The 288,358-nt window shown below is 37.5% G+C and overlaps 3 protein-coding genes across 5 annotated transcripts; all 3 read left to right on the top strand.

The window, feature by feature from the left end:
• Positions 1-77,765: 77,765 nt before the first annotated feature.
• On the top strand, positions 77,766-210,309 carry LOC150085437 (diphosphoinositol polyphosphate phosphohydrolase 1-like). Of its 3 annotated transcripts, none has more exons than XM_090373242.1 (5): positions 77,766-78,135; positions 99,146-99,178; positions 175,207-175,362; positions 194,160-194,244; positions 208,935-210,309. In XM_090373242.1, exons 1-5 carry the CDS (start codon positions 78,037-78,039, stop codon positions 209,045-209,047), a joined length of 486 nt encoding a protein of 161 aa, XP_090229368.1. In that variant the 5' UTR covers positions 77,766-78,036; the 3' UTR covers positions 209,048-210,309. The 3 variants fall into 3 exon arrangements, with proteins under 3 accessions (XP_090229368.1, XP_090229369.1, XP_090229370.1); XM_090373243.1 differs by having other exon boundaries at positions 194,160-194,238; XM_090373244.1 differs by lacking the exon at positions 99,146-99,178.
• Positions 210,310-235,141: 24,832 nt separating this feature from the next.
• LOC150085438 (oplophorus-luciferin 2-monooxygenase non-catalytic subunit-like) lies at positions 235,142-253,084 on the top strand. Its single transcript, XM_090374565.1, has 3 exons — positions 235,142-235,224; positions 241,518-242,143; positions 253,040-253,084. The coding sequence occupies exons 1-3, from the start codon at positions 235,221-235,223 to the stop codon at positions 253,082-253,084; spliced, it is 675 nt and encodes a 224-aa protein (XP_090230691.1). The 5' UTR covers positions 235,142-235,220.
• Positions 253,085-280,907: 27,823 nt separating this feature from the next.
• LOC150085439 (oplophorus-luciferin 2-monooxygenase non-catalytic subunit-like) lies at positions 280,908-287,942 on the top strand. The gene is made up of 4 exons (XM_090374567.1): positions 280,908-280,911; positions 285,548-286,173; positions 287,340-287,493; positions 287,800-287,942. The coding sequence occupies exons 1-4, from the start codon at positions 280,908-280,910 to the stop codon at positions 287,940-287,942; spliced, it is 927 nt and encodes a 308-aa protein (XP_090230693.1).
• Positions 287,943-288,358: the final 416 nt, after the last annotated feature.

The following is a 288,358-nucleotide window of genomic DNA, read 5'->3' on the forward strand; positions in this document are numbered from 1 at the left end:
CTAGCTCCTCTTGGGTACCATTCTGTTATTTTCTTAGCCCATCTGTCATCATGTCTTCGAGCTATGTGTCCTGCCTAAGACCATTTTAGTTCTTTAGTTTTGATAAGAATGTCCTTTACTTGAGTTTTCTGCCTAATCCATGTGTTTCTCTTCTTATCCAACGGTCTGATTCCCAATATAATTCGTTCCATTCTTCGCTGTATAGTTTTCAGCTTCTCTTCCATTCTTTTGGTGAGTGCCCAAGTTTCACTTCCATGAGTCATGGTGGGGAGTCTACATTGGTTCATTATTTTACGTTTCAGACAAATTGGAATATTGCTCCTCAGTATGTGATTATATTTCCTGAATGCTGTCCATCCAAAATTTATTCTTCTCTTGTCTTCCAGCCATTTATCATTATTATATCCAATAACTTGTCCGAGATGAATATATGACTCCACCTGTTCAATTACTGCTCCTTCAATCATTATTTCCCTTTCCGTGGCATACTTGTTCATCATTACTTTTGTTTTAGCCATATTCATCTTTAGTCCAAAATCCTTACTAACTCTGCATAACTGACTAAGATTTTCCTCTAATTCTTTGGGATCGTATATATCCAGTAATTAGAATTTTAATGACAAAGAATCAAGCTTTCAAGGCAAATGGACCCCTTCTTCAGATTATATATAATCTGTATACGTTTGCTGAGGAAGGGGTCTATTTGCCCTGAAAGCTTCATACTTTGTCATTAAAATTCTAATTACTGGATATATACTGTACTATTTTCTCCTTCAGTTCAAGCTTATACGGTAACCTCTCATGAGGGACCGAGTCAAATGCTATGCTAAAATCCAAATAAACTATGTGAAAATTGTTCCCTAAATGTCAAAATAGCCTACCAAGTGGACAGAAATCATGGGATACCTACCTAGTAACGGGTAGGCCAGCCTTCAGTCCGGATAAGGGCAGTCACACTGCAAGGCATTGAGTCCACTAGTTCACGAAAGCGCTCCACAGCCATTTCCATCCATGCTTGCTGCACTGCTGTGCATAATTCCGTCGTATTCCTGGGTGGAGGATCCAAAGCTCGAAAGGACCTTTCCACAGTCCCAAATATGCTCCTCAGGGTTCATGTCCGGTGAACGGAGAGGCCATTCCATGGTGGCAAAATCTGCGGAATGCTCTTCGAACCACACCGTGTTCTAGTCATCACGGCTCTGTAGGGAAGCGCATTGTCCTGCTGGAAGAGGCCATTGCCTTGTGGGTGCACGATGACCACGAAGGGTTGCAGCTGGCCTGCACTTAACCTGGACTGTTCAGAGATGCGTCTAGACGTATCAGAGGTCCCAACGTGCGCCATTTGAAAAAAGCCCCAAACCATTACTGACCATCTACCTACCTGAACAGTCCCTTGTTGACGTGACTGGCGCACATCTTCGTGCTGTTTCCGTCAGATACGCACCCTTCCGTACGCTTGAAATAACAGGAAACGGGACTCATCGGACCAGGAGACCCGTCTCCAATCATCCAAGGTCCAGTGCCGATGTTCTTTCGCCCAGTTGAGGCGTAGAGTCCTGTATCGTGGTGTTAGCAATGGGACCCGGGTGGGTTGGTGGCTCCCATAATCTGTTGCGGCTAATGATTACCTGATGGTCTTTGTGGAGACGCTAGCACCTCACTCGTTGAAGTCAGCGGTGTTTTGTGTCATGCCACTGTTGCTTTCCGGTTTGCTGAACGAAGCAGACGTCGACGGCCATGTTCATCCACCACCTTTCTCCGCCCACAGCGCTGTTCACGATGAGATGTCATTCCGCAAATGGCGTAGTCCCAATACACTCTTGATACTGTTAAACGGGGATAGTGCAATTTCTGTACCACCTCCGCGTACCCGATTCACTTTATAACTCTCTATCCCTCGGCGGGGGGAGGAGCCAGTTCCCTGTTTCCCCTTGCCACCCCTCCCCTTCTTTTCTCTCTTGTGGGCATGGGCATGGGCATGCCCCACTGACTCCTGGGGTTGTCTTCTCTATTGGCCCCATACTGCTGTCTTTTCCCCCAGCATTCAGTCTCTCCTCCCTCTCTATCTTTACTACTAGCGTCAAACACATGTCAAAATTTACCGAGCCCAACGCCCAACGTTTTAATCTTTATATACCTTTTGGCCAAATCCAATCCTAGTTTTTTTTTTTAGGTCTTAGCCACTGAAATCTCAGGAAAACTAGGTGGCAGGACCTGCCAGAGTAAATATCTAATACTGGTGTATCTGACCTGCCTCCCAGGGGCAAAGTGTGGAAAACGGTGGGCCCCATCAAGGGCCCAACGGCTAAAAGGTCAGATGAACAACGATACACAACACAACACTCTACAATATCCATAGATTTTTAAATCTGTGGCCTCTACAGTGTTCTGTATCACACGACAATGTATGCTACGCGGAGATGGGGGAAACCCCCTGGTGCCGTTATACCCTAAACACACTGAACACTATACCACCTCTGTGATAGAGTGACCCATGCGTCGGGTACCCACTATCATCCCTCTTTCAAAGACTTTTATTCATATTGACATCGAATTAGAAGAAACCAGTATCGTAATTATATCCCCCACCCCCTATAACATTGTTGGAAGCTTTTTTTAGTTAGACAGAGAACCAAACATGCTAGAAAACAAACCAACAAAGTTACGTCACCATTTAAGGACAGGATTTTTTTTCATTTGTTTTTTTATTTTTATTAGGGATTAGACGTCATTAACAACACTGCTGAGTTATCATTGCTGTAATTAATATTCCAATAATTTAATTATTTATTTAAATTGTATGTAATTTGAATTATGGCTTTTTTATGGTTCTATGTTACGTGTATTATTTTATTTGTTTTTAAAATTTTATTATTTAAATATAATGTATCTTCGTGGGATTTATATCTGTATTAAAGAAGATATTTTTGTTTTCAATTTACAGCTTAGCATTTATCATTTTAATTATTATAAAATACAGTAAAGCCCTATTAAGAAGTTTTCGAAGGAAGTGTGGGTTTCGAACAAGGGAAACTTCTTAGAAGGGAAAAAGACCTAAGAGTATGAAATATTAAGTACATAAATAAAAATGAAAAGATAAACATACGTAAGTTAAAGATCATTTTTAAGTACCATTTCAGAATTTATATTTTGAAGCATTAATCCTGGAAGATCTCCGTATTAGCGTCAAAGAACTTTAGAATTTTTTCTGTTGAGGAACTCCAAATTAGTGTAGGGTCTGTGGAGAATATCACCCATCAACGGTTGCATATGAGTAAAGTGTCCGCTAGATGGGTTCCCGGACTTCTGATCCCTTACCAGAAGAAGGAAAAACTGAAATATTGCTGCATCCCGATCTTGCACCCTCGGATTTCTTCCTCTTTCCTGCTCAAGTCCTTGCGTCTTAGAAAACACCTTGCTCTTTCCTGAGGCCAGCAAGACAGCAAGGGAGAATAGGAGCTACACCCTCCAGATATAAAAAAAAGAAGATTATGGAGCTCATCACGGTATCAAAAGGCTAAACCAGAATCAAATTCACCAACGCACAGTTCAAAAACAAACATGCAATAATTTAAATGAAGAAGGTTCAAGTTGAGCATCCCATTCATTCCAATCGTAATAATACATCCATTCAACAGAAAAAGTTCTAAAATATCCATATAGCGCTGTCCAACGATTATCCTTCAGTTCGTTCCCCAACCAGTTGAATAGGTCATGCGTCTCGTACTCAGTGGATCGATTCACGCTTCATCTCCAGGCAATTTACACAAGTAGGACTATCGTCGTTGTTTTTGTTGTTAAGTCGCTGACGAGAATGCCCCTTACTCGCTCAGGGGGCACAGATAATTTATTTACTATAGCATCTTGCAGCGGTATGTCCAAAGCTAAAGCTAAACCGTGTTGACCAAGTAGAATCATTTAAATTTATAACTCCTCCAACCTATAAAATATTCGTTAAGATTTTTCTTAAAGACTCGAATCTTTGAAGAAGTTTTTGTGATCTAGCTAAGTCCTCCACGATTTCTATTAACCATTTCTGCAACCTGCTGAAAACCGCTCAAGAGACTCAGTACTAAATTCAACATGTGTGATATATGAATCGGATAACTTTCGACCAAAAATATAATGCAATCGAAGAAGAAGAAGAAGAAGAAGAAGAACTCTTTATTATATACAGGAGGCACATTGCTGTATACAACTCCCTTCATGGCTACAGCCATGAAGGGATTTGTAAGCCAGTGGTTTACATAAAAGAACTTACACAACATAATAAACAAAGATGGAAAAAAAAAACCAAAAAAAAAAAAAAAAAAAAAAACCCCAGCATTATAACTCCAGAAAGGTTTGAACACTGGAGTGGTGGATCCATGACAGGTCCTCGGGAGCAGGTTCTAATGTCCTGTGACGTGGTCCTGGGAAGGACGTCGACCGAGTACATTCTACCTATATTTCTTAATGACTGCGAATTTGTAGAGGTCTCCGTCCAAGGAGTGTATGTCCTGCAGCATTTGCACGGGTAAGAACCGATCAGATAATTTTAACCAGTTTGGAATGGCCTGACGGATCGGATTATCCCTAAGGCTTGGGACCGAGATTCTCCATCCGCAGTTAGCCCAGAAATCTGGTACTGAAATAATGCCGACCATCATTTTGATGGCAAAGACGAGTCTTCTCTCGTGAATGATGGCAGGAAGACGTCTGATGTTGAGAGCTGCCGCCATCTGGGTGGTCTTTGGTGCAGGAGAAGGCCCAAATTTCCATATGGCCCACTTCAGTAGCCAGAATTCCCCCGCAAAAGTCCGTCTAAGATGGGTCGTAGCAGTTCAAGTCCAGACTTCGGCGCCATAGAGTAAGACCGAATAAACACTTCTTAATATATCTGCACCCAACAGCCTGGTCATGGACGTATATAAGTTGTTGTTTAATCATCCACCGGAGTCGACAGAACTTTATTTGCAGGTGGTCTATGTGCGGTAGAAAGGAGAGCTTTTGATAAAAAATAACGCCCAGATCTGTATGTTGTTGGACGGCAGAAACTGCGGATCCTCTTAAAATGGGTTGCACTATTGTTGGGCTCCGTTTGAGAGGGAAAGTCAACTGTTTTGACTTCTCAGGATTGATGTGAAGCCCAAAACCGGAGAGGAAGGCCCCAAGGTTCCGGATTTTCTGAAGGATTAAGGCATTGATGTATTCAATAGTCTCCAGGGCTGATGGGAGTAAACAGTTTTATGTCATCAGCAAAGGTTATGATATCAGTTCAGCCCGTCACGAACAGCACGAGAACAACTGAGAACAAGGTTCTAGACAGGACCCCACCTTGTGGAATTCCAGCTGTAATAGTCCTGGTGTAGCGCAGATTGCCATCGCGAACAATAATGGTCCTGTTCTCAAGCATTTTCTGAATAAACCACAGCACGTCTCCATCAATGAGGTAACACTCACGTAGTAGCCTTGCCAAAGCGTGAACGGATATGGAATCAAATGCTCCCTGGACGTCGATATACGTAACGGTGATTTCCGAACGGTACTCAAATGCCTCAAGGATCTTGGTAGTGGTGGTGACTAGATTTGTAGCAGGAGATCTTGACCGAGTAGCATAGTGGATCTGCGGCAGCCGTTGTGGCATAATTTGGATGGTTAATGTTCTCAGAAGAGATTTCTCAATGAGCTTTAATAGGCTTGATGCAGAGGACATTGGACGGAAGTGATTGGGCTGAGAAGCAGAACGTGTTTTCGGCAGCGGTCTTACTTGATAGACATGCCACACAGGAGGGAAAACTTTTTGATTAAGGATCTTGTTAAATAACGACAGGAAACGATCAACAACAAATGTACTGAGGCATTTCTGCATAAACCGAGGAATTTCATCGGCACCGGATGCGGCCGTAGGTGCTAAGCTATTCATTGCGTCGATCAGTTGGTATTTGGTGAGGTGAACTGAATTTAAGGGGTCTGCTGAAATCGGATTTGTTGAGAATTCCATTGGTGTAGTGGATTCTGGCTGAGCAGCGAACCTAGTTATACGGTCGAGCCGACTGCCATATTGAGTGAATCAATGGCATGCTGTGATTGGATTCTATGGAAGGGCTTCCCCTTATTTATGGTATCCTCTAGGTGAAGTTTTATCGCCTCCCTCTTGTTCCGAATAAAAAGCGCCCAAGCTCGGGAATAAGCAGTTCTGTCCGAGGGTGAGCCGGAGTTTTTCCACATTTTGTGCAAATTCTGTTTAACGTGGAAACTTTCAGAGACTTTTGGACTCCACCAGGCCTTCGAATGCTCTGTAATGGTTAGTTTCTTCGTTGAAGCATACAGAGAAACAGTGGCTATCCATCTTGTCATCAGGTCAATCCCGAGTTCGGGGTCGCAATTCACAAGGACATCCCATGGGATTGCTTGAGCCGCATAAATACACTTTTCAGGATTAAGGTATTTGGGCGCTTTAATTATTTTGGTTGTGACCTTCCTTCTACCAGAAGTGATGGGCATTTCTATTTTCACAGGGAGTATGATGGGGTTATGATCAGACTGTATGTTGCTTATAGGGTTTTGATTAGCCACACAATTTTCTGACACGAACGCGAGGTCTAATGTGCTTTCGTCCCTCGTGGGTAGTGTGCTAACCAGTTTAAGACCTAATATACCTAGACGCTGACTCAGTCTCCTCTTGAGGTTCCCTTGATTATTCGGGAGATTGAAATCCCCACACACGACGTGTTTCAGTGATGAATGGAGATGGTTAAGCAGCCAATTGAGGAGTTCATCAACTACTACATTAATTGTTCTTCATTCACATCTAGGTTATCGTAATTTATAATAATCTTAGGTTTAGGAGGCAAGGGCCTTTTAATAATGATCCCTGAATCCTTAAATTTTGGATCCTAAAAACCTAAGTTTGGAGCCTACTACCTAAGTGTATAATCTCAACTGTGAAGGTGGGAGGTTGAAATGTTATGGTCTGTGGGAGGAGTTGCCGTGGTACCGACCAAATCCACTAAACTAGATATTCTAGCCAATTCTATGTTTCCTACATTGAGATAATTTTGTGGGGACGGACCTAACACCTTCCAACACAAAAATGCTCCATATGCAACAATGCAGCAATGTTCCAAGGATTGTGAACGCTTGGCTCGAAGAGAATATCATCGGAACACTACAGTGGCCAGCGCTGATCCAATTGAATACCTTTTTGATGAACCGGAATGCAGAACTAGGACAAGGCCAAGACGACCTTCTTCATCAGCGGTGCTCACGAACGCCTTAAAGGAAAAGTGGAACCGTAAACCACCAACCATCTACCAGAACTCAATAGAAAGCCTTCCTAGACTCATTGAGTTTCTTTGAAATACCGGGTCCTACCCAGACCGAGCGAAAAATGCCAGAATTCGAATCTCGTCAATGAATGTTTATGGACTTTTCTCACAACGTATTTGAGTTAGTCGGTCTCAGAAGTTGTGGTCTTTCGTCCAGAAAATAAAATTGACCACAGAATACACGCAGTTTAGAGAGACGATATACTGACGCCTCGTAACCTTAGTTGCATCGGACCTTTCGCACACACTCATTCACTCACACATATACGTATGGAAATGAGATCTTTGGATAGAAATGATTTCTATTGACTGTATTTTATTTTTTTTATACGAAGAAAATACCATCTTTTCAGATACTTTGCTTTGGATAAATAAAATGGATCTTAACGTATGTATCATCCATCATTGCACGAAAATATCTGCTGATTCTGACGAAGGCGGATTGTGTAATATATTTGCAGAAGTACAACATTATCGTACAAAAAGAGTATCACACGAATGATGGAAACTGTACTGGTTAATTCAAACTAATTCCTTATTTGAAGTACTGGTACACAAAGTAGTTGACCAACAGTCTCTCTCTCTCTCTCTTTCTCTGTACATCTTTTGTGAGTCCCAGCAGCTCCGCCCCTCTGGCGATAATGATCTTTGGCGGATAAACCGTCTATTAATGAACTGGCATTGCACCTTGCTTCCCAAGCACCCCCGATCCGTGCACTTTATCATATTTCCTGTAATTCCCCGCGACAAGATGGTCCATGTCGCCGGTCACACATCACTATTGACCAATCAGAAATCGGACTGCTCGAAGCTATTGTGGAAGTCACGTGCCTGAGCGTCTCTCCCAGGGTTGATCGTTGTCGAGACTTCTACTAAGCGTGCACATTAAACACGCGCAGCTGGCCGCGCGTGCTTCTAGGCGGATCTTGAGCGCACGTGCCACGAGATGCAGCCATCCACGATGGCACGTGCGGGCGAAATGAACTGGCGTCCGCGTGGCTTTGCCCGGAGCTCTCGGAAACGAGGGACACACGAGTAACACTACACCGTATGTCACGGGGGCCCTTTGTAGACACATTTACACATCGGCCTGTACCAGTCGACCGACCCTCAAGATTGAGGCAGTTCACGTTGTTCACCATTCTGTCTGTTTGTCGAATTTTTATTTAAAACTTTCGATTTCAGGACCTTGAAAATTCCAGTCTTTGCGTTCCCTCGACACCGTATCCACTGAGAAAAACAGTAGGCGAATGCACGATTAACAGAAGTCCTTAATCTCAAAGAAGATGGGGTAAAATTCCACATAAGCATTTCGAAAGCACAAAATAAGGACAGTATTTCTCAGCATTGAAATAAAGTTAAATCTCTGATGAGAGAGGCTTCAAAAGCAGGACCACCAACGATAGAGTTACAGACTCTTTCCAGATGGATAATAAGAGTCTGAAAGGAGTAATAATAGTCCGAAAACATGGAATGATTGTCAAGATTATAAAGAAACGCAGCACTATGGCCACAAGTTTTTGAGAGAGTGCCCAAATATTTATAGAAAAGCATGCAGCAGAAAGTGTAATGTTTGATAGAGAGTGGAGAGTTTTTTGCAAGCGACCAGCCATTAATTATCTTGTCCTCTCTCTTTTGGACAGCGTAGGGGAACTTGAGAGAGGTTTGGAGAAACCATCCCAAAGTTGTGGGAACAATGTTCTATGGTAGGACGCATCTGAGAATTGTAGAGTCAGTAGCTGTCCAGAAGAAAAGTAATGAAGTAAAAAGTAAGAAGAGAAAAGTAATAAATAATCTTTAACAAACATCTGTACTATGAATTTAAGAGGTGTTGTACAAAATGGACCATGGAGGCCGAGATTTAAAGCTGTTAAAAGATTTCCTTCGTGAGGAATGCGAAATGTTTCCATGCTGCATTTCATGGCTGGAAAGGGGTGGCTTGCTCCATTAAAATTGTGGTTTCAGTCGCTTATATAAATAAATTAAATATTCTTTATTTATGCTAACTAAGACGCTTGCTACTATTTGATAGAGCAGCCTACATTTGAATGGAAAAATATTGCAATAAAACTTAAAAGGATCCAGCATTGGACTTTAGTCCATAACACGGTGTTGTAAAATGGTATTTCTTCTCAGTGAATGTTTATTTGTGTTCCAGTACTTCTGATGACGTACTGTATTTCATTGATCTTGTAAGAAAGAGCAACTGATATTCAAAAGAAAGAAAATAAGGAGCGTGATGAAGGGCTTGAAGAGGACAAGAGTAGGATCTGGCTCGAAGCGTTAGGGTCTCTTAACGGCTTATTATAAATATTATTGTACGCAAGTTAATATGCAGGATTTTAAAATAAACAGTACGCTGCATATCTTTGTACATATTTGTATTTAAACCGGAAAAATCGCCCAGTACTGTCAAATTGCGCATAAAACAGAACTAAACTCATCAAAAGAGCATCATATAGCCCAATGTATTGATTGCATATCATTTACAGCACAATCAGGCAACACTGATCGAGATCAGTCAGGATTCTTCAAATCTATTTCTGTCGAAAACCGATGGAAGCATTGAATAGGTTGTTGTTGTTGTTGTAGTGTTTTAGGCGAGTCAGCGACTTAGGCCATACTACTCAGTAAAGAATCTTTCTGGAAAGTGGATGTGTTCTGTGGTCGGATTGTTATTTTCTGGACGAAAAACTCGAGTTTCCGGGACTAAAAATCGTGTTCTCCTAGCGTGAGACTGACTAACTCAGCCACGTTGTGAAAAAGGCCCGTAAAAATTCCTCACATCATCAACGCTATTCGACAATGACTCCAGAAAGAGACCAGACGGCTTGACTACTCTTTGGATACGAGGTAACTTTCTTACTCTTATTTTGTTCAAAAGGTTTGGGTTGATTAATAACTATTAGCAATTGTTGGGAGCTTTAGTGCAGGCAGAATATGAAACTAGATATTGGGATGCAAACCAATTTTAATGCGCTTTTTTATAACTTCCATTTCGTGAATTAGGTAAAGTGAACCAATGTGGGATGATCTACAAAGATGCACAAAGGTAAGGCCTTGTTCGAACTCATACTGGAGTGTGAACAACAGATTGTCCATTTAGCCTGGATGAAATTTGTTGAATGAAATATAGGATTCAAATTTCGTTTCTGCAAATTCCGTTCTAGTAATGCATTGCCCGTTTATTCCAACAGAATATTCTTGGAGCCAAGGTTATGGATTCATTGGAACATTCGGAAGGATGCAGTTGCTGCGCTTCCAATGGACGAAGATCGCTTGGTTTTCCAGTGCTGGAACAACGGCGAAATGAAATTGAAATATTCTTCATTTATGAAAACAAAAATAAAATTGCACACAACTTATTAAAATATGTGAATCATAGGTAAACAAATAAAAGCAAACTATTTTCAAAACTGAATTCTTTCCTTTTGTATTCGTTCTATTGCAGCGGTTCCCAACTTTTTTTGACTCGCGAACCCCTTTGAACATAATATTTTTATCGCGAACCTCTAAGCCTGTGTTCTCTGAAATCGTAAAAAATTACTGAATTTTTATTATAAAATATTTCCAGTACTACGTTTTTATAAGCGAAATTGTATAGTAATTAAAATTATTATATATACTTTGAAAGCAGTTATTAAACAGTCCAAACTAGATTTCGAAAGCAAGTCCAAACTTGCTTCTTGCCTTAATGGTAGCGGAGTATTGTGGTCTCTTGCCAAAGCTATTGGCTGCATTTTTGCCCATCTCTGTTCCCACCTCTGTCAAAACCAGATGGTTCTGTTGCCACATCAACCAAAGATAAAAATGAGCTGCTAGCATCTTATTTTTCTTCCAATTCATGTATTGATGATCTTGGTAAATCACCTAAAACCGTTCCCAGTACCTCCATTCAATGAATCCTGTGGTTTTCCATCATAAGGATGTCAGAAGAATTTTGATGAATCTGATGCTACGAAAGCTCTAAGTTCTGATGGTATTTCTCCACTTGTTCTCAAAACCTGTGCTCCTGAACTCACTCCTGTTTTTGCCTCCTTTTTTTCACTTTCTTATTCCAAAGGTGTTTTTCCTTCTGATTGGAAATTTTCTCATATCCAGTAGAAGTAATCCAGCGATTACTTCTACTCTTTCCAAAGTAATCGAGAAATCAATTAACTGTCATAACACTCTTAAACTATCTGGAAATCTTTCAACTGGTCAGTGATCACCAGTTTGGAGTCCATCAGTGTCGTTCTACTGGTGATATTCTGGCTTTTGTTACTCATTTATGAACAAATTCAATGGAAAAGTTTGGTGAAACTCAAGCCATTTCTCTTAACATTTCAAAGGCCTTTTATCATGTTTGGCATAAAGGTCTTTTAAAGAAGCTTCCATCCTATGGTTTGCCAGCTGTTCTTTGTAATTGGGTATCCAGTTTTCTCTCTGATCGCTCACTGCAGGTGATGGTAGACGGCTCTGTCTTCTAACTTCAACACCTAATGCTGATGTTCCCAAGGTTCAGTTCTTTCCCCCACTCTTTTCCTCTTGTATATTAATGACCTTCTTCCATTGACTGGAAATCCTATCCATAGTTTTGCTGATGATAGCACATTGCTTTCCTCCTTCCAGTTTAGGAAACCGTGCCCAGCTCAAACAGCTTCAACTTCTCGAGTATCCAATGCCAAATCCTTAAATTCTGACCCCTAGACAATTCTCCCGTGGGGCAAAGGTAACTTAATTTCAATCCTTCTAAAACTTAGTCCTGTCTGATATCTCGCAAAAAGGATTCTTCTGCCCCTATGCTTATCTTTAGTGACACACCGATTTCTAGGCAAGATGATATATCTCTTTTGGGGATTACCCTGACTTCTAATCTCTCTTGGCACAAGCACATTACAAATATTGCTTCCTCTGCATCTAAAAAACTTGGTTTTCTCTTTCTACTACTTTTCTTTCAAACAGCTGCTCACTCTGTATAAATCGCAAATCCGCCCTGCCATGGAATATTGTTCTTACATCTGGGGTGGTGCTCCCAAAACCTCTCTAAGGCTTCTTGATTCAGTTCAGAAGAGGGCAGTTAGGTTGATTAATGATTCATCTCTAACAGTCTCTCCACTCACTGTCTCATAGACGTACTGTTTCTGCTGCATTCCTTTTCTACAGATACTTCCATGGGCACTGTTCTTCTTAATTGGCTTCTATAATTCTCGGTCTCTTTTTCAAAGCAGTCTGTACACGTGCTGCAACCAGTGAACATCCTTTTAATTTCCGACTTCAAACTCACAGAGGCGCCTCGTAGCCAGGTGGGCAGGAGCAGCAGTGCGTAGCACACGCTTCTTGATTAGACAGGGGTTCGAGCCCGTGACCACCAAATATGGAGGATGCGAAAAGGTCAGGAAATGACCATCGCATATCCCCGGAACAATATGGCCTTAGTTGCTAAAGCTCCTAAAACCGAAATAACAACAACAACTCACAGAACCGACTTTCCTTCTTCCTCATTTATTCATTCAACTTCTGTTTTCTGGAACAACCTTTCTTCATACGTATTTCCTGAAAATTACAATCTACAGAAGTTCAAGTCCAATGTCAATAAATATCTTCTTTCACCTTTTCTACCTTCAACCCATGCACGGTACTAAGTACTATAGGTTCTTCAAAAAAGTACATATACATAACAAGGATCCTTGAGAATGAAAAAAAATAGTATGAAAAACATATTTGTTTAAAAAAATGGTGTTTATGCACTTCCATCATTTCTACTACCCCGATAGTGTGCATACATCGTTTGATTATATCTCATATTGTGAATACCCTCACAATGAGTTGCCGAGGTATTGCACTGCTCTGAATAAGTAACACTTCACTAGTGGAGAAGACTTATGTTACTTATTCTCGGCGGATACCACCACCCAGGTAGCACAGTTTCGAAGCTTGTTGGCTTATTCATCGGTGGGTGGGTGGGTGGATGGGCAATTACTCTGATCTTGCAATAGTGACAACCCAATTATGAAGTATAACTCTAAAATATGGAGATACTTAATGGTGTGCATGGTTTAATCTTAAAATATTTCTTGACTAAATGTCTAAGAGTATGAAAAGGTTGTTTAGGCATTGGTAATACACTTTCATCATTTCTATTACTCAGGTAGTATGCGTGCATCGTTTGATTATATCTCGCATTACCCATACATAAACAACCTTTTTCATACTCTTAGACATTTAGTCAAGAAATAATTTTAGATATTTATTTAACATTATATACTGTAAGATAGTAAAGTAATTACAAGGAACTGTGGGAGATGCGGTTTATTTCTTTGGCAATTCTTTACTTTTTATTTTTTACTTTATTGTTTATTCTTAGTCATATTTTGTAGTTTAGAATAATATACCTAAGTAAATCTAAGCACACGCCATTGCAGAATTTTTAGTGTGAACCCCCTGGTATACTTTCGCGAACCACCGGTTGGAAACCGTTGTCTTAGAAGGATTCTATCCTTATAAGAATAATTTCAGTGGCACGATCTAAGGAAATATTAGGATCATAAGATTTAAGAAGTAATATAATCAATGAAAGGAGGAATAAAAATAATACAGATCATCAATCCCCTTTCTTGTATTGTTAAAAGACACGAGGCTGAGAATGGCCATAAGAGAGAGGCTCCATTGCAGAAGAGGCCATCATCAAGTTATGTTCTGAGTTGTGCAGAGGACCAGTAACATTAATTTACTTTGAAGGGTTGTTGGTGAAGAAGAGATCGAGATCATTGGATGGGTGGTTAAGAACAACTGCACCTTCTATTCCTTGACACGAAAGGCTGCCTATCGTAGACTCGAATTTAAACCTACAAGAAACTGTGAAGTGATTCAAAAAGAGTGATTCAAAAGAGAGTAATTGAATTCTTATCATAAATATAATAGAAGTTCGGTGTGTTAAGCATCAAAGCAAAGGCTATGAGGAGTCAATATATTGTCTCTGTAATTACATGTATCCTACAATCAAAGTTACCGGCGAGTTTAAACTTTAAACTTTCCCCCAAAGCAAGAGCTTTGTGGGAGAAATCAAGCAGGGCGGCAATATATATGGAACAATAGCTGTTGGAAATGCGCCCAAAATTGTTAGAGAATCGTTTTTCGCTATTTAGTCTTGAACCATTTACTATCCCAAGTAGGATGCTTTATGTCAATCACGACTGGACACCATAAATTTCCATTCCAAGTAAAACCAGCATTGTGACAGTGGCCAAACTCCTTACTGGACATATCTTCATTCATCACACTCCCACAGAGCAAAGGAAGTCTCCTAAAAATGGAATTCTTTGGTATTCTAGTAGGCAAATGGAGAAGTTTTGGGAGGTCATTAGTCATAGAAAAAGCCTCATCATCGTTACCGGCTGGTTGAAGTCGGTGAAAGTAGAAAATTGAAGCCAGCTGGAATTATAAACATTAAGAACACAGAGGAACATCTAGTTTCAAAGAAAGAAGTAAACATTTTCTGAGTGATTTGTCGAGTTAGTTGGAAGAACGTCGAGACAACAGACGAATTTTACAGAATGAGGTTAAAATGTAAAAAAAAAGTCAGGGGCGATCAAAAAGAGGAGAATCTAGATTAAGAATTTGTTTTCCCTTGTTAATTTATTCTCAGACCACCCGTGATTGGCTACTCCTATTATTTAATTTTAGGAATCTTCCGTTTGATATATTCTCCCTCGTTGTATATCCCTATCCATATGTCGGGTATGTCCTGAGCTTCTTCATAATACAGCAACTCTATCAGTCATTTGGAAAGGTCCAGATTCGAATCTCATAGATGCGAGGAACTCAATAAGGTATTTTAAATGCGGGCTGATATAGTGGGTCTCAGCAGAGGGGCGGTCAAATGTCTCGTGTCGTCCTACCATAAACCTGCCCTTTTCAGCGGGTTCTCATTATTCAATCTGGTCTGCCGTTTTATCTTTCTTTCAAATCTCTCTTCCAAGTAACTTCTCTAATCCTCACCTCACCCACTGTGTTGCCAATATTAAAATTTCCGGCCTACTTTTCGTTATTGTTCATTGTCTTTTATACTTTAAGTAAATCGAAGCTAAAATAAACATATCGAAGGATAAATAAAAAAGAGAGAAGGAATACATTAGAAGCATTTTCGATAACCGAATTTTTCAAGCAAAAATCTACTTCATTGGCAACCCAAACTCTTTCATTTGTCTCCTGTTTCCACCATACCTTTGCACCAATATTTTACCCAAAACAACAGCCTGCTGTCGCCTAGACAACGTTGACGTAACCACACAGTTGCTATGCAACATAGTGCACTCATTCAAGCGTCCAAAATGGAACCGCTCAAATCAGCTTATGTCCAAGGCATGGCGGGCACCAAGCAGCTCACGTCGTGTGTGTGTGTGTGAGCGGACGCTTGCGAGTTGCGAAGCTAGCGGGCACACGGCTGTCGGTGGAAAGACGATGACAGCCATCCAAATAATTAAATTCCTTCTCACCATTAGTGCCTCTGTTGCGCATATATTGGTCCCCCTAACAATAGTCACTGTGTGGGGTGTGGGGGCAAAGAGAGAGAGAGACAGACAGAAAGATGAATGCACTTTTCGAGGGCCATTCTACTCGAAAGCGTCATGATTGTAATAGTTGACATATTTTTTCTCCTTCGGCCATTTTTGACACCTTTATGACCGATATCACGTGATAGCTAAAGATATCAGCAAATGGAGTTCCCCTGATCCTAGCAGAAAAGCGAAAACGTTCACAGATATAATTTCCGAAAGAAATGAATGCTTTATTTTCCAATTCAGGAACTAAAAGAAATATATTTAAAGACTTTTCACTTAAGATTCACGTTTTCTTATGGTTTTTTAAGATTCATAGCTTGCCATCTCTCATTCATCTTGTTTATAAAAGTTAAAATGGAACCAAAACCAGGTTTAAAGCGTTATCATCTGTATGAGATTTGAACAAAATTCTTGCAGCTACATGATGGACTGCTTTAATATTCCATTGCCTACTTTCACTGATATATACTCTACAACCCTCGTTCTATTTCCTTATCCGTACTCTTATACTCATTTTGTGGAGTAATTTGTTAATGGTACAGGGAGTAATGAAATTTGGAATTTTTTCCCTTTCAATCCATCCTATGGTTGAAAAAAAGCAGCAGCCGTGGGAAACAATTGCATAGTGTAGCGACATATACAGGGGACACAATTGTGCTAATGATAGAACAATAAGTCTTGGGAAAGAAGACTGCAGCAGATACAGAATAAAGAATAAAGAATAAAGATAGGCCAATTGACCCAGTACCAACGGGACAATAGGAGTAAGAAATTGATTGGAAGAGTGAAGAGCATCCTCAGAAGACCAGCAGAAGACGATCGACGAGTTCTGGGGCAACATATGGAGCAACGAAGTAAGACATAACAGCCGAGCCCCTAGAGAGAGAGAGAGAGAGAGAGATGAGAGAGAGAGAGAGAGAGAGAGAGAGAGAGAGAGAGAGAGAGAGAGACAGAGAGAGAGAGAGAGAGAGAGAGAGAGAGAACTAGCTAGAACGGAAGAAAACTAAGGACATACAAGAGCTGAGAGAGTGGGAGAAACAACAGTCGAAGTACAACAGTCGATCAGGAAGTCCCGCAATTGGCGAACCCCAGGAATCGATAACGAGCTCGATAACAAGAAGCTCACTTAAAAACACAAGCATTTAGCAGAGAAGTTCACCTGAATGATAAGGTATCCAAAGACAGTCCCAGAATTTCTTACTCAAGAAATCACATATCTGAGGGCTAAAGACCAAGGTACAAGAAACCGCGAAATACAGGCCGATCACCTGTCTCGCAACGATGTACAAGACCCTCACCAACTGCATAAACAAGAAGATATCAGACTACTTGGAGAGCCAGTACATCATGGCCGAACAGCAGGATGGTTGAAAGCGGGTGGATAAAGGATGTAAGGAGAAATTAACCGTTGATGCCACAGTTATAGAGCAAGCCTACAAGAAACGCCGTAACGTGTACACGGCCTATATCAATTACCGCAAGGCATTTGACTCCGTGCCTCATAACTGGCCAGTAGAGACGCTGAAGATCTACAAAGTCAATCCAACAGTGACAAACTTCCTAGAAGCAACCATGGCGAAATGGAGTACCATCTACAGATGGTACTCCATTCGATCGAAACGGATGGTACTCCGATCGAGAATATAATAACCAGACCGATCCCCATCAGGAGAGGAATCTTTCAGGGCGATTCCCTGAGCGAGCCTACTGTAGTTCTGTCTAGCACTCAACAGGCTATCCACCATGCTCAACAACAGCAAGTATGGATATAACCTCAAGTAAGGACGGGAAAACCCGTACAATCTCTCCCACCTGATTTATATGGATGACATCAAGCACTACGTGGCAACCGAGAAGCAAATCCAGCAACTACTCCGGATCGCCGAAGAATTCAGCAATGATATCAGGATGGAATTTAGTATAGACAAATGCAAGACCCAAGGATTGCATTAAGAGAAATTAGTCGGTCGAAACTACCAGCAATAGACTGGTAAAGAGATCGAAGCCATGACAGACAGAGAGACCTACAAATACCTGGCGATAATGCAGACTGAACGGTTAGAACAGAAGGAGATCAAGGCCTGCCTGACTGAAAATAAAATCAGAGACTTAGAAGCCTGCTCAAAGCAAAGCTGAACAGAGGGAATCAGGTTAAAGCCATAAACGCCATGCTGTCCAAGTGCTAACATACTCCTTCGGGATCATAGATTGGATTAACATCGAGCTGGAGGATAATACAAGGAAGACAAGTATGATGATGACCAAAAGCCGCCAACACCATCAAAAATCAACCTTGGAGAGACTGACAATAGCTCGAAGAGAAGTAGAAAAGCTTGATAGACCTTGTCGAGCAATAGAAGACAGCGATAGTTAACCTGAAGGATTACTTTCAGAAAAAACACAGCAGCACTCTACTAGGCCATAAGGAAGAGAGACAACCGGCATATCTCAGCCTAAGTGAGGAGTCCCTTCTCACCCAGACGCAGCAGACAAAGCTGGAAAGATGGGAAAAGAAGACATTCTGTGGTAGACACTACATTGATCTCCATCAAGATCATATAGATAAAATGGCTTACAATGAATGGCTCAAGAGCGGGACGCCCTTCCCCGAGATTCATGCTTGCCATCCAAGACCAGGTAATCAACACCAAGAACTACAGAAAATACATTGCAAAGAAGCCCGAAGTGTCAGATGATACATATCGACAGGTGGCATCGTCGAATGCAAGGTAATCACTCTGTCAGAGTATACTAGTAGACATGACCAGGTAGCCAGGATAATACATCAGAAGCTAGCAAGGAAATGTCAGTTGATCAAAGAAAGGGTACTGTGTACTACTAGCAAGAACCTCAAGCCGTACTAGAGACCCCAATCCAGAAGCAGTACTGGGACCGCACCATAATAACAGAAAAGACAATCCCGCACAACAGCCCTTGTCGACAAGAAGGAAAAGGCTACCTATCTGATTGACATAACGGAGACCAACACAGGCAACCTCCAGAAAACCCACGAGGAAAAGATCAGGAAGTACCCGGACCTAAGACAGGAGATCAAAGAGATACGGCATATGCAACAAGTAACGACCATCTCGATCATTGTGTCAACCACCGGCATGGTGCCAAAGACCCTACAAAACATCCTGGAAGCAAGAGGTCTCCCAGAGAACACCTACAAGGAACTCCAGAAAGTCGCAATCCTGAACACCTGTAGGATAGTCAGAGTTCCTCGACCGACAGTAACACCAGACATAATAACCACCCTGTGAACTTGGTACCATACCCATCACAAGTTAGAACTCCCCCAGAGAGAAATAATAATAATAATAAAAGATTTCTTTAACAATAACACCAATTTGCAGATTTTTAGCTAAACACTATGAGGTGTGAGCGAAAGGACAGCTAAGCTGAGGCTAAAATATCTGAAATGGATGAATGCTACTTCAATCCGGAGTTCTGTTGGATAGAAAGCATGGAAAGATGCCGGAAGCTTGCAGTAGCAGAGTTGAAAGTTCCTGGTGCGCTTCGTTAGCGATCATGTTAGTAAAACAGAGTGCAGAAAAGACAGATGTGTCCTAATACAAACAGGGGTTGTGTCTCTCTCACGCTGTAACTCTTGCACCAGACTTGATTCTCGGTGTTGCAGTGAATCATCGAAATTAAAAATTATTAAATTATCTCCGCTATTAGCACTAGACATAATTAATTGACGAAAAGAGGGAGATGGACTACATGCGAATGGTGTCACGTGGCCCATCTGTTTGGATGGGGAGAACTGAGTCACCGTCCCGTAGGAACGTGTTAGGGAGGCAGACATTCGCCACGATACCGGTCACGAAGTCTACACACGCGGCGGCCTGTCAGAACTGGAAGTGGGATGTTGCGGTGTGTTCTTCCCGCTTGCTGTGTGTCTAATAAGGGAAAGCGGATAAAATTAAGTTAGCCTAAGAGAATGTCAGAATTTCTTTTGGATGCCTTTCCCGCAAATGTCAGGTTTGATGCATTCAAACGAAAGCTTCAATTAAGCTGAAAACGTTCAGGACTCTTTGAAGAGCAAAGAAGGATCTATTCGAAATGATTCTAGAAATTATGCTGGAAGTTCAAAAGATGAGTCGCAATATGAGCTTGAAGGTTTGCTTCTTACAGGCCCATTTGGAGAAGACATGCCAACGAAAGTTGAATGTCAACATGATGGCTGGTCGCACAAAAGAGATATGGCGGATTAGCGTAAATGCTATTAAGCGTCACCGTATCGTGTCCGCAAATTGGATGGTGTCTACGGTCGGTTTCTATGTTTTGGAGGATGAAAAACCTTCGTTTGAAATCAATCCAGCAGCTATTCGAAAAGATTAATGGCTGGACTGATTTCAGACCACATTTATTGATCTTTAAAATTACTACTATTACCGAAAGGAGACATCACACTGGTTTAGAGATTGGAATAGAAGCCAGAGCTTTAAAAATGGCCCTTTTTAACTCTACTATACTGCAACGGAGTGTTAATAACTGGAGAATTCAAAAGTACAGAGTTGTATGTCCCTCTTCTTCATTGAACCTAGCCAGAAATGTCTTGCATGTGTTCTGTTATCAGGAATAGCTCGCTGATAGTTATCAGGAGTTGTTGCTAATAAATATAAATAATTATCAGGAACTGTTATCAGGAATTGTCACTTTGCTAATTTCTATGACTAATGGATTGTTTTTTACAGCCCCTTGCAAATATGGACTTCTGTCTCATCCTGTAACTTTTGGTTCCACCAGATATTCAAAAATAGGAGTTACCATCGATAGGCACTTTTTTTTACTTCGACTCTGACTGGCTGATCATGCCATCCAAATATTTGGAAGCAAGTCTAGAATGCTCAGGAGATGAACTAGGGCACGTGACCCTCCTCCCTGAACCATCCACATTATGCTAAGATCTGCACTTGTAGATAATGGGATTCATTACAACAAAGTCTTATAATCATCTATTTAAACAGCATGAACGTTGACTGTCAGGATTTCCTTGCTGGCAGGCAGGGAATGATCATGCCCTTGTTAAACGTTTGAATTATGGAGGACTGATCTACCATTTTGGATAGTCGCGATCTCGTGATTATGATTCTTGAAATTTCTTTTCAAATTCAATTTAATGGAGTCTTATAATAACAGTCTCTTACAAAAGATTTTATAGAATTCCATGATGATAATGGGATGGCATAAAATCTGAGATCTTCATGGATGAATTCCATGAAGATCTCAGATTTTATGCTTATAACTTAATTTTGAATACCAATGTGATTATACAAGAAGAGATAAATGTAACTAGCCCTCCTAATAATAATAATATTAGATCTTGCAATATCTTTATACCTTTCTCTCTAGTCATCGCAAGGAATGTTTTTTCTGAATAATTTATTTTCAGTCTTTATTATTATTATTGAACAACTTACAAATCAGGCAACAAACTCCCCACAAACTCCCCTCTCCCCACAATTATATTGTATGAGAACATATAACATTATATCAAATCCCAGTAAGGGAGGGTGATGATTAAGTACCAACAGAAATTACAAACCAAGCATATTTCTTACTATATAAACACATAATCAAAATTTCCAATGACAATAAATGATCAGAAAAGCTAATAAAATCGCATAAAATTAAAATTTAAATTCAAAACGTACATGATGTTAATAATTTTATAAGTATAAAAGTGTTTCAATTGAATTTAAGAAACGTATTAAAAAGTATTTAAATAGGAATATGTTTTTTTAGATATATGCCATGGTTATTTTTATACCATCATTCCTCATCTTCCAATCTCAGCAGATGCTGTAAGAGCGCATCTATATTTTCTCTAACGCCAGTACAAAGATGTTGATTCAGCACAAAATATAACAAAAGAAAAGACAAGTACCAGCTGACTATATTATGTCTCTTGGGATCCCATCATACCCAGCCATAATTTATTTCTGGTGGTTTCTTGCTTGTAGTCCAGGAATTGGACAACAACGATTGGACTACTTTGAAACAACGGCCAAGCAGTGAAGGCCATTGGCCTAAAAGGTGCAGGCCTGGTTTTAAAACTAAGTAGAATTTTAACTGACGAGGATTTAGTTCTTATTTTGAATTGAGGTGGCCATAAGAAGTCGATGATTCTTTTCATGTCTATGCAGTTGGGTTTTTCTAAAAGAAAGTCAATCAGATCAGTATAATCTTTATAAATTCTTTTGTATGTTAATTTTGGATTGAGGGAAGCTAGAACTGTTGAAGCAATAATGATACGTGGATTACTCTCCTACCACTAACCTTTACATCTCCTCTGAGAAATCTTATCGCTTACTGGAAAGAAGGAAGAGTTGGTTGGAATCGTATTAAACTAGATCATTGAGTGATACTTTGGATTCGCTCAAATAAAAATCGCCTTAGGATAAAACGTTTTCAAGGAAACTCAAAGAATATTCGCACGCAAGCATGATGCGCACAAGACGTGGAATAAAAATCCATTGATTACAATTACAATTACAATTTCAATTAGCGCGTTTAAAAGCTCTAATATTTGTCACGAAAAGCAACGGCGAGGACACGAAACTGTAAGTAGGGCGTCATTACCAGCGTCGCTTCAAAATAACAAACAGATGTTAAATTAATCGGGGGATTGGGATCGTCTCCGGCTCCCACAGCATTCCACACCTCTCGGAGGATACCACGTACATTTCTGGTGGCTCAAATTACCCCGAAACATCATTCGGCATTTGAGAATTCTTAGAGCTGTTACCTGCTTGATCTCCAGAATCTCTCACTTACCGTGACATATGGCGGCCGGATCCTACTGGGAGACGCAATGACGAACGCCACTCCCGCTTGGGTATAACGTACGCCTGGCAGACAGCTGGCCAGTCGCGGTTCTCTGAAGGATGTGACGCGCGCACTGCCTATTGCTCGCCATCGGAGGATGAGGTAAGCCTGGTTTTAGCTGCGTATCACAGATGTAGGATAGAGACACAGCGAGGGGATTTCGAGCTGGGATCGGATGTCATCGCTGGGGAATAGCGTTAATTATTGCCAAATGTTCATCTCGGTACGGTGTAGAAGTATGAAATTATAGTTTGAAACACAGAGAAAGCCGTCTGCCTAAAAGGTTTCGGACCGGGTTTAAATCTAAGTAGAGTTTTAAGTGATGAGGATTTAGTTCTTATTTTCAATTGGGGTTTACACTCGTAAAAGGGATGTTTCAGTTCGTGCTACTTTTTCTTATGTTGCTTAAGTTTTATCTTCAGTAGAGGTGTAATCCTCGCAAAGAATGATCGGGTATTATGTTATGAGGGCTTTCTTATCTTTTTTTTTTTCTTCATAAGAGGATTTTTATCATCCTTGAAATTGTGGCAGAGGTGTAGTTTGGTAAATATGAATTTAAGTTAGAAAATGTGCGGTTAAATTGAAGGCGTTGTTCAGTTAGCACGAGAAGCATCTCACTGATCATTAGTATTTACTAGTCACAATGAGAATATCGTTATTAATATGTGAAACTAATTTTCAAATGAAGGGAAAAACCCGAAGAGAGAGAGAGAGAGAGAGAGAGAGAGAGAGAGAGAGAGAGAGAGAGAGAGAGAGAGAGAGAGAGAGAGAGAGAGAGAGAGAGAGAAATATGAAAACAGACGGCAAGACAGGAAAGAGAAATAGCGAGACAAAAAGTGATAGAGAGGAAGGAAAGAAGGGAGAAAGAGGAAAAGAGGGAGAAGAGAGAGGGAGAAAAATGAAAAATAGAGAAATATGGAGAATAGGGCAAGTAGAGAGAGAGAAAAAGAGACAGACATGGAGATATATTGACAGAGACAGGCATGCAGATGGATAGATTGAAAGTGACAGACATGTAGATGGTTAGATTGAAAAAAGGGACAGACATGCAGATAAACAGATTGAACCGGACAGTCATGCACAGAGATTGTTAGGAACAGACATGGATATAGATAGATAGATTGAAAGCAAGATACGAGAAGAGAAGAGAAGAAAATAGAGTGACAGACAAATACTACATGCAAAATGAAAGAGAAAATGGCAGGAAAGAGAGAGAGAGAGAGAGAGAGAGAGAGAGAGAGAGAGAGAGAGAGAGAGAGAGAGAGAGAGAGAGAGAGCAAAGCAAAAGTGACAACAAACGATGAGATGAAAAGAAAGAAAAATGGCGAAAAAGAGGATGGAGCGCAAGAAAGAAAGAGACAGTCTTATGGCGAATTCTGCGTAAATATGAGGAATGTAGTATGGCGTGGGTGTGTTAATCGCTAAGGAAACTAAGGCCACGAGTCGTCATCGAGCGAATTCGAACCCACGCTTTTTCTACACGGTGCGGAAGGACTGTGATCATAACCACTGTGCTACTCGCGAGGGCAAACAAGAGAGAAAACAGAGTTAGACGGAGAACTATTTGAAAAATCGGAATGTCCAGAAATAATACAAAAATGAAAAACGAAATGCCAAATGATGGCCACAGATAACTGAGTGGGAAGAACATATGGACAAAGAACTGGCCTTCAATCCTCCAGAGGGCAATAAAGTATTTTCTACGACGATTGTCTCTGGTAATTCCACAGATTGGCGAGCTAAATGGAGCGGGTCTGGACAGCGCTGCCCCCCCTCCACACTCCCTCGCTGATACAAACATCGACAATCGTAAACGGATATTTCAAAGAACTAAAAACCCCCAAACAGAAGCCGTTTGTCATCTATGATTTCATGCGCACTGTTTGTGGGCGCGCGCGTGTGTATGTGTGTGTCAGTAGTCTCCGAAGCAAGCATCTCACGAGTTTGGGGAGGTTTTCTGTAGCTGCCGTCCTCGGGGGAAGCGGAAAGTGGCGTAGCGCTCCTTCCGATCTCAAATTTTCATGAGGTGAAACATTTCTTGCGCGCATTTCCATGTTCCACTAATCAGTTTTGCAGGCCCAGACGTGGAGTGAGGACTCAGCGTGCAGGCATTCTACAGCCAGAAGTTGGAGGGGGGCACACAACGCCAGGGCACACAGTGTCGTCATTGCTGCAGGAGAAATCGAAATTGGAGAATAATGGCAGGCCAGAAATCAAAGTACATGCATATTTCAGCATCTCCTTCTGCATCTTTATCCCGGACAATCCTTCACCTTCCTCACGCATCCTTTTGCCTCATGTTCTCTTTCTCTAAGTACAAAGTATCTTTTCCAAGAACGTTTGCAACATTTTCTTTCTTTTGGGCTCATTTGTACGTTCGTTAAACTTTTCTATCTATCCACATTATTTATTTCCCCGAATCCAACCTCTCTCTCTCTCTCTCTCTCTCTCTCTCTCTCTCTCTCTCTCTCTCTCTCTCTCTCTCTCTTTGAAATATTATAAAGTGGAATCTTTCAACCGTATTTGCTGTTGTAAGATGGAGTTATTAGTGAACGAGAAAGTTCCATCATTAAGGAAACTTTGGACACTTTTATCAGTAAATGAGGCTGTTTGGAGAGCGCGTTCTCCTCTTCTCCATCCTTTTAGCGGAGTGCATGACCATTTCTCAAGTTCAGTAGCTGGCAAGATTCCTGCACAGGAGTGACACGAGTGATTGATGACCTGGCTTGCCGCTTACTCAGGATGACGTCAGTCTTCAAGGGATGGAGTTGTGGAGATTGATGAGGATAAGAAGGAGGAGCTAAAGACAGTCTCTAGCTTTGCTGGGATGCCGCTGCCTTAGCGGAACAGGATTGAACGCACGACAACCCCTCTTTCTCTGCGCTGTCGTTTGTGTCCAATTATCACTTGGTCCGCTAGGTGGCGGGCGTTAATAGCCCTAGACGTCTTGTAATCAAGTTTTATGACAGTGGACGCATCGGCTAGCTGATTGACCTAAGTGGATGTGCGTGGAGACCGGGCCACAGAAGAGAGGAGGTCCGTTCCCTTTTTCTATAATAAACAAAGAAATAATCACTACCATCTCTCTCTCTCTCTCTCTGTAACTATATCGAAATAGTTTTCCGAGAATACCTTAAACATGGTTCATACAACTTGATGTTAAGCCATCTTTGATGCTTGTCTGTATGCAGTTGAGAAAATACGATTGGTAGTTTGTAAAATGAATTTATAAATCCATTATAAATCTGTCTGGATCCCTATACATACAGAATAAACAAAACCAAACAAACTAATTGATGATGTCATTTATTTAAAGAAACTTAGGCCACGTTGCTTGAGAAAGATCTGGATAACCAACATCGAGGAATGGTCTAATCTTTTTTTATGAACCTTGTGCGAGGGAAGCACAGATGTGAAGCTGGTGGAGACTCATGGTAGTCAACCTCCTGGATGGAGACGACACATGAAGAAGAAGGCCATATTGCACCATTGTGTACTATGTCTGCACGGTGTGCTCACTAGCCGATCTGGTTGTGCGGGTCGAAAACCCCGACTGGTAAAATCCTCATCTGGCTGCAATCGACCAACCACAACACTGATTAGTCCAGTATATGAGGCAATTCAAACCTAGACTTCTTCAAACGAATAACTGATTTCATACTACCATTAGTTGGCCATCCACAGTCGATTCGGGATCCGTTTACTAAGAGCGATAAAACTATTGCGTTAAGCAGGCAGTTTAAATTCTTCTGGCCACAAAAACACACGAAAGACAATCTTCCTAATTTCATATAACTTCAATAAAGCCAAATAATATTAATTATTTTATAAATTCGTATAATTAATTTAGAAAATTAATTATTACGAAATATATTAGAAATTTAATTATAATTACTACAAACGCTCGTCTAGATTGCAGCATAGCAATACATCGGTTACGCTCCACAGTGGAAGATGTCACATCTTAAGCATTTATGATCTGTATTGTTTAATATAAATAAGTAGTTCAGCTAAGAAAATTCAAACATTGTTTTTCTGTAAAATTATGGGATTTTTTTGTGCGCAATTATTTTCAATTTATTTTTTTGCTTTTTCTCCCGCATTTATTTCTGAAAACACATCAGCTGAGTTTCCACAACTTAAAACTTGCTTTACACTCTTCCTTTAACCAATGAAAAATAAATAAGCTTGTAATAAAATAATAAATTTATAAAAATTCTGAGACATTTTTTCTGTGACGTATAATTTTTTCAATGACTTTGAAAAAATTATTTTTTTGTGACGTATAAAAATTCTCTGACTTATTTTTTTTTTTTGACGTATAATTTTTTTCAATGACTGATTCATTATTATTTTTGTTATGACGTACAGTATAAAAATTTTGTGACATTTTTCCTATGACTGTGATTCTTTATTATTTTTTTTAAATGGTGGATAGAATTACTTACTTATACTAAATAATAAAAACATATTTACAAATTATTATTAGATATTTATAAATTTAATAATATATTCGGAGTAATTTCATACAAATTATATTAAATATTTGAGTTTTTTTAAGAGAATTCCACCTTTATCTATAATATGGTGGTTATTAGTATTGATAATTTTAAAATTGATTATAAAGCTTTTTTTCCAACGTTCAATTATTGAAATGAAGTCAAATAAGTGCTTTATTTGATTAAAAAACACCATATATTTTAACTGTTAACAAATCTGCTTGACTTTTGATCACGTTCCACAACAGGAACATCAGAATTAAATCAATTTATAAAGGAAACGTTGAATAAAGTATTTTAACGATACATTGGGCTACCTTTAAGCAGATTGTCTTGTCTCATTGCTGATTTGTTAACTAGTTCGGCTAACTGCGTGTTCCAGTGTGGAGTAAACTTTCACTAATGCTAACGCTAACATTAAGGTAACATTAATGTTACCTTAATGTTACCACACTAATGTAATCCTGTTCTGTTTGCATTTCCCACACTGGGTTCGCACGAGTAGTCCGAAAGCCAACTGCTGTGAGTTGTGCCATAATATGATTTTATTCTCTTTCGCTCTCTGTAATCTGGTGAATCATTTATTATACGCAGTGAGCAGTCAATCATGGTGATGTTTGCACGAGTCCAAAATAGGACTTTGTTTTGGAGCGCTTACATCCTTATTTGCGTTCGGGAAAAGGAGAAAAGATGCTGCATGGGTGGGTGGGCGGGTGGGTGTTGCGCTTTTAATGCATAAACATCGCGATGTCTATTTTTCTGCTTTCTGCACAAACCAGCATTAAGGCCCGATTATTCAGAGAACCCTGGGTGCTACGCTCGTCCATCCGGCACGTGCGACAGCGATACGGGAACGTAGTTATGCCGGCGATCACGTAGCGGACGGCCGACACACCCGGGGAATGGGAATATTGGAGAAATGATTTTCACACAGTCAGACGTGGCTTTAGAGCGCGAGGCAAGGTGTATTAAAGGGATCGAGAGCTATGGAGAATGGGCTTTTAGCAGCACCCCAATTATCCCTACATTATTAAATCGATATTCACCACCAACGAAAGAAACGCCCACTGTGTCAATACAAGTATCGGGGAACCGTAACGACCCGTTGCACAGAATACAAAGGGCACACGTTTTAATGTCTTGCACCTTCGTCCGTCTTTATGTTGCGCTTTCTGCTTGCCCGCCTGTCTCTCCCTTTCTCATCTACTGCTCTCTTCTTTTCGTCTTCTGCTTTTCTCTTGCAATCTCTCTAATTTTATTCTCCTCTTTCTTCTTTTATTCCCCCCTCTCTCTCTTGCTTGGTCACTCCACCTCTCGCTTCTCCTTTCTTTCCCCATAATTCTATCAATATTTTCTCTTTCCCTTTTCTTTTCTTTCTTCTCTTCTCCATATTTTCTCCCCCTTCTCTCCCCCTTTCCTCCCTCTTCTCTCCTTATGCACCTTTCATCCCTTTTATACTCGTTCGCTCTCAATCAGTTTATTCACATCCCTTTCTATCTTTTCCTCTTTTTCACACTCCACCCTCCTTTTCTATTTCCTCTCCTGTTCTTTCCGTATGCACCTTACATTCCTTTTATTCCCGTACTTTCTCAATTTATTTTCTTTCTATTGTTGTCTCTCATTTCCTCCTTTATCCGTTCTCCCTTTCTCCATCTTTATCCTCTCGTTCCGTTTCACTTTTCCTCCTCTCTCTCTTTTCTATTTTCTTCCCCATCCTTTCTCTTCTTTCTCCTCTATCCTTTCCTTCTTTTCTTCTCCATCCCCTCTCTCTTTCTTCTCCATCCCCTCTCTCTTTCTTCTCCATCCTTTCTCTCTTTTCCCTTTTCTTCTCCGTCCTTTTGTCCTCTCTTCATAATTCTATTCTTCCCACTTTACCTCTTTTCCCTTTCTCTTTCTTCCATCTTTTTCTCCTCTTTTCTCTTTCGTTTTGTCTTTCTTTTTCACTCTGACTCTCTCTCTTTCGTCTTCTTTGTCCCTTTCTCTCTCCCTCTATCTCTCTCTTCATAATTCTATTCTTCCCACTTTACCTCTTTTCCCTTTCTCTTTCTCCCATCTTTTTCTCCTCTTTTCTCTTTCGTTTTGTCTTTCTTTTCACTCACACTCTCTCTCTTTCGTCCGCTTTGTCTCTCTCTCTCTCTCTCTTTCGTCCGCTTTGTCTCTCTCTCTCTCTCTCTTTGTCCTTCTCTATCTTTCTTTCTTATTTTTTTCAATGTCCGTAAAATCATTTCACAGAAAAGTTTATCCATCCGAAAAATTTTCCATTTAAAATGTACATTTATTCATAAACCTTTATTCCACCAATGTGAACGAAGGTTATAGATGAGGCAGGTCTTCTCAAAAGATGTGCAAAATAAAACTCAGTCGTAAAATCCTTGGAGGAAAGGGAGGAGATTAAAAAAAGATTCTCTTCCTTTCTTCTAACTCATTTCTCAGCCTTCAAACATACTGGAAGATGCATTATAAAGAGAGAGAGAGAGAGAGAGAGAGAGAGAGAGAGAGAGAGAGAGAGAGAGAGATGAATATAACGAATAAAGTGTTATGAAAAGAGACTGCATATTGCTGATATCCGTAATAACTTGGCAAGCAGTTCATTGTAGTTTATGGCCTGAATATATGCATGTCCGCAATGGCCTTCGTGGTTCTCCCCCTCTCCTCCCCTCCCTCACCCTTTATCCGTGATATTCGGCCGAACAGATAGTGAGTGAAAGGGAGCCAAGAAGCGGGTTACATATCCCATGATTCTCCTGGGTGTGGGGCAGGTAATCGGAGGGACTCGTCACGCACAACGTATTCATTATCCGGGCATCAATAATTCGTGCCTGTTCCGGGACACAGGAAGGAATTAGATTCGGGATCGCATAACTGCAGTAGAAGACAGGTAGAGGGTTGGGGTAGCGTGGCAACGGCACGTCTCGGGGTGTTCTGGGGCCGTGTGCAACCGGCGTTAGTAACAACGCGCCACGGTAATCATATTGTTACGCTAAGCTCGACCATTAGTCCCGCTAAATAATTAATACTGGCCACAGATGGGCGCGGTAAGATGCGTACATCAATGCGCGGTGGATGGCGTAATGCGGCGAACGAATGTTCGCTGTCTTTTCCTTCACGGAGTAATCAGCTTTGTACCGGCGTTGGTCCCTAATTAAAGGTGGCAGCGTGCCACGAAGAATCCCTCATCCCCCACCATACAACTGCAGCCCGTCCCGCGTGCAATTTCTTCTTCAAGCCATAGAAGCAGTCCTGCAGAACCTGCGAATTGCATCTTCTTTCTTCTGACACTCCTACTATCTGTCTCTGTTCTGTTTTTCTCCCTTTCTCTCCATTCTGTTCTCTTCCTTTCTCATTGTCTATTCTGCTCTCTTTCTCTATGTCCTCTTCGTCTCTCTTTCTCATTCTCTATTCTGTTCTCCTTTCCTCTCTCTTTCTCTCTGTTCTGTTCTCTCTATTTCATTTTCTCTTTCCTCTTTCTATATCTGGCTTTTACATTCTGTCGCCTTTTACATTTCTTTTACTGTTTATCCTTCCTCTTTTTCTACATCCTCCCCTCTAATAACTATTCATTTTTCTCTCCGTGTTTCTCGCTCGCCTTATTTACTTTACTCTAGTTTCTATTTATCCTTTTCTCTTTTAGTTCCTGTCTTTCTATTCTCACTTTCTTTCCCCCTGTTTTTCTATTTCTCCTTTTCTCCCTTCTGAACCCATTCGCCCGTTTTTGTTAAAAATGCAGAAATACTTTTATTTGCTGCAGAATATTATTAGAAAGCATGTAAACGCGTTATAAACTATTATCTTTTCTTTTTATTACTTGTTTTTCTGTTTTTACATTTTTGGGGTTTCAGTTTCAATATTTTCAAGAGATATGGGTTCAAATCCAGTTAAAATCCAGTCAGATATGGGTTCAAGTCCAGTCAGATATGGGTTCAAGTCCAGTCAGATAGAGGAAGAGTTATTTGTGATATATGAACATACCTTTTTGTCTTGGCAATCATTATATCCATTAACATACTGCTGCTTCATTTATACAATTTGTGTGGGAGAAGCTAACTTTGTAAATAAATTATTCGTGCCACATCTGAATATATTTTTAAAAATATACTACAGTGAAATTACCTGATATATTTATTAAATTATTAATAAAACGTGTTTTTTAATTAGCATGAAAACTTTAACTATAAATAAATAGTTTTTGAATCGCCGTTGTACACAGACTGATAATTTATTCGTGGAATGGCAGCGCCACCGTACAAGCACTCAAGTTTCGGAGAATTCCCGTTAGACGCAGGAGAGTGTATGCTAAAGAATTCGCTGAAAGAGTTGCAAGTTCTGACACGTTGTCTGGTAGTTGCAGAATGACTTCATTGTTAGTCTGAACCGTTTTGTGAGCTGCAGAAAGGAAAATTTGAAGACTGAGCAATGTTTTGTTATTCGCTATTCTGTTCAACACGGCGTGAGTGCTACAAAGACTGTCAGAGAAATGTCTGAGGTTTACGGAGACAAATATTTAAAGACAATTGCAATTTTCAAGTGGCAGAAGAACTTTAAAGAATTCCCTTGAGTTATTCTGTATTTTAGAGCTCACACAACATCGAAATCGTCACGTGAACATACATTTGTACAGATGTAATGCATCAAGGGACAATATGGTCTAATTCTTTGATGTTCCTAACACCCAATAGCAACAAAGCATTAAAGGAGGCTGAAAATCTATGGCTACAATAACTGTTCTCAAGGATGCATCAAGAATGGCTGCCAGGAGTACTTCTATGGCTTTCTGACATGAGTTCATCGATGACACTTCGAAGGAGGGAGCACCAGAAAATCTCAATGACGAAGATTAAAATTAAGGTAGGTAAATTTCGCGAATTAAATGATCAACTTGGGTATTTATCTCTCTTTCTATCTCCCTCTCATGCTCCTTTCTATTTATCTTATCTCTCTCTTTGCTTTTTATCTGTTTTATATATTTTTTATTCTCTTCTATTTACGCCTTTTTAATTCCCCCTTCTTTATTCTCTTTCTTCTTTCTATTTATCTATTTCTTCTATCTCTCCTTTCTATTTATTTCACCTTCTCTCTCCTCTCGGTTTATATGCTCTCTTTTGTCATTCTCCTATTCTGTCTGATCTATACTTCCACTATTCTTTCGATCTATCCTATTTATCATGCTCTCTTTCCTACTTTTACTTCGAATACCTCTTTTGTTATCTTTGCCTATTTACATTTACAAAAACATCATATTTAATGTCTTAATTTTTATACTTCCTTCCTTTTTTTTATTTTCAATACAGTGCAAAATATGAAGACCTGAATTGACCCACCAGGAACGCATTGACACGTTTTTATGTGTCATGTTGACCCACGTAAAAGTGACATCAGAAACCACCCCAGTATGATTTCTGTGATTCCATTGGAAAATATCTTTAAGGTCCATAAATAGAACACCATAAATAAACATAAATTAATTGAAAACAAGAATATAGGATGATTTATATTCGGAACAAGAACACAATGTACACTGATTCTGTCTTCTGGTGGCCATATTTGATTAAAGCAGCATCGAGTCCAGCCTGTCCTAGTGGTAGTGTAAGGGGAACAGCTAGAGACAAGCGGAGTTGCAGCCATGATTAGATTACCACCCGGGTGGTGCTACAACTGATGAAGATAAATGGCTGCAGGCAAGAATGGTAATGAAACGTCCCACAATGTTACTAACAGAAGTATTAATTCCAGCATTGTTCTTTCCAATACAACCATTTCATATATTATAATAGAAAATGTTAAACGCTTGACAAAGAATGGGTTGCAGAGAACTGAAGTTAAAAAGTACTAAAAATAAACACGCATTATAAGGTTTCCCCTGTAAAACAACTTTCTCTGCACAACTCACCATCTCCATTGAATAAGAAGAGTATGACACATTTTAAAATTAAACTTAAATTTCGAAAAAGATGTCGCCAAGTTAACTACCATTTTTTTAGTAAATATAAAGACCTGTTGTCTTTGAGAAATTACTAAACCAGTTCCCTACCCTGTTGTCTAAAATGCACCACCTCACGGATGATCCCAACCAAAAGAAATCACGTAACATTTTCATTTATTACGTTACTGTGACGTTCGAAGGCAATAAGACGTAACTTCTGCTACATCCTGTCCCCGAGATGTTTCCCAACGACCCAAGGGAGGTTGTAGAAGGATACGGAAGTTCATCTCCCAAGGCGGTTTCCTCTGCGACATCTTTTTAAGTTGAGCCAGAGAGCATTGTGACAACGTGAGCAGAGAGAGAATTGTACGCCAGCTTTTCCTGTATAGCAAAGCCATGAAAAATTCATCGGTCTTCCTCGGGTTTTGCCTCGCTTCACTCTAGCACGTGCACCGCCGCTAACAGCGTTCGTCTCTGTCAGAATAATCACTTGGGACTCTCTGATGATTACTAGCAGCTCGCTGAAAATTGCTCCGAAACCTGGCAGATGCGTTTCTACTGAACGCCAGTGAACGAGAGAGAGAGAGAGAGAGAGAGAGAGAGAGAGAGAGAGAGAGAGAGAGAGAGAGAGAGAGAGAGAGAGGGAAGACGTATAAACGCCAAAGCGTTACAGTCGCTGCCAGAAAATTAAAGATGGCGTCCGCCCTTGGAATGCACTTGGGCAGAGGCGGGTGACGTCGGGATTGGCTGGGGCCACTGCTAATGCGCCTTTCAGCATGATTTCCCCTGAGCTCTGCGTTCTATTATCGCCGACCATCTGTAGCGGGAATGGTGTCACGAAGTGTGCCGGGCTTTGTTCTTAATTCGGTTGTAAGCTGCGATGTCACAGCGGACTCGATACCTGCAACCTGCTGTTCTGCGGCTAAAAAGTTGGGCTGTTAACATATTTTGATGAACTGTCATGCGTTGCCGGTTTGCACAAGTCTATTCTCGTGGTTATTATCCTTCGAAGATTGTTTGTGTGTGTGTGTGTGTGTGTGTGTGTGTGTGTGTGTGTGTGTGTGTGTGTGTGTGTGTGTGTGTGTGTGAATGTATCAATGGATGTTTAAAAGCAAATCAGAATAATGGTAAATGAATCTGGAGAACAAATTTCAGTGGAAAAATATGGCTGAAAGAAATTCAGACCTAAAATGAGAAACAAAAGGGTCCAGAATGTCTTAAAGGTGTCATGATAATTTTCAAATAAACCAGAGTAAGAGCAATTTACTCGATTTTTCAGACGAATCTCATATTATCAAATGTTGCATCGATAAGATGTTAAATTTTCCTGGTTTGAGTACTCCACTGACAAAATCGTTCTTTCATCAATTACTGTACCATTAAAGTGCAATGTGCAAAGCTCCTATTAATCATAGAGCTGGTTTTGGTTTTGCACTTCCTGTTGACATATATAAATCGGCTTAATTATCGAAGGAAACTCCAGCAACCTCCCGTGTCCAATCATCAGAGAGTTTCAGTTTTAAGTCTTCATATACATAAACAGATTTACTGCAAATAAGAAAAATACCGAATTAAGTGATGAAATCATTTAGCATCTTCCAGCTACCACTCTGTGATTCTCATGAATGAATGAGTTATGTTTATTTAAATACCATCTACCTTGCTGGAAGGTGATTAATACATTCTTATACGTTAGGATATTTTTATTTTCTATTTTAATCTGTAAATTCCGGGTACTTTTGAGACAGTTAATGTTTATTAATGAAAATCTGTCTAATTACCAGCATTTGTACTCGATGATTATTTCATTTTCTCTCCCATGATCACATAAAGATGATCAGCTTTGCAAGTGGTGATGTCCTAAACTCACTTCAGGATTTCTTACATTCTCTTGTGATCGTATATTATATGGTTGATTGCTGTACAATTTTAGGGACTTCAGCAACTTCAACCATTTTGGGCCGTATATAATGCCATTAAATTGACCAGCAAAAAGATGCTGGACAATATGGTCACATGACATCAGTACGGCATATCATAACTTCTGTGGTGTATAAGATTCTGTGGCAACGAATTCCATTCTTTCACCAGTGCTCACCAAGTGGCCGAGGAGCTGGCTGTCGGCATTCAATGCCAATCACAAGGCAAATAAGTTCAAAAACAACACATGTTCGATTGGATTTAAGTCAAGTGATCGTGCTGCCCACTGCAGTCGTTGGATATCTTCAGTTTCAAAATATTCCTCGACCTCTTGAGCTCCATGTGCAGTGGCGCTTTGGTGCATGAAAAGAAAATCTAGGCCAACCGCAACCCTAAAAATTCGCACATGGGGTTCGAGGATCAGATTTCGGTACCTCTGCGCAGTTACGGTACCCCTATCAAAAATATGAAAGGGGTGCGGCCGTTGATCATTATTCCGCCCCACACGAGAACAACGCCTTTACCGTAAATGTCCATTTCTCTGATGTTGGGGTGATGGTACCGCATTCCTCGTTGTCTTTAGATGAAATAACGTCTAGAATCTGTTTGTAGGCAAAAACAGGACTCACCAGAGAACAGAACTGTACCCCATTTGTCAGGGCTCCAAGTCACATGTTCATGGCACTAATTTCGACGAGCTCTGCGGTGAGTTGGAGTTATTGGGATGCAAACCATTAGCTTCCTTGCCTAGAGTCCACTTGAATGGAACCTTTTGAATATAGTCTGGGTGGAAATGTTTTCACCTGTGCTTGCAGCAACTTCAAGAGATAGTTGATTGATGACAGGGCATCGTAAGGTTCCATCTTGCTGTTAGTGCCAGATAACGGTCTGATCTGGTTGACGTAGGCCCTCGGGTGACCTTGGCCAACTCTTTTTGTAATGGTTCCTGTCTCCTGAAATTGCTTCCATAGTGCCGAGACGGACTCATTAAGCCAACGTTCCACCCCGCCCGCGACTGCTTGGCTTCAAGTTGTCCAACGGTCCTCCATCTCAAAGAATCACCTAAACGATGATGACTTGCCATCCTGAGTACTGGAGATGTGACTGTCCCACTGAGCAAGCCAAAAAAACGACAATACAGTGATGTAGTCGCGACCCTTGTTTTTATAGGCATGAATAATTTGCATAATATACGGCTCTGTGAAGTGGTAGATTGATTTCTATTGGATACTCGGAATTTGCATGCCGGGATGCCTATTATATCAAGTATTCGCATTCTGCGACACTGTTCCCAATGAAATATTCATGAAAAACATTTTGTTCTGTTAACTTTGTCGCACAGTGTATATCGTGGTGTCAAAGAAAGAGGAAGAGAAAAACATTTCAGGTTGATCGGTGTTATTATTTCGATACGTAGACTCGATGTTGTCTTCCATTTGTAGAGCATCTGTACTTGCTGCTCTCCTGTGTTCTAAATGTGTCTAGTGGTCGACACAATCTTGATTCACGAAAAGGCATTGAGCTTTGAGAAGACAATCCTGGAAATAGTGAGAGGTTTTCCTGCTACCAAATCCACTGTCCAGTATTTAAGGCTTATGTAGTTTGTTAAGTACATCGGAGGACCTACAGCCATGTGATAGATGCATACACAGGACTCGGGACTGGAGACTTTCTGTTATAGGGCACGGCGACTTGTGAATTATTCTGATTAATTCTTCTGTAAACAATATTTGTTTTGTTTTTGCATTTTGAAATTGATCTGAATATTCTCCTCATTTCTGTTAATTCTAGTTCCTTGTAGCGTTTCATCTTTTCTCCAGTTGCATTAGCCGATGGAGATGTTTTTGTTCTTTCCTGTTATTAAATGTCACTTGAAAGATTTATTTGGATAAATAAATCATCATTATATGATTGCTTTATTGCTAAATGGATGGGCTCCAGTTTTTTTGTATTCCGCTCTTCCCATGTTATGTTGACGGATGACACATTGCTGTCTTGTCGATTCCTGCAGTTGCAAAGATCCTTCGCCATTCAGATTCGACAGTTGGTGATGTTCTGCAATGAAAGCGTGACGGTACTACTACCATCCAGAAACGCAGAGACCACGGAGGCTCACACCACGTGAATAGAGAAATTCGCAAGGGTTTCGACAATCTCAGAAAACCTGTAGACATCAACCAGGAGTTTAAGGCATCAACAGGAGGTTGAATCGGCTCCATGGAGTAACGAATCTCGCTACACCCTGTTCCAATAAGATGAGTGGAGACGAGAGTGGAGAATGCCCGAAGAAAGTCTGCTGTCGGAGTGCATTGTGCCAACAGTGAAGTTCGGAGATGGTGGGGTTATGGCGGGGGGGACTTATGATATGGCCTAGAGCCTTTGGTGATGTGCAAAGAACTATAAACGTCAACGCCTGCCTTATTTTGGACAGTTCTATGCTCCCTGCGAAGTGGCAGATCTTTGGTACAGGCCCCATTAAAATAATACCCCATTCTGTACCGTCGGTGCTGTTCGTGATTGGTTCGTGGACATCTTTTGTACATAAATGTACAAAACTTTGAATGGCTGGAGCAGAGTGTCAATTGAACCATATGGAATGTATATGGGATGAAATGGAATAATAACACGTTGCGCATCGGTAGCTTACCTGGTCACTGTTCTGCAGGAGGAATGGAGGACAATTCTTGCTGTCGTCTATCGTTCGTTGGTGGAAAGCCTACCTCAGGAGGGTGAATGTGTAATTACTCACAAGGGGAGAACCGGCAATCAACTAAAGTGTTAGTTCCCCGATATTTTTTGGAGAGTAGTGTGGACGATTATAAAACGATCATAACTAAGTCCTTGGATGTGTCTCGAATTCGAATTTTGGCATTTTTCCCAAGAAAGCTAAAACCTTTATCACTAAACTGGATCCGTCTACGACTTAATCAAGATCAGCAATATTTACAGGATGATTTTGTTATGCTGCAAATATTATCGAATTCTCTGCTAAGTACTCTTCGCATTCTTTCCTTTGCATATTCTGTAATCTTAATGATCAACTCGTTTCATAAGCTTTCTACCCGAACATCTGGTGGTTTGTTTCTCCAATTCCCACTCCCATTCCCACACTTATGATTATTATACTTCTAATTTAAATGGCTCCTAAGTAGAAATTATGCCTCACCATAATTCCTTTTCTCCCTCGGGTATTCTGCGAATATTTACTATACGAATATTTGCGCTGTCGCCAAGGATATTCCCACTTTCCATCTTTTTTCCTGGAGTGGCAAGAGATTATAATCTCTGATGTTTCATGATTTTTTCCTGGATGTCGAAATTACTCATTTCAAAAGTTACTGTACAAACATAACATATTGACCATCTATCACTGAATCCAGTGAGATGTACATTGGTATCCACAGCGAAATATTCAACTAATTTTAGATGAACTAAACTTTTGATGAACTTTTGAGTAGCTGTTAATGATGCTGAAATCGCAAATCTGCCATATAAAATTCTGTTTCCAAACCTGGAGATGAATCCCCAAATCTCTCTTTCTAGAAGTCCTCGATTCTGTTCAAAAGGGAGAAACTTGTATAACCAAAGGGTCCTCTCTGTTTGATTTTTTATAGATATTTAAAAGCATAAATCGGTGCTCATCGGTCAACATGATTTGCCTCCAGTCTTCCAGCATTCATCCTTTGCGTCGATGGTCCCAACAGAAGCATATTTTCCAACTGGTGTCTAAGTTCAGAAGTTTCTGTGAAGGGCTCCAGTTCCCTTAATGCATTCTTTGTAGGATTCTTCGCACTAGAGCTCAAAGAACGCATTATAGATGCTGATGCTTTGTGATATTACCACATTAAATGCAGAAGTTAATTGTTCATTTTGTCGCAACGTTTTCTAGATTTTTCCACCTGTTAAAGACTCGAAGGACACTGGACAAGTGCAACCGTCCTCTATGCCATAAAATCCCCAATAATGTGACATCTCCTTCGATTTATATATTTTTGCATATAGCTCTAATCACCATGAGCTATATTTGCATATAGCTCTAATCCTAATAAAAATAGTTTTGCCACGTCGTTTATCAATATATATACAGTCGGACTCTCTTTAGCGAATTTTTCTATGTATCGAACTTTTTTGATACTCCCCCTTGGACATTGAAAATAGTTTCCTTATAACGAAGAAGAAAATTTCCAAATAATGAACTGATTTTGAGAGACCCGGGTACGCATTGTTTACACCTCTGGTCTTTAGACAATAGAGCTGCAGAGAACAGCAATTAAGAGCTAAAAGGATTAAGGATTGATCTCTTTAGCTTTTAAGAGCTAAAGGGATTAATTCCACGAATTAAGAGCTAAAACATTCTACAATTTAATGATGCCCGTAAAACCCTGCAGGAGGAAACTGGCCAACCACGGCGCGGGATAGAAAGAGGTGGGAGGTTTTGGGAGAGTCCTTTTCTCAGCGGTGGATCAGTAAATGACTAAAAGGAAGAAGTAAAACATACAACCGCCACTACTGTAGCAAGAAGTCGCGCTGGTCAACTGCTATGTGTTCACAGCCATTGGCAAAGATTAAGGCATATTCCTAAAGCGGACATTGGCTATAGTCAACTGTTTTGTACTGAAGGCATTCTATTAAAGAATTACGAGGGAGTGATTTTCCTTTATCCCGGAAATTCATCTGTTGTTTCGAAGAAATGAGTCATCCATGGTAGGTACAAGTGGTCCCTAAATCAATTTTGTTTTAGTTGCTGTTCAAGTAACTTTATAATGTCTAAGAGGAAATCCTTGAGCGTAGTGGAAAAAGTGGAAGTGCTTAATAGCGTAGATCGCGGCGTTAAAAAAAAAGAAGTCGCTTTAAAATTTGGTATCCCTGCCAGTAGTGTGTCAACCATTCTGAAAAACCGAGTTTCGATTCTCGAATTGTTTGAGAAAACTGGACCCAGTCGGAAGCGTGCGAAGTTATGTGTGTATGAAGATGTAGACGAAGCCGTTTTTAAGTGGGTGAAGTTGATTAGAGACAAAAACATGCCGGTATCAGGGCCATTAATAAAAGAAAAGGCTGTGGAGTACGCATCTTTTCTGGGACATAAAACTTTCCAAGCCAGTTCTGGTTGGCTGGACAAATTTAAAAAGCGCCATGGCTTACTCGAAAAGGTTATTTCTGGTGAAAGTGGGATTGTAATCGAAGAAGATTGTACTCATTGGAAAGGAACAGTTTTGAAAAAAATTATGGAGGACTACGAGCCCAAAGACATATTCAACGTTGATGAAACGGGTCTATTTTTTAAATGTTTGCCGAACGAGACACTGACTTTTAAAGGTGATAAATGTGTAGGTGGTGAAAATAGTAAGGACAGAATCACAGTCTTGGTTGGTGCAAATATGGCTGGTAATGAAAAACTGAAGCTTTTGGTAATAGGCAAAAGTAAACAACCCCGATGTTTCAAAGGAGTAAAGTCGTTAGAGTTGGACTACAACTACAACAAAAAAGCTTGGATGACAAGTGAAATTTTTGAACAGTGGATTTTAAATTTCGATAGAAAGATGACAAAAGAAAGCAGAAAAATCGCGATGGTTGTCGACAACTGCCCTGCCCATCTCCACTCGGTAATTTCGAAACTTACAAGCGTGAAGCTTGTTTTCTTCCCTCCGAACACCTCGTCTAAACTTCAGCCAATGGACCAAGGCATTATCAAGAATTTGAAAATGCACTACCGAAGACGCATACTGAAACAAATTACGTTGAGAACAGAAACGAACCAACCTATAGATTCTGTTGTAGATTTGCTGATGTGCGTGTCAGAGTTGGCGAAAGCGTGGAGTCAAGATGTGACGGAAACAACGATTAAGAATTGTTTCTCAAAAGCAGGTTTTGCTAAACCGCCAATTAGCAGCGATGAGAGGGATGAACTGCTACAAGACATTAAGCAATCTTGGGAAGAACTCCAAGCGAGAGGTTTGATCAATGAAGACATTGTTCTTGACAAATTTTTAGGAGTTGACAACGATGTCATAGTAGCTGAGTATCCCAGTGACTACTCCAATATTTCGGAGAATATTCAAAGATCTGGTGACAATATCGACGATGAATTGGATAAAAATGAGAGTAAAATTAAACCTTCCAAACATGAAATGTTGGCAGCATTTGAAACTCTGCGTCGAGGCCTTCAGTGTGAAGAAAATGTACCAGAAAATATATTTGAGTGTTTAAACAAATGCGAACATTTTTATGAACTGTGTATACACAAAAAATAACCAAATATTTTAAAATATAATTCTTAAAAATGTGCTAATATATTGTGCTCTTCGTGGTCATTTTTTAATATGTATGTGTTAATTGTTTTTAAATGTTAGAAAATGTATTCATTCCCACTTATTTCTGATTTCTCTCCCATCTTTTACTATATTTCTAAATGTTGAATTACAGTATTGTACATTGTTGATAAAGGTTATATTTCTTTATAACGAAATTTCTGTTCAACGAATTATTTATTTTCTTTTTTTGAAACTCCCGATGTCGAAATTATTAATACATTATACCCACATCAGTATAATTGAGGTGTGTGGATCTGATTATTCGCTTTTTTGACTCCAATATCAATCAGGCACACGAACATTAGCAGTTGAACGAAGTTTCATCTAAGGATGTTTGATATTTAGTAATAATGTCAAAGATCGTTAGACGAAAGTTATGCTTTTTGAGAGGGGGGAAGGAGGGAGGGAGGGAAGGATGATCTCCAAGCCATTTCTTCACAAAAACATTTACTGCGATAGCTGCACAGTGTCCTCATACAGTACATAACAGCCAAAAAAGGGACACGTGCAAGGTCGACATCCTGTTTTCCGAGGTTTCCCAATTGTTTTCCAGAAACCGTTGCAATTACGCATGCGTCATATTCTCGCATATATATATACGCGCAAGTAGATGCACGTGCTTGCAGCAGGAACAGGGCACACGCACGTGCAGCCCGGGAAGAAGAAGAAGAAGAAGAAGGGAGTGCGTGTGCGCGCGTGTATGTGTGTGTGTGTGTGGTGGAGGGGGACGAATGGCTGAAGGGCGCGTGCTTTCTGGCAGTTGTAAGGCTTTTCAAGTTGTCGACAGTATCCTGTGGTTGGAAACAAACACTACAAATTGATGGACGGTGACAGTAATGAAATGAGTCACCGTGATGAATGGGAGGAGTAAAAAGCTGAGTCTTATTAACCAACGGTCTTCCCTCTTCCCAGCCGTTATTTTTTTAATGATAAAAAAAGACAGAGAGGTAAGTAAAGATAAAGACAGTAGGATAAAGGACGAAGAGCGAGAGCGGGGAAGGTTAGAGGGCGCTTTCAGCGCTTCATCTTAACTAAGAAATTTATACCATCCCTGTCACATATGTTTGGAAAGCCCATTCACGTACTCTCCCTAGCAATCTGGCGGGATTTAAAAGTGTTATAATGATAAAAGATGCTTGAGGGAACAGGGACTTGGTCGACCTCCTTGAAATATCCGAGTCTCGGCACGTTTCCCTTCGTACACACCTCCATTTCAATTTCTTCTCGGCCTTCTGATAACGTTGAGATTCTCCTGCGAGGAATACAGACCGAATGGTTTCTATGTACACAACTTTGATGTGTGTAGCCAACCGGTAGCGTACCGGTAATTTTTAAAATATATTACAGACCAGCTGGGGCCCTCGAATATCCCTTTAAATCCGCCCACCCACTCACGCATTTATATACACAAGTGCGCACATTCTGCAGCTGCAATAACACATGTAGGTGTTAATTGATTCCACTCTTGTACTGTCTGCTGTCTCGGATTTTTCCACCATGTTCGTGTTGTTGCAAATCCCGAACTGGTTGTAACAGGTGCAATAAGTGGCGTTATCCTATTGCAAAATATCCTTATAAGAGCAATAGTAAGTGCTAACGACCCGAGCACCACAGACATTCACATACATTGCCTTGTTAAAAGTAAACGGACACCTAACTAAACAGACGTATTGTTGTTGTCAGTAAGGAATGAAATTACGCTTGCTGTGAAAATTAAATTAAATTTAATCAAGCTAAACTTAATATTATTAGTGCGATTAATTCAGTTTCAAGCATTGAATTGCACTGTATGTTTATTTAGTGATTTTTCGATCCAAACAATAGTAATGGTTTTAAAATACACTGGTGCGCAAAAGTTAAGGAACAAGACCACAAGACAACGTACAACACAAATGTACTTATGGACACAAATGAAAATAAAACAAAATTGTAATCATCTTACAAAAAACACAATTTCTCTCTGACCACACAAAAAGATTGGGAAACAATCTGATCACCCTATTTATTAAAATAGGATAATCAGATTAGAGCAGTTATTTTTTCAGAGGGCAACTCTGCAACCCACTCCCAAGACTGATTAACTTTTCCACCGTATGGAAACTTGCTAGATTTATAGGAAGGTTTCTATCAAAGTATATCGTCTAAGAAGACTTCACAAGCGGGATCTTTATTCACGACAGCCAGCTTAGAAATGAGATCCTTTGCCCTTATGTTTGCCTTTTGCAGAATCATTTCTCCCAGAGAGAGAGAAATACCTTCAAAGGGAAGAGTATAATCTGAATGGAATGGTTAACCATATCATCAGAACTCAATCCAGTTGAAAGCGAATGGCTTACAAGGTTTTTGATTTATTTCAACCAGAAATTGCCCAGCACTACTTTGGACACAGGCTCGAGTACCTACATACCGGCATATACAAAAAGATCACCAACTACCAATCTTCTAGGTACCCTCTTCAGAATACAACAGGTGCTCAACAGCAAACCCCAAATTGATATTATCTTCCTGGACATTAAATCGGCATATGACAAAATATACCTACCAGCTCTTTTTCCATAGGCCAATCCTACTTGAGCATGTCAGATACCATACTACAAATTTTGAAGTCAATCTTACTTTCATGACATCTGTTTGTCTCCCGAAAAAAATTCCAAGTAATCCTCGATGTCACAAAAGGCATCCCACAGAGATGTGTGCTTCCAGCTGTTCTTTTCACAGCAGTTTTGGATCCTTTCTTAGCATATAATTCAATTTTTTTACCTATTCCGATGACCTGAAGTTCTATTTGAATTCAAATATTCCTCATCAGAACCATAATATAAACCATCATGCTTAATAAGCAGATACTGAGACTAGAAAAATCTTTTGAAACAATTGAGCTGCACCTGAACCCTTCAAAATCAGTTCAAATGCCAATTACCAAACAGAGTTAAAAACGATATCCAAATTTTGTAATTGGTGAATGGGTGCAAAGGGTGGCGTCCCACGCAGACCTAAGGGGTCACTTTGACAAGAAGGGAAAGAAAACGTACGTAGCGCTAGGCAATACGAAAAGAGCTCGTGGCTGTGAATAATCAAGAACCGATTTACCACTACATCCTGAAGTGCCTTACACCCGTACCACTCTATGCTTCTGAAATGTGGTCCTCTGCTCCTGCCTCCTACCTAAACAAATACCTCGTATTGGAACATTGGTTGCTAAGATGGATGAAAAGGGAGGTGGGCAGCCTCTACTATTTCCAGATCCATCCTCCAAGAAAATCTAGGCACCACTCCCTGGAGACATCTGATGGCTGCAAGAAATTCCCTCGCTTTAACACGGCTTATAATGGGGTAAATGGATGCCCCAACTCTATCACTTTTAATCTCCCGACCAAAGAAGGCGAAAAGCGATCATTCTGACTTTTGCATCCCGCTGTGACTAACTCTGACAAATCTTAATTCTCTGAGGGATGGATATATTTCCTGCCGTTAGCTTGAGATCTTCAACAAATTAGGCATCCATCCGGGAAAAACTGCGAAGATCAACTCTACAGAAAGAAAACCCTAGATAACTGTTATAATCCGATGAATCTGTGATGGACACTTTCATCTGACCAATGAATGCCTTTCTTCAAATAAGTTTGTATAACTTCAGCCTATATGTATAATTTTCAAACTTTGTATATTACTTCAAGCTTTTGTATATAAGTAAAATTCTGTGTAAATATCCCGGGTCGAACCTTCATGTACTTTACTTCTAACCGGCTGTAAATGTGGTACCTCGTACTTCAGTTGCAAATTACACACCCTCCTGGCACATAGCCGTCCAGGGGTTGTCCGCGTGTTTGTGGATAAATAAACTGATAATAATAATTATTATTTTCGTTTTTGGTTTTGTTAGGTAAAAATACTTGGCTAGTCTGCATTGTCTTTTAGCAGAAAGCAAACAAAAGAATTTCGTCCTCGAGTTTAATCGCTTGGATTCTCTATCTTAGTGTCCTCCCCCAAACCGGAGTTCGAATCCTGTCAATGAGGTGAGGAAGTTTTATGGTCCTTTTTCACTGGTTGAGTGAGTTGATCTCAGACTAGGAGAGCATGGTTTTCCCTCCCGGAAACTCGGGTTTTTATCCAGCAAACAGAAAATCGACCTCAAGACCTCAGAACACACGCAATTTACAGATAGTATACTCGCTGATGCTCCTAAAATCCAAAAACAACAACAACAACAACAACAAAAAGATACCGGGATAAATGAAATTAGGCAATTACGGCGGGTTATTTATGGAGTTCGAAAGGGGATTCGTATGATAAGCAGCACAAAAGTTTCTGTTTTCAATAATTACATTAAAATTTGTTTTTAATACTCTGTACTTAACCTGCACGTATTGAAGTCTGTGCTCGATGACAAATTCAAGAGGAGGTTGCATAAGATAGGAGTAATTGGCCACGAACCCGCATAGGTTAATTGCATCTCTTTTATCATGGAATTCTATCTCAATAAACAAGTGTCTGGTTTTTATCAGTTATTATCTTAATAATTAGCAGTAGCGTGACGTATTTTATTCAACTTGGAAAACTATATCTGGAATAAAATCAAATTAAAAATTACGTGGTAATATTACTAACTTGGTGTTAAGAAAAGAGACTTTTTCAGGTAATTACATTTTAATTAGATTCGACTGACTAAAAAACGAATTTAAATTTATCATGTGGAAAAGTGTGTTTTCTTTAAAATTAGTAGTAATTCCATAAAATATTCTTTTAAAAAAATAAGAAATACATATGGAAATTTTAAAGTGAAGTCATTGAGAATTTTTGGCGCATCGCTACTTTAGCTCTCACGCTTTGGTTTACTGTTTACTGGATGAAAAACCCGAGTTTCTGAGAGAAAAAACTATGCGTTTGTCGTCTGAGATCGACTAACTCAGCCATGTTGTGAAAAAAGCCATTAAAAATTCCTCACATCATGAACGGAACTCGAACTTAAGTCTTTTCCATCTGGTGTGGGGACAGGACGATTTTGCCAATTGTGCTGGGCAAGTTTTCTCTCCACCGAGTTGCTTTACATTACCAAAATCTACCTAATACCTCATGGGGCACCTTTTGCTCGTAATATAGCCTTGGCACAAACTCCACGAGGTGTTGCGGGGTGTCCTATGGTAGTGCAACCATGCGTTGTACAATGCGTCCAGTAATGTCCGCTCATGGTTTTCGATGATCGCAGCATGTAATCTCCTTTTCCAGTAGGTCCCAAACATGCATGGGATGAGATCGAATGAACTGGGTAACTAAGAAAGATGGAGAATTTATTGCCCTGTTCCTGGAACTATTTAGCAAACTGCTGGACCCTGTGCTTTGTGTTGTTGATAGATGCTGAGGTTGTCTGGATGCACTGCCACCACGAAGGGAGTATTTAGTCGGCAACGGTAAAAAGCTAGGCGTTCCCATCGAGCCAGTGATGATTAAAGGTGATTAGAAAACCCAGGTCATAATACCACCGTCTTCAGCTTGCCGAATACCAACAGTGCATTCAGGTGTCATGGCCTCATATTGCTTTCTCCAAATGCAGATATTCCCAACGACATGATAGAATTGGAAACGGGATTCATCACACCAGGCGACAGATTACCACATGTCGGCGGTCCGGTATTGGTGCTAATATGCCCATGCAAGTCGCAGTTTCTTGTATCTCCCAGTGGCCATAGATACCCGTGACAGCTATAGCCTATAGGAGCTAATGTCTGGCGCATATTCCACGTAGATTGGTCTTATTGTTCCTACATTCTACTGTGTGGTCAGCTGGGCCACTGTGCTGCGTGCGTCGCTGCTGTGTTACAAGGCCAGATTGCACGACACTCACCATGGGCGTCTACCACAAGTGCTGTCCTACGCGTGACCTTTGGCTGGTTATTCAGCCCCTCTTGAACCAGTCACGGTAGATTCGCGAAACCACAGAAAGGGAGCACTTAACCATGTTGGCTGTTGTCGAATCAGCTTATGTTTCTTTGTTACCTGGCAACGCCTCAGCCTTATATTCTTAGGGACCCTTTATCCCAAATTTCGTCTAGGTTACTGTAGACGAAATCACCCCATTTTCTTAGCATCAATAAATATGATCTAATGAAGCCAAACTAAAGAAATAAAGTTAAAATCAATTTTCTCAAAATCATCTTAAGAAATATTTCTCGAGACGCTTTTATCTGAACATGCCTTTCTCGCATACCTTTACGAACTTCGAAGAACAGTCTGAATGTCTGGGAAAAAAAAGGTTGGGGGGGGAGAAGAATAGAAAAAACTTGGCGGCGCATATTTCTGTAAATCATTCGATCTTGATAATGTTATTCCGCACGGAACCTTTCATCATGAGATGGGTGTTTGTTTCAAGAATGGGGATTGTTATCGCGAAGGCATCTTTAACAGTGGAGGGTATTCTTACCAAGAGAAAATTCACCCTTCTTTAACTTGCTATAAATAAACCTCTGGATAAACAGGCGAGTGAAAGAAATCGAGTAGAGAGTTACTCTCGAGATGTTAGAGATTGTAGCTGTTTTAATGAGATAAGAATTCCCATTGACCTACCACTTTCCTCCCATTTTAGGAACAGCTGTGTGTTTGATAACTTATACTTTGACAATGAATTATTCATAGACGATGGAACGTTGCCATTTGAGAGAGGAAGAGAGGGGAGGAACTCTAAAGTGTGGATGAAATGAAATAACAATATCGTGAAAGCTAATTCCCGCTGGCTGTCGATCAAGCATTTCAAAACCTCTCACACTTCTCTGCACACGGGTCACTGGCATGATATCCAGTTCAGAATTCATTCATTCATCCGGCACTGTGCACTATGGCGAAACCAGTAACAGGTGCTATGGATGGTCAAGTATGGATCCCATCAGTACAAGCCTGACTGGTTCCAAAGTGCGTGACAATTTTTGAATTACTAGCGTTTATAAAAAGACATTGCCATGCGAATATATTATATTCTGCTCTTCGTGAGATTCTCTCTCGTTAAAAATGTTGATTCTCACTTTTTATAATCATATTAATATTGTTCAGATTTAAAGCTATGCAGTACCCTAAACGAATTTTTTGTACTGACATAACTTTAGAAATCTTTTATAAATATTCTTTTAACTGTAGTGGAGCTTCGGTTGAATTGTTGCTAGTGTTTTTATCTTTAGCAAACTTCGAAAAATTATTCGTGATCCAACAAAACAGGAATAACATGGGTTCACTTAGATAACTAATCCAAGCAATCCCACAAAATACGGTGAAATATTTATGAATCGCTGTGGTTGATGGGCTCTTCTGATTCAATGTGGTCAGGTTGGAACACAAAGAGAAGATTTTACTACTATTTTACAACATTAAAATAAGAACTGCATAACGAATTACAAAAAAACACTGTGATAAATTTTCATAAAGTTTCTATTTATCTGCATTTCTTGGGGATTCATTAGGAATTTGGGTAGTGATACTTTAGTATCATGACCTTTGTTTTTGCACAGCTCAATGACTTCCCCGGAAATGAAAGAAAAGTAAATATGCAATAATAATACATCGGATTTATTAACAATGTTTAACTTCTGTACAGAATCAAGTATTAATCTTTGCTACAAGTAAACAACAAACTAAACAATTGCAAATTAAAAAAGTAGAAGCCCTGCTCAGGTTAATCAAAAACATACATTTGAGCGCCTTCGTTTTTTATGGTCAATGTCATTATCCAGAACCAAGAACTAGATAAAGTCGCCCATCATAGCTTCATCTCGCCTTCCTTTGTCCCTCTTCTCAATTGATAGTATGCCCCAACGGAATTTCCCCCTTTGTAACTCAATGCAACTCAATCCTGGCAGACCATTCTATTCACCTGTATTGCTGCTGTCCCAGAGGAGGAGAAAACAAGGAACTTATTGAAAGCATACAAAGGGTACTAGGAAAGTTTTGCAATATGACGCAACAATGAATCACAGGAAGCTGCTTGTTGCTGCATGTTGAGACATGTTCATACGTGCATAGTAGCCGCCGCGCCAAGTCAATGGGCTCAGTTATTCATTAGTAGTGAGAGTGTAAAGTGCTTGCGATGGCATCGTGGTCACGAAATGAGATAAGGACAGTTTTGCGGTATAATTTCGTGCGTGGTTTAACCATAGACCAGTGCTTAGAAGAAATGACTCTTGCACTAGATGATGATTGTCCACATCGTACAATGATATTCAGGTGGTATAGAGAATTCCAAAGGGGAAATTTCACTCTGGAGGATTCTGAGAGGCCGGGAAGGCCACAAACGTCAGTTACGGAGGAAAACGTTACTGCTGTGAGGAAAATGCTTGACGAAAACATGCGAGTGACCTACCAACAGATAGAGGATACTTTGGGCCTAAATGCACCAGCAATTCGTTCGATTCTGCAAGATCATTTGCACGTGAAGAAACTTTGTTCTCTTTGGGTGCCGCATCAACTGACTGAAGAGCAGATGACACGACGTGTGACTTGGTGCCGGGAGATGTTAAAAAAGTTTGATAAGGGACAATCTCGGTATGTGAACAACATCGTGACAGTGACGAGACTTGGCTGTACTATTACGATCTGCCGACCAAGGCTCAAAACAAAGTTTGGGTCTTTGATGATGACGACACACTCGTAATTGTCAAAAAATCCCGATCTGTAAAGAAGAAAATGATAGCTGAATTTTTCAAATCGAGTGGAATTGTGGAACGTGTCGTTTTGGACACGCAGAAGACAGTCACAGCTAAGTGGTATACTGAACAATGCCTGCCTAAAGTCATTGGATCTATGAAGAACCTGCGGCCAAAGTCAAGAATGGACACCTGGTACCTCCATCACGATAATGCTCCAGCTCGCCGCGCCAAAGCCTGCACCGAATATTTGACCACGACAGGACTGAAACTTCTCGAGCACCCTCCCTACAGTCCAGACCTTGCTCCCTGCGACTTTGCACTGTTCCCGCATGTGAAAATGAAGCTAAAAGGGAGGCGGTTTTCCAGTGATGAGGACCTTCTACGGGCTTGGGACAATGAGTGTGCTGTACTCCCTAGTGAAACTTGGCAGAACTGGTTTAAAGATTGGTTTCGGAGGATGGAGAGGTGTATTAAATGTAGAGGAAATTACTTTGAAAAAATTAAATAAACAAAGCTGTATTGCAAAACTTTCCTAGTACCCTTTGTACATATTGCAAACCCAAAAGAAACTTCCAGAATCTTAAAGTCTCATATTTAAGGAATCGATTGGTGTATATTTCTATTAGGAAACAGCACAACTTTCAAACTTTTATTTGTCTATGAAAAAATACCACTATTCTGGATTGTATATTATTAAGGAAGACAATTAAGATGGAATACTGGTAAGTGACAAAAAGTTTTTTTGAAAATATAATCTGGGAACTTTCACAACACAAGTCATATACGATTATCTAAAGAAAAAAGAAAATTTTATTGGTTTATGAACTGCTGTTTTCGTGAGACATAACTGCAATACAATTTAATGAAGGAGAGAATTTTAAATGCGTTGAAAGAAAGAATTACCTGAGGATTGTTATTCAATGGGTTGTCGGGAGCAGAATAAACGTCACGTGTAATGTATAATTTGGTTAATTGACTGTACTGGGCGTAGGACACATCTTTCCTACACCTTAGAAATTTAATTAACTAAATTAAATCGAATCAAATGGAACAAAATGCTTTATTAACTTATTGTACCGAGTAAAGGAAAACTAATTTTGTTTCAAAAACGAAATTTAAATTTAGCGACGACAAAATTAATAAATTAAAATGCGTTGAAGAAAACAAATACTTCAAATTATCACTTATATTACGAGTTATAGAATAAAATAACCTCCCTTGTGTTATTTTATAGCCTTCATGTCTAAATGCTTATCCGAAATCTCCTCTCCATAAGCACATCGAATATCATATGAGGAAATACTACTGGAGATTTTAATCAAGCCCGAAATATTCCTTGAATTTTCGAAAATACGTTGAACAAATTAAACTCAATAATTTCTCCAAGTAAGTTACCATTTCACAGTACTAAACCCCCCCTCCCACTTCTCCTCTTCCATGGTGATAAAGGAACAAGCTTTCCCTTACACATCCTCATCAAACATCTACATTCCGCAAATGACAAAGGATACATCCAACTACGGCACCGTCATCCTTGATTACTGACTTCTCATCTTCTACCCTCCCGACATTCCAGCGACTGCCATCCCGTTATTGTAGCCTTCGGGGAACCGAGCCGCAGCTGTGACACGACCAGGGGAGAATATTGCTGTCACCGAGATTTGATGGAGTCATCCTACTCTCGTGGCTTTGTTCCCACCAGCCGATGAAATCATATCTGAGTGCCATCTTCTTGACCCGCTTGCCGGAACAGCGTAGCTGGATGTGGGGTGGGAGAGCAACGACTGAGTCGTTGTGCATCACCGAAGCCTGAGGGGGGAACGAAAAAAAAAAAAAAGGAGAGAGAGCGAATTGCTCAGTCTTCAGCATGTGACTAAAGCCTATAGCTACTAATGAATATAAATGAATACAGCTAAAGTGGATACTTTGGAGACTAACTAACGAATTTTGGCATTAGCAAATTAAAAGAAATGTAACAAATTATAGTTAAATACACGATTTTTTTGTGATAATCAGTAAATACTTTTAGGATTTTGAATTTTAGATTTTATAACATGCTCTGTTTTGTTAGAGAGAAACCATTTTATATTCTTGCGATGCTTAAGGTGTCCTGACGTCGTCCCACCTTTCTGGGATGTCTCGATTTTACACGAAATGTTTCAATCTTCCCCGAAACCTTTTTGGAGAAACTGTTTCTTCCCTTTTTTCATGCAAAGATGATTTTTCCGAACTAAAAATACATGAAATTGCGAATCAGGATATTATACGTGGTCAACGTCTTGATCATTCCCACTATAGTCTGGCCTCATTCTTAGCAACTTTCATTTGCTTGGTCCACTTAAACAACATCAAACGTTTTTCTGATGATGTGGAGCTTGAAAATGATGTACATTATTTTGTGAAGTTTGAAAATTATGTACAGATCACTTTCAACCTGCATAATGATGTACAAACATCCCCAATGATGACCACATCACTTTCAAGCATATGATTGATGGTGAGTAGTTTGAATAAATTTAAGGAAGAATTGGATAAAAATACATCCATAAAAAAAAAAAAAAATTCTTTATCATTTCCATCATCCAAATTCATATACTTCAATGATAATAAAATTAAAAAGGTGTTTCGAAATTTAAATTAATATTTAAAAAAATAAATATAAATCCAAACATTTAAATAAATAATAAACTTTTTAGGAATGCTAAAGTTATATATAACGCAACTTTTGTAATAAAATCTAATTTCTAAAACATTTAGAAAATAACTAATTGTAACCAGCCGATGTATAAAAATACCAGTTAAACATCCGGGGTTTAAAATCACTTTTCTCATCTCTATTTACTGCCTTCTACTCTTCCAAACATCAATAACCAATGAATAGCTTCGTTAATCTTCGCATTATTAAATCGTAAAGGACAAATTGCATCATATTTGAGTGAATTCCATACTCGAATTGGCTCGCTGATTAATGAAAAAACATGCGTGCATATACTTTAAATCTTCTAAATGCTGCATTATTATCTCTCTCTTTCCTCAGTTTATTGTATATTTTCTTTCGCTGTGATGGCTTTTATCCTCTTACAACCAATGTGTACAGACGAAAAGAGATTTAAATACACCGGATGTTTACGGACGCTTACCTCTCATGCCCCAAGTGACCCATGGCCATTGGCACCATCTTTACTGACGCATGAGATTCTACCGAATGTAACAAATTGTATCCTGTCGTCCAATATCCTCCGGATACATTCTCCATCCTTCTTATTTAACGGAAGTAATGAAATGAATAGGATTTCAATTCCTTCCTATTTATGGATGTCGATACAATGGACGGGAAACAGAGAATATAGACAGGTATTTGATGGGTCAGCGAGGATTTCACGATGATACTATCTTTCAGTATACTGCTTAGCATCTAGCTTAATAATCACCCACAAAAAATCCAGTTTTTCAATGCATTTAAGCCGGAGACAGAGGACAAAGCCAAATCGATATTTAGAATGAAGATATCCGAGACAGTCCATAAAGCTACGCCCAAAACAAGACAATATAAACATGGAATAAGTTGGTTGTTGTGAGAGTACCTTCCCATAGTTGCCATTCAAGGTTATGGGCAGTTATTTTGAATTGCTGCATTAAGATAAAAATATTTATTTAATATAAACATTGCTAATTGTAATGAAGAGGTTGCTTTTCACAGTCGAACACACTCCTATATCACGAGTCGCCTAAGTATTGCACTACTTTAAAACACGTGACATTATCGTGACAAATTGCTCTCACACGCCATATTGGCGTGTGAGAGCAATTTGTACCCCCAATAAATTCATGTATTTTATTATAATCAGTTTAAATTATTACAAACATCCCTTAGTTTTATTACTATCCACTTTAAGATACTATCAAAATAGATAGTGCATATTTTGTATATTCAGTAATAAATAAATTATTATAGCGGATATACACACTGTACCTACCAATATGAGTTTGCAACCCCAAGTACGAATTTCTGGTTTAGCTGCTTATATTCCAAAGATTTCTTAGCAAGTTTGCTTTAAATGGTTGATGTGCTCTGTGAACTACACAGAAAATTATATTAACCTCCGGGAAGTTATTCAGGTTTACCATTTTTAAACTCAATCTTCCAAAATAAACCGTTTATGGAGTATAGTACCGAAATATCAAATTAATTTACTTCAGTGAAAGTTGCATTATACACGAAGAAGACGTTAGCAGGTGTGCAGAATTTAAACCGGATAGATATTACCAAAGCACAGGTTTCCAGCCTAATAGAGTTATCGGTATGGATTTCAGAGATTTCTGCGTGCATATTCATGCTTAAGTCTCTGCAAGCTTGCATGCTTTGACGAGTTACTCATTGATATTTCAAAGAGAGAGAATGAGAGGGGTGAATACACCATCCTTTTACAGCAAGCTGCTCGTAGAACGTGCCCGGCAGTAAGGAATCCCTTGGACCCGGTACTCTAAGCTAGTTACATTAAGCCTGCGGAGGCTGCACTTAGTGCATTTGCTCGAAGAAATCGTGACTCTGACAAGTTTGAAAGGATAGAGACACATTGGTTATAAATGAGATTTGTGAATATCGAAGTTAAAATTTAAGTTCTGCTTAATTTTGTTTCACCAGAGTCGATACAATGTAGATTTTTGAAGAATGCTGGTGAAATCTTTAAAGGAAATATTGTTTAATTTTGCAATATAGCGCAGAAACTTTATAATTCTTGGAACAAAATGCTAGACGTGTTCTCCTCCTATTTATAATACAATGGTTTTGTTATAAACAATGGAGAATGTTGGCTAATTATGCAAAAACCTTAACAAGATTTGAAGGAACTCTAGGGTTCCGCGAACCTAGAAAGAAAACCAAACCCATGACCAATTTGTATATTTTTTCTCGAAAGAAACTTGAGTTTATTTGTAGTTAATATGCGTAGGAATTGCCTACAAATACGAAAGATAAGAGTGATTCAATTGCCCTCAATAATTTCATAATACACTATAGGAAACAGAAATCGGAACACTACAAAAGAGTGATCCGATTTTGGTCAAAGTTGGTGATAATGTTAAGAAGGATTATAGGAATAAATGATTTAACTTTTCAGGGAATTTTATTCTGTATTAAAAGAGATATAACGTGAAGAAATTCTAGAGTTGAAATAGATTAATAAAATCTATTAAGCTGAACCTTATCATCAGAATCATTTAATCCAAAGAAATGCATCTTTTTCAAATCTGTTTTTTTTTCTATAGCAGTATTTCTGCACTATCATTTTCGCAATAAATTCAAAAACTGCCCCTGTACACCATTCCTCTGATAATGATGAGTTCATAACTTGTTAGATCAGTAGACAAACAAAAAAAAAAAAACGACATAACTTTAACTCACAAAAACATCATTATCTCTAACTACTGTTTAATTCAGCAACTATAAATTGAACGCTTCAGATCTGAAGTTTTTCTTCTTTAAATTCTTGTACATTTTTTGCTGTACATCAAACAGACATTAAAATATAATAATTTAAAAAAATAAATTACGTACAACACGTATTATTATTTCATACGCATGCGTAGACTGAAGTCACAGTTTAAAGGGCCAAAAGTATCTACCCAAAACTATTTATGCTACATGGGGGGACTGTAGGAGAAGAGGAGGGGAAACTATCAGTGATCCATGACCATATACCATTACTCTCCATTTCTGTATGCACAGAACCGTGACTTGCACTTATTCGGTTCATGATCGTCGTAGTGAATGTCACCTGCAGCATATATCCCACCTGCAACCACACCCGTACGTAACCTTCCGGTTATTCACGAACAGTTTGTTAATGGCTGGGGAGACAGCGAAAGAGGGGAGAGATATTTAAAGGAAAGCAAGAAGCGATGGTATCAGCTATGACATATGTGTCGTGACAGGATACAGATAAGTGGGATTTTATACTAACCAAACCTGCAGCCTATTAACGATGGGCACCCGGACCTGCTGAACGTTAGGCCTGCCAAGGGAAAGGACCTCCTCTTTCTTAAGGGAAACAATAGAATGATCACATGATTCGGTTATCGCGTCTTCAAGAAAAGGGGCACACCGGATACAATTAAAAAGACATTGTTCTTAAACCGGGGCTAAAGAATAGTTACTAGATGGAGTAACTGGCTGCTGAGCAGGCGCAGTACAGTGCACGAAGGTTGCAAAATAATGCATTAGTAGAGGTATATGATGCAAGAAAGCAAGCTTATACATCAGTGAAGAAAAAACTTCTCATTTTATGCCCCTCTCTTATCTTATATCTTATGCCCCCTCTCTCCCGGGAGGGGGACATAAGATATCTTTTATTGCTCCAAGATGAATCTTTCAAAATTCATTAATTCAAGACCATAAAAGAACAGAAATGGAGTTTTCATTTCGATGCTTAAACTCAGTTGATAGTCGTAACCAATGGTCAAAAAGTTCTGAAAACAAGGTATTAAAAGTATTAATAGATTATAGAGTAGGTTATTTTAATAGCTTAATGTCTTATAAAATAACATGCAAATGTCAATGTCTTGTGCGATTTCTAAAATTAAATTTTTGTGCAAGACGAGTTCCCAAAAACCATGACAAACACCAGAGGATGGAGTCATCGAAAGAGAATTTAAAATTAATTATTGCCGGTACAAATAAGATTTTTGTTGTCCCCTTTGATGACTGTTGATGAAACTTGGCTACATTTTTATGAGACTGAATCCAAATCAAAATGTATGCAGTGGAAACACGAGGGACATTCAACCCTGAAAGGTTTCGAACCATTCATCAGTTGGAAAAGCGTTGGCAATTTTCAGGGAGAAAAAAGGATCTTTGTTAATTGATTACTTTGTACCTAAAACCATAACAACACGTAAATATCGAGCCGGTCTTATTCCAAAGTTAAAAGCTGCAATTCGCGGGTGGAGGGAAAAGACCAGACCAGACCAGAAAATTGTATCATCTGGTTTTGCTTCCCCACGACAACGCACTCTTGCATAAAGACCAGATTGCGCAGGATAAAATTCTTGAATGTAGATTTGAACAATTAAATTGTTCAAATCCACATTTGAATAATTGATCAAGTTCCTGCATTTGCAGTGCAAGAAAGCTCAGGAAATTGACGAAGAAATGAAAGCTGTGTATGGGCAAAATTGTCCATCCTATGACAGTGTAAAAAAGTGGAAACGGGAGTTCCAGTGCGGTCGTACAAGTGTCTTTGACGAGCCAAGAGAAGAAAGGTCATCAACATCCACAGACAGTGAGATGGTTGCAAAGGTTGAGCAGCTGGTGCTGAGTGACAGACGTGTGACAATTCATTTAATCGCAAATGCAGTGGTAATTAGTTATGGGTCTGCCCGCAGCATTTTACATGACCATCTGCACATGTCTAAGGTCTCCGCACGATGGGTTCCAAGATTGTTGACGCCGTTGCAGAAGCAATGCCGAATGCAATGTTCTCGCCAACTGTTGGATTTGCGTAATGCAAATGTTGAGAACTTTCTTGATAACTTGATGACAAATAAAGAATGCTGGGTGTACCAGTATGATCCGGAGACTAATGACATGTCAATGCAATGGAAGCACACCTCCTCCCCACCTCCCGAAAAAGGCAAAGACCACTCCATCTGCGAAAAAGGTCATGTTGTCCGTGTTTTGGGACAGAAAAGGGATTATCCTGACAGATTACCTACTTCGTGGTTCCACATTTACCGGAGAATACTACAGAAATCTTTTGAAAAAAATTATGCGATGCTTTGAAGGTGAAAAGGCGTGGTTTGTTAACGAAAGGTGTCCGTCTTCTGTCAGACAATGCACCGGCTCACACGGTCGTTGCCACCACCAACTTTGTTGACCAGTGCGGCTTCGAACTACTGCAGCACCCACACTATTCTCCTGACCTAGCACTGTCAGACTTCTTCTCATTTCGAGAAATGAAGAAACCATTACGTGGATGCCGCTTTGATTCGTCTCAGGAAGTCATCAATGAAATGGAATCGTGGTTTCAGGAAAAAAGTAAGGACTTCTATGATCAAGGCATTAAACAACTGATCCATAGATGGGAGAAATGTGTTACGATACATGGAGAGTACATAGAAAAGGATTAAAGTTCCTGTGAAGTTTTACCTTTCTAGGGATATTATTTCTACACGAACTTTTTGATACCCTCTCGTACGTTCCAAATAAACTCACTAAACTAAAACCTGAAAAATTATCAGCATAAAATGAAAGTTTAAAGTGACTTCTACAAAAAAAAGCAACAACAAAAAAAAAATCTCTTGTCATTCAGCTCTACATTTGAAAAAAGTGTCTAGGTAAATTTGCGTTTATTAGTTAATTATTTTCAATTGATAAATTTTATTTTATTATACACTATAACTAATTTTCTTCTATAATACTTTATAAATAACATATAGATTTTAATTTATTAAACAGGTCTGTAAGGCGAAAAAACTTTGAATCGAGAATGCGGGCTTTTTTTAGTTAAGAATCTACACTGAGTTGGCTTTGCATTAGCAACACTGCCTTGTGTAGGAATGGACTACTCTCTGATGCTGGTGAAGGGTCAAAGTCGGAAACGGCTGATATAAGATTGTAGTTCTCACATGTGGCGATCAGTTTTTGAGTGTTTGCGAAGAAGAATGGGTCGACATCGAAATCTTTCTGACTTTGAAAGTGGAATGATTGTGGAGACAAGGCGTACAGGCTCTAGAATCGTGACGACAGCCAGAATGGTTAAATGCTCCGTTCTTTGGTTTCGCGAGTCCACAGTGACTGGCTCAACAGCGGTCGAACAACCAGCCAAAGGACACACGTGGTCGACGCCCGTGGTAAGTGTCGAGGGTCTCGTCTCGTAACACAACAGCGACGCAGCACGGTGACTCAGCTAACCACACAGTACAACGTAGAAACAGTAAGACCAATCCACAATATACACATGGACAATGCATTGGACATTAGTTTTTATAGACTATGGCAGTCGACGGCCGTCAAAGATACCCATGCTCACTGCGAGACACAAGAAACATGCCTTGCACAGGCATGTCAGCACCAACACTAGACCACTGACATGTGAAAATCTGTCGCCTGGTCTGATGAATACTGTTTCGAATTATGGCGTATCCACATTTGGAGAAAGCAACATGAGGCCATGTCACCTGCATGCGATGTTGGCGTTCGGCAGAATGGAAGTAGCGGTGACGATTTGGGGACTGTTTTCGTGGTATGTCCTGGGCCCCTTCTGATCTCCGTTCATCAACCGTTGGATGGGAACACCTATCGTCCTATTGTCATCGACCAAGTAAACCCCCTTCATGAGATGACAGTATATCCAGACAACTCCAGCATCCATTACCATGACAATGTGCAATGCTACAAGACCTGGCAGGTTGCTGACTGGTATCAATAACATGACAACGAATTCTTCGTTCTCCCATGGCTACACAACACTTCCGATCTCAGCCTAATTGAACATGTTTGGGACTTACCCGTTGGTTTCTGTTGGATTTTGGGAGCATTGGCAACTAATACCAAATTGTTCCGTGTATATTGGCTGTAAATTGCGTGTGTTCTGAGGTCGATTTTCTGTTTGCTGGACGAAAAACCCGAGTTTCCGGGAGAAAAAACCATTCTACTCTCGCCTGAGATCGAATAACTCAGCCGCGTTGTGAAAAAGACCCATGAAAATTTCTCCCGTCATTCGAAGGGACCTACTGGAAAAGGAAATTCCATGCAACGGTCATCCAAGTGACAATGCACTAGCATTTCTTGACAGGAATCTATACCACGATACCTGGCTGTATTAGGGGCTAAACGTGGTCTCATGAAGTATTAGGTAGGTGTTGCTAATGCAAAGCTTTACTGGAAGCACATTTGATTTCTAAGGTTTCAGAGAGTTTAACATGTGTTAGGTCCATATTTATTTATCTGTAATGTGAAAGATGAAACACCTGGTTACTACGTATTTTTTAGTTACCCAACTGCCATTTTAGTTACTTAACTAAACCCACATTATGTGGGATAAGCAAGTGTAACTACAGATTCTACAGATAAGTTAAGTGCGCGATGTGGATTCTTGGCAGCTAGAATTCAAAATCTACGAGTGAGTGGAAGATTTCTGCTGGTAAAAGCTCTTGATCTCGAATTGGTCTTAATATGTGAAAACTTTGAAGTAGAAACATCTAATTCAGCAACAGTGTAAACCACTGAGTCAGATAGAGCCGATGAAGTCGTTATTAATGAATAGATTTCAAACTGTGATCACATTGTGGGTTCTTATCCCCTATCAGACACTTTAACTCTGATGAAATAGGACGGGAAAGCATTACCATTAGCAAAGGCACATGATGTATCTGTTTAAGCTATCAACTTCGACAACGACAAATGGAAGTTTGTTCCAGCAATCAACCACCCGCTGGCTAAAGGCAAATTTCCGCACATCTATTCTACAGCTGTCTTTCCTCAATTCGAATTTATGCCCTTTCATGCGATTATTCTGAGCAAGAGGAAGAATCCCATCACCATTGAGCATGCTCAAACCATTCAAAGCTTTATACACCTCAATCAGATCACCTCGCAGGTGCCTAGTCTCTAGAAACTGCAATTTGCAAAACATAAGCCTTTCTTCGTAACAGCAACCCTTTGTTCCATTCACTAATCTTGTTGCTCTTCTCTGTACTCGTTCCAGCAGTTCTATATCCTTCTTAAAATGAGGGGGCCTCCAGACTTGTGTACAGTAATCAAGGTGTGACCTGACCATTGCTTTATACAAGAGGATAATCACCTCCTTATCCCTGCTAGAAAAATTCCTGCATATCATTGACAAGACACCATGAGCTACTCTTGCAGACCGCCTACACTGTCCAGAAAACTTCATATCTGACTGTACAATTATCCCCAGGTCCTTTTCATTCTCTACCACTGACAGTGTGGTACCACATAGTTGATACGTTACTCTGGAGTTACTGCTTCCCATATGCAGTACTTTACATTTGTCAATGTTAAACTTCAGTTGCCACCTCTCAGCCCATCTGCTCAACTTTTCTAGATCCTATTGCAGCAGCGTACTGTCATTAGTGTCATTAACAACCCTGCCGACCTTCGTATCGTCTGCGAACTTGGACATTAAGTCTGATATACCATCATCAATATCATTAATGAATACAGAAAAAAGCTGTGGGATTAAGTCCTCCGCCATGCCATCACTGATGGTGCTATTTTGAAGGACTTTTATATTGCAGGTGACGGAACCAAATAGTTTCAAGTTTTTAATTAATAAGGGTTCATATCATTCGATTAAAAACGACGTTAGCTACTTTAGGTTGAATCGTGGATAAATATAGTTGTTCCTAAGGAGCGTGAGTCCAGTCTCTGTGACTGAAAGGACAATAGTGTTCCCCTCAACAGCAGTGGTATTGAGAGCTAATCGATCCAGTGCAAAAGCAACAAGCCAATAAGATTTTAAAAAAATTATAAAATAAAAATAGTTTTAATATTTTTGTTTGTATAATTATTTTCTGCTAATTAAAAATGATTTTAATTACTTAAATATAATATTAAGGTCTCAGTGGGCACTCTTGAAGAATTGCGGGCCAAGGAACTGTCGCCTCTAATTCTCCCCGTCTCATTTAGCCTGCTCAGTGGTACAGTACAAACAAAAAATACGTTTAAACTATTCTGCACGTACAAATTATGTACGTGCAGAATAGTTTAAAAATTAAACACGTACAAAGTGCCAGGATGTTAGTTACAACTAAAAGTTGCAGAAGGATATGTAAACCGACCTAAAATGTACTTAGTTTGCAGATGTGACTCGTCATGACCTTCGTTTCCTCCATTCTCACTTTAAGCTAACACAGAATACTCAAATTCCGAAAAATGGCGTTAATTGGACAAAAATCAGCAGACCAAAGTAATTTTCTTGAATAAGTACAAGTTCAACTACTTGACTCAATGTACAGAGAATGTCAGGCAGCTATAAAATGAATAACGACAGAGGAATTTTCACCTCTAAAGTTTTGCAATAAATGAAAAAGCTCGCACTAACATTCCTAGTGGGCAAATGGCCGAATCGCGTCATTTGGATATTTCTCACGCGCTGCCACAGTACGCGTTGGTCCAATTCTTACCAGGTATTCGACATGTGTCATCAACAGCCAATAAACGGAAGCTGTTTAAAAAACTACCTCAGGTACTCTGCAGGGTGGGAGGAAATGTCTTGGTTTACTGATTTCATTTGAGAAAAACGTAGCAGGTGACGAGTAGATTATGGAAAAAAAAGTAAGGAAAGGAATTCGTCTTGTCATTAATGAAATATTAAAATCGAATCGAAAATGTATATTCTGCATCTGACGAGGGGTTTTTAAACATATTTCTAAGTCGGAACCAAAGGTTACGAGTTTTTCTATCATTTGATTTTTGTTTGTACGGTTAAATACTCAATTCATGCGCTAACGGCATACCATGTATTAATAATTTCATACACTATGATGGAAATATGCATGATATTATTACTACATGTAGTATGCAATACACACGAAGGGTGGACAAAATAATGGAAACAGTTACATGTACTAATAAATTAATAAATTGGGCCACCTTTTTCTTTTAAAACAGTTTGTATTCTACATGGAATAGATTCAAATAAATCTTGAACTGTTTTAAGAGGAATATTGGGCCATTCTTCACGCAGGAATTTCAAGTTCATTGAGTAATGAAGGTGGAGGAAATCTGCTTCTCACTCTCCTCTTCAAATATGCCCTCAGTGGCTCAATAACGTTTAAGTCTGGTGATTGTGCAGGCCATGGGAGATGGCCTGTATTTAGCCTCAAGTTTCATGCATTTAAATCAAGATTGGCGAAATTCAGCTTGCGTACTGTAGTATTGTCATTTTGGACCATGATATCGTTTGCGGGAACAATGTTTGCACCATGGAATGAATCTGGTCACTCAGAATATCGAGGTAATCAGTGGAGGTTACCCGCTAGTTCAGAGTGATGACAGAACCTAAAGATTACCAAGATATTGCTGCCCAAACCATTGTTGGATCCTCCTCCATGTCTGACGGTTGGCCGAAGACAGTTAGGATAATGCGATTCCATTGGCATTCGCTAAACATAAACTCTTCCTGATGTTGGAAAAACTGTCAGTGAAGATTCATCTGAAAATATGAAGTTTCCAATTATCAAGTGTCCAGTTTTTTGTGCTCCTTACATCAACGCATCATCTTCCTAGAATTACCATCGGCAACGAGTTGCTTAGCAATAGCGACTCTGCTATAAATTGCAGTCTTATGAGGTTATCGCCGAACTGTTTTGCTATAAACTGAATTGCTGACACTTGCATTAAGTTCTCAAGTTATTTTTATTACAATCCCTTTCAGTGTTCTGGTAGTCTCTTTCAGTCAACTTCGATTTTCTGCCACAATTCGTCTTAAGCATTTTGTTTTTCAATACTTAGTAAATGCAGACATCACTTTCAATACAGTTGCTCTTGATATATTCAATAAATTAGCAGTTTTAGTTACCGATGTCCCTGCTAAACGTGCACCAACAATTTAATCTTTCTGGAATTCAGAGAGATCAACCATTTTCTTCATGTACCTTTTTATTATGACCTCTAAATAAACACCAGATTTTATCGTATTTTCTTTACATTTCTAACTGCAAGGAAAAAAAACAACCAAAAACTTCATTGTGTGTTAATAAATATTGTCACACAGCCATTACAAAAACTATTACTTTACTTTATAAAATTATTAAACGAATGTAGAATTGAAGCCTTTGCAAAAGAGATTTCGTTATAGAAGCCTTATGATGTCAATCGTGATTTTTCTCAGCTTTTTTCCCCTTTTATTGTTACTGCAATGTATCTTCTTGTGCTAATTATATATGCTCTGAAAAGCATCATGTGCGAATTTACTAATGATTTACATGTGGCCAAACGCTTTAATTAAAGAAATATTTATTTTTGATCTTTGTTTCTGTCAAAACTAGTGTACTGGTATTTGTACCGCCATCTATCGGCATAAATATCTATTAAGTAAAATAATTTGTGCCATTGCCATAGTGAACGGTTCTGATGTGCACAGCGCGTTAGTGGCATTGGTGAGAGGAATTTATTAAAATATGTGATCTCTGTCCACAATATTTTTGAAAATTCACATAAGTTACGACTTTTATTTAAATTTATATTAGTTTATCTCCTTCAAGTATCACCAATTAAAATTCACTGTTATATCAATATAAAGATATTTTCACTGTTAACTCGTGATAGTTATTTCCTCTGGAAATAAATGTGCCAATAGAAAAGTTGCTTTAACAATATGTACACGTAATTGAGAATTATATCTTTAGTACTTTTTATTATAGCATCAAATATTGTAGTCAGATCGTGACAGTAATCAAAAAGGAGAATGAGTAACGATAGATTTCTCTCTAGAACTAATGATCAAATATTTATAAGACATTTCAGATTGTTGTTGTTGTTGTTGTTCCAACAACAACCATCCGCTGGCTGAAGGCGAACTTCCTCACTTCTTCCTCAATTTGAATTTATTTTCCCTCATGGGGGTAGTCTGAGCAAGAGGAAGAATACCATCAGCATTGAGCTTGCTCAATCTATTCAAAGCCTTAAACACATCAATCAGATCACGTTGAAGGTTAGTAAGATCACCATTTTGTTCCCTTAACCACTGTAATTGTCCTTCTATGCACCCCTTCCAGCATTTTAAGAAAGATCTACATCTTTCTTAAAATGAGGTCTCCAGACCTGCATGCAGCAAAAAAATCAAATATTGCCATTACCATTGCCTTGTACAATGGAATAATCACCTCTTTATCCTTGTTAGTAAAGTTCCTGTATATCATTGACAGAACCCCATGAGCTATCTAGGCAACCTAGATAGCTCATGGAGAACCTGATATCTGATTGCACAATTACCCCAGATATTTTTAATTTTCCACTATCTTGAGTATAGTACTGCACAGTTGGTATGCTAATTTTGGATTGCTGCTACTCATATGTATAGTACCTTGCCGTTGTCGATGTTTAAAACTTGAACTAGCATTTCCAAATCTATCTGCCTAATTTCTCTAGATCTTGTTATAGTAGCTTACCTTGATTGCTGTCATTAACCATCTTGCCAACCTTTATATGGTCTGAAAACTTAGAAATTAAGCCTGATATATCTTCATCAATATCATTAATAAATATAGAGGCAGTGGCAGTGGTGAGTTATACCGTCATGGGACCCAAGGCAAAATGGAATTTGGGGACCCAGTCTAAAAAAAAAACTAATAAAGAACATTAACATTTTAAATTTCATTTATTGTGGCAACAAAACAAACAAATTATATAAAATAATAACTAAATATAAAATTTCATCAAAATCGGTTAAACCATTTTTGAAAAAAATGTAATTTTCAAATTACTCTTCAAGTAAAGTTCATTGACCTTGGCAGGTAGAAAGTTCAGTTTCCGATAAAAATCACTTAAAAATATTAGTTAAAAAAACAGTAATGAGTTTTTTAAACAGTAATTCCACCCTTCTAATCGCTCCCCCCCCTAGGCAGATGCCTTCTTCGCCTATAGGATAAAGCGGCACTGATTAATAGGGTTTTAGGAGCATTAGGGATAAAGCCACATTGCTCCGTATATACTGTCTGTAAATTGAATGTGTTCTGTGATCGATTTTCTATTTGCTGGACGAAAAACCCGAGTTTCCGAAAAAAAAAAAAAAAACATGTCACCCTCGCCTGGGACAGACTAACTCAACCACCTTGTGATAAGGGCCCATAAAAATTCTGCCCATCATCAACGGAACTCAAACTCAGCTCTGTTCCATCCGATGTGGGAAGGACGGCGATTCTACCAACTGATCTGCCCAGGAAGACAATAAATACAGAAAACAATAATGGGCTCAGTACTGAGCCCTGAAAGACTCCAGTAATAACATCAATCCAAGAAGAGCAGTGTACATTAATAACTACTCTCTCTCTATCTCTCTCTTCTCACACCGAACCATTCCTATATCCACAGCAGCAGCAGCAGCTTCAATAATTTATCTTTAACCTTCCTCTCAGTTATCACAAAACCATTTAGCACCCTGTTAGAGTTTAATAAACTTCTGGCATTCCCTTCCCCAAAGAATTCCATATGTGTTAATGTAGATGAAAAATACCTATTTAGTTTGTCAGCAACCTGAGCCGGATCATCAACAGTAAAACCATTGACATCAAGTGGACCAATTTAACTCCTTTCTTCTATTGTTAATATAAGTGAAGACTCCTTTGGCTCTTTGCTGCTTTTCTTTGCATTATTTTTCGGAGACTTCTCGTAATCTGCTTTAGTTTGCCTAACCTCCGTTGTGACTTGATTACAGATTAGTTTATATCTACCATAGTGTTCTGTATCATCTGATAATTTACAGAGGACGGAAAAAATAATGGAGACACTTGATATGTAAGTAATAGTTCTTGTATACGACTTATTTATGAATATGCGTGTGATTTCTTTTGTTTCTTGCAGGTTATAGTATTTGTAGTAGTAGGTAACTAGTTGGTATGAGTAAAAAACAGAATGCAAAGTCTTTACATTCCTTCAAGCTGACCTTGTTTCATATTTTTCAAGTTGTGTTATACACTCTTTCTATCATTTTATATCAGGAGGTAATTGCTTCGTATTGCTCAGCTTTAAGAATTCCAAGCTTCCAGCCTTTAAATTTTATAATTTGCTATCCCAGTGCTCTATTCGGACAATATTAACAACCGGAACAGTAAAATTTCTCAAATTAATAAATAAAATAAAATCCGTCGAATATTTTTTGTCAAATTTTTATCTAGCACATGTGAACGTTAAACCAACAGTTTTCATTGATTCTGATGCCTCGACTAAGTACAAATTGTCAAGAACTTATAATCTTCAATAAACATCATTTGGAAAGTTTCCGAAATAACCAGTTTGGAAACCTTTTTTGGGAAATTTAAAGGGATGCTTTTCACTTAATTTTTACAAACGTCAACTGGAACGGCATTCCAGCCAATTCAACCGCTGCGAACTGCAGATTAAAGATAGTAGATCTGCCTGATAATTAATTGCATTTATTCGAATTTAGATAGGACAAAGAAACTAATTATACACTTTAATAATTAATTATAATTAGAATATACGGCGAATTATATTCAACTAAGATGTTTAAAATATGGAATTATAAAAATCAAAAAATAGGACAAATTTATAGTTCACCTTTCGACTCATAGATGGCATCACTTGACTGCAGTATTTTTGTATCTTGTGTAAGGCAGAACAAACTAAAAACAAATAATAATTAAAATAAAAAATAATATTAACAAATGTGCATTTTATTTGTTCATTTAAACATATTATTTGCAATTCATTTTATTTAAACTTAAAGTATACTTAAAGAACAAAAAGCTTTAGTTTTATAAAAGTGCTAACGGGACATCGAATTTTATAAGCTGACTATAGAAAGGTTTAGTATTCCACCATTTATTGAATTCGTGAAGTTGTCGCGAAAATTACTCATAAGAGTTAATGATAAAGGGTTTGCAAGGACAGATTTATAAGAGAGACGCAGTTGCGCAGTTGCTCCAGGGTCTCCCATGACTTTCTTTATAGTGCTTCTAAAATATGGATGCCAGAAACCCAGACTGCTTAATTCCAGCACTGGTGGCAGGTGAATTTGAGTGCAAGTACAAAGACGATGTACGGAATTGAACTTCCAAATGATAGGCAGTTATAGGAGGTTATTCGTGTAAAACATGCACCAATTTTTTTTTTTTTTTATATATAGTTTGTCTTCACATTGATCATGTAGAGAATGAAGTTGAAACCGTTGGATTGGCGACTGTTACATCTTATTTCATTTTTTTTTTCTTTTGTTCTGATTAGTTTGTTAATAATTTTTAATTTTGTTGCTATTCTTCACTGTTTTTTATTTCATATTTTATTTTAGGCTCCTTTGCTTTGTTAAACTTAAGGCATGACTAAATCGTTAAAGCAATTTATATATTTTATTTCATTAGTGTAATACAGAGTGTAACTAGAAGCTTGGGTAGTTCCCATAAGAAGGTATTACTTGGGCCGCACTGTACACAAGGAAAAAAAAAAAATTTAATTTGGGGAACATGTAAATAACCATAATTTTATCTCCCTTTTCTGTTCTGACCCAGTTCCTCGAAAAATAGTCCCTCTACCACCTCTCAGTCCTTTTTGTTTACTTGTAAAATAGTACCCTACCTTCTGCATGCTGTTTTTTACTTTTTTCGTGAAAAATGGTCCTATATCTTGCTTCAAAAGTTGCATTTGAGATAGCTACTTCATTGTTTCATATCTTGCTGCATTATGAATTTCGTTTGCAGTCTATTACTGCTGTTGTAGTCGAATGGTCAAGCGAAAGGGTACATAAGTACACGTGTTTTGAGTGACCGTGGTTCTCGCTGTACTACTCAATACGGTGCTATTTCTGGTATGCTCTCTATCTTGTGAATTCATTTTTAAAAATAATTAAAAACGAAAGTATAAGCAGAAAATGTATTTATTTTTATTTATTTATTATTGCAGTTTATATTGAAATTTTATCATTAGTGTGTGATTTTTGTTAGTTTCATTTATTACTGTTATTATTATTTTATTTAAAACAAGAAAATTGGAACGATTCGACTGTGGGAAATGTGTTCTCACTCCAGTGACCACGAAGTTATCCACTAGGCATTGCACTTGTGGGTACACTTGGTATTAACACCGTCCTCCTCACACCAGGTGGAAAAGACCTGAGTTCGAAACCTGTCAATGACGTGTGGAATTCTTATGGACCTCTTTCATAACGTGTCTGAGTTAGTCGATCTCAGGCATGGTTTTTATTCCCGGAAACGAGGATTTTTCTTCAGGCAAACAACAAATCGACTACAAAACAATTTGCAGACATACATGCGACACAATGTGGCCTAAGTTGCCGATGCACCTTAAACCTACGACAAAAACAAGCACTAGGCATTAACGGTTTTTTTTTTTTTTTTGATATTCGCGAAAAGTGTTTATCCACGACTGTACCATAACGTAGCAATATAGGTTGTTGTAGTAGGGTTTTGGAAGCATCGGCGAGTAAGGTTATATTGCTACGTGTATATTGTCTGTAAACTGCGTGTGTTCTGTGGTCGATTTTCCGTTAGCTGGAGGAAAAACCCGAGTTTCCTGGAGAAAAAACCATGCTACCCTCCCCCGAGATCGACTAACTCAGTCACGTTGTGAAAAAGGCCCATAACAATTCCTCACGTCATCTACGGGACTCGAACTTATGCCTTTTTCACCCGGTGTAGGGAGGACGGCGATTCCACTAACTGTGCTATCCATGAGGGCAGCATTATAAGAAATTATTAATTATGCTGCATATTAATAATAATACAGTTATCACAAATATTTTGCTATGTACTCAGTCTGCGCGGGGAGCTCAGTGGTATTGTCACCGTCCTCTCCACTCCGGGCGGAAAAGGCTCGGGTTCGAATCCCGTCGATCACTCGAGGAACTTATATGGGCTTTTTTCATTCCGTGGCTGATGTAGTCGGTCGCAAGCGTAGATAGCAAGGTTTCTCCCCCAAGAAGCTGGGGTATTTCGTCCAGCAAAACAGAAAAATCGAACACAGAACACACGCAATTTACAGACATATTACATATGGGCATATGTAATAACTTACCGGTGACCTTAATAAATTTTGTTTGCTATTTACTTAGTTTATAAGTTAATTTAGGGATTTAGTAGTTATTCTTGAAGTTTTTTTTCAGGACATACAGATAAATTACAGTCAGCCTCACATTGAACTTCATGAGGGAAATAAACGAATCATTGAAATGCTTTTATACGTTTGAAGAAACGTGACCTTTGTATCAATGAGCTCCACGTACTTTTCAAAACGCAATTGTTGATATGCAGATCAGGACCCTGGGTGTGCCAAGCCAATACTCACCAGATGTGAGCCCCCGGGGTTAATATATATTGGTTATGCCATGGTTGGTTAATCGATAAAGGCAATCCAAGTCCCAATATATGGGAGCATCGTGAAACAATCGCTCGAGAACGATTAACTAGGCCTTGGTTTAAAAAAATCTCCATAAAATTCTTGTTTAAAGAGAATCGAACTCTGGCATTTTATTCACATAGTGTGGGAAGACGACGACGGCTGTAATCATTGTGCTACAAATGACCATCGTTGGAATAATTACCTAAATGGTCCTTCCCGTCTGGACGGAAAGAACATTTAAGGAACACCTTTGCACATTTGCGGCTGATTCTTGAGCGAGGGTCAAATGATATATTTTTTCTCCAGAAAAATCAAAATAAGAAAACTGACCATCGAATACATGCAATTTAAAGACACAATACACTGACGCTTTATGGGGCGAGTTGCCTTCTTGCAAATTCAGAATAAACCAACCTGACATTTCATAGGAATTCTAATAATCGCAACAATCTTCCGGCATTAAGCAATGTCAAAAAATTCTTATAAAGGAAATTTATCAATAAAGTCCTAGAATTTGGGTAGCTTCGCAGAATTACAATTATTATGCGATACATACATATATGGTACTGTAGCGGGCAAAATTACGGCACAGTAACAAAAACCAGAATAATCCTTTTTTTAATTCTGTGAGATATAAATGTTTGGAACGTTAATTCAAATTATTACTATTACGTGTAAAAAAAATTTGCAAAATTAGTTCTGTAATGATAGTCATGAGAACGAATTGAAGTAAATACATAGTATGATCATATCTGATTGCTATACACAGCTAATATTGACATGAAGCTGTACACTAAAGAATAATACAACAAATCCAATATGTCAATGAGATATAGTTTTTAATTCATGGAGAATCTTGGAAACCATTCAATGGTTTACAGTTTATCACTATAAGGAAGGCTTCCATATACATTGCCCTGCTATTAATATCGAAAAACTTGCATATCTACTTATAACTTTTATTTACAGGAAATCTAATAAAGCATGCTGAAACCTTTAGATTTTATGACAATCTCTAGTCCCTGTGGAACACACACACACACACACACACACACACACACACACACACACACACACACACACACACACACACACACACACACACACACACACACACACACACACACACACCGACGATCCAATTCAATCCAGAGGGTGTTTGTAGGATTGAGCTGGACTGGGCTGACTAGTCCAACTTGTCGGCGCTCATGTTTTCAAACCAGTCCGTCACAACACGAGCACTATGACATGGAATGTTGTTCTCTTGATACGAATATGGCCTTTTCCCAACTTGATGTCACAATGTAGTTAACGCATTCTCGTCCGTGACATCTATCTAGATGTCTTGGACATACATGGTTTTGTCCAAAACAACCAACAGTCCCAGTCACACTATGAAAAATTGCCTTGGACCATCAGGCTGCTTCCAGCAAACTTCATTGTTGAGCAAACTTCATGACGACATTGTTGAGACAGTACAGTCCGGTAAGTAGTTTTCTCCAGGCATTTGCCATACCCAGGCACGACTGTCAGAATGGCAGACCATGTACCGTGACTCGTCATACCAAGGCACATATTTCTATTGGTCAAGAACGGCGGGCCGAAACTAAACTAGACGGCATCTAGCTTTAGTTAGAGTTGGTTGGTTGGTTGGTTATTGTATAGTTTTAGGCTCATAAGCAACCTAGGCCATATTGCGCCACAGATAATATCTGTGAATTGCGTCTGTTCTGTGGTCGAGTTGCCGTTTGCTGGACGGAAAACCCGAGTTTCCAGGAGAAAACATCCTGCATATGTGGTGCCGATATATGTCTCAATCTTCTCACTGAGGACTTGTGTCTGTTCCAACAACGTCGACCTACGTTCTAAACAGACGATTCTTTTCAGGGTTCTTCTGTCATGTTTCATTAGCTTCAGAAGTTTTCGTGTCGATTCGTGACGGTTTCATCACCAGTCTGCTTTAGTTTGAAGATCACATCAAACTGAAAAAAAAACAAACTATTATATTAGGATAATTCGGTAATTTCTTACATATACATTGTACCTCTATTTATGTATGTATATTGCGTATGTTCTCTGGTCGATCTGCGTGTGTTCTCTGGTCGATTTTCTTTTTTTTGTTGGACGAAAAAAACCCCAGTTTCTTGCTGTCCACGCCTGAGACCGACTAACTCTGCCAGGGAGTGAAAAAAAGCCCATCAAAGTTCCTCGCATCATCGACGGGATTCGAATCCAGGCATTTTCCACCCAGTGTGGGGAGGACGGTGACGATACCACTGTACTACTCGTGCAAACTGAAGATTACATCAGCAATCTTGGACTAGAGATCTTCACTGTTGTTGAAACGTTAAATACAGACCGATTGCTAATGTGACACCCTATTTTCATTCCGCGCTGGAAGTTTGTTAACTTTGTCGATTGCTGCACCTTGCATTAACAATCGCACTACTGCTCCTGGAAGGCCTACGAGCATATTTATAGTTATGTCCGACACGTAGTAGAACTTAACTAACTATTAACAGAGGTTGTGTACAAAGAATGGGGATTTAGGTCTGGAGACCTAAATACTCTATTCTTTGGATATTTTTTGTTTTGAGGTATTGCTGTACCAGCTGAGCTGTATGGGGACGTCTTTTCTAGGTAAAATATAACCTTGGAACAGTGACAGTAAACAGCTGTAATTAGGGTTCAAGAAGCATCTGTATGTCAAATATCAGTAAGCTACTGTCAAGCACATGTAGATAAAAAATAAATAAATATAATTTTTATTATGGAATGAGAAAACATACAAATCCCTTCACGGCATGCCAGAGATTTACAATTTGAGTGAGGCACTTTAAGTAACACAACAATTAATAGGAGAATACACAGTGGGACAATACGTTAATATGCTATTAACGATTAACTAAACATTATATTAATGGGATAAGAAGACTAATTGCTAATGCTAATATTATGTATTAGCAATGGAAAATGATGTAAGAAAGCAAGCGCATACAGCATCAGTGAAAAAAAAAAAAAAAAAAAGAGAAAAGAAAAAAAAAAAAGAGGACACCTCCCATTTTACCTATTCATTCTCTCCAATAGTTTGTCTGGTTCTTCCATGAATTTTTTTTAAGCTAACAACTTCCATAATAACAGATGGAAGTTCGTTCCAGCAATCAACCACCCTCTGGCCAAAGGCAAATTTCCGTACATCTTTTCTGCAACCGTCCTTCCTCAATTTAAAAATTTCCCCTCACGTGTGTGGTCTGAGCACGTGGAAGAATGTCATCAGCATTGAGCTTGCTCAACCCATTCAAACTCTTAAACACCTCGATCAGATCACCTCGCAGGTGAATATTCTCCAGACGCTGCAGTTTTCAGAACTGAAGCCTTTCTTGGTATGAGCACCATCCTTTTGTTCCCCTCACCAATCTGATTGCCCCTCTCTATACTCGTTCCAGCAGCTCCACATTCTTCCTAAAATGAGGCCTCCAGACTTGTACGCAGTACTCAAGCTGTGGCCTGACCATTGCCTTAACAATGGGACAGTCACCTCCTTTTCCTACTAGCCAAAATCCTGTATAAATATCATTGACAAAACCCAATGAACTGCCCTGGCAGCCTGTCTGCATTGCTCAGAGAAGTTTGTATCTGCTGCACAATTACCCCCAGGTCTTTGTCATTTTCCACTACCCTGAGTGTAGTACCACACAGTTGATACGTTACTCGGAGGTTACTGCTACCCATAAGCAATGGCGGCTCGTTGGTAGGCACTGCGGGTCGGCAGTACCCCCCTGCATTTTAAATCCAGATATACAGTCAACGGAGTTATATGAGAAATTTTGTGAAGAACAATGCAACGTAATGAATATTTTTATTAACAGGCCCCGTAAATAGTATACTCATCCTCTATTTCCAATAATAATAATAAAAAAAATATATAAAAAGAATAATTGCTTTATTCAATACAAGTATTAAACAAAGCCCAGGTCATCTAGCCCCAACCATAGTCTAAGGCCTTTGGTTCATGGCAACAACGTTGGAAAACAACTATTTCCAATAATCATTTCCATAATAAACGAATAAAAACACAAAATCGTTTTCAACTTTGAATTTAACCATATGCAGAATTATGCGCTAGACGGTTCCACATTTTGCTCCCAGTGGTTACTATGAAAGTGTTGATATTGGTGAGAGATATTCTTTTAGAAAACAATTAATTGCTGCTAAATTGTTTAACAAGGAGAACTTTGCTATTTTATCTTACGAAAATGCCCATGGAAGATGTAAGGGTGACTACAGAGGCATATCCCATGATTGAAAGAGAAAAACTTCTGATGGAATTATTAGGTTACTATAGCAGATATGATCTACACAATGGTGGCAAATTAATTGACTTGCTGAAATTTATCTCAGAAAATAATCTAGCCTTGGTGAACTTACAAAACTCATAAAAATTCTTTTGACCACTCCGATGGCTACTTCAGAACGCTGTCATTCGACACTAAAAAGAATAAAAACATTTTTACTGAGCGCTATGAATCAGGAAAGGCTAAATGCTCAAGCAATGCTTTCAACAGAAAAAAGCTTGGTCAACAGCGCACCAAACTTGAATGAAAAAGTTATTAATCTATTTTCAACAAATAAAAACCGAAGAATGGATTTTATTTTTAAATTAAATTTCAAGATTACCCAAGTCTGTGAATGTTAAGTGTCCAGTTAATGTTTTGTAGTATTTTTAACTTACTTGCTTATTATTACTATCTAAGTCTACAAGGCTTATAACTAAGACGATTTAATGTAACTTTAAGAGCAGCACCCCTATACATCAGAATCATGAGCCGCCACTGCCCATAAGAGTACTTTGCATTTATCACTGTTAGAGTTCAATTTCCGTTCCTCAGCCCATCTGCCTAACTCCTCTAGATCTTGTTGCCATAGCATACTGTTATTACTATCACTCACCACCCTGGCAACCTTGCTGTGTTTTACAAACTTGGACATTGAGCCTGATATGCCTGCATCAATATCATTGATAAATACAGAAAACAACAATGGGCCCAACACCGAACCCTGGGGGACTCCACAAATAACATTAGTGCACGAAGAGCAGTGTCCATTGATTACCACTCTCTGTCTTCTCCCGGGAAGTCAACCATCCCTTTACCCATACAGCAACTTTCTCTTAATGCCACCCTACTCCAATTTGTACAGCAATCTTTTATATGCAGCAGTATCGAAAGCGTTCTGAAATCCAAGTATATGATATCAAAATTATTTTTTGGATCTAGTTCCTTTGTGACCACATCGTGTTGTGTTGAAACTGATCAAACAAGATTTCTCCTTAACAAACTCATGCTGTGTGTGAAGTATAATTGCGGCATTGTCTAGACGATTCAGTATTACTTTTTTACTTGTGACTCCTTTATTTTCCCTGGAACAGAAGTTAAACTAACAGGGATATATTCGCACATCTCCAGTCCGTGGGGAGCTCCTCTGATTCCAAGGATGCTCTCATAAAAAAATTCCTCACGTCATTTAGATACGAAGTTAAGTCTTTTCCACCTGGTGTGGGGAGGATGGCGATTCTATCAACTGTGCTGCCCACGAGGACCCCAACTAGAAAGCTATTATGGCAAGAAGTATACTCTGTCTGTACTTTTTTTATTCGCAATTCGTGCATGTCGCAGTCTATTTTGCTGAGGGCGTTGAACATTTAGTTGGGAAGGAATCTGTCCGTCAGGCAAGCCTCTTAGTATGAATAAGAAGCATCAGAATGGATCAGAGACGAAGTTGAGAGATCCTCCAGGAGTTCTAATTCCAAACGGCATGTTCATAGATTGATTCTATTAGCATTTTAGCTGTGAATATGATCCTCCTCCTTTCATTAATGAAGGAGGACATTATTCCGATTGGCAAGGAAATGTACATAGAACACACGCAATTAACAGCCATAAGACACACAGCACAGCAGATGAATTCAATTATTCGGGTGGTCTAAAAATAATAGCTTAGTTATGGAAGCAATTTGTCTGCGTGGGTATCGTCAACGTCCTTCCCACACCAGGAGGAAAGGCCCGGGTTCGAATCCTGTCGATCACATGGGGAACTTTTATGGTTTTTTTTTCTCTCCGTGGATGAGTTAGTGGGTCTCATGCATAGATAGAAAAGTATTTTTTTCCCCCAGAAACGGGTTTTTTCGTCCAGCACAACAGGCAAATCGACCAGAGAACGCACGTAATTTGCAGACACAAATACGGGTTTATGAATTATATAATATTATTATATTAGGGTCACCCGTAATTCATTACATAAACCCGTATTTGTGTCTGTAAACAGCGTGTGCTCTCTGGTCGATTTGCTTGTTTTGCTGTACGAAAATCCCCGAGTTTCTGGGCGGAAAAACCTTGCTATCTATGCCTGAGACCGACTAATTCAGTCAGGGAGTGAAAAAAGCCCATTAAAGTCCCTCACGTCATCGATGGAATTCGAATTCGCACTTTTTCCACGCTGTGTGCAAAAGGACGGTGACAATACCACTGTGCTACCGCGACTACCTTAAAATATCATAATAATAATAATAAATATATCATGCAAGACCATTGACAAAATAACAAAGGAATAGCAGGAGAGTTGTTGTTGTTGTTGTTCGGCCATATTGCACCTTATATAATTATGTGAGTAATATTAATTACAAGCAAATCGACCACATGTGTATTCTGTGGTCGATTTGCTGTTTTCTGGATGAAAAAATCGAGTTTCCAGGAGGAAAACCGTGTAACCTTCACCTGAGACAGACTAACTCAGCTACACTGTGAAGAAGAAGATCCATAAAAATTCCTAGCGTCATTGACAGGATTCGAACTTTTTAGCTCTTTCCTATTTGGTGTGGAGAAGGCGGTGATTATACTGTGCTATGCACAAGGGAGATATTTTGATCACCTACGTACCGATTGGTTGGTATGTTATCGCAACAGGAAACTCCTAAAACATATGCAGCATATTCTTCTGCAATTTCCTCACACTTTGTCTTCCACAGGGCAAACGAAAATGTATTTGTTCGTTAGCAGGTTATGGTGAAACTGCTATGGTGAAATACAAGCCCGACTATCTCTCCATGGAGTGAAAATTTCCCATAAAGGTTCCTTAAGTCATACACGATTGATCACATCAGTGTGTTGTTGTTGTTGTTGTTATTGTAGTAGTAGAGTTTAGGAGCATCAGCGGTTAAGACCATATTATGGTCGATTTGCTGTTTCCTTGTTAAAAAAATCGAGTATCTATCCAGGAGAAAAAACCATGCTACCCTCATATGAGACGGACTTAGTTAGACACACTGTGAAGAAGATCCATAAAAATTCCTAGCGTCATTGACAAGATTCGAACTTAGTTATTTTTTCTACCTGGTGTGGAGAGGACGGTGCATAAACTAACGGTGGTACCACGAGAGCACAAATGAGATCCTAAGCTTCCTGTATCAATTTACTAGCATGCTTTTCAATTTACACACAAAGACAAACGATTTTAATATTAATGAATTGCATGTTCACATAATAAGATGGAATAATGGAAATTAAAAATAATCGAATCACGGATTCCTATTTAATCTGTGAACAGAACAAGGTAAAATTGAAAAGCGCGCTTTTAAATTGGTACTAGTAGCTTAGTATCAGTTTATACCGTTATTGTACCGTGGCGCTGTTGCTAGTATCTCTATTGGAAATCAGTGTTTCGCATCCATCTGTGATATCTAATTCACGGTATAGTGTCAAGTGCCGTGCGCTCTGGTAGTTGTCGTTTAGTATGTAGCTAGCTCATTTTAATTAGAAACCGTTTAAAATTAATCTAAATTGCTCGAGGCAAACTGTTGTAGTGTCATGATTAAGGATTTGAAAGATACAGATTTTATCTTATTAATTAAATCCTGAATTTCATTATGAAGCAGGCTTAGCGTGTTACGCTGGTAACAACTGCAGCGATAGGCGTTTATATTTTCAGAATTCGTTTACCATAGGAATACTAAGCATGGTGAAGGAGAAACCAAATTCCACACGTACGTATGATGCAGATGGGTTTCTTAGAAGGGCAGCTTGCCTGTGTGTCAGGAATGAGGATGAACATGAGGTAAGTTTAAAAATGTCGATGGAATGTTATCTTTTCTTGGCATGCGTCGGCAACAGATTAATTTTGGAGATACCGTTATCCTGACTACTATGTCTGCTAAACGACTTAACGTATCTCTAAGAGATTGGAAACAAAGACCGTTGGTCAAGGTTTAACGTATTATACGACTCCTTGAAGGTCAGAACCTTTACAGCAGATTAGAGAATACAGAGGAATGAATCTGAAATATTTAAAATGTAATTTAAATATTTAAAATGTAAAGGAAAATATGGACATATTGAAACTTATATAATTTCAAATATTCATTTTCAGTTGAGTTGCCGGGGTCGCATGGTTCATGTGCTTTGAATATTAAGTATTGCAAGTATGATTATTTAAAACATTTCTAATTTATTAGAAGATAAGACCACAGATAAATTGGAAGGGATAAAAAAGTAATTTTTTGACTATCTCGTCATGTGGTGCTTGCAGATTAAAAATTTTCTGGCACTGGAAACTTTATTATCGTAGCGATATCGTAAATATTCACATTCCATTTCTTGATCATTTAAAGCTCGAAATTATTTATTATTATTTTTTCTGTAATAACCCTAAAGGATGTATAGCAAAATGAAGCATAAGACAAGGAGGAAGATAGGATTTATGTGCAGAATTATTTTGTCTGCATATGTCTCGTAGTTTTAAAAGCTATACATAGTACACTTAGCGAATAAAGTAAAGGTAAAATAGAATGACTATATGTGCCTTTCTATTGGTCTATACAAAATTAAACTTTTTATTATTGTGAAAGCTGCTATTCTCTAAGGGAAACTATCCTATAAATGAGGACTGACAAACTGCCAGGTCACATGTAGCTTTCTTGTTGGTTTTTTGTGTTGCCCACAAGAGTATTCTACCATTTCCCAAAATGAGTATTAATGCTTTTCTTCTCTTTCAAAAAAAAAAAAAACAAAGGTAGCAAACATTGTCAAAAACACTTTGCAAAAAGTCCATACTAAATATTGCATGTAATTTTTCAATTGATTTCAAAAGACATTGTAGTTCTTTGTAGTAAATTAATTACGTGTGAATAACACTAATTAAACCATGTGACAATTGTTGTCAAGTGAAATTTATTTGTAAAAAGTGTACCATTAAATAAGTTAAACTCCTTTACAATAAAACAACTTATAATTTGAAAATATAAGCTGGATTCCAAATTGAATTCTGTAATCAGGGCTAAACATGATAAAATTTAGCTGATAACAGTAGTATATTTGGTTTGATTTTGTTATTCAAATTCATTTAATTTTTTTAAAAATTTTAGTATGTAATGCAATTTTATACAAAAAGTAAAAGTGCCAAATTAAAATTAATTAAAATTCATATGCTTCCTTCAGAGATCTAATCATCAAGGTATTGATTAGATCTACTGAGATTAAAACATATTTTTAAATCTTTTTTTTCTATTTTTTAATACTTTTTCAAAATATTTTTTAACTGCAACTGTCCCTTGCCAGTTGCAGAAGTTTCGATTGGTAAACCCTTGTGATGGCAAATACTTAAAAAAGTAATGGAGACTGTGGTGGATCTCATTCTGGTCAAGTTGGAAAATATAAAAATAAAATTTTTAAATAATAGAAAGAGTAAAAATTAGCAATGCAAATTATAAATGTAAAAATATGTAGGTGTTTAACTTGCCAGTAATCCAACAAGACCATATATACAAGGATTCATAAGTGGAAGATAATATGGATTTGTCTATGGAAGAGCTAGATGATGTGGAGGAGGTGGACACGTGGAGCTTGATGCGCTTGGAGGCAGAAATCAGTTTTAAGAATTGTGACTGAAAGCTATTTATCTTTTTTATTTTTTTATAGAGTTCCTTATAAGGTAATACAGCTTTGGGCTTTTCCGTTCTCTCACAATATGCGACTTTCTCTATAAATAATGTGATACAACATGCCAAAACACTACTACAAATCCAAATGTTAATGCTCTAAAAATCCCCAAAATGAGAACAACTACAGTAATTTTTTATATATTTTTACATAATTTTTTACAGTATGCTTTCATAAATTTAGGAATAATATAATATAGAAATTGTGAAGTTTGTATTATATATATATATATATATATATATATTCATTGCATTCCCAGTGATTTAATCCATCCCATAGTCAGAGGCAAATGGCTTGATTTTGTCTTCATTTGCAGGTGTAAGGAATCTTTTTTTTTTTTTTTTTGATATTTTAATCATTTTAATCTGAATGTGAGATCTTAGCTCCCCCCTTCCTTATTTACTCTCAAGTGGCATTGGTAATATTTAAAGATTCAATAGCTTTTAAATATTGCACCATTTTTGGGGTTGGGATATCAGTTAAGTGGTTAAAACACCTGCATGCCATATGATCAATATAAGCATATTCTGATTTTTTATAGTCTTGCTACACAGAAGAGGCACCAAGACGACTATCTCAGGTGCCTCAGGATAAACCTTTGATGGGCGGGGCATTTTCATTCAGTTAAAAAAAAAAAAAAAAAAAAAAAAAAGCAGGGATCAGAAAATGGGGGAGGGGTAGATGAGTAGTTCACGTTAGCCACTTAGTCACAGCTGTATAGTCACTATTCCTGCACCTGGAGCAAAATAGAAATTTTACCCACCCTAGTCCTCGTAAATAAGCACTATAAATTAACAGGGAATAAATAAATAATGAAATGGATTTATTTATTTATTATGTGCTGTATGTAAATGAAATGAAATTTATGTACAGTTCATATTGTGTTGGTGTTCAATTTATACAAGACAAATCAGTTTGCACTTCTTAAAATTATATTAGTGTGAAAACTGTGAAGCAGAATAAAGTAGGATTTATTTTGTAGTTGCTGTGGTATAATGCAAAAGAATTCTGTTCTTTGAGCTCATTAATTCATGAAGCTATATAGTGAATAATATTTAGGTCATGCAATGGAAATAAGATAATTTGTTGGCAGAGGTTTAACTTGTGACATTTGGCTGAGGCACAGGTTAGGAAATTACCATATTAATTTTTTTAGGTATATGTATTAAAGATGAAAATACTTTTTAGATGTATTGTATTGTTGTGTGTCTTAAATATTAAGATTTATAGTGGTTGGACCATACACAATAAATATTTATTGCCTACATTTCCTATGGCTAGTGACTTCTTTGAGTTAGTGTTATAAATTCCAAATTGAAATTTTGCTATATTTTCCTCTGTTGTCCTCAGATAATGGGTTTTAGAGATGTAGGTTATCAAAAAATAAAATAACTGCATATTCTTGAGTATAGCTTTTATTTTAAGTTAGAGTATGCTTTAGTTATAGCTATAAGTAGATGCATTTTATGTAATGTTTCGAAATGTGCGAAAGTATTACTAATTAGGGCTACTAACTTCAAATAAAATACCATATTTTCTGGTATGAGTCAACTTCTGTTTTTTTTTTTTTTTTTTTAAATTCATGCTTAAATCACATATAAATCAATCCCTTTTTATAGTCATTTCCGTAGTAGTGTTATTACAGTAAAATCTGAACCATTGTTTACTTTTTAATTCAGTTATTTCTGGTCTTTCTAGTTTACATTGTGATGTGGTAAGGGTATACAGGGCCTCCTTGTGTAGATGGTTAAGAAATCAACCCTACCAACAAAAAACATAGGTAACATGCTGTATGTGTATGTGGGAGACTGATCATATAAATTAGCTATTCCTTGTTGCCTGTTAAGTACTGTACTGGAAATTGGTTTCTCTGTAAACATCTCAATATAGAAGTGTTACTATATGAAATTGAGTCTCAAAAGTTTATTTATTGATAACTTAAAAGTAAACCTGAAAATATAACTTCCTTAAATTCTGCAAATTGTTTTCATTCAATGAAGATGCCGAACAAATTCTTGGGTTTTAAAAGGTGAGCAACAATGTATATTTGTCTAAAAATATGTATGTAATAAATTGTAAATATACTGGATTAACTCATGTCTTTCTAACACTGAGTGCATGCTCTTAATTGAAGTTTTGGCTTTTATATTTGAGATATAAGTTAATTTTAAAGTTTTATATGATTTTTAAATGTTTCAATGGTTGCTGCTTTGAGTAGGACCCATTCTGTGAGGTCAGGAAGGGTCTAACATGGACAATACAGTTAATACCACAGCTATTAAAAATTCAAAAAGAGAAGGGAGTAGGGCTAGTGATCAGCTGGAACCAGTTCTGCACCAGTTTGTGCAAACTAGTTGTTAAAAATTTTATGTGAACAAATGTTATAACACGATTTCAAATTTTTTTTTTTTCTCTTTGTGTAGCTTATTTCTTATGTAACTTTTTTCCCCCCGATTTTTAATCATATGTATCATTTTCTGCCTTAATTTAAAACTCCTGGCCATGTTGTTGTGATGAGTATTATTGTTCCTAGTCTTGTATCATACCATCAGCAATAAAGATTATTTATTTTAAATAATATCAAGCAAAGGAAAAATTAAATAGAGTTGGACTAAAACAGCAAAAACTGTTCAGAGTAATAGAGTGCAAACTGGTTGTTAAAAATTTTATGCGAACAAATGTTATAACATGATCTCAAAACCATTTTTCAACATGAAAAAATGTTATAACGTGATCTCAAATTTTTTTTTCCCTCTTTTTGTGTAGCTTATAATTTCTTATGTAACTTTTCCTTTTCCCAATTTTTTAAGTAAGAGATAGTAAGAGAGTATCTTAAGTGCCCTATCATTATCATTGGGAGCATAATAGATTAATGATATGATCATTCTTGTTGTTTTTTTCATCTTCCCCAAATAAAGAAGGATCTATATTAAAATGAATTATAATATTTATATGTGTAATAGTTTTGTTGTCGTCCAAATACTAAATGTATTGTCTGCTAGTCTTGAATCCTTTATGTAGGTGCAAGTCAAATGCAGCCTGCTTGTGCCAAAAGGTTGCCAACTACTGTCCTGGTATAAACAAATTTAGATAGTCTTGGTGCCATCTTTCCAAATAATTCATTTTTATTTAGCAATAAGAAACAGTATTCTACAAATAGAGTACAAGGAATCACTGGTGTGTCGAAAGGAACCATCTGGAGGCAGTATCGTGGCATGGCATATGTTCTTTTGGTACAGAATAGGTCCGCTCGTATTGTTATAACTATGGTATAGTAAAGAATTGAATTTAGTGTGTGTGTGTGTGTGTGTGTGTGTGTGTGTTGAGCAAGAATTGTGATACCGGAGATAGAAAATACTAATTTAAAAAGTAAAAATTATGATGTTAGTATTTCTCATGCCATCCAATTATATTTGCCTGTTTTTTACAGTTTGACCTTTTCAAATAAATACATACATGTATATATAATAAATAAATAAAAACATATAGACACATATACCTCCTAGTTTTTGGGTTTCTGCTAACTCATAAGAATATAAAACAACTGGAATAGAGAAATAGCCATTGAATTTGTATGTCCAGCAAAGTTTAATTATAGGGATGTTTATAATTTGCTATTTTAATCAAGAAGCTATCATAGTATTCCTGTAAATATCACATTGTGTGCTATAGCATATGCAGTATTATGTGCAGAAATTTGATTTGAAAGAGTGTGATTTAAGAAAAGATTTTTTACCAAAATAATAGAACAATATAAATAACAAAATTATAAATTTAATTTAACATCTGCTATAGTATAGCAATCATGTGAGTGGTTCAAGGTTTACAGAAAAGCATATATCTCTAGACAGATAACACAAGTACCACTTAGAAATTTCCAGTCATAGCTCCCCAAGGTTGTTTCATAATAAGGAGTTCGTCGCTCTTATATCTGATAGTTTTGTTTTTGATATTTTTAATTCTGTTAGTTTCCATTCAGAAGTATTATAATATAATTATCAGAAAAATTATTATCATAATAAGTGACAACTGATTGTGAAAATGAAAGTCAATGTAGAAAAATGAGTTCTTTTCTAATATAATAGAAATTTAACTTTTTATCCTAATTAAAAAAAGTTTGTTTGTTGTGTGACAGCCATGTAGGACTAACAGAGGTTACTGTTAGTGAATTTACATTTGTGTCCACTGTTCAAGTAGTATGTGGTGTCATGCAGGCTCAGATATGTGTGTTCTCCCTGCTTTTTATCATCCAAGTATTTTGAAAGGTCTAAAGAAAGTTAACTTCCAAATTTCTGTAAGGATCAAAATAAGGAAATTCTCCAAGCTTCATTACTTCATAGTGTTACCAAATTATACTTTGTTTGATTTAGAAGGACATGTAGAGCATCCAATGAACATAAATAAAAATATCTGTAGGACACACCATCCTAACAGATTTCAGTGGCTTAACTCTGTTAGTTGCAAAATTCTGAGAGATGACTTGGAAATTTTTATATGGCATCACATAGCACATTATGGTGTTCACACAACTCAGAAGAAATGCAGTATTTGTGATCAGTAGATATTTTGAATGGTAATAATTAGTTAAATACCTTTAATGTTTTGTGTTTTTAATTTAATGATCATTAAAAATGTAAATTAAATGTGGTGTAATCAACTAATGACTTAACAAAATTAAACACTGTCACTCATAAGAACTGCTGAAAACTGCAACAAATAATGCTAGAGGTGCTAAATGTAACCTGCAGACAAGCAAGAAAAGCAAATTAAAACTATATAATGAAAATTATGAAATAAATATACCAAAGTTACAAGCAAGAACTTGCCTCTACCCAGGGATTTTGTACAGCATTTGCACCTTGGCATCACAGGATTCTTTGCTGTCATTTTTCCTAATGAAAAAGAAAAAAAAAAAAAAAATTAAACACTTATACTGTGTATTGCCAGAGAATTTCTGAAAATTGCCATGAGAGAGAGAGAGAGAATATGCTTATTTGCAGGTTGCAGTTAGCATGTATCTTTATAGCAATCATTGTGGCAATACGTGATATAAGTGTTAAATTTTGTTATATCATTGTTTTATTTAATGATTTTAGCCTTATACTTCTATTGCAATTTTCATTGTATCATTACCATTTAGTTAAAATATCTGTTGATTGCAGATACTTTTCTGCTGATTTCTTCTCATTTATGTTTATTTACACCTATGAGGTGCTGTACTTGAAAAGAATATCATGGAGAGAAAAAAGGAAAAGATGTGTATAAGTAGAGGTTTAAAATATTAGATTTAAATTTAATATGAAGTAACCAAATAGGACTTTTATGTGTGCAGAACAATTAACTTGCAGTAGTGGTGTGGCACCTACAGGTGCCCCTCGAAAATAACATTGCATTCATGTATTAACTGTTACTTAATGATTAAAATTCTGAAAATTTTTCTACCTTCCTAAATATAGTCAAACTTTTACTGCAATGGTTTCTGTTTCTGAAGTGATTTTCTTACAGTTTTCTTATAGAAATTGGGTGCAAGAACCTGTCAGGTGCCTCACCACCATTTTTGCAACTATTTGGATATGCTTGAAGAATGGCATGGAACTGGACAAGCACCTATGCTGTGTTTGTTTAAAGTTCCAGGTTACTTGTTTTTTCCTCTCCCGCTAGGTCAGTAAACACCTGTCTTACCCTAGTTGTTTTTGAAAGATTTATTGTTTTCATAGAATGGTAACACGAACTCTGGTATTCTCTCAAAATGGATGCTACCCTGTGGGAAGTAATGTCTGTAGTCGAAAATTTTGGACACCAAATTTGAAATAAGTCTGAAAATAGAAGTAACTCTAATAGTATTAAATACACATTTTTATTAATTTTTAATAATATTTATATGCATAATAAGCAGAAATAATGCACATGTGCAGTTTTAAATTTCATGCATTTTAATGATCCTTAAATCGGAAAATGGAAGAGACTAATGTTTCATTTTATTAATATTTTTTTGTAATTTTTAAGAAAATTATTTTTTTTGTGTTTTTGAAAATAAAAGATGTAAAACAAACTGCATGTTTTAACAATATTAATATTTTTTTAAAATATAAAAGTTACATACAGTAAGTATTGCAATCCATTAAAAGAAGATAAAATATTAGCATTGTCCTAGAAAAATTCAAAAAATCCCAAAACATTCTTCCAAAAAAAATTTAAAAATGGACACCTGTTAGGAGTCCCGCCACCATTTTTTTCTACAAATGTGAGGGTGCCACCACTGTTAATATCACTCACTGATAACATTGTCACTGTAACATGAATCTGGTAAAGGCTGTTTATTTTGTTTTAGTTTTCTACATTGTTTAATAATATAATATGCATGAAGTTCTATATATTTCCTACATTGTTGACTGTATTTAGGTTGGAGAGATAACACTACTCTGCATTTTGAAGAAAATTCACTGATATTTTCTCAGAAAAGGATGTTTCTGAATCATTTTCTAATTCTGATTTCAAAAATGACTTCCATTTGTTTTCCATTATGCTAGGTTTTTCAAAAATCTAATTTTTCCCAAATTTTTATTAATTTTGGAAGAATTTGTGTACTAAATTATAACAAAGTGCTGCTTTTACCAGCCTTTTATATTTAAGTACAAGTCGAAAACACTATTAAAAAGGGCAGTGTGGTAAAAAGTCCACTAAACACTTGCCTCTCATTTTAAAAACTGATCTATGATGGGTCAAATTTTCGTTTCTTTGATTTTATTGCAGATCCTTCTCCTTCTCTATCTCTCTCTCTCTCTCCCCAGCATTCAGCAATAGTCAGCTCATGTTGACATTCTCCTTCCCCTGACACCTCATCTCCACGTCTTTAATGTCCTGGTGAGCCCTCTCACCCTTTTCTTTACTAACACTTCCTAGATTTTCTGAGAAGTAGTCTATGTGGGAGTGTAAAAAATGTACCTTGACACTCCTGTTGCAGCCCAGCTTCTGGAGGTTTTCCAACATATTTTCAACTATATTCTTGTAGTAAAGTTGAGAACTTCTTAGGGAACAGTAAGGGCTGTTTATTTCACTTCAGTCAAGCAATTTGGCAGAAAGTACAACATTTAGGATTACAGATGGCATACATAGAGGAACAAATTGTCAGAAAGTTAGTGAAGTCAGTGGTCATTTGTTTCTTTAGAGGAACTAGAGGGAGCTTGAGAAGGAATCATTTGAGAATATCCACCATCAGAATATCCTTCATATAAAAAGTGCAATGTCTTTATAAAATACTTTGAAACAAATTGGATTGGACCCACTTCTCAGTTTCTCCCATCATTATGGAATCATCATGCTAATTTTGGTCCTTGGATAATAAATCATGTGGAAGGATGGCATTATGGCTTAAATAAATCTACAGGGTAATAAATCATGTTAATGATGGTACCCTGTGAAATGTGAACATTGTGCATGTTACTAACACTGTCCTGAGTGATTATCCCTTTTTGTCTTTATTATTTGAAAATAATAATGAATATTTTAGATGAATCTTTTAAGAAAAATGTGGTTACGACCATTAGAAGCTGGTAATAATGATTAGATCATGTGGGAGAGTTTTCTAAATAACTTGAACTAGAAATAAACATGAAGCTTTGTAGCACTAGTTGCAGTCAGTTTCCCACACTAGCATTAGTACAAGTGAAAAGTAGAAAAAATGTGAAGCTGTGCCTGCTGGGTGGACTTGTGCTATAGCTCTGGGAAAATGATAAATTAAAAATTCAAAACTATACCAATTAAAAATATCTGTATTTAGGACAGTACCAAAAATCAGCTTTTTGTTTTCAATGACAATTAATGTGGGCTCATTCTTTTTGAATTAACTTCACAGGTGTAGTGCTAACACTGCAGAGTTGAGGAGGAATTAGACATTATTAGAGAGGTGATGTGGGAAGCGTTTTGTTATTTATTTATTATCTGTTACTATCTACTATGTCTTTCGGATATAAGGGCAAAAAAAAAAAAAAAAAAAAAAATCAAATGACTTCATCTTTGCTTGCTGCATGGGTAGTGTGTCTACAAGTTGAATAGGTTGACATTGTATAAAAGTTAAAACGTCCTAATGTAATGAGAAATGGAAGAAGCTGAGAGTTTTCAGTAGAAGCAAATGTGATTTATTGGACAGAAACGATAATTTCTGTAACCATAATCTCCCTTTTCGAGACATATCAAGAGTAGTACAAAGACAGTGTTCTTATTAATAAGTTTTCCCTATAGATAAAGTAGGATACCATCAAAATAAATTGTTCAGTTAAAAAGGACAACACTTCTTTAATTTTTCATTCTAGTTCAAACGATAATATATGTTTATATAGCCATTTGGCTTAGCAAAGGTTATAAATTATGGTGCAAATATTTTATTTGCACCATAATTTAAGGCTACTGTACACTGTTTCTTGAACATAACCATTTCAAATGGGAAATAAATTTATCTAAAGTACAAACATGTCATAGTAATTAGGTATAAAAGAAGTGTGGAGATGAAGATGGATGCTAGAATACCTCTCCAGGTAACTAATAAATGCTCTCATGTTGCCCATTAGTACCATTGCATTGTAAAATAACAAAAAAAAAAAAAAAAAGCATTGTATTTATGTAGTGTCTTTTTCTTTGGTAGTTATTGGCACATCGGCTTCTGTGGCCATAATGCACCTCCCAAGGTTTTTGCAGTACTTTGATCCAAGCCCGAGGTGGGATTCGAACCCGTGACCTTTGGGTTGCCAGGCAGGCGCTTTACCCACCCGTCTAGCCCGGTCGGCATTTATGTAGTTTCCTACGAACGTGATAATTAAAAGTATATAGGAAAAAACAATAAATACAGTTGTAATTAAACTAATTAGGTTAAACTATAAAGTTTTATGAAGTCTTCTTTCAAGTTATATCTTGGTTAACTAATTGATAGTAAGATAGCTACATTAACTTTTCATTTCAGTTAATCACAGAAAAAGAAAAAAAAAAAAAAAAAAAATCAATTATTTCAATGCACCTAACATGTAATGCACAGTGTATATTTTAGCTTGTAATAGAAGTACTTTATCGAATGTGTATGCATTACTTAAATATGAAAAAGTTCAATCGATATCACATATTCAACGTATGTTTCGATGGTCCCTGGAAAGCCTTTCAGATCAATTATAGTCTCCCCCCCCCCCCCGACCACAGAAATCTATTTGTATAAATTGAAAGTATATTTTGCATATTACTCTAAAACAAAAAGCCAGATCGATGTCAAATTTTCAATATATGTTCTTCTGTTGGTTCTTGGGAAAATTTCAGATCCAGTTACAAACAGCCTTCATTCCCTCCCCCCCCTCTCCTACAAAAAATCAGCATAAATGAATGTATCATTTTGCATTAATTGGCAAGAAAAATGGGGATTGATACCAAATTTTCGACCTATATTCTGTCGGCCCCTGGGATGGTTCTAAGTTTAATTTCTATTTCGTAGCATTCCTGCCCTAGTTTCCCCTACAGAAATATTACTATAAAATTTGAACAAGAGCTCATTCAGATCGCTGTAAGAGCTCGTTCAAATTCTGCATTACTAATGCACAATTCGGTGCAAAATTTCAATGCCTAGAAATTTTAGGAATCTTTGTAACAAATTTTCAAATTAATGGGTTCACTTAATTTGTTATAAATCATGAACTATCACTATTTGCTAACACACCTGAAATGTAAAGCATTGCACACAACTAACTTATTATATATTATTCAAGGATCAAGAATAGTATTTTTTCATAAAAGTTAGAAGATATAAATGTTAATTTAAAGTTAAATATTGATTAACCTATAAAAAATCAACTTTGTTGGATAAAACTAAGAAACACAATTTTTACAAAGTATGAAATATCTTTAAAGCAAATATCACAGAAGCTATGAATGCATACATACCATTAAGAAAATATTGCAGGAGGAGAATGCTTAAATGGATGAATGTGGAGCTCGCCAGTCAAGTAGAACAGAAAAAGATGGGCATGGGATAGTTACAGAACAGTGAAAAGTACTGAAGCTTACAACAGCTACAAGTTGATTTGTGATAGAACCACAGTTAAAGTTAGAAGCCAAGGCTGCATATGAGAAAGAACTGGCTAAGAGAGCAAAATTTCATATAATTTTTCATATGGAGTAACAATAACAAGTTTACGAAAATTAAAAAATAGGAATGAAGAGAAGATTCTGAAAATTTGTTTTTCATATGATTGAAGGTTCCAAGGAAGGGGAAACACGTTTCATAATTATAACTTAAAAACTCACAAAATTCCAACTATCGGTACTATCGCAAATGCAATAACATTGAGTTTACTACCCATTTATAATAGATTGCACTAACAGAAAAGCCTAATAAACGAAGCTGCAAATTGTTTTTATTGTTTTATGGTTGTGACTTCCAGAAATATCACAAAGACATTAAATATTGATCCTTATAACTGAACATATGATAATGATGGAAGTGTAGTGCATTTTAATGATTTGAATTGGTTTTGTGAAATTTGATTCTATTAACCAGTGACCATGTTAAAAGGTGCCTACTTATTTCACTTTATGATGGGATGGGCTTACAATTGTCTCCAACTGTACCACATGGTCCTTCCTCTCAGCCAATAGTAGCCTTTGTAAATGTGTTGGCTGCATGTTTTGTTTTTGCATCCTTTAGTTGAAGTGATTTTTTTGTGTTGTACTTTAATCAATATATTAGTTTTAATCATTTTTAAAATCAATATTACAATTTACATTATAAAAATGACCTTTTAAGAGTGATAAATAGCTTAGTTATATAGTGAAAATTTCAACTTCCAAGGTCTTGGAACGAATTACCAAAAAACTGTGTTATTGGGTTCACATTATGATATTTTCATGATACAAGTGTCTCTGGTATGGCTTAATATCGTAAAGTGGGGGTCCACTGTATTTTAGCAAGGCATTTGACTCATTACCTCATAAGAGGTTACTGTATAAACTGGAACATATTGGGAATAATGGAAAAATTCTCAGGTGGATAGTTGGGTGGCCGCAGGAAGAAGGCACAGGGTTGTGATTAGGTCTTACAATACCGAGATCCCGGAATCCTGGTCTTTTTTTTTATTTTTTGCCAGTATTCAAATACCGGTATTGATTAAAAAAAAAAATAAAAAATACCGGTTTTTGGATACTAATTTAAAAAATAATTGTTTATAATTTAATCACATGAAAGTTATAAAATCATCTTTATGTGATTTTATAACCACCAACTAAATATTTACAAAAGCATACTGCAGCAGAATTTAGCAAATAAATTGTCATGCAATGAGATTTCAAGACTCGTTGGAGCAGTTTGAATTTCTCCAACCACCCATGTAGGTAACTTATTTTAGTAATTTCTAACTCGCTGGCAGAAATAAAACTTCCTCCAACCTAGTCTAAACTTCTCCCCACCTCTAACTTGAATTTATGGCCCCTAGTTCTAGAATCATTTATAACCAAAAGCACAGCAGCCCAAGATGATTAAAATATCAGTAATTAACAAAATACTTTTTAATTTTTGGTTTCCATTTTGTGAGTATGTTGAGAACTCAATATGCTGTATTAAAAAAAATAATAAAAATTAAAATAATTGTTTAGTCATCCAAACAATGACCAAATATTGCCTATAGACAAGGATTGGGATAACTGTTTCACAGCATTCCAAACTAGAGAGGCAGAATAATAATATATTCATATTTTGATAACTTTCAACTGATTGTAGAATTAACTGATAGTGCTTTAGGAAATCACCTGTATATTTATTTCTTCTGAAATTTACTGATTAATGGTTTCTTGTAATAACCTCCTTCTGTTATTCTGCCTCTCTAGGTTGGAATGCTGTGAAACAGTTATATCAAATGACTTTTGATATAACTGTGGGTTTTTTTTTTCTTCCCTTTTATGAAAACCCCAAGCACAAAAAGTATTAGAACCTATAGTTCTTAATACTATAGATTCTAATACCGGGGATTGAATGTTGAGAAGATGAAAGAAGGTACTTGTTGACATTAGACTTGAAGTTCTGTAGATAGTAATTTTCAGGAAAATGTATAAGAAGGGAAGTTGAAGGAATAAATGAGGAAGAAACCTTCTGTGAGCTTGAAGTTGGGTAGTAAAAGCATGCTGACTGGTTGTGGCATGTATTTGGACTGGTTTGCAAGAGAGTAGCCAATTCAGAACAGTTCTTCATGGAAGAATCTATAGAGAAACAGAATATCTACGAAACAGTGGAGAGACTTGGTTAGAGACGGATCATTAATTAACCTAATTTCCCTCTTTTGAATGGAGTGTATAAGTCTGAGAGAAGTTTTAGGGGAATCTTAGAATATTGTTCCCTCAAATGTAGGAATACTAGAACAATATTCTGTGGTAAGGCAGATTTGAGATTTGTAGAGTGGGTAGCTGTTTGGAAGAAAAGTAATGCCAAGAGCGAAAGAGAAAACTTAATATTTTAGATGCAGAGGAAGCAATATTTGTGATATGCTTATGCCAAGAGAATTAGAAATTAGAGTAATCCCTAATAGAGAAACGTGATCTTGTCTAGAAATCTGAGTGCCATTGAAGATAAGCATAGAGCAGAAGAATTCTTTTTGTGAAATATAAGAGAGGATTGAGTTTTAGGATGATTGAAATCAACTAAGTTATCTTTGCCTCACCTGGAGATCAACATTTAAGGAATTGGTAGTGGATATTTGAGAAGTCGAAACTGTTTGTGTAAGGCAAGGTTTTTCAAACTAGAAGGTGGAATGTAATGTGCTATCATCAGCAAAACTATGGAAAGGACTTCTGGTTAGTGGAAGAAGGTCATTAATATACAGGAGAAAAAGAGTGGGAGAAAGAACTGAACCTTGGGGAACACAAGCATTAGTGGAGAAGTTAGAAAACAGAGAGCCATCTACTATCACCTGCAGGTCAGAGAGAAAACTGGATACCCAGTTACAAAAACAGTTGGCAAACCATAAGATTAAAGCTTATTTAGGAGACCTTTATGTTAAACATGATAAAAATGCTTTGAAATGTCAAGAGCAGCTGCTTTAGTTTTACCAGACTTTTCCATTGGATTTGTCCATAGATGATAACATAAGCCATATTGCCAGTGGATCAACACTGATGGAAACCATAGTTGGCAGTCATTGATCAGATGGAAGGTTTCTTGATAGTTTAGTTAGTAGTTAATAGATTTCTCCATTATGAAAGAGTAGAGGTAAGGGCAATGGGATGATGATTGAATGGGAGGGATTGGTTACCCTTTTTAGGAACTGGCTAGTTATGAGCAAATTTTCAAGCAGAAGGGAAAAAAAACTAATGGAATAGGAAAGTGTATACAGGTGACACAAACAGGAGTAAGCTTGGGAGCACTGATTTTGAGAACAAGTGGAGAAATACCATCAGGACTTGGCACTTTCTTGACATCAATAAGACTGTTCAACATCCCTTCACCAACAATATGTCTGACAGATGATTGTCTGTTTTCACAAAGAGAGAGGACCCCCACAGAACTTTGATCAAATGCAGGCTGTGCAGAAGAATTTCTGCAATTCGTCTGTCAACCCTCTGCATGTCCCACCATTTTTTTGTTATAGCTGGTTAAAACATAATTATTCCCAAATTGCTGTTTCCAAATTCTAAGCTGTGAGAAAACCCCTAGAGTCAAATTCCAGTGCAAGGCAAGCCATATACACTCAGTAATCACTGAATTATGACTACCCCATCCATAATGGACTGTGCTGCATAGCTCACCGTATAAAAAAAGCCAAACAGCTTTATATGCCAGAGCATTAGCAATTTGTATCTGGTCATGCAAGTTAAAGTGATAAAGTAGCAATTATGGAATGTAGAAAAAATATCACAGATTTTCAAAAGGGCATGATTGTAGGAACTCATGTATCAGGTGCTTCCATATTGGAAACGGCATGTCTTGTTGATTGCTCACAGGCCACTGATTAAGATGTGCAAAGAATGGTATTGAATGGGTAAACCACCTCCTGCCAACAGAACTGTAAAAGATTATGCAAGGTATATGTTTGTGGTTGAGCAAAGGGTGCAGAGGGTTGTATGGGCTCAATGGCAGGTCACTGTGTGACTGTCGACATTGCAATACAATATGGGGAATGCAAGAACAATATCCCAAATGATGATGCACTGCACGTTCAGACGTATGGGGTTCCACAGCAGACGACCCAAGTGTTTCCTTCTCCTTGCTGCTGATCATTGTCGATGGTGAATACTGTGGTTGAACACTGGAGGGCTGGAAACGAGTGTGCTGGTTGGATAAATCCAAGTACTTGGTGCAACGTGCTGATGGATGCTTTTGTGTGTGGCACAAGCAACATGAGTCCATGGACCCATCGTACAAGAGCTCACTATCCAGGCAGGTGGTAGTGATTGCTTAATATGGGGCATCTTTTTCTGGAAAGAATTAGGATCCCTAGTACATATGGGCCAATGCTTCACTGGCGAGGTCTAGCAGCAGCTCTTAGAAAACCATGTGCACCTTGTCATGTATTTTTTTTTGTGAACTGAAACAGGATCTTCCAACAGAATGCTGTGTAATCAGGCTTCACTGTGCACAAGTGGTTGAAATGAGAATGGTCATGAGAGGAAGGCTTCATTCATTGGAGAAGAGACCATCACTGTTGTGATCTGAGGTGCCCAGAGGACCATTCACCTTGACTGTGTACTTGAAAGTATTGTTAGTGAGAAAAAGATGGAGTGTTGGCTGGTGGTAAGGATTGCCTGTTATTCTGGTAAGTCTGCTGGGTCATTAGTAATTGCAAAAGCCTTAGCATCTCGACCAGTTGGATCTCTGTGACTATAAAACTGAAGCTAGAGACTAGACACTTGTTTTAAAACTTCAAGCATCCAGTAAGCAAGGTGGTGGTATTACCTGGTTGACACGGGGTTATATTCCTCTGGGTGGTCACCTCCAGTATATTAGGTACAGTATTTCATGGCTTACACATTATAGTTGTACCCGGAGTTACTGACAGTCCCATCATCATGAAGGTGCAAGCAGACGAGGATTTGGTTTTTGCAGAACGACCAGGCCACAAAAATTCGGTCCACTTGATTCAAGTGTCACCTGAATATCAGTTCCGTCAGCTTTCTAGACTCCCAGGTAGCAAGCCCTAACTTGTCATATGCATAAGAATGTCTGTGACAGCCCAGTGACCATTTGTGACACTGGTATGTAAACATACAAAGTACTCACCCAGTGGAGACTGAAGACCAAAGAAAGCCTTGGAAGAATTTCAACGAAACTCTTACCTTTGCATATTCTAACCTTTTTCCATTTGCCTTTTAATTCACAAATTCAGCAACTTTCAAAAGCACTTAGCTGCAAAGGAAACAATTTTTAGCAAGCGTCGAAAGCGGTATTCTTTCATAAATGCTTCTAAATTTGTTTTTCCAATCTGAATGCAATGTAGTATGTTCATAATTACGATGTGTTTTTTTACTTTCACTTATATTTTATGGAGAGGTGCAAATGACATTGAAAAATATGGCACAGAATTGGAATTAATGAATAAAAAAAATTTTGATCTCATTTGTTAAACAATACACTGATCATGAATGCAGAAATTTTTTTCAATACTGAAAAGTTTGAAATAGATAATTTTGTGTTCTATTATAATGAAAAAGCAGCCATATCCTGTGCCATAGCCTTATGAATTGATTCTTTTTATTTCTTTTCATTATAAAAATCATAAATAAGAGCATCATCTGGTGTTAGCTCTATGCAAGTATTCTGAACAATTTAAAGGAAGAGACTAGTTTTAATCGGATTTGTTTAACTTGCAGTAATTAATTAGGTGTTAGAGAGTGTATAAAACTTGAGCCTTTTACTGGTCTGTGCTGCTCTAGTGGAAAATTAAGCACTGTGAACAAAATGGCATGTACTAACTGAGCAGCATGTGCCCTTTTGTAAAAAAAAAAAAAAAAAAGTTTTACGAAATTGTTAGTCTTATTTGGGTACATGAATTTTTCATATGTCAGCATGGAAGGTCTGTGTAGGTTAGTAGTTAATGGTTTGATTAAAATGTTTAAAGAAACTGGTGTTCTATATGATGAGAAGAGTAGACAGAAAGATGTATCTGCAAATGCCTGAAAAAAATTGCATACAGAAATAGTTACCTCAGACTGAAAACCGTAAAATTACTGTTTCAGAAGCTTGATTTAAAATATCCATCCATTTTAAATGTTGTGTAACATGAACATCAAAATGGTTCTCTAAAATTCAGGCATAGCATTCTGAATTCCCTTGAACTATTGTTACAATTTTCTGGCTGTGAATCTGTTTCCTTCTGGCAGAAATGGCCATTTGGTTGTCTGCAGATTTTGATTTTAGAAACAAAATGAAAGAATTCTGATGGCAGATGACATTTAGTTTGTTATGGTAATGTTAATATGGTAACATAATAAACATCTGGGATTGATCTGGAAATGCCTGTCTCAATATATCCATATCACTGTTTGTGTAACTATGTCAGTGTGTCCTGTGGATGCATATATTTGACAATTGCCATGCAGAATTAGATTTGGCAAATGATTGAACTCCTGACCTGTGATTGGTGAAGTATTATCAAAGAACAAACCATGAATGGTCAAAGCAACTACTTGCGATCCAAAAACAGGGTCTCAAAAACTTAGCCATCAGTTAGCAAATTGGTGAACAACAAGGTCAACTGCAAGGTTCTATTGTACAGTGAATGCTGACTCACTCATGGTTGATGTTAATATTCACGGAACATTTACTGCACAAGTTGGTTGGTTTTTTTTAGGAGCATTAGCAACTAAGGCCATATAGCTCCGGGATATGCGGTGATCATTCCCTGACCCTTCCGCATCCTCCATATTTGGTGGTGACGGGCTCAAACCCCGGTCTAATCAAGAAGCGTGTGCTACGCACTGCTGCTCCTTCCCACCTGGCTACGGAGGCGCCTTGCACAAGTTGGGAGAGACCACATATGCGCAATTTAGTTCTTAATTTTCTTAGTGAACATTTTCAATGTAGGGTTCATTTTGAGTTGATATCCTAGATAATTTTTTTGCTGTATTCAACTAAATTTGGAATTCATGTGATTTTATCCAGATGAATTCCTTAAAGATAATGTGTTTTCAGGAATAGTACATTCAGTTGAAGAACTGAGAGCTGAAATCAGCTGCAGTTATGGATAATTTCCATACACGTGTAAATCGCTGGATGCATAAGAACTTTATATTGAAAATCATTTTTTTCACAAATAGGATTTATGCTTCTTGAGTGTTTTTATATTGAAAACAGTGCTATATAAGTTAAATACTTCAATAACTATAATCAATCCAAACTAGAGCATCTTTTTTGGTAGTCCCACATTTGGAATTTAGATTTTAAGAATACGTGCCTCTGTTTCTACTGCTTCAAACCTTATACTTTCTGTAAAAGTTTGTTATTCTATCATATTTTATACTTCATGAAATAAAAGAAAGATTACACAGTCCATACATTAGGTAGTACGTCATGTTTGTAACTTGTGTATCCCTTCTGTATGGATGCCATTTTATTTTTCATGAAAGAGAAGAAAGATTACATAAGGCATACATGATTTAGGTAGTACACTAATTTGTGTATGGTGCTGAAGTCTGCTCCTCTTCTGTGTGGAGCAGAAGTGTTATTTGCCGATGTATTTCATAATTGCTGTAATATATGGAAAGAATTCCTAATTGTTCAAGAAACAAAATTAAATTAAATGTAGAAAGTATTTAAACCACTGTTTTGTGCAGTATATACCAAAATAAAGAGCAATGAAATATGACAACACACTTTCAGCAGTACTGTGCATTTTTAAATAGGTGAGCTGTCAGTATTGCTTTGTTTTTACCTTTCACATTCTTTCAATTAATGCTTTGATGGTTTACACAATAAAATGCGTGATTTGAAGCCACTGTATGGTGTCAAGTTGATGATTTCTAAGTGGTAGATGCATTTTCTTATTGCATACAAGTTGCCTAAGTGTGTGAGGGAAATCAGTGTGATTCAGTGTAATAAGATTTACTCTCACAAATATTAGCCACGCAGTAGGCTGACAACGAATTATTCTTGTTAAACATTTGGTTTTCTGATGGAAGTCCAATTATGTCAGAGTCATCATTTAAGTATATTGCAGGATTCCTTGGATTAGATGAATAGCATTGTTCTATTTTTAGTTATGATGCCATAGGCACTTTGTTGAAGATAAAAGACCATTAACATTTAATCAACAGTAGTAAGAAAGTGTATATTGAGCCATTTTTTTTACAAATTTTCATGCATTTGTTAGAAGCATCAAATTAAGTAGTGGTTTCAGTAAAGCAGCACAACTGATCTGTAAATCTGAGAAATCTTGTCCAAGTTTGCACCTTTTATTAGAACTCAGTTTTGCTGTATCCTTATGTTTTTCAGCTTGTTACCTGATGCTTACTGTAGATCATACTGTGAAAGCAAGTGTAGCATGATGACTTTCCTTGAATAATTAAAGATTAAGTGCATTTGAATGGCTTTGCATAATCACCATTCTACAGAATATTTAGTTTAGACTACCGTTGTCTGGAATATTATAGCTAATGGAGCAGTGTATAACTGCTATTAATTATTATTATTATTATTTTTTTTGTTTCAAGCTGTTGCAGTAATTTTTCAGTGGTTTGTTTTGGTACATATTGCATTTCATGTGCTTTAATTGCATTTCATGTGCTCATTACATTTGAAAGATTTTTTAAAAATATAAAAATTACTTTTTTTACTTAAGTTTTATATTCTCATTGACTGACTGAATAAATTTAAAGAAAATTAATTATTTCTAATGAAAATTATAGCAAAGCGTTACTTATTTAAAGTTAAAAACAGAATTTCTTTCATGTTAATTTGAATGCAAGAATTCTTTCCATGGCATTTGGGGAGTGGGAGACTGTAGTTTAATTAATATTGATTTAAATTTATTCTTTCCTAGTTTTAATTTATAATACTTTTTTAAATTAATTCACAAAGGTTAAAAATGACTGTTCAAACATCTCAGTTGCTTTTTTTTCCCCCATTATAATACATTAACATTTTAAGAAGTAATATGTTTGGATAATCTTTTCAGATTGGATTTCCTGTGATGTTGCCTTCCAGTATGGTGAGATACATTTATGACATTTCATTAAATTTACACATTTTTTTTTTCTCCTCCCACATTCATGGCTATTTTTTGCCTATAGTAATTATTCTTTCAGATCTATTGATTAATTGTCATTATAAAAGATTAATTGTATATGAAGTACAAAGCAGCTTATGGTTTGTGCTTAATGAAAATCGGCAGTGCTATTGCAACATTTAGATATGCACAAGTATATTGTGCTCCAATTCACATTTAGTTATAAATGCTTTGCTTTTATATAATCTGCACAGTTATGAAATGAGGAAAAAAAAAAAAAATGAAAGTACCTTTCTTGAAAATAACTTGTAAAGATAACGAGTTTCACTTTTTTTTTTTTTTTTTTCATATTACTGAAAAACAAGTTTCATTTTCTAGTAAAATAAAACTGCCCATACTGGAAGAATCATTTTGTTAGCAGTTCTGTGCAGATATAAAATGTTTATTTCAGTCTCATCCCTTTCTTATTCAGATATGGACAAGTGGCGAGTAATGAATTAGGTTTGAGGATGGGGAAGAGGTAGAGAGAGATTAAAAGAAGTATAATAAAAAAATGAGTTTGAGTTTATTTATATAGATAAAAATGGTTTTAAACCAGTGTATTACAGATACCAACTGGGAAGTTTGTTATTACACTAAGTAATAAATAACATTTAGTAGTTAATTTACTTAATCTTTAGACTATCGTTTCTCAAACTTTTTTAGTCACGTACACTTTTCATCTCACAACGTATTCACGGAACACTTATGAAACAAGTTTAGCGAGAGCCCAAGAACTGTTGCTAATATTTTATTACATATGCCACACTGTCCATCAGGAGCATCTTTATTTCCAACACATGTAAAGCCGAAATTCAAATAACTGTCATTATACTTTTGCTTTGGTCTTTTGGTCAAAAACTTATATCAGCTAATAGGTTGGTTCCTGTTTTTTCACTTTGAATTTCTGGGGAACAAAAGGCTGCAATAATTCATCCTCACTTTGAAGTGTGACAACATTGTGTTTGTTTTCATCGAGTAAGTTGCACTACTAGAAGTACATTGCTTCTCATTTTAAAGTTCCTTTTTTCAACCACAAATCTATGGTCACATATTTTAGTAATAATATTTTGAAATACTAATAATTATCAAAAAAAATTATACAAGGAAGTGAGTTTAGGTATGATATCAGTTCGCTTCCCCCTCTCTTTCAACCCGTGTACTCCAGGCTAAATTGCATACAAATGGCATATTAGATCACTATATTGCTACTTTTTTGTAGGTGTCATTACCTCTGCACATACTTTTCTATGCAAGGCCTGCCAAAATAAAGCGTTCAGTGGTCTATTTGATTATTAGTCTGTCAGTACATTAACTGAAAAAAAATTATGCTAAATATTATAATGATACAAAAGTGGTGTACGCTACAAATATGCAAAATTTATTTACAGGAATACCTCGCATAGCATGGTTAATTTGTGCCAAAAAATACTACACTATGCAAAACCGTGCTGATCGAGGTATTATTAGTATGTATTTTAATGTAATGAATTCCGACAATTTGATTATCTGGATTGGGTTGCAAAAATATATAGGTGTTTGTTTACTATAAATTGATGCACATGAAGTTCTTGCAAAACAAGAAACAAAAATTGATAAAAATGAAAAAATACTAGTAAGTACAATACAAATGATTTTTATTGCAGTATGTACACCAAGAGAAGATAAGTTAAGTATGTACTGTATTTTTATTTTGAAAAATAACTGATCAGCTTAGTTTGAACAGTTTTTCTTCTTTTTATCTGCATACATCTCTTTATAACATCGAATGTCATTTTGTAATGCCTGCCTTACTTTCATAGCTCGTTTGATGTTTGGATCTGCTGCCATTATCGGTTCACAAACTTCATCTACTTTAGCAATCAACGTTGACAATTCATCAATTGTGAATTCTTTCATGGATGTAATATTTTCTTCTTCTTCTTCGTATAAGCGTTGCTGTTCCATTTCCACAAGTGTTTCATCAGCGAGGTCATTGGAATGAGAATCAGTGCATTGACGCACACTGTCACAATCCAAGGTTTCAAATCCAAGATTATCTTTCCCAAGCTGTAAAATGTTTTCAGAAACTGTTTTGATTTGAGATTCAAAACTGGTAAAATTAACATTGGCGCAATTCGGTAAAAGATTTTTCCAAACAGCTCTCATGTTGCTCGCAGTTACTTCAAGCCATGATTCACATGTTTTCAATGGCATTTTGGATATTGTAACGTTTCCAAAATTCACATAAAGATATGGCATTTTCTCCCATTGTTACATTAATGACTTGTCCAAAGGTACATATTAAATAAAAAGCCTTAAATGTGGCAATGACACCACGATCTATTGGTTGTAACAAAGAAGTTGTATTTGGTGGCAGAAAAATAACATTGACATTTCTGTTCAGGTCCGTAAGATAAGTAGGATGACCTGATGCATTGTCCGATAGTAACTGAATTTTAAAGTCCATGTTATTGTCTTTGCAATAGCGTTTAACTGCAGGGCAAAAATGATTTACAAACCAATCTTCAGAGAGCTGTTTTGTTACTCACTCTTTCCTATTTTGACCCCCATATAACAGGAAGAGTATTTTTTGAAAATGTTTTTAGAGGCCTTGGATTTTCTGATTTATATACCAGCATAGGCTTTAATTTAAAGTCACCGGATGCATTTCCACCTAGTAAAAGGGTTAATTGATTTTTGGTGGCTCTATACCCTGGTTGGGTTGATTCTTTTTCTGCCAAATAAGTGCATGACAGTATCTTCTTCCAAAATAATCCCATTTCATCCACGTTGAAAATTTGTTCATCCTTGTAACCATTATCTTCAATCAGTTTTTTTAGATCATCACGAAATCTTGTAGCTGCTTCATTGTCAGCACTGGCACTCTCACCACTAAGTCGAACATTGTGGAGCCCCATACGTTTATTAAACCTGTAAACCAACCACGGCTTGCACAAAAACTTTCCTCTTCCTTGCCATTTTCTTTTGTTAGTAGTGAATAGAGACTGCTTGCTTTAGCTTGAATTGTCATCTGACTTAACAAAATTCTTTTCTGGTTACAGTCTTCAGTCCATAACATTAATAGACGTTCCATATTAAGCATTTCAGAGCTACGATTTTTAACAATCATTTTTGACGTATAAGATGCTGTTGCCATTCCATGTTCTTTTATTTTATCTTTATTCTTTAGAAGAATTTGTACCAATGATTTGTTCATATTCTTGTCCCGTGCTATCTTAGCATATGATATAAAGGTGTAATGTTTTTAAAAAATAATCTTTAATAAAAATACACAGCAAAAAATATTTGTACAGCTTACGCACAGTCAATGACTTCACCGCTCAGAATCTAGAGTGATTACTAATGTATGAATGCTAGCAGAGTCCGTATATAATGGGAGTTGCGACAACAGTCAGCATGGCCTTGAATCCACAACGCATTGGCCTACGTACTGGAATTACAATATATACATACATATCACATGTATTGCTGCATAATGTGGTTAATTTTTTTTTCAATTTGTAAACTGCACTATAGCGAAACCCACTCTGTTTGAAACCATACTATGCGAGGTATTCCTGTATTTATTTATTTTTTAATTATTAATTACGATTTTTCGTGGAACACTTGTTCACATCTCACAGAACACAGTTTGAGAAACGCTGCTTTGGACTGTGTTCCTGGTGATAAGCTTTCTCATTTCTTTGATTCTTTTTTTACAAAAAAAAAAAAAAAAGAACTTGGAGTGGGGAGACAACATTCACATAACTATCTACCATGCTGCAATGTGCTACTCCTTGTAACATCCTTATTGAGATTTGCTGAGAGGTGCAAAACTTGGGTAAGAACATGACAAGCATAATTCAAGATTGCCTTTATGATGTAATATATGTGATTGTTTAATAGTGGCACTGTGTTTTTCACTACCTATTTTATACGAATTGGTATTTTATGTAGACTACCTAATGTGATATCCAAATGGAAAGAAGAGAAGACATCTTTTGATACTGACACTTTTTTGTTTTAATGAAATTGTTTCACTACTAAAGAACAAAGCGCCTCCGTAGCCAGGTGGGAAGGAGCAGCAGTGCGTAGCACACGCTTCTTGATTAGACCGGGGTTCAAGCCCGTCACCACCGAATATGGAGGATGCGGAAAGGTCGGAATGACCACCGCATATTCCCGGAGCAATATGGCCTTAGTTGCTAATGCTCCTAAAAACCAAAATAATAATAATAATAACTAAAGAATATACACTGCATTTGATGAAAAGAGTAATAACATGTTAAAAATCTAAGGGCTTATAATTGGATGTGTATGCTTAGTTCCAGTGTGATTGGTACCTCTGGTTTGATTTGAATGCAGTGTAGTATTGATGAATATGGAAATTCTGAGATTTCATTCCATTTGATTGGAGGAACTCCTCCCCCCCTCGCCTTTATTTCCACAGAAGGGTTTTTTTTTTTTTTGCCTTGAAAAACTATAAATCAACCCTTAAGATGCTTGCAACTGTACATGTACATAACATCCAATTAAAGATAATTTATTATAGAATTGTAGATATTAGTGAGAAACCTTATCACTATGAATATAGTTTGTGGATTAAATAAGGTAATCACCAAATATTAATGTAACCTTTTATATACAGGGTGTTGGCATTTTAATATATCCAGACTTATGCCACTACTATATTTTTAGGTTTAGGATATTTTTCATATTTGCTGAAATTTTTGTGTTTGATGTTAAATTGGACTGAATGTTCCTTTTTTATTATAGGATTTCTTACTTTAAATACTGATTTTATTTTGGGAAAAACAACATAATGTAAATTGCAAGAATGCCGATAATATTGAGGCAGTGTTAGTTGGGTTGGAAAATTGCTAGTTTGGGGAGGAATACACAAAGTAATAGTGTAATGGCAGCTAAAAAACAGAGGTGAAATTGTTCCTAGCACTGTTCCTGTTGGAACATGCAGTAGCCTGGAAAGCAGGGGGATCCTCATGGGTGAAGCAGATATATGGGCTGTGCTAGGGTGTTACTAATAGCAAAAACAGGTGCACATATACCTGCTTGTATACGGATGTTAGGAGCATAATAAATAAATTTCATGAGTTTGAAGTATTGATTAAGTCATCAATTGTCTACATTATAGGTATAACAGAAACTCAGTGTTACTCTGATGTTGAAATGTGGAATTTGAATATAGTGTGTACAGAAGGGCCAGACAAATGGGAGAGGGATGTTATGCTCTTGTTAAGAAGCACATATAGTCTAAGGCAGTCCACCCACTTGACATGGGCTATGTTGAATCAGTTTGTGACACAAGCATTGCAAAAGCAAAAAATGATAGTAGGATTGAGTTATGCCGAATGACTGATGAGTATGATGAACAACTATGCAACAGATAGAGTGGGCTAGTAAATCAGAATGCCTTATAATGTGAGATTTTAACTTTCCAGATATTGACTGTAACTTATGGATTGGTCATTCACACATTAGCAAGACTTTTGTGGATTTATTGGATGACTATTTTTTACAGCAGCATGTTAGAGAGATAACAAGAAAAAAGCATTGCTCTTGATCTAATTATCAGCAGTGACTTCATGCATTAAAGATCTCCAGATAAAGTAACCACTAGGTGGCAGTGGTCACAGTGTATTGATGTGAGATTTACTTAAAGATGTAACTACTTTTAGGGACAAAGAGGGGATTTATGTTTTGTAAAGATGACTACAGTGATTTTAGACAGTTTTTAAAATCTATTCAGTGTGACAAACTGATTATATTGGCAGCAGCAATTTCTAAATGGGAAATATTCAGTGGAGTAATTGTAGAAGCTTTTTATACCAGCTAAGGGATATTGTTCAGGGTTTGACCTAAATGGATATCAGATGAACCGATGAGACTAGTGGCAAAAAAGAAAACTAAAGGATGATTATAAGTTATCGGGGGGCTCTATAAGTATAAACTAGTCTACAATCAAGTAACTAAGGGGGCTAGGTAAGCTAAAGCAATCTTAAAAGAAATTCTTGGCTAAGAATGCAAAGAAAGTTAGCAAAGAATTCTTTGCTAATTTTAGCACTAAAAGCAAAAGGTTGAATTCCATTGGTCCATTAGAGATGAATGGCATAATTGTTGATGATCCTATTAAGGTAGCTGACAAATTGAATAAATAGTTTTGTCTACATTAAATAATTCATCTGTATTAAAAGAAGCAGCAAAAGAGGCAAGTAAACATTTACCCATAATTATAAAAACATTCTTTGATTTAGAGGAGGTTCCAACTCATTGAAGATGTGTAAATGTCACTCCCATTCATAAAGATGAATTAAAGAGTGAAGTGAGTAATTACAGACCTGTAAGCTTAACTTCTATTGCAGGGAAAATAATGGAGTTGCTGTTTAGTGGTGCACGAGAAGCGTCATCAAGGGCCTCCCCCACCTCTGCTTTGTGAACTCTCTGTCATATACGAACACTGTAAAGGCTGGAGAGTTGTGTATTTAAGTAGTGTTAGTTTGTGTTATGTTGTTCATCTGGTCTCTTAGCCAGCGGGCCCGTGAAACACCACTGGCATCCTGTTGCCCATCCGTTGGCACATGGAACTGAGTCAGGAAGTAGGGGGGAATGAGTACTCTGGTGGGGCAAACCCTGGGGTTGCTTGAGCTTCCCAGAGATAGCCCAGAGGGGGGAAAGTTTTTGTTGAAGAGGAGAGTAAGAGAGAGAGAGAGAGAGAGAGAGAGAGAGAGACCAAGAACAGAGAGAGAGAGAGAGTACAGTTATACAGGGGGTGGATGGAGGGGAAAGCATCTGCCAGTTTAGGATTTGGGAGAGGGAAGTTGAGGTGGGAACACATTATGGCCCTTACTTTTAGGCAAAACTAAATAGGGGGTAGTAGGGGGAGGGAAGACAACTCATGGTGTGAGAAGGATAAAGTTGTAGGGCCAGGGTGTCCTTGGTGGGCATGTTGTGCAGCTCAGCCTTGTTAATGCCCTTTGTCACGATCATGAGCATTTACCAAATGGCAATTCAAACTAGCCATGTGGCGAGTGTCAGCAACAACAGTCCCACATCATGCCAAGACACAATGTCAGCAGACAGTTCTTGGTCAATTTTTATCTCACACTGGCATGAACCAATGTCGGTAATCCCACATCACTCCGTAGTACAATTTCAGCAGTCTAATCAAGATATGGCCTATCTCTTAGGGGGATCCCTGGCTCGGTGTCCTGCCCCCTCTCTTGTTTGATCCCTTCAGTTTTTCACTTTTGATGGAGTTTGTGGTGATGGTTTTTTTCTCATTTTTGGGATTGTTAGTTAAATTTAGGGTCATTCTCATAAAGTTAGTTGGTATTTGTCATTTTAGACAATAATTTAGGCCTCTGGTTAATAATATTATTATTTGTATGGAATTAATTTTTCATTTATTTTTATCCAAATGTCCTGTGGAACCATATGCTAGCTCCATAGCATATGGTTCCATAGGACGTTATTGGTAGGAATGTTGCATTATAGATCAGCATTAAAGTTTATCATTTTAGATCCCAATCAGACCCGCTGATTTAGCATTAGTAGTGGTATATGATGCAAGAAAGTAAGCTTATACAGCATCAGTCAAAAAAAAATAAAATAAAATTCCCCATTTCACCCATCCATTTTCTACAAATGTTTGTCTAGTTCTGCCTTGAATTTATTTAAGCTGTCAACCTCTACAATGACAGATGGAAGTTTGTTCCAGCAATCAACCATCCGCTGGCTGAAGGCAAATTTTCACACATCAATTCTACAACTGGCTTTCCTCAATTTGAATTTATGTCCCCTCAGGCAATTAATTTGGGCAGGAGGAAGAATCCCATCAGCATTGATCTTGCTCAAACCATTCAAGGCCTTATACACCTCAATCAGATCACCTCGCAGGTGCCTAGTGTCCAGACACTGTAATTTGCATAGCTTAAACCTTTCTTCGTAAGAGCAACCCTTTTTTCCATTCACTAATCTTATTGCCCTTCTCTGTACTGGTTCCAGCAGCTCTACATCCTTCCTAAAACGAGGCCTCCAGACCTGTGTACAGTACTCAAGGTGCAGCTTGACTATTGCCTTATACAAGGAGATTATCACCTTATCCCTGTATATCATTGACAACACACTGTGGTCTACTCTTGTAGACTGTTTGCACTGCTCAAAAAACTTCATATCTGACTGCACAATTACCACCAGCTCCTTTTCGTTCTCTACCAACCTGAGTGTAGTACCACACAGTTGATACATTACTCTGGGTTTACAGCTATCCATATGCAGTACTATTTGGGAAATCAAACTTGCGAAGTTGCATACCGTCTTAGTTGAGGTAGTTGAGATGTGTGAAAAATTGCAGATTGGTGTCAGACGCCACTCCTAGATTTGTTATTATTAGCTATATGGTGGAAGGAAGCTTGAGGCTTATGCTGCACCAGCGGAAAAAAAAAAAAAAAAAAAAAAAAAATTTCCAGAGTTACCCAAATTTTTTAGTTCGTGTACCATTTTTATTGAATTACTGGATATTTTTATTATACTGGATATTTTCTGGGATCTAAAGTACCTTTGAGAAGACTGGTCTTAGTTTTTTTCTGTAGGTATTTTAAACTTGTGGTCCATTTTTGTAGTCATTCTAGTTCAGAGTTGACACAGTCTTCAGCTACTGTTCTCGTGTTTCCTGTACCAAGAAATACAAGTTTATCCACGAAGGCAACTTTGTCCATTGCACTGAGATCTAGGTTCATGAATTCATCAAGTATGATGGTCCAAAAATATGGAACCCTGTGGGGCAGCCTTTGGACGCAGGATGTGTGATTTTCTGGTACCTTGTGGTGCACACTGTGACTTGTCTATTTCGGAGGTAGTCTTTGAGATGAAGGTATGGGTTCTGTGGTATATTAGTGTGGTGTAACTTTCTCAGAATGCTTGGCCACAATAAACTGTCAGATGCACCTGCAAAGTCCACTGCTATATAGGAGTCAATAGTTAATGAAATAATGCTAAACCATCTTAACAGTAGTGCAGTTATACAGCAATTATAGTATGGATATTAGCATTAGTAGAGGGGCATATGATGCAAGAAAGCAAGCTCATACATAATCAGCCAAAAAAAAAAAAAACCCTTCCTATTTCACCCATCCATTTGCTCCAAAGGTTTGTCCACCTCTTCCTTGAATTTATTTAAGCCATCAATTTCCACCACGACAGGTGGAAGTTTGTTCCAGCAATGACCTGCTGGCTAAAGGCAAATTTCTTCACATCTATTCGACAACTGTCTTTCCTCAATTTCAGTTTATGTCCCCTCAGGTTTATAATCTGAGCAAGAGGAAGAATCCCATCAGCATTGAGCCTGCTCAATCTATTCGAGGCCTTACACACCTCAATCAGATCACCTTGCAGGTGCCTGTCTCCAGATGCTAAAATTTAGTATTATAAAATATTTAAGGGCAAAGGCCTCATGCTACGCGGTAGAATGACTAACATGTAGGTTAGTGCAAAAGCATCATTTTAACGTAGCCATCTACCAAAGTAGTTAAATTAACTAATTAAATTGGCATCATTTTGGTTATCTCATATTGTGAATGCCTTCACGAGTTACCATGGTATTGTACTACCTCGAATAAATAACACTTCACCAGTGGAGAAGACTACCTTTATTTATTCTCAGCGGTACCACCACCCAGATGGCACCGTTTCAAAGCTTGTTGGCTTTTCTTCAACTCGTTGTGAAGGCATTCACAATATGAGATATAACCAAAATGAAGCCAGTTTAATTAATTAATTTAACTACTTTGGTAGATGGCTACATTAAAATGATGCTTTTGCACTAACCTACGTATTATTATTGCCAACCGGGCTAGCTGGGTGGGTAAAGTGCCTGCCTGGCAACCCAAAGGTCGCGGGTTCGAATCCCGCCTCAGGCTTGGATCAAAGTACTGCAAAAATCCTTGGGAGGTGCATTATGGCCACAGAAGCCGATGGGCCAACAACTACAAAAAAAAAAAAAAAAAAAAAAATTATTAGTATTAGCAATGGCCACATGATGCAAGGAAACCTATGGCTTATGCTGCACCAGCCAGAATAAAATAATAAGAATTAAAACAAAATAATAATAAGAGAAAAGGAAACAGACAACCTATGTGTTTCCCTCCTCCCATAGGTAAGCTGACCTTTGAATTTCCCTAAAAAGTCAGCCTCTACCACCGATGTAGGTAATTTATTCCAGTAATTTATAACTCGCTGGCTGAAATAAAACTTCCTGCAATCCAGTCTAAACACCTCCCCACCCCAACTTGAAATTATGGCCCCTTGTTCTAGAATCATTTACAGATTTATCTGTTATTTAACAACGTACAAAAATAATATTAATAGTTGACATGCAAAATATAATAAAAACACCAATAAATCATGTCTATCCGGGTATGCATACATCGTATGTACTAACATAACACAAAACTAAATTCGAAATAAGGCACCCGTCAAACCAAAACAATAAAACATAAGCGCAGTAATTCCACAGTATTAATTAAATCCACGTGCTAAATCCAACTTCGATCTTCCGAGCAGTTACAAGTTGACTTCAAATATAACCAAGAAAACATTTACCAGTTGCAGTGTAAATAAAGTTATAACATCAAACAAAATCCACCGACATGTTCAAGCCATTCTAGAACAGTTTATTACTCTTAATTTCTAATAGATAAGTGTCTTGTTTGATGCTCTTCTTTTAAATACCTCATTCGCAAACTCCTGACAACGACTTGAATTCAGTCTGAATTTTTAAAAAACAAAACACCATAAAAAATACGAAGGCACCATACAACATCGCATACATTATTCCAATTTACTCAGGCCCTGAGGGGGACGTCCCAAAACATCCCCTCTTGAATCCACTCCTGCAATTAGAAGTGGAGCATTTTCTACATTCAGCATATCAATGAAAATAATCTTGTGCTCATAATTTCAGAAGAAAACTGATAAAATAAGGATATCCCTGCTTATTATATCAAAAGAGATATGTAACGTTATTCTGTATTAAAATTATATAAAAGAGAAATCATTTGCGGAAATTGGGAAGAGAAATGTTTACAGTGGTAGAAACTACCACTTCGGCCATTCTGAGGCCAGAAGCGCAACCGAAAAATTTAGCTTCCAACATTAACATTAAAGTTTTTACTAATGTGAAAAAATAAATCGGCGAACCCAGTAATGTATCAGCAGTTAATTTATTATTTACAACAGTACTATTCAAAAATAGTCTTAGCGGATTAGCCTACAGGTTCCCAACCTGTGGTGTGCGCTTCCTGTTTTGATGAAGCACTTGGGCAAACAATGCAACCCATCTAGGAGAGAAGCGTTTTTTGTTTCTATTTTATTTCTTTGAGATAGCATGTTTTTAAATATATACTATACTTAAATAATTTATAAAATATTAAATAATAGACGACATAAAACGGTATCATAAAAAATGGATCAGTCCACAGGCGGACTGTGGTCAAAAATTCTTACCGGGGAAAACTTGTAGCGGCCTCATATTAGTGAGTACGGCCATATTTGGCTCTGGCCACCAGAGTTTCCCCCGGAGGTCTTATGGCCAGTCCGCCTCTGGATCAGTCACATTGAAAGGATGGACCCAAATTGGATCCCAAAATTAGCATTTAACTACAAACAAACAGGCGAGAAAGGTGTGGGCCGACTGAGACAACGATGGCGAGATCAAGACCACCTCCAAGAGCTACAAGGGAACAGTTCTTAAAAGACCTAAGCCAGATCATGTTCAGGATATATATTAATAGCTAAATTTTAGTTCAAGTCTGTTTATTTGCACTTCTTATGGAACTTAGGGCAAGCGTGAAATTTGAAAAATTGATGATTTTCAAGGTATAAAAATTTTGGGAACCTCTGCCTTAGCCCATCAAAAAGAGAAACACCTGAAGCTTCTGCACACGGTGTGTGGGGCACAACCAGATTGCCAAATGGTCCCACACGTGATTTTTAACACCACACCAAATTAATCATCCAATCTCCTGCCTTCTCAGATCCACTGTGGTTGGTTCATGAGATTTATATCCCAGTTCTAAAGGGTCAAAATTTTATATCAGCTTTGGATTCCGCGTATTCTGGCATATGGTTTAACGTCATTGAATCTGTTTCGGTGGGAGTGTGTAAGGATATGGTATTTCTACCCCCAGGGTGGGTATTCATTCTCACTTCCGTATACGCATAATCGACATCTCTGGTTTTCTCTTGATGTCCCTTGGCAGTTCATGGTGCTTCCGCATTGCTGTGATTGTCACGAGCAACTCCGAGTACTAGTTCGGAAGCTCCAGTTTCTCGTACCGATTCACGATTCTAGAATTCCTCCATCGCCTTATGCAGTTCGTGGTTTACAGAACTCAGTCTCATTGTGCTGGCAGTTCTATCTTCGGCAGGAGTATTCTTTTCTACTTATTACTTTGTCTTTTTAAGTTCTGCGATCCTGAAATTGGGCAACGCAGAGGTGGGGAGTAATTATCTAAATTGACTAGCGGTTTTGCCAAAATTTTGGCAGGTACCGCTTTTTACAATAAAATACTGTATATGGTTGAACAGTTGAGATATGCTGCCATACTTTTGAAAATAACCTTAACTATATAATAAGTAAGTGAATAAATAAAAGTAATATAGGTAAGAGAGGGAGTATAAATAAGAAAATATGAGTGCAAGGAAAAGGAGAAAAAAAACTATTACACCTATAAAGAGATAAGTCAGTAATATATATACCCGAAAATAAATGATTATACAAATCATTTATTTGTATTGTCGTACATCGCACAAATCCTGGTGTCGTTTAAGCGTCAGCCACCAAGTTGCCCGACAAGATAATATAGTGTCCTCTGTTTCTAGCAAATAGTGGGTGCCATGGCAAAACAGGATTATATCAAAAAAGTACATCAAAATTACTAAAATAATAATGATAAAAATGTACAGTAAAAAAAAAAATTTTTTTTTTTAGATTATGAGGGAGGCTTAAATTAAATGCCGGGAGTCTATAACGTCCCTTATAACTTAATTTACTTTACATTTTATCATTATAATATTACTACTTTTTGATATAATCCTGTTTTGCCATCGCATGTGCTTTTTGTGAGGGGCGGAGGGCACTATATTGCTGTCTTTGTCGGGCAATTCTGGTGGTTGACATAAACGATACCAGGATTGCGCGATATGACAATATAATTATTTATTATCATATAATACATTATTGATCTGAATACCAAATGATCATATAAATACACACGTTTTTTAATATCATATATATAGACTAAATTTATATAATGACTTATTTATGTGTTAACACACACACACACACACACACACACACACACACACACACACACACACACACACACACACACACACACACACCTCTTTTCTTGTAGTTTTTTTCCGCGTATTCCTGTAATTTCTATTCTTCACTCAACTTTTCTTATGATACCTCTTACCTATATTACTTTCATTTATTCACTTACATACGCTGTTGCAGCATCGTACTGTCGTCACGGTCACCAATAACCAAGTTTTGTGTTATCTGCAAACTTGGACATCAAGCCCGATACAAACTCATCAACATCGATAAAAACAGAAAACAACAATTGACCTAACACCAAACTCTGGGGAACTCCACCAATAACACCAGTCCACGAAGGGCCTTCCTTCCCCTTATCCATAGCAACAACCCGCCCCAATGCCACATGGCTCCAAACCGCACACCAGTCCCTCATGAGCAACAGTATTAAAAACTTTATGGAAATCTAAGTATACAACATAACTACCCCCTACATCCATTGTACTATTATTAGACGTCAGATATGTACAAAAAAAAAAAAAGAAAATAAAATGTTTGTGATGTACGGAGGGGGCCATTATTTATTATTATTTTTTTTTTTTTTTGTCGTTTCCACCATTTTTAGGATTATTAAAATGTGTAATCAAAAAAAAAAAAAAAAAAAAAGTCAAGCACTTGTTATTTATTGTAATATTTATACATACGTACATATTATAAGAAAAACGAAATCCAAATGCAAGGTAAAATTACAAAAATTCAATTATCGTAACAAAATACACATACCATTACAGTAACAAAAAATTGCATTTTTTTTTTTTATAATATTTAACGAGATTTTCGATGCTGCTTATTTTTATCAGTGAATCGATATGTGTCGTAGAAGTAAGCGGAGTAATTTCTAACTTCATCTATTTGGGAAATTTAATATCAAATGAAGGGAAAAACATCCACACTAAACTATAAAAATATAATAAAGCGCATGGAACGATTAAACGCCACTTCGGAAAACAAATGAAACAAAATTACGACTGAACAACGTCACTTCAAAACCAGCCCTCTTCTACAGCTGAGAGACTTGGGTCATAAAATAAGAAAGATGCACGCAAACTAGAAGCAGCACAAATGAGATTAAGACCATTATTAGGCTTTACAAGACCAGACGCCCAAGAAATTTAGATATCCGCGAGAAATTAAAAGTAGATAACATAGTAAATGACATAAAACGGTTATCAGGAAAAATGAATAAGCCACATAGAAAGAATGAACCCAGACCGGATCCCAAAATTAGCCTTTAACTACAAACCTACAGTCAAGAGAGATGTTGATCGACCAAGACCACGATGGCGAGATCAAGACCACCTCCAAGAGCTACAATGGAACAGGTCTTAAAAGATCTAAGCCGGACCAAGTTCATGATGATGATTTCAAAATTTACGTCAGAAATTTCAAAACATATGTAATAAACTTCGGGCCGGATCACGCACGTTCGAAGACGTTTGGAAAGAAATCAGTCGATTTCTTTCCAAACTCAAGAATACCGGTTCTGCTGATAGGAAAAAAGGAACCGGGCGCAAACGAGTCTACGCCAAAACAGGACCGCGTTTTGAAGCGCTTATGCCTTAAAAACCGTAAAGCTTCTTAGTCTGAGCTGAAAAGAGAATGGGAACATACAGGACTGGTAGCAAGTGCAGTAACAGTCAGAAGACTGCCTCTTCAAAAATAGACTTGCAGACCTTCCTCAAACAAAAAATGAAAAATGCTCGATTAATCTGATGTAAGGAGCATGTGTTTTTTTATAAAGGGCGGCTCCTAGAACGTCAGTTCAACTCCGCCTCGTATCTCTGTGAAGAACGATATCACTACAACTGGGCCAGATGTGTGTGACGTTGGTTTGTGTGTATGTGTTCTGTTGTCGTGTCTGGCAGCTTGGCTACTCAGAAGCACCAATCACCTGGAGAGATGATTCTGGGTACTCGTCCACACCACGGGAAGGGGACCAGTCCCATACTGCTCGTACTGTCTCAATTCGAGACAGACCCACCTGATGTTGCCGAAAGGTAAGCCAGATTCCTCTGGGGGCCCACTCCAGAGGAGAAAAAATTAATAATAAAGGATAACAATAATAAAGAAAATAATAATAAGAGAAAAAAATAATAAGGAAGAAAAATGAGTTCCCGTGGTGTTAAAAATTTCTAAAATTTTAAATATATTTTATATATATAAAATATTTAAAATAAATAAAAACAAATAAATAAAAAGAAAAACGTATATATATAAAATAATAAAAAACAATGTGGGATAAAAAAATGATGAGGGGGGAGTCTTCTTTTAAAGACTTCCTTAGCAAATTCTTGCAATTTCTGAAAAGTTGCTTGGGCCAAAAGAAAATCCTCTTCTTCCCCAGGATGGAAATTAGAAACACAGCCTGCATTTGTAATCGTAAATCATCATAATATGGACAGTCATAAAGTACATGCTTCCAGTTTTCTACAGCTCCACACGCACATAAATCTGTGTGATGTAGTCAGAGTTGGAATAATTTTGCATTGAGAGACCTGTTATAATATAACAAGTTTCCATTCCCATAGAAAACCATGTTCTTGTCGACTTATTTAGTAAATGTTACTCGTGGTATAAAACTTCTTGTTACGACTCCCGTTGAGGAACTGTCCCCATCTGGTCTGCCATAGTTTTAATCAGTTCATTCCAACATTTTTTCTTTATCTTTGGATTGGCCTCTAAATTGAGCTGTATATTTAGATATATAGTTAGTATCTTCCTTTTAATTCTGGAGCATAATCCTCGGAAAATAATACATAAATCTAGTGGCATAGTTCCAGCTAGTGTGTGTGTGTGTGTGTGTGTGTGTGTGTGTGTGTGTGTGTGTGTGTGTGTGTGTGTGTGGAGCATGTCAAAAAGACCCCATTTGACAGTTATTTTCTCAGATGAGAAAAAAATTAACCTGCATCGCTCTGATGGGAGACAAACGATTCGCCGTAGACGTGGTGAAGAATACCATCCAGACTGTATGGTGTCTACAGTGAAATTACCTACCAGCCAAATGGTATGGGGATGCATTTCGTATACCGGAGTAGGTCACCTACAGTTTATAAAAGGTTCTGTAAAAGCCAATGGATACCTGGCTATATTGAATGGCAAATTGCTGCCAACCATTAGAGTCCACTTCAACTTGCCAAGTAACTGCATCTTTCAGGACGACTCTGTTCCTTGTCATCCGGCGAAAAGTGTAAGTAGGTACTTCTGTAGTTACTTTAGCTTCGTTTCTGCATTAGAGGTTCGACAATAATTTGTTTACATTTGTTACAGTTGAAAAAAAAAAAAATGGTTGGAAGAACGGTCCATTACGACTCCTAGCCGGCCAGGAAACAGCCCGGACTCTAATCACATAGAGAACTGTTGGCATCGTGTAGAATCTGCAGTTGCCAGAAAGAAAGCAAAGACCCTTCGTGAATTTCAGGAAGCCATAATTTGTGTTTGGAACCACGAACTATCGGTTGATTACCTTCAGAAACTGATCTTGTCAATGCCTCGACGGTGTGCTGCTGTGATGAGGGCCAGAGGCGGTTCAACTGAATAACAGTTTGCACCTGGTGAACTTTTCATTTTGTTTTCCATTTAAAATGATAAACTGAAACAAATTAAGTTTTTCTGATAACATTTCAGCCATAATTGTCTTGTTTACCAAAACTGTTGTATAAAGGTTGCAAACGCTCATTTTGGAATATTTTGAGGTAAACTGCAGCTATTATCAATCCACTGCAGGATTGCAATCTCCTCAAAAATTTGTGTTGAGAGAATTGGACCATAATCTGCCACCCTGGCAGATCGACCGTATTTAGCAGTCAGGGGCTTGAACCCCGGTCTACTCAAAGAGCGTGTGCTATTTGCACTCCCGCTCCTGACTAAGCGAATAACATGGATCAGATTTGGATAGAAAGTTGTAACGCACAAGCTGCTTTTACCACATACGAATCAGCGTCACTAAAAAAAAATGAACTCTTTCGGTATGGGTCGATTTTGGCTATAAATAAAACGAATCATTACAAATTCTTGTATCGTAGAGTAATTCAAACTTCGAGGCCCTTAAGAACAAGAGAATACTGACGCAGTGGTTCTGCGTCAAAATTTCCACTTAGAAAATGCGCAATATGGCGGCCACAAACGTCTATCGTTCTATCGACGGACGTCCAAAGGTAGTTTTCGCTACTATCTTGATGAATTTCGCAAATAAGTCGTCAAAAATAGCGTTAAAGTTAATTTTTCTCAAAGTAAATTCGATTGAATATTTTGATTTATTACATTTTTTCCAAAATATATTTTGGAAATTTTTTTTTTCAAAAATTGCTTGAAAACTCGATTGTTTAACTTAAGGGATATTGCTGCTTACCAGGGCGAGAGAAAAACGTTTTTTTTTTTTTTTAAATGTAAATCACTTTTAAAGTACGTGGAGTGGTTAAAAGGGACTCCTCTGGAAAATTTTTCTTTGCATAACCCCAATGTCCGATGCTGTTTTCACATATTGGTCGATCTGGAATTTATTCTTGCATGGAACTTTCTTTTCACAAATAGAGAACAATGCCATCCGCATTAAAATTCGCGATTAAAGATTCTATACGAAGATTTGTGACACCTTTAATCTTTGGCATGTTGATACAGTCGACAGCATGAGAACGAATAGCAAAATAACATTAATAAATGCCCCACGCCGATTTGAGAAAATTTCCCACGCTAATTTAATTGCAATACAGTGACTTGTTACATAGGTCGGAGTCAACATTTGAAAAAACGATAAGTTAAGTAATATGAAGTATTGCTGATATTTGTGTTATATGGCCACAATTTGCATATAACTCAGTCTAATTATGTATTAAAAAGAAAGCCATTTATTTCTGATGCGAGTTAATTTCATTATTGCAACTTGTAAATAGGTAGAACTGTCAAATGATAATAAATTAATTCCGAGAGAGAGCGCTTTGAAACTTATTGAATTAAAAAAATTTATATATATATTAAAAAAAAAAAAAAAAACTCGCGTATAACACTGTATACGAGGTTCCTACAAAATCTCGTGTAATGCGAAACCGTGTTATACGGGACTAAGAACCAGTACAAAAAGTGGGTGTTACGTTCCAAAAGCTAACAAAAATACACTTTTTTAAATAACGACCGGAAACTTAATTTTTATATTAGTAATAACTTGATATTTTAACTTTATTTTTATAATAGTAATAACTGAACGGGCGTCTTACCTTACAAACTGTGATACTTATACGTCAGATAATGTACGTTTTCGTCCTCTTCATTGCTGCTAAGCACAATCTCTTCTGAAGCAGAGATTGTGTACTTTCTAGATTTCGTGTACCTTCTGCTCTCTGTCACAATCTGCACGCTTCGAAGTCAATTTTTTATGGTCTCAAACAAGGGCAAGTTCAATAGAACAGAATTTGACCCAAGGAACTCCCAACAAAATACAGGGGACCCCCGATTTAAAGATATAAAGCTCAAATTTAACTTTATTACCTTACCAATTAAATGATACATAAAAATCGAAAGAATATTTTCCAGTTAGCAAAATAAATTTACGCTTACGTACTGCAACATGTACATAACTAACCAATTGATATTTCTGTTCACCGACTTTTTTATATATTGTAAAATTTAAAACAGTAAAAATAATAAGCATAAGATAACAGAGAACACGGCATGCACTAGATGCAACAAACACGATACGGAGTAACGAATTTTTGAAAATTTATGTTTTCTTTATCTTCTTCAAGAGGAATGTTTCCATTTACAATGGGTTTCCTCAGCCTACAAGTTATTTCTTGTTAGGAATTTTTTCCCGCCATAAAGTGCGGCTCAAGGTGTCTCGGTCGGTTAGTCTCGGGCTGTCATGCACTCCCATACTCCATCCATCCATGTCCTCCTAGGTCTTCCTCTTCTCCTTCCAGGAGGTATCCATTCCAGGATAGCCTTTGGATATCTGTTTTCTTGCATCTGTTTTACATGTCCATACCATGTTAGATGCTTTTCTCTGATGGTGTCAATAATAGTCTTTTTCACTTCCATTTTTTCCCCATATGTCTTCATTCCGTTTTCTGTCTCTTCTAGAAGTTCCTGCTGAGCATCTCCAAAAATTCATTTCTGTGGAGAGCAATTTGTTTTCCGCTCGCCTATTCAATGTCCAGGTTTCAGCTCCATACAACAGACGACTTTGTACAATCGTTTGAAATATAAGTTTTTGTTTTATGTAGCATACTTTTGCTCCACAGAACAGAGTTAAACATGCCGATAGCCTTTCTGCCCTCTGTAATTCTCTTATTGATCTCTGCTTGGGATGATCCATCACTTTGTAAGATGGATTTTATTTTTTCTATATACAGTACTATTTTTCTTTATACGATTGAATATTTCATTCAAGGGGAAAACACATTTCACCACCTGTTTATAATTGATCACACTAACAGAAAAGACGAATAAACCGGAAAGTGCAAATTGTTTTATAGTAGTGACCTCCAGAAATGTGCTTTGGAAAAATATCACGATTAGCGAGCCAACAGCAGGGATTCACAAAAAGGAATGGAAATGTTTAAAATTAGGTTTTCTAAAATTTAAAATTTCGAAAATTAGGTCATCTAACAAAGGGTTTTCCCAGCACAAAAGTATAAAAATACCGTGTTAGGACAGAACCGTGTTATACGGGGGTTGCCTATATGTCAGATCAGATTAATGCCATCAACTGTAGATTGAACATTACATCAGTCGAATCTAATTACTATAGTAAGGGTATAATTGGTACTCAAGAAGTGTATTAAAGCATGGGCATAAGAGTACTCTGCGGGCCATAGGGCCAAGGGAGCCTGTAGGGACTGGGGTGGCCTGTGCTGGTCTACGTTGCTGTATCCTGGAGGTAACCATGATTGGCAATATTATATAAAAATAAAATGATGGTTATGTGGCTGATTGCTGATGTTCGGATACACTGAATGGAACTTATAAAACAACTAACCCCATTCAATATATCCCACAATAATTAGCAAGGCTATCTATCTGTTTCTGATTGTTATCTGCCTGTTTATTATAATAAACATAAAGGCCTTTTTATGCTAAACTTAATTTAGCGGCAAACGGTCAGTATAGCAGCTGGCTTTGAAACGAATATACTGAATATAATACAGAAGAAAGGAGTGTCAACCGTAGTTTATTTCAGTTGTGATTTTTTATTTAGGTGCTTAAAAAAAAATTGGGTATTTTTGGGTTGAGGTGCTGTTGCTGTGGCTGTTTTTTACTTCCTTTCTCCTTATGTCGGCATGGGCTTTCCTTTTGCGCAGGTGCGGAGTAAATAAGGAAAAATCACCGCGGCTGAAATGAGGATTATTGTTGGCACTCTTTTCTGCATTATAGTTTTGAAACAAATATACTGTAATGCAGAAAAAGAGTTCCAACCATAATTTTCATTTCAGTTGTGATTTTTTTTGTTTATTTATTTTGTGCTTGCGCAGGGGAAGGCTTGTGCTGGCATGGGGAGAAAGGAGGTGGGAATGGGTATAGTGATGGTGCCTCAATTTAAAAATACCTAAAAATTTAAGTGCCTAAATAAAAAAAACCACCACAGCTGAAATGGGTTGTGGTTGGCACTCTTTTTCTGTATTATATTCAGTATATTCGTTTCAAAGCTGTCTATCTGTCGGGCTAGCTGTTATCTTGCCTGTTTGCCGTTATGTTTTTTTAGCATAGAACGCCTTTGTTTATTATTTGGACCTAGACAGAGATTATTTTGGGGATATATTGAATGGGGTTAGCCCTTGAAAAAGGGAGCCATTAAGTGTATCCGGGTGTCGGTGATTGGCTGCATAATCATTATTTTATATAATGTTGCTGATTGTGTTTGTTTCTGGGGTACAGCGGTGGACCAGCGCAGGCTGTCTTGGTCTTTGTAGGTTCTTTTGGCCTTATGGCCCGCTGAGTTGTTGTTGTTATTTGGTTTTTTGGAGCATCAGCAACTAAGGCCATATTGCTCCGGGGCTATGCGGTGGTCATTTTCTGACCTTTCCGCATCCTCCGTATTTGGTGGTCACGGGCTCGAACCCCGGTCTAATCAAAAAGCGTGCGCTAAGCACTGCTGCTCCAGCTCACCTGGCTACGGAGACGCCGGCCCGCAGAGTGCTTTTATTCCTGAGTTTTAATACACTGAGTACATATGATAGTACAATTATACTCTTATTATAGTAATTATATATATTATAGTAATTATACACAGTGAGACCCCCGTATCCGCCGGGGATACGTTCCAAGACCTACCGTGGATGGCCGAAACTGCGGATATAGGCGAACAGCTGCTGACCCCATATATAACGCTATTTCTTGTACATACATACGTATAAAGTTTAATTGATAAATTAAACACAAAGTAAGACATTATCAACATTAAATACTGTAATAATAGTACAGCAGACTCGATTTACCGGGACACGTCAAGACTAAAAAAAAAAAGTAACTACAGATATTTTGCAAGTCGTAAATAAGTGACAAGAAACGGCGTTATAAGTAGTCATTGGGAGATTAGTGTACCTATTATCTTGCAAACCCCCGCTGTCTTCATACCTACCACTCAAAAAAAAAAAAAAAGTTTAGTTTGTGCGTCGCATCGATTGTTGTGCACCGAAAAAGGTCAAATTTTGTTTCGTTATGTCAGGGATGTCGGATTTTTTTTTTTTTTTTTGTTTAGAAATCGCGAAAATGACGAGCAAACCCTAGAGTTCGGCTTTCAAATTAAACAAAAACTTAAAATTATTCAAAAGTTCGAAAACGGTGCATCTGTTCAGTGCGAAAAAACGAAACGCCACAAGTACAGTAGGTGTAGCAGCAAGGCTTTTAGGATGTTTTCTCGCGAGGTGTAAAATAATTTAACTAAAACTGCAATTGACCAACTTGGGACCTGACTGCTAGTCATCTGATCCACAAATGTCCTCCAGGTTCTGGAGGACAGCTATGGATCGTGGAATACATCCACAACTGTCGTTCAGATTCTGAAGCATCTAAACAAACATAGGGTGCAACTGTGCAAGAACAGTATAATTCACCAGCGAGCTGCGGCTTTCTCTTCAGGAAGTGTTCATAGTTCATCTTTCTCGATTGAAATCAAAAATAAGTGGCCACATTATTAGACACCTACCGAACATCCCCTTTAGCCCTCAAGAACAGCCAAGTGATTTAGACTCCGTATCACAGGGATTCTAGCATGTTGACCAACTGCTTCCCATAGATGTTACAAATTGCATGTAAGTTTCTTGTCTAGAGGCACCGAGGGTCCCCCCCCTTCAAACCGCAAAGTATGCTTTGTGAGGCAGTACAAAATTCTGTAAATGCCAGAGATTGTATTTGTTGGTTCGAGTAGTCTAGTGTGGAGTTATGCTCTTCTGTTGTTCCTCTGGCATTTAGCCACCAGGGCCCCTAATGGGACCTCGCATTACCGTCCACCACCTCGGGGAAGCAGCCGGGCACAGTAAAAGAAAGACAGACGGAGGGCAAACCCTGAACGGCACATGAGCTTGCCAAGGAGGGCTTCAGTGTGTGGGGTTGGTGATCTTTTTGTTTATATTTTATCCTTTTTCTTATATATTTTTATCTATCCCCTTGTGATTAGTTCCACTTTACAATAACCCCACTTGCGCATCTGACTATTAACTTCACAGAAAAAATTCTAGGTTCAAGGGGAAAGCTCTTAGATGTATTTAATTCCCTTCGGATAGGCTGGTACTTAGAACAAAAAAAAAAAAACAAAAGTTATATATAAAATTCAGTTTATTGTACATATTTACATCAAAACCAAAATGATTAAACCCAAACATATGACAACATGATCTAGTCTTTTTATATATATATATATATATCTCTTAATCATGCATCAGTTAAAATCATTAATAACAATACCAATCCCGTTCAATTCCCTTCTGTATACATTCAATCCTGCATCATTTAAAACTATCAATAACAAAAAATCAATCCCTGTATTATTTCCTACATATTGATCATGCATCAATTAAAACCATTAATAACAAAATATCAATCCTCTTTCTATTATTTCTTACATAATTCAATACTTATCACAACATTTAACAATGTATCAAATCTAATTCCTCACTTCTAATTCCTATCCAAAACATTTAATTGTAGCCTATCAAGCAATTATAAACAAGGCATAAATTACTTGAAATATTTTATATATATGTATTCCCTTCCAAAATTATTTATATATCTATTAACTTGCCCTGGTTAGTTATTTTGGTTTTTAGGAGCATTAGCAACTAAGACCATATTGCTCCATGAATATGCGGTGGTCATTCCCTGACCTTTCCGCATCCTCCGTATTTAGTGGTGACGGACTCGAACCCTGTTCTAATCAAGAAGCGTGTGCTACGCACTGCTGCTCCTTCCCACCTGGCTACGGAGGCGCCACTTGCCCTGGCTAATGTCCTTCAGCACATATCCTAAAATAACCTATCCTTACAACTGGATAAAGGGGTGGTTGAGGGGGAGAAGACAGAGAGTGGTAATCAATGGACACTGCTCATCGTGGACTAATGTTATTAGTGGAGTCCCTCAGGGCTCAGTGTTGGGTCCATTATTGTTTTCTGTATTTATAAATGATATTGATGATGGTATATCAAGCTTAATGTCCAAGTTTGCAGATGATACAAAGGTTGGCAGGGTTGTCAAGGACACTACTGACACTATGCTGCTGCAACAGGATCTGGAAAGGTTGAGCAGATGGGCTGAGAGGTGGCAAATGAAGTTTAACATTGACAAATGTAAAGCTACACATGGGAAACAGCAACCCCAGAGCAACGTATCAACTCTGTGGTACTACACTGACAGTGGTAGAGAATGAAAGGGACTTGGGGGTGATTGTGCAGGCAGATATGAAGTTCTCTGAGCAGTGCAGACGGGCTGCAAGAGTAGCTCATGGAGTATTGTCAATGATATACAGGAATTTTTCCAGCAGGGATAAGGAGGTGATTATTCCATTGTATAAGGCAATGGTCAGGCCACACCTAGAGTACTGTATACAGGTCTGGAGGCCTCATTTCAAGAAGGATGTAGAGCTGCTGGAACGAGTACAGAGAAGGGCAACAAGATTGGTGAATGGAACAAAGGGGTGCTCTTACGAAGAAAGGCTTAAAGTTTTGCAAATTACAATGTCTGGAGACTAGGCACCAGCGAGGTGATCTGATAGAGGTGTATAAAGCCTTGAATGGTTTAAGCATGCTCAATGCTGATGGGATTCTTCCTCTAGCTCAGAAAAATCACCTGAGAGGGCATAAATTCAAATTGAGGAAAGACAGATGTAGGATAGACGTGCGGAAATTTGCCTTTAGCCAGCGGGTGGTTGGTTGGTGGAACAGACTGCCATCCCTTGTGGTGGAGGTTGATAGCCTAAATAAGTTTAAGGCTCAGCTGGACAGGTATTTTGAACGAACAGAGGGGTGAAGTGGAAGTGGGTTTTTTTTTTTTTTTTTTTTTTTTGGCTGATGCTGCATAAGCTTGCTTTCTTGCATCAAATGCCTCTGCTAATGCTAATGCTAACCGTGAAAATTTCGTCCTCATTCATTTTGCTTATGCCTCTCAGAGCCTTAAACACCTCAATCAAGTCTCCTCTAAGGTGCCTAGTTTCCAAGCTCTGCAACCCACATATTCAAAGTCTTTAGGAGGGAGTATATGATGAGAGCCTTGTCGATCAATTCGGCCCTGGAAAGATTGTGCAAGGCTCAAGGGATAGAATTTTTTCCAGCCTGGACTGTACTTGTTAACAGGAGAGACTGCTTCTACAGGGATGGGATACACTTAAATAGAGAGGGTGCAAGAATATTTGCTGATGCTGTCGAGGCAGTGTTGGGTGGGTTGGAAAACTGATAGCTTGGGGGGATACAAGCACTAATAGTTTAACAGTAGCCGTAGGCAGAGGTGAAGGTGATTCTTGCACAATTTCTATTAGAATAAGTAGCGACCTGGAGTGTGGGGTGTTGGGGGTTTCAGGGACGGGTGGCGGTCATCGTGGAACGGGTGGGTATATGGGATGTGTTAGGGTAACAAAGAATAGGAGTAGGAGCATGTATGCTTGCATGTATACCAATGCTAGAAGTATAGTAAATAAATTTGATGAATTTGAAGTGTTGGTCAAGACATCAAAGGCGGATATTGTTGGTTGTTGGGATATCAGAGACATGGTGTCACACTGATATAAGGAATGCCGAACTGGAATTTGGGGAGTACAATGTGTACAGAAAGGATAGACAGGATAGGAAGGGAGGAGGTGTTATGCTGTTAATTAAGAAAAACATAAAATCAAAAGAAGTGCATCCAGTTGATATAGATGAACAGTGCACTGTTGAGTCAGTTTGGTGTGACATAAGCACTGCGAAAGCAAAAATAAGAGTAGGAGTGTGTTATAGGCCTAATGACTCGAATGAGTACAATGAACAATTGTACAGAGAAATAGAGTGGACTAGTAAATCGGAATGTCTTATAATGGGGGATTTCAACTTCCCAGATATTGACTGGAACTTGTGGGTTGGGCACTCACACACTAGTCAGACATTTGTGGATTTATTGGATGATTGTTTTCTGCAGCAGCATGTTCGAGAGGCAACCAGAGAAAGTAATACTCTTGATCTGGTTATCAGCAGTGGTCATTCATGTATTAGGAATTGGCAGATAAAAGAACCACTAGGTGGCAGTGATCACAGTGTACTGACGTGGGATTTACTTAAAGATTTAATTACCATCAGGGGTAAAGGAAAGGGTTTTTGCTTCCGTAAAGGCGAGTACAGTGGTCTCCGACAGTTTTTAAATTCTGTACAGTGGAATCAACTGATGATGTTACCAACAGTAAATTCTAAGTGGGAAGCATTCAAGGAATTAATCGTGGATGCTACTAAAAGTTTCATACCTATTAAGAAATATTGTTCAAGGTTTAGGCCTAAATGGTTGTCAAATGAACTAATGGGACTCGTAACAGAGAAGAAAAATGCATGGGATGCATATAAATTAACACGTGACACAGAAGCCTATGATAGCTACAAGTTGATCTGTAACCAAGTTACAAAGGAGGTTAGGCAGGCGAAGGCAGATTACGAGAAATCCTTGGCAAAAGATGCTAAGAAAAACAGCAAGGATTTCTTTACTTATATAAACTCTAAAAGGAAGGGGATGAATCTGATTGGTCCACTGGACATCGATGGTTCGACTGTTGATGATCCTGCTCAGATAGCAAACAAACTGAATGAGTATTTTGCATCTACATTCACACGTGAGGAATTATTAAGGTTTCAAAATGGCAGAAGGTTATCAAATTGTAGCAGGATACTTAATGATTTTGTAATAACTGAGAGCAAAGTGGAAGAGAAACCGTTGAAGTTAAACGTAAGAAAAGCACCTGGGGTGGATGGGATCTATCCAGTTATATTAAAGGAGGCGGCAAAGCAACTAAGCAAACGCTTAGCCATAATTATGAGAGCATCCTTGGACTCAGGGGAGTTTCCCACGGACTGGAGATGTATAAATGTATCCCCAATTCACAAAGGGGGATTGAAGGGTGACACGAGTAATTACAGACCAGTTAGTTTAACTTCTGTTCCGGGTAAAATAATGGAGTCGCTGGTTAAAGATGCATTGCAGGATCATCTAGACAAGACTGCAGCAATAATTCAGACACAGCATGGGTTTGTTAAGGGAAAGTCTTGTCTGACAAATTTGATAGGATATTGTGATGTGGTTACAAAGGAACTGGATGCAAAAAATAATTTTGATATCATATATTTGGATTTCAAGAAAGCTTTTGACACTGTTGCGCATGGAAGACTATTGTACAAATTGGAGCAGAATGGTATTAAGGGTAAGTTGCTACAATGGATAAAAGGATGGTTAAGTGGGAGAAGACAGAGGGTGGTAATCAATGGGTGCTGCTCTTCTTGGACTAATGTTATTAGTGGAGTCACACAGGGTTTGGTGTTGGGTCCACTGTTGTTTTGTATATTTATCAATGATATTGATGAAGGTATATCAGGCTTAGTGTAGAAGTTTGCAGATGATACAAAGGTTGGCAGGGTTGTTAATGACAGTAATGGCAGTGTGCTACTGCAACAGGATCTAGATAATTTGGGCAGATGGGCTAAGAAGTGGCAACTGAAGTTTAACCTTGACAAATGCAAAGTACTGCATATGGGTAGAAGTAACCCCAGAGAAACGTACCAACTGTGTGGTACTACACTTAAAGTGATAGAAAATGAAAAAGACTTGGGAGTAATTGTGCAGGCAGATATGAAGTTTTCTGAGCAATGCAGACCGGCTGCCAGGGCAGGTCATGGGGTTTTGTCAATGATATATAGGAATTTTGCTAGCAGTGAAAAGGAGGTGATTATCCCTCTTTATAAGGCAATGGTCAGGCCACGCCTTGAGTACTGCATACAGGTCTGGAGGCCTCATTTTAGGAAGGATGTAGATTTACTTGAGCGTGTACAGAGAAGGGCAACAAGATTGGTGAGGGGAATGAAGGGATCCTCTTATCAAGAGAGGCTTAAGTTCTGCAAATTACAGTGGCTGGAGAATAGGCACCTGCGCGGTGATCTGATTGAGGTGCATAAGGCCTTGAATGGGTTGAGCACGCTGAATTCTGATGGGATCCTTCCACTTGTTCAGATTACGAACCTAAGGGGGCATAAATTCAAATTAAGAAAAGACAGATGTAGATTAGATGTGCGGAAATTTGCCTTTAGCCAGGGGGTGGTTAATTGTTGGAACAAACTTCCATCTGTCGTTGTGGAAGTTGATAGGTTGAATAAATTTAAGGAGGAACTGGACAGGCATTTGGAGGGAATGGTGTGATTTTTTTTTTTTTTTTTTTTCTTTTTGGCTGATGCTGCATAAGCTCATACATTTGCTTTCTTGCATCACATGCCACTACTACTACTACTTTCCTCATATTGACGCCCTTATGCTGATCTCACCAAGCAAGTTATCCATCTTTGGACCCTATCAAGGAGCACAATGTCTTTCTTTAGGTGCGGTCTCCATACTTGATCACAGTATTCCAAGTGTGGTCTAACAATAGCCTTATATATTGGGATTATGACATCCTTATCTTTACTTGCAGTTGTTCAATGAATCATCGACAGGACACCATGGGTCTTCCTTGCAATCAGTCTACAATGCTCGGAGAACTTCATGTCTGACCATATCGTAATACCTAAGTCCTTTTCCTCCATTACTGGCTTTAGTTCAGATTTGCCAATTGTATAAGCTATTTTGTGTTACTCTTCCCCAGGTGCAATAATTTGCAGAACTTAACCCTTTCTTTGTAAGAGTACCCCTTTGTTCCCCTCACCAGTCTTGCTCTTCTCTGTACTCATTCTAGCAACTCTGTATTCTTCCAAAAATGAGGCTTCCAGACCTGTACATAGTGCCCAAGTTGTGGCCTGCCGATTGCCTTATACAAGGGGATAATCACCTCCTGATCCCTTCTAGCAAAATTCCTGTATATCATTGACTAGACCCCCATGACCTGTTCTGGCAGCCTGTCTGCACTGCTTAGAAAATTTCATATCTGACTGCACAATTACCCCCAGGTCTCTTTCGTTCTCCACTACCCTGAGTGCAACACCACACAGTTCATACATTTTCTTGGGATACTGCTACCCATATGCTGTACTTTACATTTGTCAATATTAAACTTCAGTTGCCACTTCTCAGCCCATCTACCCAACTTTTCTAGATTCTGTTGCAGTAGCATACTGTCATTAATAATCCTGCCAACCTTTGTATCATCTGCAAACTTTGATATTAAGCTTGATATACCTTCATCAATATCATTGATAAATATATAAAACAACAATGGGCCCAGCAGTGGCCATTGATTACCACTCTGTCTTATGAATGGAAAAGACTTATAATCCCTGAAGAATTGGTACTCTGGCTGTTGTCACTGTTTCTTGGTCAGAGATTTGGCTATAGAAAAGAGTTGCTGATTGTATTACAGTATCTTGATTAAAAATAATCGATTTTTAAAATGTGACCAGTCCTGAAAAAGTTCTTCAACACGTAAGACAAAAATGGCTGGGGAAATCTTATGCTTTCTTGAGTAATTTGTCACATTTAAGATAAATCTCCATAGTTAAATTCTCTTTAAGGAATGATTAAAAATAAAATGAAACAACTGGAGAACTATTAAAAAGGTTTTACCTACTGTGGAATGCATTTCAGATAAGTGCATCAAGGTTAAAACACCAGGAACCTTGCATAAAAACAGAAGGAAAGAAAAATAATTAGGCATGCATTAGCAAGGAGTAAAATATTCTCTTTGAATGCTCATTTTGTTTTTGATTGCCATAGCGTTTATCCGTGAGATCAGCAGTAATTATAAACTTGGAAGAATCATGAAAAGGGGATACTCCTAATTGATGGGGAGTAGTCCTACTTTGTTTAAAGTTGCAGACACTCAAAAATGTATGGGGAGGTAAATCAGACATTTAACACATCTATTTTTTAACTTGGTTATTTATTACACTAGATTCCATGATCTATAATTTGTATTCATTATTTTATATAATTAAAATTTTACATTATCCAACTTTATGAAGTGAACTGTACATAAATTGATAATGCCATTCAACCCATCTTGCTCTGAAAGCATATAGTTATGATATAGCATATAGCATGTGTGTTGAAAATATTGGAGTGGCCATACCTAATGGATGTAGACCCAGTTTATTTTTCTGGCAGTTTTTCCTGACAGTTAATTAAGTAAATTATATTAAGTAATTTATTTCATAGATAATTTTTCATATTTTTGAAAAAAGAACAAACTTTTGAATATGAGGAGAAGACTACTGTTATGTCTGTGTTTTGAAATATGTTCCTCATTTTATTCTGTACTTAGCTGTGATACAGCAGAGTTACTAAGGGTGTTGAATTCCTAGCCTGTTCTATCCTCATTTACCAAGGAGGTGGAGGGGGGGGTTAGCTTTAGCCGGAAATGCAGAACTTATGTACTGCAACTCAATTGCTAAGGTGTGGCAAACATTTTGTGGCATTATGTATCCATATTAGTAAGATGCTTGTGATATTTCCAATATACGTGTGTATTACATAACTATAGCTTTCAAAATGAGATGGGTATCGATTCATGTACACAGTTTGCTTCACAAACTAAAGTTTGATACTGCAAAAATTCTAATTTTAATTAAAAATGCAATTGTTTGTAGGATATTTGTATATAGTAGAGATATATTCAGGTAGGGGGTAAGCTGGTGACTTGTTCAAGCCACTTGTTAAATTGTCATATTCACAACAGGATCTATCTGGCTTACATTTAGGTTTAGGCTATTTGTCATCTGGACTTTTTTTTCCCCCATATTTGAGCTGCAATTTTTGAATTTGTTATTAAAAATTGGACTAATTTTTACTATTTTGATTTTACAATTTCTAAATTTAAATTTTGCCTAATCATCTTGCTTTTTCCTCAGTGGGAAAGTTATTAGCATTAGCATTAGTAGAGGCATTTGATGCAAGAAAGCAAGCTTATGCAGCATCAGCCAAAAAAAAAAAAAAAAAAAAAACCACTTCCACTTCACCCCTCTGTTCGTTCAAAATACCTGTCCAGCTGAGCCTTAAACTTATTTAGGCTATCAACCTCCACCACAAGGGATGGAAGTCTGTTCCACCAACCAACCACTCGCTGGCTAAAGGCAAATTTCCGCACGTCTATCCTACATCTGTCTTTCCTCAATTTGAATTTATGCCCTCTCAGGTGATTATTCTGAGCTAGAGGAAGAATCCCATCAGCATTGAGCATGCTTAAACCATTCAAGGCTTTATACACCTCTATCAGATCACCTCGCTGGTGCCTAGTCTCCAGACACTGTAATTTGCAAAACTTAAGCCTTTCTTCGTAAGAGCACCCCTTTGTTCCATTCACTAATCTTGTTGCCCTTCTCTGTACTCGTTCCAGCAGCTCTACATCCTTCTTGAAATGAGGCCTCCAGACCTGTATTTCCTTTATTTCCCATCCCAAATAAAGGTCCTCCAGACCTTTATTTCCCATCATCCTCAGTTTTGTCTAAAAACATTACTGGTGTACTTCTGAACTGAGTGTAAATCAATTTTATCTAAAGAAAAAAAATAAAATAATAATATAAGGGTTGTATATGAGGAGACAGCACAACTGCAGAAATATGGCCAGTATATTTATTGCATACCGAAGAGTGAATATCCCACACAATTGTTGTTTCCCCCATCCCCCTCCAAATGGCTTACTTTTGTTTCAGAAGTACACTGATAACATTTTTAGACTAAACACATGAGGGGGAAAAAGTTTCCTATTAAGTAAGAAGCAGTTGATTACATGCAATTTAAAGTTAGAAATCATGTTTAAACAGTAATACTTAGTTCAATTTTAACATTCTGAAGGTTCTGAAGACAAGTTGGCCTAAATTTGCAAATAAGCAAGATAGATCTCTTTCTCTCTCTCCCTCAGTGCCTTTTAATTGAAACACCCTGTGTAATCAGTTACAAGAGAAATTAATCACTTTGTTCACAGGAAATCTTTTGTATGTCTGGTATACTATATACACTTATCAGCAAGAGAAATTTATATATGTAATTTAATTTTGCATTTTTTAAAATAAGAACAGAAGATTATAGGGGCAGTCTATATTATATTAGCTTTTGTTTTGTTCTTTTGAAACTGTTTTTGCATGCACTGTTCATTTTCTTTGAAAATGACACACATTTATGTTTCAACATTTACAAGTACAGGGAGTCCCCAGTACCCGAGTATTCATTATCCAAGTCCCCGCAGATACGAAGATTAGAAAATTAAAGAATTAAAGCTTTTTCCCTTGAGAAAATTGACCAATCACTTGAATATTTTTTGTGAGAATGATCTTCTTCATGCTTGTGCAACAAAAGTTAAGCACGAAGTTAGACTTAACTAAATGCTACAACACAATTTTATCTGAAAAAAAAAAAAAAAAAAAAACACGAACAGCTCTGAATTCATTCTTTATTCGTACAACTGAAAAATAGTTAACTTCTATAAACTTTACTTAACCTTACATTGTGTAACATATAATAAAAAATGTCTAATAAAATTATTTTCTCATTTTTCAGTTCCTTCATCCAATTTTTATTATGTACAAGTACATAATAAACATTACTATATAATATCGGTGTAGATTCACCATATCTACTCATCCTTTACAATGAGTTGCCCATGTATTGCACTATCTCGAATAAGTAATGCTTCACTTGCAATACCAGGTTATCTGCCCACCCACTGATGAAAAGCCAACCAGTTTTGAAACGGTGCCGTCTGAGTGGTGGCACCCACCGAGAATATGTAACAATAGTCTTCTCTATTAGTGAGGTGTTACTTATTCGAGGTAGTGCAATACATGGGCAACTCATTGTGAAGGATGAGCACAATATGAGATACAGATGAAATGATGCTTTTCACACCACTATCATAGTTTTTCTTTAAGAGTTGTCTATAGTGTATCTACACCGATATTATATAGATATAGAATCTTAAACTCTTTAAACTATGCCACTGGCAAGACAAAAAAAAAAAAAAAATACCAGTGTTACCAATAACCAAGTTTAATTTAGACATGCATTAAATGCCAAACACCCTTTGGAGTCTGGCATTTGTGATTAACCTTGGGACCTGATGTATGAATGTGAAGTGCCACAAGCATATGTGATAATTGTGAAAGCAATGAACAATCTCACTAGCTGTTTACACTATAAGATGTTCTTATATTCATCCCTCAGGGGTTGGAAATATTGCTCCTCCAATACTTTAATACCACCTCTTTACATATGAAGCTTTCCATGGAACTGAACATGGTCTGTACTGTTCTTTTTCTGCTTGTTTTGCTATGAAGAATTGGTATGCAATGAGAGATTTTGATTTTTAGAAAGTTCTGTGTTATGCCAGTGAATTCACTAATTATAGATTAACATGTTTCGGTACTTTTGTGGAGCACTATGTGTGCTGTGTTTAGCTGCGCCTCGACCCATGCCAGCTTAGTGCAAAGATTTATAGATCATGATTTGGAAAGTTGTGGGCATTCCATACCCTTGACATCTGTATCAAATAGACAATTGTAACCATTGTAACAATGTTTACAATTTCATGATTGTGACTACTTGATACTGGCTCCACCCAGGCATAATGCTGAATATAGGTCTACAACATGCATTTCCCATATCTGGGAATTTCTGAATGTTTTTCCAGGATGCTGGCATGGCTATCATATTAGATGTATGCAGCTTTCTGGCAGGAAGCTACATATTTACTGATGTAAAAACCTATTCCTTTTTTTTTCTTCTTTCTTTTCCCTTTTTTTCCCTGCAGAATGTGCTAGTTTTCATGTAAAATGCCCAGACTGTGAGGATATGCAGTTCTCTGGTCTTCTAATAATCTTGCCAGTATTTATTATACCAGCAAGATTAGAAGACCGGGAAAAAATTGCATATCTGAGCAAGAGGGGGGGGAGGAGAATATTAAATTTCTAAATTTGCTCATTCTGCCCTTGATGAACACTTCTGGTGAGAGCATCAGGACTAGCATAACCCCCTGCAACAATGAGGTTGTTGATTGTTCTCATAATTATGGTGCTTGCTTTGGGCACTCCATATTCTTACTCACATAAGGTCTCAAAATTAATTGCATTAGTGGTGGTTAATGCAGAGTTTCTGTCTTCTTTGTACTAGACTTTTATCTCTCTTTTATCAATGGGTATATCTCTTTATTTTCTGTTCAGATTAATTGTAAGAGGGGGGGGATCTACATGATTGTTCATCATTGTGAGATAATTAATTGAGACTATACTATTATATCATGTGGTAGATTTAAGTAATTTATTATTGAAAAGCTATAATTTGATGATTGAAACACCTCAGTGCGAAACACTTAAACAATTCTGGCTATGTTTTGGGGAACTCACTGTTTCCCATCCTCAGGCCTGTGTGGTTAGAACATTCATTTGAGGTACAATTTTCTAGAAACTTTTATAAAATTCTATGATTAATTTAATTATGTTAAATAATTAATTAATTAAAGTTATAGAAGTTACCGATGGAATTATAGTTGCCTACAGAATAATTCCTTTATGGTTAATTTGATAACATTTGAGTCTTAGAATATTTTAAAATATATACTATGTAATATGCAATTTACAATAAGTACAGCATTTTTACAAAGACTATTATTATACCATAAGAAATTAATTAGTTAATCAATTCATATAGTTTAGCTGGAATCCTTAGAGTTACCCTTCTATGCTATTAAGTTGGAAAAGTGATCCTAGTTTTTCCAACTTAATAACATAGGAGAGTAACTCTAAGGATTCCAGCTAAACTATATGAATTGATTAACTAATTAATTACTTATGGTATAATAATAGTCTTTGTAAAAATGCTGTAATTATTTTAAATTGCATATTGTATAATATATGGTATGTTGTAAAATATTTTAATTAAGCCTCACAATAATGTCAAATGTTATTAAATTACCCAAAAGAATTATTCTGTAACTCAAAGTTGAAACCATGCAACTATAACCCCCCCATCAGTAACTTCTACAACTTTAATTAATTAATTATTTAATATAATTAGATTATTAATAGAATTTTGTAGAAATTTCTAGAAAATTGTACCTCAAACCCCCAGGCCAGAATTGTTTTAAGTATTTGGCATTTAGGGGTTTCAGTTGTTCAAATTGTAGCATTTCAATAATAAATTACTTAAATCAATCATGTGTTATAATAGTGTAGTCTCAATTAATTAATTATCTCACAATTCTGTTCAGTTTGTTTCTATATCAGTTTTTGCAAGTTTATCCTATTTTTTCAACATGTTTCTAATGTATTTGTGATGAAAGGACAGCTTTCAAAGCAGAAAAAAAAATTATGAAAAAAGTGGTAATTGCTATATCTAGCTCCTTCTTATTCAGAACTTCTTCCTAAAATTATTTTAAGATTATAGCAGAAGGTTAATTCAGCTTCTCTTTCTTGACCTGCGGATTCAACACTATGAAAAATCTCAAGATCGTCTTGATGGGAATGGAGCTAAAAGGCAGTTGCATCATGGATTTGTTACAGGGAGATCATGCCTGAGTAATCTAATTAGCTACTGTTCCTAGGTCATTACAAAGGAACTAGATGCAGAAAATTATGACATAATGAACTAAGTTGTCAAAGCTTGGATACTATTCCACACTAACAGTTGTTATATAAATGGAGCAATTTGGCATTAGGGGAAAGTTACTGCTGTGGATAAAGGGATAGTTAAGTGGGTAGGAGACAGAGTAGTTAATAGCTGAGAGTTGTCCTTTACTGTTTTTAATATTTATTAGTGATACTGACAGGTATTTAACATTTGATGTCAAAGTTTGTACAGAGATGGGCAGGTAGTTAATGACACTAATCAGTGTGTGTTACTTTGAGAGTGACATAAACTAGCCAGATATTCTGAAAAATAGCAGTTGAGGTTTAACTTAGATAAATGTAAATTTTTTTCACTGGGGTAGCAGTAATCCCTGAACAATGTCAAGATAGTTGATAAGGGAAAAGTAAGTGTAATTGTATTATCCTACATGAAGATATGTGAGCAGTGCAGGCAGGCTGCTAAAACAGCTTGTAATATACAGGAACTTTGCTAGCAGAGACAAAGAGATGATTATACCATTGTGTAAAGCAATGTTTAGGTCATGTTTGGAACCATGGTTTTACGAAGTATATAGGTCTGTTGGAAAAGGTTAGTTGGGAGCAGAAAAGGATATTCTTACCTGGAAATACAGGAGTTCTGTAAATTGCAACATCTTTGGTGATCTAATTGAAGTGTTTAAGGCTTTAAAAGGGTTAAGTAAACTAAATGCTAATAGCATCTTTATTCTTTCTGAGGAGATCAATTTAAATTCAAAAAGGATGGTTGTAGTGCAGAATAGCTGTATGAAAGTTTTCCTTCCAGCCAGAGAGTAATTAATTCTTTAAATAAACTCCACCTACATTGGGGAAGTGTGTAGTTTGAAAAGGATGTGATTATCCCTTGGTACAAGGCCATGGTTAGGCTGCATCTTTAGTATTGTATACAGGTCTAGAGACCTCACTTTATGAAAAATGTAGATGCAGAGAAGGGCAACCAGATTGGTGAAGGGAAAAAAGGGTGCTTACTTAGAAAGGCTTCATTTCTGAAAATTGCAGTGTCTGGAGACTAGGCACCTGCAGGATGGTCTGATTTAGGTGTTTAAGGCCTTGAATGGATTGAGCAAACTGAATGTGTGAATGGCATTCTTTCTCTTACTGAGACTACACACGAGGGGGCATAAATTTAAGTTGAGGGATGGTTGCAGGATGGATGTGTGGAAGCTTGCCTTTAGCAAGTGGGTGGTTGATCGTTGGAACAGACTTCCATCAGTTGTTGTGTGGAAGTGGACGATTTGAATAAATTCAAGGTAGAACTAGATAAATTCTTTGAGGGTATGGATGGGTGTTTTTTTTTTTTTTTTGCCTAATTTGTCACTGCTACCACTACTAATATTAGAAGGAATGGGCAAATGAAATAGTTAATTTCTGATGCTGTATAAGCTTTGGTTCCTTCCACTAAACCTAAAAATAAACAAATAGACTTGAGCACGCTATGTATGTGCATACCTGCACCCACATGAGTGTAGTAATATACTTAAATCTTGCCCACATATATATTTGCAATATTTAAACTTCCTTATGGTATCATCACAGCAATATGTAAAATATCAAACAAGACTAGTATACAAGAAATAACATTTTATTAGACCAGAAGATGGATAATGCAAAACTGATATGAGAGGTTTACAAGCCTTATCAAATGCCTGGATGCAAAGAAGAAAATGCTGCCCCTCCACACTATGTGAAAAGGTCTCAGTAATACTGTTTTCATTTTGTGACTATCCACTACATGGAAAAGTCCCAAATGCTATTAACTTTGTTACCCCTGAGAGTTGCCACTTAGATGTCTGTTTCCAGGCCCCGAAAATATATTGATTCTTATTGTTTGATGCTGTTATTACTGTGAAAATAATATCTACTATATGATGGCATGAAAGATAGAGGAAAATGATGCACATGTGATTGAAAGAAATTTAACCAATCTGATCTGAAACTTAAAGGGTATAATGCATTATTCATTCTGGGCAGAATATGACAATTTCTGTTATTGAATGTTTCTGTTATAACTTCACTACAGTGAAGTTATGCTGACCATACTTTGTGCTGATAGTATGTGGTATTTTAAATGGTTTTATTTATGTTATTTTCTTTATTTACAAGATGTTTATTGACATTAGTTATTAGGCTAGAAATAAATATTTTTAAAAATATTCATTACATTTAATATAGCAGAAGCTATATAGTTGATAGATTGTATAATATATATAACAACACTTTGACTAATTTTTTTTTTTTTTTTTTATCTTTTGGCCAGCAAGTTTTAAATTGCAGTGGTTTAGTACTCATAACGAAGTTATGAGTACTAAACCACTGCAATTTAAACAAAATTTGCTTAAGTATTGCACTAATTTCAAACATATGACAATTCCTGAAGGCTAGTATGCCATTTACTGTATTTAAAAGATGAGCAACTGCTATCACATCAGCCTGTCATTTTGTTTAAATACTGTAAATGGCAGAGAAGTCTTCTGTGATGTTATTTGTTTGAAAGTAGTGCAAAACCTGTGGTGTGGTGTGGGAGTTTGCTCTGTGTGGGTACCATTTCAATATTCACTCATTTTTAAACTCTGATGGACAAAAACAGACCATGAATTCCAGTATATGAGCTGATATTTTTTATATACTCATTGATATATACAAAATGAGCTTTGCCCTGCAATAATGTCTTGTAGCTTTTGTAGCACGAGGCTTTTTACACAGAATTTTACTTAATTTCTTTAACTGTCATACCTTTTTATATATTATGGATATATTTCATCACGCACTGGTTTCTGGTTTCCTTGTGCCCCTGTGGCTTAACCTGTAGACAAGGTGGTGTATATGTTGGGTAGCTACGTTTGTGTGGTTGTCTTGCTAGGCTGAGGAAGTCCCATCACCTTGAGAAAACTACAAGTATGACTGTTGAATCTATGTATCCTTAGCCTGATCAAAAAAAAAAAAGCGTTGTGTATATTCAGTGCTGTAATGAATGGAAATGACTGTGAAACCATGCTGAATGAATGGGAATGTCCAGTTAAATGTGCTCTCCTGAATATATGTTTATATATAATATATATATTAACAGTGCTTTTTTTGGGATGGTACGGCATACCGGCACCTTTATTAACAGTGACATTTGGATGCACTGCACTTTGAAATTTTAATATTCCATAAATTTTTTTCATGTTTACCTACTATTCAAATAAGTTTAAAATTATTTAACTAAATTTGCATTTTTCACTGCCTATTGTTAAGATATTTTCTATATAAAACTGTATAACCATTTTTATAATTCTAAATTACTCAGTCAGACCTCTGTTTAACGAAGTCCTTTTATAGCAAATTATTTTGAATTCCCCTTGGAAGTTACATTTAAAATTCTTTCAGTTGAGGGAAAAAAATTTTCATATAGTGAATGGATTAGGAGAGAATTAACTCAGCACGCACTGTTCACATTTCTGGCCTTTAGGCAATTAGTGCTGCTGCGTGAATTAAGAGAGGTAAAAGGATTACCATTGTACAACTTAGTGGTACCTGGTAAAAACCTATTAGACCACCTGTCCCACATGTTGAAGTCGCGCTGGTCAACAGCGAGCAGATCAAGGGTTATTCCCAGTGGGCTTTGGTCCAGCTTCTACTGCGGTGGTGTCCAAACTTTTCCGCACAGGGGCCATATTCAAAAAAAATTCAAAGTTAGATTTATTTAGTGTGTTACATTTTCCATATCTTGTTGCTTGTAAAAGTAACTGAACATTTAATGAGAATAATTAACAAATTTTAAAATGCTGTTTTAGTTCACTTTCCAGGCAGGCCGTAGGTTGGACACCACTGTAAATAAACTGTAAGGGCCCCGTTCGAGAATTAGGAGAGAGTGATATTCTTTTACCCTGATAAATAATCTGTTGTTTTGCGGAAGTGCATTATCCACCTTTTCCCGTAAATTTTCCCTGTCTCTGTTTACATAGTTACAGTAGCTGAATGACACTGACATTTTGGACAGTTTCAAAAAAAAAAAAAAGAAGAAGAAAGAAAAGAAAAATATCAAATTTAAGAACTAGTGACAATACCGATGGCGAGAGAAGAAAAACGAGGACAACGAAGGTATTAAAACCTAAACACGAATTGTTGGCATTTTGTGAAAACAAAGTTAGAAAATTCAATCACAAAATGACAGTTAAATGAAAGAGATACAATTCGTGGATTTCGGGAATACCTAATTGAAAAGATGGTTCCGGAAGAACTGAAGTATTTGATGGATGCTCTGAGTACGATGTCAATTTCATCGAGCGAATGAGGATTTTTACAAATGAATCTGATCGCCAGCCCAACCAGAGCTTTGTTTATGACAAAAACAGTTTCTTCACTACTGTTTCTTAAATTTCAGGCCCACCGCTGACCCGCTTCGACCCAAAATAAATAAATAAATTTTCTGTTTATGCTCCTGGACAACCAAACGCTCAGAGGAGTTCACAAGATAGACAGAATACAAGAAACAGCACCATATTCAGCAGTCATGGGCTTGAACCTCGGTCACTCAAGGCACGTGTACTTATGCACCCGCGTGCCTGACCACTAGGCTACAGCAAATATGTCGATTTGTGGCTGCTTTGGAAATGTCATTCAGCAAGCGAGACACAAAGAGGAAGAAAAGAAGTCGGCACAGGGTGTTGGATGAAAACTTAATAAAAATTTGGAATATTCTACAAAAAATTTATTATGAAATTATTTTTACTTATTATTTTTAGGGTCCGTAGTCTAACGAAGGATCCTTATAATGTCTCTCGGTTGTCTGTCTGTTTGTCCATCCATCTGTTACAGCATTCTATAACAGATGGATGCTGTAACAGATGGATGGACAGACAGACAGACAGATATCTGTTACAGTATTCCATCTATGGAACCACTCAACCTATTGACTTGAAATTTTGCATTGGTTTGTACATAATGTGGGCCAATATAACGCCATATTGATTGTTTTTGATTTACAAAAATTTGTCTGAGAAATGGGGGTAAAATGTCAACAACCTATAGCTTATTATATACCGTTGTAAAGAGCTCAACTAGTAGGTTTAAAATATAATTTTAAAATATTTTTAAAATTAAAAATGGCGGTGCAAGACAGGAAAATGAGTAATTTTCGTGCCCCTCCCTCTATTTCCGTTGCTAATGGAGCTGAAAATTTAAAAATCACATTAGCTATGCGTTATTTAATGCTTATCAAGGGAAAACTATTCTGATTGAAATGTATCATTTACTTTTTGTGTTAAAATTACAAAAAAAAAAAAAAAAAAAATTTTTATTGCACTTCGATTATTTGTACTAAGTAACTCCTTTTGGTGACAAAAAGGTTGTTAAATAGTTAGTTAATAATTCTATAAAGGTCATTTATAAATTTTGCGACGAGAAGTAATTTTTAACAATTTTCAAAGCTGGGGTTGTCCCAGAAAGGAGGTACTCAGAGAGCCAGTGTTGAGGCAGCGGTGGCGAGGAGGCACCTGTACGGAGTCATGCATGGCCCTCACCTGCCAGTTGCTTTCCCCCAAGGCTTTAATCGCTTCTCCAGGAAGAAGTCAGGGTTGCTTCTCCCAACCTTGTCATTCACAACAACTGGAAAGACTCAAATAGACAATGTTTTTGTTAGTTCCTCAGTTTTTGGACATATGATGGTTTTTCTTAGCACTGAATAAATAATATGAGAGCATTTGATCCAATTGATCTACGAACCAGGACCATACGACTCGTCAAAAAGCTCTTCAAATTCCAAGTCACTCATATAATAAGAAACTGTACAGAGAAATAGAGTGGGCCAGTAAATCACAGAGTCTTATTATAGGGGATTTTAATTTCCCAGATATTGACTGGAATTTGGGGGCTGGTCACTCACACACTAGCAAGGCTTTTGTGGATTTATTGGATGATTGTTTTCTACATCAGCATGTTCAGGAGGTAACTAGAGGGAGTAATACTCTTGATTTGATTATCAGTAGTGATTCTTCATGCATTAAGAATCTGCAGATAAATGGACCACTAGGTGGCAGTGATCACAGTGTTCTGAAGTAGGATTTACTCAAAGAGGTAACTACCATTAGGGGTAAAGGGAAGGGGTATTGCTTTCGTAAAGGCGACTACGATGGACTGAGACAGTATTTAAATTCTATACAGTGGGATCAACTGATGATGTTACCAACAGCAAATTCAAAATGGGAAGCATTCAAAGAACTTATCTTGGAAGCTACTAGGCTTTACATACCAACTAAGAAATATTGTTCAAGGTTTAGGCCAAAATGGATGTCAGATGAACTAATGAGGCATATGGCAGAGAAGAAAAATGCATGGGATACATACAAATTAACACGTGACACAGAAGCCTATGATAGATACAAGTTGATCTGTAACCAAGTTACAAAGGAGGTTAGGCAGGCGAAGGCAGATTACGAGAAATCCTTGGCAAGGGATGCGAAGAAAAACAGCAAAGAGTTCTTTACTTATGTAAACTCTAGAAGGAAGGGAATGAATCAGATTGGTCCACTTGATATCGATGGGTCAACTGTTGATGATCCTGCTCAGGTAGCTAACAAACTAAATGAATATTTTGCATCGACATTCACACATGAGGAGTTATTCAGCGAGGGGAATGCCAGAGGTGTGTTCAACTCTGGCAGTAAGCTAGAGAATCTTGTAATAACTGAGAGTAAAGTGGAGGAGAAATTGTTGAAGATAAACACAAGAAAGGCACCTGGGGTGGATGGAATCTATCCAGTTATATTAAAGGAGGCAGCAAAGGAAGTAAGCAAACCCTTAGCCATAATTATGAGAGCTTCCTTGGACTCAGGGGAGGTACCCATGGACTGGAGATGTGCAAATGTGACCCCAATTCACAAAGGAGGATCAAAGGCTGACACAAGTAATTATAGACCTGTGAGTTTAACTTCTGTTCCCGGAAAATTAATGGAGGCACTGGTTAAAGAAACACTGCAGGATCATTTAGACAAGACTTCAGTTATAGCTCAGACACAGCATGGTTTTGTTAAGGGGAAGTCTTGCCTGACCAATTTGATTGGATACTATGATGCAGTCACAAAAGAACTGGATGCAGGGAATAACTTTGATATTATATACTTGGATCTTAGAAAGGCTTTTGATACTGTTGCACATGGAAGACTGCTGCACAAATTGGAGCAGTGTGGCATTGGAGGCAAATTGCTGCTATGGATAAAGGGGTGGTTGAGGGGGAGAAGACAGAGTGGTAATCAATGGACACTAATAACATTAGTCCACGATGAGCAGCGAACTACGAGTTAACTCGTAGTTGGCTGCTCATCGTGGACTAATGTTATTAGTGGAGTCCCTCAGGGTTCAGTATTGGGTCCTTTATTGTTTTCTGTATTTATAAATGATATTGATGATGGTATATCAAGCTTAATGTCCAAGTTTGCAGACGATACGAAGGTTGGCAGGGTTGTCAAGGACACTACTGACACTATGCTGCTGCAACAGGATCTGGAAAGGTTGAGCAGATGGGCTGAGAGGTGGCAAATAAAGTTTAACATTGACAAATGTAAAGTACTACATATGGGAAACAGCAACCCCAGAGCAATGTATCAACTCTGTGGTACTACACTGACAGTGGTAGAGAATGAAAGTGACCTGGGGGTGGTTGTGGAGGTAGATATGAAGTTCTCTGAGCAGTGCAGAAGGGTTGCAAGAGTAGCTCATGGTGTATTGTCAATGATATATAGAAATTTTTCTAGCAGAGATAAGGAGGTGATTATTCCCTTGTATAAGGCAATGGTCAGGCCACACCTAGAGTGCTGTATACAGGCCTGGAGGCCTCATTTCAAGAAGGATGTAGAGCTGCTGGAACGAGTACAGAGAAGGGCAACAAGATTAGTGAATGGAACAAAGGGTTGCTCTTACAAAGGGTTGCTCTTACAGAGCGTGTTAATAAAAGTTTTGTTCCGTTCATTTTTATGTTCTTGATTATGTTTTTTTCTCATTATTAAAAGCAGATTTTTGGAGTTCATGAGTGTTTTTACTATATTGTTGATATAGGTTTGGTTACCAAAAAAGGAAAAGGTTTCTCTATTTTTCATTATATTTTGTAACCTGACCTTAAATGGTAAGTTAGGAAATAATAGAAAAGGTTTTCTTATATTTCGTGACCTAATCTTAAACGTTAGGTTAGGAAATAATAGGAAAAGAAAGATTCTTTTTTATATATATATATATATATATATATATATATATATATTATGTGAGGTAAAAGTTAGGCAAAAGTGATAAAAATAAATAAATATGACTATGTAGCTATCATTTTATTTTTGTTTTTGTTTGATTATGATGTTTTTATTTTAAATATCATATTTATTTTAATTATCAGATATATATATATATATATATATATATATATATATATATATATATATATATATATATATATATATATATAGTGAATAGCTATTGAGGTGTTGATTGACGTTGTGATGCGTGTATATCCGCACGAGTGTCTTGTTTGTTGTTGTTTTGGTTTTTAGGAGCATTAGCAACTAAGGCCATATTGCTCCTGGAATATGCGGTGGTCATTCCCTGACCTTTCCGCATCCTCCGTATTTGGTGGTGACGGGCTCGAATCCTGGTCTAATCAAGAAACGTGTGCTACGCACTGTTGCTCCTTCCCACCTGGCTACGGAGGTGCCTACGAGTGTCTTAAAAAATAGAAGTACAATAATAAAAAAATTTATATTTTGTTAATAAACAATTTCTGCACTAGTCCACCCATGATTCTAAAGAAAAAAGGTTAGTTCCCCGCCTCCATTTCGGGAGGTGTTCAAGCTCCCATGGGATTCAAGAGAAAGTAACCTGACCTTTTTTTTCACCATTATGGAAAGCGGCGATTAGGGCAAGTTACCATTAGTGCTTCTGAGTTACAGGATACTAAACCGATGTTATTGTGCGTTGTGTTCGCGCACCAATCAGTACATTGTTTGCCACGCCTACCTGTCATGCCTCTGTAGCCAGGTGGGAAGGAGCAGCAGTGCGTAGCACACGCTTCTTGATTAGACTGGGGTTCGAGCCCGTCACCAACAAATACGGAGGATGCGGAAAGGTTAGGGAATGACCACCGCATATCCCGGAGCAATATGGCCTTAGTTGCTAATGCTCCTAAAAACCAAATAACAACAACAACAACGCCTACCTGTCAATCAATATATTGTTCTCGACTTTGCTCCAGACCGATAACACCTACCGTCTGTTTACCGAGCGAGCAGTGCTAGAGTACCATATCAGGAAACTAATTTTCCACTTAAGTTACCCAACGTTTCTCGTGTTGGCTTTCTTTACCTTCGCTGTAGAATGAATGAGTTGGTTACATGCGATAACAAAGCGAGTGGTATGTGCTTTTTTTTTTTTAAAAAAATATATGATGTCGTATTTATATCCTGGATGTACTGTTCCGTGTGCAGGAGGGAATGAGTGATGGGCAAATGGTGAGTGAGTGAAAATATGATTGCATGCATGCATCTGTTTTCATGCACCAGAATATACAAGGTCCAGTCACATTATTATGACCACCTACCTAGTATCCAGAACATGCACCTTGCACAGCAGCCAGCCGCTGTGGGAGGGACTCAATAAGTCTGTGGAAGGTTGCTACAGGTATCTGTTACCATACAGAGTACAGTGCACCCTGGAGTTCCTGAAGGTTCCTTGATGGAGGATCCATCCGTCTGATGTGACGATCGAGGTGGTCCCATAGTTTTTCAATTGGGTTAAGATCTGGGGAAATTCAGTGGCCAAGGGAGTAGCTTAAAGTCTTCGTTGTGCTCCTCAAACCACTTGTGGACGATTCTGGCGACATGACATGGCGCATTGCCTTGCTGACAGATATCGTCGCCCCCCAGGGAACACGGATAGGTAACCATTTGCGTTCAGGGTACCCTCCAAAGATATCAGTGGACCCAAGCCATGCCATAAAAACATTTTGGTCCCCAGACCATAATGTCGCCCCCACCAGCCTGCTTTTGCCAACAATCATGTCCGGGTGTCTGTTCTCTGAGGTTTCACACCTAATACACTAACATCCATCTACTTGGTGGAGTAGAAACTGTGACTCATCGGAGAAGGCCACCCATTGCCACTTGGCTGGGGTCCAGTGTTGGTATTACTGTGTAAACTGATGGCGTTGTTTGCGATGAATGGCCGTCAGCATGGGTGCTGTCACCAAGCGTCTGCCTGGAGCCCAATGTGCAACAGGTTCGCTTCACTTCATGTTGGAGACCTTTCTGGTGGCCCCATGGTTCATTTGGGTGGCAAGTTGAGCAACAGTAGCACGCCAATCGGTCCTGACCAACTGTTTCAGCCGACATTCACCTCTGGGATCAATGGCGCATGCGACTCCATAATTGGCGCGTCGGGTCATCAAAACTGTCCTATTCGTCCAGTCTTGATACACTTTCACCACTGCAACTCGTGAGCATTTCACAAAGTCCGCTGTTTCAGAAATGCTGGCTCCCATGCCCCAATAGCCGATGAACATGCCCTTTTCCAGGTCTGATAGGTCATGTGCTTTGCCCATAACAGAGGCTGTTACTGTGTTCACGAATGCCGAACATCAAGCCTTATATGCTTGCTGTGTGTGAACTTGACATGTATGCTGTATGATTTGCTAGGTGTGTGTGACGTCTGCATTGGGGGGGGGTCATAATATTGTGACTGGACTCTGTATATGTCTATATGTAATTAAAAATAAAGTGTGCTTTGTACATGTAGAAATGATGGGTGTGTGGTCTGAGTGTATATGTTATTCCTTTTGTCTGAGAGCCAACCCTTCCCAACTAGATTGCAGTGTGGGTAAAAGTGCAATTGCAATTTTGGCTTATGCTGTATGAACTTGCATTCTTACATCATATGCCTCTACTAATGCTAACTCACTCTGGTAAAGGTTAAAATTGTGATTGATTGAGAGTATTTTCTGCCAGTGCAGACTAAGTTGGCTTTCTTTCATGATGTAACAATTGCTGAAATCTCTTTTAGCACCTAACTCCTAAAATACATGTGTATTTTAGGAGTTACGTGCATTTTTTTAAAAATCAGGGATGTAATCACAGCTTTGTAGTGGTGATTTTTAAACTTTTAAAGTTTATTCATAGTTAAAATAAAATGAGCTGAACATGCCATAACATATGTTATGGCTGGGCATAACATATGTGTATGCAAATGAAGTGTTGTTTACAAATGTCGAGAATAATTTTCTTCATTGCTTAAAGCCAAAACACAATTTGGGTGTGCTGTTTATTTGTGAATTTATTCACGGCATACAATTTTCCCTAAGGTTAGGGCTAGAGAAGTGAATAAAAAATGTGTTTTTACTAACAGTTTGTTATTAACTTTAGTGTTTTTGTTCATCTGTTTGGCTGTAGTCTAAATGAGTATTTTGTTTATTTACAAAAACATGACTTGGAATATTGCACTCCAGGCCAGATTTCAGATCAAAGATCTGTTATCAAAATTGAAACTTTACATGGTTGAATATTGACACAAATTTATGAATTGTTGTGGGAAGTGTGTGTGATCAGTCAGTAGATCATAGCATGATTTCGTGTTAGTCTGAAAGGTTTTGTCAAGGTCAGAACTAGTGCTAAAGACAAGCCGTGCTCAAGTAGACTGAAAACATCAATTGACAGCACATCAGCAGTCATTATCATTACCATTTTGAAGGATGACAGATGTTATTACCCATGAAGAAATAGCCAATGAACATGGAATACTGAAAATATATGTTCTCTGAATTTAACTGATGTGTTACAAAAATGAAAGGTTGCTGGGTCCTACATTTGTTGTCAAGTGAACAAAGTGTAAGGAAATTGCAGTTTAGTTACATGTTACTGACAAGAAGGTGAAGTGTTTTTAAAACATCGCCATTGATGTGACATGGACACATGACTAAACTTGAACTGAAATCACAGTCAGCTAAGTGAACACATCCATCCGTTATGACTAAATGTCACTGCAACAGTTGAAGGTGAAACAGTCATCATAGCCTATAATTATGAGGGCAGTATTGCCACTGATCATGTCCCCACCCCCCCTGGACGATCAGTAACTGGAGACTACTATGCAACATTTCATCAGAAATTACACCCAAATTCCTTGAGAAGCAGCCACAGATGTTGGAAGCTGGCGTTCTCGTACTCCATGACAATGTAAAGCCTCATAGCACACAGTCTGTACAGCTTGTTTTCACTGATTACAAGTGGGAAGCACTACCTCTTCCCTTTATAGTCCTGATAATGAACTTTTATGATTACAGTTTGTTCCCCAAGCTCAAGGAACATCAGCATGGACAAAGGTTCCTGTTTTTAGAGGTGTTGAGTGTAGCTGTGACTAACACATCAGCCAACTTCAGGTTAAATGGCATTCAAAAATTACCTGAATGATGAGGAAGCAGTCATAAGGCATGAAGGAGACTGTGTTGAAGGGGTTTTTTTTTTTTTTTTTTTTATGTCAGTTATGTTATAAAATAAATTCATTTTAAATTAATTGCTTTTGTGCATTACTTTTGGGATGACCTTCATAGAATATGCCTCTGTTTGCTCCTTGGCTGTTCAGCTTGCTTCATTATTAGTTGTTCACCCTCATTAATAAAGATAAGCTGCATACCTTTATTGGAGAGTTTTTTTCACATGACAAGCATATAGGTATGAGTACATTTGTTGATGATAAAATTAATCCAAATTTAAACTATTCACTTCCACATTGCTGGAATTTTGTTTTGACATCCATTGGCTATTTATATTGTTGGGACCCTCATTTTAATTTTGCAAACTTGCTATCTCCAGTTTCATTGAGCTTGTATATTATATTTTTATGTATTTGAGTTCTTAACATTTATTTTACTTGCTAAATGATAATTTCTGTAATATTATAGTCTTTAAGACATGCATCCAACCTTTTTTGCCTTGTGGATGAAACAGTTCAAATGCTGAAAGTTGTTGGCTATATGGGTTCTCATAGGAATTGGGTCACAAGTAACATTTTTTTGTTCTGTTCGCTTATACTCCGGCTCAGCAACCAGGTCATCAGAGGAATTTACAATAAATCATGAATACAATTGTTAATTGTATTTAGCAGTCATGGGCTTCAGCCGCAGTTCACACAAAGATCCTATGCTACCGCACTTTTGCTCCTGATCATTTTGCAATGTCAGGGCTTTGTTATTGTATGAGGAAGATATATAATACAGAAAAATCAAATATTATTACAGACAGATGTTTTCAAAAGTCAGAATGAAACTGTCTTTTTTGATTTGCTAGTTTTAAACTCAGGAGATACATATTACTTATGACTGTGGGCTGCACAATGTGAAGGATTGTCACCCATGAACTGCGACTTGGATACCCTTGCTTTCAGATATAAAGTAATTATGCATAATTTACCATAAATAGAAATATTTGATAAATATGCACCAGGAGACAAATAAAGTGTAAGTATGTTATTATCCAAATCTTCTCACTTTGGTTAACACAGATAATTATTACAAGCACTCACTGTTTTAGAAGTCTTATGATCTTTACAATTGTTGCAACCTTAAACAAATTCTTTACAAGTTTTGATTATATAAATCAAGTGCACCTCTATTTGTAATTGAAAAAAAAAAAGAGACTAGAAACTTTGCGCAACCTTAAAAGATTTAGAATGCAATATCCTTCCCAGCTGCTTTTGTTAAATCTTGCACAAAAGTCCCATTACGCACCTTTCATGGTTTTCCCAATCAATGGGCATTTTTGAGTGTTTGCACTCACAATGAACTGTTCTTCTGCACTGAAAGAGTGAGCTTGTCACCCAACAGAAACAAAAAATTTGTTCTCATTAATGATATCTAAACATACTACTTAAAATAAAAATGTGTGGTTGGGGATAACAATGTTTTTTTAACCACCATGTAGATTCAATGTCAATAAATTCAAGTGGAAAAAACAAAACAAAACCAAATAGAAATTGGTACTGCTTTTTTTTTTCTTTTTTATGAAAACCCCAAACACAAGAGGTATTAGAACCTATAGTACTTAGTACCGTGCTTGGGTTGGAGGTTGAGAAGACGAGAGAAGATATTTGTTGACATTAGACTTGAACTTCTGTAGACCGAAATTTTCAGGAAATACATATGAAGGAAGGTTGTTCCAGAAAACGGCAGTTGAATGAATAAACGAAGAAGATGAAAAGTTCATTCTCTGAGTTCGAAGTTGGACAGTAAATGGATGTTGGCTGGTGGCAACACATGTTCGGACTATTTTGAAAGAGTGGTAATTATATAAGCCAATTCAGAAGAACAGTGCCCATGGAAGCATTAGCATTAGTAGAGGCATTTGATGCAAGAAAGCAAGCTTATGCAGCATCAGCCAAAAAAAAAAAAAAAAAACCACTTCCACTTCACCCCTCTGTTCGTTCAAAATACCTGTCCAGCTGAGCCTTAAACTTATTTAGGCTATCAACCTCCACCACAAGGGATGGAAGTCTGTTCCACCAACCAACCACCCGCTGGCTAAAGACAAATTTCCGCACGTCTATCCAGATCTGTCTTTCCTCAATTTGAATTTATGCCCTCTCAGGTGATTATTCTGAGCTAGAGGAAGAATCCCATCAGCATTGAGCATGCTTAAACCATTCAAGGCTTTATACACCTCTATCAGATCACCTCGCTGGTGCCTAGTCTCCAGACACTGTAATTTGCAAAACTTAAGCCTTTCTTCGTAAGAGCACCCCTTTGTTCCATTCACTAATCTTGTTGCCCTTCTCTGTACTCGTTCCAGCAGCTTTACATCCTTCTTGAAATGAGGCCTCCAGACCTGTATACAGTACTCTAGGTGTGGCCTGACCATCGCCTTATACAATGGAATAATCACCTCCTTATCCCTGCTGGAAAAATTCCTGTATATCATTGACAATACTCCATGAGCTACTCTTGCAGCCCGTCTGCACTGCTCAGAGAACTTCATATCTGCCTGCACAACCACCCCCAAGTCCCTTTCATTCTCTACCACTGTCAGTGTTGTACCACAGAGTTGATACGTTGCTCTGGGGTTGCTGTTTCCCATGTGTAGTACTTTACATTTGTCAATGTAAAGTACTACACATGGGTAGTACTTTACATTTGTCAATGTTAAACTTCATTTGCCACCTCTCAGCCCATCTGCTCAACCTTTCCAGATCCTGTTGCAGCAGCATAGTGTCAGTAGTGTCCTTGACAACCCTGCCAACCTTTGTATCGTCTGCAAACTTGGACATTAATCCCGATATACCATCATCAATATCATTTATAAATACAGAAAACAATAATGGACCCAACACTGAGCCCTGAGGGACTCCACTAATAACATCAGTCCACGATGAGCAGTGTCCATTGATTACCACTCTCTGCCTTCTCCCCCTCAACCACCCCTTTATCCATAGCAGCAATTTGCCTCCAATGTCACACTGCTCCAATTTGTGTAGCAGTCTTCCATGTGCAACAGTATCAAAAGCCTTTCTAAGATCCAAGTATATAATATCAAAGTTATTCCCTGCATCCAGTTCTTTTGTGACTGCATCATAGTATCCAATCAAGTTGGTCAGGCAAGACTTCCCCTTAACAAAACCATGCTGTGTCTGAGCTATAACTGAAGTCTTGTCTAAATGATCCTGCAGTGCGTCTTTAACCAGTGCCTCCATTAATTTTCCTGGAACAGAAGTTAAGCTCACAGGTCTATAATTACTTGTGTCAGCCTTTGATCCTCCTTTGTGAATTGGGGTCACATTTGCACATTTCCAGTCTATGGGTACCTCCCCTGAGTCCAAGGAAGCTCTCATAATTATGGCTAAGGGTTTGCTTACTTCCTTTGCTGCCTCCTTTAATATAACTGGATAGATCCCATCCACCCCGGGTGCCTTTCTTGTGTTTATCTTCAACAGTTTCTCCTCCACTTTACTCCCAGTTATTTCAAGATTCTGTAACTTACTGCTAGAGTTGAATACACCTCTGGCATTCCCCTCGCTGAATAACTCCTCATGTGTGAATGTCGATGCAAAATATTCATTTAGTTTGTTAGCCACCTGAGCAGGATCATCAACACTTGACCCATCAATATCAAGTGGACCAATCTGATTCATCCCTTTCCTTCTAGAGTTTACATAAGTAAAGAACTCTTTGCTGTTTTTCTTTGCATCCCTTGCCAAGGATTTCTCGTAATCTGCCTTCGCCTGCCTAACCTCCTTTGTAACTTGGTTGCATATCAACTTGTATCTATCATAGGCTTCTGTGTCATGTGTTAATTTGTAAGTATCCCATGCATTTTTCTTCTCTGCCATATGCCTCATTAGTTCATCTGACATCCATTTTGGCCTAAACCTTGAACAATATTTCTTAGTTGGTATGTAAAGCCTAGTAGCTTCCAAGATAAGTTCTTTGAATGCTTCCCATTTTGAATTTGCTGTTGGTAACATCATCAGTTGGTCCCACTGTATAGAATTTAAATACTGTCTCAGTCCATCGTAGTCGCCTTTACGGAAGCAATAACCCTTCCCTTTACCCCTAATGGTAGTTACCTCTTTGAGTAAATCCCACTTCAGCACACTGTGATCACTGCCACCTAGTGGTTCATTTATCTGCAGATTCTTAATGCATGAAGAATCACTGCTGATAATCAAATCAAGAGTATTACTCCCTCTAGTTGCCTCCCGAACATGCTGATGTAGAAAACAATCATCCAATAAATCCACAAAAGCCCTGCTAGTGTGTGAGTATCCAGCCCCCAAATTCCAGTCAATATCTGGGAAATTAAAATCTCCCATTATAAGACACTCTGATTTACTGGCCCACTCTATTTCCCTGTACAGTTCCTTATTATACTCATCAGAGTCATTAGGCCTATAGCACACTCCTACTCTCAATTTTGATCTCCCAATGTTTATTTCACACCAAACTGACTCCACACTGCACTGTCCAGCGATGTCGACTGGCTTCACTTCCTTGGTTTTTATGTGTTTCTTAACTAATAGCATAACACCTCCCCCCTTCCTATCCTGTCTATCCTTTCTGTAGACGTTGTACTCCCCAAATTGCAGTTCCGCATCCCTTATATCTGTGTGACACCACGTCTCTGATATCCCAACAATATCTGCCTTCGATGTTTTGAGCAATACCTCAAAGTATCTGTAGAAAAGGCATGCGGCAGAAACAGTATGTCTATATCTTATAGACATAGACATACCCCACTCACTGTCTTAGTGAGTGGAGAGACTCTGTTAGAGATGAGTCATTAATTAACCTAACTGCCCTCTTCTGAATGGAATCTAGAAGCCAGAGTGAGGTTTTGGGGGCACCGTCCCAGATGCGGGAACAATATTGCATAGTAGGGTGGATTTGTGATTTGTACAGGGTGAATAGCTGTTTGGAAGAAAAGTAACGCTGAGAGCAAAAGAGAAAAAGTTTTTTAGATGCAGAGGAAGCAACATTTGTAATGTGCTTGTGCCAAGAGAGAGAGAGATAAGAAGTCAGGGTAATCCCCAAAAGAGATATATCAACTTGCCTAGACATCGGAGTGTCACCAAAGATAAGCATAGGAGCAGAAGAATCCTTCTTGCGAGATATAAGACAAGACTGAGTTTTAGAAGGGTTGAAATCAACTAAGTTGTCCTTGCCCCACTGGAGAATTACTTGAAGATCGGCATTTAAGGAATTGGTAGCAGATTTTCAAGAAATTGAAGCTGACTGAGCAGGACAAGGTTTCTCAAAATGGAAAGTGGAATGCAATGTGCTATCATCGGCAAAACTATGGATAGGATTTCCAGTCAATGGAAGAAGGTCATTAATATACAAGAGGAAAAGAGTGGGGGATAGAACTAAACCTTTATTAGTGGAGAAGTTAGAAGACAGAGAGCCATCTACCATCACCCTCAGTGAGCGTTCAGAGAGAAAACTGGATAACCAATTACTAAAAACAGTTGGCAAACCATAATATGGGAGCTTGTTTGGAAGACCTTTATGCCAAACACGATCAAAAGCCTTTGAGATGGCAAGAGCAACTGCTTGTGTTTCACTGAACTTTTCCATTGAATTTGTCCATAAATGGGTAACATAAGCCAGAATATCACCAACAGATTGACACTGATGGAATCTATACTGGTGACCATTGATCAGACGGAAGGTTTCTAGGTAGTTTAAGAGTTGGCAGTTAACTGATTTCCCCATTACTTTAGAAAGAGTAGAAGTAATTGGATGGGAGGGATTTGTCACCCTTTTTAGGAACTGGCTGGATATGAGCAAATTTCCAAGCAGAAGGAAGAACACCTTTGGAATAAGAAAGTGAAAAAAGGTGGCAAAGAACAGGAATAAGGTCAGGAGCACAGGTTTTGAGAACAAGTGGAGAAATACCATCGGTACCTGGAGAAATACTATCAAGATTCGTCAAAAGGATTTTGACAGAAGCCCACAGGCGGCATTGAATGGAGCTTGTTGGTCACCCACAGGTGGGAGTTGTTTCACCAAGATCATTAATACATGAGTTACAAGAAAAATGTGATGCTAGCAGGTCAGTTTTATCCTTGGCTGAAGTGACAACAGAACCATCTGGTTTTGGCAAAAGTAGCAGCCAATAGCTTTGTCAAGAGACCAGAATGCTCGGCTACCATTAGGGCAAGAAGCAAGTTTTCTACTCTTAGCCTGTTCAAAATCTAGTTTGGGCTGATTAATAACTGCTTTACAATTGTTGCGAGCTTTGGTGTAGGCAGAAAATGAAACTGAAGAATTGGAATCAAGCCAATTACAATATGCAACATTCTTCTCTTCAACAGCCTTAGCACATTTATTTGAAAACCAAGGTTACAATAAAGGATTCCATTCCTACAAGAATAATTTCACTGACACGATCTCAGCAAATGTTGACATCAAAAGTTTTGAAATAGTAATCTGACCAAGGAAAAGAAGAAAAGAAATCTTGCAGGTCATCACATTTTGCATTCTTGTAATGTCAAACAATATGAGATTGGGAATAGCCATGAGATAAAGGCTCCATTGGAGAAGAGATGATCACCAAGTTGTGATCTGAGGTGCCTAAAGTACCACTCACTTCGACCATGTACTTAGAAGGGGTTTTTTTTGAGATAAAGATCAAGTGTGTTGGCTGTATGGTTATGATTGTCCAGTATTCTTGTAGGTAAATGGACAATCTGTGCAAGGTCATTAGTAATTGTAGAAGTTTCAGCATCTCAACCAGCTGGGGCGGTGTGACTAGAAAACGGAAGCCAGCTGGAGTTGTAAACATTAAAATCACCAAGGAAAATTACCTCCCTGTTAGGAAAGTTTGACTGTAGAAAGTCAAGCTGCAAAGAGAGGAAGTCAAAGAGCACCAAGTGATTAGTGGAGTTGGGAGAACGGTAGAGACAGCAGATGAATTTGACAGAATGAGGTAGAGAGATTTTAAGCTAGAGAAGATCGAAAAGAGGAGATTCCAAATTACCAAGTCTCTGACAGGGAATATCGGAATGGACATATGCACACCACCTTTGAGGTGAAAGAAATCATACAGCGAATAATTTGGGCAACTGAGATGAGCAGTAGTTGAATCAACCGATAACTGAGATTCTGTTAGAAAAGGTACATGGGGTTTGGCAGACTGCAAATGGAAATGGACATCATTGAGATGAGAATTGAGGCCACGTATATTTGTGAAATGAACTAGGAAGTATTTGGGAGGTTTAGGTCTTTTCACAGATAAGTTTACTCTATTAGTTTGACAATTCATGGTGTATTGAAAAGTAAGAAAAAGTGAGGGGGAGACATGCTGTATGAAGTAATGAAATTTTTGGATACGGCGTACACACGGTAAGAATATACCCTGATCCTTGACATAATGTGGCCTCGACAATGCCCCTTGCATACACACTACTCAGACTCCCTCCAATGGTGCCTCCGTAGCCAGGTGGGCAGGAGCAGCGGTGCGTAGCACATGCTTCTTGATTAGACCGAGGTTCGAGACTGTGACCACCAAATAAGGAGGATGCAGAAAGGTCAGGGAATGACCACCGCATATCCCCGGAGCAATATGGCCTTAGTTGCTAATGCTCCTAAAAACCAAAATAACATAACAAAATAACGACTCCCTCCAGTCACTAACTGGCAGAGTAGAGGTAGCAAGATTATACACTAGCTGATCCGGAAGCCTCCTAAAGAGTTACCAATAGGTTCGGTCCAGTGTACTAACTAGCGGCCGGCCTGCGAAAGCCGTTTTAGTGCTTTACCTTCGAAATGTAAGGAAGATTGGATCTTGCCGTGATGTCCATCATAACCTCAAAAGTCATGATGCAAGAGATGGGGAAGGGTTGACTGGAACTTAGCTCTGGAGACTAAACATGGGTTCCACCACTTCAAGCCTCCAATAAGCAAAGTGGTGGTATTGCACCGGTTGGTAAGTCATCTACCACCTAGTATTGCCTGGTAACACAGAGGGAGTGGCATTCCTCCATGTGGTGTGGGTGCCACACCTTGACCTCTGCTTACGTTGGTTCACACACAGTGTGCTTGTGCATGTGGGTTATATCCAGGATTAATAACGGTCCCACCATCGTAACGGTGCAAGCAGAGGATTTGGCTGTCACAGACCGTCTGGACTTTGCCGAAATTGGACCCACTTGACTTGAGTGTCACCCGAATATCAGTTCCATCAGCGTTTTAGACACCCATGTAGCAAGTACAGCTTGTCTAGCATATATATGAGAGAATGTCTGTGACAACCTCAGGGACCTGCTTGCTTAATGTATGGGGTTTTTCAGAAAATAACAGGGAACTAAGTTACTTTTTTTTTATTTTTGAACCAAAAAAATTTTGTACTTTTTAATAATCCTGTCATAAATTTGCATTTTCCCCACAAGTTTTCAAGATTTCAGTGTAGCCCACCAAGAAAAATAATTGCTTTACACTTATATAGTTTGTAAAAATTATACAGTAAACTCTTTAAAATTTGGGACACCCTCAGGGATTGAGAGGTGCCAGGTTTTATAATTTTATGGATTTTTGAGAGGTATAGGAGAAATTTTCTGGATTTTAGAGAGAGAAAAAAATGAACAAGTTTAGAGGTGCATATTTCGATGAATATTAAGTACAAACAACTGAACTTATTTACATCTGTAAACATTTATAACAACTTTTGTCCTTTCATTTGTTTTTGCAAGCTGGATTTAAACTGCATTGATAATGCAATGGTCTTAATTCTCTCAGTAAAATAAAACTTACCTTCATAATGAGTTGCCCTGATATTATACTACTTTCAAAAGATAGCTTTAACTATATTACTTTTAAAGCTGATTTCATATACAGCAAAACTTGCAACAACTGTTTTGTCTGTGTGTTGTTACTAGAGACCACCTGCTATCTGATGAGGGACCAGTTGACCTGAAACAGCCAGTCATAGCAGTCTGACCATTTTAAAAAAAAAATGGTCAATTAGGCTATCAGCAAGCCCATCTGTTTGAAAGTAGTGCAATACTGGGGCAGTTTTTTGCAAAGGCAAATTTGTTCTTCTGTGATTAAGACTATTGCATTATCAGTGCAGTTTAAATCATGCTGGGTGCATAAACAAGTTAAAGAACACAATGGTCCTGTGTGCATCTTAAAGAAAAAAAAAAAGAAAGTGTCACTTTTTTTTTTTTTTTTTTTTTTAACATGGATTCATAAAGCCGTGTGATCATTGATATGAGTGCTGTATTACTTAATAATTACAGATTATAAAATGTTAGATTTTTTTTTTTTTTGAAAAATGTGCCATACTTTAAAGAACTCCAGGATTGTAAAATGCTCGATTTTACAGAGTTTACTGTACTGGCCCCTCATTTGTATGCAGAATAAATAAAAAAAAAAAAAAAGGATCTCTGTACTATGGAGCTTTTCAAAGATTCGTTGTATAAGTATTTCTTGGTATTTTTAACCTGCAAACTGGTATTGTCTGGAGATGTAAAACCAGAAAATTGAGAGATCATGGGGTATAAATAGAAGAATGAGTGAAAAAATAAATACAGCATACAGTTCAAGCAATGAGGAATAGGATGAATTATGTAAATCTTAAGAATAGCAGAGTTTCCTTTATATATTGGTGTTTTTGGTGCGAATATTGTAGAACATAACCAGTAGTGCAGAGGAATAGTAAGGTTTTAATTATGATAAATTAGTAGTTTTGAAGGTTTTAATCACTTGTTGGGAAACCCAGGGGCTCACATCTGGTGAGTTATGGGCTTGGCACACCCAGGATTCTGAGGATATCATCATTCTTCTTTCTTGGTGATTCCTTTCTACTTCTGACACTCTCTCGGGGTAACTCAGAAATTTTTTTTTGGCTGGTTCAGCATGAGCCTCGGGCTTCCTTGCACTATATGGCTAATAATAATAATAATAATAATAAAAATAATATATCTTCTGGATTTAGCTAACGATATAACTAATTCAACATTGTGATCATTACGGTGTAATGTATATCTCGAACTTGATAGTGTAAGGTCTAACATAAGAACTAGATAGTGTAATATGTATTATTGCATTAGTTTAGAGTAGTATGTGATTAAGACTATTTTTATTATTTTTTAATTTATTAACCTTATTAAAATTTTATTGTTAATCAGTTAAATGGTATTTAAACGGAAATTATACCCTAGAGTAAAGCACAAAACAGCTGGAGTGCTGTGGCTCGGGGGAAAAACCAAAGGGGGCGATTCACCAATGCATCACAGCCTAAAAAAAATGTGCAACTTGTGAAATGTTTGCAGAACTTTCTGGAACAGGACATAATATAGCCAAGGAGGATGTCTTTGTGTGTGTGTGCGTGTGTGTGTGTGTGTGCGCGCTAGATGCGGAGATTGTAAAAAAATTAGGTGCCAACTTACCTCTCTGATAGGCATCTATGAGAGTAGGTTAGATGCCCTCAAAGGAATTAAAGTGAGAGATGCATTAAGCTCTCAGCTGCCCAACTCAATGCCAGAGCTCACTTTTGTGCATCAATCAACACAGCGGCAATCTTCAGAGCAGAGCATGCTGGTCCCATGTGAGCTAGTTATTGTCAAGGAGGCAGGATATATATATTATGCACAAAGAATAGGTGGAATAGGACCAGGGTATGTCTATCAGGGACAAAAGTTGACGGCGTTGTAGAGCAGATTCGTCTTTTAAGGGCACAGAAGGTGATATTGTTGTACATGTTGGCATTAATGACATTAAGAGTAGGAGATCTGCTTTAAGCGTAGGAGATTATTAAGAGTAGCAAATCTGCTTTAAGTGTAGATCATTAAGAGTATGACTTACTTAACAAGTACAGGTCAATGTTTGGAAAAAAGTCACAAGTTAGGGTTAAATTTGAAAGTGTCTGCAATTCTGCCCAGACACAATGGGAGGGAGTATATGATGAGAGAGAGCCTTGTCAATCAATTTGGCCCTGGAGAAATTGTGCAAGGCTCATGGAGTAAAATTTTTCTTAGTGTGAACTGTGCTTGTTAAGAGGAGAGACTGCTTCTACAGGGATAGAATACATATAAATAGAAAGGGTTCAAGAATATTTGCCGATTCTATCGAGGCAGTGTTAGGTGGGTCGAAAAACTGCTAGCATGGGGGGATTCACAGACTAATAGATTAACAGTAGTCACAGGCAGAGGTGAAAGTGATTCTTGCACTGTTTCTATTGGCATGAGCAGCAGCTGGAAAGCAAGGTGCTGGGGATTTCTAGGATTGCTGGGAGTCATCATGGAACAAGTAAATATATATGGGCTGTGTTAGGATAACTAAGAGTAAAAACAGATGCATGTATACTTGCATGTACACCAATGCTAGAAGATTAGTAAACAAATTTGATGAATTTGAAGTGCTGGGCAAGACATCAAAGGCAGATATTGTTGTGATATCCGAGACAAGGTGTCACACAGATATAAGGAATGAAGAGTTGGAATTTGGGGAACACAATGTGTAAGGGTTATGCTGTTGGTTAAGAAACATATAAAATCTAAGCAAGTGCATCCAGTTGACATTGGTGGACAGTGCAATGTTGAGTCAGTTTGGTGTGACATAAGAATTGGGAACGCTTCCTTGGACTCAGGGTAGGTCCCCATGGATAGGAAGGATGTAGAGCTGCTGGAACGAGTACAGAGAAGGGCAATGAGATTGGTGAACCGAACAAAGGATTGCTGTTACCAAGAAAGGCTTAAGTTCTGCAAATTTCAACATCTGGAGACTAGGCACTTGCGAGGTGCTAATTGAATGGTTTGAGCAAGCTTAATGCTGATGGATTCTTCCTCTTGCTCAGATTACTTACCTGCAGGGACATAGATTCAAATTGAGGAAAGGCAATTATAGAATAGATGTGCAGAAATTTGCCTTAGCCAGTGGGCAGTTGGATCAAACTTCCATCTGTTGTAGTGGAGTTCGACAGCTTAAATAAGTTCAAGGCAGAACTAGACAAGCATTTGGAATGAATGGATGGGTGAAATGGGAGGAGTTTTTTTTTTTTTTTTTCTTGCTGGTGCTATATAAGCTTGCTTTCTTACATCATATCCCTGAGCTAATGCTAATATTAAACTAAAAAATTAGATTTTATAATTAAGAAAAATGTTGTGGCTGGTTATGTACAAATTTATTTGGAAAGAGAGTCTGGATGTTGTTCTAGTGTATATTAAAAGGTTTACAGACAGATTTCTGAAAGTTTTCAGGTAGAATTGTATTTTTTAAGGAATAGCTATATTGTACATCGATGTAGTGTGTACCACCGAAATCAAATTTACCAGTGTGATAATTCTGATATCTTTTGCCTGTATCTTCTTGAATTATAAAAAGCAACAAAACATGTACCTTAAAAAAAAAAAAAAAACGTACATGCATTAAAATGCAATTTGAATATATCCCAAATCACAAAGACTGAATAAAAAAAAAAACTTTTTAATCTCTTTCTCTACAAATTATATAACCAGTAATCATATGATGATGTGTGCATTTCAGACTACACAAACATGAAAAAAAAAAAAAAAAAAAAGATTGGAATAGCTTCTACAAAATAAATTGAAATATCTTCTTTTTACATTTCAATTAATAATTGACCTGTGCTAGTTCTTGGCATTAGTGGAAGCAACAAAAAAAAAAAAAAAAAAAAAAAAGATTCTACTCTGATATACAATAATAATTACTGATTTAGATAAATAATGAAAACAACAGAATTTATTCCTTATGATGAATACAGAACTACCTCACAAAGTAGGTTATACAAACCTCTAGTGAAAGCAAGGATTGTTTTTCTAATATACAAATTAACTTTCATTATAGTGCTTTTGAAGAGATTAGTTCCAGAGTGCACTAAGCGGGAAAGCATTATTAGATGAGGACCCACCACTTCACAGGATTGATCATGGGACTGAAAGAAAAGAGTGCTAAAAAGTGAGAGTGTTATAACTGGGAGTTTACCGTACACAAGTATAAATTTATGTTCTGGAAGAGACAATATTCTCTCTATCTGCATCCCTAATTCAGCAGTGACTAAAACAACTGCCTTGAGTCACTCCCATCTTCTTAATAATTAAACAGTTGTCATACAGAAGTAGGAGATATATATATATATTTTTTTTTTTTTTCAGAGTAATCTACAACTAGTCATTGCATTATATCTAATAATGTGATTTTTAATCTTAATCAGATGCTATCCTTTGTGTATACTAGGGATGTCTGACTTCCACATGTTAAAAGCTTTTAATGTTGACCACTTGTGAATATTTTTCATTCATTAGATGCTTATGTGTAGATTGCCTGTTGTTTTCATAGCATCTGTTCTTCTGTGTATACAGCTCTACTCCTAGCAGACAGATTTTAATGAAATTTTATATTTGGAATTTTTTGGGAAAGATTTGTTTAGCAATCCCAAATTTCATTAAAACTGGACCAACAGAATTTTTTTTTTTTTAATAAACCTGAGTTCGCAGTAAGATGAGTCAGAATTATGTACAAATTCTTTAAATAGCCGTGTTTTCTAGACAGAATGACTAATGTGAATAAAAAGTTGCTGTTTCTTAAAGCGAGATTTTAAGAAGTTTTCATTGCTGCAGATTAAAATTAAATTTAATCTATTTTAATTGTTAAATTAATTTTTAATTTAAATGAAGGTCAAATGATAGTTACTACATTTGATAACATTAGTCACAGCTGCATTTACCGAGCCAACGACAATCCTGTCATCATATTTTCTGCTAACCTGCCAGAAAAATATTTACAGATAAATCACTTGTACTTTTACAAGGTCTGTCACTACATGATCGAGCATGAATGCTTCCTGTTTCTTTTGTCACATTCACTGTTTCAGTGATGATTTGACTACCATTTATTGTGGTGTCAACAGTGGTCTTCCCACATGCCCCAGTTTAGCTCATATCCACCCACATTCTCCTCCAGAGTGTAATGTTCAGTCATCTTTATTCTGAAAGAAAACTGTAAAATCTCATTCACACTTAAGTTTTATAAGAGAAGTGTCTTTCTTTCATTATAATATAAAAGAAAGAATTAAGTTGTTTTTTTTTTTTTTTTTTTTACTGTAAATGTCTGTTGTTATAATGTAGCGAATGGGTTTTTTTTTTTTTTTGCGTGTGGGAAAAAAAAAAAAAACAAGTTGCCCATAGAAGATGCTATATAGTTAGTTTTTAGCAGTGCAAAAAGTGTGAGCAACTTAGAATTTTAGAATGAAAAATTAAATTACAATTAAAATTTAGAAATTACTTTAAAAACCTAATTTGTCCAATAGGCAGGAGCCTATTCAGTTAGATCTGCTACTTCGGCCCAGTTAACTACCAGATCTTTAGCTGATAGTATTTTTTATATGATATTTCTGTTTATTTATTCAGTGATAAGAGTTGAAAAATCTACACACTTAATGTACTGTGTGTGGTTTTTTTTTTTTTTGGCGCCTTCAACCTCTCTTTGCATGCTATTAAAAAGAATGAGAAGTTTTAAAAAGATTTATTAAATTAGCCAAACATATCTTGAGTATTGAAAAAGGAGATAATTTATATTACTATATAAATAATATAGTATATGTGAGGAAAGCAGATGTACAATATTGAATTATAAAAAGGTGTGTGAATGCACCAATAAATAGGAAGACACCAAGAAATTTAAATTTATACATAGCTTTGAATTAAATATGAAACAAAAAAAAAAACTGCACCATCAACAGTTCCTCAGCTTCAGTCTATTATCCATTACCCAAAACTCAAGAGGAAGGATGGTTTTATCCTGATTTATTCCTTCTTAAAAATTTTTAAATGGGAGTGCTATAGACATTAAAAAAATCCATGCTACTTCATAGGACTAATCAATGAACAGAAGAAAATGAGTGATAAATTAGGATAGCACTATAAGCAATAGTTTTATATAGTGCATTTAACATATATAAAAATACATTGTATGCAAATATATCACTTTTCTGCTTGTATGCAGTCTCCACCAATGTTTGTACACATTAGTTCACTATATAATATCAGTGTAGATATCAGTTCACATAAATTTGCTTAGTTTGTTTTTGTTCATTTTCCAAAATTTTGATTCTTGTAATCAGATCCCTTTATGTATTTAAAAAAACAAAACAAAAAAAGGTAAAATAATGCAAGTGACACTTTCGCTTAAAATTAATGTAGGACGTTCACTGGAATTGAAATTGACATCAGTAAGTTTATGAACTAGGTGAGGGACATACCTTTTTCTTCAGATGTATATACATTTCATTATTTAAACGCTGACTGTTGTCCTGGGGTGACATGGACACAAATACATGCATTGTGAGATCAAGTATACAGAAAACTGCACAGCCCATTGATAACTGTAATGCTATTGTATTGGCTGTCAAGAACCATTACAGTGAAGTTGCAACTCCTCTAACCACCTTTAGATTCAATTTGAGTCAATTTTTTTTAATATGAACAGAAAATGGTACATAACTTTCAAACTCAATTGAAAAGTTGTGAAAATAAAAATTTGATAGAATTGTCTGTGTATTTACTTTATCCTGCAAATATTCCTTTAAAAGCAGTTTTAACATTGCTACTAATCTTCTAAGTCTACTCTATCAAGACTTGGAATCAAAAAATGAGCCAGATTTGGATTAAGAACCAGTTATGAAAAAGAAGAGCTTTAAAATTTGAGATCTGTGAAGCAAACAATGCAGTAATGAGTAATCCAGAAAAACCAAACAGAAAAAATCAAAAGATGAAGCAGGAATTTGCAGTGTTTAAAAAAACTGGTAACTTGACAGCGAAACTTAAACTTATTTACGAAGCTCTCTCTACTTATAAAGTCAACATATGCTGAAAGAACATTTTCATTAAGCACCTATTTCTGTACAAACATTTGCTCTTGTTTATCCATTAAATCACTTATTTCTTTAGCGTTTCTTAAATTTTATTACTTAAACTCAAAAATTGAAATTAGACTATTAAAACTTTTATTCATTATATTATGTTTTTTAGTTTTATGTTATTTATTAATATTATAAAAAAAAAAAAACACACACAGTTAGTTGTTGGTTTTCAAGTAAAAAAACAAGAAATGTCAGGAGCCTTGTCAATAAAATGGCCAAATTTGAACTCTTGGTTAGGACAACTAATGTTGATATAATAGGGCTCACAGAAATGCTGTAACATCTGGAAATTGGTGATGACGAGTTCCACTATGGTATTATAATGTATTTAGGAAAAGTGGGGAAGATGGAAGGGATGGAGGGGTCATGTTTCTTATCAAAAGTGGCCTGAGCTCTTTTCCTCAGCCAGAAGTTATGCCTGCTTGCAGGCCAACTAACTCTGCCCTGCAAAATTGTGTAATCCAGTTCACTGTCATTTTCAAAATATATCATAAATGGCCTGTCGAAGAATATATATCAGGAAATTGTTTATTATAATTTTTATTATATTTGCTGTTTTTAACATTCTGATTGCGCAGCGTCTATGGATCATTTGAATTTGTGTCATATGTCATGACTCAAGTAAGCAGCAGTGTTGCCAAATGGTAAGCAAGCATAAGTTTCTGGCAACACTAGTAAGCAGGCATAGACCTGCACACAGTGAGTAGTGGTTTCTGGACTCTCGCCTCTGCAGAATGTGATTGCAGTGCAAGTGTATTGTGTGTTTCAACGGCAAATGTCAGAGAATAATCGACAGATAAAAGTTAAATGATTTGGAGAGGATTTACCATTTTATTTTTATGAAGGTATTTATTGAAACCAATCGCAATGCATAATTGAAAATCTAAGATTATTAAGGTTTTATAAAATCTTCAAAATTATAAAAATTTCGATTTAATTTTTTTATAATTGTATATTACAATTACATTTTTGTAATTTTATCTTGAATTTGTATTTTGTTTTTTCATTAATGAAATTAATTATGTACGAGTATGTATAAATATTACAATAAATAACTTAAAACTATTTGTGACAATTTTTTCATTATACACCATTTTAGTATTCCTAAAAATTGTAGAAAACTAAAAAAAAATTTGGCTTGTGTGTACCTTACAGACATTTTATTTGGCCCACTATGGTAAAAAGATTGTCGACCCCTTAATACAAATAATAATTAGATTATTATTTGTACCAACATGTTAGAGAAAGTACTAGGGGTGAGAATATTCTTGACCACATTATTATTAACAAATCAGATGACATCATACGGCTTAAAGTACAGGAACATTGTTAGGAACTGATCATGCAATAGTCAGCTGGAAGATGAGAAAAGATGTAGTAGTTAAAGGGGCATGAGTTTTAACTTCACAAGAGAGGACTTTGACAGTTTAAGGTGATATATGGCACCTGTGACCTGGGCGAATACATTTGAATTATGGAATACTTTTAGAGCAAAAATCACAGAAGCCACAAACGCATACATACTTTTAAGAAAATATTGAGGAAGAGGATGCCAAAATGGATGACTGCAGAGCTGGCTGTTCAAATAGAGCAGAAAAAGGTAGCATGAGATGGTTACAGAGTGATGTAAAGTACTCTAAGCCTACAACAGGTACAAGTTGATCTCTAATAGTACCACAAATAAGGTTAGGGAGGTCAACCTTGCATATGAGAAAGTATTGGCTAAGAGAGTGAAGAATGGGGACAAGGAATTTTTCATGTATGTTGTGAATACAAGGGAAGAAAAAAGTGAATCAGATTGGACCCTTGTGCACTGGGTTTGGAAAAGTCTTAGACAACCCAGCCGATGAATTGAACAGGTATTTTGCATCTGTCTTTACTGTCAAATGACCCTTAATGCTGAGAAGAGGCTGAGCTACATGAAATTGGTGATGTCGTAATTATAGATTGTTTATTAGAAAAACTTTTGAGCATAAAGGTAAGTAAGGTTCATGGAATTGATGGCATATACCCAGTAATTTTGAGGGAGGGTATCAAACCATTGAAGTAAATTATGAGGGCATCCTTAGACTCAAGGAAGATTCCTTTGGATTGGAAAAGTGCCAATGTAGTGCCAATGCATAAAAGCAGTTCTAAGAGTGAAGTTGGTAACTACAGACTGGTTAGTCTGACTTCATTGGCCGGAAAAATCTTCGAGGCAGCGATTAAGAGTGCAATTCAGGGACATTTAAATGGATATGGCATTATAAAGGACACACAACATGGCTTTATTAAGGGTAAATCATGCTTTACTAACTTAGTAGGCTGTTTTGACAGTTACTCATGAGCTGGATTTAGGGGATAATTTTGACATGGTTTATTTGGATTTTAGCAAAGTATTTGTGACTCAAATGTTTTTGCTAAAATCATGAGGGATTAAGAGTCATAATCCCGCTTATATATCAACCTCTCCCTCGTGAGAGGTTGCTGTATAAGCTTGAACAGGTTGGGATTACTGGTAAGATTCTAAGATGGGTGGCTGCAGGGCAGAAGAATAATTTTGACATAGTTTATTTGGATTTTAGCAAAGCATTTGAGTTGGTCCCTCATGAGAGGTTGCTGTATAAGCTTGAGCAGGTTGGGATTACTGGTAAGATTCTAAGATGGGTGGCTGCAGGGCAGAAGACAGAGGGTGGTGATTAATGGATATTCTTCAGGTTGGTATAAGGTCAACACTGGAGCCCCCTCAAGGATCAGTTCTACTACTGTTGTTTCTCATTTTCATAAATGACATTGACGAAGGAATAGAAGGTGTGATGATGTGATTGACAGAGTCATTGATGATCAGTGCCAAGCAGTGCTCCTTCAAGATGACTTGAACAGACTTCAAAGATGGTCAGAGAAGTGGCAGCTATGTTTTAATTCTGCTAAATGCAAGATCTTGACCATGGTAAATGCAAGGTCTAACACTTGGGGAATAGCAACCAACAAAAATCATACATTTGGTGTAGTTGAATTAAAAACAATGGAGGAGGAAAGGGATCTGGGAGTTACAATACAGGCAGATATGAAATTTCCTGAACACTGTCAAGAGGCAGCCAGGAAAGCCCATGGTGTCCAATCAATGATTTATTGAATGCTATCCTGTAGAAATCAGGTCATAATCCCACTTTATTAGGCAATTGTAAGACCACATTTGGAATACAGGAACTTCCCGACTTACTTTACGTAAGTTTTTGCTGGCTGGTGCAAACTGAAAAAAATATGGAAATGTATTTTGCATCTGTAGGGATAAATTGAGGTATTGTGAAAATATTGTAATGCGAACCCAATAACATTTTTTTTTTTTTTTTTTTTTTTTTTTTTTTTGTAATTCATTCCAAATCCTTAGAAGTTGAAAATTTTGCCATATTACTAAGCTATTTATCTCTCTAAAAGGTCATATTTATAATGGAAATTGCACTACTCTTCCTCATCGTCATCATATGTTCCCGTTATAAGAATAAATTTTGAATGCCTTTGTGATATTTTTCTAAAACACGTTTCTGGAGGTCACGACCAAAGAACAATAAAAATAATTTGCACTTTCCGGTTTATTTGGCTTTTTTGTTAGTGCAATCTATTATAAACAGATAGTAAACTCGATATTATTGCGTTTGCGATAATCCTGATAAGTGGAATTCCGTGGGTTTTTACATTATGGTATTATGGTGAAATGTGTTCCCTTTCACTGAAATCTTCGATCATATAAAAAATAAAATTTCAGAAACTTCTCTTCATTCCTATTTATGTATTACAATGATGAAGGGAAAGGGATCAACGGAAAGTGGAAGTGCTGGCAGTGCCAGGAAACGAAACAAAATTGATTTAGAAATGAAGATGAAAATGATTAAGAAGTATGAAGCAGGACAAAGTTTATCATCTATTCCAAGGGAATTAGGTTTAGCTGCTTCCACAGTGATACCCTTTTTAAAGGACAGTGCGCATATAAAAGAACATGTCAAAGGATCAATATATGGATGGAAAATCAGATTCAGAAGCAAGTGCCCCTGAGTCCAGTGGCCATTCAAGCAAAAGCAAGAAGTATTTATGAAGATATTAAGAATAAATATGGCGAACCCCAACCCAAGTTTGTGGCAATGGGTGGTTTAATAGGTTCAAGCATCACACTGGTTTCCAACATTAAAATATGCAGTGAAGTTGCCAGTGCCAATTCTGCAGCTGCAGAGAAATTTTGTAACGTGTTGGAAAAAAATTATTGATGAAGACGGCTATTCAACGCAGCAAATTTTTAGTGTTGACGAGACTGCTCTGTATTGGAAAAAAATGCTGGATCGCACATACATTGCCAAAGAGGAAAAGACAATGCCAGGTTTCAAGGCTTCAAAAGATAGGGCCACACTCTTGCTTGGGGCTAATGCAGTGGTAGATTACAGATTAATACCACTGCTTGTGTACCATTCTGGGAATCCCATGCATTTAAGGGCATCAGTAAAGCCACCCTACCCGTGCATTTCCAATTGGAACCAGAGAGCATTGGATAATAATATCTTTCTTTGACGATTGGTTTAAATGCTACTTCATTCCTGAGGTCGAAAAATATTGTAGAGACAATAACGTTCCTTTCAAGATTTTGATTCTGATTCTGATAATGCTCCTGGACATCCTATGCATCTAGATGATTTAAATTTGAATGAGAGTCATATTTCTACAGCCAAACGCAACTTCAGTCATCCAACCTATGGATCAGGGTGTTATTTTGAATTTAAAAGCATACTATTTATGCACAACATTTGCTCATGCATTGTCTTCAGTAGATGGTGAAAAAAATTTAATGTTACGAGATTTCTGGTAAATCTTACAATATTTACCACAGAATCTTTAAACTTTAATGAGGCTTGGGCAAGGAATTACTGAAAGTTGTTTAAATGGCGCATGGAAGAAAATATGCCCATGACATGTAAAAGGCTTTCAAAGGTTTGAAAAAAATGAATCATATGAAGAGGTTACAGATAAGATTGTAAAGGTTGCAGAACTACTTCAGTTGGAGGCTGTTCCAAAGATGTGGAGGAGTTAATGGAGGAAGAAGAGAAGAAATTATTTAACGAAGAACTCATTAACTTGTAGGCAGCGATAGTGAAAGAAGAAAATGCTGACGAAGCTCAAGATGAACCAAATGAGGAGCTGAGACGCTTCATCATCAGAGAGATGGCAATGGCATTTCGTGAAATTGCATCGGCAATGACGAGATTTGAGAAGATGGATTCTGACAGCGAATGATTCTTAAAAGTTAACAGAGGGGTGAATAATATGCTTGCTTGCTACAAAGAAATCTACGATGAAAAGAAAAAAAGCCACTGTCCAGTCATCCATTAATATGTTCTTTCATAAGGTTGAGTGGCCTGCTCCTTCTAAATCTTCACAGCCCTCAACCTCTGCAGCAGCATACTTATCAGCTGAAGACGTTGATTCTGGTAACAATGCTTGAGAGGTAAAACTTACTGACGTTATGCCTGTCTCCTCTTTTTTTGTAAAAATTTTTTAAATTACACACTTTTGTAATTTTTCCTGTGCAGGAGATAAAAAATTGAATAAATACAATAATTAATTCTATTCACATGTTCGTCGAACATTTATTTTTTGATTCAATTAATTCAGTGAGCGCAGTTGCAAGTGCTGTACAAGCATGGGGTAAATTCCGACTTACGTAGAGTTCCACTGAACACAACCCTTACATTAATTGGGGAGTGGCTGTACTGTGCTCAAGTATGGAGATTCATCTGAAAAAAGACATTGAGCTTCTTGAAAGGGGACCAAAGATGGGCAACTCGAATGGAGAGACAGCAGAAGGATGACCGTATGAGTAAAGACTCCAGTTATGTGGGCTACAGAGCTTGGCAAAACCAGTCACCTCAGAGGTGACCTGATTGAGGTTTATAAGGCTCTGAAAGGGATTAGTAAAATGAATGAAGGTGGAATTCTCACTGTTCTAAACAATCTGGCTTGAAGGTAAGTGAAGTAAACCTAAGGTGGTGGTGTAGGCATGTACAAAGGATTGGATTGGAGGGTTTTAGCCAAACAGATGTTTAAAGCAAAAATTAATGATAATAGCATATTTGCTAACTCTGGATTTATATAAGAGAATTCCTTATTTATTTATTTATTTTTTTTTTTTTTTGAGCCATCTTTCAGCTTATGGTTCTAACTTAGTTGTAATACATCTTTTTCACGCTCACAAAAAAAATCTCCGGCTTTGCTGTTAAATTTGGAATTTTTAAAATAATTCTTCAGATATTTTCTTTAAATTCTGTTTTCCATCTCTACTTAATGAATTGGCTGTCAGATTACTAGTGTATGTTATTTAAAATGTAGTATGCATTATGTAAATATAGTGTACTAGTGTATGTTGCATAAAATGGCTTGTGAAACTGTATAAAGTATATTTTATTAGATGTTACATTAACCCCCCCCCCCCTTTTTTTTTTCCTCCCGTGTGGTGCAAAACTAAATTTGATTTAAAAATATCCTTCATTAAGATGCCAAAGAAATGTGATGTAGTGGTTGAAAAGTTTTTAGCCCAGTATAGATTGCAAAAGTTTTTGTGAAGGACAGTATTGCCAATCTGTGGTGTGACTCTGTGTTCACATAAAATTTCAGGTTTGTAACTGTGTTTCTCCTTTACAGAGGGCATTGAAGTGTGTAAGGTGAATGAAGATGGCGACTGTTGAGAGAATCAAGCACTGTGTCATTTGAAGAGATTGTCACCAAAAGAAATTCATGAAGCATACAGCAAGCATTAGGGGAATCTTGTCCTTCATGTGATAAAATCAAAAACTGGGTTGCAGAATTAAAGCATGAGCATGACAGTGTTGAACGTGCACCCTGCAGTAGGAGGCCTGTTACCATGTCAACGGCTGTAAATGTGGATGTCATTTATGACTTGACCCTTCAAGACCACAGAATAACATTGAAGCACATTGAGACAACATTCAGTATCTCCCATGAGCAAGCTCACAATGTTATGGTGAATATTTTAGAAATGTAGATGATTTCTTCGATGTGTGTCTCTAAATCACTGAATGCAGGTCAGAAGTGGGTTCGTTGGTTTCTGTTTTTCTGCCGCAAAAGCAACTGAGGCTATAGTGCCATGGCCAGATCAGAAGCGGGAAAGAGTGAGGTGTTGTCATGAGATTGTGCAGCATTTTGAAGTTAATGAAGCTCAATTTTTCTGGGCAGAATGTCACTATGGACAAAAATGGGTGTACCACTTTTACCCTGAAATAAAAGAACAATTGAAACTGGAGGGATCCCTATTCTCCCCCCCCCCCAAAGTTTCAAGTGTAGAAGTCAGCTGAGAAAGCCATGGCATCCATCTTCTAAGGTGAAGTGATTATGGTTGATTTCTTGGAGCAAAGTGCCACTTTCATGTCTAGTATTATTCTAACCTACTGAGATATTTACACAAGGAATCAAGGCTCAAGAGGTGCAAGAAATTGGCCAAAGGAGTCATCCTGTGTTGAGACAATGCACCGCATACACAGCATTTGTGACTCGGACAACACTGCATGGCTGTGGGTTCGAGCTATTATAGTATCCACCCTACTTACCGGATTTGACTCTATCAGACTATTTTCTATTTCCAAATCTCAAAAAGGACTTGAAAGGATAGAAATTCAACAGTGACAATGCTGTGTTGGATGCAGTCAACAGCTGGGTTGAGTCAAAATCTTCTGAATTTTATTTGAGCAGGTTACAAAAACTAGTGGATTATGCCAGAAAGTGTGTTGACTTAAGGGGGGGGACTATGTTGAAAAATAAATAGGTTTCACAACTTTCCAGCATTCCTTCTATGAGAGGCAAGAAACATTTCAGTCTCCCCTTGTATGCAAGTTTTAGCATGTATTAAAAAAAAAAAAAATTGGAAAGATGAACCTTTGTTTTCTCTACTGTACGTAGATATGATTTTTCAAATGTTAGGAAATGCAGTGTAATCAAATATTTGCAGGAAAGGTAAGCATGAGAACTAGAAATAAATGAAAAAATAGATGTAGCATTTCAAATTGAAGATGTGTGCATTTTGCTGATTGCTTATTCATGTCATTAATCATAGAACATAATGTTCATCTGAGTTGTGCTCATCATCCAGGCTTGTTCAGAAATATGTTTTTGAGTGAAGCAGCAAAAAAATATGGATGTTGAAGAGGCCATTTTCTTAAAAATGGCTGATATTTTTATTGCAGTTTCACAGAGAAGGAAGGAAGGAAGGAAGAGATAGCGATGACCTTGAAAAATGTCCCATTTTTGATTGTTACAATGTCAGGTAATTAATAAGGTAATTACTCCTTGACATGTTGAAAAATGATTTGTAAATTTGTTAGACCAACAGTTGTTAATTCTTCCAGTTCCATTTTGTAAATCGATTACCATAGCAAACTAAATCAGATTGATGATTCAGACTTATTCATAGCAGTTTTACTGCCAGGGTTGTGGAGAGTCTAAATAATTATAGTAGGATGTTGGTTATCCGGAATAATTTGAAAGGCTCATCTTCCTTCTTTTTTTTTACAGTAGATTCATAAGTGCCAGTTAAGCAATCACTTTTGGAAATTGAATTTTGATTATAATAAGCAAAAGATCGGGTTTACTAACTGTTTGTAACAGATTGTACAAACACAAAACCCAATAAACCGAAAATTGCAAATTGTTTTTATTGTTTTATGGTTGTGACCTTCAGAAATGTTCTTTAGAATCACAGAGACTACTGGGTTTTCTCGGAAACGACTGAGTTTCAGAATTGTTTAGCTCCAGATTCGGTAAGAATAATATCAGCCTGAAACTGTGCAATTTATTATTATTATTATTATTATTTTTTTTTTTTTAAGATAAAATGTGAACAAAAAGAAAACATGTAGTTTTAACATTGCAACAAAAAACGGAAATTATTAATAGAATTAGAAAAGGTGAAAATTTAGGAAATCTCTCCAAAGAGTTTGATGTGGGGACTACAACAATTTACGACATCAAGAAAAATTCCAATGTTATGACAGGATTTGTCGATTATGGATAATGGAGGAGGATCCAACAGGAAAAAGACATGTCAAAACCTGAAAATGTCACTTCAGAGAGTGCACTCATTTTATTTTTTTGTTTTCTTCAGAGCGAAGTTTATGTGAACCAGTGTCTGGCTCAATGTTGTGTGAAAAACATTGGATTTTAATCAAAAATTAATAGGTAATGAAGGTTTTAAAGGCACTTTAAACTGAGACACGGTATATGTGAACTAGATATTCAAGGCGAGAAACTTTCTGTAGACGAATCAGCAGCAGTATCCTTTAAAAGTAAGTTACTTTAATTATAACAAATTATGAGAAAGAAAACGTTTATAATGTTGATGGGCTTATTATGAAAAGTATTACTGAGAAAAGCCCTAGCTACTAAAAGAAATGCCTGCACCAAGTTTTAAGATGAGAAAATAGTGAGTTGCAATTGCTATGTGTGAAATTGCTACTGGGACGCACAGATTGTCCATGCTTGTTATTGGTAAGTCAAAAAAACCGAGAGCATTTAAAAAATCTTTCTAATTTTCCTGTTTTGTATAAAAATACCTGGCTGGATGTTTTTGTTTTGAGATTGGTTTATAATTTTTTTAAAAATTTAATCAATCTTATTTAATTTAATTGTAAGGTAAGATTAAATTTTTTGAATCTTACTGGAAAATTTTCGGTCCTATTATCCAGAAATTTGGCTATCTGGAAGAGGTCTGACATCAATTATTCTGGATAACTGATGCTCTACTGTATAATAATAATTATATATTATTTAAATAAATTGTGATGAACAGGTGTTCTCATTTAGAAAGCCCATCATTAATTATAGAGCACATCTATTAATTACTTGATTGGCAGTACACTGCTGCTCATAGTTGCAGCATTTGCTTTAGCCTGTCGATAACATTTTGTTTATTGATGTGTAAGTTAGTGCAAGTGCATCATTTATACATGCAGCCAGCTACTAAGTAACTAGGAATTGGCATCATAAAGTACCTTTATGAGTTACCATGATATTGCACTACTTTGAATAAGTAATGCTTCACCAATGGCAAAGATTACTGTTACTTATTCTTGAAGGATACCACCACCTAGACAGCACCTTTTTGGAGCTTGTTGGCTACTCATCGGTGGGTCGGCAGGTAATGCAATGATGACAACCTAGTTGCAAAGTATAACTCCACAATATGAGAGATGCCTAGTGTGTGCAAGTAATTAAGATCATAGAGCACTTTAGGACTATAAGCCTCAGGTTTTGAAATAGTTAACTGACTTGTAAGTTAGTGTAAGTGCATCATTTCTACACACAGCCAACTACTAAGTAACTTGGAATTGCCATCATTAAGTAAATATCATATTGTCAATACCTTCACAACAAGTTACCATGATATTGCACTACTTCGAATAAGTAACAGTAGTCTTCTCCATTGGCGAAGCATTACTTATTCGAAGTAGTGCAATATCATGGTAACTTGTTGTGAAGGTATTCACAATATGAAATGTACTTATTGATGCCAATTCCTAGTTACTTAGTAGCTGGTTGTGTGTAGAAATGATGCACTTACACTAACTTACATGCCAGTTAACTATTTTGCAACTGGAGGCTTATAGCCCTAAAGTGCTCTATGATATCATTTTGTTTATAATAATTTTAACCAAGTTTATATGAAATGATGTGCCCTGACTCTGCCGATCTTTTTGTTGGAGATTTCCTTCAAAGAAGTGTTTATACTTGTACTAAAAAAATTTCTGCTTACATTCAGCAATTAGAAATTAAAAAAAAAAGATACATTTACATCTTTTCCATTTTTGTGTTCTTTTTTCCTTCACTGTCATTTTTAAATCTAAAAATTGTTACCTTATTTCTTTTATTCTTTTTTCAAATTTTTATACTTTGAACCATTTCTTCTGTGATAATTCTTATATTGTAATTATATTAATTTCTATATTTAAGCAGTTACGCTAATCAGCAACTCATTTGTCTTTTTTTTTTTTTTATTATTATTATTATGCCAGAAGAGTGTTTCCATCTTTTAGTTTTTGCAGTGTGGTCACTTTGTTTTATGGTTCTTCATTTGGTGAGACCCGTGTAGCTTTGTAACGTGTTTGGATATAAATACTGTTTGAATTATGAACAGCTTGTGAACCATATACATTTATTAATTGCTTCAGTATTTTGTATGCCTATCCTATTTAAATTGTTTCTTGGCTGTTGTTTCTCTGTTCAATTTTGAAACCTTCCATAAAAATGAATTTCCTTGTGTCTTTATTCCACTCAGGCTTTTACTGTATGAGTCTCTTCTTGTCTGTAGAGTTGAAGCTTGCTAGTATGATTCTCTTAGAGCACTTTTGCTTTTTTTCCCCCCTAATAAACTTAACTGTTTTTATGTTCTTCCAGGTACCTGAATATAACAGGATTTCTTCATTTTGGTTTAATTTATACTCTCATGTACTTTGTCTTATTTCATTTATTCAAGGATTTATAGTGAATAATCTCATTATATCTAACATTCTAGCATCTAATCTGTGCCCTTCATGCATTCCAGCAGCCATCCTTGATTTTTCCCTTTCCAGAATTCCTTTTTTTTTTTTTTTTTTTTTTTTTTTTATAATCTCAGTTCAGTGATAGATTACATTGCACAACTGGAAAAAATAAATAAGAAAATAAAAACTCAGCCCAGATTTTATGGTTGTACTGTACATTCATGTCTTTTTGTGGGTGGTGTGCAGTAAACTTACATTTAACATATTGTCACATGGAAAGTCTCCCCTTTTCCATTGCTTTTAAAATAGGAGTGATTCCAGTGGTTATATATACAGTAAGTGGTTTTATAAAGAAGTTTGTTGGGTATATTGATTATTTATATGAAGAATTAGGTCATGTTTCATTTGAAGCATGACTTAATCAGTTAAAATTACATTTTCATTAAAAATGTTTTTTTCTGAATTTCAAAACCATCTTCAGGTTCTTCTTGTGACAAGCAGAAAAACACCGGACAGGTGGATAGTACCAGGTGGAGGACTTGAACCAGATGAAGAACCCAGTATGGCTGCTATTAGGGAAGTTATGGAAGAAGCTGGAGTACGTGGCAGATTAGGACGATGTCTTGGAGCATTTGAGGTTTGTTGTGATATTGTTCAATTAAAAAGTTAAATAATTCTTAAATGCATTTTGAGATGAGAGAGGATTGCCAGCTCAAAGTTAAAGTTGAAATAGCATAATGCCATTTTCAACACTGTCTTTTGCCAATGCCTTTAAGCTGTTTAGCACTACTTTTCTGTCAACAGTTTAACAAGTTGTAAATGAACTTGCATCTCATGAAAATATAACCAAGTTTGTATTGTCTTTTTAATGTGATTAAACATTAAATTGGAATATTTTATTTCAAGCTAATGGATGGTAGACAAATGAATTCAGATCCAAACTTGTTGCGGGGGAATGGGGACGACAGGTTTTCAATAAAATTAGGGACAAGTTCTAGTATTTTCCTTTTTGAAAAGATTGGAAGATAAAGTTAGCTGTCTGTTAGCTACTGAGGGAAACCTCTCTTCCCTCTGAAGCTAACAGTACAGATAATGAAATTTGTTATAACCTATTATCTTATTAAAATAATAGAAACAGTATTTAATTACCTGTAAAGAAGGTAAGAAGAATTTGTAATCTGTCAGGCCAAATAGATATAAGTAGTGACTACATATTTTGTTATGTACAGACTGACAAAAGCGAGTCTTTTGAGGAACTTTTATTATTATTAGCATATGATGCAAGGAAGCCTGAAACTTATTCTGCACCAGCAAAAAAAAAAAAAAAAAAAATTTCTGAATTACCCCTGAGAGAGAGAGAGAGAGAGAGAGAGAACCAGAAGTAGAAGGGAAGAAAGAGAAGAGTGATGATATCCAGCTCAGGACCCTGGGTGTGCCAAGTCCATAATCACCAGATGTGAGCCCCTGGGGTTAACTTTTCACTACATTACATTATATAGTTGTGTTGTGAAAAATTCTTCAAGAGACTAGCTTTTGTCAGTCCAAATTTCAGAATGCTTTTACCTCTATAATTGAGTAAAATTCCAGTAATCTGTAACTTCAGTGTGCTAGCTAGGACACTGTATAGTTTTCAAATAAAATTGTGTACCTTACTGGAATTTGATTCATCATGAAAAGATCTTTCTGCTTTCAGTGAAGGCAAAGTACTTCACATTATGGCTTGAGTTTATAGGGACAAGTACTATTATCTATCCATAGTTCTGTGTAAATTGCTAATATCTCTTCAAATTGTATAGCATCCCAAGTAAAAACGGATCTGCTATTCATTTAAAAATGTTTGACACCACTAAGCCAGCGGTTTCAAAATTTACTGTTTTTCATTGGCTGGTGGGCACTCTCTAAATATATGTAAAGCTTGAATAATATATTTTGTTTAAGTGCACAAACAGCTAAGTAGTATATTGGTAGGAAAATTTCCATTTAAAAACATAACTTATGTCTACCATTCACTTCTAAAATTGTGTGGAGTTTCCTCACCATCCAATTCTAGGGGTGAATGGTAAGCACACTATATTTAATTACAGTAGTTGAAATAAAAATTTGATTTTAACTGCTGTGGTCTAGGTTAAAGCACACAAAACAGTTATGTTTTTAAATGGAAATTTTACTTCCACACATTGCTTGGCCTTGTGTAGATAAAATACATTATTTACAGTGTGTCATATGTTTACTAAGAGACCACTTTTTTTTTTTTTCAGATGTGTTTGCATATATATATATATATATATATATCGGACCTCTATATAACAAAATCGATCGTTCCCTTGAAAAAATTCATTATACAGAAATTTCGTTATAAAGAAATATGACTTTTTCAACAGGGAAAAATACTGTAAATTCAGAAATATGGGAAAGAAGTGGGAATGAATAAATTTTCTAACATTTTAAAACAATTTATTAATATCTGCATATTAAGAATTGGCTGCTTACATGATGCCCACAATTTATTAGTATACTTTTAAGAATTATGTTGTAAAATATTTGGTTATTTTTTGTTGTACACTGGATTTTTTCTACTGTACACCGTTCATAAAAATGTTCGTATTTGTTTAAACTTTAAATCAGATATATTTTCTGTTACATTTTGTTCCCACTGAAGGCCTCGATGCAAAGTTCAAATGCTGCCGACATTTGTTTGGAAGGTTTAATATTGCCCTCATTTTCATCCAACTCATTGTCAATATTGTCGCTAGTTCTTTAAATATGCTCCAAAATGTTGGGAGTTGCTCGGATTTTAACTATTATGACATCATTATCAACTCCTAAAAATTTGTCAGGAACAATTTCTCCACTGATCAAACCTTGCGTGGAACTCTTCCCAAGATTGCCCAATGTCTTCTAGTAGTTTATTCTTCGCATCTCCATTAATTCTTAATCGTTGCTTCCGTCACATCTTGACTCCACACTTTCAGCAACTCTGATATGCACATCCACAAATCTATAACAGAATCTATAGGTTGCTTGGTTTTTTATTCTCAGTATAATTTTTTTTCAGTATGCGCCTTTGATAGTGCATTTTCAAATTCTTGATAATGCCTTGGTCCATTGGCTGCAGTTAAGACAAATTATTTAGAAATAAAAAAAAACAAACAAGCTTCACACTTGTAAGTTTTGAAATTACCGAGTGAAGGTGGGCAGAGCAGTTGTCGATAATCAATGCGCTTTTTTTATTTTCTTTCGTCACTTTTTTCTATTGAAATTTAAAATCCACAGCTCAAAAATTTCTAACGACTTTACTGCTTTGAAACATTGGGGTTATTTACTTTTGTCTATTACCAAAAACTTCAGTTTTTCATTACCAGCCATATTTGCATCAACCAAGACTGATTCTCTCCACCTATTTTTACTACCTAAACATTTGTCACCTTTAAAAGTCAGTGTCTTGTTTGGCAAACATTTAAAAAATAGACATGTCTCATCAACGTTGAATATGTCTTTGGACTCGTAGTCCTCCATAATTTTTTTTCAAAACTGTTTCTTTCCAATGGATGTAGTCTTCTTCGATTGCAACTCCACTTTCATCAGAAATAATTTTTTCGAGTAAGCCATGACACTGCTTAAATTTGTCCAGCCAACCAGGAACTGGCTTGAAATGTTTTGTGTCCCAGAAAAGATGCATACTCCATAGTCTTTTCTTTTATTAATAGCCCTGATATCAGCATGTTTTGGTCTCGAATCAACTTCATTCACTTAAAATCTGCTTCATCTACATCTTCCCAAAGGCATAATTTCGCACGCTTCCAACTGGGTCCTGTTTCCTCAAACAGTTGGAGAATAGAAACAAGGTTTTTCAGAGTGGTTGACACAGTACTGACAGGGACATCAAATTTTAAAGCGATTTCTTTATTTTTTAACACTGCAATCTACACTATTAAGCACTTCCATCTTTTCACACTACACTCAAGGATTTCCTCTTAGACACTGTAGTTAAAACAAAGCTGAAATTAGGAACCACTTGTAGTTACCATGTAAACAGAGACAGGTGAAATTTAGTGAAAGTGTGGATGACTCATTTCTTCGAAACAACAGATGAATTTCCGAGATAAAGGAAAAATCGCTCTTTCCTAATTCTCTAATAGGATGCTTACGGTAGAAAATAGGTTGACTAGAGCCAATGCCTGCATCTGGAATATGCCTTAATCTTTGCCAATGGCTGTGGACAGCTGACCAACGTGGACTTCTCAGCATAGTAGAGTATAAATTGTATAGGTTTTACTTCTTTTTAGCCATTGCTGATCCACTGCTGGGCAAAGGTCTCTTCCAAACTTGCATCCTTTTCTATCCCATGCCGTGGTTGGCCAGTTTCCTCCTGCAGGGTTTTACAGGCACCATTAAATTGTAAAATGTTTTAGCTCTTAATTCGTGGAATTAAAGCCTTTAGCTATTAAAAGCTAAAGGGATTAATGCTTAATCCTTTTAGCTCTTAAATCGTGCTTTCTACAGCATCAGCTTTATTGCCTAAAGGCCAGAGGTGCGAACAATGCGTACCCAGGTCTCTCGAAATCAGTTTGTTATATGGAAATTTTCTTCATTATATGGAAACTATTTTCAATGTAATGACCTAGGGGAAATAAAAAAAAAGTTCGCTACATAGAAAATTTCGCCATATGGAAGTTCGTTAAAGATAGGTCTGATTGTATATGCATAAGTGTCTGTTGTCTTAGTTGTGTATCTGTGTGTCTCTCCATCCATCCACACGTAACAACTCAGTTCCTAGTGAATGGATTTTCACAAAATTTTCTGTGTAGTTATTTTAGAAAGATTGTTGGGCCATCCCAAATATTAAAATCTGACAAATAGAAATCTGGTGATTATTTATTTTTTCCTTACAATTTGTTTGGAAAAAAGAAATTAACAGATTAATTGTGGTTTTAATGCAGTGCTGTTAGCTTTAGACAGTCCATGCATGCTTCTTGTGCATTGTTATATAAGACTCGTGAATGTGGTGTCACATGTGAAGAGATACGTGTATATAGAGAAAAGAGATTAAAAAAAAAGGTATACAGTTGAAGAGTAATAAATATTATAAAGTTGTAATTAAACTGAATGTCTAAGATTAGAGGACATGAAACTATCGTTTAAGTATTCTATAAAGTTATAATTTTAATAATTAATTGTTAAATTGGTAAGGAGATAACTATATTTATTTAACACCTCTATTAATTAAAGAAAATCAAAAAAAAATTAATTAATTTAAGAAGCAGCTTGAACGTGCCTGAAATATAATGTACTACATACATTAACTGACTTTTTTTTTTTTTTTTTTTGTCTGATGCTGTATAAGCATGCTTTCTTACATCCTTTACCACTAATAATACTGGTACTAATTAAAAATATAAAAGCAGCTAAGGCAAAAACTGTGGATTATGGTGTTTGTCTTTAAATTGAATGTAAGCCATAAAGCAAGAGTACTTGACTCTTGTTCTTTAATGACTACAGAATCTCTCTCTCTCTCTCTCTCTCTCTCTCTCTCTCTCTCTCTCTCTCTCTCTCTCTCTCTCTCTCTCTCTCTCTCTCTCTCTCTCTCTCATTTACATTGATTGCAGGTAAATGGTATTAATTTTATTTGATTTCAATTACTGCATTGAAACATACCCCTACAATCCCATTACATTGTATTATGTAGTCCCCTTCACTTGAAAGCTGATGTGCAGGATGGAAAATTTCCTTAGAGCAGTAAATATTCTTAATGGGCTTGAACTTTGAAGTAACATATGATACATGAAATTATTTTATAATTAAGGAATGTCTGAATTTTCTAATTAATTTATGGCATAGAGAAGTTTGTTAGGTTCAGAAGATTATTACTGTTAATGAGAAAAATCATTGACTTGCTGATAATTAGTAATGGGAAACATAAGAGTTAATCATCCCATGTTCTTAAGTGAAGCATTAGGTGTACACAATGTATTTCAGTTGTCATGTTTGTAAACAACATTAACACAGCAACTTTCATCCATCAGGGGAAAAATAAATATTCAAAGATCGTTCATTCTCAATAGCATTATGAGGGGCATTTGAAAAGTTCATGGTCTGAGTTTGAAGGGCAGTGGTACCATGTTAAAAATTTCTGTTCTTGATGTGTAACACTTCAAACAGTAACCCACCAAGTTTCGTGCAGTTTCAGTGACTTTTTTTAATTACAGGTCCTGAAGTCAACAAACTTATGTGAATGAGAAAGATGAACAAAATCAGCCATCTTACAGTCATCCAGTATTTGGGATAAAAGGGACTAATGCCAAAGGCTTCACTATCTTACCGGCATCTGATTTGAATGTGTGTACCACATAATAAAGGAGTTTCTAGCTATGAAAAAGTTATCGGCACAATGGGTCTGAAAGTTGACAGCAGATCAAAAATGCACAAGAGTGATCAAGTCAGTGCACATTTGTATCTTTTTCAAACAAATCCAGCAAACTTTCTTGCAAGATTTGTGACCATGGATGAGGTGTGGGTCCATCACTTTGAGCCAGAGACAAAGGAGCAGTCCAAACTGTGCAAATACAGCTCTTCTCCTCTCCAAAGAAAGCTAAGTCAGTTATTGCTGGCAACGTTTTTTTGGGATGATGATGGAATGTTGCTAGTGGGCTACCTTCAGAAAGGCCAGCCAGTTATGGGGGCATGTTACACAGACTTTGTGAGGCATTTGCCTGAAAACATCAAAGAAAAATGCTGAGGGAAACTCAGCAAAGGAATTTTGTTCCATCAGGACAGTGTGGCTGTTCACAAGTCTGTTATTGCCATGGCTGCGGGTGCAGCTTTGAAATCTTGGGCCATCCCCTATATTCACCAGATCTAGCACCATCAGATCTTCACCTCTTTCTTAATTTGTAAAAATACCTGTCTGGCAACTATTTTCTGACTGACAGTGACATCACTGCTGAAGTGGATGCATTCTTGTAGGCTTAATAGAAAACTTTCTTTGCAGTCGGAATATATTGCAGCATTGCAACATATTGCAGCATTGCTGTCAAAAGTGTATTGACTCCAAAGGGGACCTGTTGAAAAGTAATATGTTAACAGACTCCTCAGATAAACCTTTTGTCCTCAGGCTACAAACTTTTCAAATGCCCTTCATATACTGTAGATTTTATGGAGCTTTGTTCATATATCGAATTTGTAACCCAATTAGTGACCCAGTGATTCTTATCCTTTGCATATGTGTTTATCATAGTGACACTGGTATACATTTAAAAAAAAAAAAAATTTAATGCAAATAACTTTTACAATTTTTTTAGGTGCTAATTCCAATTCTATAATTGATTTTACTCTATTACATCAGGTTTTTTTAGCAAAACAAATTGAAATGAACTACTTAGCAAGATATATATATATAATTATGGATTTTGAATATAATCAGACACTTAAGTACAGAGTATTAAGAGCAAATAGTAATGTACATATGTACAGCAGGCTCTGTTATAATGCAGTTCGTTTTACGCTGGTTTGCTATAACACTGTTCTTACATTATAACCCATATCTGACTATAACGTTGTCACAAATCACTATAACGCTCTTTTACCGATTGCATTTTTGGCATATTTAACGAAATTGTTTCACTTGATGGAGTTGATATCTTGAAAATAAATAGCAAAACAGCTTAAAACGTTTTCCACGCCGACTTGAGAAATTTTCTCCCACGCTAATTTAATTACACTCTGGTGACTTGTTACGTAGTTCCTAGATCAACATTTTAAAAAAATTATCAAGTATATTGCTTGTAATATTTGTGTTATGTGCATTTATCCGAAGTCTAGTCATCACTCAGTACAGTATTAAACATCGTGCGTAACAGACAGTTTACTCAAACATTGTATCATAATTAATGCAACCAACGTAGTTACATTTTCGAAGAGTTAATAATGGCAGATAAGAATGAAAAAGCAACGTCTGGATGCAGTACAAAGACTATAAATGTAAGAAAAAGACTGAATTTGAAAATTAAATAGACGTTTTGAAGCGAATGAATTCCAGTCAGCAACAGGCAGATGTGCCATAATTTAGGACTGGCAAGTTTAACTGTAAGAACAATTATAAAAAATAAAGAATTAATTTTAGCAGCGAGAAAGACAGCTGTTCCACTGCAAGCAACTAGGGTTGGGCCAGCTATTAGGATTGAAATGCAGCGACTTGAACTAATTTTATTGGAGATAATATCCAATGCAGAATTCAGTTAAGTTAAATATTATAAAAAGAGAGAGAGAGAGAGAGAGAGAGAGAGAGAGAGAGAGAGAGAGAGAGAGAGAAAGATTAGCCTATATGATCTGAAGAAAACTCACCAAAAAAAAAAAATATGGAACCATTTAAAACTAGTAAGGGTTGGTTGAATATAGAGGGAGAAGCCGCAAGTGCAGATCAAGGAGCCGAAACTCTCAAAAAAGAACTTGTTAAAATTATTGATGAGGGGTATTATGTGTTATACTTCTCAACAAGTTTTTAACATAGATGAAGCAGGACTTTTTTGGAAACAAATGCCTAAAAGAAGTTTCATATTGAAAGAAGAAAAAAAAAAAACATACCAGGTTTCAAAGCAGCGAAGGATCAGTTGACTTTATTGTTGAGTGGTAATGCTGCAAGGGATTTAAAATTAATACCCCTTTTAGTTTACCAGGAAGAGGGCCAAGGTACAACCCAAAATTGACACATTTTTCATGATTAAATTTATCAATTAAATTAAATCAATTAAAATCAATTAAATCCATGATTTTAATTGGAATTTTAAGTAAGTAAGTAGTAAGTACATAAGTAGTTACCACATAATTATATATGTATGTAATGCAGAATATTTTATATGTACACATATTTGAATATTAAATATTTTGACCGACATTTGTGCATCTTTTCACTACTGTTTATTATTGATTAGGAAATATCCTGTGGCACTGACCGCAACTCACAAATACACGTTACCTTATGGGAATGCAGCGCTCGCTTAGCACGGATTCATTTAGCACCCTGTTTTTCCTGAACGAATTATCAGGGTTAAGCGGGGGTCACCTGTACTTAGTTATCTCACTAAATGAGTATGTTATTTTGTGGTTCATTTTTTTAGAATGTGAGATTGCCAGGTGACAGCAGATTCTTTTCGTTCAGCCAAGAAAGAGCCTAAGAGTTTGCTGAATTCTTAGGTCCTTTACCAAATTTTTCATTTTAGCTTATGTAAACTGTTGGGGCCTTCTTTGACTTGACTTCAGCTTCATCAGTACTTTCAGTTTCACTATGCTTGCTTGTGGAATGATCAAAATTGGAGTCTGAGCTAGGTGTATCAAAGCTGTAAGCTTTAGCTGGAATTGCTACTTAATTGTGGGTACAGAACAAATATCTGATAGCAGATTTGGATACTGCATTGGTGATAGTTCTAGGCATAGTGACCAAAGAGACAGAGTCCATACTTCAAAAAAAAAAAAAAAAAAAACCAATACCATAGCATCACTTCCTCAAAATTTCATTATTGGAACAACACAGGATGGGTAATAGTGTTTTCCTATCATTTCCACAGTGTAATGTGATTCATTACTCCATATAACCTGTTTCCACTGTTCCTGATCCCCAAGAATGATGAGCTTTGCACTTTTCATATTTATTTCAAACTCCATATGCTTGTGATTGGTTATTAGCACATCTACGAATACTACTGCTTCTTATAAAACGAACAGTGCATGTTCATTTTATAAGAAGACCTGTGTTGAATAGTGTCAAATGGGCATAATTGCAGGCAAGGGCTAAAAATCTGTCCATACTGTTGGAATTGTCAAAAGAAACACTGTATGCAGACAAGTTTAATTTAGAATAGCCAGAACTTATATTAATTTCGATAAAAATAAATTTACAATATATGTACTCTTAAGGTATTTGAACACACAAGTTTTAAACTTTAATAAAAGATCACTTTAGCAAATGATGAGTAAAAAACTTATAAATAAAATTTAATGTAAAAAATAAGATAAATACTTCCATGACAGATTATACATTTGAAAATATATGTGTTATTTGTAAATTTTGGGAATGGTTTTAAAAAACCAAAATTGAGAGGAATGCTACAGCAACCACACATTATGCCCTGCTTTTTCCAAGCCTTCATCTTGTAGCTTAAAATTAAAAAATGACAGAATAACAGAAAAGTTTCACATTGATGATGAGTTTCTTTCTTCACTTTTATGAATAAAGAAACTTACTATTATGAAACTTTTCTATTATTTTAATTTCATTTATGGGTCTGCTTTGTGTGAGCACTGGAAGGAAAATGGCTGTCATTTGCTTCTGGAGATGAAGGGGTTACTGAAAGTGTTGCCCATTAGTTCTGGGAGGTAATCCTCTTGGCTGCAATCTTTTGTGACTGTCTCAGGCCCATGGATGCTGGAAGGGGAAAAAGGAGTCATCATGCTAGTAGAATGACTGATGCCTCATAAAATATAGGCTCTGCATCGGAATGGGGAATCTGATAGGGGTTTTTCTAATATTTCTGAAAAGAGCAAGCTCGGATAGACTCACCCATATCCCCAATTCACTCTTTTCAGAAATATTAAAAGAATCCCTATCAGATTCTCCATTCCTATGCAAATCCTATATTTTACAGAGACATCAGTCATTCTACTATCACAATGATTCCTTTCCCCCCTTTAGTGCCCAGAGGGCTGAGAAAATACCCCCCCCCCACACACACACACACACATTTGATAACCTGGCATCATTAAGCTCATTGGTTTGATACCCTAGTGTACACTAGTATTTGTCATGGTGCCTGGTGCTAGATATTTACATAATTCTATCAATGAACAGTAGATTACCCATTGCCATCTGTGTTCTGCATTGGCTGCCAGTGTGGGTAGTGTCAAATCAGTGAGTACAAGAATTACTGGGCTGATAAGATGAGTGGAGTAGGGAGCAATGTTGCTATCCATATTATCAACAAAGAGTACCTCTTCAAGACAAAACAGCTCCAGATTCGCAATGTAGAATATCATGTTAGGAGGAAAGATTTCAAAGAAGCCCAGGCTCTAATGGAAATGACTATCCTCCCAAACCACTAATAAAAAAAATATATTAGAAGCATAGCAAGTTCCTAATCCTATATAACAATCTTCTGGCAACCACTTTTTGCAAATGCCCCCCAAAAGCATTCACCTAAGATGTTTACTAAGGGTTTTGACCAGAGGGCCACTTCCGAGAACCAACCACCAAGTGAAATTATTACCAAACTACCTCCAGTATTGCTCAGGCCTTTTCATAGCTGATCAGGACAACACCTTCAACCTCTTGATCAACAGCAGACAACAACCATTTTCCTTCTAATACCCATGAGAAACAGATCCAGATCAGCAAATAAATAGGTTTACCAGCATAAGACTTCTTGCTATTTTTAATATAAGATAATACAACACAAGAAGGCTTGGCAGAGGATTATGCGCCATATGGAAACTGCAGTATTCCCCTTAATTTCTGTTATTATATGTGCCGGTTCCTAAACTTTTAAATTAAATGCATATCTCATTAAATTTTATTTTTGAGTTTACTACTTGTGCTGTGAAGTTCTTTTATGCATATTTACGCTGCACATATTTTAAATTCTATTCAAATTCTTCATTGATGGCCTTGTGAATAATATAAGGGTTTAAAAAAATTGTGGTTTAGTATTAGTTTCCCACTCATTTTAAATGTTACTGCTCTCAGGACATCTTTCCAGTATCAGTTGTTGTGGCAACAAACAAGAATTTTTGAGATGTGTGCAGGTGTTACTTTGAACCATATCATCAGATTTATATATATTACCTCTGTTCTCCCCTAACTAGCTGTTTCCCAGAGTCCACAAGAGTTTATTGCAAGACAATTTGTACAATAGTTTGGTGCATTACAATTCACTGTACATGAAAATTTAGTGCAAAGACAGTTGTGTACAAGGCAGTTTGGTGAATGTCGTTTCACTGTATGTGACAATTTGGTAAAAGACAGTTGGTGGTTATGACAATTTGGCGAGTATGACAATTTGGTGTATGCTCAATAATTCTGTGTATCACACAGAGATTAGAAATTAACAAAATTGATGAATTAAAAGATTTAGGAAACAAGAGAAATTTTGGCTACTTAGAAAAGAGGAATGCAGAAATTTAGAAAGAAGAAAATAATGATATTTTTTATCTATTTATTTTGTATAAAAGGATTCGTGCTTATTTTTCTCGTGGGCAGGTTGGGAAGTGAATTTGTACTATTTCAGCATAACTGCAACCATATTGTAACACCTTTAATCCAGATAAAGATTATTTATTAAATTTTTTAACATACCTACTCAACTGAATTCTGTGCTTTCCAAGAGCACGAATTGGTTGAGGGCTGAATCCCATCATGAAGGAGGAATTTTTATGGGTGGGTGCTTGGTTCCCCCCCACCCAGTAACATGGGTTTTTTATGAACCATACAGATAATATAATATATGCAATTCACAGCCATTATATACAGATGCCTCACAACCTTGTTTGTTTGGTTTGTGCAAAATTAAACACCTTTTAACTACTCCCCTCCATGCTAACTGTCTTTTGGCATACCATACCTTAGTCAGGAGCATTGAGAACTGTCAAGGGGCCCTGGAGAAAGTGCCTCAGAGAGCTTTTCCATGTAGGGTCGGACTCCAATTCCAACCCTACACAATTTTCAGGGAAGCTTACCCACCTACTCTTAACCCATCCACAATGCTATCCTACTACTAGCTTCTTTCATTAAAAATTAGTGTGGGTTGCAAGCTGAACATCAAAAGATGCACATTAATAGATGCTGGCATCCATTAATGATCTCTATTTTTTGCAAATGATGAAATATGCAACTCCCCCATGTATATTTCCTAAAAAAAATGCAACTTACAAAGGCGCCTCCGTAGCCAGGTGGGCAGGAGCAGCAGTGCGTAGCACATGCTTCTTGATTAGACCGGGGTTCGAGCCCGTGACCACCAAATATGGAGGATGTGGAAAGGTCAGGGAATGACCGCCGCATATCCCTGGAGCAATATGGCCTTAGTTGCTAATGCTCCTAAAAACCAAATAACATAACATAGCAACTTACAGAAGTGAAAATAAAGTGCAAACAAGGTTCTCTTGTGGCGCCTCCGTAGCCAGGTGGGAAGGAGCAGCAGTGCGTAGCACACGCTTCTTGATTAGACCGGGGTTCGAGCCCGTCACCACCAAATACGGAGGATGCGGAAAGGTCAAGGAATGACCACCGCATATTCCGGAGCAATATGGCCTTAGTTGCTAATGCTCCTAAAAACCAACCAAACAAACAACAACAACAAACAAGGTTCTCTTGTATCCCAATTCTTAACCGGCCTGTAGCATTTTTTAATAGGATCACCTAAAAAAAGTAGAATGTGCATTTAAAAAGAAAGGTGGATAGTATACTCAATCAAAACTATAAAATATCAAGAAGTATTGTGATTACTAAATTTACCATTTACAGCATGAAATGTTACAAGTTTGCATTTTTTGTCTTGCTTTGCCATACACTGAATTCTCCCAAAGAATTCACCAAATCATCATAGCTACCAGTTGTCTCATATAGGGAAATGTCATGCACCAAATTGTCTTGCAACGAATTGATGTGATCCTTCCTCAGTGATATTGGCAAGAGCATTTACACAACTGTTGTTCAAATGTATCCCATCTCAAAAAAATAGATTTTTTCTACCTACGAGTGTGGACAAAACTGATAAAAAAATTTCCCCCCAAAAGCCTTCCAGAATCTCTCAATTCTTAAGTTAATCAATCCACAAGACTTTCAGCATATAGTTCTATCAGGCCAGGGCAGAACTGCAGACACATTGTGACCTAACTTGCAGCAGTTTTTAGCTTGGCCCTATATTTATCCAGTTGTCAGTTTGTGTGTGCTTAATATCATTAATTGCTACATGAATAATAATAAGTGATGCACCCTGAATTGTGGGTGCATCACTTGAGTCTCTGACAAGCTCCTGGTTACATTTACCCCAAGAGCAGGTGCCAATTCCTTTAGTGACTCAGATTCTTTTAGTAATACAGCAAGTTTTAATTTGAGATCAGTACACTCCTTACATTGGGAACAAAGAAAATAATCATCAGTTGAGCTATGATTATCAGCTGGATTGACTTTTGAATACATGCTGCAGGCTATGCAAGTGAGGAACTCATGATGCACATGGGAGTTGCCTACAGCCATTTTTATCCGAGACACATCATCCTTGGGTAAAGTATTCAGTGTGAATCTTGAAACAATCCTTTATTAAATTTACAGTATATTAAAAGAAATTTAGCAAAAGCAGAAATTACTGTACTGAATTCTTTATCCAAACTGCTAATCTTTTAGCCTTTTATCCACCTGTCAAAGAAAAGAGAGCAAAGAAAGAAATGTCTGGTCCCTGAGACTGCTGATTGCTAACAGTCTTTTTTTTTTTAATTATTATAGGCTTTAGTTAAAATTTTAAAGTCCTTTTAACTTAAAAGAATTTAAAAAGGCATTAGCCTTTTTAAATTCTTTTCTCTTTATTAAGTCTAAGGTAGTAATTGTGGGGATGCCAATTGATCACATGGTTATCAGTGATAGTTCTTATTCTCCTCCCCCCCCCCACCATTGCACATCACTACAGATAAAAGAACACCTTTCAAAATGGTGTGAATTTCACTTGTTTTCTTTTCAATTTTTTGAGTGTTTGGAGCCTGTTTTTGTGCTTTATCTTTTAAATACCACCACAAGAAATGATTGGATCTGAAAAGCCAATTTGTTTTTTCAAATCCAGCAATTGATTTTCAGTAAAAATACTTTCATAACAGCTTTGTTTTGCTTTGCAGTGTGTCATATAGTTGCTTCTTCTTGATACCAAAGGTCTTGCATCTAATTTCATTAAGTTTTGAACTAAGAAACTCATCCAACATTTTATTTTATTATTTTTTAAATGGCAATGCCAAACACAAGTACGGTTTGAGAGGACAGAAAACACTTAAGTTGAACATGAAATTTTATACATTGTTATAAATAGGATGTACATAAGAAACTGTTCCATAAAGTTGTCCCAAAGAACAAAGTAGATGGTTAAACAAAGTATAAAAGTTAGTACACAGTTCAGAGTTTTGTGAATGGCTGCAGACCAGTTGGTGAATTTCTTTGGACTAGTTTGAAAGAAAGGTGGAATGATAGATGCCAATATGGAAGAACAAAGGCTTATTGAAGTTGGAGAACAATTGGACATTTTTGTGTAATGAGTTTGTAAGGAATGATCATTAATCAACCTGACTGCTTTCTTCTGTATAGAGTAGGAGCTTGAGTATTTCGGAACAACTTCAAATGTGGGACTATTCTGTGGTAGGGTGAATTCACGATTCTAGAAATCTGAGTGGAGAAGAGCATGGGTGCAGTAGATTTTTTTCCCCAAGAAATGAAAACTTGAAGGATTAAATTTGTATGGTTTACTGTGTTTGATTTTTGATCATGGATAACGTTTTGCTCCCACTGAAGACCAAGTACTCAGTGTTAATGCTTGGGCTTATATTTAGGTTAGAGACAAATTCCACCTTCCGTGGCAGAATTCATTGGATGATGATAGTAGTAATTTGGCAAAACCATGTATTGTGGTATATGTTTCTAATTTGATCATAAGCCCAATCCTTAATGCCAAGTACTTGGCCTTGGTTTTCAGTGGGAGCAGAATGATCCCCATGATTGAAAATAATATGTAATAAAGTGTGCAAGTTTTATTTGATTTAAACTACTACATTAAAATATCCCCCTGCAATCCTATATATTTAACATTTTTTTTTTTTTTTTTTTTTTTCTTTTGTTTGTCCCTACTGGAAAATTACCTAGAGATCACATTTGAACCATTAGTGGTTACTTGAAAAGGTGTAGTTACTTGCGAAGAGCAGGTTTTGTTGAGCTGAAAATTGTAATTAGTTGTACTGCCATCAGTACAACTCTGGAGAGGAGTTCCAGTCAAAGGGAGAATAATTGAGGTATAGTGATAGCTCTGGAAAAAGAATGGGTGAAAGAACCTTAAGAAAAAGAACCTTGAACTCCAGCATTAAATGAGAAACTAAAGACAGCCATCCATAATCATGTGCTGCAAGTGATCAGAAACAATGTGAACTACTCAACTACAAAAATCAGAAGGGGAAACCAGATGGAGGTGTGCTTAGAAGGCAAATGCCAATGCCATAGAAATGTTGGGAGTATTTAATTGAGTTTCTCCAAACTTTTCTATAGAATTTGTCCACCAGTGGGTTGAAACTAACAGAATCTTTATTAATGACAGCTAATAGCTGTAGCCAATGTTTGGATTGCAAGAAGAGTTACTTGTGCCATATGTTCAAATCCATGTTAACATCACAAAATATGATAATATTCTTGTAGTGTGTTGTGTGAACTTTGAGCTTATGTTGCCATTTTGAGGTATAGAGAGGAAGTTTAATTTATTTAATCAAATGAGAGGCTTAAAGAGTGATCAATTGATTAGTTAAGAGTTTTTTATGAGTTGGCAGTTTATGAATTTCTCCATTATTTTGGAGATGGTTGTGAGCTAAGTGCAAAATGCTACATGGTCATTGATTATCCATTAATTTAGGATGCTTTATACACATGTATATGTGTCATAGAAAATAGGCATTAGGAATTTGATAGTTATTAGGAATTTGTTTTTGATAGTTATTAGGAATTTGTTTTTGATAGTTATGAGAAATTTGGATTTTGAATCTCTGAATTGATTTTAAACATTCCTCTGTCCATTTGGGAAAGGAAAGATTAAGTATTACAGGTGTAGTGTGGGCCAGTAAATCAGAATATCTTATAATGGGTGATTTTAACTTGAAAGTTTTTAACTTGACTGGAACTTGTGGACTGGTCACTTGTGCAGTAACAGAACCTTTCTGAATTTATTGGATGGTTGCCTTTTATACCATATTAGATAGGCAACAGGGAAAAGCAATACTCTTTATCTCATTATCAGCAGTGACTCTTCATGCATTAAGAACCTGTGAATTCCACATTAATTCATAGTGTATTGATGTGAGATTTACTTAAAGATGTAACTGTTGTTTTAGACAATTTTTAAATTCTCTTCAGTGTTACTAACTGGTAAAGTTACCAACTGCAAATTCTAAATGGGAAGCATTCAAAGATGTAACTGTACAAGCTACCAAGCTTTTATACCAACTAAGAGATACTCTTCATCCTTTCAATCTAAATGGGTGACAGATGAATTGATGAGACTAATGACGAAGGAGAAAAATGTATGGAATAATCATAAATTAGCAGGGAGAATCATACAGTAAGTACATAATAGTTTGCAATTAAGATACAAAGGGAGTTAGGCAGTCTAAGGCAGATTATGGGAAGGCTTTGGCCAGGAATGTGAAGAAAAGAAGCAAAGAGTTCTTTGTTTATGTTAACACGAGAAGGAAAGGAATGAACCACATTGTCCACTAGATATGAATGGCATAACTATTGATGGTCCTGTCCTATTCTGGTTGCTGATAAAAAATAACTATTTTGCATCTACATTCACATGTGAAAAATTGTTTGTATGGTTGGCCATACCAGAAGTATACCAATTTATAATTGGGAGCCAAACGATTTTGTAATAACTGAGAGGAAAATGTAAGAGAAATTGTTGAAGATAAAAGTAATAAGGCATCTGGGACTGATGGGATCTATCCAGTTATATTAAAAGAAGTAACTAAACCTTTAGCCATAATTATGAGAGCATCCTTGGACTCTGGGGAGGTTTCTTTGGATTGGATAAGTGCAAATGTCTTCCCTATTCATAAGAGGGAATCAAAAGGAGAAGTGAGCAATAATTATAGACCTGTACAGTTGACTTCTGTTCCAGAGAAAATAATGAAATCAGTGATCAAAGGAGTAATGCAGAGTGCATTGACAGGAATGCCATTACACAGCAATCACTGTGCAGATTAATTAATTGTCTGACCAATAAGATTGGCTACTACAATATAGTAACAAAGGAACTGGATGCAAAAGGTAATTTTGATATTGTGTACTTAGATTTCAAAGCTATTGATACTGTTTCACATGAAAGACTACTATAAAGACTAGAGCAGTGTGACATTAGAAGTTAGTTACTGCTGTAGATAAAGGAATAGCAAGAAGGTTCTTGTCATTAACTTCCATTGGCATGGTGGCATGGTTAAGAATCAATGATAAGAATCAAGGCATACTACTGCAACAAGACTTACAAAATTTGGGCAGAGCAGCTAAGAAGTGGCAGTTGAGGTTTAACATGTAAATACAAGGTACTACATAAGAGTAGCAATAGTCCCAGAATTGCATACCAATTGGGTTGTTCCTTACTTGAGGTGGTGAGGCAAGAGACTAAAAGATAATTGTACAATCCAACATGAAGTTTTCTGAGCAGTGCAGACAGATTGCTAGGACAGCTCACGAGGCAGTTTCGATGATATATAGGAACTTTGCTGGCAGGGACAAGGATCTGATTATCCTATTGTATAAGACAATGGTTAGGCTGCATCTTAGGTGCTGCATACAGTTCTGGAAGCTTCATTTTAGGAAGGATGTGGAACTGTTGAATTGGGTGCAGAGAAAAATAACAAAATTATTAAGGAAAACTTACCAAGAAAGATATTACTTCTTCAAATTGCAGCATCTGGAAACTAGGCACCTACAAGGAGACCTGATTGAAGTGATGCAAGGATGTGTGTAAGGTCTTAAATGGATTGAGTAAACTAAATGCCGATGGCATTCTTACTCTTTCTCAGATGATACATGTAAGGGAGCATAAATTTAAATTGAGAAAGGTGAGACATGCAAAAATTTACTTTCAGCCAGAGAAAAACTGATTGTTAGGACATATTTCATCTAGTATTGTGGAGATGGCTAGTTTGAAAAAAAATTAGTGAAAAATTATACAAATTGTTAGAGGGAATTGACAAATGGTCTTGGGTGGTGTGGGTTTTTTTTTTTGGTAGATGTTGTTATAAATTTGCTTCCTTGCATCATTTATCACTATTCTGTTAATACTAATATTCTCTTTTCTGTAGGGTTGTCAATTTTTTTTTTACTATTTTTTATTTATACCTTTTTATCCATTATGTAAAAGCTTAAATTATAAGGGGAACAGATCTGTTTACAAACAAGTTACTATTAGAATTTTAGTTTATATAATTTTGTATTTTATATTTTGGTCCAAAGTTTTTAAGAGTGTAAGAATATTTTGAGAAAAAACAAATCATTGTGAATGATTATCTCTCAGTAAGGTTTAATTCATCTGGATGGCCTTTAAAAATGGACAAGTGCAATTAAATTTTATGTTTGGTTAAATTTTTAAGTTTCTTAATATTAAAAAGTTCCTCAGTATTTTTTTATTTATTTATGTTTTTATTTCTGAATAGAACCCTGAACGGAAGCACCGGACATCAGTGTTTGTTTTGATGGTTACAGAAGAACTGGATGAATGGGAAGATTCAAAAAGTATAGGTTTGTCTTATGTATTTGGAATGATTGAATGTTTGTGTAAACTGTTATTATGATTGGTACTAATCAAGCAATTATTACAGACCAGCCATTTTCTGGTGTGTTCACAAATAAGTAAAAAGCACTTATTATATTCAGCATGTCCAGTAGTACATCATCCATCTGCATGTAATACTTTTATACTGTGAATTGATGGGTTTTTGTGAAATTTTATTATCAGTGATTTTTTTTAATTTTTGCATGTAGGAACCATCAAGAAACAGATTGTTGAATCCAAAATGAATCATAGTAGCTAAAGATGAATCCAGCTCTGGGTGATCCATGACTGTCAGCTACAAAAAAAATTGATATTCATGACTCAGTTTTGAAAGGTTGTTGGATTGGATTAAAATTCTTAGCAAAGGCACTAAACATATCATCTGAATGATTCTGTATTGTTCACAAAGCATCAAACATGAAATATTTTTTAGTGAAATTGACACTAGAAGATTGATTGCAGACCAGGAGAGGACTAATTGGATAAAGACATTTTTGCCAAATCTGCCCCGCAATTCAAACAAGTTTATGAGCCAACTGATATCAAAAACTAGGTTTCTAGTAAAAAGATTTGATATGTTTTAAGAAAATGTTATATACAGTATTAAATATTGAACACTGGATCTATTAACCTTATTCTATATACCAAAATACTTATTTGGTAACAAAACACTTTTGTTTTTTGCCTTTTATAATTGTCCATTGGGGTTTCCCACAAGATTCCAACAGTAGTCTGCAAACACAAGAGCTCACTTTTGTACATCAGGCAACACAACGGCAATCATCAGGGCAGAATGCAAAGGTCCCACAGGAGCTAGTTATTGTCTATGACTCAATTGTCAGGGAAATGGGGAATATATTGTGCAAAATAGGACCAGTGCCAGGGGCCAAAAGTTGATGACGTAGAGCAGATATCATCTTTTAAGGGCACAAAAGGTGATATTCTAGGATGATAGGTGATCTTAAGGAACGTGTTCTATTATACACGTTGCCACTAATGACATTATGTGTAGGAGATCTGTGGACTTACTTAACAAGTAGAGGTCAGTGTTGGAAAAAAGTCACGAATTAGGGTTAAATTTGAAATTCTGCAATTCTGCACAGACACGATAGGAGGGAGTACATGATGAGTGTCAGTCAATTTGGCCCTGAAGAGATTGTTCAAGACTCATGGGATAGAATTTTTCTCAGTGTGGTGTGTGTGTGCTTGTTAACAGGAGAGATTGCATCTACAGTGATGGGATACATTTAAATAGAAAGGATACAAGAATATTTGCCGATGCTATCGAGACAATGTTAGGTGTGATGGAAAACTGCTAGCTTGGAGGGGGGGGGGGGATTCATGGACTAATAGATTAACAGTAGCCGCAGGCAGAGGTGGAACCGATTCTTGCACTACTTCTATTGGAATGAGCAGCAGGCCTGGAAAGCAAGTTTCTCAGGGTTTTAGGAACTGATGGGAGTCATGGGACACATAAACACACGAGTTGTGTTAGGGTAACTAGGGTGCATGTATACCTGCATCTACACCAGTGCGCTAGGAGTATAGTAAATAAATTTGACTAATTTGAAGTGCTGGTCAAGACATCAAAGGTGGATATTGTTGGGATATCAGAGACGTGGTATCACACACATATAAAGAATTGGAATTTGGGGAGTACAATGTGTACTGAAAGGAACAGCATGATAGCAAGGGAGGAAGGGTTATGCTGTTAGTTAAGAAACACATGAAATCTAAGCAAGTGCATCCAGTTGACATTGGTGGCCAGTGCAATGTTGAGTCAATTTGGTGTCGAAATAAGCACTGGGAAAGCAAAATGAGGGTAGGAGTGTGTTATAGGACAAATGACTCTGATGAGTACAATGAACAACTATACAGAGAAATCGAATGGGCCAGTAAACCAGTCAACTTCCCAGATGTTGACTGGAACTTGTGAGTTGGTCACTCGCACAATAGCAAGATTTTTGTGGATTTGCTGTATGATTGTTTTCTACAGCAGAATGTTCCAGAGGCAACCAGAAGGAGTAATACTCTTGATTGTCAGCAGTGATTATTCATGCATTAAGAATTTACAGATAAAGGAACTACTAGGTGACAGTGATCTCACAGTGTACTGATGTGGGATTTACTTAAAGGTGTAACTACCATCAGAATTAAAGGGAAGGATTTCTTAAAGGCGACTATACTGGTCTCAGAGATTTTTTAAAATTCTATACAGTGGGACCAACTGATGAAGTTACAAACAACAAATTCTAAATGGGAAGTATTCGAGGAATTAATCTTGGAAGCTACTAGGCTTTTCATACAAACTAAGAAATACTGTTCAAGGTTTAAACCCAAATGGATGTCAGATGAACTAATGAGACCCCCTGGCAGAGAAGAAAAATGCAAGGGTTGCATATAAATTATCAGGCAACACAGAAGCCTATGGTAGATGTAAGCTAGATTGTAATCAAGTCACAAAGGAGATTAGGCAAGCAAAAGCAGATTATGAGAAATCTTGGGCAAAGGATGCAAAGAAACACAGCAAAGACTTCTTTACATATATAAACTCTAGAAGGAAAGGCAGATTGGTTCACTTGATATCAATGGTTTGACTGTTGATGATCCTGTTCAGATAGCTGACAAACTGAATGAGTATTTGGCATCTACATTCACACATGAGGAATTCTGTGGGGAAATGGAGAATAGAAGCTTATTAAACTCTAATAGAGAACTAAATGATTTTGTAATAACTGATAGCAAAGTGGAGGAGAAATTGTTAAAGTTATTTTTTTTTGTCCATTGCTTTCACAGATATTTTTATCAAATCTACCCTACCCTAATGTACAATGGAGTTAAATAGATTTTTTACTTATCTACCTAAGGAGGATGTGCTATGTTTACTGGCCTGATGTAATTTCTGAATGGTCTGGCCATTTTTTTGACTCTGTATTGTCAGTTTTTCACTTGGTTGCCCCACTCACATAAAAAGCGGCAGTATTTAGTGTATACACCCTACAACCCAGTCAGCAAAGCTACCTCTTTTAAGTCGGGGCAGATATTCCATTTGTATTCTTGATAGCATATTTTTTGCGAAAGAACCTGTAATTTCTTGTGTTTCCTTCACATCAACTGCACGGGCCATATGGTATATATGGATACTTATTTCCATTATGGAGTAAAACTGCTTGCACACTGACCTTGGATGAATCAACAACGCCTCCGATGCTTGGGGACGTCCTCTGGATGTAACCCTTTCATTAATTCCTGGACATTGTTACAATTAGCTAAAGCATTATTCATGGAGTAATAGATCATTTTTATTTTCGATTGCCTCTTCCTATAAAAAGATACCTTGACACCCTTTTCAAGAAGATTTCACTGCCGAAGCTGTGATCCTAGTAATTGAGCCTTGGGTTTTGGAAATGTTCAGATCTCTGACCAAATCATTCAGTTCTGCCTAAGTGATTAGATGTGACTTTGCAATATCAAGAGTTGAAAAGTCTGAATTGTACTCTTTCTTGGTTTTGCATCTTATGGAGATTCCAGACTCCTTTTCCGATCCTGAATCAGAGCCAAGTCCATAAGTTTCTAGTGGCTTTTGCACTGGCCAAATTATTTTATCATCATGAGGAACTGGCCTTAGAACAGAAGGTATGTTGGGATACTGTACTTTATGGATTTCCCAAAAAAAACAAAAAAATTGGTCATGCAAAAGAGTAACAATGATTTATGTAGTCTCGAGGTCCTGCCATATCACTGGAACAGCAAAAAGCATCTATTTATGAATACCCCTAAGCCAGCTTGATAATCCTTGAACATGAGCTACAGGAAATCTTTGGAGCCCATACTTTACCTTGATCTCCGACCTTCCTTCCAAAATAGTGCGTAGGCTTTTCTTACAAGTTGTGATAGTGGCTTCCTCTGCGATTTTAGTACCACTTCTCCACAAATATAGCAAAAGCTATCAGGCTTATTTCAGCAAAAACATGACATATTTCAATAAATTAAATTTTGTTTCTGATTTAAACATAGTTCATGTGCATAAATACTTAATTAGTGCATTAGTGTAAATACTAATGCACACAACACTTCTTCACTTTGTTTGCCACTTGCTCTCTGAAACACACTTTTTGAAATATAAGAATGCTTGCTTGGTGTGGAACCCACTGGTATATATACCAGTAGAGAAGTTTCTAGAAGGCTCACAATGTTTCTAGAGAACTCCATCATAAGTTCTAGAACCTTCCAGAAACATCACATCCTCTCTTCCACATGTAAGAATATTCTAGAACATTCAGGAACATTTTTGACTGTTGTAGAAAGTTCACAAATGTTCTAGAAATCTCTTTGAATGTTCTAGAAAAAAAAATTAAAACAAAGAGATAAAATAGATGGAAAAGATGATTAAACCAACTACATGTCTTGGTTTTCGGTCATTAACCTATGATATTTGAAAGCTATGGGTGATGAGAACTTTTTAAGCACATATCTGAGTTTTTGAACATATTTCTTATGATAATCTGTCAGTTATTTCAGGGAGGAAATTGATGCCAACTAGTGTCATCACATGCAGTCATCCATCTCTGCATTTAATGTAGGCATGGCTCAAAGCATTAGTACCAGCACCATGCAAAGAATGCACTACAAAAGTATGAGACCGTCACAGAAGCCACTGTTCTTATACACCAGCCAGAATATTTGGCTATATTTGTGCTGACAATACAAAGGATGAACAGTAGACTGGATGTGAGTTAAATGTCGTTGTAAGTCCTAATCATTGCTGTGCAGCACCCAAGTAGGAGTGCCCATACAGAGGAAATCATAGTGCACGGATGGTATAGGCTGTTGGAGGATAAGGAGTAGTGATTTGGAACATTTTCGTAGCATACCCCTTGGTTATCTAATTCCATTTGAGGACACTCTGAACTCTGAGCATATCTGAACATTGAGGAACACAAGGATTTGGTCTGGTCAGCATAATTCTATACCACTTCACTCCAGAAGTCGAGGACAGTTTTGTTACACAAACAGTCCAGTATTCCTCATGTCACTTTACAGTACCTTGTGCCAGTGGTGCTCCAGCATGCTAAGTAGCTTATAATCCTAATGAAGTGACCAGGCAGTGTATATAAAATGTTAAGGACATTGGAAACTGAGTAAAAGTTATAAAAATTCTCATCTTCAGCTATTGTTAGAGGAAATAAAGTGTCTTATACACCAGCCAGGATATTTGGCTACATTTGTGCTGAGAATACAAAGGATGAATGATAGAACTGGGAGTTAAATGTTGTCGTAAGTCCTGATTATTGCTGTGCAGCACCCATATAAGAGTGCCCATATAGAGGAAATCACACAGTGCACTGGAACCATCCTGTTGTGCACTGCTTATTGTTGTAATATAATAGCTTATATTACAGGTCATGTTACAAAGTTAAAATATATAAGTAAACACTTAAGACTGGTATTGGTTTGAGAAATTTAGTATCATAAAGCATTCAATAAAATCATTGCTGTTAAGGAATATTTTGTGTGTGATACTTGTCACAAACTGCTTTAAGTATGAAAAATAATCGTACGGTCAGTCCTCGTATAGGGTGATAGTTGTGTTCCTAGAAACCCTCATGCAATATAAACAGGCCCTATGGGAAAAATAGGGTTAGGTGCCGACCACCCATGATTGAACACCCGTTTGTAAGCAAAACATTACCAAACACAATAACTTATCGTAATAAAATACTTACGTATTTTATTACGACTATTACGTAATAAAATATTGCTAATGCTTTTGCTTCTATCGTAAGCAAACTTGTTTTTTGTTTGATTTTCTGTCCAAACAGATGACAGCCATTCCATCTCTTCTAATTCTTTGTGTCTTGATCTAATGGATTTTAATTACATTTTGAGTTGTTCCTGCTATGAAAGTTGTTTTTATGCATCTTTCTAATTCTCGGTGTTGCCTCATTTAGGCCTGTAGCATGTGCAATATCACATGGTCTTTCATTTCGCTCAAAGTGTTTCACAATTTCATATTTTTTTTCTATCGACAGAGGCGCATTCGACTGCCATTTCTTGTAAACACAAAGGTGAATCGTGCATAAGCGAATTCGGTTCATGTTATATACGATATCGTTCCCCTATTTATAAATTGTTTTTTTTTTTTTTTTTTTTTTGATTTGGTAGTTGTTGGCGCATCGGCTTCTATGGCCATATTGCACCTCCCAAGGTTTTTGCAGTACTTTGATCCAAGCCCGAGGCGGGAATCGAACCCGCGACCTTTGGGTTGCCGGGCAGGTACTTTACCCACTCGGCTAGCCCGGTCGGCTTTATAAATTGTGTATGATCGAATTCGTGTAGTGTAAACACGTGTTATACGAGGACTGACTGTATACTTAAAAATTATATTAAAGCTTTCAGCATGAAGAATAATCAACATTCTTAAAAATTATACTAAAGCTTTCAGCATGAAGAATAATCATCATTCTTAAAAATTATATTAAACTTCATACACTAATGAAAAATGCAACCTCATTATTTACAGTATACAGGCAGTTCTCACTTTACGAGTTCCCAGGTTTATGAGTTTTTTCCCCCAAGTATCAACAAAATCGAAAATATGAACATTAATTGCAAAAATGAATGTTAAACATTCATAAATATCGCATTCCAAACCACATGCATAGCTATACAATACAGTGTATGTATAGTAATATTGCTTTACGATATTAATCAGTTAAGAGACACACCATCGTATCGTTAAAATACCATAATGTGAACCCAATAACACATTGTTTTTTGGTAATTCATTTCATGATCTCCGAAGTTCAAATTTTCGCTGTATAACTAAGCTAGCTATCTATCTCTCTAAAATGTCATTTTTAAGGTCATGAGCATGACTTTAAAGCCATATAAAAGGTCATTAGCATGGTTTGTAAATTGTATTAGTTACCAATTCAAATCATTAAAGTGCACTACACTTTCATCGTTATCATATGTTCCATTATAAGAATCAATTTTAAATGGCTTTGTGATATTTTTCTAAAGCACATTTCTGGAGGTCATGACCATAAAACAATAAAAACAATTTGCACTTTCCAGTTTATTGGACTTTTCTGTTACTTACTGCAAGCAATTATAAAGGTTAGTAAACTCGATCTTCTTGCATTTGCGAAAATACCGATAGTTGGAATTTTGTTTTTTTACATTATTATGGTGAAATGTGTTTCCCCTTTACTGAGATATTCAATCGTATAAAAAACAAATTTTCAGAATCTTCTCTTCATTCCTTTTTTTTTTTAAGCTTCGTAAACTTGTTAAACTCCATGCGACTCGTGTTAGTTGCAATTTGTGTGTGCCATTAAAAAATGCTTATGCATGCAATTGTGAAATTTATAATTAAAAGAGAAGATTATCTTGGAAACAAATTCATCTTGAAACATTTCTGAAGACGACTCCTTGTGCAACAAACCAACGAATGCCGAGCCAATAATGAGTGAATAACGAGTGTGCATTTAGTCGATGATGATGATGAAGAATAAACATTCTTTAACATTTGTAAGTCATAAATAATTTCTCTATTATTATAATTTGCTTGATTTTTACAGGCTACATTTTTATTTCTTTCGATAAATCAATCATTGTTTAAACAAACTAATTAGCTAATTTCATTGTTGAGAATGTAATCCCTATTTTTAACCTTATCTCTATGGAAAATAAATTCCTGCTTTAAGAGCATGCGCTAGGAATGAATTAACTCGTAAAGTCAAGAACTACCTGTACTCCTTTAATACCATATACGGTGAAACTTCCCTTTAATGGACAGCCATGGGGAACGAAAATTTGTCCGTTAGAGAGAAGTGTCCGCTAACAAGAAGTCTGAGGGAGAAAGAAAAATCGTTAAACGTTTAATGTAAAATTAAATTAAATTATATACAGATTTTGCACAATATTTTTGTAAATAATATACATACAATTGTGCTATGCATATTATGACTTTATCTTAAGAAAAATACATACAGTAATCACTTATTTTCTTCTGCACCTTCTTCCGGCTGATAATTTTGTTTTCAACATTTGTTTGGAGTGAAGAAACCATCGAAAGTCCTTCAGTATCTTCTTCAGCGGCGAAAAACATTTTTAAACGATTGATTTGTATGAGCGCTTCTTCTATTATCATCAGTGGTTGGTCGTTAATATGTTCTTCGACAGAATGACCTCCTTCCATTTCTTCATCCTTATGAGGAACTTCTTGAACAATATCGATGATAATGTCGTTGATATCTAGAGCACCATCTTCTGTAGTGAGGTTCGAGTCTATATCTTTGTAGCCAGGGTCACTTGTAGCTGAAGTATCGTACATTATCAATAGATGTTGAAGTTCTTGTTCTTCTTGGTGCTCCACATTGCTGTTCACAACTTCAGTTTTTGCGTTAGAGAAGCCAGACTTTACAAAACAGTTCACGACAGTTTGTTTTCTAATTGCGTTTACTGAAAAGGAAATCCATTGAATCACATCTAGGATGCTGATTTTTTTTGCAAGGTCACTCGCACATGTTACATCGTTCATGTTTGCAATGAGATGTCTTAAAACACGTTTTCTGTAGTGAAGTTTAAAATTTTTTATTATCCCTTGATCCAAGGGCTGACACTGTGCAGATGTGTTTGGTGGCAGACAAACGATTTGAATGTTGGACAATTCAATGTGCGGGTGAGATGCAGCATTATCCATGAAAAGAATAATTTTTCTGTTTTGACGAATCATGTTTTGGGTAAAGTGACTTATCCATTCGCTCATGATATCTCGTGTCATCCACGCTTTTTTATTAGACTTTCAGTCAACATTCAAAAAATTCAACTTTATGCCCTTGAAACAACGAGGATTTTGTGGTTTTCCTATAACAAGAGGTTGTTCAAAGTCTCCCAGCATATTTGTACACAATAGTACAGTCAAGCGTTCCTTAGAAATTTTTCTGCCCTGGCACTTTTTGTTTTTTAGACTCATTGTTTTTTCAGGAAGAGCTTTAAAAAACAACCCTGTTTCGTCACAGTTGTGAATATCCTTAACTTCAAAATCATGACATAAATCTTCCAATTTAATGGTCCACTCTGTTACAACCCCAGTATCAACAGATCCACCTTCACCACTTACGGTTTTCCAAGAAATTTTATGCCGAGTTTTGAACTTGTCTAGCCATCCCACAGAAGCTTTGAACTCATTTACTCCCATAGATTTCGCAACCTCCAAAACCTTTTCCCTAATAATAGGCCCATTAATGGAAATTTTTTTAGCACGTGCACGACAAAACCCCTCATATGTAACATTGTCAATTTGAAGTCCAACAGTTTTCGGGAATGATTTTTGAGCCTGATCATTTCTGTGTTGCCAAAATTGTTTTGAGCAGTTCATTTTTTTTCCTTTAGGATGTCGCTTACCTGCATCTTCCTGATTTTGAATTGTGCAGCGAGATTGCGAACACTATTTTTTTGCTGATCATACGCATTAATGAGTTCGACTTTATCTTTTAAAGTTAAATGTTTACGAGAAGACATTGTGCTCCTCACGCGACACTGAACAAAACTGAAAACTCAAACTCAAAAGATGAAAGGCCGACCAAATCCCCCCCCCCTGCACACACCGAATTCATCAGAAGTTTTACACGTGCCTTAAAATTCTTGAAAAAGTGTTTAGAACCGCGACGTAAACCTCGATAAAATTCAGAGAATTGGAAATAGAAAATAAACACACGATTGAGGCAATACGTGGAAGAAAAGTTCCTAGAAAAAGGGCCGTGAGCTCTCCCGCAGTCCGTTATGAGGAGATCAAATTAAGTGCTAATCTAAACGAAACAGTGCAGGTTGCACGTCCGCGTCCGTTACAGAGAATGTCCGCTAGACAGAAGCTGCAAACACATTAAAACCAATAGAGTTGAGTTGGGGAATTTGAAAATGTCCATTGTAGAGAGATGTCTGTTAAAGAGAGGTGTCCGTTAGGAGAAGTTTCACTGTATATGAATGAGGATTTTCATAAATGAATATAAAATGGCGGGGAAAAAAAATGTTCATTTAAAAGAAAATTTGCCAAAAAGAATGTGCGCATTGTTATAGAACATTTTACATTAAAAATTTTTTTAAAGCTATGTAAGACATTGGTAACTGAAACAAATCATTTTTGGATATATTCACCATTTACCAATCTGTGAAATTAAAAGAGAACAAAAAAAAAAAAAAAAAGCTTGCTTTATGCAATGGGGAACACTTCAGTTTGTGCAAACATGTGATCATGACCTAAGTGAGAGAAAAATGCATTCAATACACCACACTTTAGAAACTGTTAATGGAAAGCGACTATTAAGCAAGTGGGTGTTATACTGTTGGACTATTCTAATAGCCAGCGATCTATAGGCTTCAAGATTGTTTTTCAAGGAATGTATAAACTGAGGTATGTTTGCAAAACTTCATCTGTAAGTTTCACAAATATACCTCAGTTTTTGCAAACATACCTCAATGTTTGCAAAACTTAGATGAAGTTTGGCAAAACTTCATCTGTAAGGAGAGAATTGGAAACTTGTTTGCAACAAATGCTTGATTCAGTTTTGTTAATTATCTGATAACAAACTAGTGTGGTGCACTCTTTTTCTTAAAATTGCTGCACTTTAAACTGTTATATGTACAGCTAATTTTTATTGGTTACTATAAATGAGTAGCTATCGATAATGCTATATTCAGTCAAACACATCAACACTTGAATGGCAGTAAAAAAGTACTAATTTTTCATCAGGTTGTTAGTCAGTACCTTTTCTTATAGCAAAGTACACAAAACTGTATAATGTGTATGAGATGCATTGAGTTAATGTATTTACAGACTTAACAAACAGAATTTAAATATACAATGAAAAAAAAAATATAGGACCGCCTATCTAATATAAAGTTGGGCCTCTGTGGCCTTGCAGAGTGCATCATGGATGTTACCAGGTACAGGTAGTTCTCGACTTTACGAGTTAATTCGTTCCTAGCGTGTGCTCATAAAGCGGGAATTTATTTCCCATAGACCTAATGTTAAAAATAGGGGTTACGTTATCAACAATAAAATTAGTTACCTAATTAGTTTGTTTAAACAATGATTGATTTATCCAAAGAAATGAAAACGTAGCCTGTAAAATCAAGAAAATTAAATTATAGAGAAATTATTTATGACTTAAAAATGTTAAAGAATGTTTATTCTTCATCATCAACTAAATGCTCACTTGTTGATCACTCATTATTGGCTTGGCACTCATTGGTTTGTTGCACAAGGAGTTGTCTTCTTCAAAAATGCTTCAAGAGGCGTTTATTTCCAAGATAATCTTCTCTTTTCTTTATAAATTTCAATAGCACGCATAAGCATTTTTTAACGGAACCTACAAATTGCAACTTACACGATTTGCGTGGAGTAACAAGTTTACAAAGTTTAAGCTTTGTAAACTTAAAAAAAGGAATGAAGAGAAGATTCTGAAAATTTGTTTTTTATACGATTGAAGATTTCAGTAAAGGGCAAACACATTTCACCATAATAACATAAAAACCCACAATTTCAGCTATCAGTATTTTCACAAATGCAATAACATCGAGTTTACTACCCGTTTATAATTGCTTGCAGTAACAGAAAAGCCCAATAAACTGGAAAGTGCAAATTGTTTTTATTGTTTTATGGTCGTGACTTCCAAAAATGTGCTTGTGAAAAATATCACAAAGCCATTCAAAATTGGTTCTTATAACATATGATAATGATGAAAGTGTAATGTGTTTAATGATTTGAATTGGTAATTAATACAATTTACACTATAAAAACGACCTTTTAGGGAGTTATATAGTGAAAATTTGAATTTCCGAGGTCGTGGAATGAATTACCAAAAAACAATGTGTTATTGGGTTCACATTACGATATTTTCGAGATACGATGGTAATGGATTAATATTGTAAAGTGGGGTACACTGTATTGTATAGCTATGTGTGTGATTTGAAATGTGGTATTCATGAATGTTTAACATTCATTTTTTGCAATTAATGTTCATCTTTTCGATTTTGTTGATACTTGATACTTGGAAAAAAAAAAAAAACTCTTAAAGCGAGAACTGCCTGTACTTGAAAACATCTGGAGTTACGACATTGCCATCTGTATAGTATCCAATAGTTGTCTCACTTTGGAGGGTGGCGATCTACATGGCTGGCCACCTGTTTGACCAGATGATTCTGTAGTCAAATCAGAAGAATTGGGGAAGGGGTTTATTAGAGGAGAGTGAAGTTTTCATTCAGAATGTTCAGCAAACCATTCTTGCACACATCTGGCCTGGTTAAATGAACTCTTATTCTGCTAGAATATGCCTTCACCCTTGGGATGTAGCAGAAACTCAGTGGGCCTGTGTTGTTGGCAGTGATGATGCAGTACAGTCTCTACCATCTTTGCAGAGAACTTGGTCAGGATGGCTAATCAAGTGGATGGAGGTAAAAATATACACACTTGCTGCTACCTACAAAAAATTTATATAAGTAGTTTTTTGTTTGAATAAAAATTGGTTTTATGTTCTATCCGCGCCATCTAACAGGGAAGCCTTAAGTGTAATTATGTGCAGAATTATACAGCAATAAAGTTCTCATTAGAAACCCTGTTATTGTCCTCTGAACTGTAATTTTACCTACCCGGCAATCTTACCTGAACTAGAGATGAAACTTTAGTAGAATCTTTAGTATATTGAAGTGGAAACTTGGTGCAAACAAGTTTCGACTTCCATATATAACAAGAAGTCATGACTTCTTGCTATATATTGAAGAGTCTTCCTCCCCTTTGCTGGCCCATGGAGAGGAGGATGGGGACAAAATTCATGCATTAATTTGAACATGCTACAGCATTTTTATCAACGTGTAAGTTTTAAGAGTGACAAATGCAGCATTGGTCTCCTTAATTGCGTAAGGTAAAGATCTTTACATTCCATGGTGGGATGATCAGAATATCAGAATATCATGGGCAAATATTAGAGCGAGGCATGAATTATCTGTATTTTGTTATAATTTTTAAATACAACCATGTAATACATACAGAAAATGCAAAAAAAGTGATCACTTGGGAAAATAATATTTCCAGGTTGAAACAAAGAAAGGCATAAAAAACTTATTCTACTCACTTATTATACTCCAGTTCCAATCTCCTGTTTTGCTGCAGAAACTGTGTCTCTCTTCTTCAGCAGGAATCGAATGCCTTTTTGATGGAGAGTAAACTTAGGCCACATAACCTTTCCTGCATTTGTAATAGAAGAATGTATGTATTCTTTTCATAGCAGAAAAAGATTGCTCGATTGTAGCAGTAAAACTCTGAATCATCATGATCAGCTCTGTTAATTTATAAATTTTTTTGAATGCACCTTGAAGCCAATTTTCTTACACAAATTTTACAAGGTGGTGCACTGGTTTTTTGGCAAATTCATCAGAAGAAAAGAGCACTTTTAGTTCATTTTTCGAATGAATGTAATCAAAAACTGGTCTGTAGAAATCCTTTAATTTTTCTAGAATGCCATCAAGAAAAGTTTTTGCATATCTTTTGCTACAAAGTAGTTCAAAAAATTCAAGTTTTGAAAGTGAAGAGTATCTTCTATTTCTTGGCACATGCAGTCAACTATTCTTTGGTAAAACAGCAGCCCATAATGACACAATGCTGAATTGGATTGCTCCATTCTATAGCCAGTCCCAACTAATTGGGTGCTATTGTTGTCTCACTGCACACCTTACCATGCCGTACTGGCAGTTTTAAAATCAGCCAGTAACATGATAGTGCAGCAGGTCAGACCCTTAGTCTTGCTGTGACCTGCTGCACCATCTGTATATCTGTTTAAAGGGCTCAAAGGTGTCTGTATTTGGGATCGCACACCTGAGGATCTTAATGTGAATGTGATGCAGTGTTTATGCACTGAACAGTTTTGTCTTTATGAAAGCATGGTATACAGAATTTAATGTTAGATACCACGTGAAGCCTTAGGAAAAACTTAGGGGAGTTTTATTAGGAATAAATCCAAAAATATATATTACATTGCAATTCTGTGGGTGCATCACACACTTAGTACACTACGAATATATGCCTCTGGCAACAGTATTGAAAGCTTTCCTGAAATCCAAGTATATGATATCAAAATTATTTTTTTCATTCAGTTCCTTTAACCATAACCATTACTTCTTTAATCAGTAGCTCCGTTATTTTTCCTAGAACAGAAGTCTGTAATTACATCGATGTCACCTTTTGACCCCCCCCCCCTTGTGAATTGCAGATACATTTGCACACCTCCAGTCCATGCGGACTTCCCTTTGCAAACATTGAGCAGCTACACTGTAAATTTTTCACTCATATGTTTCCTTGCGTATTAGAACCTCCTTCCAGTGATATTTAAAAATAGTTTTGCTTTAAAAAAAAAAAAAAATCTCAGCTCTCCCACAGTCTTTTATTTTGCCACACCTTTGGAAGACCATGTATATTTGATGGTGTCTTCATTGGGCAGGTATATTCATCTGTTGAAAATTGAACCACTTTTTACAGCTTTTCTGTTAAAAATATGTACTTCATTATGCAAATTTCAAAAATATCAGAATGCTACTTATTACACAGTTGCACTTTTATATTTTTATAAGGTACAACTTTAAAAATCTTTTGCAGGTCGCAAGAGGAAATGGTTTACTATTGAAGAGGCTCTTAATTTGTTGGCTGTCCACAAACCTGTACAGTGCAGTTATTTAAAGCTCCTTGTAAAAAATGATAAAGTATCATGAATTGACTTAGATTATATTCCAAATAGCCTGCTAACAAGAGGCAAGACAGCAGTGTATGTACATTTCAGCAGACCCCCTCTCATGTTATGTAAATAAAAACAGTGGTAAAATTGCTCACTGAATATTAAGAATGGTTTGAAAATACCTTTTTGTATACTTGGTTCAACAGCATTAATTTTTTTTTTTTCTCTAGGAAAGGCCATTCTTGTAATAGAACAGTGAAATGAAAGGTACTTGCAGGTTGTAGTCCCCTATCTTTATTGACAAAAAAACTTTTGTTTTTAAAATATATTTTGTCAATTGCCATTGTAATGCCATAAATTGATTTACCTACTCTTAAGTAGGGTGTCTCTTTAAATTCTTTTTCTTTTTGTTACATTGACTTCATAGTAAAACCAATTGAAGTCTTCGCAGCTATGTCATTTTACATCTGTTTTTATGTCCTTGTGTTTTGGATCTAGTCTTCTTTTATAATGCTTAAATGAAAGCACTAGTAAAAACCTTCAGTGGATATTAAGGATATTATGAAATGTTTATATATTACAATGTAATGTGTAGTAAATGTTATCACTGTAGTCTGAGATTTTAGTACAAGAGTTAAGTAAAATTTTACTCAACTCTAGTACAGCTCTCATGGTAGTCTATTATTTACTTATTTTACAGAGTGATATTAAAGTGTATCCACTGTATTGGAACACAGTTATTTTCTTTGGTGTAACTTTCAACAAATTATTAGTGAAAATACATAAGACTTATACTATTGGTCCACTATATTAACCTTTCATGTTCTGTATATTGCACTGATAAATATTTTATGTAGTATAGTCTTTACTGTGAAGTGGTCTCATCAGGTATTTTTATTTTTAGTATGAACTTTGACCTGTTATAATACAGTTGGATTTATATGAATATGGAAAAATGAAATAAATCTGCAGTATTGTACCTATTAGTAAAATTTCCTAGTCAAGAGGAATGCTCCAGTCTTTAGATAATGAAGAGGCATTTGTTACATCTTACTTTGATAAATGGATGTATTTAATACTAGATTAAAATGTGATTTGACAGCTGTATATATGCATTTTGTTTTCTCTGAGAAGTTGTAATTTAGTCATCCATTTTATACCTTCTTGCCTTTGTCAGTCTAATATGCTTAATATTTTTTTACAGATTATTTGAAATGAATTTAATTTAATATTCTTGAAGAGCTTACTTTATTTGAATCAGAATCAAAAAAGCACTAATCTGATTGTGATGTAGTATATAAGTGAAATGCTAGTACAGTTTTTACCTACAAAATGAGTTTTATGTTATAAACTTAAAGAAACTTAAGTTTGTTCTTATTCCTTCATAGATTTTTTTTTTTTTTTTTGCAGCATGTGTAATTTTTCTGTATTGAGATTGAATTGTGTAAATGCAGGGCAGTTTCTGATTTATTTCAGTATGTATCTATCAACCTTTTCTTTACACAAGAAGTGAATCTTGTGCCTTGTATTATAATACAGATTGATTAAATTCCTTGTTCAATTTTTTAATTAGAAATTTCTTAATACACAATTTCTTGTATACAATATTAAAAGTGTGATATAGGATTATAGACTAAAGTAGTTCTTAATGCAAAGGCTATGGAAATTGGTAATAAGTTACCATATCTATTTACATAAGTGATGCAGTAAACTGTAAAATCATGCACTTATATCAATGATCACATTTTTTCTTTTTAAGAATCCATGCAAGAAAAGTCAAATTTCTCTTTATTAAATATTTTCAGGGTTATCTTGTCTTAGAAATATTTGATGTGACAATTCTGAAGACGTGAGTGTTGGTATGCAGAATTGGAAATTCAAAGTTGTTATATAGCTACAGCTGTTTTGTCCGAGTGTTATCACTAGAGAGCAACTGCTATCTGATGGGAGAACAGATAGCCTTGAAAGAACCTTTATAGCAGTGTCTCATCGTTTCAATAAATGGACAGTTAACCTTCTTGTTTGAGACCATCTGTCTGAAAGCAGTGTAGTACCAGAGAAATTTTGTTCCAGATAGATTTGATCTGCTGTGCGAATTAAGCCCACTGCCCAACTGCTGCAAAAACATAAAAGAACAAAATAGTCCTTTAAACATCTTTATAATTTCTCCCATTATGGGCTTGGCACACCCAGGGTCCTGAGTTGGATATCATCATTCTTCTCTTTCTTGATGATTCCCTTCTACTTCTGACTCTCTCTCTCAGAAATATTTTTTTGGCTGGTGTAGCATAAGCCTCAGACTTCTTTGCACTATATGGCTGTATTATAACTTTGAATTTGTTTCTTTTAGTGCTGTCTCTTATTCAGTAAACTTTGTAACTTAGCACAAACTGCTCTTCCAAATTACAGCTATGTGGCTGGGCATTCAGTACATACATGAGCTTGTGACTGGTTTGATGTCTTTAGCACAGCTGAAAGAAAAGAGAGAGAAGGGTGAGTGCATGCAATACTGCTTCTGTTTATAGTTTGTTTAGCCTTTAGATGGTAAGTATCTGAGTTATGAGAATGAATTCTTTGACTGTTTTAAGTGGTTAGGTCTTGTAGAGCTTTAGAAAATTATGGGCATATTGTAGAAGAGAGAGAGAGAGAGAGAGAGAGAGAGAGAGAGAGAGAGAGAGAGAGAGAGAGAGACCAGTGTGGGCACACTTGGAAAATTTTATGCTCAACTAACTCTGTGGTTAATCTCTTCCATAAACAGCAGCTTAGTTGACACAATATATATCCACATTTGCTCTGACTTTGTTTATATGTAACATATTGAACTATTATTTGCATTATAACCACTAGTACTTTTAGTCATTATAAATGTTTACAGATGTAAATAAGTTTAGTTGTTCATGCTTAATATTCATTGAAATATGCTTCTCCAGAACTGCCCATTCACTATATGCAGTGATTGAAGTCATGGAGAATCCAGAAAATTTTAAAATCTGTCATTTTGCAATTCTTAAGGGTGCCATATTTTAATGAGTTCTTTGTATTTTAAAGCTTAACTTCATATGTGCACCTTATAGCAGGTGTGATTGGAAAGAAAGATATCACCAAATATATATACTAACAAATTTTATGCAATACCCCACATAATTTAGATTTTTTTTTCTTTTTTTGCATTTTCTAGTTCATATTGACTCAAATTAGTTATATTGACTTGGTTTTTTATACATTCTGTAAGAACCATAGTTAAAAGAAAAAACTGCCCCAAATATTGGAAACATGGCTGTAGCCAAGTTAAAAAAGTATAACACCTGAAATTTATTTTGCATGTGTTACAACCAGAAGTTTTTTTTTTTTTTGGAACAGAATTTCATCTGTTTTTATTCTGGGTATTAAACTACCAAAGTATTCCAAGATGTTGCTTCAGGAACTTTACTAAATGAAATTTGATTAGATTTTGGTTAGCTTACTTTATTTAACATTCCCTGATACTGTACTAGGCATGCATTTAAAATTGGCATAGTACATACATTTGCTATGACTTTGCTTGCCCAGCAGCATGTAGGTGGTTCTTAAGTTCTAAAAAAATTCCATTTGATCAATATTTCATCATAATTGTCATTGGGACATGCCACACTTATTTTTTTTCTCTCCCTCTTTGAATTAGTATAAGTAATGGCAAATGACAGAAGGAAGCAAGCTTAAACAACATCAGCCAAAACTATCCACTTCATCTGTAATCCTCTAATGATTTAATTCTTTAAATTTATTCAATCTACCCACTTCCACAACATCAGATAGGAGTTTCCAACAACCAATTAACTCTGGCTGAAAGAAAATTTTTGCACAACTATCCTGCAGCCATCCTTTTTAAATTTGATGTTATCATTTATGAAACCCCACGAACTGGCTATCCTTAGAGCCTGTCTGCACTGCTCAAAAAACTTGATGTCAGACTACCTTGGATAAAGAATAACAACCTAATTGGTTTGTTATTCTGGGATTTTTGCTGTCTATATGCAGTACCTACCTTGCATTTAGCAACGCTAAATATCAAGTGCTACTGCACAGTTTGCTTAATTTTTCTAGGTCTTGTTGCAGCAGTATGCCATACTTCCAGTCAATAACCATCCTGCCAACCTTTGTGTCCTGCAAATTTTTAAAAGATTCATGTGCTTTAAACGTGGATTCTGCTTATAACTAGTCCAAGAAGAGCAATGCCCATTTATAACCTTGTTCTGTCTTTTGCCACTTGATCATCCCTTTATCCAACCCTTCAATTGGACCTTCTTTGAACCCTTTCTAGAAACTGTCTCATGACACTGTTTGCTTTCTTAGTTTTCATTACATGGAACCCTTGTAGGTAACACAGTTGGTATAATTGTCCTTCTCAAGCCAGGTGAAAAAGATCTGGGTTTGAATTCTCTCAATGATGCAAGTAATTTTTATGATTCTTTTTCACAACATGGATGAGTGTTGGTATCAAGTGAGGGTAGCATGTTTTTTTTCTCTCTCAGAAACTTGGGTTTTTGTCCAGCAAACAGAAAATCAACCACAATGCAATTTACAGGCATATTATAAGATGCAATATAGCCTAAGTTGGCGATCGGCCTGATACCCTTCAGGTATCAGGCCCATCAGAACTACAACTGTACCATCAGGAATATGTACATATTAGCATAACTACAAACAAAAGGTTATTTTCAAGAGGAAACTAGATTATCAAAGGCTCTCCAGGTCAAAATCAGTGGATATCACATTTTGTTAGTAACCCGAGGTGAAATATCTTGGTACAACAATAGATGTAGTAGTAAGGTTTAAGGAGTATCAGCGACTAAGACTCCACATATATTGTCTGTAAATTGTATGTTTTGAGGTCAATTTTCTGTTTGCTGGACGAAAAACCAGAGTTTCTGGGAGGAAAAAACCATGCTACCTTCGCTTGAGACTGACTAACTCATCCAATTGAAAAGGGCCCATAAAATTCCCTCCTGTAATTGACAGGACTCGAACGTCATTTCCACCCGGAGGGAAAACAGTGATTCTACCAACGAGGCTAACAATAGATGAAAGATTAAATTTCAATTTTCATATTCCACAGCTCATAACTAAGCTCAAGAGATTAACTGGGTCCTTGCTCAAGATTTCTGTACTCAGTTGGGGTCCAGCCAGGAAAATCTCTCTACTACAATGCTGTTTATTCTTGTAGCCACACAGAACTGGTTCATGGTTTCAAGGGTCATAAAAAAATTCCAAACTAAAACTCTGCAAAGACATTATTGGCTGTTGTCCGTTGCTTTTGCAGCATTGAAAGAATTAATTGGGGCATCTTGTATGTAGAGGACTATGCCATATTATTCTTAAACAAATTTTCTTAGAATTTTTAGGGGTTCATTTAAATCAACAATTACGTCAAAGGATATTAGAATGAAAATTCTCAGTATGATGTGACAGCACTATAGAAACTGCCACAAGACCTTTTCTTGTTAATAAAAATAAACTGGTCCTCGATGAATATTCCTTTTTGATAAGAGCCATGAGTCCGTCAATGAGAAATTTCACAAGTTGGGACTTCATCATTCTGATTTATGTATATGTGAAATCACTAGAGCATTCTATATTGTCAATTCTACATAAAGATTTTATAGACAGGTTATTCGAGTGAAGAACTGGTTTCCTTGTATATCTTTTCAATATCTTCAATTTTTTCTGCACAATGCAATATCTCGTAGATCTTTGCAGTTGATGGCTACTATCTGGGAAGTTACCACTGTTTAGTTATGATACATGCAGATACAACTTTAGTTATGATCCTTGAAGATACTACATATACATTTATCTGTGCTGTAGCACAGTGGTTATAATCGCCATCCTCACACTGAGTGGAAAAGGCTCGGGTTTAAATCCCATCAATGATGCAAGGAACTCGTGGGTTCTCTTTATTCTTGGCTGTGTTAATCAGTCTCAAGCGTAGACAGCAAGGTTTCAACCCAGAAACTGGTTTTTTGACCAGAGGACAAGCAATTTACAGAAAAAATACACGTGGGCAGAAGAATTAGTTTCGGATAGCCTTAATATGAAACTACATACAGTCCTTGTATAATGCATGTTTACACTACACAAATTCAATCATGCACAATTTATATAAATAGGGGAATGATGTGTATAAGGAACCGAATTCGGTTATGCATGATTCGCCTTTGTGTTTACAAGAAATGGCAGTCCAATGCGGGATCACCCCAACTGAACACAACACAATAGGAATAAAGAGAAGATTCTGAAAAATGTATTTTTGTTTTTTATATCTGAAGAGGAAACATTTCACCATAACGTAAAAACCGACAATTCCGCCAATCGGTATTATTACAAATGCAATTAGATCAGAGTTACAGAGTTACCTCATACTTACTACTTGTTTATAACAGATTCCACCTGCAGAAATGCAACTAGAAATTGTTTTTGTTTTATGGTAGTGACCTCCAGAAATGTGCTCTATTAAGATGTGAGCTGGTCTGGTGTTAGTGTATCTGCCTTTTACGGTGTTAATTCAGTTGCAACATGTGCCAGCTTTGTTTGTGTATCAAGTGTACCTCCTCATTTTGGAATTGTGCTTTTATTCCCTAAAAATGAGTAAAATACTTAAAACGTGTGAAAAGGAAGTGCCTGGTGAAGACACTACAGATTCACAGAGAAAAAGAAAAGCAATATGGATTGACAGGTGGACGGTCAAAAATTCTTACCGGGGAAAATTTGTAGTGGCCTCATACTAGCGTTTATGACCAAAAATCACAGTGGCCTCCATCTTCTGGCCCCCAGCCAACCGGGGTTTCCCCGATAAGGCTTATGGAGCAAAATGAAAGAACATGATAGTGCATGTGCTATAGGCCTAAATTAGGCAATGCCGAGAATTAGAAAGAATGCAGAGAAAATAAAAACACTTTCATAGCAGGAACAACTAATAAAATCCATTAGATCAAGACACAGAATTGGAAGATATGGAGCAGCTGTCATCGGGATAGAAAATCAAACTGAACAAGTTTGCTTATGATAGAAGCAAAAGCATTAGCAATCTCTTATTTCTTAATAAAATATGTATTTTATTAAGATTATTGTGTGGTAATATTTTGGTTAACAATGTGTGTTCAATCTTAGGTGGTCGGCACCTAACCCTATTTTTCCAATAGGGGCTGTTATTTATATTGCATGAGGGTTTCTAGGAACACAACTGTTGTACTATATGAGGACTGACTATCGATTTAACATCGGAATGATGTTTAAATTTTTTGCTTGAAAAAGATTTCTTATGAATTTGTAATGTATGGGCAAACTTTGGTGTGGCCTTCCTTACTGATATATCACAACATTGATTCTTCACTTCTATTTGGAATGCAGACCAGTGTTCGGACTCCTATGCTGATATGCTGAATATTAAATCTGACTATTCGCAACTCAACATTGGCTCACTCAACAAGTGAGCCAATTTTGGATTGGATCACTTGTTGAATTTCCTGTTGAACTTGTTTTGATTTCTGTTGAAGATTGATTTTTTTTGATATACAGGAAACCCTTGATTAGTGCGGTTAATGAATCCTTGAAATATACCGCACATATTAAAACCGCACTAATCAAACTTAAGAAACAATGGGAATAATTATGAATCCTTGAAAATTATGAAATTGTAAAAATATATTTTTTCTTACTCAATACTTACCTATAATGCACTGCATAGTTCTTAAATTATTAAGGAATAAATTTAAAAAAAGATAGTATGATTTAAATTTTATTTTTTGCAAAAAAAACGTATCTAACTTCAATTGAACAGTGGTAGCTTTCTTCCTTTCCTCCATGATTTTGCGATAACAATCAATTTGCTTATCTAACCCTCAACGAACGTTCATGCTTCTCTCTGCATCTGGATCAATCTCTAGTATGAGTTCTTTTGCTTTTTAAAGTGTATTAAATAGTTCAAGTTTTTTGAATGAAATTTCTTTGGGAGCAAATTGCTTTTCTTCTGCTTCATTTTCGTCTTCTTCCTCGTATGCATGTTGATGCTCAATTTCAAGAAGATCGTCGTTACTTAAGTCTTTTGAATGCGATTCCAATAATTCTCTAACGTTTTCTGAATCTACTTCCTCAAAGCCGAGGTCTTTTCCAATTGTAGTAATTTCATCAATAACTTTGTTGACAGGATTAATGAAACCGCAAAAATCATTTGCGCATTCAGGCAAAAGATTCTGCCAGACAGCTCTCATGCAGCTGTTCGTCATTTCTTCCCACGATTTGTGTATGTTCTCAACTGCTTCTTTAATATCATAATATTAAAGAAGTTTAATATTAATAATAAAAGAATAAAAGAATATGAGTTACCAGAGCAAATTTCAAAGTGGTATGGGGTGCTGCTGTCAAGCATTTTGGAGTCGATTCCCATTCATTTAAGTTAGAAGACCCTGGTGAGTGCGTATCACGTATTTGCCGCTTTAGGCTCCGTTGTGAGTTGCCAAGCACCTCAAGAAAAAAACAGCGCACTAATCAAATTTGATAACGCATATATTAAGGGGATAGTATCAAAAAAATTTTGCGCACTAATTAAAACCGCATTAATCAAGGGTTTCCTGTATAATAAAAACCTGATGATTTTTATTAATTTTTTAAAATTTAATTTTTATTTTATGCTGTTTATTATTATGATTTTTTTCACTTTATTGAGTTTTTTTTACCTCATGACAGTACAAAGTGCATGGGATGGTTTGTTGTGTCTGGTTACTATTCTCATTATTATTGGTTGAATCCCTCTATCATATAGGGGCACCTCCGTGGGCAGGAGCAGCAGTGCGTACACATGCTTCTTGATTAGACCAAGGTTAGAGCCCGTAACCACCAAATACGGAGGATGCGGAAAGGTCAGTGGAATGAACATCGCATATCCCCAGAGCAATATGGCCTTAGTTGCTAATGCTCCTAAAAACCAAATAATAATAATAAAAAAAAAAAAAAAACTATCATATAGGTGTTCAGGATCGTGCCTTTCTGGAGGTCCATTATTATAAAAAGCTTGTCTGATATGGGAATTTTTTTCCTACCCCATGACAGGTATTGGGGTGACTGGTCATGTCTACATACTATTATTGTTACTGGAGTTCCACATAAGTGTTCCTTGGTAAGCCTATTGCTAGATTCTTATTGAGGCTTTTGGGCAACATGGCGGTTGATACGATGATCATTTCTTATTCCATGTCACACCTTTGACTTCTTGTCTTAGGTCTGTGTTTCTGTATCTCATGGTCAATGGAGATTGCTGGTGTTGGCACCGCTATGTCGATCAGATAGCCATTTCTTGTTGAAGGTTATGTCTGGTCTGTTGCGTGGGATTGTCTTGTCCGTCACGACACAGGCCCAGTATAGTCTAGTACGGCCTCAGGCTCTTACCTGTAATACAGTAAACTTTCTTTGATCGACTGTTATTTTTGTAGTGGCTTCTGACATATCCTAACCACCTGGTCAGGCCTGTATCATCCTGCGTTGTGCTGGATTTTTTCTGAGACCAAGTGGCATCATCGACATGTCGTCTGTCCTTAACAGTATTTCCTGTAGTTCCTAGCGTTGATTATCTGGTCTTGGATGGGAACATGAATCCTTCAGTCTTGGGAAAGAGCATTCCATTTGTGAGCCAAGCGTTGGAAGCCGTCTTATCTTATATAGTCTTGGCCATTGTAGTGTCTGCAATGGAGTATTTTTCGCCCATCTTTCTGTCTTTGTTTCTACTGTCTGTGTGTGCATAGTCCTTGTTCAGGTTGAGTGTTGTGTGCTGTTTGTCTATTTTTTTAATGGCTTGGGAAATTGGTGCTGTGTTTTTCTGGAAGTAATCGTGCAGGTTCTTAATCACCTTATTCAATGAGGTTAATCAACCCCTCCCTCCTCTACAGGCTGTCAGTCTTGATGGCTGGCTTCGGGTGGTGTTGGCATATCTTGGTCATCATTATCCTGGTCGATCTCATAATCTCCCCAAAAAAGGAAAAAAAAATTATATTAGGTCACCCATAATTCATTACATAAACCCGTATTTGTGTCTGTAAATTGCGTGTGTTCTCTGGTCGATTTGCCTGTTTTGCTGGATGATAAAACCCAGTTTCTGGGATAAAATCTTGCTATCTATGCCTGAGACCGACTAACTCAACCACAGAGTTTAAAAAGCCCGTTAAAAGTTCCTAGTGTCATGGACTGGATTCGAACTCTAGCCTTTTTTTACACCCGGTGTGGGGAGGTCGATTACAATACCACTGCTACTTGCACAGACTCAATCTCCTCCAGCTCGATGTTGGCCAAATATATGATCCCGAAGGAACACGTTAGTACTGGGACTGCATAAGTTTACGACTCTGACCATGTTCCCAACATTCAACTTTGCATTTAGCAGGCTTCTCAGTCTCTGATAGTATTTCTCAGACAGGCGGAAGTTGATCTTGTATTCTAATTAGTGGACCTGCCCCGTTCCCAGATATTTGTGTCATGCCGTTAATCTCTTCACCAGTCTTCATCTGGTACTTTCGTTCGACTGGATGTCCTTGATGCATTCCATGGGTCTTGCATTTGTCTAGGCCAAATTGCATCCTGATGTCAGTGCTGTCCTTCAGTCTTGGGAAAGAGCATTCCATTCGTGAGCCAAGCGTTGGAAGCCGTCTTATCTTATATAGTCTTGGCCATTGTAGTGTCTGCAATGGAGTATTTTTCGCCCATCTTTCTGTCTTTGTTTCTACTGTCTGTGCGTGTATAGTCCTTGTTCAGGTTGAGGCATACAGTTTGATATCATCCACATACATCAGGCGAGAGAGAGAGAGTGTACAGATTTACTCCCTTCTTTTAGAGTACACCCAGAATTGCTGTTATTGAGCATGGTGGATAGTAGGTTAAGCGCTAGACAGAACCACAGTGGGCTCAGGGCTTCTCCCTGGAAGATTCCTCTTCAGTCTGGTCGTGATGTTCTCGACATTGACGTTGTCTCCATTTTACACGCTTGCCCCGACACCATTTTACAATGGTTGCTTCTAGGAAGTGTGTCGAGGCCGGGATGAGTTTGTATATTTTCAGTACCTCTATTGGGCACAGTTGAAAGCCTTGTACAGGTTGGGGTGCTTCTTGTAGACTTGCTCCAGAACTACAGCATCAATGATCAATTGCTCCTTTCATTCTCTGCTCAACTCCCTAAATCACTTCTGCTGCTTGGCCATGATGTTCTGAGTCTCCCAATGGTTTGATATCTAGTTATGCAGCAGGTCAGTATCTGGTATATTGTTGGGAGACAGGTGATTGGTCTGTACTTGCTAGGTTTGTGGTGTCTTTCTCCTTAGCTTTCAGGAAGGTTTTTTCTTGAGTCAAAGACTCTGGGATTGTGTCGTGTCTTAATTTGGGTGAACTGCTCTGCTGTGTGTTTATGTGTGCTGAATTTCTTGTAGAAGTAGTTGTGAAAGTTATCTATTTCTGGTCTCGCCATTTGCGGGCCTTCCTAATCGATTGTTTTACTTCTTCCCGAACCTCCCATTCTGGCAGCCCTTGTACGTTCTTGGTTTTCTTCCTTTCTAGATCTATCCAGGGGACGTTATGGCTTACATCGCTGATCCACAGATCTCAACTGCCTTCTGGTTTGTAGGGGTGAAGTCTCTTGCTGAGTGCCCGGAGTTTTTGCTTGTATGTGTCAAGTTACTCTTCGATTCTCTGATTATAGGTCTTGTGTTTGCTGTGAATGTCTTTCGTCTGCCCAGGTAGTACAGTGGTATTGTCACTGTCCTTCCCACACCAGGTGGAAAAGGCCCGGGTTCGAATCCCGTCGATGACGCAAGGAACTTTAATGGGCTTTTTTCACTCCGTGTCAGAGTTAGTCGGTTCAGGCGTAGATAGCAAGATTTTTTTCCCCAGAGAATACACGTAATTTACAGACATCAGCCATTTTCAATCCACTGCAGGATGAAGCCCTCTCCAGCAACTTTCCAGTTCCTTCAGTTTTATGCAATGGCCATCCATTTACTACCCACGAACTCGTGAATTTCATCTGTCCATCTCTGTCGTCTTGGCCATTTGACTTTTTTCGTTTTGATAAGAATTTCCTTTACTTGAGCTTGCTGCCTAGTCTGTGTTTCTCTTCTTATCTAACAGTCCGATTCCTAATATAATTCGTTCCATTCTTCGCTGTGTATTTCTCAGCTTCTCTTCCATTCTTTTGGTGAGTGCCCAATTTTTACTTCCATAAGTCATGGTGGGGAGTATACATTGGTTCATTATTTTGTTTCAGACGAATTGGGATATTGCTCCTCAGCATGTGACTATATTTCCTGAATGATGTCCATCCAAAATTTATTCTTCTCTTGACTTCCAGCCATTTATCATTATTACAGCTAATAATTTGCCCAGACAAGTATCCACCTTTTCAATTACTGAATCCATGAATCCACCTTTTCAATTACTGCTCCTTCAATAATGATATCCGTTTCTGTCGCATACTTGTTCATCATTAGTTTTGTTTTAGCCATATTCATCTTTAGGCCGAAATCCTTACTAACTGCATAACTGATTAAGATTTTCCTCTAATTCTTTGGGATCGTGGCTTATGATCACAATGTCATCTGCAAATCGTAAATTCGTAAACGATTTAGGTACTCTCCGTTCACATTGACTCCTTTCTGCGACCAGTCTAATCTTCTGAAAGCTTCCTCAAGGGCAGCAGTAAACAAATTCGGAGATATTGTCTCCTTGTCGAACTTATTTTCCAATTTTAAATTTGCTATTGTGTTTGTCTAGTCCAATAAAGGAGGTAGCGTTCTCATATATTTTCTTCAAAATCATAATATATGGGGTATCTATGCCTTGTCTTTCCAGTGCCCGAAACATTGCCTTATGCTGCATGGAGTCAAATGCCTTTTCATAATCCACAAATCCCAGGCATAATGGTGTTTTATATTCATTTGCTTTCTCCATTAGCTGTGATATTACGTGAAGTATCCATTGTTGAGAATGATGTCCTAAGCAAGCCCTTTCGGTTGATTCTTATCAAGTAATCTTTCTAATCTGTTTGTAATTACCCTTGTCAACAACTTGTCTATAATTTCTAATTTCTTGGTCTATAATTTCCAATTTCTGATTTATCTCCTTTCTTATGCAGCAGAACTATAATTGCATTATTCCACTCCTTAGGTGTCACGCCTTTTCTAATGCATTTTGTGAAGAGTCTTGCCAGTTTCTGTGTCATGTCTCTACCAATTTTAACAACTCTAATTCTTCCCCAGGGCTTTCTGATTCATTTTCTTCAAAGCATGTTCTACCGCATCAGGAAAGATATCGAGTATGTCGTATGTGTTATTAATTTGTGATCCATCTTCGTCAATGCTGACATCATTCCCTCGCTCCATGTGTAATTCTCTACAGGGTGTTTCAGTTAAACGTTTCAGAACTTCTAAGAGGGGTAGGGTATATCCTGACAACTCGAAATCATATAGCAATGTGGGGTCGGAAATGCTTTCCTGAAGCGGTGTTGTACACAGAAGCACCATAAAAAGAAAAGAGACCGTAAGTGAGAAATCGTTTTAATAATACATGAAAAGAAGCAAAAGGTACATGGATTAAAGTAAGTGTTCGAAGTTTCTTCAACCTCGTATTGCTTTCGCACAGTGGTACCTTGGAAAATGTGCTACAAATCCCCTTTTTCCTGCTGAAGTGTTGTTTTCCGATGAGGCATCCTTCCCAAGAAAGGAATTTTCAACACGCATAACGACCATATCTGGGCGGTCGAGAACCCGCATGCAATACGACGTCGTGCAGCACAGATTCGATTTTCGGTCAATGTACAAATGGGCCGGTATTATGGGAGATCACCTCATCGGACCTTACCTGTTACCGTGTCGTCTAACCGGACCTATCTACTTGATCTTTCTGCAGCAAGTATTGCCACAACTTTTGAGAGATGAACAGATTTCTGCATCGACGCAACAGACAATGTGGTTCCAACACGATGGAGCCCCTGCCCATTATAGCGGAGATGTTCGTAACTACCTGGATGTCACATTTGGTCAACAGTGGATCGGACGTGGTGGTCCCGTGCGTTGGCCTGCTCGGTCACCCGACCTATCTGATTTTTATTTCTGGGGTCATATGAAATCGCTAGTTTATGACACCCCTGTTGACAATGCTGAGGAGCTGGTTGCAAGAATCGCAGTAGCTGCCGAAGAAATTCGAAATTCGCCTGGAGTATTCCAGAATGTTCGGATGTCTATGCGTCGGAGATGTGAGGCGTGCATTGTAGCCCGTGGAAGAAACTTCGAACACTTACTTTAATCCATGTACCTTTTGCTTCTTTTCATGTATTATTAAAACGATTTCTCACTTATGGTCTCTTTTCTTTTTATGGTGCTTCTGTGTACAACACCGCTTCAGGAAAGCATTTCCGACCCCACATTGCTATATGATTTCGAGCTGTCAGGATGTACCCTACCCCTCTTAGAAGTTCTGAAACGTTTAACTGAAACACCCTGTATAGTAGTCTTCAATTATTTGAATTATGCCTTCTCTGCTATTTATAAGCACGCCATCGCTATTCTTCAGTTTCAGTATCATTTGTCTTTCTGTATTATTGCTGATTTAAGTCCTTTGTTTTCCTTTAATGTTTGTTCTACTTTTCTTGTCTTAAATCTTCTTATGTTCTCTCTCAGTCTCTTTCTATACTCAATTTTCTTCTTGTCAGTGTTTATCTTGCTCTTCATTTGTTGTGAAGTGTTTCTTGACTAATTTTTTCTTCTTTGGATTTAGCATATGCTTCTTGATTAAACCAGGGTTCGAGCCCGTCACCACTAAATATGGAAGATGCGGAAAGGTCAGGGAATGACCACCGCATATCCCGGAGCAATATGGCCTTAGTTGCTAACGCTCCTGAAAAAAAAAAAAAAAAAAACCAAAAAAAATCTTTGGATTTCTTTTTACCTATAGGTTTCTTGGGCTTTATCACTTTCAGAAAGTTGTAGTATTCCTGTTCGATATCTTGGTCCTGAACAGTCTGCAGAAGTTCAGTCTTGTTCTTAAGTTCCAGTACATACTGCTTTTACTCCTCTTCTGTTATCTCAAAGACCTTCGTATTATTTACTAGTCGGTTTTTTCCTTTCTTTTCTTACATCAATATCAAGTGTGCACTTACCATTCTGTGATCACTTCGAACATTTACCTAGTTCAGGACGGTAACATCATTCTCGATATATCTTCTGTCAGTGAGGATGCTTCCGTAGCCAGGAGCAGCAGTGCGTAGCACGCTTCTTGATTAGACCGTGGTTCGAGCCCATGACCACCAAATACAGAGAATGTGGAAAGGTCAGGGCATGACCACCGCATATTCTCGGAGCAATATGGTCTTAGTTGCTAATGCTCCTAAACACCAAACAAACAAACTGTTAGTGAGGGTAAAGTCGATTTCATTAGTTGTTAATCCATTTGGGCTCTTCCATGTTCACTTTCTGTTCAATCTTTTCTTGAAAAAAGTGTTCATTACTGACGTTCCTCGAGATTCTGCAAATTCCACAAGTCTTTAACCAATTCCCACAGTTCCTATTTCCCCTTTCTGTGCTGTTTTGTCTCTTTCCAACCTTAGCATTAAGTCTCCCATAATAATAGTGTAGTGGGTTTTGTGCTCATCTAGAAGACTTTCAATTTCGGGATACATTTCTTCAACATCATCATCACGGCTCGACGTTAGTGCATAAATCATTAGCATTAGTAGAGACATACGATGCAAGAAAGCAAGCTTATGCGACATCAGATTAAAAAAAAAAAAAAAACCTTCCCGTTTCATCCCTCCATTTGTTCCAAATGCATCTTCAACTCAGCCTATTATTTATTGAGGCTATCAACTTTCACAGCAAAAGATGGAAGTCTGTTCCACTAATCAACCACCCGCTGGCTAAAAGGAAACTTGTGCACATACATTCTACAACTACCTTTCCTCAATTTGAATCCATTCCGCCTGAGGTTCTTAATCTGAGCAAGAGGAAGAATCCTATCAGCATTCAGCTTGCTCAACCCATTCAAGCAGTTATACATCTCAATCAGATCACCTTACAGGTCCATACTCTGCAATTTGCAGAACTTAAGCCTTTCTTAGTGAGAGCACCCCTTTGTTTCCCTCACCAATCTTGTTGACCTTCTTCGTACTCGTTCTAGCAACTCTACATCCTTCCTAAAATGAGGCCTCTAGACCTGTACACAATACTCTAGGTGTAGCCTGACCATTGCCTTGTACAACGGGATAATCACTTCCCTGTCCCTGATAGCAAATTCCTATATATCATTGACACGACTCCATGACCTGACCTGGCAGCCCATCTGCACTGCTCACCAAACTTCATATTTGACTGCACAATTACCCACAGGTCTTTTCCACTTTCCTGAATGTAGTACCACATGGTATGTTTCTCTTGGGTTATTGCTACCCATATGCAGTACTTTGCATTTGGCAATGTTAAACTTCAGTTGCCACTTCTCAGCTCATTTGCCCAACTTATCTAGATCTAGTTGGATACAACCCTGCCAACCTTTGTATCATCTGCAAACTTCGACATTAAACCTGATATACCCTCATCAATATCATTGATAAATATACAAAACAACAAGGGCCCTATACCGAACCCTGGGTAACTCCACTAATAACATTTGTCCACGAAGAATAGTGTCCGTTGATTACCACTCTCTATCGTCTCACACTCAACCATCCCTTTATCCATTGTAGTAACTTATCCTTAATGCCATACCTCTCCAATTTGTAAAGCAGTTTCCCATATGCAACAGTATCAAAAGCTTTTCTGAAATCCATGTATATGATATCAAAATTATTTTTGACATTCAGTTCCTTTGTGACCACATCACAGTATCCAATCAAATTGGTCAGACAAGACCTCCCTTGAAAAACCCATGACAAAGCTGTGTCTTAAATATTACTACAGTCTTGTCTAGATGATCCTGCAATGCTTCTTTAGGCGCCTCCGCAGCCAGGTGGGAAGGAGCAGCTGTGCGTACCACACTCTTATTGATTAGACCGGGGTTCGAGCCCGTCACCACCAAATACGGAGGATGCGGAAAGTTCAGGGAATGACCACCGCATATCCCAGAGCAATATGGCCTTAGTTGCTAATGCTCCAAATAACAACAACAATGCTTCTTTAACCAGCGACTCCATTATTTTCCCCGGAACACAAGTGAAACTAACAGGTCTATAGTTACTTGTGCCACCTTTGTGAATTGGTGATACATTTGTACACCTCTAGTCCATGGGGAACTCCCCTGAGTCCAAGGAAGCTCTCATATAATCATTATAACCTTTAGCTTGTACCAGTTAGTTTAACTTCTGTTCCGGGTAAAATAATGGAGTCGCTGGTTAAGGATGCATTGCAGGATCATCTAGACAAGACTGCAGCAATAATTCAGACACAGCATGGGTTTGTTAAGGGAAAGTCTTGTCTGACAAATTTGATAGGATATTATGATGTGGTTACAAAGGAACTGGATGCGAAAAATAATTTTGATATCATATATTTGGATTTCAGGAAAGCTTTTGACACTGTTGCGCATGGAAGACTATTGTACAAATTGGAGCAGAATGGTATTAAGGGTAAGTTGCTACAATGGATAAAAGGATGGTTAAGTGCTAGAAGACAGGGGTGGTAATCAATGGGTACTGCTCTTCTTGGACTAATGTTATTAGTGGAGTCCCACAGGGTTCTGTGTTAGGTCCACTGTTGTTTTGTATATTTATCAATGATATTGATGAAGGTATATCAGGCTTAATGTCGAAGTTTGCAGATGATACAAAGGTTGGCAGGGTTGTTAATGACAGTAATGGCAGTGTGCTACTGCAACAGGATCTAGATAATTTGGGCAGATGGGCTAAGAAGTGGCAACTGAAGTTTAACCTTGACAAATGCAAAGTACTACATATGGGTAGAAGTAACCCCAGAGAAACGTACCAACTGTGTGGTACTACACTTAAGGTGGTAGAAAATGAAAAAGACCTGGGAGTAATTGTGCAGGCAGATATGAAGTTTTCTGAGCAATGCAGACAGGCTGCCAGGGCAGGTCATGGGGTTTTGTCAATGATATATAGGAATTTTGCTAGCAGGGAAAAGGAGGTGATTATCCCTCTGTATAAGGCAATGGTCAGGCCACGGCTTGAGTACTGCGTACAGGTCTGGAGGCCTCATTTTAGGAAGGATGTAGATTTGCTTGAGCGTGTACAGAGAAGGGCAACAAGATTGGTGAGGGGAATGAAGGGATCCTCTTACCAAGAGAGGCTTAAGTTCTGCAAATTGCAGTGGCTGGAGACTAGGCACCTGCGCGGTGATCTGATTGAGGTATATAAGGCCTTGAATGGGTTGAGCACGCTGAATTGTGATGGGATCCTTCCACTTGTTCAGATTACGAATCTAAGGGGGCATAAATTCAAATTAAGAAAAGACAGATGTAGAATAGATGTGCGGAAATTTGCCTTTTGCCAGCGGGTGGTTAATTGCTGGAACAAACTTCCATCTGTCGTTGTGGAAGTTGATAGGTTGAATAAATTTAAGGAGGAACTGGACAGGCATTTGGAGGGAATGGTGTGATTTTTTTTTTTTTTTTTTTTTTTTGGCTGATGCTGCATAAGCTCATACATTTGCTTTCTTGCATCACATGTCACTACTACTACTACTACTACCTCTTAGAAATCCTGAGTCCCTTTTGGTGATGTACTTTTGAATCTCAAAATGTTGTTTTTTTATATCTTTATGTACTTGAAAGCCAACTCCACCTTCGCTCCTTTCACTGTTTCCATTGGTATACAGCAGATTTACACTTGATAAACTTATAAGTGATTCATTTCTTCTTCTAGCCAAACTGATGATGTTGCAATTCACATTTTCTAATTCCTTTTCCAGCTTAGCTTTAATATATATCCTATCTACACCGATGAGCGATCTTACGTTGTAACAGGCTAAGTGGTAGATGACTCTCATCAACTGGTGCAATATCACCACTATGCTTATTGGAGGCTTGAAGTGGTGAAACCCATGTTTAGTTTCTAGAGAAAAGTTTCCGGCATCTCCCCCCCCCATACTTCTTCAACCCATGCACGGTACTAAGTACTATAGGTTTTGATATCTTTCGTGTTTGGGGTTTTCATAAGAAAAAAAAAAAAGTTCAGTGCATGGCAGCCAGGTCGTACCCAGAGATTCTTAGCCTCTAGCTGCGGTAAGAGATGGAGTGAAATCCGCTAGGGACTGAAGGCCATTTGTTTCGTCGTGCTGGAGGGTTTGGTCTTTTCCTCTTCACGCTGGCCAGACGTCTTGAAGAGAACCACTCTACACGTTCGTTGCCACCTAAGTGATGTAATCGGGCTTACCATCGAGGTGTGCATAAGTGGATTTTAGGGAGGCAGGTCAACCAGACTTCTCTTAAATCTTCTGACATAGAAAGATATTGGATCCATCAGTGTTTTAGACTGAGTGTCTGATAACACACAGAATGCCTGTTCTCCTCTCTATGGGCATATATAAGAAATTATAGATGGTCCTAATATAATAGTTTGTAGTTCTTTTTGTAGTTCCTGGTCTTGGATGGTGAGCATGAATCCTTCAGTCTCAAAAAAGACCCTCTCGATCGTCAGCAATCTTATCTATGTAGTCTTGATGGAGCTCATTATGGTGTCTGCGATGGAATGCCTTCTTCGCCTATCTTTCTGTCTTTGTTTCTTCTGTTTATATGAGTGGGATCTTGTTGAGATTGAGCGGTGGGCGCCGTTATCTATATATCTTATGGCTTGGTAGATTGGCGTTGTACTTTCTTGGAAGTTATCCCGCAGGTTGTCAATTGCCTTCTCTTGTTCAATGAGGTAAGTCAAACCCATCCCTCTTTCCGGCTATGGTCTCTTGAAGCCGACTTTGGATGGTGTTTGCGGCTCTTGGTAATCATTATCGTGGTCGATATCTTAATCTCCTCCAATTCGGTGTTGATCCAATCTGTGATCCCTAAGGAATACATTAGTACTGGGACTGCATAGGTGTTTATGGCTGTGACCATTCTGCTTTGATTTTAGCAGGCTCCTCAGTGTCTGATAGTATTTCTCAGTCAGGCAGTCCTTGTTCTCTTTGTGTTCTAACTGGTGAGTCTACACCACTACAGATATTTGTAAGTTTCTCTCTCTCTCATGGCTTCAATCTATGGGTTTTAAATTTGTCTAGGCCAAATTGCATCCTGAAGTTAATGCTTAACTCAATGATCCGGAGTGCCTGTTGAAGTTGATTCTCGGTTGCTGCATAGATTTTGTTGTCATCCATATACATCAGATGAGAGAGGGTGTATAGGTTCTTCCTTCTTCTAGGGCAGTGGTTTTCGACCTTTTTTTAATAACTGCACCCCTAAGTGTAATTTATTTCATTTTGTGGCACCCCTTCTCAATTTTCTGCCTGTTAGATCCAATTCTCTGCGGTATATATATATATATATATATATATATAATATTAATATTAAAAAATATAATATGATAGTTATTACAATAATATAACTATAAACAAAATTACAATTCATAATACAAATTATATATTTATATATAATAATTTTATTCTTTATATAGAGGTACTAAGTAAACATCGATTGTAGATCACCACACAATTAAAAAGATACCGTACACCTTTTTATAATGAAATAAACATATAAATTTAAAAAAAAAAAAAAAAAAAAAATTAAACCCAAATTACGCGGCACCCCAGTTGAAAACCAGTTTTAGGGTATATCCGTATTTGCTGTTATTGAGCATGGTGGTCAGTCGGTTCAGCGCTGGACAGAACCATAGTGGACTCAGGGCATCTCCTTAGAAGATTCCTCTTCTGCTGGGAGTCAGTCTGGTTGTGATGTTCTCGACTTTGTGATCTTCCATTTCTCCATCGTTGCTTCTAGAAAGTGTGTCAGGGTCGGGTTGAGTTTGTAGATCTTCAGTATCTCTATAAGCTATCTATGGGGAACAAACAGAGTCGATGTAGGCCGTGTATAGGTTGCAGGCTTCTTGTAGGCTTGCTCCATAACTGCTGCGTCAAGGGTCAATTGCTCCTTCCATCCTTTGTTCATCTGCTTATATCTCTTTTGCTGTTTGGCCACGATGTTCTTGCTCTGTAAATTGTCTGACATCCTTGGTTATACAGCTGGTCAGAATAGTGGCATAGTATTTAGGTTCAGGTGCCACCGGTGGTTTCCCACATTTGCGCCATTTGTACTCTGTGATGAAATGCAGAACTACTGCATAGCCAGAAAAAAAAAAAGTGTAATGTCTGGTTAATGTAGTATTGTACTTTGTTCTGTTGTTGTGTCTGGCTGCTGGGCCGCGGGGCCCCTACTGGGACCCTACGTTTCCTGGGAGGTGAGCCAGGTTGCCCATTATACTCTGGCTGCCTCTGCCAGGATTGCCTGAGCTTCCTAACAGAGGCCAAAAAAAAAAGAAAAGAGGGAAAAAAATGAAAAGATAGGGGAAAAAATGAAAAGAGAGGAAAAAAAAAAGAGATAAAAAAAAAAGAGATAAAAAAAAACGAAAAGAGAGGAAAAAAAATGAAAAGAGATAAAAAAAAATGAAAAGAGAGGGGAAAAAAAAATGAAAAGAGAGGAAAAAAAAAAAGTTGAGGCGGTTTTTTTTTCCCCTTTCTGAAGAGAGCATATGGGGGAGTAAGAGAAAAAGAAGAGGTCAAAATGTGGGGAACAGTAGTTGGAGTGGACCAAAAGGGAAGGCAGTCCACTCTAAGCTGGTGAGAATCTTGTACACCGTTGGGAGACAGGTATTCGGTCTTTACTTCGCTGGGTGTCTTTGTTCCTTGCCTTCAGATATGGTTCACAGAGTCGCCGATTCCTTAAAACGGGGAGTCTGAGGACCGGACATGGACTCATGGATAAAAAGTTATTTAAATTTGGGCTACATACTTTGCCTCTTTGCTTCTGTGGACTGCGGGAAAATTGAAAATATATACTATATGACCATACGATTTATTATGATATTAGGAAGAAATTGTTTGACCTTATTGGTGTTATCAATCGTGGTCAAGAACAATTATTGATTCAAAACTAATCATATTTTGGCTCTCCATGATTTTGCTAAAGACATCTTTAAAAAAAAGGTTTCTGCTTTCTAATCCTACTCCCATTCACGGCACACCCTAGATTCTGATTTGTGCGGATCGGGTCAGTTGGAGGTTACCCTTCAGCAGTATGGAGCAGGTTTTGGATAGTGAAACTTGTAGATTATGGTGTGTAGCCCAGTTTTGCAGAGTTTCCAGTGGGAAGGTGCCAGCAAATTTCTTGCCACTGTTGTTGTAAGGTTTAGGGCATATCAGCGACTTCAACCACATTGCACTATATATATTTACGGATATATAAACCTCAGAAGCCTCTGCAAGGCTTCTGAGGTGCAATCCCAATTATCCTGTCTCCAGATTTCATCATTCCATTTTGAAGTCTCCTCTGGAAGGCGGAGTTTTTGGAGCTGCCAGATCTTCACTGCGTTGTAGTGAAGCAATGGAAGATGGTATACACTAGCTTTTCCAAACGCAGACATTTTGATATATCTACCATACAAAAGTAGCAGTCCTCATGAAAGATTTTGTGTGCTCTCTCAATATTCGAGGTATAGCCTCACGAAACCATCTCTCTGTAACGTTGATCTGCAACTACCACATCAGAAATGAGATGTTCGCAACTTGTCCACAGGCATCATTGCACTGTAGCAACACTTCCTGACACCAACGATGTTGTGCTTCACCTTCTTAGATCTGTATAATATCTACAAACAGCAGAAAGATAACTTACTCCTCTTTCTTTACTATCTGGGGATGGCTTACCCCTCTGGTAGATAATTGCAAAATAAGAAAAAATAATTTATTATACGAATACTACAGGCTCTGTTATATGGACAGTATTGGTATGCACTTATGTAATATACAATGATACTGTTGTATTGAGCACACGAAGTGCATATAAGAAACGGTTATATATAAACATGAACTTTGTTACCTAATGTTATCTGACCGACTTTAACGACTGGTTGGAGTTGCAAAAATACCTTGTAGTACAAAATGAACTACACAAACAGCTGAAATCAAAGATCTAGGAGGGAGAGGACTATTCTTTTAATTTTGAACCGTTAACTGAATGAAAGCATCTAATGTACTACCATGCTTTGTTAGGCTATTCTTCACTCTTTTTAGCCATTCTGGCTTTGCAAATATTAACATCTGTCTGATTTCGCTCGAAAAATGTCCATCTGATACTTCTTAGATTTTTTTTAAGATCTTCAGTATCTGTATAAGCTATCTAGGGGGATAACTGGGAGGGGGGGTTCAGTATGGCTTTGTTAGGCTTCATCAAGCTGATACGATGTTCCGCTTACAATAATCGTGAGAACTGAACACAGCTTTAAGATAGGCAGTTGCGTACCATTTTTTTTTTTTTTTTTTTTTTTTTTTGGGAACATCTACTATCGTTTTCAGTGACTGAATGATTAATACAATATATTTGCTGATCTCAATGGTAACAGGAATCGCTAAAATAATATTAATTTTCTCAGCATTGCATTCCTTACACTAATTATTAAGAAACAATTTCAGATTTTTACTGGATACTATGAGCTAAAGTATAATATATTAAATTTTCATCAAAGCTGCACTGTACTTTCAAAAATGTTCGGGAATCAGTGCAGCTTTTAAATCAAGAGATTAAAAAAAAATATTCCCAGAGATTAAAACACATTTCCATACAAATCGCCCCCGTGGGTAGCACAGTTGATAGAATCGCCGTCCTTCGCACACCTGCTGGAAAAGACCTGAGTTCGAGTTCTTAACGACGTGAGCAATTTTTATGGGTCTTTTTCGCAACGTGGTTAAGTTGGTCGGTTTCAGGCGAGGGTAGCATAGTTTTTTCTTCCAGCAAACAGAAAATCGACCACAGAAGGCACGCAATTTAGACAGTATACAAGGAGCAATAAGGCCTTAGTTGCTGATGCTCCTAAAACCCTACTACAACCATAAAAATCATGACTTCTTGAAGGAAAGTTGTTTTTAGGGAAATATTTTTACCAGTTTAAGATAAAGAATATTTCCAATTTACAATTGGTATTATTTTACTACACCTTACTTTCAAAGATATCATCATCTGTACAGTTGGAGCGGGGCATGTTGGTTTTCCTGTTTCAGGTGTTCATCATTTCATCCTAAAGATATTCTAAGTGAATCGTGTTAGGATTCTCTGACAACCAAGCCGATTCTGTAACATCTCAGCACTGGACTGCATGGAAGGTGGTGTCAGATTTGTTTAATCTCTTATACTGGGCGCCTTTTTTATGTTCTTTATATTCTGTGGAGGTAGCTACATGGAGGGAATCTTATAGATGCCCCTATGTAGTTAGCAGTTACAATGCATTTTATAAACCGGTCCTCTAGTATTGTAGGGATTGTTGATCGGATGTTTTGCGGAAGATGATCATTTTAAAAATGTACTGACTCCATATTTTCTTGCTTCTTTAGCTATTTTTTGCAGATGGTTGGTCTTTTTGTCGGTTTTTTTCAGATTAGTTAAAGGCGTTAATGCTATTCTCTATTGTTTTCTTTATAATATGGAGAGGAAATTCATTATTTAGGGCAAGTTTGAAAAACCCACATGGTATAAGAGTGGTTATTTAGAGAGAAAAATTTCATGGAAAATCACCCACGTAACGTAATTTCCTAATTATATTAGTGTTATCATAATAGAACACGAAGGATCTTTTTCCACACGATTGCCACGCATTGTAGGTAACAGGAAATAATTCAAAATATCAATGCAACACATGGATACTACGATAAATGGCCCCGTCCATTGATCGTAGAATGAGTCTGCATGAGAAAGCAGACTCATTCCCCAATATTCTCTCCTTAAACTTTATTTTTAGCAAGGCCCACTCCAAAGTTCTACATAAATTTTCCCAACTCATATGTGACATTAAAAAAAAAAAAAAAAACCTTATTAGAGCTACCGGAGAATAATGCATCTACCCACGTGCATTATGTTCCTAAATTGCGTGTCCTCTCTAGTCAGTTTGCCTGTTTTGCTGGACAAAATATCAATAGCTCTCTCCAGGACAAGTTTAGATTAATCTTTCAATTTAAATGCTAGCGTAATTTTTTCATCCCTTGTGGTTCAATGCATTATTTGCATCAAAATATGGTAAAAAAAACAAAATCGTTCGAAAAGTTTAAAGTTCAAAATATATTCCTTTCAACTTCAGATACCAAATACAGATACAGAATGTTACCAAAGAAAAAAAAGATCTACAATAAAGAATCTGACATTTCTTTTAAATGAAAGAGCATTTTATTTATACTTTTAAAAATTATGAGAGAATTGAAATTTTACCACCTATTTTTAGAATTCATGATATTAGTTTTATGATTCTCATTTACAGTAATGTTATATAGGACCGTTTCATGGCCACTTTTGTCTCGCTTACAAAATCTGTTATGGTATTATTGTATTACCAATTAAGCTTTGCCTTATGACAGTACCCTCGCGGTCGTACACCGTATGGGCTTTTTTCACGACATTACTGAGTTAGTTGGTCTCAGGTGAGGGTGACATGGTTTTATCTCTCGGAAACTCGGGTTTTCGTCTAGTGAAACAGGCAAATCGACCCCAGAATACACTCAATTTACAGATATAATAACTGATGCCTCATAACCTTAGTTGCATTGGAGCTTAGTCCCTGAGCCATGTACTACCAAGAAAATACTCTCGATTTCTGCAGGTCTACTCACTTGCTGATATTAAAATAATACACGTAGGAGGAAAAAATCGTATTATTGTCATCATATGGGTGAGTATCAGCCCCTTTAGCTCCTATGGTGGTCTGCCACTGACACACACACAAAAGTGGATGTTTTGAAATCAATGATGACTCTTAACTTAATATACTGTTAGCATTAATAGCACGTTTAAATTATCAGGGACTGTAGACAAGAGTAATCAGTTTAGCTTTCAGGACGCCTGCCAGATGTCAGATCTCTTACGAATTTTCCAGGCTGGGTTTCCACGTCGCAGAAAGAGAAATATTATGTGAGGTTTAAAACGGCAAGATTAAGCTTTTTATGTGTTTCTTCTACGCATAACTTCAGGTCTTCAAGTACAGCGTATTGGGGTTACCTTTCTCCTTCAGTATGAGTAAGTAAATAATACGATTTAAATACGAACGGGATGAAATTTTGAGAAAAATCACATAGAGGTGTATAATTATAAATAGACGAATTAATCCAGCTCATACCTTATAATATACAGTGAAAGCCTATAAATTTATTTATGTTTATATCCTTCTTCCGAACCCCATTAAGGAATCTGGTTATATACAATTAGTATTTATAAATTTTATCTATCTATTTATTATTTTTTTTCTGCAACTAGTTCATAATATTGTGAAGCTACGCATATAACTTTATTAATAATATCAAAATAATAAATAAATATCTGCTTCTTAATTCATTTTAGCATTATTATGTTAGTATTCAGCAAGGGTTGGTAATCTGCTATTAAATATCGTCTTATTTTTATTGCATTTTTAACTTATCTCATAATAGCGACTACATAACTATATTGTGCCTTCATTAGTGGAATGAAAACATTATTACTTTTATATTATGAAAACGATTGCACTGGTGTCTTTCCTAATTGAGATAATTTGAGTGGGGGTGTTCAAAAAAGATTTGTATTCATCCAGAAGTAGTTGTGATAGAAGGTTGAAACAAACACCATGCATTACACTTTTTCAACATGGTCACCAGACAATATAACAAATTTTTGTCACCTCTCAAACATTTCCGCAAGCCAGTTTTGTAGAAGTCCTATGACTGTTCTTCAAACCAGTACTCAGCAGCAGAAATCACCTCATCATCAGCAGAAAAGTGTTTTCCACGAAGGAAGGACTTCAGGGCAGAAAAGAGGAAGAAATCCGAGAGTGCAAGGTCAAGTGAACAAGCGGCAATATTTCAACTTTTCCTGGCACATCGACAACATTCCATGTGCACATCTTATCCTTTCATTCTTCTGGTAAGGGGCTAGAAGTCTGGGAACCCATCTAGCAGACAATTTACTCATATGCAATTGTTGATGGATGATGTTCTCCACACTAGTTTGGAGCTCTGCAGCTAGTTCTTTGACGATAATACGGCAATCTTCCAAGATTAATGCCTCAAATTTTTACAACACTGTCTTTTGTTACAGCAGTTGCTGGTAGTCCTGGGATTTCTTCATCATGCACTGAGGTTCTTCCACATTTGAATTGTTTATACCAATGTGCAATAACACTGTAACTTGAGCGGTTTTCCATAAACAGCGACCATTTCTTCGTGATTGTTTTGGGTGTTTCCTTTGCAGAAAGAGGAATCGAATCACTGATCTGTATTCCACTTTATCCATTGTGAGACTTCACTTCATTCAGCGTTATAAAGAAAAAAAAAAAGACTGTCAGATCGAAGCCAAAATTTGTGTGGTTGCTGTAGAGATTTCAAGGTATCAAGAAAAAAAAAAGGAAAAATATCTTTTTATCATAACAACTTCTGGGTGAATACAGATCTTTTTTGAATCCCACTCCCATTTAACATATTCAACTCTTTGACTGTTTGTGATGCTATATATATATAAAATGAATGATCATTAATTGGAAAATGTAGTTTCGATATAAATTAATAATTTTGTATTATTAATCTTTATTACATTTTATTACGCTGGGTTTTTCCATGAAGTACTTAGCGAAACAATAAAAAAATATTGTCCAAAAGTAAATAAACAAGACACCATGGATCATTAATCATAAATAAATAAATTTAAGATCTGTGTCAAAGGTAGTATAGTGTAGCATATGACATCAATGTGTATAGCTTAAACTGACTAATCAGGTTAAAAAGAATTTAAGGCTAAAAGCCTCAGACTGCGGAAAATTCACTAATTGAACAAGTTAGTGCATAGCATCATGTTAGTTCGTAGTAAATCATCGAAGTAGGTGAATTGGTATTGTTTTTGTTATATCTCACAATGTGAATGCCTTCACGAATTGCCTGATATTGCACTATCTCGAATAAGCAACGCTTCGCCAGCGGAGAAGACTAATGTTACTTATTCTCGGCGGATACCACCACCACCACCACCACCAAAATGGCACCGTTTCGATGTTTTTTGGCCTCTCATCGGTGGGCGGGTAAGTGCCCTGGAGTTACAATAACCCTCGCATATTGTCTGCGTGGTAGCACAGTGGTATCGTCACCGTCCTCCCCACACCGGGTGGAAAATGCCCGGGTTCGAATCCCGTCGATGACGCGAGGAATTTTAGTGGGCTTTTTTCACTCCTTGGCTGAGTTAGTCGGTCTCAGGCGTAGATAGCAAGGTTTTTCTCCCCAGAAACTGGGGTTTTTTCGTCGAGCAAAACAGGCAAATCGACCATAGAACATACGCAATTTACAGACACAAATACGGGTTAATGTATTTAATTACGGGCAACCCTAAAATAATAATAATAATAACCCTCGCATATTTACAAATATTTATAGAAGACCCTCATACAAATATGACAGTACAGTGGTTTCGCTACTCCTTTGGAGAGATCGGAATTCAAACCCCTCTGCCAATAGAATCAGTTGATGTCAGGGAGGGAGCAGGATTTTTCCCCTCAGTTAATCTGGATTTTTCAGCCAGTACAATATTCAGGCTTGACTGTGAACATAGAGACTGGTAAAAGCACAATACACGATAAAAAGACCATATGAAAAGTAGCCGATGCCCGAAAGATTCCCCCCCCCCCCCAAAAAAAAAAAAACAGATTCATAAATCGATATTTCGAGAGATTAGTAGTCTTCAAACTGGTTGTTATAAGTTTAACCGTAGAGCATTTAAAGGTGACTCCTGAAAAAGAAGTTTTTTTCTGTCTTGAATATTAAAACCATAGTGTATTTACTCGTGGTAGGTGGAATTCCATTGTCCACGAAATGCATAGATTGACTACACAGTCTTCAATTTTCTTAAATTTACTAATATATTTCATATTTCATAGATTATATAGTTTGTGCTGTATTAAAATAATCAATGATATATAATTGCTAAAAACTTTTGGAACCATTATTTTCGATTATGCTGTTTTTAATTCTAGTTATTTACAAAAATAAAGGAATATTACTGGTGTAAAATAAATGCTGGTGTACAAAATTTAAGGACCAACACTATTTCTAAAGGTTACAACCACAAAATCAAACGAAACAGCTTGTGGCGATTTGCATAACTGTGGCTGTTCAGTAGAAAGCTGGTGCACATACAAAAATTTGAATCGCGATAAGAGGACTCACATAAACAGATAAAAGCAGCAGTTCAGCAGTTATGTGAAAATTATCGAATGGTGAGCACGATTGTTACAGACGTTCGATTGGTTTCATACAGTACTACAGACAACGAAATGACCAGCAGACAACATCTGGTTAACTTTACCCGGGGTCGAATAATTGGGAAGGTCGAAGTGCAACGATTGCGGCTGCAGAGTTCAGTATCGCCCATAGCATCGTCTCAAGTGCGTGGTCGGCCTTCAGAACGACAGGTTCGAAGGACCAGTGATGGTCGTCCAAGAAAAACAATGCCCAATGATGACCGCTATATACTTCTACAGGCCAAGAGGGACCGAGACCAGACAGCGGGATCCATCGCCAACCAGCTGCACAGGAGCACAAGACGCAGGATATCGCGGTTTACTGTGGCCAGGCGACTCCACAAATGTGGACTGTTTGCCCGACGGCCAGTACGCTGTGTCCCTTTAACATTTGCCCATCGGAGACACTGTTTACAGTGGTGCATCGAACACAAGGACTGGGCAGGAGCGCAACGGGGTAAGGTACTCTTTACTCATGAGAATAGATTCAGTCTCAGCAGCGATACTGGACGTCAGCTGATCTGGCGAGAAGTTGGCACACGGTATCACCCCGGAAACATCACTGAAAGGGATCGATATGGCGGTCGAGGTGTTCTCGTCTGGGGAGGCGTTATCTTGGATGGACATACACAACTCCAGATACTGGAAGGCGGTACTGTAACCGGTGCACGCTACTGTACTAAGGTAATTTTTCCCAATGTGCATCTGTTCCGAGGTGCCATTGGCCCCGAGTTCGTGTTTATGGAGGATAACGCCACACCCCATCGCACTGCAGCTGTGATATGCTTTTGGAAAGTGAGGACATTGTTCGTATGGATTGGCCTGCCCGTTCTATCGATCTAAGTCTCATCAAACACATATGGAACGCTCTTGGCAGGCGCCTAGCGGCACATCCACACCCACTAGAAAATGTTCACCAGCTGAGGATGGCGCTGACAGCGGAATGGACGATGTTACCGCAAGAACTTATCAACAACATTGTTCTAAGTATGGACAGGCGGTGCAAAGCCTGCATCGACATTAGGGGGTGCCCATATCTCCTACTGAGGACCACCTCTTCTCTTTGTTCCATTTTTGGCAGTGATGCATCTGTATCATGGCAGCCAGTGCTATGTTGCCATTTTTGAATAAAGTCCCTCTGTACCGTTTTGTTTCCGTTGTTGTGTCGGTGTTGTTTCCTTTATCATTTCTGTACCTCACGAGGTTCCTTTGGTATGGTTTTCCCATATCCAGGCCACTCCTATGAGAAGTTATAGGTGAAAACCTGACTGGTCCTTAAGTTTTACACCACGGTGTATTTTATATTAGAATCTTCCTTCATTTATATTATATAGGTTGGGTTGAGGTGAATTGATTTAGAATTTATCGAAGCAACCTAGACTATGATGAGTCAGTAGGATATATCATCTGCAAACTGCACATTCTGTGTAGTCAGTTTGCCTATTTTACATTTGCCACTTTTTCATAATTTTGTTTTCAGTTCCATCGATACCGCTCGCTTTCCTTTTTCATCTGGTAATCCAGGTCGAAGCAGATGACGTATGTTCAAGTTCTCATGTGGTAAAAAACCATAACTTTAGGGTGAGAGAAAATGCAAACCCTTTCGTCAGACCTACTAACTCAGCTACTATATAAATAAAAACGCTAGGGAATCGAACCCAGGCCTTTTTCATATGGTACTGGAGGGCAACGATCCTGTACACTTTACACAAATATTGTATCATGTATATAAATATTTAATTCAATATTTTATCAAGAAATAATATAATGGATCTAACCTGGCATATCGCCATATTTGTATCAGCAGTCCAATAATAACAATTATTATTATTATTGTAACGGCCTCCGATCGTGATCCATATCTGTATGTCTGTACAGAAGTGCGTGTTCACGGGTCGATTTGCATTTGGTGCGGGCTGAAAAGAAAAACGGACTAACTCAAAGGAAACCCTACTCCCTTCGTCTGAGATTTGCTAACTGCTCAGTAGTACTTTTTTTTATTATGGCAACACCATCGTGCATTATGTTTTTCTTATTGTGTAAATAAAGGCCAATCAATATAGTGGTGTGTTTGTTCGATAGTGTAACAGTCTGCGCGGTCAGCACAGCGACCACAACCACCGCCCTTCCCCACACACCGGCAGAAAACACCCACACCCGAACCCGCCAATGACGCGAGAAACCTCCATGGGTTTCCACTCCATGGCTGAGTGAACTGGTCCCAAGCGCGGAAGGCCCTCCTCCGAAACTCAACCCCCCCCCCCTCGTCCAGAGAAACAAGCAAACCGCCAGAGAATACTGCAACTCATGGATACACCACACATGAGCAGATAAGATCCCTCTCGGGCTGCCCCGACAGTATGCACGCTAAAGCGATCTCCCGATGTGAGGAACTCTTATGAACGTTTTTCATTCCGTGGCAGATTTTGTCGATCTGAAGCTTGGATAACAAGGTTTTTCTCCATAAACTCGGGTTTTTCATCCAGAAAAACAGGTAAATCGACCGGAGAACACACACAATTTACGTATAAAATACACATCGGAATGTTAGTTCCTTAATATGACAGGTTTTTTGTTGTTGTTGTATTCCTTAGGTAGGAATATTAGCTCTTATAGCGAATGATGATTTAATTTGGCAATAATTTTTTTTGAAAAGTCAACTGCATCAAAGTACTGTACTGTTTTTGGAATGTCGTGCAGGTTGGTTATACAGTTAAAAAAACAATAAGATTCCAATTTACAGTTTAGTGGTTAGTCTATTTAAACAATAAATACCCTTCCAGGCGATATGCTTTTTTATTATCTCTCATTTATATTAGAACTGCTAATAGTTAGATAAAATTTATGTTTCATTAATTTATTAAAATATCAATTACTCATTCTTGGTTAAGATTTTTGGAATGATATATGATTTATCTTTGCAGGTGCAAAACTCGAAGCCAAGATTATGAACATATATTCAAGAACGGTTTTGATAATACATAATTGATAGTTTAATTATCTATCCAGAACTATTCTGAACTACTTTACTTAGTCTAATTCTTTCGTTTTTCAGTTCCATCGATAATCCTGAGTTTCCTTCTTCATCTGGTAATGCTGGGCGAAGCACACGATTCATGTCCACCTTCTACTGCGATTTCTCCTTGTATGTGTGACGGAGAAGGAGTCAACTGTATGAAAGCAACATCGGAAGTCCAGCTATGCCAAGCGTTCAAAGCACAGTTTCCTTACGGCTCTATCAGGGGTTTATGGGTTCAAGGCACAAACATTAAAAAAATTCCGGCTGGATGTTTTGCCAACGTCCAAGTGGAATCTATTTTTATAGAAGTTAATTCCCTCAACACTGTGGAATCTGGAGCTTTCAAAGGTTCAGAAACGACTTGTAAAACTCTGAGTTTATTCGGTAACCAGCTGACTTCTTATCCTTTCACTGACCTTGGATCTTTAAGGAATCTGGAAACGATTAACTTGGGACGGAATAAATTGACTACAATACCAACTGGGGCCTTCACCGGTAACCCAAACATAGTGAACATTATACTATCACAAAACCAAATCTCTTCGATCGGACCAAATGCATTCAGTAATCTTCCAAAACTAAGAGCGTTGGCATTATCTCAGAACAAGCTGGAAACTTTGGTTTCGCAGTCCTTATCTTTATATCCGCAAAGTAACCCAACAGTAAGTAAAAGAAAATTAATACTTACTTATTTCTTAAATTTAGTTTTATAGATAAGTGAATCTGATCTTATCTCATCTGTGTAGTATGTACAGTTATGTATATTATACAACATATACAGTATTTGGAGTGAATCTTATTTAAAATGTTTTCAAAATTTCAAAATTTATATTTTATTAATTCCCTGTATAACGCCAAAGAATTGTATTATGGGTTGGTGAAGAAATGATTGACGATATTTCGTAATTCTAGAATGTCTCCATGTTAATGCAATAGTTAGCCCGTTCTATCACCCGTTTAGAAAGGTTGAAATATGATTATTCTGGCAGATTGGAGTAATTTCTATAAATGCTTTTTTTCTTTTAACTGATCAAAAGCGAAGAAGCTGTTTTTTAATCTGGAAATTCGCGGTTTTCCTTCTAAGCTCACGTAAACTGCCTGGAATGTATGCAAGCTACACATGCTGATACAACATGCTTACAGTGATAGGCCAGCTTATTAGACGCATCCAAATTGTCAAAGAAATCGATCGATCCGTTAGAGACAATGTCGCGTATCGGCTGAGCCGGTCCTTAGAGGTTGCAGTTGGTAGGTGCAACACAGGCACCCGGCCCCTCCCCTCTTGACTGAAAAGGGTTAAAATACAAATAAAGAGGCCCTCTCAGGGTATGGTATTCAGTATTTAATGATGCGTAGATAGAGGCGCCTAATGGTTCATTCCACGACGTCTCATATGTTCAATTCGACTGATATCAAGCGAGTTTGGCGGCCATGAGAGGACAGCGAACTCGCTGGAATGCTAGCCGAACTAGTCTGACCTCATTGCAACCTGTGACATGGAGCGCTGTCCTTAATGAAAGATGCCTTGATGTTATCCTGGAATGATAGTTTCCATAAATACATGCGCATGGCGGACAAATCATCTGACCGCGTGGTTGTCCCGGAGTATAAACAGAAAGGCGGTTCCTGTGGTTTCCTACATCCGCGTTAAGTACTCTGTGATGTTACCCACCCCCCTCTGGTCTAGCACTCTACCGGAGGGTGCGGGATTTTTGTGCAGCTAGCACAGACAGATTAATTCGTGCCCCGTGCCTGGGATCGAGTAGTGGTTACCAGAGTGTTGGCTGCTCTCTGTGTAGAAAGAAACAATAAAGAACATTGACAACAGGTGGATTTGGACATATGTCTAGGGGCTACCGGCGACCATAAATACATACATGCATATATGTGATGCTACCCAACTTTGCAAACCAGCGATGTAAGTACAGTACTGTGTTGTTTTACTGGTTACTAAGTTACTGGGAGGTAAGATCACCAGAAAGGGACCTTCCGGCAGGGCCCAAGGAAATGAGAGGAAGATAAAGAGTTGGGTTGAGAGGAGAGACCAAGAAGGAACAGAAAAGAGAGATGTTCTACAGACAAGCAGGAGTATTGAAAGACATTAATGGACGAGGAGTCCTAGAGAAGGGTGAAGAGGCGTTGTAAACATAGCATGAGAACAACTGCATGTGGAGACCACATTTAATAAGTGTAAAGTGTGTTGTTGCCATACGGCACAAGGGGTTTCCCCCAGCTCCGCGTTGTTTACATTGTGGGTGAACCAGTTCGCTGGGAAATGCCAGAGATTTAAAAGTGTGTGGGAATTATTCATGTGTAGCGTCATGTACCGTTGTTCATCTGGTTATTTAGCTGCTGGGCCCCTGCTGAGGTCCAAGACGTTGCCCCAATTACGCCCCGTGGAAGCAGACCAGGAACCCAGTACTCTTAGATTCACTCTGGCAGGTTCTGCCGCTTAAAATTGTATATACATATAAGAATATATATACAGGGTGATTCTAAATTATTGTCGGAGTTTCCGTGGCCTATAATTTTCAAACCGGAAACAACAAAATAAAACTGCTTACAGAATATGAAAGTGTAATTCAAAAAGTTTTATTTGGCAACGGTGTACTCGCCGCATTGATGTCTGGGAGATATTGACATTACTTCAAAATGGCGACTGTTCAAGAGAAGGCAATGCGCGTACTTTGGTTTTTCTAAACAAAGTCCGTTATCACAACATAAAACGTCGTTACAGAACTCAGTATGAAAAAGATCCACCTTCAGATAATGCTGTCCAATGTTGGTTAAAGCAATTTCAAGACTGAGTGTTCTGCGCCAAAAAGATCGAGCACTTCGCAGGAAGATGTTGATCGAATCCACGAAGCGTTTTCTCGAAGCCCACAAAAATCAACTAGACGAGCTTCTTTGCAGTTAGGTATGCCACAAATGACTGTTTGGAGGGTTGTTCATAACCGCCTTCACCTCCATGCCTACAAACTGCAGATTGTGCAGGCTTTAAAGCCGAACGATAAACTCCACCGTTTTCAATTTGCCCAAGACATTTTGTCAAACGTCGAAGCTGATGAAAATTACCTTCGTTGATGGAGATTTAGTGATGAAGCGACGTTTTACGTATCGGGGAGGGTAAATCGTCATAGCTGCAGAATATGGGAATCAGAAAACCCTCACGTCATTCGAGAATTCGAAAAAGATAGTCCAAAGGTCAATGTCTGGTGTGCTTTGTCATGTTCGGAAGTTTTGGGGCCCTTTTTCTTTGCGGAAAAAACAGTGACAGCGGTGACCTATCTGGATATGTTACACCAGTTGGAAAATCATCAACCAAATGTGGTGTTCCAGCAAGATGGTGCACCGCCACATTGGGCTCTTATTGTCCGAGAATTTCGTGACATGCATTTTCTTGGGTGCTGGGTTGGGCGTGGTGAACCGATTCCGTGGCCTCTGCGCTCACCTGATTTTACGCCGCTTGATTTCTTCTTGTGGGGATACATGAAAGACACTGTGTACAAGACCCCTGTGACCTCCTCTATGAATTGAAGCTCAGAATTGTTGCTGCGATCGAAACAGTTACACCGCAAATGCTGGAGAACACTTGGAGGGAAATTGAATATCGCTTGGACATCTTACGTGCCACGAAAGGCGCGCATGTTGAAGTTGTTTAGCATTCTGCAGTATTGATTCTAAAGGTAATAAAACTTTTTGAGTTGCACTTTCATATTCCCTAAGCGTTTTATTTTGTTGTTTCCGGTTTGAAAATTAATAAGCCACGGAAACCCCGACAATAATTTAGAATCACCATGTATATCTTTACTTTACATTGGCGTAGGGGTAGTGTCGCTTGAGTTGCTAGGCGGAGTTATAGGCGTAAGATAATTTAGTCATGTGTAATTTTTGGTGTGGGGCTTTCGATGGCGTGTAGATAGAGAGGGTGGAGAGAGGCAGAAGACTGGGGGGAATAAAGACAGAAGTATGAGGCCAATAGGGTAGGTGGCCCCAGCTTTCAGTGGAGGATGCCCATGCCCCACCAGGAAGGAAGAGAGATTGGAGGAGGGGAAGGGACGAAAGATCGTCCCTCCCCCCAGGGAGTTTGGACTAAACGATGAAGCGGGCTAGAGTGCCCTCTTCGGTTCGCCATATGGCTGTTGCTGCGTTTCTAATTTCAGGTTTGTCACACATAGGGCAAGTCCCGTCCTTGTATTCCTTATCTTTGATTTAAGTCCTTGCGTTGTCCTGTCTGGTGCTCAGGATGGAATCCGGTTTCTGTCTCAATGGTAGTGCATATCAGTCGTTGGAGATGGTGATCAAAGTCCTCCTGACGAAGAGATCCAGTGCAAATTGGGATATTGCTCTATATTCGTCCTCCGTGTCTATAAAATGGGACTCCAGTCCTTTTGGTAGGTATCTTATTTTAGCTATAAGTACCCCTTCTGAGATCCTCGTATTGTGGGCATTCGTAGACTATGAGATTCCAGGATCCGTTTCACCACATGTACAGTTGGGTTCGTCAGTGAGTCCGAATCCGTGCAGCTTTTCGTTGTAGGGTCCGTGTCCTGTTATCAGAAATGTCAAATGGTACCCCGGGAAGTACCAGGCCGGTTGGTTTGGATATATTTTTCGGAGATCCGGTATAAATTTCTTGGTTATTTCGCCCTTGGTGGTCTCCATCTCGACTGCCAAAGGTTTAAAAGGTAGTTCTGTAGTCCTGCTTTCTCGTTTTTCACGTTTCCCGTCGGGTCAGTCGTATAGCCGTGGTGAGTGGTAGTCCCCCAATCTTTCCTTGTGATTCTAGCTACCAGCCCGGAGTATCCTCTGATTTTTTTCCCTTATGTATTTCAAGTGTGGCTGGAACGTTAGGTTGTTATCCAAGATAACGCCCAAGTATTCCAGCTGATTAACAAACTTGATAGTTACATTACTGATTTTTATTTCCGGGGGTCGTCGCAGATTTAAGGTCCCTTTGAGGAGGGGTGATGAGGTTTTTGTAAGGTGATATTCTTAGCTGGTTCTTTGATGCGCATTGTTGTAACTGCTGCGGTGCTTGATTTGCCAACGCTGCCAGTTGGGCCCTGGAATCCGCCTCCACTGTCAATGTGAGGTCGTCAGCAAAGGCAAGCGCCCCCACTGTTCCTAGGTCCATCTTCAGCAACTCGTCGAGGACCTTGTTCCACAGGAGCGGCCCCAATACCGACGCCTGCGGACATCCTCCGTGTACTTCTCTTGTGATTCTTTGATAGTGTACATTGCATTAGGCAGTTTTCTTTGCATTAGACAGTTTTGTATGATTTTGTACAGGTTGAGCGGCACCGCAGCCTCTCGCAACCTCGCCAGGACGCTAGGCCGCCAAAGTGAGTCAAACGCCCCGGCAAAGTCAACAGAATTGAGCAGTAAATACTTTCGACTGCAATCCTGCACAATTCTGAGTAGATTCCCAAGCGCGTCGGCAGTTGAGGACCCTGGTCTAAAGCCATACTGGTTACCTGTGTGGCCTACTGCTTCATAGTGCTTTATAATTCTCGCATGAAGTAGCTTTTCAAACAGTTTACTTGCCACTGGGAGTAGTGCGATGGGTCGGTAGGTCTCCGGATTTTCCAGATTTTTAGTAGGGTATTTCAGAATTAATTTTAGATTAGCTGTTTTCCATGCTGTTGGAAACGTCCTGTTTTCAGGTATCAATTGTATAGTGTAAGGAGAAGGTGCGGCTCATATTCAATGGTTTTCTTGAGTATTTCAGGCTCAACATAGTAAAGGCCAGGGTATTTCCTATTTCTTATGCGTCTGGCGGCCTCGCTGACGTGGCGCCTCCGTAGCCAGGTGGGCAGGAGCAGCAGTGGTAGCACACGCTTCTTGATTAGACCGGGGTTCGAGCCCGTGCCCACCAAATACGGAGGATGCGGAAAGGTCAGGGAATGACTACCGCATATCCCCGGAGCAATATGGCCTTAGTTGCTAATGCTCCTAAAAAAACAAATAACAATAAACAACAACAGCCTCGCTGAGTTCATCCAGTGTAAAGGGAGGCTCAGTTGACTGGTTGACATAATTGTCATTGCTCTCGCATATTAGCTGCTTTGCCGGCGAGGCCGATTTGATTGGATTTTGAAAGATTGTGTCGAGTATGTTGTTCATCGACTGCTCCCAGGTTGTGATAAGGTCACCCTGCCGGGTCCTGGTGGTGGTGGTGTTCACTTCTCCCCTGGGCAGCTTATTGGTGGTTACCCTACAGATGATGCCTCAGGGGTCAATGTTGCCTGCTGTGGATACCAAAAGTTCCCAAGAGCGTCTTTTACTTATTTTTATGGCGTCAGTGTATCTGTTTCGAATTTGCGCCTATATGTCTGTCTCAGGGCTTCGACCTCACTTGGTGGCCATGTTATTCGAGTCCTCTGGAAATCTTTCCTTGCTTTGTTCTTTTTTTTTTTTTTTTTTTTGATTTGGTAGTTGTTGGCGCATCGGCTTCTGTGGCCATATTGCACCTCCCAAGGTTTTTGCAGTACTTTGATCCAAGCCCGAGGCGAGAATCGAACCCGCGACCTTTGGGTTGCCGGGCAGGTACTTTACCCACTCGGCTAGCCCGGTCGGCCTTGCTTTGTTCATTTGCCCCCGGAGAATGGCAATGTCCTGGATCCACCAGGGGACTGCACCCTGTTGGAGGTGTTTTTTTCTGATGGTATAGTTGCAAATGCTGGTCATCAGTTCAGTAGTTGCCTTCTGCAATTCATTCGAGTTGTTCCATGGGTCAAGAGACGGGGGTTTGTTCTTCACCGCTGTCGTAGCTCTTTGTATTGTGGCCAGTCTGCCTTGGCAACAGCATATCTGTTGTGTATTTGCTTGGCTGTTGTTGCCCTAGTCAGCGTTCTTATCTTACAGGTAATGACTCGATAGTCCGAGGTGGTCAATGCTTCCCCCACCCTCCAGTCAGTCACGTGGTTCGCCAGGTTCCTAGTTGCTAGGGTGATGTCAATGGTGGCATCCCAGAGGGTGTCGCAGAATGTTGAAGGGGGTGTGTTTGATTCAGTACAGTAAAGTGGGATCCTATCAGGTAGTATTCCAGTATCTGTCCGTTTACAGTTCCTGTTCATGTACAATCTCGAGAAACATATACAATAATTTATATACAATTTTATGTACATTTTCATTCTCATATATAATTATCCTAGCATATATATATTTTTTGTTCAGAATACAGTTGAGGAAACACAGTACAAAACACGTGTGTGTCCTGTTATCAAGGGTGGCCCCTAGGCATAGCCCATCTTCACCTAGTGAATCCGTATTGAATGTAGGACCTCTGCAAAGGAGCAGCCAACACCTGGGCAGCTGCTGTCTGGTGCCTGTCCCCAGGCACGAGTAGCCGGGCCTGAGTTTTTTTATCCTCTTACATGCCAAAGTGCACGAAATCCCGCAACCTCACTCCCCATATTTTCACTGTCGTGGGGCATGGGCATGCCCCACTGAAAATGGGGGGGCCACCTTCCTGTCTGACCTCCCTCTCCTTCCTATTTCATCCCCCCGTCTACACCCTCCCTCCCATTACTTTCTCTTGTACAGCGACCGCCCCACATGTCCAAATTAAATCACATCAAATTTTGCCCGACCTTTTAGGCTCTCTAGAAATAGTTCTTTCAGCGTAAAACCCCACGCAGCGCTTTTTAAATGCAATTTTACTTAAATCAACAGCGATAACTCTAAGCTTTATTTTAGGTCCTAGTCACCGAAATCCCAGGAAAGTAAGTGGCAGGACGTGCCAGAGTATAATTAGTCTCTTGGTACACCCGGCCGGCGTCCCCGTCGCTAGGTATGGTAACGCCGGGTTCCACTGGGGGCACGGCGGCCAACAGGCCGGATGAACAATGGGCACAACAAACTACATACCACATGACCCATACATTATTTTTAAAACTCTGGCATAGACAGGGTGACAGTACCCTGTCACCCTGTATATGTTCGATACATAGAACATACGCGGAGATGGGAGAAATCCCCGGAGCCGTCAGACCCTCAACATACCTATACCTATACCCACTGGAGGTAGTGCAATGCCAGTGGGTGCCAGCTATCCCGCTCACAGGCTGCCCAGGCCTGGGAGCCCGCAAAAAAAAAAAAAAAAAAAAAAAAAGAAAAGAAAAAACAAACAAGGCTGGAGCTCCAAAAACCCATTGAAGTCACACAGCCAAGACAAACATTTTTATAGAACCCTGCAGTTTTCAACAGCATTATATATCAGTTACTTTAGCATTAACAAGGAAATAAACTGTTGACATTGATTGCACTATTTACATTCCAGTGAGGTTTACCGGTCTCTCTGATCAGTTCTAGCAATAAAATTTGTAAACTATTTACAGTCGTTTATACAGCAATATTAGTTGTTATTTACCAATAGTTACATGTACAGTATTTCTGTTTTATACAATTGTAAAGACTGTCCAGTAGTCTAACTGTTCAGGAAATATATAGTCTGATGGTGCCTCCGTAGCCAGGTGGGAAGGAGCAGCAGTGCGTAGCACACGCTTCTTGATTAGAACGGGGTTCGAGCCCGTCACCACCAAATACGGAGGATGCGGAAAGGTCAGGGAATGACCACCGCATATCCACGGAGCAATATGGCCTTAGTTGCTAATGCTCCTAAAAAAAAAACCAAATAACCAAAAAAATATATATAGTCTGATTTAATTTCTTCCCCGGTAGAATCTGAGCTTGTAGAGTATAGGGCAATAGAAGTTCCTCAAGGCGATTTCCATGTAGAAAGTTCTTTTCTGTAGAAAGTTCACATAGTATTCCTGAGCTTTAGGCAGGAGAGGAAGTTTCCAGCATGCACTAAAGCACTCGCAGTAGCACTGAGCGTTCTTACAGAAGGTTTTCCTATACGTGTAGCAATAAATTATCAGTCAGAAAGCAGAAATTGGAGTTTTTTGTGTTCAGTAGGCTTGATGGCATTTCAGATTATTGCAAGATTCATCTTATGTATGGGGAGATCTTATTTTATTTTATTTATTTATTATTATTTTTTTTAAAATAAGATTTCATAAGAGAGAAGCGTGTTAGGGGTGCACAGAAGTATGTTTTTTTTTTTTTTTTTGGTAGTTGTTGGCGCATAGGCTTCTGTGGCCATAATGCACCTCCCAAAATTTTTCCAGTACTTTGATCCAAGCCCGAGGCGGGAATCGAACCCGCGACCTTTGGGTTGCTAGGCAGGCACTTTACCCACCCGGCTAGCCCGGTCGGCAGAAGTATGGGTATTCTTAACTGTACGGTTAAGCAATTATTTACAATTCTTCAAGGTTAGCTTCCTAATAATTTAGGCCCGTTTATACACAAAGCTTCTTGGTGAGCCGGCCAGCATCACTTAGAGGAGAAAGGGGTCTACCTGTCATTTCCTGTTGCGTTGATGGCTCTATTCAGACATGTTCTTCCCAAAAGTAAGTTAATCTGGATCATTAGAGTTTCGGCTCTAATACAAGTCTCATTAGAGACTTGCGGCTAGAAACTCTACTACTCCGCAGTAGAGTTTTTAGCCGCAAGTCTTTTCTTGAAAACTGCCGCAGAGAACTGTTGAAATGTAGTGAAGACATCAGAATTTTCAATGAGCAAATGTACATTATTTTCTGAGAGATTATTTATTTTACTCAGCAGTACCTGTCTTTCATTCAAATAATCATTACATTCAAAGAGAACGTGCTGCCATGTCTCAGATGCACCGCAGTGACAGAAAGGGTCAGGCTCAAGGCCCCTTTGATGTAGTCATGCAAGGCACAAACCATTTTGAGACTGTGGGTAATGATGCGAATTTTTAACATTTGAAATGTATCTTCGTGTAACCTCACCGTTCACTTTGAGCCCATCTTTGCTGCCAAACAGCAGTGAGTTCCTTCCAGAGTCTTCGTTTTTCCTCTTTTATTCTGTTCGTAGGGTCTGTTACAATGTTAAAAATATTTACAGAAATTCCTTTTTTGAGATTGTAGATCATACCCCTGTAGGAGATATAAAGATCCAGAGGCAGGGTTCCTGCTAGAACGTGTAGAGCATTATTCGACATCGTCCTATGAGCTTGAAGAAGAGTGAGCAACACCGAACGCTGTAATGAAAGAAATTTAGTCCTAATCTTAGTTTTTGAGACCCTCCAAAACCAAACACCTGCTGCGTACGCAGCAATCGGTAGGAAGATAGTCTTATAGTATAAAGACAATGTCTTTTTGCTCAAGGCCCCATTCTTTTCTGGAAATCCTTGCAATTCCAGCCGTGAAGTTTTTAATTTCCTCAGAAATTTGGGATACGTGAGTATGAAAGTTTAGTTTGTCATCGATTGTAAGTCCCAAGTACTTGGTGCTGGATACGTAGGGGATTTGTAAGCCATTTAGGATAACTCTGGGAGGTCTGCCATAATTGAATTGCTTTCGAAAAACCATGAAATTAGTTTTTGTAGGGGAAATTTTGAGTTTATTTAGATTGGCCCAGCTGGATAAATCATCCAATATTGTTTGGATCTTTTGTTCCAAGATTGTTCTCGACATTCCAGTAACGCCAACCGCCAAGTCGTCTGCATATGCAATTTTTTTGCAATCTCCTTTTTCCTTTGTCAGCCATTGGTCTAAGACTGCATTCCAGAGGAGAGGCCCCAGGACTGAACCCTGCGGGCACCTTCTGGAAGCAGTCGTGCTGTAAGTCAGGTGTTTGGCACAAACCTTGATCTGTCTATCTTGAAAGTATGATCTCATAATTTGGTAGATATGATTATCACACATGGCTGAACGTAGCGACCTGAGGGCGCTCTCCCACCAGAGGGAGTCGAAAGCGCCCTCGAACACCACCAAGACATACTTGCTGTGAGAATCCTGGATGTATTTCAGAAGAGATATTATAGCGTCTTCGGTCCAGTGACCCTGTTTGAATCCGCGTTGATGGTCTGAGCACAACTGTTGGTCCGATAACATGGATGCAATTCTGGGAGAAATTAATCTCTCAAAAAGTTTCCCTAAGTTAGCCAGGAGGGATATTGGTCTGTACGCCCTTGGGTTTGTTTTGACTTTTCCAGGTTTATATAAAATTTTCAGTAGAGCTAGTTTCCAGGGTTTGGGAAAAAGTCCCTCGAGGAAGCATTTATTGTACATATTCAGTAGGATATTGGGAAACAGTTTAAAAAATTTCACAATTACCAAATTCTCTAGCAAGTCAATGCCAGTGCATTTTTTCTTATTGAGTTTAGCAGTAGCAGCTCCTAGTTCCACTAGAGTAAAAAGGCAAACATCGGTAGATCCAACGTAATTCTGGTTTTTCCTCCTGATCTCTGCCTGTTCTGGAGTATCACAGTGAGGTAGATCCTTTGGAAACAAATTATCAACGATCGTTTCAACAGTAGAGTGCCAGTCTGTTGTTTTTAGGTTATTACTAATTACAGTCTGATAGATATCTCCACTTATCAGTTTATTCCTCATTATTTTATATATGATCCCCCAGGGGTTGGTATTCCCAACATCCTTGACCAAGTTTTGCCAGCAGGTCCTCTTACTTTCAGATATGCCTCGATGGAATAATTTTATTTTCTCTCTATAACTGTTTTTCAGCCTTTCAACGTCCTCGTTAGAAAGATGTCTACTACGCTGATATAAGCGTCTGGCTTGTTGCGTTTGAAGTCTCAAATCAGAAAGCTGAGCGTTCCACCATGGCACTGAAGGCTTTCTTATATGTTTCCTTTTAGTTGAGTTTGACATAGCTATACAGTATATAGATGTTGTTGAACAGTGTCTACATATTCTGAAGCCGACAGTTGGTTTAATGCTTCAGCATCCTTCCCATTAAATACTGTACACAGATAATCCTCGAATTTTTTCCAGTTAACTTTATCCATACGGTATCTCTTTAAGTCATAGACAGTCAAGTCATTGTTTTGGGAGTTCTTTGATATGTTGAACGTGATAGCCCTGTGATCGCTGTTCACCAAGGAGGGTTTCAAGTCCCAGTTTCCAGTTTTGTCTTTCATACTTATGGAAGTAAGTGCGACATCAATGTTTGATCCTCCGTTGGTAGTGGAGAAAGTAAATGGTTTATTTCGTACATTTTTAATACAAAGGCTGTGAGCCATAATTAAAACTTCAAATTGAGCTCCCCGATAATCAGTGAAGCCACTATTCCAGAAAGTCGATTTGGCGTTCAGGTCCACCGCCACCACAAAGTTATTATTTGCAAATTTATCACAGATCTTGTCCAGTAGGTGCAATGCTATATGCACATCTTCTAAGGGGGGAGAACAGTATAGTGAAGTTAGGTAGAAAGAGATGGAACTAGAGGATACGAGGATACAGGTAGCATTCGCTGAGCATTCTCTTGTAATCGCAGTAATAACAAGTTCGTTATTAAACACAACAATTGCAGTTTTGGGTGTAGGATCACAAATTGCTATGATTCTAGTGGAATTGGGGTAGCCCATGATTTTATGTGCTGGTCCACCTACTTGGGATGAATAATATGGTTCCTGTAGACAGACAATGTCATAATTATGTTCTATGGCTACGTTTCTGATCTCGTCAGCTGCGGCTCGAGTGCGCTGTGCGCACTGTAAAATTCTGTAAAATTCTAATTGTGTCTGTGTTTTGAGAGTACCCAAAGTTATTTCTACTTGTAGTTGTATTATCCATCAATGATACGCTTATTTGCTAATTCCATCGCTTTTAAAAACTCGGGGCACTTCCCATCCCTGACTGAGTGATTGAAGTCCTTGTTCTTGCGTTTACAGTTTATGCATTTTGGTGATTCTTCTCTGTTGGGGCACTCTGCAAAGATGTGACCCCCATTGGCACAGTGACTACATGACACGGTTTTATGAGAGCAATTTTGTGCAGAGTGCCTGTAGGCCAGGCACCTGAAACATTTGTTAACTACGGCGAATTTTCTGAACTTATGCGATGTAACGCCTAAGTATATTCGATCATTTTGAAGTAAACAGTGGAGAAGTTGAAGATAGAATCCAATCACCCAGTTGCCAGAACTAGAGTTAAACCTGAACGTTGTACCTTCGTTTACCTCCTGTCGTAAGAAGGAATAATCTTTTAAATTTTTATGATACAGGTCGTACAAGATATCTGCCTTACTATAATCTTTTGGAACTCCATAGACTAAAATTGTTGGGTTTTTCTATTGAAAGTCCTGCATTCTTGAGTGCAGGCAAGGTACAGATTTTGGTGGCATCAGATGAGTTTGTAGTTTCTACTAACGAACCCTTGTTCCGAAGGAGTCTGATGTTCTTAACTTTTATTTTTTTATACTTGGTTTTGAGTGTGTTTGTCACCGCATTCCTAATGTCTTGCCTGGACTGTATCACTGAGTCAGCAGTGGGTCTTAGGATTAGTATATTGCGTGGATCACCAGGTCGAGAAACCCAGAGGGTTTTGGCAGGCTCTGGATAGGCCACCATCCGTGGTTCATTTGACATTTCTGTTGATAGTTCTCTAGGCTTTTTCGCCCCGTATTCCGGAATTACCTTTCTCCAATGGATGGGATCGCTCAGGATCAAGTCGGCCCCAATTTGATTTTGCAGCCTCTGCAAAAAGTCTTTTTCATCAACGATTGATTTCCTCCATCGGAACCTCCTGCGGAGAGTATATGTTCATCAAAAAGATCTGCCCGACATTCCATGCTGATCGTCTTGGCCTTCAGCCTCTGTTATTAGAGACGTTGTTAGTGCCTCCATGTCAGCCCAGAGGCTGTGAATGTAGTTTTATGCAATTTTCGTAACCATACTGGTATCTGCTGACATAAAATCACCGAGCGTCTTCTTTATTTTTATAACTGTGGCGTGTACAATAGTTGGATCCAAAGAAGCTCCAAGATCCAAGGTATCGGTGAAAGACGTGCTTTGAACCCCTGTTGTCTGGGAGGGGCTAATGTTTTCAGTATTTTCTGGATTTGTTGGTTCAATTTTATCACCACCTGTGCCAGTATCTTGCTGTACTGTATTTTTAGACTTCGAATCTTCTGGATTAGTGTGGACTTTTTGGTGTGAACTTCCATTTTCGTGGTCTGTTCGCTCTCCTTGAACAGAAACAGCTCCAGCGTGGCCGTGTTGATCAAGCTGGGTGAAATATACCTGGCTGTCACTGGCGTGCCGCCTTCTACTATGCTGCAGTGGGCAGGGCGACGCCATGTGGGAGTCGAGCAGCAATTTCGGGGAGGAAACCGGTACTGATTGGAAAGGGCTCCCTTGTCCATTTGTCGGCTTTTTCCGACAGCAGTAAGCAATGAATTTCGCGTGGGCTGCGCTTGATAATTTTTTCGGGCTTATCTGGGACAGACCTGAGCAGCTCTGGCAAATTTGGCATTTGCACTTCGAAAATTTGATGTAAACTCCTTTGCAGTCTTTATTAACCTCTTTTTTGCATAATTTGCAGTTGTCTGCATTTTTCGATCGAGTCTCCCCTTCCATAGAGAACGGTATGAATGAGAGTGGGAACTACGTACAGTATCTGGCGCGCGCACTCAACATAATCCCGTTAGTCACTGCTGCAAAAATATATCAGCAGTGGCGCTATGCCATAGCGGGGAGCGACAGTTTACATCTGTTGCTATTATTATTTTTTCATTTGGCAGTGTGTTCAGGAGGTGACGCAGATAGTTTATTGTGGTCTCTATGTCCTGTCCTGTCCTGCTGTTAAGTGGGAGATTGCCGGCGCAAGTGTATCGTATCTCTAGATGGGATTAGCACTAGATACTGGTGTGGAACACGTCAGAGTAAGATCTCACGCCTGGAAGTGGCGTCAACACGTCGTATTGTACAAGTAATTGAAGTGTCATATTATATGGTTGGCTGTAATTAATCTATCAAGGCTTGCAATTGCTGAGGGGCAACGGCAGCCAGAAGGCGTTGTCTCCGCTTAAATAGATAAACAGATTTGTGGCGTAATTGAGTAGAGCATTGAATCAGTCTTTAGTGGAGATTAGATCATTGAGAGGCACGAGAGATTGCTGTCTAGTAGTTGGTTTTGTCTTAAGCCTAGATAGATGTTGCAGTCTCTCATCAGGTGTAACTTGTCTTCTTTGCGCAGAGGCACTGGTCGTCTTGTGTCAATGCGAGTTCCTTCGGTTTCACCTTGATGGATTCGTGTCTAGTAATCAGTTACGTAAATTCCAGATTTAGTGCGAGCCAGGTCGGGCTGTTTCTGAAGGTGATGTCTGCGAAGAATTTCTTAGTGGTGTTCCCTTTTGTTTCGTATGTCCACCTTGTTTTCCAGAGGAAATAGACCTCAGTCCACAGTCGATCTTTTCCGCTTTAATATTTTAATCCACTCTGATGAAAATACCCAACAACTCACTTTCTCTATTTAGTCTGGCGTATAGTAACACATTAGCCCACAGAAGGCTATATGCAAATCTAGTGAGTGGCATCCAGAAATTACTTGCATTGCTGGGGTCGATGTCGTTCTACATGCTCTCGTCATTCGAAGAAGGAACAGGCGCTATATTTGGTTAAGCTTGATAGTGAATGTCACGTTGGTAATGCGTCGGAGCCAGAATAGGCAAAGTTGCGCATGGTCAGAAATTATATACTTGTAGGTGTCTCCAGCTAGGCGCTGAACGACAGGTACTAGGGGGAGGATCAGAGTATTTATTCTATCTTTATTGAATTCAGAGACTAGTTACATGGATGCCTGATGCAATGCCCATAACAGCGACAATGCTAGGGGTTAACATAAAATTGACCAATACAGGAAAAATTACAAAAACCATATGTAAAAACATAAAACTAATAATTACATATAAAAATTATATATTATATGTAATTATATGACCCGCGATGAAAAAATGATGGCAGTCACCTCAGCTGAAGACGAAAGCTGTTTGTTCCCTCATGATGCATCTTCTGTAGGATTTCTCCTCTATGAACTTTTTGTAGTTCGCATTGATCTCAACGTCGTGGAGCATCTCCATGGGCAGGAATCTGTCACCTATCCTGAGCCTCCAAGCCAGGCTGCAGAGAGGGGAGGGTTCTTGAGGGTTTCGGGAGGGGGGTCCTCCAATTGCACATCTGCTAAAAACTTGGTGTATTGATTTCACCCACTATCATTTTAATCGACACGAGCAAGCGCAGGGTGAATATCCGTTCGGAAACGTTTCTGTATTTCAGAAGTTTGGTAATATTAGAAGTGTGTGTGAGGGGTGGCAGTTTATGCTTGTAGAGGACCCACCGAAGCCAGTACTCATCAGATGCAATGATTTTTTGCCTGGTTTTTGTTTCCGACGCCCAGATTTCCGATCCGTAGATGATGACTGGCTGCAGAAACCTGTATATGTATTGGAGGGTGTACTCGGGCTCTGTGACATGAAGGAGGTGTTTAAAAAATATATATATTATTTTAGGGTTGCCCGTAATTGAATGTATTAACTCGTATTTGTGTCTGTAAATTGCGTGTGTTCTATGGTCGATTTGCCTGTTTAACTGGACGAAAAAACCTGTTTCTGGGGAGAAAAACCTTGCTATCTACTCATGAGACCGACTAACTCAGCCACGAAGTGAAAAAAGCCCCATTTAAATTTCTCGCGTCATCGACGGGATTCGAACCCGGGCCTTTTCCACCCGGTATGGGGAGGGCGGTGACGATACTAATGAAGGTGTTGCTTTACGAGCCATTTGGATCTGCAGACCTTGTGAATGTCTGCAACATGGTGTTCGAAGCTGAGTTTGGGGGTCGAATATAACGCCGAGATCTCTGTGCTTGGTTACTGGGGGTGATGGAGGTTCCATTGATTTTCAGGTTTAGTTGCATTGGGTTTGATTTAAGTGAAAACACCATTTGTGCTAATTTATCTCAAGACAAAACTGAGATAGATATGTAATAAGATTTTTAAGGCTGTTAATTATGGTTTCGGAAGCAGAATAAGGTCGGGCGGTCCCGTGGATCCTATAGAGCAGCTTCAAATCGTCTGCATAACTGAGAAAATTCCGTTTGCTGGCACAGGAATGGGTGGATGGCAGCCATAAAGAGGAGCCCAGAAAGAACTCTGCCTTGGGGAACACATACACAGATTTTCCTTGTGAATGAATTTTTATTCACAGTCAGTGAAGGACCCTGGTCGTTAGTAGCAACCAGGGTCTTTCACCAGACTGTAAATAAAAAATCCCTTAGTAAGTATCCCTTACAAATATGCGCCAGACTATTACGCTATCCCCGAAAGTATCAGAAACCCCGCCTCTAGACGCAGCGGATTCAAGAAACTCCTGTTGAGTGCTCCACACTCACCTGTCCGTCCGAATGTTGTAACTGGACACACGATTCATCAGATCAAGTAATCCATTTTCAGTCATTTGCTGTCCAGATTCTGTTTCGTGCCCACTGTAGGCATATTTGATGTGGCGTAGTGTCAGCAGAGGTACTCAGGTATCAGTCGGCTGCAATAGCAAAACCATAATAGTGTCTGACGAATGGTCCAAGCTAATATGGATCATGCGTCTGCGCGGTAGCACAGTGGTATCGTCACCGTCCTCCCCACACCAGGTGGAAAAGGTCCGGGTTCGAATCCCGTCGATGACGCGAGGAACTGTAATGGGCTTTCTTCACTCCGTGGCTGAGTCAGTCGTTCTCAGGCGTAGATAGCAAGGTTTTTCTTCCCAGAAACTGGAGTTTTTCGTCCAGAAAAACAGGCAAATCGACCAGAGAACACACGCAAATTACAGACATAATACATACACGGATATATGTAAGAAATTACGGGTAGTCCTAATATAATAAATTGAATATGGCTCATGCTAACACTGTTCTACTGTATGGTTAATTGCTCCATTATGACACTTCGGTTTTCGCTGAATAGCAATTTGGATCCTTCTGTCACACCTTCGGTTAACAATGCAAAGCTAGCCTGCAACAGGACATCTAGTTGATGGCTTTTCTAAGGTTGGTACACTACTAATAAGCATGAGACTCGGCCATACGGAAATATTGGACGAAGGCAGTCGTATCCGACATATTTCTCCCTACTAATTTGACTCCAATGACTGTCTCCTGTTAGGTCTCGGGTGGGTCACCTCTCCGAAAATTCTGTAGGGCCAGACTCTGTCCTTAGTGAGATAGTGCATTATGTGGCTGTGGTAGCCGCAGAAGCTGGCGTCTGGGAAGTGCTAGGGAAGGGTGAATAGTAAAGCAATCGGTTGGAATGTACTAAAGTCATTATTATTATTATTATTTCTGACCTCACAGATTTTCATATCCTCGAATCCAAAACAGTTCATTCCGGTCCTTTTGCTAGATTAACAGAAAATATTAAAAGTAATAAAACTAAATTTTACAAAACGATACTGTACTATATTGTACAGTAGATGTACAATATAGTACAGGTTGAAAGTATTTCGAGCTCGTTCATTTTACTTTCAAAATGCTTTACTTACTGTGGTTAGCTAAACTTAAAAATAAAATTGGTGCTGTCAAAAACTCTTGTTCATAACACGAAAAAATGTTCGTACATCAGAGATTACTGTATGTTTAAAATTAACTTGAAAACTTATTAGTTTCTCATCTACTTTTTGAAATGAATGAATTATTTTTTTAAAATTTATAGAAATAAATTTATGGAATTTTCAAATAAACATTTTCAACTGAATTACATTGCATTTAATGGTTTTTTAAAAAAAAACAGTAAGGGCAAATGTAAGATTTTTAGTAATTAGCAATGTGACTGCTCATTACTAAAAAGCACAGTAGTCAGTATTTATTAAGATTTTTAAAAATTTAATTTTTATAATTTCAGATCGTACTGGACGAAAACCAGATCTCAAATATTCATCCTAATGCCTTCTATGGAGGTATTCCTGGTGCTATTATTTTGAGTAATAACTCGCTGACTTCTCTAAATCCCGACGTTTTTTCTAATATTGTGAACGGAATGCTGAACCGAGGAGGAGGGTATATCTACCTAATGAGTAAGTCATGGTATTTTTCCTTTTAATTTTTATTTTTTTTTAGCTAACACTGAGTATACATAGCAGCATCGAGAGGAAAAGGCAAGCGTGTTCAACTACCCCGAGTTCGGATATAGAACCTGGAAGCTGAACTCCGAACTCCAATTCGACGTTCAGACACGGGAAAAGGCTGGTCAGTACCAGGGACTGTGCCGGCTCTTAATGCCCCTGATTGCACTCACCCATGATCATTAGCATTAGAGGCATATGATGCAAGAAAGCAAGCTTATGCAGCATCAGCCAAAAAAAAAAAAAAAAAAAAAAACCACTTCCATTTCACCCCTCTGTTGGTTCGAAATACTTGTCCAGCTGAACCTTAAATTTATTTAGGCTATCAACTTCCACAACAAGGGATGGAAGTCTTTTCCACCAACTAACTACCCGCTGGCTAAAGGCAAATTTCCGCACATCTATCCTACATCTGTCATTCCTCAATCTGAATTTATGCCCTCTCAAGTGATTATTCTGAGCAAGAGGAAGAATCCCATCGGCATTGAGCATGCTCAAACCATTCAAGGCTTTATACACCTCTATCAGATCACCTCGCCGGTGCCTAGTCTCCAGACCCTGTAATTTGCAAAACTTAAGCTTTTCTTCGTAAGAGCAACCCTTTGTTCCATTCACTAATCTTGTTACCCTTCTCTGTACTCGTTCCAGAAGCTCTATATCCTTCTTGAAATGAGGCCTCCAGACCTGTATACAGTACTCAAGGTGTGGCCTGACTGCCTTATACAAGGGAATAATCGCATCCTTATCCCTGCTAGAAAAATTCCTGTATATCATTGACAAGACACCATGAGCTACTCTTGCAGCCCGTCTGCACTGCTCAGAGAACTTCATATCTGCCTGCACAATTACCCCGAAGTCCTTTTCATTCTCTACCACTGTCAGTGTAGTACCACAGAGTTGATACGTTGCTCTGGGGTTGCTGTTTCCCATATGTAGTACTTTACATTTGTCAATGTCAAACTTCATTTGCCACCTCTCAGCCCATCTGCTCAACCTTTCCAGATCCTGTTGCAGCAGCATAGCGTCAGTAGTGTCCTTAACAACCCCGCCAACCTTTGTATCGCGTGCAAACTTGGATATTAAGCTTGATATACCATCATCAATATCATTTATAAATACAGAAAACAATAACAGACCCAACACTGAACCCTGAGGGACTCCACTAATAACATTAGTCCACGATGAGCAGTGCCCATTGATTACCACTCTCTGTCTTCTTCACCTCAACCATCCCTTTATTCATAGCAGCAATTTACCTCCAATGCCACACTGCTCCAATTTGTATAGCAGTCTTCCATATGCAACAGTATAAAAAGCCTTTCTAAGATCTAAATACAGGGTGATTCACTACCAGTGTGACAAACTTGCAGGAGGTGTAGGGGACACAAAGACGAATCGGAATCACATAGCATTGCAGGGTCCGAAATGCCTTCGTCATGCGGGAGATCGCGTGAACAAAGAAGCAAAGAAAAAGAACAGAAACAGCAACTCGTTAGTGTAACAGAAATCATTTTAATGACAAGTTTTACATTGGCAAAAAGCCATGTAACAGAAGGTGTTCGAAAGTTCGACCAGAAGCAGTCACACAGGCTTCACAACGCCGCCGCATGGAATCCCTAACGTTCTGGAAGATTCCTGGCGTGTCTCGAATCTCCTCGGCAGCTACAGAGATGCGAGCTACGAGGTCTTCAACTGAATAAACGGGGGTCTCGTACACCAATGTCTTCATTTAACCCCAGCAGAAGAAGTCCAGGCATGATAGGTCCAGCGATCTAGCAGGCCAATGAACCGGACCACCACGACCTATCAAATGCTGTCCAAATGTAACGTTTAGGTGTTGGCGGGCGTCATTGGTGTAATGTGGGGGGAGCCCCATCATGGTGGAACCACATTGAGCGGTGCAACGACTGAGGAACATGTGCTTCTTCAATAAGTTCGCGCAGGACTTGCTGTAGAAAGATAAAGTATGCCCTACCGTCCAGACGAGGGGGAAGAAGGTACGGTCCAATGAGGTGGTCTCCAACAATGCCGGCCCAAACATTGACAGAGAAATGGCGTTGAGTTGCACGTCTTCGCGTACCATGGGGGTTCTCCAAAGCCCACAAATGGGTGTTATGTTGATTGAAGGTTCCCTCTCTTGTGAAACTTGCCTCATCCGTGAACAATACGGACGCAGCAAATGCGCTGTCTGCCACACTCTGTTGAAGAAACCAAGTAGCAAAAGTCCTCCGGAGTGGATAATCCGCAGGCTCCAATGATTGGATGCGTTGCAGATGGTATGAACTCATTTGGTTTGTTGACAGTATCCTCCATACAGTGGATTGGGAAATACCCAATCGTTGGCCTATCGCTCGAGTACTCGTACTCGGATTGCCTTCTGCAAGACGTAGGACATTCTCCTCATTGTCTGGCGTCCTCGTCGTTCGCTCTCAATTCATGGTACATCTCGTGAAACAACCAGTCTCACGTAATTTTCTGTGTACACGTGCGAAAATCGTATGATGAGGAGAACGCCTGTGCGGGAAACGTTCCTGGTACAAGCGCAGAGCGGCGCGCCCGTTACAGTCCGCAGCTCCATACGCGAGGTGCATGTCGGCCAGTTCAAAGTTTGAATACTCGTCCACCCTACTGCCTCGGGAACCGGTTCGCAAATGCTGACTTTAAGCGGGATCGCTGTTCACGCAACCTCCCGTTCAACGTCCTCTACCGCATGACGAAGGCATTTCGGACCCTGCAATGCTATGTGATTCCGATTCGTCTTTGTGCCCCCTACACCTCCTGCAAGTTTGTCGCACTGGTAGTGAATCACCCTGTATATAACATCAAAGTTATTCCCTGCATCCAGTTCTTTTGTGACTGCATCATAGTATCCAATCAAATTGGTCAGGAAAGACTTCCCCTTAACAAAACCATGCTGTGTCCGAGCTATAACTGAAGTCTTGTCTAGATGATCCTGCAGTGCTTCTTTAACCAGTGCCTCCATTAATTTTCCTGGAACAGAAGTTAAACTCACAGGTCTATAATTACTTGTGTCAGCCTTTGATCCTCCTTTGTCAATTGGGGTCACATTTGCACATCTCCAGTCTATGGGTACCTCCCCTGAGTCCAAGGAAGCTCTCATAATTATGGCTAAGGGTTTGCTTACTTCCTTTTCCGCCTCCTTTAATATAACTGGATAGATCCCATCCACCCCAGGTGCCTTTCTTATGTTTAACTTCAACAATTTCTCCTCCACTTTGCTCTCAGTTATTACAAGATTATCTAGCTTACTGTCAGAGTTGAATACATCTCTGGCATTCCCCTCGCTGAATAACTCATGTGTGAATGTCGATGCAAAATATTCATTTAGTTTGTTAGCTACCCGAGCAGGATCATCAATAGTTGAACCATCGATATCAAGTGGACCAATCTGGTTCATCCCCTTCCTTCTAGAGTCTAGAGTTTACATAAGTAAAGAACTATTTGCTGTTTTTCTTTGCATCCTTTGCCAAAGATTTCTCGTAATCTGCCTTCGCCTGCCTAACATCCTTTGTAACTTGGTTACAGACCAGCTTATATCTATCATAGGCTTCTGTGTCACATGTTATTTATATGTATCTCATGCATTTTTATTCTCTGCCATATGTCTCATTAGTTCATCTGACATCCATTTAGGATTAAACTTTGAACAATATTTCTTAGTTGGTATGTAAAGCCTAGTAGCTTCCAAGATAAGTTCTTTGAATGCTTCCCATTTTGAATTTGCTGTTGGTAGCATCATCAGTTGGTCCCACTGTATAGAATTTAAATACTGTCTCAGTCCATCGTAGTCGCCTTTACGAAAGTAAAAACCTTCCCTTTACCCCTGATGGTAGTTTTCTCTTTGAATAAATCCGACTTCAGCACACTGTGATCACTGCCACCAAGTGGTTCCTTTATCTGCAGATTCTTCATGCATGAAGAATCACTACTGATAATCAGATCAAGAGTATTACTCCCTCTAGTTGCCTCCTGAACATACTGCTGTAGAAACCAATCATCCAATAAAGCCACAAAAGCCTTGCTAGTGTGTGAGTGACCAACCCACAAATTCCAGTCAATATCTGGGAAATTAAAATCTCCCATTATAAGACTCTCTGATTTACTGGCCCACTCTATTTCCCTGTACAGTTTCTTATTATACTCATCAGAGTCATTAGGCCTATAACACACTCCTATCCACAATTTTGATCTCCCAATACTTATGTCACACCAAACTGACTCCACACAGCACTGCACTGTCCAGCGGTGTCCACTGGCTGTACCTCCTTGGATTTTATGTTTCTTAACTATTAGCATAACCCATCCTCCCTTCCTATCCTGTCTATCCTTTCTGTACACATTGTACTCTCCAAATTCCAGTTCAGCATTCCTTATATCTGTGTGACACCATGTCTCTGATATCCCAACAATATCTGCCTTTGATGTTTTGAGCAATACCTCATATTCATCAAATTTATTTACCAAACTCTTAGCATTGGTATACACGCAAGTATACATGCACCTGTTCCTATTATTAGCTACCCTAACACAACCCATGTGTTTACTTGTACCGCAATGACTCCCAGCAGTCTCTGAAATATCCTGCATCTTGTTTTCCAGGTTGCTGCTCATTCCAATAGAAGCAGTGTAAGAATCACTTTCACCTCTGCCAGTGGCTACTGTTAATCTATTATTCCTTGTACCCCCCCAAGCTAGCAGTTTTCCGACCCACCTAACACTGCCTCGATAGCATCAGCAAATATTCTTTCACCCTTTCTATTTAAGTGTATCCCATCCCTGTAGAAGCAGTCTCTCCTGCTAACAAGCACAGACCAGGCTGAGAAAAATTCTACCCCTTGAGCCTTGCACAATCTTTCCAGGGCCGAATTGATCGACAAGGCTCTCATCATATACTCCCTCCTATCGTGTCTGGGCAGAATTGCAGACACTTTCAAATTCAACCCTAATTCACGGCTTTTTTTTAACAGTGACACGTACTTGTTAAGTAATTCTGCCGGTCTCCTACTCTTAATATCATTAGTGCCAACGTGTACAACTATATCACCTTTTGTGCCCTTAAAAGATGATATCCGCTCTACAACGTCATCAACCTTTGCCCCTGGCAGACATACCCTGGTCGTGTTCCACCTATCCTTTTTACAAGGCATCATACTAAAAACATCTGACCACTATGAATGATGCATACGCAATCAAAGATCGGTGGGGATAATGCAGCCGGTTCTTCGATGCAATCTAAATAGACATATGTGTGTGTGGACATGTGTTTTTGTAATTGGCTGCTCCTAGAACGTCTTTTCAACTCCGTCTCGTATCTCTGTGAAGAACAGTACCACTGTAAGAGGGGCCAGAAATGTGAGTCGTGTAGGTTTGTGTTTATTATGTGTGTTCTGTTGTTATATTCTGGCCGCTTGGCTATCCAGAAGCACCAGTCACCTGGAGAGATGATTCTGAGTACTCGATCACACTACGAGATGGCCAGTCCCAATAAAACTCGTCCGGCTCAATTCGAGACTCTGACTCACTTGATGTTGCCAAAAGGCGGGCGTTCTGTTGTTATATTCTGGCCGCTTGGCTATCCAGAAGCACCAGTCACCTGGAGAGATGATTCTGAGTACTCGACCACACTACGAGATGGCCAGTCCCAATAAAACTCGTCCGGCTCAATTCGAGACTCTGACTCACTTGATGTTGCCAAAAGGCGGGCGAGATTTCTCTGGGGGACCCATTCGAGAAGAAAAAAAAATCCCGTGGTGTAATAAAAAAAGAAGAGAAGCTACAGAAAAAAAAAGGAAAAAAATACCCAGTGCACAGCGCGAAGAGAAAAGAGAAAAAAGAAAATTAAATAATTTTTAAAAATTAATAAAATTTAATTTTAAGCTGCTGTCTGGGGGATCCCCATTCATAGCCTGTGTTATTCTATAAGAGATTTTCCTGCGCGTGAATACTTGCATTGAGAAGTTCTGGAAGGCAGCCAGGTTCTCTGGTGTCTGTAGCAGGATGTCCAGTTGGTTTTCAGTGACAGGGATAGTATTAGCTATGTCTTGCCTCAGGTCCTCGTAGAGAGCGCACTCGAAGAGAAAGTGGAACCAAATCTCCTTGGCACCGCAGTGGCAAGCGTCTATGGGTATTAGGCAGAGTTGGAAGAGCGTCTCGTTCAATGAACCATGCCCAGTGACCAGGAATGATGTTTCAAGAGTTAGAGAGAGTCACTTCTGCGCTGACTTAGAAGAGGAGAAAGTCGCATCCGGAAGGAATTTCCTTGTAACTCCTCCCTGTGGAAGTGTCCCATCTTGTCTGCCAGATGTTTATGATCCAGGGCTGGATTTCCCATTAGGCACCATAGGCAATTTCGTAGGTCCTAGGACCTACGAAATTTTAGGGCCTAAGAAGGAAGGGAAAAATTAAAAAAAAAAACAAAAAACGCCTCACTCTTTTCACTGTGACTAAATAAAAACGAGCTGAGAAAACATGTGCGCAATCGACTCTGGGAGCTTCAATTCAATATGCATACGCTATCTTAGATAGCCTATTTAGCAACTGTTCTCGAAACTAGAAGAATCAAAGTGATGATCGCTCCGTCAATTGAGGTGGTGTATCATTTATTTTAGTTGAAACTTGAATCACGTTAACTGACGTGATTCGCAGTCAAAGTGTTAAAACAGAAGAAACATTTTACCCACTTTTTTAGCACATTTCGGAATAAAAGTGCCTAGGTCCTACGAACACCAAAATCCAGCCCCGTGTTTATCATCTCATTATAACAGCGCGTTCTCTCTACCTTAGGGTCAGTGTCCAGGTTTAGCGCAATGTCCAAGATCTTGGTCGGAATTTTCTTCTTGATTCTAAAGGTCAGGCCACGGAAGGTTACATACAGGTCCAGTGGAAGTGTCCCATATAAGATCTGGATGGCAGCAGTGGATATTGTCCTGCATACCCTATGAGTAGCCAGGAGCATCGTCCGTTGTATAGAGCCTAATTTGACTATCATTTTTACCAATCTAGCTCGGTGGAACCAAGCACCTGCAGCATACGACACGATCGGAAGGAAGATGGCTTTATTTAACCCCCCCCCCCCAGTGGAATATTTTTATAAACTCGAATGGGAATATAAACATGCTCAATATTCATGAAAAAATATAATTCTATTTTCTCAGTTTAATTTGCCTTCTTTTTTAATTCTTTACATGTTTTATTTTTCAGATAATCCATTTTCATGCTGTGGCGCAGACTACCTATGGTTGCTGCAAAATAAACATATATTTGACCAACTGCATATGCAAATATTTCCAGGGTTCCGCTGCAGGGATGGCCGTACGCTTCCCGAGCTCACACTATCTGATGTAACAAGATGTTAAATATTAACACAACAGAGCTCCTATACTGAAGACTATTATTATGTATTGTTTTTGATTTTCTTTATGTAACATTTTTCTTGTAGTATGCAGCATTTTCTAGATATAACAGAAAATCCTCTAAAGCACCAAAAGGTTCACTTTTCTTTAATCTTGTAAAACAATTTAGATAAATTACATGAATTTTGCTACTTACAGTCTAGCAGAAAATATCATTCAGCTTTTTTTAACATGACTGAATAAATCAACAGTCCTTTCAAAAAAATGATTTTTTTTTCAAGTAAAACAAGATTATATTCATATTCACAGTTGCTATCAAACGTTGTATATTTATAACGAGAAAAAAAAAAAAACATATAGAATATAAATTTAGAAATGTGTTTTACAGAATGAAAAAAAAATCAAAAAAATCTAAATTCATCTTTAATGGAACAGAATAAAGGTACTGGACAGTACTTTATCCTGCTTTATTTACATAAATTAAAACTTAATTACATTTTTGATACGATATTAAAAAAAAATATGTTTTTACTTATTTTTACAAAATTTGAAATAGTGTAATTCCATTTTTATACTTACATAGGTATAAAATTCCAGTTTATACTTACGGTTAAGATGCTAAAAATGTTTAAGTTAAAAAAAAGTCTTGGTTAACGAATATCTACGTATTGAAAGGTTTTAGTTGGAAATCAAGAATGTTCATGCAAAACAAGGAAGGTTTTCACCTTTTATAAATACGTATATCCAGTAAAAAAAAAAAAAATAAATAATAATAAACATTTAATTACAAATGGTTTTCTGTTAGTACTTGCTGACGAAGAGGCCCGTTTAGCCTCGAAAGCTGCAAACCATGTAATTAAATATTTATTAAAATTTTTACTGGATATACGTATTTATATTTAAGCAATGAATTAAGGTGCTACAGGCCCATTTACTCTCATCTTCACATTCTGTTATATTCTCTTTATATGAGTTCTACTTCTATAAATTCATATACAAATATGTATGCAATGCAACTTGAAATTGTGATGCATGTATCATTTGAAATGACACACATACATGCCACAAATTATTAATTTCAAGAGAAATAATTTTTATATTATTTCTGTTGTAAAAAGTAGTGACCACTGTGATATATAATCGATAGCACAGTACAGTCACTACAAAAAACGTAACGCAGAGTTATTTTCTAAAATTATTCAGTTCTCCATAAAAATACATTTTTATGGAGAATTAACCAAAAATTTTAAAAAGCTCTTATAGTATAGCATTTCATATATTGCCTTTAAATTTTCACAAAATTTGTTTAAATTTTTGGTTAAATTTTGGTGACGGGTACCCCCTTCCAAACTGGCAGTAATTGAAATACCCAATCCGTTATGGTTAGCGTTAGTTAGGGTGTTTATCCCCCCTTTTCCATTGTTTTAAAATCGGGAACTCGTTTTCCTATTTTAAAACAGCGAGAGAGGAGGATAAACACCTTACTGAGCAAACTGTGTATTTGAGTCATGCTTGTGGATGTTAGGCTTAGTTGATCGTATTTAGGCCTACAATTTTTTTCAGTGAAATTTTACCTAGTTATTTGTTTGTTATTAAATAACTCAAATAGCTAAACAGCTTTATAAACATATAAATAAATAAATAAATATAAAGCACACACCTCTATGCTGCAGTAGTGCGATTGAGATTGTAGCTTAGTTTAGGTTTTATTGGCGAATTAGTGACTTGAGATTGTAGAAAGACGAAACTGTCAGCATACGATGTTGAGAAAAATAAGAAACTCCTTTAGCCACCTCGTGGTGTATAATAGAAACTGGTGTATAACAGAAATTTTAATTTAAATTAAAAAATAATAATAATCAAAAGTCCTGGTTAACAAAAAAAGAAAAAAGAATAAAAGAAAAAAAGAGATATACAACAAAGTTTATTGATTCAGGAAATTGAACACCCTATGACATGATAAACCTGAAATTAGATGATATCAAGATAGGATAATCACATTTTGAAAAATTAATTGGTATCAGTCAGACAATGTTAAATATTAAAACAAATACATTTTTCTGCCAGCTGTCTTGCAGTTATTTTATTTCATTTTATTTATTTATTTTGGTGAAAATTTTGTGGTTTCCCTGCTGCATGATTCTTTCGTATGAACGGCATGGTCAACATTTTGACCAGTGATACCCATTAATCACAGCCCTTTGCGTTCTGCCCTGCAGGCACCCAGCAATCCATCTTAGAATTTTTCCAGTAATCCCAACATGTTCCACATTATACAGTAAACGCTCATAAGAGACTGAATCAAATGCCTTGCTAAAATCCAAATAACCCAAGTCGAAATTGTTCCCTACATACGGCTCACCAGTAACTGTATTAAAATAGCCTATTAAGTTTGGAACATGATTTTCCCTTAACAAAACCATGTTGCGTGTTATTTCGAAGGCCATAACCTGGATTGCAATCTTAATCATTTCCTCTATGATTTTCCCAACCCTTAAAGTCAGACTAGATGGCCTATAGTTACCGACTTAGAACCGTCTTTATGTATTGCTGCTCACTTTGGCACTTCGCCACTTCAAAGAAACTTCCCCCAAGTCCAAAGAGGTCCTCATAATTAACTTCAATGATTCGATTCACTCCCTAGCGGCCTCTCTCATAATAAAACAGATAAAATGTTCAGGAAGGAAATATTTTCCACTTTCCTTTTAAAAACACACGCATGCATTCTTCTGAAAACTAGACAAGCTTCTGCTATTAATAGAGGGATGATGGGAAGAATTTTTACCAGTACATTAATTCTGTCTTAATGTTCTACTCTTGCATTATTATTTAATTTTTATTGAAATAGTAGCTTGAATACAGCACAGTTGATGAGAGTAATTGATAATGAAGAGAAATAATGACTTACTTTCAACACTTATAGCCCCTCTGTGAAGCACTAGATCCATGAATACATCTGGGGAAAGCTCGACGAGTCTATTGTTTTCTAGATATATTTTTCCCCAGGTTCGATCGAATGCAGTTGGAGAAATACTGGATATCCGATTCGAAGCCAATGATATTTGAAAATATTTAAAAGGTCTATAAAATATAACTACTACGTTCGTTATACTGTTCAGTTTAATTAATTTTCGTAAAATATAATTGAAATGCTGCAGTATGCTTTCTTAATTTGGTATCTGCAAGTTCTCAAGTAATTATGCAATAATTCAAAGACTCAAAATTCGTTTTTTGATTTTCCCTTTTGTTTTCTATAATTCGAAGCGGTGTCTCAAGAAGGTTGAAAATTTTGGTTGCAACTTTTCATTAATTTGATTGCGAGCTTTTAGGACAATGGAGAATTGAATTCGAATATTTCGCATTCTTATTTATTCTTATTCTCAAACAAAATAATAATAATAAAGTGGATGGATGGATGGGATGGCCCAGTGGTCTGGACTACCAGCCTACCAACTGGACTACCCTCTGGACTACCAGCCTGATGGACTCGGACTGAGTCCCCTTTTGGCAGAAGCGAACGCGTTTCTATCATGCTGAGAGATAGGCATAATAATAGTAATAAATTACAATAGAGTAGACTAGTATAAGTATTAAAATAGTATAATTTAATTCACCGTGCCCTGTAAGCAAGTATGACTATTACATACTGGGGAAAAACCACTTTCTGTTCTTGTTATTAAACGGAAACCTGATATAAACTATGTACAATTTAGCAGTAGTAGTGCCCGTAAGACTATCATTCCACTTGGCTTGCCACACATCCAATAACCTCTCTAAAAGTTTATTTTCTTTCTTAATATCTGCGTTAATATCTATAGTGAAATCTAAAAATGTGAAGTGAATCCCTTTTCTTACAAAGTATCAAAAAGCTCCATACATTACATATAAATCTAATGCCATGTGACCAGATATAACCTGGAGGGCATGTGTAGAAACTGTCTTATATACCTTCTGTATAGCCAATAATATTGTTCTTTGCAGTGAATATAATTTAGTTTCCTCCTTCCCAATCCCCATTCGACTCTAAATATTCTTACCATGGCTACACTAAAATTTTTAAATTTGTTAATTAAATAGTTCATGTGGGGCATAAATGTTAAGTTAGAATCCAACATTACTCCCAAATACTTATTTTGTTACACCATAGGTTTACTGGCTATTAAAGCCCTTGATGGTCTACCAGTATCCAATTTGCCCTTCAAAAGCATCATTACATATTTCTCTTAAGAAATCTTTAGTTTATTAGCTCCCACCAATTTCTCCAAATTACTTAATACACACTCCAATCTGTCCTCCAACATTTTCCTTGATCTACCTGAAATGCAGGTGACTAAATCATTGAAAATGCAACTTTGTGGCAATCCACAAACGGCATCTCTACGCACTGGTCAAGCACAAGGTCCAAAACAAGGGTCCTAAAACTGACCCCTGAGGATACCCCCTATTTATAAACTTCCTGTAATCGAAATGTTCAGATAAGTAATCAGTAATCTGTCTGCCATTTAAATAACTTATAATAACTCTGTATAACTTATATGGACATCTGATTTTCAGTGGAGAGCTCAGTACACGTGCCTTGCCCATGTACTGAGCTACGTGTTCAAGCCTGTGACTGCTGAATACGGTGCTGTTTCTTGTATTCTGTCTATCTTGTAAACTCCTCTGACCGTTTGCTCGTCCCGGAATATAAACAGAAAATTTATTTTATTTATTATACTAGGATGCCAAACCGTGTAAAAATCTCCTTCACAGCCTATAAATAAAACCAACTCATATTTACTAACTGAATTGTGCACATGACCAATCAGGTCATGTAAAGCATTTTCAGTATATTTTGATTTTTTGAAGCCATGTTGACACGGCAAGCACATCTTCCTTTGATCTAACAATTCTGTCAGGCGCAGGTAAAGTAATCTTTCAAATAATTTACCCAAGTTGGGCAAAAGAGAAATTGGCCAGTAACTTCGTGGGTTAGACAAGCTCTTGTCAGGTTTTCAAAAAACTTTGAGTAGCGCATTTTTCCAAAACACTGGGAAAATCCCCTCCAACAAATACTTATTGAACAAATTTAATAATACTGTTGAGTATAACTGTAACAGTTTCAACATTGTATTGTTTTCCAATAAATAAAGGCCAGGGGCCTTTATTTACAAATAAATTACAATAATCATAAAAAAAAAAAAAAAAAAAAAAAACCACCACGAAAGTCTCTCCGGCGGACGTACACCCCCAAGGTCGAAATGACTCTTGAGGTAGATAGTGCCGCCATCTGGTTTCGTTTCCAAGAACTAACACTACCACTGGACGTAAGCCGGAGCTAAACAGGTCCACCTCCGTAGATGAATGATGATGTTGAAGAGATATAATGAATCATACTGCATCGAGTGCGATGCAGGATAGAGTCAGTGACGTTAGGCTTTAGGCAGAGGGGTCGGTTCGAAAAATCGGAGAGAGAGTCTCCCGAGGAAGACAGTGGAATAAGTGGCGCTGTCCCCCATACGGCTACCACAAGGGAAGGGCAAGATCATCCAGCCCAACCAACTGGAAGTACTTCCTGTACTAGTAACCACCCAGGAAGGAAGAAAACGCCAACGCACGAAGTGGAAAATTGAAATGAATACGTTCATAATGCGAACATACTGTGAAATAACCAAGCTGCAGACCGATATGACAATGTACAGGCCAAGACTACACACCATGTGGTTGGAATGATTCCCGTATATTCAAGTCAGCGAATAGCGGACTAGAAAAGGACCATCGTCACGAAGAATCTGATAGCTCCTGCGATCTTGGAAATAAATCCAGCAGGATGTGAGCAACAAACTACTAAGAATATGGATAACATGGAACCAGAGGAGGAAGATCAAGAAGGAATACAACCCGGAGCAGCTGAAGTGTAAAGAGACAACGTCATGATATCCAGAAGACGAGTGGAAGCAGGCCCTAACAGAATTCAGAGACCACCTCAATCGGCAAATAATACGACATTACCGCGACAACAACGGTGCAACACCGGATACTATCCACACAGACGCATACTGTGGCGCCACACCAGCCACTAGGATTAATGGAAGAGAAACGATAGACCAATAGCAGAAGAAATTAAAAAAACAAGGAACAGCCAGCTTGGATAAGACTTCAGTAAAAGATAGAAGAATTAAGAGTCAAGATAGGCCAGTTGACCGAGTACCAACGGGATAATAGGAATAAGAAACTGATGGGAAAAGTGGAGAGCATCCTCAAGAGAGACAACGTCCACAGCAAAAACGAGACCAAAAATCAGAGCATAGGAGAATACTTAGACACACTGAAGCAGAATCTCTTCGCACACAGCAGGAGACCGCGCCGATACAACAAAAGTTCCCAGAGGAAAATAAACAACTGGATCTTCGATGAAAGCCAAAGAGCCTTCTACAGGAGTATCGGACAAGACGGAAAGGGTCCACCCGAGCAAAAGATAATCGAGGAGTTCAGGAGCAACATATGTAGCAGTGAAATAAGACATAACAGCTGAGCAAACTAGCGAACACCAGGAATAGATAATGCCCACAACTACTGGTACACGAAGCTCACTTGCACGCACAAGCACTTAGCAGAGCAATTCACTCGAATGATGAATCACCCATAGACAATCCCAGAGTTTCTTATTCAAGGAATCACATATCCGAAGGTTAAAGACCAAGATACAAGACCACCGGTGAAATACAAGCCAATCACCTATCTTCCAACGATGTACAAGATCATGACCAGCTGCATAACCAAGAAGACATCAGACCATTTGGAAAGCCAAAACATCATCGCCGAAAAAGCTGAAAGGAAGCCATAAACACTTATGCAGTTCTAGTGCTTACATACTCCTTCGGGGTCATAGACACCAAACTGGAAGATATCATGAGAAAGACAAGGCCAATGATGACCAAGAGCTGGCAACACCACCCAAAGTCAACCGTGGAGAGAAATGATAATAGTTCGGAAAGAGGGAGGAAGAGATCTGATAGAGCTTATCGAGCAACAGAAGACAGCGATAGCTAACGTGAAGGATTACTTCCAGAAAAACACAACGGCACTCTACCGGGCCATAGGGAAGTTGGACAAGTGGCATACCCCACTCACTCCAAGCGAGTCGTTCACTCTAACCCAGACGGAACAAAAGAAACCAGAAAGATGGGCAAAGAAGACACTACAATGACCTCCATCAAGACCACACAGATAAAATGGCTTCCTATGCATGGCCGAGCGGAGCACTCTTCCCTGAGATTAAAAGATTCATGCTCGCCATCCAAGACCAACTAATCAACACTCGGAACCATAGAAAATACATCACCAAGAAGCCTGGGGTGCCAGATGACACATATCGATGATGCCTCAGAAACGATCCGACACATCACCGGAGAATGCAAGGTGATCACCCAGACGGAGTATATTCATAGATACGACCAGGTAGCTAGGATAATACATCAGAAGCTAGCGAGTAAAATACCAGTTGATCAAAGAACGTGTATCTTATTAAAAGTACGAACCCCAGGCCGTACTAGAGACCCCAACCCACAAGCTGTACTGGAACCGCGCCATAATAATGAACAGGACGATCCTGCACAACAGGGATTGACAGAGCAGCGCCCAACACTGGCAACCTGCAGAAAACCCACGAGGAAAAGATCAGGAAATATACGAACCTAAAACAGGAGATCAAAGAGATGTGGCATATGCAATAAGTAACGACAATCCTGTTCATCGTATCAACCGCCAGTATGGTGCCAAAGACCCTTCATTACAGCCTAGCAGCAATAGGTCAGCGAGAGAACACATACAAGGAACTCCAGAAAGTCGCAATCCTGAACACTTGTCAGAGATTCATTCATTTATTCTAAAATGAACTCAAAATTGTTTTACAATAATCAGAATACATCTCTTCGCTGCATATAACGTATACTATTTTTTCAAAATTATTGGGCTGCCAAAAGACATTTATATGACCAAAACATAATTTTAATATTTGGTAGACGCAGCTATTTCCTGTATAAATAAAATATGCTTCCCAGCAAACTTCCTGCCAATTTTGGGCAAGTTTCAAAGAAAATATTTCACCATTCCTCACATTGGAATTTAACTTACTGTGTGAAGTTGGCCACCACGGCCGATTTCATTGACGTCACTTTAATTCATGTCACATGCTACTCCGTGCTACCACTAAAGTGGTTCAGAGTTATGCCAGTGGTAGCACGTTAGTCTCTTCAAACCAGGTCACCAAGTGTTTCATTTCGCTATAAAATTACATCAAAGCAGGATGTGAAGCAGTGACCAGAATATTATAGTAAGGCAACGCAATTCCACGAAAAGCATTCCCACACAGTCAACATTTCTGCCATCATACTTCACAGTCAGGACGAATCAGTCAGTATGAAAGCGTTCCCCTATCTGTGAAAATAAGGAACGAGCTGGAACGAGTACAGAGAAGGGCAACGAGATTGGTGAGGAAACAATGGGGTGCTCTTAACAAGAAAGGCTTCAATTCTGAAAATTGCAGTGTCTGGAGACTAGGCACCTGCGAGGTGATCTGATTGAGGTATTTAAGGCTTTGAACAGACTGAGAAAGCTCAATGCTGATGGGGTTTTTCCTCTTGCTTAGATTATGCACTGGAGTGGGCACAAATTTAAATTGAGAAAGGGCGGTTGCAGAATACAGTAGATGTGTGGAAGTTTGCCTTTAGCCAGTGGGTGGTTGATTGTTGGAAGAAACTTCTATCTTGTTGTTGTGGAAGTTGATAGCTCAAATAAATTCAAGGAAGAACTAGACCAACTATTAGATGGAATGAATAAGTGAAATGGGAAGTGGTTTTTTTTTGACTGATACTGTATAAGCTTGCTTTGTGAGTGCTTGCTGCAAGCGCTGATCAAATTTACCGTTGCTGAGCAGTAACTTTTGTAATCGTAGGTTTGTACACTGCAGCTTGCCTATGAAGATTATCCACATGCAGTAATCATGCAGACTTCAGGAGCTTCTGCTTTTCCCAGAAAACTATTGTACTCCAGGAGCTCCCAGTTTTGCTGAGGGTATAGTAGTGATATTTCTTGAAAAAAATTGACCATAATGTATGGACAGGTAAGATAGCTCTTGGGTGGCCTCAATATAAGATTTTTTTAAACATAATATTAAAAAATAACAATCCATATTAGGGTTTAAACATAATATTAAAAAATAACAATCCATACTAGGAAAAAGGTTCATCCACACGTGTGAGTGTGTGTTCTTTATTCGGTTTGTCTGTTTTGTTAGACAGAAAACGCGAGTTTCTGGGAGAAAAAAATATGCTCAACTGAGATTGACTAACTGGGCCACGGAGTGAAATAAGTCCATAAAAGTTTCTCGCGTCTTTGAGGAGATTCGAATTCGAGCCTTTATCATATAGTGTTGGGAGGACGGTGATTATAAATACTTGCTACCTGCGATGGCACGTATAGAATCATAGCACTTCCGTCTAACTTTCTATACAGTGATCTACAGGAACAGAGTGGGCGTTGAGAGCAAGAAAACGGGGGATCGCCTGGGCAGCTCCCGGCCTGTTTGGGTAACATTTACGGACGCTTCTTGGCACTGTTTTCACCTAGGAAAGCTTCTTCTCGGATTCTTCATGTTAGCAGCAGGGTTGTATTGGAATTCCGAACCCCCGAAGTCCATGGGTACTACAAGTGGTCATGGGTGCTATCGACGGGTACTACAGGGAGCTACCTAAATACTGTACTCTTCAGTTTTCGAACTTGCTGAGAGTGGAATTTCGTTTTAAACTGAACGAAATTTATTCCACAAATATAATATTTGTACTGCATCTTTCACAGATTAAATTTGATCTAAATACTTCAGCTGAAAGCATCTCCATTTGTGTCAAGTTTCTATAATCAATTTATTGTTGATAGAACCAACAGCTCATACTTTTCGCGGATGCTTTCTCCTTCAGCTTCTTCAGTGATTATAACCTTGCTGTTGCACGTAACAAAAAAGAAAAAAAAACATGTTAAGTAGTTTCAACTCAAGTATTCAGTTGGATTGTAGTGTAGACTGTACATCTTTGGCACAATTAATACTTAACATATCAGTGATCATCCACTGGTGTCCTCCGTAGTTCGGGAAAAACAATATTAGTCCATCCTTCGAATTCATTGGACAATTTCATTCTGTTCAACTAGAAATTTATCAAAGAAAAATTTTTAAGAGTATACTTCTGGTGCCAAATATAAATTGCATCATAATCCTAAACTTACCATAATTTTATAATTACAGAAAGTGCTCTAATTATAAAAATAAACAAATGAATATGAATATGTTAATAAATTAAAAAAAAATACCTTAACCACGTCTTCCTCTACCTTTTAAGAGGAAGACGTAGTTAAGATGAACAAATGATGAGCATTACGTATTGAAATACAATGCTTTAAAGAAAAAATTATATATTTACTACAAAATTCATATAAGTAGCCATTGCCAATCCCTAGGCATATTTCGAGTAGGGATATGAACACTGCACTCTTACATGCATTGCTTATGAGGAGATGAAAGCATATGATTCATTTTGTGCAGAGTGCTTCAAAATTGCACAGAACAAATCTTAGTGCATATTCTACAGATAATAATAACAATAAAGTTCCCATAAACATATATCTCAAAAAGTCTAATTCTGAGATAAACTATTAATTAATCAGAAATTACAAAACCATGTAAATTGGAAAAAAATTGTTATGACAAATTTTATTTCCAAATTTATGTCATTAAAAATGTTCCCTCTTAGAGGTTTATTTCAGTTTCTTTTTCATGATTTTTAATTTATAATTTATGATTAATGTTTAATAAACCAGAAATAAAAACTTTTGAGACATATGTTTATAGGAACTTCTTTTCCTTATTTTCATTCGTTAGGCTCCTACATTTCTCCCGTGAAATTTCGAAATATACTGTATTAATTAAACATAAGTGACATCCTATAGCGATTACCTTTTTCAGTTATTTATCGGTGCCGGTCCTGATAATACGAGAAAGGAAGTATTTTCATTTATTAAGATTAAATATTGTTGATTAAAGAAATTTTTTTAAATTAAAACTTTTATAAGCAGTTTCTCTAAATTTATAAACAGCATAATTGCATAGGATTTCCTAATCTACCATGGTCTGAATAGAACTCACTCTTCGTTCTTGAAATCTGAATATTATTTGTAAATATAGATTGTTTAAGTTACACAATTGTTACATTCAAATGATGTTACTTACTCACCCATGCTGAATGCAAATTATGACAACCAGGTTCGGTATCTAATATGAATATTAGATACCGAACCTGGATAAGAAAAGATCCTTAAAAGTAATGGAGTGGGCGGGGTCTTATCTCTTCAATTGATATCACTACAAGGACGGATTCATAATTTTTGATGTCAGGTAGTGAAGTTCTCAAGGGATGTAAAATCTGGTAGATATTATCCAAGGACATGAATTATAATTTTTTCTGCTCCATTGTAAATGCTTTTAATCGAACAAGATGAATTTCACTGGACAGAGAACACAACTAAACACGTAGATGGCATGAGAAAAAGAAATCGTTTATTTCTCATATCTATCACGATGCTTGTCAAAAAAGATTTCATAATCCTTTATTCGAATTAATGAAAGCTATTAAAATACTACAGTAAAGGGTCCCTGTTCCATATGTAGCAACAACAAAAAGGCAGCAGATCATATGAAAGCTGTTTTTCATATAGTTAATATCTTTTATAGAGAAAATGCTTTTAATAATAAATAAATAAAGTATAAAAGTATACAGATTACTCGTAATAACTTTTAATAAGCTGGAGTTGAGTCTCTGTGGAATTAATTTTGACGCAGATGACTAAAAGATGAGTAGTACGCAGATGACTAAAAGTTGTGCCAAAACTATATAAGCAACTTTGAATGAATTAAAACGAAAAGTTAACCGTTTTGGAGTGGAACTTTGAATTTGTAGTGGCGGTTTGACGCGCATGTGCCATCTGGTTTCAAGAGGTCTCAGAATGCGAGTCGAAACCCCGTTCCAATTCGTTATATGCATCGATAATGTCACGTACACGCATTAACTGCATTTTGTTTTATTATCTTCACAATCGTTTCGTTTCGGGAAATTTTCCACTTCGAGCCCGGATTTGGATTATAGATGGGCTTTTATAAGAACAATGCTCATGGAAATATCTGTAGTAAAATTATTCAGTAGAAGCGAAACCTAACTTGAGTTATATAATTCACGTATACATTTTGAAATTGACTCATCTCTAACAAATTCTCTCCACTCTCTGTCTCCCAGACGTTGTTTCTGCTGTATGCTTTTCTATAGATACTTTCATGGGCCCTATTCTTCTGAATTGGCTTCTATAATTCCCCGCTCTGTTTTCTTAACCAGTCCGAACACATGCCTTCAACCAATCAGCATCATTTTACTGTCCACCTTCAAAACTCCCAGAACCAACTTTTCTCCTTCCCCATTTATTTCTTCAACTTCCATTTTCTGGAACAACCTCCTTTCACACAAATTTCCTAAAAATTACAATCTACAGAAATTTAAGTTTTACATCGACAAGTATCTTCTTTCTTTTTCTCAACGTTCAACCCATGCGCCGTACTAAGTATTGTAGGTTCTACTACTTCTCGTGCCTGTGATTTTAATAAATAAATAAAAAAGAAAACAGTCGGCAATGTCAAATATCCATACACTTGGTTAATGCCAAACCAGTATTATTCAGCATTTATACACTTATCACACATTCTTCACGTACCCTTTCATGAATCTTTTGATAAATCAAACTTAAATTGCACACAGTGATCAAGGAATTGATGCAAATGGAATTGAGATTAAAATTTCCGTTAAAAACATCTATTTTGGAATGGAATTCATATTCTTCGATAATATATCTGCCAGATTTTACATCCCTTGAGAACTTGATTAACCGATATCAAAAATGATGAAGCCATCCTTGTAGTGATATCAGTTGAAAAGATAAGACCCCACTCCACAACGTTTATGAATTTTTTCTCATCCTCATTTTCGCATTCATATTAGATATACAACCTGGTTATCATTTCTTGTATTCATCATGGGTAAGTCAGTAGCATGATTTCAATGTAACTTTTGTGTAACTTAGACAGATCTACAGTTATAAATAGAATGCAGGTTTGAAGAAGCTGCTTCTCTAAATTTTATAAATTTAGAGAAACAGCTTATGAATATTTTAATTAAAAAAAATTCTTTCTTTAATCAACGATATTTAATCTAAACTAAATAAAAATAGCTCGCTTTGCCGTATTATCAGTTTGGGACCGATAAACAAATAAAAAGATGATTGCTACAGAATATCACTTTTGTTTAATAAGTACAGTATGTTTCAAAATTTCAAGAAAAAAATGTAGGAGCTTAATCTACAGATGAAAATTTAAAAAAAAGAAAAGAGTTGCTATAAACATATATCTCAATTTTTTTTATTTCTGGGATATTAATCATAATTATTAATCATAAACATTAATCATAATTATTAAATTTTTTGAAAAAGAAATTGAAATAAATCTCTAAAAGGAAACACCTAAAGCAGTTGTCTAAAGTAACTTCCATTTTGTTTAATATATCAAAATTTTGTTCAATAATTTTGTTCAAGGGAGATGAATCAACAATTTCCCTGACATGACTTATCGCCTCAAAACTATTCGTAATGGTTCAACAGCTTCCAAAATGCGATTTCTCAGTTCGTCTTGTATGGTAATATGCATAGATTAAACCATCAATTTCGTGTGACCGCAAACAAAGTAAGAAGAGCTTGAGTTTGGATGGTCGCAATGGCCATTGTGCATGCACCGTTGGGCATAAACCATATCCTCTGCTGATTTTCAAGTGTTATGCCTTCCAATAGGTCCCAGAAATTAGTTTGCAAAAAATGTATGTATACCATTCCTGAAACTTTGCTGGTAAAATATACGCACAAATGAGATTTGTCCCAAGAATACCATGCCAGACATTACAGAAAAATAAATGTGGATAATGAGTAGTGAAATTCACACGTGCCTTTTTTTTCCCTAAGTGTTTCGAGTGTTCGAAAGTTGAAAATCCCATTTAAAACATTATTTATCTCTAACGAGAACATGGATGAGAAATTGAGGATCATATATATTGCAAAATGAGCAGCTAACAAAAGTTTCAGCTTTTATTTATACCTTGTGGCAACAGTTCTTTTACAGACACTGTGAAATGGATACAGTTGCTGTTCATATGATGCCCTCCATACACTTGCTGATAAAACATTTACTCACCTTGACAACCGTCTGGTGCCTGTAATAGGAGATACTTGTAGCCCACGAAGACCTTCAACATTTGCAGTTCGTTGAAATCTTCCACTTCCAGCATTTACTTCAAATAGTTTCTGTTTATCAATTTCTATAAGTCGTCCCTCCGCAGCAAGAATGTTTTAAGATTTGGTACTCGTCGAATTAGAAATTATGGTTTTTTATGCAAACAACATGTACAGAATTCTTATGAACCTCGCCATAAATTAAAATCATGTTGGTTACCTTGTAGAAGTAAAGAAATTTGTGCTATCTTCTATCTGCTAACCAGAAATGGAGTTCCAGGTAGAAGCTTCTCTACGTCGCACCACTAATTATTAAAATTTTGCTAAACTGATATTTAATAAATGTCACCATGATGTAAACAACGAGGAGGTCGTTGTGGAATCTGAACCTCAAGTAACAGCACATTGACACTGATTGCTCACCACTGAGAAATTCGTTGTATTCATGTACCAGAACGCTTTCATGATGTTGGAATATGTCTAAGCTTGCCTCTAACTTGGTACATGAATTTAGTAGTAAATATATTATTTTGTTCTTTAAAGACATTTCAATTACTGCACTTTATCTTTACAGCATTACATTATATGGTTTACATTGTATTATTATTATTAAACTATTACATTTTCCACTACGAAAATTTTCTCCCGTAAACCGCACGAGAAATTTTGCAGTGCAAAAATGAAAAAGACCTGGGGGTAATTGTGCAGTCAGACATGCAGTTCTCTGAGCAGTGCAGACAGGCAGCCAGGACAGCTCATGGGATTTTGTCAATGATATACAGGAGTTTTGCTAGCAGGAATAAGGAGGTGATTATTCCATAGTATAAGGCCATGGTCAGGCCACACATTGAGTACTGCATACAGGTCTGGAGGCCTAATTTTAGGAAGTATGTAGATCTGCTGGAAGGAGTATAGAGAAGGGCAACGAGAGTGACCCTAATATAATACTTTTTTTTTTTCTTCAAAAGAACGTATAAGCTATTGGTTCTGTTAACAATAAATAGATTCTTAAAACTTTACACAGGTGGAGTGCTTTCAGCTCAAGTATTTAGATCAAATGTAACCTGTGCAACATGCGGTCCAAATATTATATCTGGACGTAGCATTTCAGTTTTAAACGAAATTCCACGCTCAGCGAGTTTGAAAACTGAAAAATACAGTAGTTAGGTAGTACCCTGTAGTACCCATTGCTTCATAGACTTCGGCGGCGCTGGAGTTGCTACACAATTGTTGTGCTAACCTGAATGGTATTCCAAGCAATGGTGTTCTCTAAATGACAAATTTGCCGAGAAGTGCCCATAAATGGTACCCAAACAGGACGGGAGCTCAGGTGATGGCCATTCACCACTCTCAACGGCCGCCCTATTCTATGGTTCTCTGTATACAATATTAGACTGTGCTGTTTAAGATTCCATACGTGTCCTCGCAGGTAGCAAGTAGAATCTTAGACATCTCCGTCTAATATTCTATACAGTGCTCCATAGTGTATGGATACTTGAATTGAAACTAACTTGTCCAACAGCAGATGAAAAAAGGACTGTGTTCGGATTCCATTAAAGACAGCGAGGAACTCATATAGACTTTTTTTTCACTCCGTGGTCCAGTTATTCAGTCTCACACGAGGTTAGCAAGTTTTTTTTTTTTTTTTATTTTGATTACGGAAACTCGGGTTTTTCGTCTAACAAAACAGACAAATTGATTAGAAAACGCACACAGTTTATGGATATAATATACATGGCTGGCTTAATTTTAAACCGAAGAACCCTAATATGGCTTCTCTCTTTTTTAAAATATCCTGTTAATTATAATTTAAAAAAATCTCATACTGGGGCCTCGTAAGAGCTCTCTTACCTGTCCATACATTTTGGTCAAACGTGTTGTCAAAGAATATCACTACTACAGCTTCAGCAAAATCAGGATCTCTGTAGGGCACTGCATTTGGATAGTCTTCATGGGCGAGGTGCAGGATGCAAACCCCCGATTACAAAAGTTAGTGATCAGCGATGGTTAACTAGAGCCGTTCGAGCAGCAAGCATTGGTATATTTGGATGATTGAAAGCACCTGCTCTAAAGTTATAAATTACAGTATGAGCTGCGTCAATCTGCTGGACTGATTTGGATATTCCAACAGCCAGGCGAACGCTTGCATTCTGACTGCGTCGTCCTAACTGTGAAGTATGGTGGCAGAAATGTGACTGTGAGAATGCTTTTCATGGTATGGCGTTGGATAGCCGACATTTTGTAGAGATGAAAATTAATAAATTGTCTTACCATAATGTTTTAGACACTACTTCATTTCCTGCTCTAAATGAATTTTATAGTGAAATGCAACTCTTGTTGACCTGGATTGAAGACAACAACGTGCTACCAGTAGCATGACTCTAACCCATTCTAGCAGACCAGCAGTAAAACGACTTTAACCCATTCTAGCAGTAACACGACTCTAACCCATTCTAGCAGTAACACGACTCTAACCCATTCTAGCAGTAACACGTAGTAGAATGAGGAATGAATTGGAGGGTGGTCGATGAAATTGGCCTTGGAGAAATGGCTAAATATTTTATTTGAAACTTGTCTAAAATGTGTGGGAAGTTTGCTGGGAAGAACATTTGCTTTATACAGGAAATAGTTGCGTCCACCTAATATTAAAATTATGTTTTGGTCATATGAATGTCTCTTGGCATCCCAATAATTTGGACAAAATGGTATACGTTATTTGCGGCGAAGAGATTTTTCTTATTTCTGGGAAACAATTTTGAATTAATTTTACAATAAATGAATCTATTTTGTTTTATTCAGAAAACTTTCTAAAATAGTCGTAATACATCTTATCTTTTTAATCAAGATTTTGAATTGATTAAAGAGAATAAGATGTATTCTTCCATACCTTTCCGTTCAAACTCCTTGCCAGTAATCCAGCCATAGTGATGTAGAGAGCAAACTTTTTCTCAGAATGTTAGAAAAATATCAGTTTTCAACACTCGAAGGAATACAAAGTGGGAAGTCGCTTTCAGACTTCCCACTTTGTTCTTAAAACGATTTTCATTCAAAACATGAAAAATATGCATAAAATTGAATTCTGTAAAGCTAATATAAGTGATTGATACGTATGAATACTCAGCAATTTGTCTGGAATTGTTTCATATTTGGGGTGCTGTCGGTCATATCACACGATTCAGGAAAGGGTCCGTTTTTACAGATGAATTTCATTAAATGAAAAAAAAAAGTTATTTTCCAGTTGAAAAATATAGACATACTCTTCGAGATAAATAAACGAAAACTGCTTTTGATATTTCTGTTTGGATAACGTTAACGAAATGCTTTCACACCTTCTTTTAATATGACCGGCTAACATTCTTTATATATAGATGTGTAAATGTTTTTTCTTTTTCTTTTAGTTCCCATATTACTTTTGATTGCATTTCTTCAGCTACCAAATGAGGGCAAAGCACAAGACCCGTGTCCAGCTGAGACTTTGATACATCCATGTACTTGTGATAATGAAGGGGTTAACTGTATGAAGGTAACAAACACCGATCAGTTACGTAAAGCATTTGAAACACCATTTCCCGAAGGCGGTATTCGAGCACTTTGGATCCAAGGAACTAATCTTACATCCATCCCATCAGGATTATTTCATAAAGTGAAGATATGGAGTATATTCATCGAATTGAATTCAATCTCTAAAATCGAAGTCGGAGCTTTCAAAGGATTAGAGAAAAGTTTAAGCGTATTGAGTTTGTATGGCAATCAGCTGTCTGACTTTCCCTTCAGCGATCTCACCAGCCTGAAATTCCTTACTACTTTCACCTTAGAGAAAAACAAACTGACTTATGTGCCATCAAATGCATTCATCGATGTCCCAATATCGATGATTAGAATGACGGAAAACCAGATTACGAGAATAGAACCTTATGCATTCAAAGGTATTCCGATGCTAGAAGGGTTGGATTTGTCCAATAATTCGCTTGAAACTTTAGGACCGAACTCTCTTTCTTTGGACAACGAGGGATTTTACACAGGTGTGAGTATCTTACAGGTATTATAATATTGATACATTAAAGTTATTAACACCATTAACATAACATTACTTCAAAAACCTTACTAATATTTCTATCTTATTCAACTTTCTCGTTTTGCGATCATTTCAAGAGCTAAGGAAAAATTAAATACTCATACAAATTTTTATGGCCCAGCCTTATAAATCTTTGGTTTAGTGATGTGTTCATTCCAAATTACATTATGAACAAAATAGGAAAAAGACAATTCACCTGTTACCAATAATGAAAGGACATTATCATATACTGAAAAGTTCTATTTCCCACTTGGACTTGTCGCATTATAGCCTTAGCTGCTCCTGCGCCAATAAAACCGAAACCAATCTGCTTCCCAAGTAAACCCATTATCAATATTTTTTACTTTGAAACAATGTTTACAACGTGACCATAATTCCAACTACCTAAAGATAAAATTCGGTTCAAACGAATTATAGCCCCCTTTAATAGAGATCGTTTAAAATAAATATGCATAACAAATTTGATTTCAACTGGACAGTATACATTGAACTGAAGGCAGGGTCATATCGTAATTTAAGTATATCCATGTGGATATACCATTTAAGATTCCATGAAATTGAGATTTACTTACTGATGTTGGGTGGCTAGCAAATGTGGAAAAGCCCATTCTTGTAGGTTATCCAGGGCACCAGATGGCACTATCTCCCTCAGCAATCGCCTCAACCTTGGGGATGGTAGATTCTACCATACCCAATGATGAGGTGACTCTCGATTTTTTTTTCACCGTTTTTTTATGGCGATTTTTTTCCCTTCCGTGGGATTCGAATCCGGGACCATGATATCAGCGGTAAGGGGTCGTAACCACTGGGCCAATCGCGCCTCTTTTATTTTTTTATTATTTTCTTTGAGAATAAGAGTAAACTGAGAATGCAAAATTTAGTCTATGGTCCAAAAAGCTCACAATGAAATTAATTAAAAGTTGAGACTAAAAACTTTTAAGACACTGCTTCACATTATAGGAAACCAAGACTCAGGAGAAAAAAAAAAAAAAAAAAAAAAACGAATTATGAGTCTTTGAATGATTGCATAAATACTGCAGCTTTCAATTTTTATTTTACAAAAATTAATTTTAAAAAGTAGTATTTATATTTATAAACCTTTTAAATATTTTCAGATTTCATTGGCTTCGAATCGGATATCCAATATTTCTCCTACTGCATTCGATGGAACCTGGGGAGATATATATCTAGAAAACAATAGACTCACTGAACTTTCTCCAGATGTATTCATGGACCTACTGCTTCACAGAGGGGCTATAAGTGTTGAAAGTAAGCCATTCTTTCTCTTCATTATCAATTACTTTCGTCAGTTGAGCTGTATGCAAGCTATTATTTGAATAAAATTACATAATAATACAAGAGAAGAATAAATATAGTGTTCTTGGCAAAAATGGTTTTCAGAATACTTGCGCGTTATTAAAGGAAAACTGAAAAATATTATTTTCCTGAATATTTTATCTTTTTCATTATTAATTACAAACTAAGCTACTTTTCTACTATGTATACGACCTACTTATTTTTCTTACCATTACTAATAATTCAATTAATCTTTACTTCTGTGCTTTTCCCTTCCAGATAATCCATTTAGCTGTTGTGGATCTTCTTATGATTGGATTGTGAAAAATAAGGATGTATTAATTAACAAAATTTGGGAATTTCAATGTGTAGATGGACGTCTACTGGAAGATCTAACAGAAGACGACGTCAAGAAATGTTGAAACGAAGCATATCATATGTCCCTAAAATAACATCACTATAATAACGCCACTAAAACAGTAGTTTAATAAAGCTAAGATTTATTTATTTCTCTTATAAAGTAGTTGATATATTCAGAAATATTTCTTTGTTTCATTCAAAATGAAATTTATAAATGTGTTTTATAAATTTCACCCCTTTTACCAATGTAGATAATGCTGTATTGTATGAAAGAACAATAAATAAATTGGAAAAGTATTACTGACACGAAAACTTGCTGAGGACAGCAAAGTCAGTAAAACAATGAATCTATGCTTTTACGTGGATGATAACTACACAATAAATATATGAGTCTACTTACAGAGGGCAATCGAGTATGTAATTCTTCTAATATGATGATGTTTTTGTAGGATTCGTCTTCCCAAAATAGCCCGTTATT

Source organism: Mastigoproctus giganteus, chromosome 5 (genome assembly GCF_048544385.1).
Source record: "Mastigoproctus giganteus isolate SK-2022 chromosome 5, ASM4854438v1, whole genome shotgun sequence".
In the NCBI taxonomy this organism is placed as follows: domain Eukaryota; kingdom Metazoa; phylum Arthropoda; class Arachnida; order Uropygi; family Thelyphonidae; genus Mastigoproctus; species Mastigoproctus giganteus.

What these genes read in the sequence shown, in the direction of transcription:
- LOC150085438 (XM_090374565.1), top strand. An exon ending in ATCCGCAAAGTAACCCAACA is followed by an intron (nt 242,144 to 253,039) that starts GTAAGTAAAAGA and finishes ACTGTTTTTCAG; the next exon opens with CCTTTCAACGTCCTCGTTAG.
- LOC150085437 (XM_090373242.1), top strand. Translation starts at nt 78,037, where the DNA reads ATGGTGAAGGAGAAACCAAATTCCACACGTACGTATGATGCAGATGGG. An exon ending in GGAATGAGGATGAACATGAG is followed by an intron (nt 78,136 to 99,145) that starts GTAAGTTTAAAA and finishes TAATCTTTTCAG; the next exon opens with ATTGGATTTCCTGTGATGTT. An exon ending in TGATGTTGCCTTCCAGTATG is followed by an intron (nt 99,179 to 175,206) that starts GTGAGATACATT and finishes AACCATCTTCAG; the next exon opens with GTTCTTCTTGTGACAAGCAG.
- LOC150085439 (XM_090374567.1), top strand. An exon ending in ACGAGGGATTTTACACAGGT is followed by an intron (nt 286,174 to 287,339) that starts GTGAGTATCTTA and finishes AAATATTTTCAG; the next exon opens with ATTTCATTGGCTTCGAATCG. An exon ending in AGGGGCTATAAGTGTTGAAA is followed by an intron (nt 287,494 to 287,799) that starts GTAAGCCATTCT and finishes TTTCCCTTCCAG; the next exon opens with ATAATCCATTTAGCTGTTGT.